Below are 288,358 nucleotides of genomic sequence, written 5' to 3' on the forward strand. Positions count from 1 at the left end.
CAGCTGATGTAGCCGAAGAACTAAATCATTATTTTGTTGACTCGGTAGTCACAATTGCGCAATGTATTTCACCTAAGTATATAGACACTTTAACAGTAAATACAGATGAACAAGCCCTTATCTTAAGGGCAGTTTCTGAAGTAGACATCGTCATGAGAACAATTACATCTCTTAAATCATCCAGAGCTAAGGACACATTTGGCATGGATGTGGTAATGCTTAAAGAGCTTAGTGAGTCGCTAGTTAGTCCGATCACTAAAATTATTAATCTATCAATTTCTCAGGGGATGTTTCTAAGTGTTTGGAAGTCATCTGTTATTGTGCCTATATTCAAAAGCGGTGATCCTCATTCAGCTAGTAATTACAGACCTATTGGTATTTTGCCTATAGTCTCAAAAATTGCAGAAAAATTAATGGCTGCACAAATTACTAATTATTTGAATAATAATTCCGTTGCTTTACATCCAATGCAATTTGGCTTCAGAGCAAATTATTCAACAGAGATGGCAAACTGCTATTTCACTGAAAAAGTTAAGTCCCTGTTAGATAAAGGAGGGGTTGTCGGGGCTGTGTTTCTTGATCTCAGGAAGGCCTTTGACACCGTAAATCACAGAATTCTGCTGTCAAAATTATTACGTTTTAATTTCTCGCCACATACGTTGAAATTGATTGAATCATACTTGTCAGGTCGCACACAGTATGTAAGTATACAGAATTATAAATTAGCTCCTCTAAGTATTTCTACTGGTGTTCCACAAGGATCTATTCTGGGCCCTTTACTTTTTACTTTATACATCAACGATCTTCCTTCAGTCTGTCTTAATACTAATATTCAAATGTATGCAGATGACACTGTTATTTATATACACAGACGTAGTGTGTCACAAGTTCATGTTGCAGCTTGGCTAGAACATTGCTGCTTACAGTTAAACATCTCTAAAACAGTGTGCATGTTTTTCACCAAAACTAAGAATTTAAGTATCGTGCCAGATGTATCTGTATCAGGTGAAAAATTGCAAATTGTATCTGAATATCTTGGTATTCTGATTGATTCTAAATTGTCATTTAAGGCGCAGGTTAAAAAGGTCTGTAACCGGGTCAGATTTAGTTTATCAAATTTTAGATTTATTCGTGATTTCATGTCGTCTAACGCCGCTTTAATGTAAATGCACTCAATGGTTGTTTCTAATATTACCTACTGTTTAACTACTTGGTCACACGCTAATATCACTACTCTGAAACCACTAGAGTCTTTGTATAAACAATCACTAAAAACTCTTGATAAGAAATCAGTTAGGTTTCATCATTGTTCCATATTTAAAAAATACAACTTACTAAACTGGGATAACTTGATCAAATATGTACATATTTGTTTGATGTTTAAGACTATACATAGCCTGTCTTCACCACTAAAACAGTTTGTGAATGTTAGAACAACTACTCAACGATTTACAAGGGGTGGGGAAAGAGAGGATTGTATTATCCCTTTCAAAAAATGTAAATTTAGCCAGGCTGTATTCTCGGTAAAAGCTGCAATGGAATGGAACTGCGTCCCACTAAACATTAGACGATTAGATGCGTTTGGTTCGTTCCAGTTTCAGCTTAAAAAATGGTTACTGACTACTCAACACTGTCAACATTAGTATTGTATCTTTGACAATGGACTTTGTTGTGTTGTTTTTTCTGCTTTTATCTTTCTCTTTATTTTTATTACTATTTTTTAAATTCTATGCGTTTTGTGTATTTATGTATGTGTATGTATATATATATATATATATATATATGTATATATGTGTCTATGCGGATATATGTATATGTGTGTGTATTTATATGTATATATGGTCATATGATGTGTATATGTGTGATGTTTTGTCTCTGTTTTTAGGGTGACTTTTTCTTAACATTCTGTCAAGGGTCTACAGATGTAAAATAGCCTTTTAGGCTAATTCTGGCACATTTACATTTATGTTTATTAATGTGCATTGCCCCTGTAAAACACAATAAAACAAACAAACAAACAATGTATTTTTACATATGAATGTCTTCTGTAAAACTGCTGTTGTGTTTCCTTTCATAAAATGTTTGTTACATATAAAACAACAACTTTCAAATATCATTTGAGGTTCAGTAAAATTATGTTTTCACTTTAAAAAACAAAACAAGAACAATGTACCTATATATTTCTGAGACAAAATGTCTGATAAAATATGTAAAGGTTATGGAAATAACTCCATCCTAACATCTCTAAGCATGAATAAACCCTTTATGTGAAGTTTAAGTTAAAAAATTAAGTGTTTTGTTGCTTAAAAAAAGGCAACATTATCTACTAATGTTTTAAGCAAAAACTCACTTCACTTTGATATATATCCCCATAAAACAAGACATAATATCTTATGGCATTTTACTGGTACATTTTCTTGATTTAAGAATTTTTAGATATTTGGACTGGAAACAAGACACAAATACTAAGTAAGAAAAGCTTTTTTTTGCAGTGTAGAAGTAAAAGATGATTATGTAATTTGGGGAAATGACTGATGGCAGAATTACAGGTTTCTCACTGCAGGATGATGAAGAACAGAGATCAGGAAGTTCAGGCACTTTATGTGGATTTGCTGAATCCAACACGACAATACTTGAAGAACGACACAATCACTGATCAGACTTTACACACACATCCAGAGGAAAAGATGGACTGATGGAGACACAAAGATCTGTGATATTGAGGTTTAATGCTGATAATGCAGCTTGTTAGACATTTTGTTAATGACAATTATATAAATATTAAGTAAAAATTGACCCACTTAAAAAGGTATAGAAACAAAAATATAATACAAATATAATCAAATAAAAACAAAGCAGAAATAATCTTTCCAAACCCCTTCATAAACATAATCTGTACATTGGTTTAAGAAATTCTCATGACTCTTCCGTTAGATGAAGTTGACTCTGTTTATGGAAATATAAAAATTGTGTCTTTGTCCCAGGAGAGACTCCGGGTCCCATTAAAGCCGTCCTCTGGGGTCTTTGGTTTCATCTTGTGTCCTAAACCTCAGTGGACGAAACATTTGTCCTGCCGTCTCTGTTAAAACCATCAGAACTAAATAATCACTCAATCCATCATGTGTTAAATACTGCAACACACACTCAAAACACAAACAGTGCATTCAAATGTGGACCCAATACATTCATCCATTATTGAGTTGTTCAGGCATCATTATTAATCATAATCAGGACTAAAGATGCACAATCAAAAATGATTTACCAGACATAGCACTCAAAAATAATAATTTTTAACCAAGTAAACTAAAAACAAATCACTAAACAGATTAAATTAAATAATTTAAATAACTATTTTTCCAGGTTTTCCATGACTGTATGAACCTCATTATTGTCATGAACTGCTCCAAGACAGGAAGGTGGAGAATCCAAATGCAGTTTATTTAAGGGGTAATCCAAATAACAGGCAAGAGGTCAAACACAGGTAGGCAGTCCAAACAAAGAAAGAAACAAACAAACAAACAAAACAGGCAGGGGTCAGAGGCAATAGAGTAATCCACGGAACAGGCAAGAAATCCAAAAAACCAAGAGACATGAAAACCAGGAGAAACGCTCGGAAATGCAGTGTGACAACATACAAAACTTCGCAGTGAGTGATGGGGTGAACCAGGCTTATATGGTGTGAACTAAACAAGAAGATGAGATACAGGTGAATGTGATAATGAGTGCTGATGAGTCCAGGCAGAGAATGATGGGAGATGTAGTCTGTGAGTGAACATGAAAGTCTGGTGTGGAGTGCCCTCTGGTGGCTCTCAAGGGCACTCCAGCTGGTGACCGTTACAATTATAGTGTCTGTATTTTCTGATTTGAAACTATATAGCGCCACCTTTCCTCTTTCTCTTAGGACAAAGAACAATGTGAAAAGAACAGAATATGTGACTAGCTTTCTATAATTATTATTTATTTTTCATGATGACCTTATATTTTATCACTATCTACTGTAAAAAGCAGCTGTCCTCAATTTTCATATCAAAATACATTAAACAGCAATATCATAAATAAATCTCTACTTTATCCTGCAAATATATTTTTATATGGTTTAATTGTATACGGTACTCTTTTATAAGGTTTGTATCTCTAGTTCATATCAGCACCATCAGATATTTAACAGTCCTATATTTTATTTAAAGATGTATTCAACTGCATCAATACAAATTTAATTGAAATGAATCTGATGTGTGCTGAAATTTGTCTATTATTCTATTCTTATGGTTAAACATAATTTTACTATGGGGTAAACATTTGACTTGGTACCTACAATGCTTTCTTCTGCTTTATTTATTTTTGATCATAATACAGTGGTGTTTTTTTAGTATACTTTGAAGATCCATGGTGTTGTTAATATGGTAATAATACAGTTCTATGATATATTGAGGTATTACCATCTGATTTACCAGTAATATTACAGATAATTTTGTAATTGAAATAAACAGCTTTGATATCATGCATCATGTCATATTTTGGTTTATTTTGATGTAAAAAAACAAAACAAATTACAGGCACTTTCACTTTGTCAGGTTGAGAAGATGTGAGAAAACAATGGCATGAATAATTAAGAAAAGTTGAAAAAAAATAGTTAAACATTATATTTGAAACATTTTAATTATAATTTGAAATGATAGATTTTAACAAAAAAAAAAGATGAATATGAATGTTTTTAATTATATCAATAATTTTCATTGTGTATTTCATATCAAGGCTGTAAATTCATTGATTGTGTTTGACAGGTGTGATGATCAGTGGAGTTGAGTTTTTACCTCCATAGTTTAAGGATGGGCCAAACAATGGATAGAGTTTCCCAGTGAAAGACTGACCAGTGAAAGAGTAAATATGAGAGCTGGACTCCACATCATAAAAGGAGACCAGACCCTCGTCATAATCCACAAACACACCGACCCGCTGCGGCTTCACTCTCACACACAGAGAGACAGAGGGACCAGCAAGGGCTTCATATTCATTCCCATTCCTCAGCCACACAGTCCAGTATCCATCACTGGGACTCAGTGTGATCTCTCCCTTCCTGTTAATGGATTCTCTGGCCACTCCTAAATCCCATTCAGTCTTTCCCTTCACCTGCACCTCAAAATAAAATCTCCCTGAGGAGAATCCCTCCTTTCCCAGGACATCTGGACATGTATCAAATCTCTCTGGTTTGTCTGGGAGTGTCTGTCTAATGTCTCCACATCTCACTTGTTTTCCATCATCAGACAGGATGAGATTAGGATGAGCTGTATCAGGATCCAGAGTCACATCCACTGAGAAAACAGAGAATATGAATCACAACACAGATATTTAGTGATGATGTTTGTAATATTTAATCAGTTGTTGATCATACTGTAGGTCAGTGATGAAGCTGTGAGTGTCTGAGTGTAATGTAGTGTAGTGCCGACAGCAACTGTACCTGCATACTGCTGTATCCTCTTCACATCTGTAGAGACTAATGACAATAAAACATCAGCAGATCTTTGACATGTTTATGTGTGATTATAGACAAGATTTACGGTTATATTTAAAGTATTGTGAACAACATCATGTTTTATCTGATCAATGTTTCTCTGCTGATATTTAGACAATCATAAACTCATATTGTGTTTGAGCTCTAAATATTCCTCCTTTTTAGAAGATCTTTTAGAAGATCAGAAACATTTTATGAAACTTTTATGTGAGATATTTTATAAAAAAGAATAATATGTATGAATAAATAATATGATATATATAATGATATAAATAAATTATATTTAGAGAATCCCTGAACTCCTATTGTGTTTGAGCTATATAATCTTAATTGTTTTTTAAATTAAAGCACTGCAAAGCTGTTTGAACTACAGGTCAGAAATTCACAAAATGTAGCAGACACATAAATAATGAATGTTTCTTTCTGTAGTTTCTCATCTAAAAGTGTTCACAGATCCACTAAAGCCTCAAGGTTCTGGTTACAATGATGAAGCTTCTAGTACAAGATGAATTTACTGCATGTTTTCTGAGATTAGAGATGAATATGACCTGCTCTCTTCAAGAAGAACTGATGATAATGAGACAAACACATGATCACACACTTCTCTTACTTCAGCGTTAACAGACTCATCCTTCATTACTGATATTAAAAGATGATGATATATATGTATATGTACGGTGTGTTTGATATTGTTGTACCAGTTTGCGTGAGTTTCTCCTGTAGAGAGTCCTGCAGTTTAGTCAGAGCTCTCCTCAGAGTCTCCAGACTCTCCTCAGTCTTCACACTGATCTCAGACCAGTTCCTGGTGTCTCTAGAGCTGCACAGGGATGAGTAAATCTACAGCAGGAGAGAGGAGAAATGCTTCAGCATGGGGAGTGTTCTGGTGTCATATACTGCATTATCATTGATCAGAGAGATGTTGACTGACCTGTAGGAGCTGGAGGTGATCTTCAGTGTGTGAGAGCTGCTCCAGCTCAGTGTTTCTCATCTTTAGCTCAGTGATCTCCTGCTCCAGCTCTTCAATGAGCTCTTCCTCCTGTTCCTCTGCTGCTTTCTGCTGCTCCTCCATCATCTCCAGCAGTTCAGTCTGACATCTCTCAATGCAGCGGATGAGATCAGTGAAGAGCTCCACACGGGCCGCTTTCTCCTTCTCTGTGTTTCTCTGAACAACCAGATCAACACATTATTAGTGGAGTTTACTAAGAGAAGAATCAGTGTTATTATTTATCATACTTCAGTGTTTTTAGACGGTTTTCAAAATCCCTCATTCTGCACCGTTTGCACTGAATGATTCCTCAAATCATGTGTCTTGTTGAGGAGAGATGTGTTATTACTTTACTAAGTGATCAGCGAATCACAGACGTGTCGATATTCAGACCAGCAGAGCGACCGTGAGTGTGAAATTGCTTTTAACAATTCAATAAACTATAATAGATATTTCAATAAATGTAATTATTTTAAACTCACTTTTCTGACTTCTGCTGAGTGTTTGACGTCTTGAATCTTCTTGATTCTGTCCTGGATCTTCTGCTGTGTGTCTTTCTGTGTCTTCATCAGTTGAGTCTATAGACAGAGAACACACAATATGTTTTCATAATTGATTCATTTATATCAAAGAACATGTGATTCCTCATAATAAGAGCCATTTAAAGTCAGTTTGTCAGTAACTTTTACCTTCTTCTCTTCACTCTCCTCTTCTAAAGAAACAGTGTTGTGGTTCTGGTGGTCTTTCAAAGCACACATCAGACACACACATATCTGATCATCTCTACAGAACAGCTCCAGAGGTCTCTCATGTTTCTGACATATATAGTCCTCCAGATTACTCACAGGATTGATCAGTTTGTGTTTCTTTAAACCTGCCACTCTCAGATGAGGCTCCAGGTGAGTTTCACAGTAAGAGCTCTGACACACCAGACACGACTTCAGGGCGTTCAGCTTTCTTTCCTCACAGACGTCACACAGAACTGCAGCTTTTTTCAGAACTTCATGTTTTTTCTCAGGACTTTTCTTTTTATAGTGATCTACGAGCTCTCGGAGTGTGGTGTTAATCTTGAGATCAGGTCTGTGCTTGAATGTTTCTTTACAATATGGACAGTTGCAGGTCTGGCTGTTGTCCCAGCACTTATTCAGACAGGTCTTGCAGAAGTTGTGTCCACATGGAGTGCTGACTGGATCAGTGAACACGTCCAGACATATAGAGCACTGAAGCTCCTCAGTCAGTGGACCGCTGGAGGAAGACATCACTGGAGAGAGAAATGATGAAGATAAATCACCTACTAGTCTAAAGTTTGGACACACACTCAATTTAAGTTTCTTACAATCTTAAAATATATTTGAATCTAATGGCTTCTGCCTATATGATTAAGATTATTTAGGATTAGTGTGCATGTGAAGTCTGTTTATAAAGAAGCCCATGATTGAATGTAAAGAATATCTAGAGCAGGGGTTCTCAAAGTTTTGATAGGTGAGGGCCAATTTAGGAACCCAACATTGAACTGAGGGCCGCCAAAGGGGCGGGGGAGAAAAAGAAAAAAAAAACTGAAGAGAAAATCCCATTTGAAATAATTTTAATGACCAGGTTGCATCTCTACAGTTTAAATTTACTGCAATAAACACATTTTAATTTATAACTGAGGCTAAACCTGGCAAAACTTGTGAAAATCTTAAGAAAAATTGCAATTGAAACAAAATCCCTAGGGTTCTCTACCCTCAACAGACAAATTTTGGATTTAACAGTCCTGTGTGCAGTCCATTCAAGTACGAGAGAGAGAGAGAGAGAGAGAGAGAGAGAGAGAGAGAGAGAGAGAGAGAGAGAGAGAGAGAGAGAGAGAGAGAGAGAGAGAGAGAGAGAGAGAGAGAGAGAGAGAGAGAGAGAGCGCAGAGAGAGAACAGAGAGACAGACAGAGAGAGAGAGAGAGACAGAGAGAGAGAGAGAGAGAGAGAGAGAGAGAGAGAACAGAGAGAGAGAGAGAGAGAGAGAGGGAGAGAGATAAACTTTTAAAATAGAAGCTTACCAAACAAGTCATCATCATCATGCATATCATCATATCATTGCCTGTCAGTCGCGTTTCCATTATTACAGATTTGCGCAAATGTTTTGCCCTATTATTAGCCTATCTATCTATTTTAATCCGTAATTGAAAAATGAACGGTTGTTGTCTTTTTGAAACGAAACACTTCTCAAAACGTCTTTTTGAACACCAAAATTTTAATTTGAAACACCAACTGCTGCGCAAAAAAAGTAAATATCGACGAATTTTCAGATTTTTGTTTATGACTTTTTGACACTTTTTTAAACATTGTTGTATTTTATTTGACAAAAGCACAACGTTTTATTGTTATTATGAGTTCACATAAATAAAAGTAGTTGCAAATAATGTATTATTATTTTCTGTATGACCAGAAATTAGATAAAAAATTTAAGGTAATGGAAACGAGGCTATTAATAAGCTTGTCATTAAATCACACTGAATATTGATTACTTGGTCAACATTCCCTTTTAAATTGCAATGGGATTTGAATTGCAATGGGATTTGTGGTGCTGTTTTCGGTTGGCCACGATTCCTCTGATGTTCCTCTGTTGCAATTACCTTCTTGCAGATCAGGCAAACGACTTTATCCGACCCGTGAGGTTCGACCTATTTTTTTACAGTCTATGGGTTCGACAAAGTAATCGTTTGTCCATTTATCTTGAAACTGCCTTTTCTCCTCGCTAACATGACGTTTTTTTTCTCGAAGGGCCAGGCTCCCGCCCTGGCTCTCGCTCCATCATCTCCATCGAACGTAGACAACCGTTCCGTTGATGCCTTCTGGGAGTGAGGTGCGATCGGTCGTAATTACCGCTTATGCCTATAGATGCCGCTAAACACCACTAAACGAAAAAATATTTTTTCAAAGCAATGTACAGTTTTAACAGTTTTACAAATGTTATCAGATGTTATCGCGGGCCGCCAGAAATGTTTGGGGGCCCGCGGGCCGCACTTTTGAGAACCAATGATCTAGAGACAAAGAGTGACGACTTTGAAGAAACTCAAATATATGAGAGATCATGTACAGTCAGCTGGTCATTACTGCAAACCCAGAGAGAAAGTGATCAGTAGGCTAATGTGAAGCTCATTACACAAACACTTACCTGATAAATAAATACATTGTAATGACTTTTCATTAAACCCAAAGATGACTTAGAGAAGGAGTGAGAGCTAGTAATGAACTTTAATAAGCATGTTTTTTAACATTGTCTTTTTTTTTTTCTCCAATAAGAAAATTTAAGAATTTGCATCACTTGACTAATCTTCTTATAACTTTATTATCTTAAGAATAGTTAATTACATCACAACAACATTATTACCATTTTAATTCATACATTATTTCCTTAATATGGACTAGTTCCTTTTTTAAGTTTATAGACTTAATTAGCAAACACATTTAGCTAAAATGTACCAATAGGAATGAGGTGGAGTGTTAAACATTTTACTATAATACTGTACATTCATGAACTGTATATTAAACATTACAACATAATAATGAAATTCATTCATGTAATAATTTTCTTAATTTTATAATAACAAGTTTTTTTTCTTATTGACTTACATGGAGGCAAATTTCCTCTGGTCCTTCTCCACATGACTTTAATTCAAATTATTTAATTATATATATATTTTACACACACAAATCAAGATGAAAATTCAATTTAAAAGTAAATATATAAAGCTCTCATATGGCCAAGAGTAATTTTCATCTCAATGTTTAATGTAAACGTGATTTTCATCTGCAGTTTAGCAGGTTTATGTTCAGTCGGTCTGCAGCTCCTTTACTTTGTTACTTTAGTCTTTATGTTTTGTGACAAAATGACAGAAACGCCAAACTTTGCATCACATGTACCAATCAGACATATTTAAATACAATTCTGATACCATTTCAGTGCATTAAACAACTAAAGTAGTTGAGTATTTGACATGCTTAAACCTGGTTCTGTTCAACTTATTCCAGTTCGACATAAACCTACTAAACCAGATCACTTCCATTATAAACCTGTTCAGCACAATCTCTCTTATATTGCTCTCTCTTACCTGTGAGGATCAGATGTGTCCACAAGACTCTTTGAACGGATCAATATTCTGTTGTTTAAAGAGGTTGATCGTTCAGGCGTCCATATTGTTGTTGATCAAGTAAGTTTCCCTTTCTCTGAATCTCTCTGAACTACAGTGATGTCAGAGCTCCTCCTGTATTCACACATTTAAGAAGCAGTATTTTTCTGAAGTCTCCAGTAGATGCCGTCATTCTCTCACAATATCATCAGACACTAGGCTCGTTTGAGATGCGCCTTGCCTCGCCTGAAATGTATGCGAGAGTAGGCGGCTGCAGTGAGGGGAGGAGTGAAAAAAGCGCAGGCAAGCCAGACTGCATTCCAAACCGCATACTTCCCTACTATTTAGTATGGGAAAAAGAGTAGGCGAGCGAAAAAGTATGTATGAATCCAAAAGAGTAGGCGAGAATTACCTGGGTGACGTACTAATTATCGCGAGATTCGGACTTAAGTGCGTTCCAATATGCCTACTTTCCTACTATATAGTAGGCGAAAACAGTACGTGAAGGAAGCAGTACGTTCGAAACATCAGTATTCATAAAAGAGTAGGCGAGAAGTTCCCGGATGGCTTACTGCTTCCAGACAGATTTTTGAGTGCTCAACCGGTGGATACTCTTCTATCCCAGGAGGCCACGCGAGGGGATACGTCATTATCAAACATCACGGAGATCAGCGACGCGCGGGGTTTCAAATGTGAGTAAACACGGTTCCTTGTGTTAAAATTGCATGTGTTAAACTACTATAGAGTAAACGTTTTAACTGTTGACGGTGTAAAGGAGTTAGACAGTATAGTATGATTGTGATTTGGCTGTAAAAACACGTTTTATTATGTATAACTTTAGCTCTAGCTGACGGGAGCTGCAGTAAGGACACGTAAGTTACGTCTCTAACGTGGATTTACATAACCATAAACATCTTAAAGACGCTTATTTTAAACGTCTATTTACATCTGACAGGAACATCTTTTATAAGTATTGCAGAAGAGCACATCACAACATGAAATATCCATCTGAGTGATATGTGTGCTATTATGTAGCCTAGAACATATCTATAAAGTAACTAAACATAAGTTATCTATTTTATTTGTCCATTACTGTTGATAAATTGAGGAACATGTATGTTGGATAAAAAGTTAAAACAACCTCAACATGTAAATGTAGTGTTGAGCTCATAAATCACAGAGGTTATGGGAGTCTTGTCTGGATGTTACAGGGACAGATGAACAGATGTGGGTTTATCCGGTGGAGAGAGGCTCATGAAGCTGATGCTGTCATCAAAGGCTTTGAGTGAGTATACTACAGAAATTAATAATAATTTAAATATTAAGTTGTAGTTTATTTTACTTATTGTAATTTCAAACAGAGTTATTACAGCACCTTTCTGATTCTTGATTTCTGTGCATTTGCTGCTCAGCTGTTGTGGTGGAGCAGGACCTGCAAGGAAAGATGATGGTGGCATTTGTGGAAAAAAAGTGTTCTTGTCTGCTAAATAATACTGAAATCAAATGACATTGTGCTGTTAAAACTACTGCTTTTGTGTTATGTTTGTGCATTTTTGTAGGATCTGAAATGTCAGCAGACTGGTGTGAGCACTGAGGATGAGGAGCACAGAGCTGAATCCTGGAGATCGTGCCATGGACGAGACCCTCCATCACTCCACCGGCCCTTATTGCCTCAGATTGTGAAGCACAACACATCACGCAACAAACTCCGGCACTCCGGCACGGCTCACCTCTGGCGGTCCGCTGGTTCATCAGAATAAAGCCGCAGAATGGGAACCGCTGTGTTGAGATGGCAGTAGATGTGGTTCAGTGCCTGTAGCCTATATACATGATTGTAGTTTGAATAAAGCTTTGTTTCATGTGTTGACTTGCATTTGTTTATTATGTGATGGTGACTTTCATTCATTAATTTACTCCTTTATTAATATTTATCATTGTTGTCAGTAAATCAAATATCATTATTTAATTAATTGTTTGAATGAAAATGTAGATATGTTCACAATATACACATCTATAGTGTATTCATGCATAGCTATGTCATATGACATACATTACATTTTGTTTGTTTTATTGATTTTTTTCAGTAAAAAGTAATATAATTAAGTATCGGTCAGTATTTGTCACGGTAAGCCACTTTTGCTTGTGGATGAAAATGTTTGGATATAAAATAGGCTAAAGAAATTAACAACATATTCAAGAGATGACAATTTTGGGATTTCGTAATAAAAATAAATAATATCGTTAAGGATAAAACGGTGGGTCACATGAGTAGGGTTAAATATAAGAACTTAAATCAACCCTAAATGTATTCTCAAAATAAATGGGCAGCAGTTTCTTCAAAAAGACCATAAAATGAGCAAGTTTAATCAATATCAAGATATTTACAGATAGATGAATTAAACGTGTCGTTCAAATCTTTTAAGTTGTTGCACTTGTGATAACGCGTCGTAGGTCACATGATAACGTCAACATGGCAGATGTCCGGTTCGCATTCATACTTAACGAGATTTGGCTATAAAGTACCTACTCTTTTAGCGCTCGTTAAGTAAGTACTTATTGAAATTAAGTACCTACTCATTGAGTATGCGGTTTGGAACGCAGCCAGACAGTTATTACTCTTCTCGCAGTGGATCTGACACCTGTGAGATCAAAGATGGATATCGCGGGATTCACGCTTGTGCACAAGTGTTGCTAATAAACTGGATGTAATTTAAGTTCTGTTGCTTTTATATAAAAAAAATATAATGAACAAGACACTCAACGTTATTGTTATTTAATTACATACCAAAGACGTGTTTATCAATAATTTTTACTTTAATTAGCTACATAGGCCTATGTTTTATAAAAAAATTTTAATAAATATGACAACACTCATATAGAGATCACTATCTGGTCAGAGAGTTTGGGAATACTCACACATAATTTATACATAAAAACACGAAATCAGAGTTTTAAATTCAAACATTTTAAAAGAGAACAATACATCACGGTTGTTTAAACCAATGAGCATTAAGCTGTGTCGTCAGCAAGTCGTTTCCCATGATCCTTTTGATCCGCGCAGTCGGTGGAGAGCAACTGCGCTCGACTGCAGAATCCGACAGGTGCGCCTTGCGCTCGCGAGAGATTTTTGACATACGTCAGCATGACATCAGAGCCAGGCGGAACCAAGCGGCAACCTCCCTGTCTCTCTCTTGAAACCAACACGGAAGTGAATTAAACGGCAATTCATCGACTGGCCGCTTGAGGCTGGCTGCAGAAGGGAGTCAAATCTGTATCTCCCCCATGTTAAAATGCCCAACTTTACAGCAGAACAAAACATGTTTACAGCCTGGTTCTCTCTGTGGCTTTGGTCTATAAAGCTAACTTTGCCCTTCATAACAACTGTGAGGGGGGTGCATTTTTTTATAACTCGCCCGTGTAGTTGATTAATATTTAAAGTTCTGCAAAATTAAGGGTGTGTCCACTTTTGAGTGACAGGTGGATTCCCGCTGATGTAAATGCTAGCCGGTTAGCAGTCACTTCACTTCAGCAAATTCCAGCTGCTGAATTTGCCATCTCTGCCGTGTTTGTGCTTTTATTCGGGATTATTTCATATAATTTAATACACACATTACTTCGCCCACGGCTTTAGATTCCGCCGTTTTTCGTCGAGTATCGTTCGAGAGAACAACCAGCGCTGTATTCCAGTCGTTCTCCTCTGTGAACATGCACTAATGGATGATGTCTGACAATTTCGTTGCTTTTTGGAGTTTTCAGATTTAAAAACGTCTATAGATATAAAGGCTACACTCGTTCTGCGGTGCCGTTGCTCTGGAACAGATTATAACATGCGTATGTACCGTCAGATGAAATGGAATCTTATTTCTGTGTTTCTCCGTTCATGCAATAAATGCACATCCTTGAATGAGCGCGTATTTCTAGCGCATTTACTTGAACTTCATAGGTAATATATATCTATGTTTTGACCCATTTGAGAATTGAGATGCGGCCAAAATCAGAATTTAAAATGGACTGAATAATAAAGCTCTACGAACTTGACGAGCGATGCCGCGCTGACGGACCATAGACTGTAATAAAGAGTGACTGACATGTATGCACATAATCACGGTCACACACACTCTCAGAGTAGCCTAATATTGTAAAGTTACTGCATAATACATTTTCAACAAGCAGAATAACTTAGCTGCACAGAATCGCGATACACAGTCTCACTTGTAGCTATGTCTTTTAACTATTACAATATTTCGAAGGGCAAAAACAGGACCTTTTAATTGCCATTCAGATTTTAATCATCAACTGTCAGTGTCACTTTAGCGCGAGCCCGTGTGCAGTCACAGACTTGGTACTGTGAGTAGCATATAGCATTAGCTCCCAAGCCTGCTAACTCCATAACGTCGCGCTAGGTGGGCGTGGTTTCAGATAGCCAGGCTCCTCAGCTCCGCCTCTTTGCCCATATTCTGTTATCCGGGAGTGACGAGCGGTGACGCGAGGCCAAGATGGCGACGGCCGGCTCCGCCCACTTTAGGCTTCAAAAATGCTCTTCAGAAACCTACGGGTGACGTCACGGACACTACGTCCATATTTTTTTACAGTCTATGGGCGGAACGCAGTCGGACACATTTCTAACCGGCATGCATCTCGCGGTGATCACCGGTGATCGGTTCTGCGCAGATTTTGCTCATCTCAAACAAGCCTAGTTATCCACCTTTTTCCAGGGGGGCAGTGTTCCGAAAGACATTGAAGCCGACCTGGGCGCCGCCATTGGCTAGCGGACCCCCACCTGCTGTTAGCATTCCATTGACTCCCATTCATTTTGGCGTCACTTTGACAGCGAATAACTTTACATCTGAGGCGTTTAAAGACACCGTTTGTCCATTGTTTATTTCTAAAGAAACACGAAAATGTATAAAAGGCTCCATTACCTTGTATCTTACGTTATGGCCCCGTAGAAGCAGTTTTTGTAAAAATAGGCTAACGATTGCGTCATACCCGCGCGACTCTGTCGCACAAGTCGAAAAATTACCGTATGGACAGGCAGAGAAGCTCGCAAGCAATCGGGGGGACGTGGAGGCATAAAGTCAAGGGAGAAGCCCACAGAGAGTGATGAAGTTGCTCCCGCTGCTGCTCATGGACAGCTAATACCCACGGTCTCCGTCTCTGCGAGATTCGGAAGGGAATGATTCAGATTTCTCTCGGCACAGCTACTAGAAGACCTACAGGTTGCTCACGTCACATCTACGTCGTCAAGCTCAGTTTGAGCCTGCGCAGTTCGCCTTGCGATCAGGAAGTGAGTGCTTCTAATTGACTTCATTTCTCTCCGTTGAAACCTATGGGGTCGCTGTGTCCAGTTTATATACTGTCTATGCCTTTTTCCTACAGGCGCCATGACGCTTTGCACAGCAGTAACTTCCGGTAAACTGTTAACAACATCAGTGAAAGGCTCGCTCTGTGAACGGAATCATGTATTTTTTAAACTGGCTACAAATAATTATTCTACTCACCTTTCAACAATCGAACAACAAAAACGAAACATAAAAATGTAAAAGCATTATAAATTACTAATAGTAATTTAATGTAAAAATAATGACAGCCTCAAAGCTGAACAGAACAACCTACTAAACGCAACGATGACAGACGGATCAGTCTGAAACACAGGGCTTAAATACACAGAGAACAGATCCACTAGACGTCGGATAGATGTCCAGATCATGTCTATATTGGGTCCGTCGGTCCATCCATGACCAATTCTGAACATCTATTCGACGTCCAAACTAGGTCCACTATTTGGACGTCCAACCATGACCCAACTTGGACATCATACGTTCAACATTTGACCTTTGAACTGTGTCATTTTTTTGGACGTCCATGACAGGTGCAAGAAATTTACATGATTAATATGTAATATTTTTATTTTATTTACAAATATCTACATTGTTGTTATCAACATGATTAAAACATATGAATACAGATTATTTATTATTATTTAAGAAAATGTTCCACTCCATTTGATTGTCTCAGCAGCGGGTGATAACTGGAGACGCAGTTGCTCAACCAGTAGAGCGTTGGTGCTTGCAGCCACAATATTTATATGGGTTTGATTCCCAGGGAAAGCAAGAACTGATAGAAATGTTAATGTGTAATGCAATATAGCCTAAGTCATTTTGGATAAAAGCGTCTGCTGAATGCATAAATGTAAATACATACAGAAAACATGTCCTCCACCCTTTTGAAACATATGGGACTACAAGTTATAGAAGTTGTATAAAATCGACGTCTAAAATTAGTCTAAATTTGATGTTGAAAAGACGTCCACAACCGACCACAATTGGATCATAAATAACCCTTACACGGAGGTCCCACGGACGTCACCATTAGACGTGCGGTAGACGTAGAAAAAAAAAAACCTTCAGTGGACCGAAATTGGACGTCCAAAAATGACATAGACGTCACTCCAACGTCACATTGCACAGTGAGGAAACGAGACACAGCTGATGAGAGTAATTAACAAGACAACAGGTGAAAGAGATCATATTGACAACTTAGAAACACAGACAATCACAGAACAGAAAAAACAGATCAGAAGCAAACTCAAAACATAGCAAACAAACTCAAATCGTGACACATGATGAATGGCTTTATGGTTTTTAGTCTATTAAAACATTTAGTAAAATAGGCTACAAATGCAAAAAAAAATCTGCTAGCTTATAACAAAAATGTCTGTAATTTGCCGCCTGTATTTCATTACTCATTTAATACATTTGAAAGACCTACATGTCTCCATAATATAATTCAATTGTAGACAAATAGTTTTATTTTAAACTTATTTTCCAATAAAAATGTTTCCCAAATTTAATTAAGAAGTACTATTTTTAAATTGGTTTTAACTTGGTTTGTCTTGCTCATCTTGTTTTTTCACAACAATTTTTCGATATTCAAAAAAACACAAAAAAAAAACAGTTAAAATACATGTTAAAAATATGATTTGAGAGGAGAGGAGAGGAGAGGAAGGAAGGTAGGAAGGAAGGAAGGAAGGAAGGAAGGAAGGAAGGAAGGAAGGAAGGAAGGAAGGAAGGAAGGAAGGAAGGAAGGAAGGAAGGAAGGAAGGAAGGAAGGGGGGGGGGGGGGGTGGTCAGCTCTGCTTGTCCCAAGGCTTCCTACACCGTAAACTAAACACAGTAACGAACAATGATGTCGATTTTACCATATCAATCCGAGCGCGAGTCCGATGATGAAACATTGAAAGAACTTATTCAACCCGAACCTCCATCGCAAGGACGACTCGAGCAGGACGCTTCTCAGTGATGCGCTACTCAGTTTGAGGTACATTATGAGATGTTGCAACTGTAATTCCTCACATCAGCATTAACAAGTGCATGTCCATCAACAACCCGATTATTTTACTTGTACTTACTTATTTACCGAGTATTTTTCTAATTTATTGCGGTGAACATGTGGAAACTGTATCAATAACAGTGCATACATTAGCGAGGTCTATAGCGTGAATGACTGATGTTACATAATCTTAACTCAAAGTAGTGAGAACGACAGACTGCATTAATAGACACAGTTTTATGTAATAGTGGCCCACGACTGATTAGCAGAAGTATTTCAGTAAGACAGTAATAATGTGAGTTAGCAGGAGACCTACACAATATAAAACTCAAAACTAAGTTTTTTAAACACCATCTTTCAAGAGCAAGCGGTTTGCGAATCCTGCATTGAACTCCGAGATTTGAGATGCAGTCGTCAGTAAAATGGAAACCCAGCAAAAGTTTAGGATTATACTGCTGTGATATCTTGGATGATTTTTAACCACTGATTCTTCACATGCTCGTCCTTGGACAGTGGAAATAACTGTCTTTACCTTCACATTGTAGAGCACAGCGTCTCCTCGACATGATGCTGTCCAGTATCCACAGGGATCAGCTGCAGTGTTTGAGGTTCAGGTTTTCCTGATGTCTGCGCGCGCAATAAATGGGCGGGAAATATGCTAATGTTTCATCTTGACGTCACAACGAAACGGCTTATGACTCGTTTGAAAAACGATTAAACGAGAGACATTAGCAGAGAAGGTAGAGAAGAGGGATTTATCCAAACCAAGGTCAGCGGGATCTTTCGATTTGCGCCACTTCCTCTCCCAGTCAACAATGTGATCTCACCATCCCAGGATACTTACTATGGTCATGTGAGGTCACAGTGAGCTAAAAGTGTAACCTCACCGCTCACTCACTGTGTGCTCAACATGAGACCTAAAATCTCTCTAATATTGGTCAGTTTTATCACAAACATCATGTAAAAGTTCATATTTTATTTCCATTAACAAAGTATTTCAAAAATTCAGTTTCCTTGTTTATTTTGTATTCTTTTCAGGTGTTGGAATTTGACACAAATATTTCTATTTGACGGATGCATTCAGATTCTGGTGTTGTTTTAGTGACTCCTTTTCACTTCTTAATCTCAATTTCTTTTTCCCCTTGAAAAGACTGGACATCCTGAAACACAGAGAGCAATATGTAAATACAATCAGTTTGATTTCTGAAGCCAGCTGACTCTACACCTGAGATGGCTGGTTCTCTTTCATAGGTTCACTCAACGCTGCGGATAGCGCAGTGGGATATTCTCTGAATGTGCCGATTGTCTGAAGCCTTATGGAATCACGCCAATTCATTGGCTGATGGCGTCCGCGCGACATGGCTCCGCCCCGACGCACTCACGTCGCGTCATCACATTCGCGCGCGCGCCATCTGCTCCTCAGATTTCTCTACCTTCAGAACGAAGCGGTCACGTTTGCCCTTCGCTCGTGGTTTTTCTGAAAGCTAACAACTATTATTAGGATTATTCTCGGCGCTTCTGCGACTGTTTAAGCGGAACTCTGTTTCTCCTTACGGTGAAGCTGCCATGGATTACAGACGCTGTACTCCGCCATGTGCTCGTTACATCGCTAACGACGACCCACACAGTAAGTGCGTTAAATGTTTGGGTTTTTCACATGCGCGTGAGGCTATTATAGGATCTTCTAAATGCAAATTCTGTGAAAATTTGTTGCTCAAAACCCTCAAATCGCGGCTCGCGGTCTTTGAGAGAGAATCATTCGTCTCCCCCTGCCGCGCTCCCGAGGCCTCTCGAGGATCCGCGGCTTGGGGTTCGGATGTAGAGCTTGAGGACGTGGAGTTCGAGCAGACGAGCCCCGCTCTTTCTCTCCCTCCCTCCCCTCGGCACGCACGTGGCATGCCAGTCGAATTTTCACATGATTATTTGCGCCCCAGCCCGGGAGCACGCGACGCGGTTTCTTTTGGGCTGGAGGATATACTTTTTACCGAGGCATCCGACTCAGAGGATTTCGGGCCTACTCTCGCCGACGAGGTTATCCCGCCGAGCGGCCAGGAAGCGCGGCCTACTGCGGCCTACGCGGAGCTCGTGGACGTGCTTTCGCGCGCTACGGAGAAGCTCACTATTGATTGGCCCGACGAGCCACGTGAGTCTCAATCTTCTAAACTCGACGAGAGGCTTCTCAGCGGCCCTAATTCTAGGCCGCAACGGAGGAAGCTACCATTTTTCAGTGATCTGCATCATGAGATCTCCAGATCCTGGAAGCAGCCTTTCTCTTCGCGCCTCACTAATGCGGCAGCTGCTGATTTCACCAACCTAGTCGGTTCTGTGGAACAGGGCTATTCCGCCATTCCGGCGATTGAGGAGACTCTAGCCGACCATCTTGCTCCGTCGTCTGCGCCGTCCTGGAAGTCGCGCCCCCTCCTCCCCTCTAAAGCATGTAGGACTACTTCCTCTCTTATTGGAAAATCCTATATGGCGGCTGGGCAGGCAGGCATGACTCTGCACACTATGGCCATTCTCCAGGCCTACCAGGCGGACATCCTGAAAGAAATGGACGAGGGTGACGGCGTGACCCCTGAAGCGGTCAAGGAGCTTCGTAAGGCTACTGATCTAGCCTTAAGGGCCACCAAGCATACCGCACGAGCTTTAGGTCGCTCTATGGCCGGCTCCGTGGCGGTGGAGCGCCACTTGTGGCTTAATCTTACGGAAATACGGGACAAAGAGAAGGTTTTCCTCTTGGACGCCCCCATCTCCCAGACGGGGTTGTTTGGTGAGGCGGTCAACACAGTGGTTGAGAAATTCCGCTCCTCCAAATCCCAGTCGGCCGCGTTCAGGCAGTTCATGCCCAGGAGGGCTAGGGAACCTTCTGCTCCACCCCCGGTGCGACCCAGAGAACGTCCCTCTCCTAGACCGGAGTTCTCTTCCAGGAGGAGCGAACAGGGACATCCCCCACCTACCATGGTTTGGGGAGCCCGCGGTCGCCCATTTCCCCGTCAACGGCCTCACAAACGCCTCCAATTAAAGCGGTCCGACAAACCGACCGCTTCGGCGGCCCAGAGCCGTTCCTGACCTTCCGGTCGGAAAAAGGAGAGCTCCGCTGCCTTCTCAGGGTTGGGTCAGACCGCACAAGCGTTTCTGCCCACCCCCCAGCTCTCCTTTCCTTGCCCTGTCACCTTCGCCACTCAGAGTGTCTCGAAGTGCAGGCCATATTTCACCATATCGACTCAGTCCAGTGCGGGAGGAAGGAGACGTTTTCTGCTTTCTCCCCTCACCCCGCACACTCTCTATAACTGCCAGCCGCACCCTCGGAGGCACTTTCCTTTTTCCTCCGGAGCAGGCGGACCGGGTCACCATGACCCCAGCATCGATGCCTCCCGTCACGTGCCAGGACGCCAACGGCCTTCCTGCACAGTCAACCTCTTCACCCCAGGAACGTCAACACGGCACCCTCACTCAGGTATGTCGTCTGCACTACAACATTCCTCTTCCTCTATCTCATTTCCTTCCAGAATGGGAGCGCTTACCAGGGGTATCGTCTTGGGTTCTTCGCACAATTCGGTTCGGCTACACTCTTCAGTTTTGCCGCAATCCCCCCTGTTTCAACGGGGTCTTTCCGACTGTAGTAGACAGCGCCACTCAGGCTTCTGTACTGCAACAGGAAATCTCTTCCCTCCTTCTCAAAGGGGCAATAGAGGAGATCCCTCCAGGGGAATCCGAGAGGGGCTTCTACAGCCGTTATTTCCTGGTCCCGAAGAAGGGCGGCGGGTTGCGTCCCATACTGGACCTCCGCCGACTGAACTTCGCCCTTTACAAAGGGAAATTCAAGATGTTGACGCTGAAAGCTATCATATCTCAGATTCGGCCAGGGGATTGGTTCGTGACGATAGACCTAAAGGATGCCTATTTTCACATCCAGGTTGTTCGGCGACACAGGCAGTTCCTCAGGTTCGCCGTTGGAGAAAGGGCGTTCCAGTACAGGGTCCTTCCCTTCGGCCTCTCTTTGGCCCCGAGGACGTTCACAAAGTGCATAGATGCAGCTCTGGCCCCATTGCGGCTCCAGGGCATCCGTGTTCTAAATTACCTGGACGATTGGCTTATTTTAGCCCAGTCCAGGGAGCTAGTGGCCCACCACAGAGACATTGTTCTGAGTCACATCCAGTCTCTCGGTTTGAGGTTGAACTCGGAGAAGAGTGTTCTTGCTCCGGCTCAAAGCACCGTTTTCTTGGGGGTGAACATGGATTCCGTTCTCATGCAGGCCCGCTTGGCCCCTGCACGGATTTCCAGCCTGACGACATGCTTGGCTCGTTTTTCACTAGGCCATCATGTGTCTGTGGGCACCTGCCGCAGGATGCTGGGTCTTATGGCTGCGGCCTCCTCTGTACTACCGCTGGGCCTACTCCACATGAGACCCTTCATGTGGTGGGTGAAGCTCTCAGGGGTTCGACCCTCCGGGTCAACCCTTCGCCTACTGAAGGTATCGCACAGTTGCTTTCGAGCCCTGTCAGTATGGCGGGACCCTCTTTTTCTTCGGAAAGGGGTCAGCATGGGTGCGGTATTTCGTCGCCAGATGGTTACGACGGATGCCTCTCTCACCGGCTGGGGAGCAGTTTTCGAGGGCAGACCAGCGTGTGGGGTCTGGACTGGAGAGGCTCTCTCTTGGCACATAAACTGCCTGGAGTTAAGAGCCGTTTTTCTGGCTCTGCAGCAATTCCTCCCTCTCCTGGAGGGGCACCATGTCATTGTCAGAACAGACAACATGGCAGTGGTGTCACATGTGAACCGGCAGGGAGGGTCTCGGTCGCGCACCCTAGACCGGCATGCGCGTCACCTTCTCCTGTGGTCTCAGAGCAAGTTCCTTTCTCTAAGAGCGGTTCATGTCCCAGGGGTTCTGAACCTCGCAGCAGATTTTCTGTCGAGACAGAAACTCAGATCGGGGGAATGGATGTTGAACCGCCAGACGGTGGCCCTGATCTGGGAGGTTTTCGGGGAGGCGGAGGTGGACCTCTTTGCATCTCAAGAGTCGTCCCAATGCCCGCTTTGGTTCTCCCTGAGTCCCCCGGCCCCATTGGGGATAGATGCGTTCGCTCACCCTTGGCCAACGCAGAAACTCTATGCCTTCCCGCCCATCAAACTGATCCAGGCGGTCTTGGCCAGAGTGAGAGAGAGCGGAGTCCGCCTCCTCTTAGTGGCTCCGTTCTGGCCATCTCAGCCATGGTTTTCGGAGCTAATTCCTCTACTGGAATCTTCCCCCTGGAGGATCCCAGTCAGGGAAGATCTGCTGTCACAGCTGCAGGGCAAGATATGGCATCCTCGCCCAGACATATGGAAGCTATATGTTTGGCCGATCAAAGGCCGTTAACATTAAGCTCTGGTCTCCCAACTGACGTTCAGGAGACCATTGCGAGTGCCAGAGCCCCTTCTACAAGGCGACTGTATTCTTCCAAATGGAAGGTTTTTAAGAATTGGTGCTTAGCGCATGATAGGAACCCAGTTAACTGCCCTGTTGGTTCAGTACTGGAATTCCTGCAGGAGAAGTTTGCTGCCGGGGCGGCTGCTACCACTCTCAGAGTTTATGTCGCAGCTATTGCAGCACATAGGGAATCAGATGGGATTCCCCTGGGTAAATTAAGATTAGTTTCTGCTTTTATGCGTGGGGTGAAGCGCCTGAAACCGGCTCGCTCCCCTAGAGTTCCCTCATGGGACCTTTCTGTTGTCCTAGAGGGTTTGACGATGGCCCCCTTTGAGCCCTTAGAGTCAGCTCCGGAAAGGATCCTGACTCTCAAGGTTTCTCTTTTGCTAGCGTTGTCCTTATTAAAGCGGATGGGAGACTTGCAAGCCCTGTCTGTTAGCGAGTCTTGCCTGGACTTTGCCCCTGGCCTGGTCAAAGTTTCCTTGAGGCCGAGACCAGGGTATGTCCCCAAGGTTCTCTCCTCAACTTTTCGCTCGCAGGTAGTTAACCTTAACGCTTTCCACCCTCCTCCATTTTCTTCTGAGGAAGATAGGAAGCTTAACTTGCTCTGCCCAGTTCGTTCTCTTAAGATTTATGTAGACCGCTCAGGCGGTTGGAGGAAATCTAACCAGCTTTTGGTTTGCTTTGGTGCTAGCCGCCGTGGGCTTGCTGCATCGAAGCAGAGGATTTCCCACTGGGTTACAGAGGCTATCTCGTTGGCTTACGGGGTGCGTGGCTTACCTTCACCCCTCAGCATTAGAGCTCATTCCACCAGAAGTGTGGCATCTTCTCAAGCGCTTTTTAGAGGAGCACTTTTGGAGGACATTTGTGTTGCGGCAGGTTGGTCCTCTCCGCACACTTTTGTACGATTCTATAGTTTGGATCTTGACATGACCCCGGGTTCCCAGGTTCTTTCTGTTTGAACTCTTCTTGGTCGTTGTCTCTTGTTTACCAGTCATAAAGCGTTCTAGCTTGGCGAGTTTGGTAGTCCGTTCCCACTGCGCTATCCGCAGCGTTGAGTGAACCTATGAAAGAGAACGTCTCTGGTTACTTGCGTAACCTATGTTCTCTGAATAGGGAACGAGACGCTGCGTTAGCGGCCAAGCTCCTCACGCTGCTGACAGTTTTCTTTTCGGCAGAGAAATCTGAGGAGCAGATGGCGCGCGCGCGAATGTGATGACGCGACGTGAGTGCGTCGGGGCGGAGCCATGTCGCGCGGACGCCATCAGCCAATGAATTGGCGTGATTCCATAAGGCTTCAGACAATCGGCACATTCAGAGAATATCCCACTGCGCTATCCGCAGCGTCTCGTTCCCTATTCAGAGAACATAGGTTACGCAAGTAACCAGAGACGTTCACATGTACCTGGTCATCTGACAGGACTCTGCTAACACAGGGCCAGGACACAGTGCATATTAGCATTATAATATCATATAAGCGTATGTGAATAACAATTAAAGAGACGACTCACCATTTCTCCAGTGTAACAATTCCATGAGTCCAGAGCACAACTGTACGGCACAAACGGTTTGCTAACAAATCCTGCAGTGTCCACGTTTGTCCAGAGTTGAGAAACAGGAAGAATAATGTCCCTCGGTGACCAACATTTGAACTTCCTCCTCTCAACATGCTCAACATTTTGAATTCACAATGAGCTCATATAATATTCACACTGTGAGTGTCACTGTATGAGAGCGATGTGATGTCACTGTGATCATCGCATGATCTCGCGTGTTGACCGGGATCTGCAGGCCTGAGTTAGAACGATGCTCGCGGAGAACATCACATAACCAGCGGCAGAGGAGGTGGCGCGCGCTGGCCTGGATGAAAGGCGGCAGAAGTTGTCTAAGATGTTAGAGTGGAGAACGAGTATCAGTTGCACTGTTAGTATCTGATGATGATGATGAGATGATTAGAGGGAGGAAGTGTGTGTGAGACCAGAGAGGACAGACGGAGGGTGAGAGTGAGCTTACAGTGTGTTCTTCATCCTGTGATGATACTTCTCTCCTGTGTCAGGATCTTTATAGATATGGAAAAAGACTATTCAAATATTATTTACACTGAGAAAAAAAGTGTTCTTTTAAAGCAAGACACTACAGGCAAAAAAAGTGTTTTCTCGTGCACTGGTCAATTTTCAATAGACTGGCTTTTCATATCATGTTGTTTCAGACTAGTGGAAACAAAACATCCAAAATACACTTTTAAGTGTTTACTTTATGGCACTATATCTATTTGCATCTCTAGATTTCAATTACAATTCATATATTTCATATAGGTTGCTTTCTTAAAATGAGTTTTTTACTCCAGTTCAGTAACATTTACACATACCAAACATTACAGTTTTATTCATATCTATATTCTGAAGGTTTTTACAGAGAGGTTTGTTTATATATCACTTGCCTGATATTATACAATGTATTCCTAAAAACATGGTGAAAATGTATTTATTGACATAATTTGCTTTATGATAAAAATATAAATTAAATCTAAAATCCTTTGCTTCTAATATGTCAACAAAATGAAACAAGAATGCTGAACCTGACTTCATCCAATATGCAGAGTTTTGTTTTGGAGTTTATGCAAATGAGTGCATAGTTAATAAAAAAATGCCTCAATTGCATATTTAAACAACATTTTCAAAAACTTACAAAAATGTTTGGAATTCTTAATGTATTTAATCAACACATGAAGTATGGTGATATTTATTATTGTTAAAATGTTACCCTATTTATGTGTCTTGCTTTCAAAATTGTTCACTGAAAGGTTCTTTGGCAAAGTTTATTTTTTCTCTGTGAAAACCCCCTTTGGAAACGTTATTTTGTAATACACATATCTGAAGATTAATCTGAATTCTGAGTATTTTTCGCTTTTAATTCATTGCTAACCTCTTTGAGTTGTATGCAGTGAATGACAGTGTGTTTGCTGGTCTCGTCTCTCACAGATCTTGGTTCAGGGTGGCGTTACGTACAGAGACGAGCCCTGGCATAAAGAATGTTTCTTGTGTTCGGGTTGTAAAGTCCAGCTGGCTGGACAGCCTTTCACAACGCAGGGTGAAGATGCGTTCTGTGTGAAGTGCTTCAGTAACCTGTACGCCCAAAAATGTGCCGCCTGTGACAAACCCATCACAGGTCAGTGTGTGTTAATGTGTCCTGATAACAAGAGCGCTCTACATTAGCAGTTCCTTCAGCTGAGAACAGAAACACTGTCAGAAACAAGAGACAGTCGTCACAGAAACATGTCATGTGTGTTTGAGTGTGTTTGAATATAGTTCTGCTTGAGCATCGGGCACTCAAGAGTCTCTCATCCACCGGGTCATGCACTATTAGATTAATATCTAACTCAAATATCAATTTCAAATATCTAACTGTTTATATGTTTAACCCTAAAGTGTATCATATTTGATACACACATTTCTAAAACATTATCAAAACTTTTCTGAACACAATCTTCTACATGCCATCCATTGTATAAGTGATAGTTTATACATTTTTAGTAAATAAAAGGCCTTTTAGTGTTATTCCATACATCTTTTTTTATATATATTTTTAAGAAAAAAATCATGTTAAAATGTGAGTGTTTAATATGATACATTTATGTGTTAACAATAAAAACAACAGAGATTTGATCATAAAACTAAGCATTATATCTAATTAAGACATTATTGGGAAATATACTGTAGAGTTACAACTGATTTTTACATGCATTTTATGAAGTTTGCTAATACTGTCATAAAGATCTCAATGATTTGCATTACAAGCAATCATGGGGCACTTTATGGGGCATATAAATATCAGGAACAATAAATTGCATGTTTTTGGTCAGTTTGGACCTTTAAATAAAATGTAGGTGTTTTTATTTTCTCCAATTGTGAGCTTCATATTCTCAGTATATCATACTATTAGCCATAATATCCTGATATCATAAAATGCTAAGCAAAAATGTAAAAAAAAAAAAAAAAAAAAAACTTTGCAGTGTAAAAGTGAAACTAACCTCAAAAGTTCAGGAAAGGCTCTGGTTGTCTTAAACATAGACATGTATAAAGGCTAGATGGCTCAAGGCGGAGTCAGCTGTGTCGTCACTTGGCGGCCATCTTAGGTCAGGAGACTGCGCTGCTGCTCCCTGCTGCTGTGGACGGAAGGTGAGTGACAAATGCTCGTAACTTGCTGAATTCTTGACGGATTTACAAACGGTTTGGTTTATGACAAACCTTATTAACGTGGCTATGATTTGTGCTGATGCCGATGTTTGGCTATAATTTTTCACAAGTATGCAGTTAAATAGCCGCATCCCTGACGTTTATGACACACCAAGCCGTTTGAAAATCGGTTGAAAATTGAGCAAAATATAGTTATTTCAGCACTACATGCACAATAGACTTTAATGTTATAACTGGACGAGCGGGCCTGTCTTAAGATGGCCGCCGTGTGACGTCGTCGGGTCCCATTGGCTCTCAGCGCCGGTAAGCCATCTAGCCTTTATACATGTCTATGGTCTTAAAGGCTTAAATCAGAGAAGCTAACCAGCATAATCAAAAACAGGTGAAAGACATAAAGCATAATCAGTCCAAGTAAAACCATAAGAAGGAATGAAAAATAGAGAAGGAGTGCCCCCCAGTGGCTCACGCGGGCACTCCAGCCGCTGATTGTCACAGAATGCTTATAAACTATTTAAATGATGTTCACTTGAAATGAAAGTCCTCTCAATGTCTCTGTCAGGTTTTGGAGAAGGGAAGTACGTGTCGTTTGAGGATCGGCAGTGGCATCAGTCGTGTTTTAAGTGTTCTGAGTGTTCGGTGTCTCTGGTCGGCGCTGGATTCTTCCCCGACGGGACAAAGACTCTCTGCAAAAACTGCAATGCCAAATAATTCAAAACTGCTTCTGTAGATGTGCTGAAGAACAGACCGTTGTGATAGAAACACATTTATGAAACATCATGTATACATGTAAGATGTGTTGGTGTTATTCTCCCAAGTCTCTAAACTAGAATGACACATTTGATTGGGTAAATGCATTCTATGGTTTAACTGATAAACTCAAATAATTTGAACATGTGTTTCATGCCAAAGTCCTGAGATTTTATTGTTCTCATCATTGCAGTTCTTAGTTTTGATTTTACGTGTGAGTAATTTTCCATGTGTCTGCATTAACATCAGGCCTTTAAATTCCCTCCAGCATCAACATTCCTCAATGAAATTTACATCTGAAGAAAACACACACTGAGTGTTAATATGTGAGGTGTGTGTTCAGCGAGAATCATGTAATGATGATGTAGAATCTGGACAGAAAATGTTGTTTGTATGAAACAGTGAATTTTACTCTATTTTAAAGCACATGCATTGATGTTTTTATCCATTCATTTTTAATAATTCTCACATTAAATATTTTCATATTAATAATGATTTAACAGGTGGCTTGCTATTTGTGTTGCTTTCAAAATAATACTTGTAACTTTGTTTTTAAATGTTTGATGTATTTTTACATATGAATGTCTTCTGTAAAACTGCTGTTGTGTTTCCTTTCATAAAATGTTTGTTACATATAAAACAACAACTTTCAAATATCATTTGAGGTTCAGTAAAATTATGTTTTCACTTTAAAAAACAAAACAAGAACAATGTACCTATATATTTCTGAGACAAAATATGGAAAGGTTATGGAAATAACTCCATCCTAACATTTCTAATCATGAATAAACCCTTTATAATAAGTTCAGTCTACTGATATAAGATTGATACAATATTATTTCTTGTTTTCTGGGGATATAAATCAAAATTAAGTGTTTTGTTGCTTAAAAAAAGGCAACATTATCTACTAATGTTTTAAGCAAAAACTCACTTCACTTTGATATATATCCCCATAAAACAAGACATAATATCTTATGGCATTTTACTGGTAAATTTTCTTGATTTAAGAATATTTAGATATTTGGACTGGAAACAAGACACAAATACTAAGTAAGAAAAGCTTTTTTTGCAGTGTAGAACTAAAATATGATTATGTAATTTGGGGAAATGACTGATGGCAGAATTACAGGTTTCTCACTGCAGGATGATGAAGAACAGAGATCAGGAAGTTCAGGCACTTTATGTGGATTTGCTGAATCCAACACGACAATACTTGAAGAACGACACAATCACTGATCAGACTTTACACACACATCCAGAGGAAAAGATGGACTGATGGAGACACTGAGTTCTTTAAAAGGAAAGATCTGTGATATTGAGGTTTAATGCTGAAAATGCAGCTTGGTTTGACATTTTGTTAATGACAATTATATGAATTTTAAGTACAAATAGAAGTACACACAAAAAAGTACAGAAACAGAAATATTAAAAACACCACAAAGCAGAAATAATCTTTCCAAACCCCTTCATAAACATAATCTGCAGCCATTGGTTTAAGAAATTCTCATGACTCTTCCGTTAGATGAAGTTGACTCTGTTTATGGAAATATCCCCTTCAGACCTGAATTATGTTTAAAGTTTCTGAAAAATATAAAAGTACATTTTCACAGCTCATGAGGCTTCTATAAATGAGACCAAATAAAAAAAATTAAAAAAATGTTTGGCTTTAATTGTAATTTTTTTTGTCCATTTCAATGGACGTCAGGTCAAAACAGGTGTACCTCACAAAAATGTACCAACATAAAATTAAATAATAAACTTAAAAATTGTTGGTATATACTTAAAGCTTTTTCTCAAGGTCAAAAACATTTCAACAGTATACCATTTCAACTTTAATTTTGAGGTTTTTGTTTTACAGATTGCACATTGTTTGTAACAAACTAAATGTCTTAGAATCAATCAATATGGTCATGTTAGAGTCATTTTATTTGTGCATCTTTCTTTTTTTTAGATCAAAAACTTGAACATTACAACATTTCAACTTTAATTGTAAGGTTTTTGCTTTATTGATCGCACATTTGTTTATTCATAACAAAATAAACCTAGGAATCAATCAATGCATTCACATAAGAATAATTTCCTGTGTGCATCTTTGAAACAATTTCTCTGTTAATGATTTTCTTGTATTTTTACAGAACATTACTGGCAGCATGGTTGCCAGCAAGTTAATGTATTTCGATTTCCAGTAACTGTACTGTAATTCACTTTACAGTACACAAGATCAGTACTGTAAACTACCAAATAGTACATTACTGTATTTTTACTGTATTTCATAATTTGGTCTGCTGTAATTAATTATACGGTATTGTACTGTAATATCTATATTGATACATTACTGCTAAATATTATTATAATTTTCTAAATAATTACTAATAATGATAATATTATATTATATATAAATAATATAATATGTAGTTATTAGGAAAATATAGGCTATAGTAGGAAAAAATACTATGGAAGTCAATGGCTACTGTCAACTGTCTTACCGACAATCTTTAAAATATCATATTTTGTGTTCAGCAGAATAAAGAACCTCATACAGGTTTGGAACAACAAGAGGGTGAGTAAGTGATGAAACATATAATTTTTGGATGTACTATACCTATAAAGAGATTGTTCACCCAAAAATGAAAATTAGCTCATGATTTACTCACCCTCAAGCCATTCTAGGTGTATATGACATTCTTCTTTCAGACGAATACAATCTGAGTTATATTACAAAATGTCCTGGCTTCCAAGCTTTATAATGGCGATAAATGGTTGTTTCTGTTTTGAAAGTCCATAAAAGTGCATCCATCCATCATAAAAGTGCATCAATCCATCATAAAAGTGCTCCACGCGGCTCTGGGGGGGTGGGGTGGGGGTGGGGGTGGGTAATAAAGGCCTTCTGAATCGAAGCGATGCGTTTGTGTAAGAAAAATGTTAATATTCAAGTTACGCTTTAGATTTAAGTCAAATCCGTATGTTTTGATCCGTACCATTTGGCCGGAAGCTAGTCATTTTACTTTATAAAGTTTTAAATACGGATTTTTATTATATCTTCATCTTCCTCATCACTCCACATAAAGTCAACATCTGACATATTTCCATCAGCTATATGTTCAAGCACTTCATAACTGTATATTCTGCATATGAAAAAGTTTCAAAAATGTATCAGTACTGCGATATAGATTTTTTTATATAAGAAATTTCAATCAGCATTACTGGACTTCAGTTACTGGAATGTGATTTCGGTGACAGGCTTTTGAACCCACTGTACATTCTAATGGACAGACACATTTGAAAAAATCCTGATTTAAAACATGCAATTCTACAATCGATTTTTAACTTTAATTAATAAGTTCAATCTTTCTATTTTACATACAAACTATGAAATACTGGCAAACATATATACAAATTTAAATAAACCATAGAAAATGTTGCTTGCTTCTGGTGTTTGGAGTGGAGTGCTGCCATGCGTCTCTTCAATGTAGTGTTTTTTTTTTATAATTACTACATGCAGAGCTTTACTGCCATTTGATTGGATGACAAACGTCCAATCTCATGGACTGCAGGCTTTAAACTAGGGGAAATGCTCCAGAAGTAAAAAAAAGAGGGGGTTGACATGTGATGTCCATTGTAATGGACGCAGGGTCTGAATGGGATATGAAAATTGTGTCTTTGTCCCAGGAGAGACTCCGGGTCCCATTAAAGCCGTCCTCTGGGGTCTTTGGTTTCATCTTGTGTCCTAAACCTCAGTGGACGAAACATTTGTCCTGCCGTCTCTGTTAAAACCATCAGAACTAAATAATCACTCAATCCATCGTGTGTTAAATACTGCAACACACACTCAAAACACAGACAGTGAATTCAAATGTGGACCCAATACATTCATCCATTAATGAGTTGTTCAGGCATCATTATTAATCATAATCAGGACTAAAGATGCACAATCAAAAATGATTTACCAGACATAGCACTCAAAAATAATAATTAATAAAGTAATAATAAAAGTAAACTAAAAACAAATCACTAAACAGATTAAATTAAATAATTTAAATAACTATTTTTCCAGGTTTTCCATGACTGTATGAACCTCATTATAGTGTCTGTATTTTCTGATTTTAAACTATATAGCGCCACCTAGTGAACATTATCTACAGTAATGCTGTAGCACAGAGACCTCAGAGAATCTTAAAGGGATAGTTCACGCGAAAATAATAATTATGTCATCATTTACAGAATAATGTTTCTGTAAACATCAACACACACTCAAATTTGAATGCACTCTTTGTGTTTTGAGTGTGTGTTGCAGTATTTAACACATGATGGATTGAGTGATTGCAGTGTTTATTTCTGATTCCCAAACCTGTATGAGTTTCTTTACTGTGACTGGTTTACTTTAAAGAGATAAAGTTTCCTCTTTCTCTCAGGACAAAGAACAATGTGAAAAGAACAGAATATGTGACTAGCTTTCTATAATTATTATTTATTTTTCATAATGATGACCTTATATTTTATCACTATCTACTGTAAAAAGCAGCTGTCCTCAATTTTCATATCAAAATACATTAAACAGCAATATCAATAGGCATCTTTAATAAATAAATCTCTACTTTATCCTGCAAATATATTTTTATATGGTTTAATTGTATACGGTACTCTTTTATAAGGTTTGTATCTCTAGTTCATATCAGCACCATCAGATATTTAACAGTCCTATATTTTATTTAAAGATGTATTCAACTGCATCAATACAAATTTAATTTAAATGAATCTGATGTGTGCTGAAATTTGTCTATTATTCTATTCTTATGGTTAAACATAATTTTACTATGGGGTAAACATTTGACTTGGTACCTACAATGCTTTCTTCTGCTTTATTTATTTTTGATCATAATACAGTGGTGTTTTTTTTAGGTATACTTTGAAGATCCATGGTGTTGTTAATATGATAATAATACAGTTCTATGATATATTGAGGTATTACCATCTGATTTACCAGTAATATTACAGATAATTTTGTAATTGAAAAACAGTTTTGATATCATGTATCATGTCATATTTTGGTTTATTTTGATGTAAAAAAAAACAAAACAAATTACAGGCACTTTCACTTTGTCAGGTTGAGAAGATGTGAGAAAACAATGGCATGAATAATTAAGAAAAGTTGAAAAAAAATAGTTAAACATTATATTTGAAACATTTTAATTATAATTTGAAATGATAGATTTTAACAAAAAAAAGATGAATATGAATGTTTTTAATTATATCAATAATTTTCATTTCATATCAAGGCTGTAAATTCATTGATTGTGTTTGACAGGTGTGATGATCAGTGGAGTTGAGTTTTTACCTCCATCATTAAGGCTCGGGCTAAAAAATGGATAGAGTTTCCCAGTGAAAGACTGACCAGTGAAAGAGTAAATATGAGAGCTGGACTCCACATCATAAAAGGAGACCAGACCCTCCTCATAATCCACAAACACACCGACCCGCTGCGGCTTCACTCTCACACACAGAGAGACAGGAGGAGCAGCACCGGCTTTATATTCATTCCCATTCCTCAGCCGCACAGTCCAGTATCCATTACTGGGACTCAGTGTGATCTCTCCCTTCCTGTTAATGGATTCTCTGGCCACTCCTAAATCCCATTCAGTCTTTCCCTTCACCTGCACCTCAAAATAAAATCTCCCTGAGGAGAATCCCTCCTTTCCCAGGACACTTACACATCTATCAAATCTCTCTGGTTTGTCTGGGAGTTTCTGTCTAATGTCTCCACATCTCACTTGTTTTCCATCATCAGACAGGATTAGATTAGGATGAGCTGTATCAGGATCCAGAGTCACATCCACTGAGAAAACACAGAATATAAATCTTAACACAGATATTTAGTGATGATGTTTGTAATATTTAATCAGTTGTTGATCATACTGTAGGTCAGTGATGAAGCTGTGAGTATCTGAATGTAATGTAGTGTAGTGCAGACAGCAACTGTACCTGCATACTGCTGTATCCTCTTCACATCTGTAGAGACTAATGACAATAAAACATCAGCAGATCTTTGACATGTTTATGTGTGGAGTTATAGACAAGATTTAAGGTTATATTTAAAAGTATTGTGTACAACATGTTTTATCTGATCAATGTTTCTCTGCTGATATTTAGAGAATCATAAACTCATATTGTGTTCGAGCTCTAAATATTCCTCCTTTTTAGAAGATCTTTTAGAAGATAAGAAACATTTTATGAAACTTTTATGTGAGATATTTTATAAAAAAGAATAATATGTATGAATAAATGATATAATGATATATATAATGATATAAATAAATTATATTTAGAGAATCCCTGAACTCCTATTGTGTTTGAGCTATATAATCTTAATTGTTTTTTAAATGAAAGCACTGCAAAGCTGTTTGAACTACAGGTCAGAAATTCACAAAATGTAGTAGACACATAAATAATGAATGTTTCTTTCTGTAGTTTCTCATCTAAAAGTGTTCACAGATCTACTAAAGCCTCAAGGTTCTGGTTACAGTGATGAAGCTTCTAGTACAAGATGAATTTACTGCATGTTTTCTGAGATTAGAGATGAATATGACCTGCTCTCTTCAAGAAGAACTGATGATAATAATGAGACACAAACACATGATCACACACTTCTCTTACTTCAGCTTTAACAGACTCATCCATTACTGATATTAAAAGATGATAAATATGTCTATCTGTACGGTGTGTTTGATATTGTCGTACCAGTTAGCGTGAGTTTCTCCTGTACAGAGTCCTGCAGTTTAGTCAGAGCTCTCCTCAGAGTCTCCAGACTCTCATCAGTCTTCACACTGATCTCAGACCAGTTCCTGGTGTCTCTAGAGCTGCACAGGGATGAGTAAATCTACAGCAGGAGAGAGGAGAAATGCTTCAGCATGGGGAGTGTTCTGGTGTCATATACTGCATTATCATTGATCAGAGAGATGTTGACTGACCTGTAGGAGCTGGAGGTGATCTTCAGTGTGTGAGAGCTGCTCCAGCTCAGTGTTTCTCATCTTTAGCTCAGTGATCTCCTGCTCCAGCTCTTCAATGAGCTCTTCCTCCTGTTCCTCTGCTGCTTTCTGCTGCTCCTCCATCATCTCCAGCAGTTCAGTCTGACATCTCTCAATGCAGCGGATGAGATCAGTGAAGAGCTCCACACGGGCTGCTTTCTCCTTCTCTGTGTTTCTCTGAACAACCAGGACCATCAACACATTATTAGTGGTGTTTACTAAGAGAAGAATCAGTGTTATTATTTATCATACTTCAGTGTTTTAGACGGTTTTCAAAATCCCTCTGAAGGGTTAGTCAAAATCCCTTGTCTCTTCAGTCATTTATATATATATATATATATATATTTAATTCTATATCCTTTTGAATGCTTACATTACTTTTATACAAATCAATAATCAAATATATGCATTATCACATAATCATTTCTATATTCTTTTGTGCTTGTGAAATTATATATTTTCTCTAGAGAGCAATGCCATTTCTCTGCCTTTCTTCCTGATGAGCTATGTTTTGGCTAACTGATAATACGAAGCTCAAGCACTCTTCGGCCTTGGCGATGTTATTTGGTGGTGTTATGTGTGTGTGTGTTTGACTTTCTACGTAGGCATTTGGGACCCAACGCTCAGCCTCATCGACGCTCTCCTCTAACCTGCGAGGTTAACGCTGACCTAAATCTAAGGATTGGCGACAGCTATCCTAACTAATGGCGATAGGCACCTTTTATCTGCTCACATGTGTGAAATTGTTTATGGTTCTATATTCTCTTAGCCAATCAGATGTATGATGATGCGATGCTTGCCCTTGCAAAATGGTATAATTGGTGTATGATTTTGTGTAAGGTAGAGTTGGCTTGCGACCTCCTCGTGAGACTTTGACGCTCGCTCTACCGATGAAACTGCAAACTATTCTTCAGTAAATTTTTATCTTTTTGATTGAACCTCACGACTCCTGGTCTTCTTTCATCATATCTGGTCTCGGGTCTTATAACTGTTACCCCCCTAACAGTTTGGTGGAGGATGCGGGCAACCATTCTGTGGTGACATCTCTGGCAAATCAGCAAACAAGGTAGAAAGAGATTTTATTAATTATTAGGGCTGTCTGATTGGAAGAGATTTTGAAGGGGAACGGGAGAGCTTCACTCCGACGAAGCGAGTGAAGATTATTTATACTACGAGAGTATAAAGGGTTGCTGTTTTGTTTAAAACAGCAAAAGTGAAACGCACTCTGTGGGGGCCCAGTGGGGCAATACTGGTGTGGTACACCACCCCAGCAGAGGGCGTCCCTGGATTAGGTCCAGTGGCACCGCAAAACCTGATCAATCTCTTCCATCTCAGATAGGGGATCCCCGAAGTTAGAGATTCAGGCAGATAGGGAACAAGATGTTAGTTAAATCAATAAAATAAAATAAGTAAAATATAGGGTTGTTTGCCAGGGATGCATCAGGAACGGTCCCAAACAAATAAATATATATATAGTGTGACCCAAATTGGCATAGACCAGTTTTATGTGACTTGGGAAGCGAAACATAATTTGCAGTTTCATTGTGTAGAAGTCTCACTATTGTTGCTAAACGTATTTTTCCACCAAATTTATTGTTGTGGCTGCTAAATCTTTTTCTGTGGTGGTTTTTCCTCTGTGACCAATAAGAATGACTGATAAAGAAAAAAGTCCTGACCAAATGGAAGAGAGCGAACGCTGTAAACAGCTCTGCTCTGACGAGCTCAAATCAAAGAAATACGCACAGCTCATTAAGAAAATGGTCAGTCAGGGGTTTGATTCTGATTGGAAAAATCACACAGCAGTTAGACTGGCTGCAAACAAAAAAAAGAAGCTGATAAAGTCAAATTTTTATCCGTGTTTGCCCTATTCATGGATTTGTAAGATGGGTGGTATACCAATAACTCCTGAAAAAGCAATCCCTAACATGATTAATGGGTGGTCAAGCTTGATTGCTCAACGTGATAGGATGACAAAAATTATCGGACAAGAGATAGGATCTGATTTGTGTAGTTTGTCAAAAGGGTTAGAGGCTGTGTGTGATAAGGCTGAGAAGGCTGCAAAATGTGAGACGGTCTCTCGTGCTCCCTCCGCCCCCACCATCTTTTCTCAGACTGTTCAGGCGGCAGCTTTAGCCGGTCAGACTGAGAACCAGTATGATGGACCCTATACTGAGGTGCGCGGACTGTTGAATGTGGCTGTTGTAACCAATCGATCTTGAAATCACTTCTGAAACTTTGTATATAGAAGGTCTAAATGGCAAACAGGTGTATCACAAATCTGTTTCTGTCCCTCTAACCATTTCTAACTCTGAAAATGTATATTAGACTGAATTTTGGGTAGGAGAAAACACTGTAGGGACAATTATTGGTGTTTACATTTTGAAAAACCTTGAAGCTGATGTTTTGCTTTCTAAAAATAAGCTAGTGCTTGGCTGCAATGAAACAATTCGCTTATCTCAGACTGGCCCCCACCATGAGGAGAGATGTGCAGTGGCTGATTCTGTGAGTATCGCTGAAGTTTATAATTTCTAAATTCCCAAATGTATGGGCAAAAGACAAATATGATTGTGGTCTGGCACAGATTCAGCCTCTGAGCATTCCAGGTCCCTTGCATGAAGCCAAAAGACAATACCCTTTGAGAAATGAAGCACGAGAGGGAGCTGAAACTATTCAGACTGTTTTGAAGGCCCTCCAAAACGGGGGATTCAAAGTGAACTTGAAGAAAGCACAGCTAGCATTACCTGAAGTGACTTATCTGGGACAGATTATGGGGGTGCGTGGCCGACGCATCCCCCCCGAACGAGTTAAAGCTATTATTGAACTTCCAAAGCCAAACACTGTCACTGGTTTAAGGCAAGTGATGGGTTTTTTGAATTACTGCCGCCAGTATGTTTCTGAATACACTGAACTCTCTAAACCACTCACAGAGGCACTGAAAGGAGGAAGACCTGGATCGGATTTGATCGACTGGACTGAGGAGATGGAGGAGGCTTTCGTGAGTATCAAAGAAACTCTTGCTTCCTCCCCAGCATTACGACATGCCGATGCCAGCAGGCCTTTCCACCTATGGACATGGGTGGGGACCCGGTCTTACTCCGCTGCTCTGGGTCAAAAGGTTCTGGGCCGGAACTCGTATGGGATGGTAGGATATTATTCTGCTCCTATTTCTGTTTCAATGGCAGGGCAACATCCGTGCCTGTTGATATGTGACTGTGCAGAGTGGGCAGTGACATTGTGACACATCAAAAGGTGATACTGCACACCAGACACCAGATTTTGAAACTGTTAACAAATACCCGTTTAGGCTCCATCTCTAATCAACGACGAGCCAAATGGGAGACCACTCTCTTGAGTAAAAATGTGGACATACAAATTGACATTGAAACTGCTATCAATCCTGCCTCCTTGCTTCCAGAAGAAGGAACTGCACACAACTGTGCCCGACTGATCGAGACGGACAGCCAAAGCCCTCTTCAATCTGAACCCCTGTCTAATGCTATGAACTTGTTCGTGGACGGCTCCAGCTTTCATGAGCAGGGAACACGCTTCGGCCCCGTATGGAGGCGCAGGGGATTTCTGACTACTGCAGGACTTCCTATCTCACATCAACAGCAGGTACAAGAACTTATGAATGCCTGTGATCTTCCCGCAGAAGGAGCAGTCATCAAAGTCACCGGGCACGCTACTGACAGCTCCCCGGAAGCCAAAGGGAACCACGCTGCAGACGCTGCTGCCAGAGAGGCTGCAAAACTGACTGAATCATGTGTGAGTGTGATGACTCTTTCCCTTCAGGAGAATGAAACTCCCAGAGACATTTTTGAACTTTATGCAGAGGATGACCCTGAAGAGATAGAACAGTGGACAAAGTTAGGAGCACAGAAAAATTCTGAAGGACTTTGGAAATTTAATGGACGCTTTGTTTGCCCTGTTTCTGCTCGAACGGAACTTATGTCCTTGTATCATGGGTTGGCACATGCAGGGCCTGAGAAATTACATGCAATGATTTCAAAAACCTGGTGGTGGCCAAGGCTGAGGGCTTCTTGCAATGATTTCTGTAAGAGATGTTTAGTATGCCTTAAGGTTAATTCTTCCTCAAAGCTGAAAATTCCCTTAGGACATGCCCCTCGACCTCAGGGTCCGTGGACACACCTCCAAATTGAGTTCATAGGTCCATTGCCCCCTAGTGGAGGGTTCACATACATTCTAATGATTGTTGATCTTTTCTCCAGATGGGTGGAGGCATTTCCACTGAGAAACTGCACCGCAGACGCAACCGCAAAAGTAATGTTGAATGAAATTTTCCCAAGATGGGGCTTACCCTTACAAATTGATTCAGATCAGGGTACACATTTCACAGGAAAGGTAATGAAAAATGTCATGAAACTGATGGGAGTGAAGCAACACTTCCACATCCCGTTTAGGCCTCAGTCTAGCGGCTCCATTGAACGTACAAACAGAACACTCAAAACGTCATTGAGAAAGAGATTGTTGGAGTGGGGGAAGGGGTGGCACGCAGCTGTTCCAATGATTCTTTTAAGTATGAGAGCCAGCCCTAACAAAACTACTCAGATCAGTCCTTTTGAAATAATGACAGGTCGTTACATGCGACTGCCTTGGGATGCTCCCCTGCAACATGAGGGACCGTCCGGGCCATTGAAAGATGTTTTACAAAATTATCTGAAGGCTTTGGATAACTGTTTACGCGATACACGAGTTAGTGTCAGTGTCCGACAAGCAGAGAGAGATAATGTTGAGCAAAAAGACATGCCTGCCTTGCCTGAAATAGGTGACAATATAATGTTGCAAAGAGAGATTTCTCCTCTAGGTCCAAAATTCGATGGACCTTACCAGGTGCTCTTGACAACTAATACATCTGTTTTACTTGACAGAGGGGTTCTAGGTACTGTCTGGAGACATTGGTCACAGGTGAAACCACTCGATAAAGGTTCCAACCAAATCACCGCATCATAATAACGAACTATCTCTAAAAGGTAATTTATATGTGTGATAGTAAAAATTCTGTAACTATGTTTTATCATTACAGATGGCGGAATCCAACGATATATTGAAGCTGTTAATTCTTTAGGAAGAAGTGCGAAATACCAAACGACTGAAAGTGAGGTGGGCCATCATTCGATTGGCACTCCCTCTCTCGTTTGTGGCTCTGATTATAATCGCCTTATCATTCCTGATGTGGATTCAGATTTCAATTTGAACCGGTAGACTTCATGCGTTCTCCACTCACTGGGATTGTGAGGAGATTTATAACCGTCCATCATGGGTTCAATACCCATGTCTAAATTCAACTGAGGGTCTAAATTTAATTCCAACCATGTATCAGAACGTTAATGATCGCTGCTATCGCTTGGACGGAAATGAGACGGTGACCTTTTGGCTTGGTCACTCCCCAAATTATCCCGGTAATACCCTCATTATGCAAAAAGGTCGGTGGGATAGAAGTGGAGGCGTGGGTTGGCTCTTCTTTGTTTTTGTTGTGTGTATGTGTGTTCGTTTCTTCTTCTCATATATTTGCAGGTCTTCTTGCAGTAAGTTGAATCCTGTCGAGGAGGAAAGCAGACTGATCAAGCTGACAAACCGCCTGATCGATAAACTGAGGAAGAACAACATTGATGCCCTGTTGTGAGTGGAAGGTGGGAGAGCCTTGGAATGGGGACTGGAATTTTTAGTTTCCAGCATGTCCGTAAAGAGGCGAAGAGACTTTTGTGACCCGCCAGGGAAACATTTGTCACCACTCCACCTTCCGTAGTGACCTCACTTGTTAGACCAGACGTGGCGGTATTGGACCCCACATAGGTCTAAAACGGGGGACTGAAGGGTTGGTCAAAATCCCTTGTCTCTTCAGTCATTTATATATATATATATATATATATATATATATATTTAATTCTATATCCTTTTGAATGCTTACATTACTTTTATACAAATCAATAATCAAATATATGCATTATCACATAATCATTTCTATATTCTTTTGTGCTTGTGAAATTATATATTTTCTCTAGAGAGCAATGCCATTTCTCTGCCTTTCTTCCTGAGGAGCTATGTTTTGGCTAACTGATAATACGAAGCTCAAGCACTCTTCGGCCTTGGCGATGTTATTTGGTGGTGTTATGTGTGTGTGTGTGTTTGACTTTCTACGTAGGCATTTGGGACCCAACGCTCAGCCTCATCGACGCTCTCCTCTAACCTGCGAGGTTAACGCTGACCTAAATCTAAGGATTGGCGACAGCTATCCTAACTAATGGCGATAGGCACCTTTTATCTGCTCACATGTGTGAAATTGTTTATGGTTCTATATTCTCTTAGCCAATCAGATGTATGATGATGCGATGCTTGCCCTTGCAAAATGGTATAATTGGTGTATGATTTTGTGTAAGGTAGAGTTGGCTTGCGACCTCCTCGTGAGACTTTGACGCTCGCTCTACCGATTAAACTGCAAACTATTCTTCAGTAAATTTTTATCTTTTTGATTGAACCTCACGACTCCTGGTCTTCTTTCATCATATCTGGTCTCGGGTCTTATAACTGTTACCCCCCTAACACCTCATTCTGCACCGTTTGCACTGAATAATTCCTCAAATCATGTGTCTTGTTGAGGAGAGATGTGTTATTACTTTACTAAGTGATCAGCGAATCACAGACGTGTCGATATTCTGCAGCAGAGCGATCGGGAGTGTGAAATTGCTTTTATACAACAATTCAATAAAACAATTCAAACCACAATAATAGGTAATAATTATTAATTAAATTGATGAAATGTAATCATTTAAAACTCACTTTTCTGACTTCTGCGGAGTGTTTGACATCTTGAATCTTCTTGATTCTGTCCTGGATCTTCTGCTGTGTGTCTTTCTGTGTCTTCATCAGTTGAGTCTATAGACAGAGAACACACAATATGTTTTCATAATTGATTCATTTATATCAAAGAACATGCGATTCCTCATGATAAGAGTCATTTAAAGTCAGTTTGTCAGTAACTTTTACCTTCTTCTCTTCACTCTCCTCTTCTAAAGAAACAGTGTTGTGGTTCTGGTGGTCTTTCAAAGCACACATCAGACACACACATGTCTGATCATCTCTACAGAACAGCTCCAGAGGTCTCTCATGTTTCTGACATATATAGTCCTCCAGATTACTCACAGGATTGATCAGTTTGTGTTTCTTTAAACCTGCCACTCTCAGATGAGGCTCCAGGTGAGTTTCACAGTAAGAGCTCTGACACACCAGACACGACTTCAGGGCGTTCAGCTTTCTTTCCTCACAGACGTCACACAGAACTTCAGCTTTTTTTAGAACTTCAGCTTTTTTCTCAGGACTTTTCTTTTTATAGTGATCTACAATCTCTCGGAGTGTGGTGTTAATCTTGAGATCAGGTCTGTGCTTGAATGTTTCTTTACAATATGGACAGTTGCAGGTCTGGCTGTTGTCCCAGCACTTATTCAGACAGGTCTTGCAGAAGTTGTGTCCACATGGAGTGCTGACTGGATCAGTGAACACGTCCAGACATATACAGCACAGAAGCTCCTCAGTCAGTGGACCGCTGGAGGAAGACATCACTGGAGAGAGAAATGATGAAGATAAATCACCTACTAGTCTAAAGTTTGGACACACTTTATACACGCACTCAATTTAAGTTTCTTACAATCTTAAAATATATTTGAATCTAATGACTTCTGCCTATTTGATTAAGATTATTTAGGATTAGTGTGCATGTGAAGCCGGTTTAAAAGAAGCCCATGATTGAATGTAAAGAATATCTTGACAAAGAGTGACGACTTTGAAGGAACTGAAATATATGAGAGATCATGTACAGTCAGCTGGTCATTACTGCAAACCCAGAGAAGGTGATCAGTAGCTTAATGTGAAGCTCAAACACTTACCTAATGAAGAAATACATTTTAATTACTTTTCATTAAAGCCAGAGATGACTTAGAGAAGGAGTGAGGGCTAATAATGAACTTTTATACGCATGTTTTTTAACATTGTCTTTCTTTTTTTCTCTAATAAGAAAACGTGAGAATTTGCATCACTTGACTAATCTTCTTATACATTATTATCTTAAGAATAGTTAATTACATCACAACAACATCATTACAATTTTAATTCATACATTATTTCCTTAATATGGACTAGTTCCTTTTTTAAGTTTATGGACTTAATTAGCAAACACATTTAGCTAAAATGTACCAATAGGAATGAGGTGGAGTGTTAAACATTTTACTAATACTGTACATTCCTGAACTGTATATTAAACATTACTAATTTACACACACAAATCAAGATGAAAATTCAATTTAAAAGTAAATATATAAATCTCTCATATGGCCAAGAGTAATTTTAATCTCAATGTTTAATGTAAACGTGATTTTCATCTGCAGTTTAGCAGGTTTATGTTCAGTCGGTCTGCAGCTCCTTTACTTTGTTACTTTAGTCTTTATGTTTTGTGACAAAATGACAGAAACGCCAAACTTTGCATCACATGTACCAATCAGACATATTTAAATACAATTCTGATACCATTTCAGTGCATTAAACAACTAAAGTAGTTGAGTATTTGACATGCTTAAACCTGGTTCTGTTCAACTTATTCCAGTTCGACATAAACCTACTAAACCAGATCACTTCCATTAGAAATCTGTTCAGCACAATCTCTTATTTCTCTCTCTTACCTGTGAGGATCAGATGTGTCCACAACACTTTGAACGGATCAATAAATATTCTGTTGTTTAAAGAGGTTGATCGTTCAGGCGTCCATATTGTTGTAGATCAAGTTAGTTTCACTTTCTCTGAATCTCTCTGAACTACAGTGATGTCAGAGCTCCTCCTGTATTCACACATTTAAGAAGCGGTATTTCTCTGAAGTCTCCAGTAGATGCCGTCATTCTCTCACAATGACTGTTAATATCATCAGTTATCCACCTTTTTCCTACAGGCGCCATGACGCTTTGCACAGCAGTAACTTCCGTTAAACTGTTAACAACATCAGTGAAAGGCTCGCTCTGTGAACGCAATCATATATTTTTTAAACTGGCTATAAATAATTATTCTACTCACCTTTCAACAATCGAACAACAAAAACGAAACATAAAAATGTAAAAGCATTAGCTATAAATTACTTTAAACAAATAATGACAGCCTCAAAGCTGACAAGAACAACCTACCAAACGCAACGACGACAGACAAGGATCAGTCTGAAACACAGAGAACAGATCAGGGAAACGAGACACAACTGATGAGAGTAATTAACAAGACAACAGGTGAAAGATATCATATTAACAACCTAGAAACAGAGGGCCTTTCTCAATCTGTGTTCTTGTCTGTACTTGTGTTCTTGTGAAACGTCATCTTTTGTGTCCCAATACACAAGTTTGCATTATGGCAAGAACGTTAAAAATCCCGGAAGTGTTCTTGACACGTCCATTTTACCGAGGATGCATCGGTTGGTAACTTGACGGCTGAAATATCCCAGCATTCATTTCGGTCAGCTCTGCTTGTCCCAAGGCTTCCACCGTAAACTAAACACAGTAACGAACAATGATGTCGATTTTACCATATCAATCCGAGCGCGAGTCCGATGATGAAACATTGAAAGAACTAGTTATTCAACCCGAACCTCCATCGCAAGGACGACTCAAGCAGGACGCTTCTCAGTGATGCGCTACTCAGTTTGAGGTACATTATGAGATGTTGCAACTGTAATTCCTCACATCAGCATTAACAAGTGCATGTCCATCAACAACCCGATTATTTTACTTGTAGGGGAGAGCCGGGACGATTGAAACGCGGGACGGATGAAACATTGCGATTTTCTTGAAAACCACTCACGTCATGTACGTCATATTTCTTCAGCACGTATAACACGCAATGCCTACCAGACCCGCGAAAACATTTCCTCTTTACGTCATGCCGTTTTGGATTTAAAGCCGGAAAGCTGTTTTTGAGTGCAGTAAGTGAATTCTTTCGTGCGGTACTTTTTTTTGACTGACAAGTTGTATTTATTGTTTCATGTGCCATTGTAATGATAACACGGCAGGTGTATTAGTACTGTAACACACCCTTAAGTGTGCAATATCAAAGTTTTTTAGTTTAAGGGAAAAACAGGTTTAACTGTCGGGATGCGCTGTCGGGACGGATGAAACAGCGCCTCCTGCCAGTTAAACCTGGTCATAGGAAAACCGCTGTGAAGGCTATTCAACTAGTAAACACTCGATATGACTCAAGGAAGAAGTATAAGATAATTAATTGTAAACGGATTTGTCTGTCTTCGTCAAAATAGCCTATTAGACAGATTACACAAAATGCGCATAGGCTTATCGCCTATGTTTAATGGGTGATAGAACAAAATGGTTAAAATGAGCCTTTAAATTAAAATAAATGACAAAATATGTTTGTAACAATAGTACACAAGTTACTTGTCAGGTGTTGTTCATAAAAACAAGCATTAGATGAATAGTTGCCGTTTAAACTGTTATGTTTCATCCGTCCCACCCCTGTGTTGCAACCGTCCCGCTCAGGCGGGACGATTGAAACAAAGCACAACTACCGATCAAAGTCAATTTTTACTTAAATCATTCTATATTTGTACCGAATAACACATGATACTAAGAGAACACATATGTGAGTTGTTGATCACACACACACAAAAAATCTATCTGTAACCTTATCGTAGAAAATGACGTTTATCTGAAAAGTGTTTCAACTGTCCCGCCTCTCCCCTACTTATTTATTTACCGAGTATTTTTCTAATTTATTGCGGTGAACATGTGGAAACTGTATCAATAACAGTGCATACATTAGCTGAGGTCTATAGCGTGAATGACTGATGTAACATAATCTTAACTCAAAGTAGTGAGAACGACAGACTGCATTAATAGACACAGTTTTATGTAATAGTGGCCCACGACTGATTAGCAGAAGTATTTCAGTAAGACAGTAATAATGTGAGTTAGCAGGAGACTGGAGACCTCTGACCTACACAATATAAAACTCAAAACTAAGTTTTTTGAACACCATCTTTCAAGAGCAAGCGGTTTGCGAATCCTGCATTGAACTCCGTGATTTGAGATGCAGTCGTCAGTAAAATGGAAACCCAGCAAAAGTTTAGGATTATACTGCTGTGATATCTTGGATGATTTTTAACCACTGATTCTTCACATGCTCGTCCTTGGGCAGTGGAAAAAACTGTCTTTACCTTCACATTGTAGAGCACAGCGTCTCCTCGACATGATGCTGTCCAGTATCCACAGGGATCAGCTGCAGTGTTTGAGGTTCAGGTTTTCCTGGTGTCTGCGCGCGCAATAAATGGGCGGGAAATATGCTAATGTTTCATCTTGACGTCACAACGAAACGGCTTATGACTCGTTTGAAAAACGATTAAATGAGAGACATTAGCAGAGAAGGTAGAGAAGAGGGATTTATACAAACCAAGGTCATGAGCTAAAAGTGTAACCTCACCGCTCACTCACTGTGTGCTCAACATGAGACCATGTGATGATTGTGTTAAACTCTCATTCTGCCAGTTTAGTGAGTTTACTGTGATCTAAAATATCTCTAATATTGGTCAGTTTTATCACAAACATCATGTAAAAGTTCAAATTTTATTTCCATTAACAAAGTATTTAAACAATTCAGTTTCCTTGTTTATTTTTTATTCTTTTCAGGTGTTGGAATTTGACACAAATATTTCTATTTGACGGATGCATTCAGATTCTGGTGTTGTTTTAGTGACTCCTTTTTGTTGTGTAATCACATGAAAATAAAATGAGAGCACACCGAGTAGCGAACAGATCTCTTTACTTTTTATTCTTCCATCCTTTTCTACAACACACTCTTCTTCTCCACCTTCCTACTTTCGTATCTAGAACAATATCTCCATCTAGTGGACATTTATCAATTAGCAACGTGATAAGAGAACACAACATCTTCCCCTGACTTAATTTGTTTCTATCTGCAGTTACAATGAACATTGCTAAACAATATATTCAGTCGTTTTGTTTTCTTACCGAATTTCTTTACTTATATTAGAAAACACAGAACAATGTCTCTTGACAACATATATAGTCACATGAACATCCTTTTCAGGTCAAACCACAACTTTCCTGAACTAAACTTCTGGGTTTTTTATTTTCTTCTTTTTCCCATTACTTTCTTCTTTGCCTACTATGACAGTTTAAGTTACATAGTCTTTCAACCATACTGGCTTCCTTCTACAACGTCCCTCCAACTGGTTGTTACCACTTCCAGGTGACGCAGTAGGAGTTGACTGTTCAGAGTGTTCAGGAACCTGAGTAAATTCTGTGTGCAATGGTGCCAAATGAGATACGTCCCAAGTTCGTCCATCACTCAGTTCAAAACTATGTGTCCCCTTCCGTCTAACAATCTGCATAGGGTTGCTGAATTTTGACTTCCCTTTTCTCACATGCACAGGTTTTCTCACCCGTACAAAGTCGCCTTCCTTGAGCCCCGGAATCTTTGCTTTGCGCTTTGTATCCAGGTATGCTTTCATTTTCCTCTGGTTTCGCATCACTTTTGTTTTCAGCTTTTTTATAGCAGGATTCACATTGCACTTTGGAAGAATTGTCAATTTTGTTCTCATTTTTCTTCCGAACATCAGCTCAAAAGGAGAAATGCCAGTCGTGGCGTGAGGTGTGGCTCGGTAAGTTTGCAGAAAATCCGCAATGAACGATGTCCAAGGGGCTCTCTCCCTTTCTGCAGTCAGAATAGCCTCCTTCAGTACCTTATTCCAACGCTCCACAGCTCCATTTCCTTCCGGGTGATATATAGAAGTACGAATGTGCTTTACATCTCTTTCTTGTAGAAATAGTTTGAACTCCGTTGACAGGAACTGAGGCCCATTGTCAGAAACAATCTCCAGAGGATTCCCTTTTTGGCTGAACACTGACCTCAGAAAACAGCTAATGGTAGATGCAGTCACATGAGGTGCAAAAGCTACCTCTGGCCATTTTGAATGGTAGTCAATCAATGTGATAGCGTATCTACAACTAACAGGGCCAATGTCAAAAGGACCCACCACGTCGATGCCCAGTTTCTGCCACGGACCTACTGGATAGTCAACTGGGGTAAGTGGTGCATGTGTGGTTCTAGCAGTTTTATCATTGAGTTGGCAGGTGATGCAGGTTTCAATTGTGGACTGTACCTGCGAATCCATTTTAGGCCACCAGTATAGCTCCCTAAGCCGTTGCTTGGTTCTCACAATGCCTTGATGGCCATCATGAGCGAGGGTGACTAAACGTGAACGTAAACTAAGCGGCACAATCAGTCTGTGTGGTCCTCTTAGCACATACGAGTCCACAATAGACAATTCGTCTCGTATTGGAAAGTACCTGGACATGTCAGGATGCAGGGCTTTGGATGTAGCAGGCCAGCCATACTCGATGTATTGACGAAGTTTGGCAAGCTCAGGACATGAGGAGCTTTCAGCAGCAAACTCGGCCACAGGAACAGCAGACAGGAGTGTAGTGATAGCAGCAACAGTTTCAGGTTCAGAATCAAAGTCAGAATTAATTTCATTTGACAATGGAAGACGAGAAAGGCAATCCGCTACCTGGTTGTCAACACCCCGTCTGTACTGCATAGTATAATTAAAGCAGAGCAGTCTGGCAGACCATCGTGCTACTCTCAGTCCAGCTCGTCCCATACCTTTAGTAGTCAAAAGTGTAGTTAGGGCTTGGTGATCTGATCTTAATTCGAAGTGTTTGCCCCACAGGTATGTTCTCCAACGCTCAATGACCCAGACACAAGCAAGGGCTTCTTTTTCAACAACAGAATATTTCCTTTCTGTCGATGTCAAGGTTCTGGATGCAAAAGCCACGGTCCTTTCTGACTTATCTGGATGAAGCTGAGTCAGGATACCACCTATGCCGTAGTCTGAGGCATCTGTTGTAACCATTGTGGGCAAAGCAGGATCAAATAAAGCCAATGCAGAGCTTTGTGTAATCAGTTCTTTTACTTCCTGGAAACTTTCATGTGCTTTCTTAGTCCATGCAAAATTTGAATTTCCTCTAAGGGCATCTCTCATATGCTCAACAACAGCTGCATAGTTAGGAATGAATTTAGCATACCAAGCGGTGAGGCCTAGAAATGATCTTAGTGTGGGCGCATCCGAAGGTGGTGGAGCATTGCGTATTGCTTCCAAGTGGCTGAGATCTGGCAGCAGTCCCTCTTTAGAGATGGTATGTCCCAGAAATGTGAGCTTCTCCTGGCGAAATGTGCATTTCTTCTCATTCAGATGCAGACCTGCTTCTTGTAGTTTGTGCAGCACTATTTTTAGGTGAGCATCATGGCTAGTAACAGAGTCACCAAACACAATTATGTCATCCAGATAACACTGGACGCCTGTAACACCCTTGAGAATAGTAGACATCAGTTTTTGAAATGCCGCTGGGGCTGATGCTAATCCGTAGCAAACTCGCTTGAAACGAAACAAACCCTCATGTGTTATAAAAGCAGTGAGGTCCCTACTGTCCTCATGTAGTGGTACCTGATGGTAAGCATTTGCTAGGTCGATTGTAGAAAACATCACAGCACCTCTCAACTGTGAAAAAAGTTCATCAATGTGTGGAATGGGGTAGCTGTCCACAACGATTGCTTTGTTGGGTTCCCTCAGATCCACACACATTCTGATGTCTCCAGATTTCTTTTGAGTAACTACGATGGGCGAAACCCACGGCGAAGCATCCACTCTTTCAATAATATCTGCTGCTAGTAGGCGGTTCAGCTCTGCAGAAACAGCATCCCTTACAGAAAAAGGTAATCTGCGTAGCTTCTGTTGCACAGGAATGAAGTTTTCATGCATTTTCACTTTGTGTACGTAGTTCTTTGCACAGCCAAAGGATGGCGTATCAGTATGGAACACTTGTTGCACCGACTGTTTGGGGGTGAGTACTTTATTTCCTGTTATGCACAAGTTCAAGGAATATATCAAGTCCATGCCCATAAGTGCGTTTCCACTTTTCACAATATAGAATGTGGCAGGCACTGAATGTTCACCATGTCGCGCAGACGTCTTAATACATCCCAGCACTGGAAGGTCATCTTTTGAATATGTGACAAGACGCACATCTGACTGTTCCAAGGGTAGTTCAGAGAAGTATTGCTTATATATATGCTCTGGAAGCAAAGATACGGATGATCCAGTATCAACAATTAGTTCTTGCATTGTAGTACCAGAAAATGTGTCCATTTCAATGTCACACACAATTTTGTTTGCAGCAGCAAATGTGTTAGTCATGTACAAAACAGTCAATTCAGGGACTTCGATTTCTCTGATGTCCTGTCTTCGTCCAGAGCGGCAGACTTTTGCAAAATGTCCCATTTTACCACATAATTTACATGTCTTATTTACAGCAGGGCACTGTTTGGAATTTGCCAAATGACCGCTGGAATCACAGCGATAACATTTGCGTGCAGAATCGCTCTGGGTTTTACCTTGTGTGGTTCTACGCATGGTCGTTTCTTTTTTTCTGACGTATAGCCGTTGAACTGGTAAGTCGGCAGGTTTTGCAAATTCACTCGCATTAGCCATGGCATTTTCAACTTGAACGGCCACTTGTACTGCTCTGTCTAACGTTAAATCCGCTTCAAGTAGTAAGCGTTCACGAATTCGGCTGCTGTGCACTTTCTCCACAATTTGATCTCTTAGCATTTCATCTTCTTTGTCACCAAATGCACATAATGACACCATATCACGGAGCGCGGCCACATACTGAAGTATATTTTCGTCATGCCTTTGCTCCCTTTGACGAAATTTATGTCGTTCAGCAATGACATTAACTTTCGGTACAAAATGCGTTCTGAGAGCCGTAAGAGCAGATGCATAGGTCGTACCGGTATTGGGAAGAGTGTAGAAAATTCTCTGTGCTTCTGTGCCCAGGCAGTGAAGAAGTGTAGCACGCTTACGAGTATCAGGCCAGTCATCTCCCTCAGCATGAATCGCCAACAAGTAGTTCTCAAACATTTGCGTCCATACCCCAAACGAAATTGCAGGCTCACCAGGACATTGTAAGTATGTAGAAGGAAGATGAACTGCCATCCTCGTCGCCAATTGTTGTGTAATCACATGAAAATAAAATGAGAGCACACCGAGTAGCGAACAGATCTCTTTACTTTTTATTCTTCCATCCTTTTCTACAACACACTCTTCTTCTCCACCTTCCTACTTTCGTATCTAGAACAATATCTCCATCTAGTGGACATTTATCAATTAGCAACGTGATAAGAGAACACAACACTTTTCACTTCTTAATCTCTAGTTCTTTTTCCCCTTGAAAAGACTGGACATCCTGAAACACAGAGAGCAATATGTCAATACAATCAGTTTGATTTCTGAAGCCAGCTGACTCTACACCTGAGATGGCTGGTTCACATGTACCTGGTCATGTGACAGGACTCTGCTAACACAGGGCCAGGACACAGTGCATATTAGCATTATAATATCATATAAGCGTATGTGAATAACAATTAAAGAGACGACTCACCATTTCTCCAGTGTAACAATTCTCTGTTCTTCAGCACATCTACAGAAGCAATTTTGAATTATTTGGCATTGCAGTCCAGAGCACAACTGTACGGCACAAACGGTTTGCTAACAAATCCTGCAGTATCCACGTTTGTCCAGAGTTGAGAAACAGGAAGAATAATGTCCCTCGGTGACCAACATTTGAACTTCCTCCTCTCAACATGCTCAACATTTTGAATTCACAACGAGCTCATATAATATGCACACTGTGAGTGTCACTGTGTGAGAGCGCTGTGATGTCACTGTGATCATCGCATGATCTCGCGTGTTGACCGGGATCTGCAGGTCTGAGTTAGAACGATGCTCGCGGAGAACATCACATAACCAGCGGCAGAGGAGGTGGCGCGCGCTGGCCTGGATGAAAGGCGGCAGAAGTTGTCTAAGATGTTAGAGTGGAGAACGAGTATCAGTTGCACTGTTAGTATCTGATGATGATGATGAGATGATTAGAGGGAGGAAGTGTGTGTGAGACCAGAGAGGACAGACGGAGGGTGAGAGTGAGCGAAGCTTACAGTGTGTTCTTCATCCTGTTGATGATACTTCTCTCTGGTGTCAGGTTCTTTATAGATATGGAAAAAGACTATTCAAATATTATTTACACTGAGAAAAAAAAGTGTTCTTGTAAAGCAAGACACTACAGGAAAAAAGTGTTTTCTCATGCACTGGTCAATTTTCAATAGACTGGCTTTTCATATCATGTTGTTTCAGACTAGTGAAAAAAAACATCCAAAATACACTTTTAAGTGTTTACTTTATGGCACTATATCTATTTGCATCTCTATATTTCAATTAAAATTAATATCTTTAAAGGATGCTTTTTTTTTTTTTATGATTTTTTCTCCAGTTCAGTAACACTTACATATACCAAACATTACAGTTTGCATATTGCATATTTAAACATAACATTTTCAAAAACTTACAAAAATGTTTGGAATTCTTTATGTTTTCAATCAACACAAGAAGATATGGTGATATTTATTATTGTTAAAATGTTACCCTATTTATGTGCCTTGCCTTAAAAAATGTTCACTGAAAGGTTATGCTATTTGGCAAAGGTTATTTTTTCACTGTGAAAATCCCCTTTGGAACCTTTATTTTAAAAAGTGTAAACTACACATATCTGAAGATTAATCTAAATTCTGAGTATTTTTTGCTTATACTTCATTGCTAACCTCTTTAAGTTGTATGCAGTGAATGCCAGTGTTTTTGTATGTCAAAATGCATCTTGATTTAAGAATTTTCAGATATTTGGACTGGAAACAAGACAAAAATACTAAGTAAGAAAAGCCTTTTTTTTGCAGTGTAGAACTAAAAGATGATTATGTAATTTGGTGAAATGACTGATGGCAGAATTACAGGTTTCTCACTGCAGGATGATGAAGAACAGAGATCAGGAAGTTCAGGCACTTTATGTGGATTTGCTGAATCCAACAGGACAATACTTGAAGAACGACACAATCACTGATCAGACTTTACACACACATCCAGAGGAAAAGATGGACTGATGGAGACACTGAGTTCTTTAAAAGGTAAAGTCTGTGATATTGAGTTTTAATGCTGATAATGCAGCTTGGTTTGACATTTTGTTAATGACAATTATATGAATTTTAAGTACAAATAGAACTACTTTACACAAAAAGGTACAGAAACAAAAATATTAAAAACATCACAAACCAGAAATAATCTTTCCAAACCCCTTAATAATGTTGTGTATTGTTAGATGTATCGAGTGGAAGTTGTGTATTGTTAATTGTTTTTGTGATTGTATGGCGAGACCCAAGACCAATTTCCAGCTGAGGCTGAACAATAAAGTACTACTAACTAAGTTTTCTACTCTTTCTCTCAGGACACAGAACAATGTGAAAAGACTGAATGTGTGACTAGATTTCTATAAAAATAAATTCTAAATGATGACATTACATTATTACCATCTACTGTAAAAAAGCAGCTGTGCTCAATTTTCATACAGATTAAAATACATTAAATGTAAACAGCAATATAAATCATCTACAAATAAAGGCATCTTAAGAGTGATCTCTACTATGTTTTGAAAGAATGAAGGTACCACTTTATAAAGTTTCATATTTGTTGATCTGCTTCATATCATCACTAGATATTTACACAGATATTTATTGTATTTGAAGTTGTACTCAACTGTATCAATGACAAAAGAGCATTTAAATGAATCTGATGTGTGTTGAAATTTGTCTATTATTCTATTCTTATTGTTAAACATAGTTTTATCACAGGGTAAACATTTGACATGGTGCCTTGATAATGTTTTTTTTTTCTTCTTCTTCTTTTTTTATTGTCTATTGAACTTAACCAATTTCAAATTTGTTCTGTATTCTCATGGTAAAACATACTTTGGTATTACCACTCTCATAAAAACAGCCTTGATATAATTTATCAATCTTATCATAGTTTGGATTATTTTAGTGTAAAACACTTTTTCCCCCATTTCTTTCTTTTTTTTTATTTTTTTTTATTTAACTATGAAAAGTTGAAATAAAAGATTTGTTAAACAAGCTTATATTTTACATTACAATTCGCAGAAGTGATCGATTTTAACAATAAAAAAATGGCAAAACATGTTTTTAGATTTTTAATTATATAAACCATAATTTTCATGGAGTATTTCAAATTAGGTGTGTAAACTCATTTATTGTAAGCTACTTGACAGGTGTGATGATCAGAGGGTTTGAGTTTTTACCTCCATTATTAGGTTCCGGGCTAAAAAATGGATAGAGTTTCTCAGTGAAAGACTGATCAGTGAAAGAGTAGATATAAGAGCTGGACTCCACATCATAAAAGGAGACCAGACCCTCCTCATAATCCACAAACACACCGACCCGCTGCGGCTTCACTCTCACACACAGAGAGACACGAGGATCATCACCGGCCCAATATTCATTCCCATTCCTCAGAATCACAGTCCAGCATCCATTACTGGGACTCAGTGTGATCTCTCCCTTCCTGTCAATGGATTCTCTGGCCACTCCTAAAGTCCAGTCAGTCTTTCCCTTCACCTGCACCTCAAAATAAAATCTCCCTGAGGAAAATCCCTTCTTTCCCAGGACAATTAAATAACTATCAAATCTCTCTGGTTTGTCTGGGAGTTTCTGACTAATGTCTCCACATCTCACTTGTTTTCCATCATCAGACAGGATTAGATATGGATGAGCTGTATCAGGATCCAGAGTCACATCCACTGAGAAAACAGAGAATATAAATCACAACACAGATATTTAGTGATGATGTTTGTAATATTTAATCAGTCGTTGATCATACTGTAGGTCAGTGATGAAGCTGTGAGTATCTGAATGTAATGTAGTGTAGTGCCGACAGCAACTGTACCTGCATACTGCTGTATCCTCTTCACATCTGTAGAGACTAATGACAATAAAACATCAGCAGATCTTTGACATGTTTATGTGTGGAGTTATAGACAAGATTTAAGGTTATATTTAAAGTATTGTGAACAACGTCATGTTTTAGCTGATCAATGTTTCTCTGCTGATATTTAGAGAATCCCTGAAATCCTATTGTGTTTGAGCTCTAAATATTCCTCCTTTTTAGAAGATCTTTGGGAAGGTTTTGTGAAACATTTTATGAAATTGTCATGCCTAATGTTATTCATCTCAGTTTTGGAGTGGATTAGTGTTGTGGTTATTCAGCAAAGACAACACTATAAAAAATAATCTTTAAGAAAATTAAAATGAAATTTCAGCACTGTGAAGCTGTTTGAACTACAGGTCAGAAATTTTCCTCTAAAAAAAGGAACAAATTTGCATCTTAAATTCATGATGTCTATCGATTACATTTTCTTCTGATAAACTTCTGCTAATCTGACACATAATCACAACATTTAGATGAAACCGCTGAAAAGACCAACAGAAAATGGCAGAAAATTAATGTTTCTTTCTGTAGTTTCTCATCTAAAAGTGTTCACAGATCTACTAAAGCCTCAAGGTTCTGGTTACAGTGATGAAGCTTCTAGTACAAGATGAATTTACTGCATGTTTTCTGAAATTAGAGATGAATATGATCTGCTCTCTTCAAGAATAACTGTGATGATAATGAGACACAAACACATGATCACACACTTCTCTTATTCCAGCTTTAACAGACTCATTCTTCATTACTGATATTAAAAGATGTTACGTCCCTTCACTGATTTTAAAAGTCTAGGGAGTTTTGAGAAGGGAAACATTAGGCCACCCCTCGACAACCATTACCATTAACACACTGGGAAAGCAATGGAGACCATCAGGAAACAGCAGAGCAGATGAACACATTTATTGTGTGCAATAATCGGCCATAAACATGTATATAGATATCTCTATACATATAGATATATATATATAAAAAGAGAACAAAGGAAACAAATAATTATGGTTGATAAATGTGTCTATCTGTACGGTGTGTTTGATATTGTCGTACCAGTTTGCGTGAGTTTCTCCTGTAGAGAGTCCTGCAGTTTAGTCAGAGCTCTCCTCAGAGTCTCCACACTCTCCTCAGTCTTCACACTGATCTCAGACCAGTTCCTGGTGTCTCTAGAGCTGCACAGGGATGAGTAAATCTACAGCAGGAGAGAGGAGAAATGCTTCAGCATGGGGAGTGTTCTGGTGTCATATACTGCATTATCATTGATCAGAGAGATGTTGACTGACCTGTAGGAGCTGGAGGTGATCTTCAGTGTGTGAGAGCTGCTCCAGCTCAGTGTTTCTCATCTTTAGCTCAGTGATCTCCTGCTCCAGCTCTTCAATGAGCTCTTCCTCCTGTTCCTCTGCTGCTTTCTGCTGCTCCTCCATCATCTCCAGCAGTTCAGTCTGACATCTCTCAATGCAGCGGATGAGATCAGTGAAGAGCTCCACACGGGCCGCTTTCTCCTTCTCTGTGTTTCTCTATAAACCAGGACCATCAACACATTATTAGTGGTGTTTGCTAAGAGAAGAATCAGTGTTATTATTTATCATACTTCAGTATTTTAGGCGGTTTTCAAAATCCCTCATTCTGCACCGTTTGCACTGAATGATTCCTCAAATCATGTGTCTTGTTGAGGAGAGATGTGTTATTACTTTACTAAGTGATCAGCGAATCACAGACGTGTCGATATTCAGACCAGCAGAGCGACCGTGAGTGTGAAATTGCTTTTATACAACAATTCAATAAACTATAATAGATATTTCAATTAATTTAATTATTTTTAACTAACTTTTCTGACTTCTGCTGAGTGTTTGACGTCTTGAATCTTCTTGATTCTGTCCTGGATCTTCTGCTGTGTGTCTTTCTGTGTCTTTATCAGATGAGTCTATAGACAGAGAACACACAATATGTTTTCATAATTGATTCATTTATATCAAAGAACATGTGATTCCTCATGATAAGAGCCATTTAAAGTCAGTTTGTCAGTAACTTTTACCTTCTTCTCTTCACTCTCCTCTTCTAAAGAAACAGTGTTGTGGTTCTGGTGGTCTTTTACACAACACATCGGACACACACATGTCTGATCATCTCTGCAGAACAGCTCCAGAGGTCTCTCATGTTTCTGACATATATAGTCCTCCAGATTACTCACAGGATTGATCAGTTTGTGTTTCTTTAAACCTGCCACTCTCAGATGAGTCTCCAGGTGAGTTTCACAGTAAGAGCTCTGACACACCAGACACGACTTCAGGGCGTTCAGCTTTCTTTCCTCACAGACGTCACACAGAACTTCAGCTTTTTTCAGAACTTCAGCTTTTTTCTCAGGACTTTTCTTTTTATAGTGATCTACGATCTCTCGGAGTGTGGTGTTAATCTTGAGATCAGGTCTGTGCTTGAATGTTTGTTTACAATATGGACAGTTGCAGGTCCGGCTGTTGTCCCAGCACTTATTCAGACAGGTCTTGCAGAAGTTGTGTCCACATGGAGTGGTGACTGGATCAGTGAACACGTCCAGACATATAGAGCACTGAAGCTCCTCAGTCAGTGGACCGCTGGAGGAGGACATCACTGGAGAGAGAAATGATGAAGATAAATCACCTACTAGTCTAGAGTTTGGAAACACATTTGAGTTTCTGATCTAATGTCTTTTGCTTGAAGGACTGAAATATTAATAATTTGTATTATTATTATTAGCCTATTATTATAAATGGTTGAGTGAAGGAAAATACTCAACAACCCTCCTGTGAATTAATTTAATACTGTTTATAAAGAATCTCATGATGCACTTCATGACGCTGGTTGAATGTAAAGAATATAGAGACAAAGAGTCTTTGAAGAAACTCAAATATATGAGAGATCATGTACAGTCAGCTGGTCATTACTGCAAACCCAGAGAAAGTGATCAGAACCCTAATGTGAAGCTCATTACACGAACACTTATACTGTACCAAATTTATAAATACACGAAGGAGCAATATTGATTTTAAATATTGATTTTAAATGATTTTATCTGTTACTGTTCACTCCTGAACTGAACATATTAAATATTATATGAGAATACTGTAAGTCATTCATACACTAATCCATTCTTCATCTGTTTTTTTATTATTATTATTTGTATTTACTTACATGGAGGTGTATCATCAATACTCTGTCTCCTGTTTTTTCTTGCTTTTGTTGATGTTGGTGAAGATTCTGCCATTGTTCTTCCCTCTTCGTTTTCAAGAATAGAAATGTTATTGAACGATCAAAGAACTGATAAGAAACATCTAAGCCTATTTGGTCCTAATGTGTATTTAGTCACTGAGGTTTAAATGAAATCTTACCTCGAGTCCGATTTAGTTTTACTTTTACTTATTCATCATAATATTATTTCAAGTCAAATTTGTATCAAATTAATGTAAGAATTTATAGTGAGGGAAACACAATCATTCATTTGAAATTCAGTAAGAAACTCATAAACTTACAGAACAATCTGAACTTTGACCTGCTGTTTAGATTAACCAAAGTACAAAGTACAAGTGGTATATTTTCCAACAAAACTATATATATATATTTAAATAAAAATAGATACATCTCTCCACAAAATACATTAGTCAAGTGTAGTTTTAATCTTGTTAAATGTAAATGTGATTTTCATCTGCAGTTTAGCAGGTTTGTGTTCAGTGAATCTGCAGGTCATTTACTTCCTGTTTCTTTAGTCTTTATGTCGTGTGACTAAATGACAGAAACCCCAAACTTTGCTTTACAACACATCAAAAGACACTTTTAAAATACTTCTGATACAATTTCAGTGCAGTTAACAACTAAAATAGCTTAAACCTGGTTCTGTTCAACTTATTCCAGTTCGACACAAACCTACTAAACCAGATCACTTCCATTATAAACCTGTTCAGCACAATCTCTCTTATATTTCTCTCTCTTACCTGTGAGGATCAGATGTGTCCGCAACACTCTTTGAACGGATCAATAAATATTCTGTTGTTTAAAGAGGTTGATCGTTCAGGCGTCCATATTGTTGTAGATCAAGTTAGTTTCACTTTCTCTGAATCTCTCTCTGAACTACAGTGATGTCAGAGCTCCTCCTGTATTCACACATTTACATTTGTCCCTGTATTCTGTGTGTGTGTCTGTTTGTATTGGGAATGATGTTTCTATCAGGTCATAAAGAGGAAAAATAGCAGACTTACAAAAGCTTGATTGTTTGGTGATAGTGAAGAGTTTCCAGGACGCTGCTCAACTTATAGGTGAATCATAAAGTCATAAGGGTCGTTCATTAGTCAATCTGCTGCTCATATATCTGATATTTTATGGGACGTTTATGGGTTCAGTCGATTTGTGGGAACCTGCTCTGAGAAACACTGCCATGATTTTACAAAATCCAAGTCAAAAGGTTTATAATGTCTCAAAAGAAAGCAGCAGTAAAACGAGTTTCTCGACATAAAGTTTAATCTCAATGTTTGAACAACTAGTATTAATGGTTTTAATAACATTCATCAAGATGCTTATTGTCCAGTTTTTAATTCAAGAATTGGTCACCAAACACCTCCTTGTCTTATTTCAGTTTTATTCAAAATAAGATGGTAAAAAACAAAAAATAATGACATAACCAACTTTTTACATTAGCTACACAAGTATAACAAAAAAGTGACGGATATCCAAAAGCAGGAGGCAAAGGTTTGGATTCACTGATGCATCATCTATGTAACGTCATAAATAAAAAGATTCCAGCATTATGAGCCGTTCTGGAACCTCATGTTTGCAATACATATCATGCAATAACAGGATCTGAATCCAATAGAGACTATAAATCACATGAGAGCTTCACTACGGTCAGGGAAAAAGCAAAAACAAGTGAAGAAATGCCGGAGAAGATCCAGACGCTCTGGACCGGAGAGAATCAGGACTGACTGAAGAGGTTTGGTTTGTGTGAATGTCTGAGAGAGAGACTGAGGGGATCCGTTAGGCCGAGTAATCCTGCAGAATCACACAAATCACAATATTACTCTGGATAAAGAGTGAAAATGAGTGAAAGCTTCTACAATTCAAATGTACATTACTTTATTAACAAAAGATTTCTCAATATATTAAGCAACATGATAACATCAGGATATGCAAATACTGTAATTACAAGTGACATCATCTGGCACATTCAAACTTTAGTTTATATAACATTATATTTTACAGCAAATATTTAAGTTATTTACGTGTACGAGAGGAGTATATCTGAACTTACCGCTCTGGGTTTCTTGTTCATCTTCATGTCAAATCTGTGAGGAGAAAACAAATGAACTCCATCATGGTCAGATAAACTAATGAACCCGTTTAAAACCCTGCATGCAACTAACTAAAAAACCCAACGTGTCTATGAACTCCACAAGCATGCAGCTGAAAAATAAATGCAAAACCAAAACAAAACTGCAGCAACATCTGCGAATGATGAGGCAGAAGCAAGCAGCACAGCATTCATCCACGCGACGTGGACGGCCCTACGCAGCTAACGGACAGAAGACACGGGACTGAGAAACAGGAAGTAGAATTCAGACTTACTCAAAGTCATAATCAAACATGCCAGAGGGGCTGAAGGGGGCAGCGTTAGGAAGGAAGAGAGCATCAGAGGTTAGTGCACTACACCGACCAGCACATCAATCCCACAGTGGACTAGATAGGGTGTCAACACTTATATGTAGACACTAAAGTATCCTCTATAGGGCATCAGTGAATATCAGACCCAAACTAGTGCTCATCTTATTTAATGGGAAACGATCCTGGATGCAAACTTCATCTGCTCCAGAGCAAACCACACATGACAAAATCAAGATTCGCCATCATTTTAGTGGCTTAATGACAGGATTACATCAGCAAATGGAGATTATTTTGTACAAAAATGAAGAAAAACTTGAAAGTGTCTGAAAATAATTTATATCATATTGTGCATTTCCTAAAAAAATTTGAATTAAAAAAAAAATCTACAGGTCAAATAACAAGATTTACTCATGAAAAATCACATTTGAGGTTCATTTTAATATCATACCTTCCAATCAATTTTCCATAAATCATCTATAAATACAGTATGGAAATGGGTTGCATATCCTGCACTCAGTGAGACGTTGAAAACTAGCTTCTCAAAATCTTCCTTCTGTCCATCTAATACAACATAAACTTACAACTATTTAATTTGAGTGTTTTATTCTCTAATCACAGCGGCCTCTTATAGGTCACTCTGAACTGGACCAAAACAGCATTAGATAAACATTAGGACCAAGTAAGAGACTTTAGGCCAAATCCATGAGAGATGAAAGGACAAAAAGAAAGAACAAAGGAAAGAACAAAAATGAAACTGAAGTAACCCCGCCCGTTTGGGACAAGAGGCGTGGCTATCATAATCATCTATGAATATGTCAATTTATAACTGCTCCCACAACAAATCAGAGGAGTCCACAGGACATTACATCAAATATTTCACAGTCTGATCTGAATTAGCACTGGATCAGCCAGATTGAGGTCATAAATAAACAACCATCTTATATCCTGGACCCCAAGGGCATGCTGGAGATCAGGTACCTGTGTCTGTTCTTGTTCTTGCGTTTCTTGTGGCTGTTGTGGTGGCTTCCAGACGAAGACGAAGCGGCTTTCTGGGGTTTCAGGTCCTGTAGTAGGGCTCCGTCTGCCTCCTCCGTGTCTTCCTGGCTGGGTTCGTTTTCCTGGTTCTGGAGGTCCGGGGACGTGTCGCTCTCTGTTCCGCTGCCTGGCTCGCCTAGAGGAGCAGAGGACAAGCAAAGTTTACAGACAAAGTGATTAACATATACGGCCACTAAATACACTGAATCAAAGTGACTTACAAATCTTGCAAAACAATCATCAAATTGGCTGTTTCTCTTAAAGACACACTATGTAACATTTTTCTCAATACATCGTCCTTCCTCATTATCAATCCTTCTTCCAAAAAGAGTTAATAAGCATATTGTAAGAATAACCTAATAAGCATATTGTAAGTGTTTATATTTTAGACCTGAAGGGATGGTTTTCATGGGAAATTGAGTACATGCGTCATTCTCGTGCGTGTCTCGTCATATCCGTAAATAGAAAAAGTTGCTCCGGCTACTTTGACGTGTGTCTGGTGTGGGAGTGGCAGAGGTTAGATTTTCGCAACAAGCAGGAAAGGTTGACATGGAGCAGCTAAACCTCAAACCTCAGAGAATCTGCAGTTTTATTTAACCCCTAGAGGCCCAAAAGTTTCATAGTGTACCGTTAGGTGGCTGGAGGTCAGAGTAATGGGAGAGCGAAAGGGGAATTGCTACAACAGAAACAAACCCCGAACCCACACCTTGACAGACAGCTTTCGTGACCAATGATAAAGATTTATCTTCACACCCTAGTAACTTTCATCACGGCCATTACTCAAAACTGCCGTGCAGATTCCCCACAATTGCTTGAAGCAGCGCTGTGCAGACGGATCGGTGTATGACATCAAAGTACTGCGAGAGCGATCCGAAAGCAAGTTGAACTTTTTGGACTTCACATGGACATACTGAATGTTCATTTGACAATACCCATGATCACTGCTAATTCCCAAAAATGCTGCCTAGGTAGACGATGAGCCTATGAGGGAGGGAAATCCCTACACAGGCAGCTCACTAGGTTTGAAAACAAACAATTTAACAACAAATGAAGATACATGATTGATTGAAATTTCTTGCAGACACAAGAAGCCCGAGATTCTACTCACGTTTTTCATTCATATGATCAGGAATCCCACCAAGAGCACAAACAGCCTGTGTAAGACAATCCACAAAAAAATTATGAATTTCGATAATTTTCTTAATTATTGTTGGATTTATTTGTTAATATTTCTTAATGCATATTTCTAAAATACTGACCGCCACTGATGTGACAGAGGACTTGCTGAAAAGACGTTCTGCTTCCTTGAACTTCCTGTTCCTCCGATCAGTCTTGCTGTTGGAATTCCTAAAGCAGAAGAAAGCTGATGCTGACCTGTATGACTTTAAGATTTATACATCATTAAACCTCATGCATTCACACCACACTCACTTTTGATTGGTCAGATATCGGTCCCATCCTCGAATGATGTTGCCGTACATCTGAGTGTCCTCCAGGTAACTGCCTTCAAATGCATAAATCTGTCTTTCCAGATTCACCAGAGTCTCCTGAGAAAAATACATGCAACATCTGTAAAGTATATCTATCTATCTATATATATATATATATTCTGTGCATACTGTTCACTTAAACATAAAGCTAAAAACAAAGTCATGCAAAATTGCCCTTAAAAATCACTTTAGCTGCAGCTGTCAATCATACATGACCTACATATGATCACATCGCAATAATATTAATTTCTCTGTGCAGTTCTACGTTCTTCACTCATTTTTGAAACTGTACAAAGTAGACCTCAAGCTATGCACAAGTTGCATGTCTTTAATGTTGTATATCTGCTGTATGTTGTGCATCAGGAGGCGCCATAACAAAAGCGGCTAATACAGTTAGCATGTTCACAAATATAGATATACAACAATTACGTAATTACAAAATGGAAGAGTCGTTTTGATATATGAATAACAAATAGGTTAATCTAAGACTGTCTGATTATTAAATACAAACACACAAGCATTCATTTTAAATAGTGTATCTGTACAAGTCTATTGCAGTCTCGCGTTAGCATCCTTATCACAGATACGGGTATTCCAGTCAATATACGCATTATTTGGAGCCGAATCGAGATGGATTTTGGCCTTTTGGATGTTTAGAAACGTGTATAATTACTGCAAGCTCTTGTTTTCTCTTGACCAGCTCGGAAAGCTCGCGGCGGGTATCGGGGATCTGCGGTGGAGTCGCTTTGGCGTGCATCGCCATGATGGAACTGAACTTCTCAATGACCGAGAAGAGCTGATGCGGATCCAACGACTGCAGTACTTCACATGTCCTCCAGTCCGACAGGGGACGCTCGCTCCCATCCAGAGAATTCCTCCAAACCTGTAGCAAAGCAAAGCCTGTAACGTTAGTAGTTCCTCCTGGATTTTTTTATTGATTTTTTAAAAATAGCAGTTTTCGATTAATATCATAAGGTATGTGATTAAGGTTAACTGGAGAGGTTTGTTTACCGTTGTCATCCCTCTAAATCTAAGTTCTTTTATAGGCCTTTCGGGTTGGGTAAGATCAGTTTTATACTAGGGAAATATAATAATAATATTCTGACAGTGGGTCTATACAATTGAATCGCTAATAATAATGTTAATTCATAATATCTAAGAGATATAACATTTATCAGATGTCATACTCATTTAGAATACATACGTAGGCGTTTCCATTTGACGGGTCCTCTTTGACCAATGAAACACGGATACTAACGGGTAAGCCACGCCTTCGTAATATTTTTCTTTTGCGTTCTTTTTCCTTCTAGCCAATATGAAATTTCTATGCCTTTAAGCTAAATAACATTGAGCGCGCGTGCTCGCCCCGCACAACAAGATCTCGCGCTTTCTCCCGCTTTTTTTTTTTTTACTTTCCCTTCATTTTACACACAAATATATCCAGTAGCCACGAAGCGGCGACAGAGTGTTTGTTATAAAAGCAACTAGCCTTGCATTTAGTAATGTAAAAGCTTGACTTTGGAATAAGATTTAGGCAGGACAATGGAACGAAAGGAAGAAAAACTAGCAGATTAATAAAATATTTAATTAATTTCAACATTCTTTTGAACCTATATAAGGTCGTAAAATTGTTGAATTTTATATATAATTTAAAATAGTTTATTTTTCATTTTTAGATAACTTAGTTTTGTGTATTTGTTTAGTTTGTAATGCGTTTGCCAAACTATTTTTCTAAACCCGCAGCGTGACGTTTACATGTTGCCATGGCAACAAAGAGTAAATCCGATCCAAACTCTTGAGCGAGTTCAACTTCACCTACAACAGCAGGAAAACACGGGCACAGACTTTCCTCTCGATGTTTAACTGGTGATTATTAAATACATACTTTTTTCTGTTTATCTTTTTTCTTCTTCTTCCTCTACACTGCATGATCAGGGAAAGGAAGGCATGGGTAATCTACACAAAGGACTGAACGAATGTGAGTGATTAGTTCCTACGTTAGTGTCCTTAAATCTGCTAAAGTTTTAAAAAATAAAGTTTTTTACTTTATTTATTCTAATTCAGAGTAATGTATCTGTTTCTATAGTAGGTCAGGGATGTGTTTCATCCATTCCTACCAAGTACCAGACAGTCATCATCAGTAATGAAGAGAAGAAAGGCTTTTCCTCACAGACAAAGAGGTTTCAGGATCACCTGGTGAGTTTCATAAATAATCCAACTCTCTATCTATCTATCTATCTATCTATCTATCTATCTATCTATCTATCTATCTATCTATCTATCTATCTATCTATCTATCTATCTATCTATCTATCTATCTATCTATCTATCTGTCTGTCTGTCTGTCTGTCTGTCTGTCTGTCTGTCATTTCAGAATGAGAATCCAGGTCCGGGTTCATATGTCTCACACGCAGCTGCTGAGGAATGCAGTCCTTCATTCTCTAAGAGAGGAACAGGCAGCTTTGCGTCAAAAGTGAGAGACCCTGATCATCAGACACTTTAATTACTGACTTATCCTACATTAATCAATGCATGTGGAGTCTGTTTTATCATTATGTAAGGTCCTAAGTCTTAAACATTCGAAATATACTTTTATTTTGTAGATATTAGACATTTTATATTGTTTAATAGGTTAACTCTTTGAAATAAGATGTAATGAATTTAATGAATAATATCACTGGCTGTTTTTGCATCTCAAGGCTGGTCGTGTGCCCCGTAGCTTCCCGAGTTTACGCCCAGGACCTGATGCTTATAACCTCCAGACGTCTCTACTTTACAAGCACGATTTTAACAGAGGAGAATCCAGAACGTTCCGTCTGCCTCTTGCAGTAAAGAGGGAAACGCAAAAAAGTGAAAACCCTGCACCAAATCAATATGATGTATGTATGTATCATAGATTACAGTAAATATGACTTTAGCAAGTACTCCAGTCTTCAGTGTCACATGATCCTTCAGAAATCATCCTAATAAGCTGATTTACTGCTCAAGAAACATTTAGTATTATTATCAATGTTAAAAACAGTTCAAATATTTTTGTGGAAACCATGATGCATTTTTTTCAGGATTCTTTAATGAATAGAAAGTTCAAAAGAACTGCATTTATTTGGAATATAATCTTTTGTTACTTTGCATTTTGTTGCAGTGACTTTTGATCAATTTAATGCATCCTTGCTATATAAAAATTTGAAATTATTTAAAATATCTGACTGTCTCTAATCTTTTGAATAGAAATGTATGATTTTTTCTTTTTTTTTCTTTTTTTTGCTGTCAGGTGTCTTATGATGTCATGAACAGAAATTCAACCGTTTCGGCTCAATGTGCGTTTCGCTCCAAAACCAGACGTAGTGTTACTTTAATGGACAACTTTAAAGGACCTTCTCCCTGTGAGTAACTCACATTTTTGACCAGTTTTAGATGAGAATAATTAAGTTAGAGGTGCAATCCAAACTGCTAAAATTGTCAACACTTCTTCAATTAACAGTAATTAAAAACATCATTATATTTGAAAGCATATGAATATTGATGAGTTTTGTCGGCTTTTCAAGGGTGTGAATGTTCCTTTGCATGTGCATGTAATTACAGCCACTGTACAGTTGGAATTATGGGTTGTATTTTAAATTCAGTTGTGAAATGAGGTATATTCATTGGAAAAGAAGAGATATGCCCTGCTGTAATCACAATTAAATATTGTCATATGTTCATGTTTAAACAAACGAAAGATATTACAGATTATGAATCTTTCTATCTCTATCCTTGTTCTGAAGGCCACTATAAAGTGAGTGATGTTTTGGTCCAGAGGACTCCTCTAGTTCCTATCTCCTGTTTTAAATCCACCACTGCCCGGATCCAGCCGCCAGTGAGAAACAACGTCCCTGGTCCCGGGACGTACAACCCCTATCAACCACCAGAACCCGTGAAGAGAACCGTTCTGCCGTAATTGTTCAGACACAACTGGACTGCATTAAACTTAAACCAATCAAATACATTTTATTTTATGCTCTTAAAGGGATAGTTCACCCAAAAATTTAAATTCTGTCATTTACTCACCCTCGTTTTGTTCCCAACCTGTATGAATTTCTTTCTTCTACTGAACAGAGAAGAAGATATTTGCTAAGACTTAAGTGTGGGGAACATATTCACCATTAACTATGACTTTTGCCTCCATAAACCCATAATTTACTGTTTATTAATAGTTAGTAAGGTAGTTTTTGTAGAGTTTAGGTATTGGGTAGGATTGAGGGATTTAGAATAAGGCCATGCAGAATAAGGCATTAATATGTGCTTTATAGGTACTAATAACAGTCAATATCCTAGTAATATGCATGCTAATAAGCAACTAGTTAATGGTGATAATTGAACCCTAAAATAAAGTGTTACCAGATATTTTGAAGAATGTCGGTAACCCCATTGACTTCCATATTATTTTTCCCCCCAAACTATGATCTATGAAAGTCAATGGGGTCCATCAACTGTTTAGTTACTGACATTCTTCGAAATATCTTCTTTTGTGTTCAACAGAAGAAAGAAATTCATACAGGTTTGGAACAACTTGAGTATGAGTAAATGATGACAGAATTTTTGGGTGAACTGTCCCTTTAAGAGCAATAATGCACTTGGTGGAACGTCTACTATTATAGAATGACTTTTTGTCCATTTAAATATTGCTTGCAAAGAATTTCATCAGAATACACAGCTACTGTTGAATATATTTGACGTAAAACAGCTGCTTTTATCATTAACTCGTTTTCAAAAGCCGTATAAAGATAATCATGATATCTCAGATGTCTCATTCTTCACACTGGATTAAGCTGTTTTATGTTTGTCACATGAAATGATCAAACTTGTATCGCTGTGCAGAAGGAGACACTACTTGGGATTATCAGCGCCACCTCTGATACCCGCCAAAGACCCACCCTTCCCCGGCCCGGGACACTATGACATAGTGAACAACAATCCCCCAGCCAAACAGCTCGTGTCCAGCGCCGCCTTCCTGTCTGGAACATGCAGGTGGATACAGGAGGACAAAGGACAGGACATACCTGGTCCAGGTAACACTTACATCATCTCTGCTTCATTGAAAAATCAGGCTTTTACTTATTTTAGCTGGAGTTGGCTAAAGAGTTTAAACTTTTGATCACGTAATGATGTACTGAATATCCTAAATTTCCTCCTCCCAGGTTTCTATGAAGCCACAGTCCTTTCAAAGGCATCGTTCTTGTATAATCCTGCAAAAATATGGATTCCTGCTTAAACAGCCTTAGTAAAAAAAATACTTATGGATTTGAAGTATTTGTGTGCTGTTATTTCATAAAATATCACCCCCGTAAGATAATTTTTTCTTTTTTCTTCTATGAATTATTATATCAAATTCTTGCTGTGAAGAGTATCAGGTTAAGGACTTTCTAAATGTGTGTCTGAAGAAAAGCATGTCTAGTTGCTTTTGAACTTCTAGCAGACATGTCTGCAGTGATCTGAACAAATCAAAGCCTTCTCAGAGACGTAGATCTGCTCTCTCGCTCTGACTCACGTCTGAACAGCTGAGAGTCAAACCCTTGATCCCTCAGCAGCTGATCCTGGACCTGCTGGACGGTGAACATGATGCTGTGAGGGATGTGCTTCAGCTGATCCTGGGTCAGTGGTGTAATGAGCAGCTGTTGTGGGACTAGAGGAGGGTGTGGAGGTCTGTGCTCATCTGAACAATGCCAAAACCTATGAGGGGATTTCAGACGCTCATGACTTGAACATGTCCTCTGTAGCTTCAGGGAATGACCTTTGCACAAGGTCAACATATGATGCATAAAATGATTCATCAGGGCTGTTTGTTTTCAGTTTGATACCTTTTTTAGATTATCATGTCACAATTTATAAGATTTTTCGATTATGATTTTGCTATGTATTATTTGCAACATGCTATACACTAAGACTTTCAATGTTTTTTGAAACGGTAAAAACAGTAATATTGAAATATAATATTACAATTTTAAGTAAGTGTTTTTTAAGTTAATAAATTGAAAAATGTAATTTATTCCTGTGATCAAAGCTGAATTTTCAGCATCATTACTTCAGTCTTCAGTGTCACATGATCCTTCCGAAATTATTCTAAGCTGCTTAATATTTTTGCGAAAACCGAGATAATTTAAAAAATAATAGCATTTATTTGAAACATATATTTTTTGTTACATTATAAATGCATTTACTGTAACTTTGATCAATTTTAATGTGTCCTTGCTGAATAAAAGCATTCATTTCTTTAAAAAAAAATCTTTAGGCTACGTTCACACTTAGCGTCTTTTTTGACAAAAAAAAGTTAACAACGGCGTTTATTTAGCAAAAAAAAAAAAACCGCTGCGCGTTCGGTTACAAATAGCAGCCGAGCGCGTCTTTTGTTGCTATAACAACAGCTGCAACAGTAGTGTGCCCACACAGCCTCTTTGTGATGCATGTTATGATAGAGTTGTGTACTCATATCAAACAGCTCCTTGTGCTCCGAAACAAGGACGATTAGTTTTTCTACCGGCACCGTGTCCATTTTTCTTGTTGTTATGGAAACGACAGGTCTCGCTACTCGCTTGTCATTGGTCAGCTGTCAAAAAGGCGCTTGACGTAGGGCGTTCTTTTCAGAAAAGTTAAACTTTTTTCAACTTTAAAAGACGCTCTGAGCTGCAGAAAAAGACGCCGGCGGTGGCGTTTAAAAAAGCGCTCAGAAGCGCAAAAACGGTTTACTCCATAGGGTTCTAATGTAGAACAGACGCTGGCAGTTTGAAAAAAGACGCTAAGTGTGAACATAGCCTTACTGACCTCAAACTTATGGTAGTCGATATGCTAATGATTTTTTTAATGATAATTATGAATACATATACTATAAATCTTTCATTTTGGAAGCTTTAAAATAAGATGTACAGTATTGAGGTCTTTTTAACTGTGTTGAATTTGCATTATTTATTTAGTTACATTTAGGACTATATATAGATTTGAAATTGTGTGTTTTTTCCATGTACATATTTGTTCTGAGTGATGTTGAGTGTGATGCTCTTCAGTTGGTGGTAATGCGCCTCAAATCTGACTCCAGTCCCTCCCTTAATGTAAGATGCAGAAGAAGTTTCTCACTGAATTTTAAGTCTTAGGGTTACTGGTTACTGGTTTTTCATGCTTTCAGTTTTTAACAATACCATATAAGCACAGGGGCCAGTTGCATTAAAAATAGCTATTATGTTAAGACTATGACCAACTAGTGGTAAGTCAAGGGGCAATCAGTCTTATGTTTTAGTATCAAATTAGACCCATCTACGTTTTTATGTAAATGACTTGAAACGGTTATGAGCAGTCTTAGAAAAAATGTGATGACTAACTTTTGAGACTAGTCTTAGTTTTTTATGCAACGGGCCCCAGATATTATCCCATTTGAAAGCTTTAAATACGAATTTGCTTTTATAGAACTTCGCTTCATTCATACTAGATCTAGCTGTTGAAATATTTGGAGTAATAAGAGTGCAGAAATGCAGAATGTTGTCCACCCATCCCGTATGTCGCCTGTTGGTGATATCTCAAACCCCGCAGCTGTTTCGGACCACCCCCGTCAGCAGCTGTGAATATGTTCAGATGCTGACCTCACCATTGTCCGATACAGCTTCTCTTTATCTGCATATCATACAGATTTCATAAACTGATCTTAGCTGATAACGTGATGAGATGTTTTTAAGATGAACAATCTATTGACCAACATATTCTAAAAGGTCATTGTACATCACTTGTGAGGAGGGATCGGCTGTAATGAGGTTTCATTAATACAATAGTTCACCTTTAAATTAAAAACATCTGCTCTGCTACTTCCAATCTGCTCAACCTTATGATGAACTATAGGTTTTTAGAATTTGAACCTATAGGAAAGTGGAATTTAGTTTTCCAAAAAAGCTAAAAAGTACCATTAAAGTAGTCCATCTAACTTTGTATGAACAATACACCATTTACTGACCCTCATGTTGTCCCAAACCTGTATTCATTTATTTCTTCTATTGAACACAAAAGAAGATATTTTGAAGAATGATGGTAGCCAGACAGTTGCAATAGCCATTAACTTTCATAAGTCAACTGTCTGTTTACCAACATTCTTCAAAATGTTGAAGAATCTATAAATCCCTGAGCCTTGGGTCCTGTGTAGTCCGCCCGTGTAGATGACAGACGGCCACTTCTGAGAACAATGCGAAATGCATTTGATTGAAGTGCTGTGAAGGTGTTTTGAAGGAGACGTTGACAGCTTCTTTAAATTGGGCTTCTTCAAAAGCACATCCAAAATATCTAGATTATTCTCTCTAAATTAGATGCATCCCAGTTCACATACACTATGCCATTTTGTAGACAAAAATAGTGTAAGGAGTGTGTTCACAATGAAAATTCAAACAATTAAAGTGTACTTCAAATACTTCATGCACTGGATGATGCATTTATTTAACCAACCAGAAAAACGAAGTGAGGAATGTTGGACCCTTCGTGCACTTAATTTGCACCATTTTAATTATGTAGCGAAGAAGGGGGAGGCGCTATCAAACTAGCTGTATAAGAGTCGAGTATAGTGCATAGTAGTGTATGTCATTTGGGAGACAACATCAGATTTGCCCTTCTTATCAGTGACGATGGTGCAGTTGTTGAGTAATACCTCAGATTTTGTCAAACCTCTTTTATCTGTATAGTTCTGCCTCTCTTTTAGATTTATCAGCTGACCACATTAGAAGAAATTTTGATGTGAAATCTTTACAAAGCACTGCACATATGATCAGTATCTACTCATAAATAAACCCTGATTTATGTATTTAAGATGAATCACATTTGTAAGTTGCTTATAGTGTCAGCTAAATGAATCTGTTTTCTGGTTTGGAGGTGTCCAGTAAAGACTAACCTGACCGCATTCTCACCTATGACTCAACAAAGCCTCTTTTATCACATATGTGCTGTTCTCCATGGCAGCGAGACATAACAGATGATTTTAGGAAGGGTACGCAATGAGTGCGCGATGACGCCGGATACACACCCCCAGGGTTCTGCGCTCTACAGATCTCAATTGTTTAACTCATGACTGATTGGATCTACATTTATCTCTAAATACCCGCAAGCATGAACTGAAAGCAGTCTGAGAAAACTCTCCTCATGACTGCGTTGCATGCAGTTTTTGACCTCTGTGTTATTTGCTTAATGTCTGCTTTAACTGCTTTCTGATGTCTGCGTGTCTTTTTTATCCATTTGACTGTTTTTGTTTTGGAAATGTTGCTGACTCACACAAATGTAAGTGGTTTCATGCAGGTCTGCTCCACTAGTTTAGTGCTGGTATTGTTGGCTGGGTTATATCAGTTTTACCAGATGGCTGATTTACTCCGTGCTGCTATAATGGCCTGATTTCAACTCTTAAATGCTCCAGTTAAAGTATTAAATAAGACCAGCCTCACATTTGCTTACACATGACCCAATCCAGTGGGAACCGTAATGACATTTCCAGCAGTCTCAGATTGTTGTGGTCTCAGTTAGAAGGGTCTGAGGGTCTTTGATTGTGCTGTATTCATTATTATAATGTGTGTCTTGGACATGGTTCACTTTAGTGCATCTTTAGTTCTAGTAGCAACATTGTTTTGAATGAAATCTAATTTAATGTGATGTTTAATGTTTTTTTTTTAAAGTGAAATAATAATTTTATCAGTTTGCTATGACTATAGTTTCAAGGCAAACCTGGTACATAATTAAATAAATGCAATATGAATGTATTAGTTAGTTTGAGATATAAGGCAACCTGTTTTTAATTTAAGAGCAATCTTTGTTGTTGTTTTTGTTCAGCTAAAATGTTACATTTTATTATAGTTTATTTATTTATTTGTATCACTCTTGTAATCAAATATGTTGCGTTTGCAGGCCCACCAGGTCATATTGTATGTTGGATGACTTCTAAAATATGGGATCCACCTCAGTTTTCCAGTGGCACGCGTTAAAGGACGTGTGTGCCTCCATCCTTCTGCCGCAGATCCAGCTTTTAGAAAGCAGGGGGAGCCATGCTAAAAAAACTTAAAACTTACCTTTTCTTTACAGCACCCGAGAAGACTCCAGTATTTTCCTTCGCTTATTAAAGCAAATTAGACATATAAAACCAGAAATTGTTTATATAAACATGAGAAGCATTTTTAAACGTGTTAACTGTGTGTGAGTGTCCCCCATGCAGGTCAATGGTGCGGTCCAGTGGACAGGCAGAGACCGTCCCGCATAGAGCGGCTGTATTCGGCGAGCGGCTGCTTTGTGGTGGGCAGGGCCCCAGACCTGGGCCCCCCTCTTCTTCTGTCTTTAGTTTTCACAGCTGAGATCACACAAATCAGTGGGAATAGCGAATTTAATCAATCATCGATCGTTCTTCTCTTTTAATAGAGCGCAACTGTTTGTTACTGATCAGATTTAAAGGGCTACTGCATTCGGGTGTGTTCAAAACTGGGAGTTCCTCTTTTTACGCGTCTCTTTTGGACCCTGTTATGGAATGACTGACTACAAACCATGAACAAAATGGAGAACAAGGCTCTGGAGAGCAGCTTTGAAGAAAAACTGACGCTGTCAGACAAAGGTATGTAGTAGCCTACAACTAGAAGTAAGAAATACATACAAAATGTCCATGAAGCCCTGGATAAACGCATGGGTTGTCAAAGGACGCTGAATATTTCAGGGGAGTCTTCATATGTACGCATAATTTCTGTCATTTTATAGTTTATTTACTGTATGACCCTATTAATATGTTAAAGGTAGATGTTTCTGTGCCGCCTGTCATTAAGAAAACGATAAAAGTGTAGCGGCTCAGTTGCGCGTGACCTGGATAGCGGTTATTCGCATTTCTGTGAGGAAAATGTGTCGTGTATTGTCAACCCTGTAATTTGTTTTACCTAACATGATTCGGACAATATATACGTCGTTTTTGATCATTACTATATTTCCAGGAGAAAAACATCAGTGCGTTTATATAGCCTATGAAGAGGTTTCATAGCCTATGTCTAAGCGCAGTACCGGTGTGCGCAAAAACAACCGCGCGCACGACTGTTTACCCGCTACCTGTCTATTACCGTAATTATCCAGCACCAAATGAAAGCTCACATGTTTTTCTTTGTTGCCATCATCATTAACTCTCCTGCTCATCATGATACAGCACTCAATGTGATCCTGCAATTAACAAGTCAAATACCAGTTCTTAATCAGTATTTTTATATTGTTTACCAGTAAAAATATCTAAACATCCTTAAAACAAGATTAAGGTATGTGGTAAGAAACATATTTTATTATATGTAACGTTTTGCTTCTCAAATAAATTGAGAATTATATATATATATTTAAAGGACCATATATATATATATATATATATATACTATTTATATGATATTAATTAGGCTTAATATATTTTAATAAGAAGACAAAGATACTGATTGAGAAAATGATGATGTTTATTAATAGAGTCTGTGTCAAATAACATCCCCAACTTGCATTTCATGCAGATAAATTTGGACTTATTTTCTTTATGTGAAATAGAGACAACAGTTAGTATAATGGTGCATTGGATCGTATATTTAAAATGGATTCTCTATAATTGTTATAGATCTGTGGTTTAAACTCATTAGGTGTGATTCGTGAACTACAGTTATTGTGTCCTTCAGCAAATCATTTAACCTCAGGTTCTTGTCATAATGCACAGTAAGCTGCTTTGAATGAAAGTGTCTTCTGAAATAGGATGCAATCCCTTAGGTTGGTTTTCTAGAGTCCTCCCATAAATCACCTTTAACAGCAAGGTCAGAGCTTCCAGATGTGTGCTTGCAGGTAGACTAATGCCAGTAGATCAGTGTGTGTTATGCTAAGAAAACATCCTAGTCACTATCTCACAAGATCTTAGTTTGAGCAGCACATTCCTGTCTTTTTTGTTTGAAATTGAAAATCCAAAAAGGCTGTTTTAGGCTAGCATACCACATGTACACTTGTGCGGCCCTACATTATAATAATGCGCAAAAGAGGAGGAATCTCAGTAGTGTAAATGCATTCCTATGGGATGACGGTGTTAAAAACAGATCTCATTCTCTTAATTTTTGTCCTAGGCCAATAAGCTTCAGCCTAGCAACTATGATAATGAATTTTGTATTGTAAAGCTCCTCTGCTGTAATATGCCATTCTTGTTGCTCTTTAATAACCTCATTCCTCCTTTTTAAAGGACCATTCAGTTCTGATCTGGTTCCTCCCACATGTTGTTCTGGTATCCGTTATTCACATCCTGTGAATGTACTGTAAAGCTGATTCTAGATCAGTGGCAGCTGTATGTCTCACACCTTGGGCTATGTGAGTCACGGACAGCAGTGTGGCGTTGTTATTATCAGCTCTGATGGAGGCCTGGTCCTGCAGTCAGAGAGAGAGAGAGAGAGAATCCAGAAACATTGATTGCTTTGTAGTGAGTGTTTTGGGCACTGGACTAAGACTCTTCAAGACTGAACTTGTTCAAAGGGACACTGTTTCCCCATCACAGATGAGACGGTTCAGCTCTCTCTACAAAGACTGTCAGGTTTTCTCTCTCATTGGAAGACATTTTCTGTAACTGCACATAGATTCTACTTGATGAGACAACTTTTCTACTGTTATATATCTTTTATCTTTGCTGTCTTGCAATGAAAACCAAAAAGATTTTAGAGCCTTGTGCCATACGAGAACCTTTAGGTTATAAAACTTTTTATAGTTCACTATATAAAATTGTATTTATAATTAAATGCAATTTCAACAAAATAGCTATGTTTGTAAGCTAATGTTATTTTGGTGGCGTATTTCAATCAGCAAATTTTGCAATAAAAATGTTCACATATTTAATTTTGAGAGGAAATTTGCACAAAACCTCCAAAGAACTCAAGTACACTGTACAGCCAAAAGGTATTTTGAGAAAGTGCAGAAACACTTAAGAATCTTTATTTTTAAGAGTTGAGAACATTTGTGAGGTTTATTTCCTGTGGGATGGAGTTGCTGCTCGAGCTGAAGGCTTTTGTCTGTGTTTGTAATGTATGACGTGGATATTCTCATTCTCAGACACTCAGAGCCAATGACGATATATTTCCTGCTTTTTTTCCCCCCAAGAGGTCTTTGAGGGTTGGAAATTTCAATATCTGGCCAAAGTGGCCAGCTCAGCAGACTGCACAGGGTTCTTGCGACAGGATTCATAGAATTTCATAATAATATTACCCAACATACTGCTATAACAAATAAAGGCATGCTTTAAAATAACAGCAAAAGCACATTTTAAATAACCTGAAAAGCTTACATTAATTTTAATAATCCAAATTCCCAAATCATAACCAATTGATGTCATAACCAACATTTGCCATGATAAATATAGATCCTAGAAACCCAACTTTTTACTTCTGCTTTCAGTGGAAAATATGAGTTTGAGTTTGTGGCATATCACCGTATTTTGTACAATTTGATGTTAGATATGGCAGTCAGTGTCGTATCGTGACTGTTTTCCAACATAATGTTGTTATATACAAGACCAAGTAATGAGGGGATGACTTCTATTTCTGGAGGGATCTTTGGCAAGAGCTGCTTGTCATAACCGTGTGGGAAGACGGAAAAGAAAAGGCAGGAGGAAGGAATAGAGAGAGGAGGGAAGCAGCAGCATGGAAGGATTTCATTTGAATGCGAGATGTTTGTTTCCAGAAGCCTGAATCTGAAGTTTTATGTGGGCGGAAGAGCAACAAGATGAGACAAAAAAAGACGAGAACTAGAGAGAGTTATAAAATCTGCCCGGAAACAGCTTGGATTGTAGTGCTATATAGGACAGTGTATGTTTTCTAATATTATTTATTTGCTGAATTAATATCAGAGATTGAATTTGCAAGACTTTTGTGAGATAGCAACCATTCAGACCATCTTACCAAACAGAAAGGCAATGTTATTATCCTCAGTCTTTTAAAAAAAATACTCTTTATATAAGATTTTCTGACTGTATAGTCTTGTGCTGCCAAATTGTTCAAATATTGTTTTGCATTATACATTCTAAAGATCCGTATTTTGGTTTCTGGGTTCTTCAATGCACTAGTAGATCAATAAATGTTCAGTGTTTTGTACAATATTTCATGGTTAAAAAGTTAGTTCACCCAAAAACTAAACTAAAATTATATTAATCACAAGGGGCAACTTGCGTACTTGCATAACTTGCATACTTTGCGTTCATTTGTGGACCTTCATTTGTGTTCCGAAAATGAAAAAGTCTTTTTTCATTTTTGGGTGAACTATCCCTTTAATTAGAAGTTATCCATATAGTTAACCTCAGAGATCCACAAAGATTTGAGTTGCCAAACAAGAGAGATGTTTCTCGAGTCCAATTTTTGCTTTCTGCTTTAGTTTTACACAACCGTAGGAAGTTTAGGAAATGCACATCCGCCTCTACTTGGACACTAGATATCTGGATGACCGGGATGTCCTTCTTTCCTCTTAGAACATCAATAACAGACTTTGCAATGACCTCTTAATAACCTTAAGCAGCAATAGGCAGACAATGAAGTCATTTTAACATGGAGAGACACCATCATTTGGCAGTTCTTTCCACTGTTTACTCTAAAGCTCATAATGATGGTGTGCACGGATGTTTTAGATCAGAACCATTCCTTTTTAAAAAACTGACAGTGTGCACTATGAAATCAGAGATGAATCGTCTTAATAATGTGCAGTTCTGCTTCAATGATGAGGTGTGGCGTCTGCAGAGCCGTGGAAGTCAGGATCGTGTTTTTGTTGGCAAAACTGTTTTGTCGCAGCAGCTGAAATGTAAACAAAGTGAGAATTTGTGTGATTAGATCAAGTCTTCACTGTTGCACAATGACTTCTCTTGGCGGCAGGAAAACAGTGGAAATCTGTCTCCGTCTTACGTAAGCGGGGCGTGTGAATTCCTTTTGAGTCAGAACATGAGAAAACAGGATCTCCTCAAGGACAGAAGATTTTAAATGAACCGGAATGAATATGTGTTTACCAACACAGAGATCTGAAAAAGATCTGAAATAATTTCTGAATAATGCATTTCATTGTTGGTGTGCTGAGAGAATGTTTGTAAACGGTGGTTATATATGCTAATTTATGCAGAAATGCAGTTAATTTTTCTGTAATTAGAAACAACATTACATGCCCAGAGTCTAGTTTCCATTATATTCAAGCTTGTGGCATTCTTGCAAACTTTACTCAGCACTTTCAGTTTATAGTACATTGCTTTGATTTCTTTCATCCTTTCAGACCAAAAGGGATTTTCAGACTTCTGTAAGCACATTACGCGATCTCCTAAACTTCTACTGAATAGTGGAGAATTTAAAAGTCTGTAAATCCTTTTGCTCTGTAAATCCTCTGACATAGTGTTTTCTTTGTTGAAGTGAACTTTTAGAGTTTACTCCACTGGTCCGTGGGCTCTGTTTATTTTTTGACGCCTTGTCTACAGGGTTGGTGGTCTCTATGTAGAATCAACAACGTGTGGTTGTTGAGACTCTGGTGTGTGTCCTGGACTATAAAACAAGTGGTCGCACTTTTAAGATATTTATTTTGTTTTCTGATTATAGTGTCCAACATTATTTTACTGTAATAAAACAATAAGCCATTACAGGTTGTGCTTAAAAGGTGAGTTTACCAAAAGCACAATGCCTAAAACCACCTTAACTGTGGGAATATTGAATGTGTTTAATATTGCAATATTGGTTTCATTTTATATACATGATCTATTTCACACCCTTTAATGGCTTATTGCTTTTATCAAACATTTGTTTCAATTTTAGAGGTGAAAATAATTTTTTGACTTAGAAATTGACATTGCAGATATTTAAAATGGGCCTGTAGTAAATTTTCTTTTGTGATACTTAACATTTAATAATAGAATATTTTGTTTTAGGCTTTATTCAAAGCCTACTGTTTATTATTTACAGATGCTATTCCATTGTGATGTTTATTTTATTAATTTGAAGTAACCGCATAATTGTTCAGATTGACAATTAATTTTCATTATTTAAATATAAAGTATTTGCTGTACATGAAGCGACATTCAGTGTGTTCTACAATAAAAGCCTCTGCTTTTTCTGGCCCTGCTTGTATATGTTGAACACAGTGTGTGTTAGTGTCAGATGCTGTTGTTTAGTGTATGTTAAGGCTGTTGGCATGAACTTTGTGTGGTGCACATATGAAGTCTCAATTGGTTCACCAGCAGCTGTAGCCATCAACGTGGCTTTGACAAGAGACATGAGTGTTTAAGAAAGAGAAAACAGTCGTTAGCATGTGCTTGTGTGTGTGTTCACACACCCCGTCCGTCGCCTGTCCCGCTCCAGTGTGGTCACAGAACTGGCCTACTAATATTAGCGCTGCAGCTGCACAAGTGGCCCTTTGCTCATCATTATTGCCACATAACACTGATCTAGAAACAGCGTTGCCACACCTTAAAGCGTTTCAGCAGTCGTAATATAATCTAAAACAGATGCTCTGTGCAATTGCTAAGAGAAACATCTATTATGATGTGGCGGGAGAGAGTCTGCAGCGTGAGTCGTGATCTCAGAAGGCGTTTCCTGCTGGGAATGAGTCACATGACTCAGAATTTCTTGGGTTCTTTCCCTGATGTTCTCACATCTGCTTCTGGTGACCTTCAAAACGATTCTTGTGTCGCCACAGCATGTGCAGCAGGACGGCTGATTAACACTTTCCCACAAGTGTGTCTGGATCGACACGTGGGTATTTATAGACACGGTCATATGATGAATGTAATATTAGCTGCTATTCACAGAACGATCTTCTGTTTGTATGTTTTAAATATCGAGTCATGGTGGCATGGACAGCCGCCGGTGTCACTTCCGCTTTCATCTTGGCTTGGAAGAGACAGGTTGTCCGCAGGGCCGGATTAACCATTAGGGCAACTGGGCAATTGCCCAGGGGCCCAGGACATCTAAGGGGCCCTGGACACCGTCAAATATTATGTCAAATATTATGATTAAAATGTCTCCACGATCTGCTTTTGAAGAAATATCGTAGGATCGTGCATTCTATCAGTTTGCAGTTCTGGCGCCTCCGTCTCAACATACTGTACAGCGCGACGTATATTCACATGAAATGCAGAGGAACGGGACACTGTAGTTTATAAAAATTAATTATTTGCATGTGCTTTAAAGCCTTGCCGGTTAAACAAGTCATTCGCTGCTGATGCGCTGTTCTAACGGGCGCTTTTCTGAGCGCAATAACGTTACACCCGACGCGCACATGCACTAAAGCCTGTCTAACAGCGTCTGTACTGGAGTCTTATTGGAGTCTTATTGCTCTAATACTGTCAAATACACACAAGGTTTACATAAACAAAGTTGGTTATGTCTAAAGTGAAAGAACAGTAGAAAAAAATAAGAAACAAATCTGCTTGTCAAATGCGTGTATATTAGACTCGTCGCGCGCAGATCTTAAAGAGACAGTAGCCCTAATAGTAAACATGCTGCTGCTTGTCCTTAAAGGGATAGTTACCCTAAAATAAAAATGATGTCATTATTTACTCACTCTCTAATGTTGTTCCAAATCTGTATTAATTTCTTTCTTGTGCTGAACACAAAAGAAGATATTTTGAGGAGTGTGGCTAACCGGGCGGTTGCTGGTCCCCATTGACCATATAAGGCCTACAAGTCATTGTGCCCAGGGGCCTCTGAACTCTTAATCCGGCCCTGGTTGTCCGTCCTCAGCATCAAGCAGTGGCGGCTGCTGGTCTACATCATAAAAATTGTCCATTTATTTATATGTAAATTCTGCACTAAATTCCAAGAAATTTCGCCAAGCAAATACCAAGAAATAGGTTGCAGCAGTTTGTCTTTCGACTACACTTGCAAAATCCACTATGGAACTGAGCTCGAATAGCTTCAGCGACTTTTTATAGCACAAATTTGCTGTCAATCAAAAGGAGATGCAGTCTTTCGACAGACCCTCCAATCATCACGCAGAAGCCCGGAGTCCAGGCCAGCGCACTCCTCCATTCACCCCCAGAGACGCTGAGCGTCCGTGGGCGCGACACAATCGCAACATTTATCCAATGACCGTCTAGTTTCGAAGCACTGAAAAAAACTGTTCAAAGCTGCCCCACTAAAGTCAATGGACGCTCGGCTTCAACAGGGAAATGCACTGTGACGCTATACGGGAATGTATGAGAAGGAGATCGAGTCAGCCGACCTGCTATATGTAGCTGATTCTGAACGAACTCGTCTTCGAAATGAACGTGTTTTAACGCATTTTTAGTCAATAAAATGTTAACACAATAGTACATATTTGACCATTAATTTTTTGACATTATAGGGGAAGCCAAGCCAAGAAATCCCCACTGGCATCAAGTGGCTCCTAATGGAAGGAGCGTGAAGGGAATTACAGGGGCATTTCCTCCTAAACACGTCGCTTTTTGCTCTGTTTGGCTGCATTTAGACAATTGCTTTTTATTTAGCAGGTACTTTACTCTAAAGCAGATTACAGTGGTGCACCTGGAGTAATTTGACCTTTCTGAAGCGGTTTGCTCAAGGTGATAAGGTGTATTGTACGTTTTATTCATTATCTTGCTTGCAGAAGCAAAACACCTGACGTCCAGAGATCTTACCGTCTGATTCACAGTCCTTTTCACTGGTTTTCATAATTATGACTTTCAAAAGCCATGTTATACTGATATGTCCGAGAGCATTTACCCCTGACACTTTTGCCAGGATCAGCTGACGGGCAGCATCAGTTTGCTCTGTTTTACATATTTATATCTGTCCTCTTCTGCTTCAGTGCACAGAGACAGACACGGACAATCCAAGATAAACCCTTATACACCCCTGTTGTACGGTTTCACTTTTTTTCTGCATGAATTTAAACACGCACAGTGTATGATTTGGGGCATGATTTTGCTCTCTGGGATTAATTTCGGATAACATTAATTTTGTCGTTGGGCAAATTCTGCTGTAAAAAAATTATAATAGCTTGTATAAAGCTAGTATCGCATAATATTTTGTCTATATACTTTAATTATTATTACCTTAATTTTTTTATTATCATTAAAATGTAAAGGACAGTTTTTTAATTATCTTTTTGAATACAAAGTTTGATTTGTTTTAGAGACCAAATTTATTATTTTATTCAGCAAGGATGCATTAAATTGATCAAAAGTGACAGTAAAGACATTTAGTGTTACTTAAAATTTTTTTTTCAATAAATGCTGTTCTTTTGAATTTTCTATTGATCAGAATCATCACGGTTTCCACAAAAATATGAAACAGCACGACTGGTTTCAACATTGAAAATATTAATAAATGTTTCTTGAGCAGCAAATCAGCATATTAGATTGATTTCTAAAGGATCATGTGACACTGAAGACTGGAGTAATGATGCTGAAAATTTATTTTAAACTCTAATGCTATTTCACAATATAACTGTTTTCACTGTATTGGTGAGCTTTTGTCAATTTTTACTCCCCAGTGGATTGTGAACGGATTGTTTTCAATTAATTTACGTTCGGCCATGACATGGGTTGGCCAGAGCTGAGAATACTGCACTCTTATTGTTAGCAGAAAACATTGAATTAGCCAAAATATTCTGAGGAAATGTGTTGAGCTGTTGGTGGAATTGGTTGTGTGTGGGCCTGGACATAAATGCAGTTTTGTGCACAGCTCTTTCAAATTATTCTGAACCCTTGCGCATGGGATTTTTAAGAGGTCATTCAAGTCCACTTGTAATTTTAGTGAAGGGTTACTTAATATTGTATATATATATATATTGTGTTGCTTTAACAAGATTACAAAGACAGGTCAGACTTATGTGTGATGATAAATGATGCATGTAGCCTTCCTGCAGCTCAAACAGTAGAGCATGGCAATGCCAAGGTTATGGGTTTGATTCCCAATGTATTTCTTAAATGCAATGTAAGTTACTTTGGATAAAAGCGTCTGCCAAATGCATATATTTAAATAAGCAGTGAGTTCAGAAACATATATTAAGAAAGTAAACCCGTTAACATTTCATGGCTATGCTGTTGAAGGCAGCTGCCAAAACATGTGGACGGATAGATGTGGGTCACTGCACATATAAACAAAGCCACTGTGCCGACATCCTTCACCTCCACACACATAAATGCACAGTTTAAGCATGCATACATCTGGATGCTCTTTCCATTAAACCACTCAATCGCAGCTTTAATATAGAAGGATAAAAATCACTTAAAGTGGCTTATCTTATTTTTACTGATCTGAGGTCAAAGGCTTTTGGACGTTTGCTGGAAAGAAAGGAAAACGGTATAAAAAAAACACAAACAACTATTGAAAAGTGGCATATTCTGACATATAAAATACAATGTCTTTGGAGTATCATTGTGCCGTGAATGAGTTTAAGTGTTTATTGATGCTGATTATTTCTAGATGATTGATCTTGGTAATCACACACCAAACAAGCACGAAGCGTCTCAGTTGGAGACCAATTAGCAAATGATGCAATACTATAAAGCTTACGGGTGTCGTGGTTTAGAACGCTTGCCGTTGTTCGGTTTGTTGTGTCTGTAATCGGGGCAGCCGTTCAGGCCATGCGGTTCTTGTTGTTGTTGGATTGAGAATAATTTTGTTTTGTGCCATGAGCTGTCTAGTTTGAAGAACACCTTTTAGCCGTGAAGTCAGTCTTGCCCTGCAATCTCATATATCAAGATATAGACAGTTTCTGAGTTTCCATTTGTGCAAGTGTCTGACTTCACTGAGGGGGAGAGATGCAGAGGGTTGTTCAAATATTAATAGTGTTTGGATGATTCCAGCACTCCTCTGGCTTACTGTGTGTGTGTGTGTGTGTGTGTGTGTGTGTGTGTGTGTGTGTGTGTGTGTGTGTGTGTGTGTGTGTGTGTGTGAATGCAGATGTGGGTAACCCAGTTTATCTGGCATGTTGATCTGCGAGACAGATTGTTGCCACTCCACTGGACGCTTCAGAAGAACCCCAAGAGAAACATGTATTTATGTTGCTGTTCATTGGATTGTTTTGTATTTCTAGTGCTGTGAATGTTTTTACTTGCATTGCTTTTGAAGTTAGCTTCAATTTTGGGCTTAGCCACATGTCACTTCACAAAGACCGTAACAATACAGATGTTCAGTATTAGACATGTAGAAACAGGTGTTATGGTTTAGCAGTGATTTGCTGCTGAGTTTCTTCTTTATTTCAAAGTAGACGGTCTGTGTTTGTATCAGGGCTCCTGTAACGCTGAGGTCTTTCTCATGTCATATTCCAGCTCGCTGTGTTTGGAACATCAAATATACACATTTTCTGTTGTTTATTATTACTGTAGTAGGAATAAAGTATTCAGAAGTATAACTGGGTCGTTCTCAGGAAATGGTGCTATTTGTTCCTAAAATTGTCAGGAAGACAACTGTTCTTAAACATTTAAACAGTTCTTTGTAAATTCGTTTAGTATCACTTTGTGTGCCTGGTTGTAATTGATATTTATAACACTACCCTACACTACTAAAAGTAAAGTAAAAGTAAAGTAAAATAGTAATATTGTGAAATGTTTATTGCAATTTAAAATAACTGTTTTCTATTTGAATATATGTAATTTATTCCTGTGATCAGAGCTGAATTTTCAGAGCTGAGTCTTCAGTGTCACATGATCTTTCAGAAATCATAATAATTGTTGTAATATTTCTGATTATTCATGTTGAAAACAGTTATGGTGCTTCATATATTTTGTGGAAACGGTGATACAAATGTTTTTTCAGGATTCTTTGATGAATAGAAAGTTCAAATGAACAGCATTTATTTGAAATAGCAATATTTTGTAGCATTTAATGTCTTTACTGTCACTTTTAATAAAATGCATTTATTCAGAGAAAAAGTATTAATTTCTTTTAAAAAATCTTCTCGACCCCAAACTTCCAAAACTAGTCTCATGCTACAGTCATGCTTACATGCATGTCTGAAGGTCATGCTAAATAGTGAATAATAACCTAGCAAATATTATCACATCTTTCACAGTCAATATTTGTGTTCTTAGTCCCCTAAAAAAGATTTAAAAAACAAAAAAACTGAGTCTAACTTTTGAGTCTTGCAGGGCAGAAGTGTGTAAGCTTTTATTTATTTTATTTATTTGGCATTATTTTCTAATCAGTACTAAATTTGTCAAATATTGTGACTTCGTTCTGCATCTTATTAATTAGATCAGCATTGAGTCACTGTGACACAAATGACAAAGGCAAAAATGACAGCGTTTCCTGAGAATGATCCATGTGGAAAGACTGAGATGAAGTTTATCAGCGGCAGGACACTTACAATTAAATTATTAGCAACAAGTCTTTCTGGCATTTTTAAGTGTAAACAGTAGAAGAAATATCCTCTGTGTGTCTCTGTCCTTGTTTAGCTCCGCCGCTGCTCTCTGACGGTCGTGTGCCATGTTGTTCTCTGTTGCCATCCACACAGACAGTAGAGACGCATGCCACACATGCCTGAGGTCCGGCTGACCCAGATCCACTGAGCCTTGCGCTCTTCCCTCTGCCCTGGACCACACGCTGACCCACTTCACACCATTGTGTCTGCAAAGCCCTTCACACCAGTGCAGAAAACACAGAACTGTGTGCTTTTACAGCTGTGTATTTAAAGCATCAGGGTTTTCAGAGATAACCACGTGTAGGAAAGGAAAAAACACGAATAGGATCTTGTTAATGTGTCAGTTCTTTCCTCAAGACAGGAGTGAGATTAAAGCAGGGCTATGCAGTTTCGGGAATTTCTTCGCTGTGTTCTCGCTTTTTGCTCGCAGGTTTCTCTATAGTGCGCCCCCTACAGCTTCGAATAGATATTTGACAACACTGTCAAAAAACTCGTTGGTGACTCTCAGATACCAGAGGCTAGTAGATCAACGACATCAAAGCAGACGGGACATTCTTTACAGCGTCTTCTTCATTCGGGTTCGAACAGCGTGAGGGAGCGCAATAATGACAGAATTTTAGCAGATTTTTTTGCCGTAAAGAAATTCGTTGCATCGCGAGACCTGATATCACGCGATACCTCCTGACGCGGCGGCCCGCCGGCCCAAAGTTGCAAGGGTGGTTTTTCCGCTCACAGGCGATAGGGGGGTGCGAGACGACCATCATTCAACCCGAAAAAAGTAATATAACCATTCCAATGACTCCGAAGCTGTTCAGTTAAGGTAAAAAACTTGCATAGTTCACCTTTAAATGGAGAGCAAATGGATGTGTCTTCACTAGAGTTTCTGAAGAGATCTCTCAAATTGTGCCCAGTTTTGCTTGATTTTATGAACGTAATTAGTCCTGCATGTAATTAGTCTCATTCCGATGTATATTATCCTATGAAATTTTAGGAGAAACGTTGACAGAACCAAAAATACCTAAAAGTTTGCTAAGATTTTGTGGTGCCTGTTTAGAAAATGTCTGCTTTTAGTTTTCAGACTTGTGCTTTTTGCCTGGTGGATGAATACTGACAATGAAGGAGGGACCTGAGCCATATATTATAGCTTTTATTAATATTTTCCATTAGCTTTTTTTTTTTTTTTGTAGTAGTAATTTTGTTATGTGCTTTTGTCATTATTATTAGTTTTTTTTTTTATGGTTTAATAATTGTTTTAAATATATATATTATTTTTTTTTTTTTAAATTTTAGTTCTTATTTTGATTTCAGTTCTATTTTTTCTAATAATTTGATTTGTAATTTTAGTGCTGCAACTTAATTTTGTTCAATTTAACTTTTTCCATTATAATTTATTTTTATTTCAGGTTTATTTAAACTAACAAAAATGTTTTCAATAGTTTTATAGTTAACAATAATAACCTTGCCACCTACTTATAGCAACACACAACCAATCAAATTTAGCAACAACTTAGCAACTGCATAGCAACACCCTGGCAACCACCCACAACACCCTATCATGGTGGTGAGTTTTGCATGAAAAGTATAGTTTTCTCTCATTGCATTTACTTGTCTACTACATATATTTGTATATACTTTTTAAAGCGTCTTAGCTCCTTTTATGGCTGATGAGGGATTGTGGGGTCTATTTTTACTGTGAGCTAGAGGTGAAACCCGATCGGGCTGCAGTGGACCTGACATATTAGTGTCTGCCCGTCATGTGAACTTTTATACTCATACGCAGGTGTGTGTGTGTGTGTGTTTAGCTCACTGCGGTCAGGTCTGCTGAGACAGTGATGCCCTCTGCTGTGACTATAGGACTGCTTGTATGAATCACGTTATCAGGAGGAAGATTCCTCCTCGTGGCCTTTTCTCTGAAACACCAAATGTATTGCAACACAAAGCTTGTTAGGTCAGGGAGATCTTTCTCTTTTTTGCCACAAAGGCCAGACCTCTCGTCACTGCAGTGAGGTTTTCCTTTGCTGCGTCTCAGATAATCTGCCCAGACACGTCCTAAACCCTTTGTGTGCTTCAATCTCGGGTTTTACTGCTGTCTTTATCTCTTTGTCCCTCTGCCCAAACATTGTCTCATCCCTGGATCACATGCAATGTTTCTCTTTCTCTTCAAGCTCACAAAACTTAAACCTCTTACCTGCATTTTCCCCCAGTGCATCTTGTGAAGTTTCGTATGTGTTACTGTTGCCATGCAGGTGACAAGATGAACCATTATAATTAGCACATTATAATCATAGTCATAATCATAGAATCATATACCACAGTGCTGTTGAACTGGCCACCTCAGGTTGTGCATTAATTCATTCATCTTTCATTGTTTTTTTATACATAATATCATACCCCAACTTTTACTATACAATCAAATTCCAGTTAAAATTATTTCACAATGTATATTATGATTCTTATAACCTTTTTTTTTTAAGTTTACTGAGCCACCAAGACAAATCAAAGGGGAAAATGAAACTTAGAATAATCTTCTCCCTTATTTTCCCTAACAGTAAAATCAAAAATTATTTTAATAATTTTTTCAGATAAAGTTTTATAAAAAAGTTGTATTATTTATTCAAATTGTATTATTATTATTACTAAATATTTTGTAAATATTTTTTTATTTTACAGTAAAACTACTAAATTACAGTACTAATATTTATTGCTAATATTTTTTAATGTCTTGATTTTCAAACATAAAACCATTGAGCTTTTATGTTTTCGGCAAACCACGGGGAGCACTAAAGCTTCTCTTTTGTTTCAGTTTTTTTAATTTATTAATAATGTATTTCAATTAATCATGCAGCCCCAACTAACAGTATAAAGAAGACCGTTCTGCCCCCCAAAATGATGTCAAGTCCCCATGTTACCCACGTGTTGTGTACTTTAATAGATGGTAGGTATTTGTGCTCATTCTCTGGAAGTCTAACGCGTCATTGGAAATCATAACTAAAGAGACCGCACTTGTTTTCACGAGGACGATTTGAACTTTTGACGATCAGTAGGCGTCCTGAAAGATTTCCCGAAACATTAAATCTCCGTTCTAAATTTGCCGTATTTTTCTGATAACAAATCAGTGTCTGCTTATGGTATCTCACATCTAACATGCTTTATGTACCAGCCTAATTGCTTCTGTGAAGTACTAATTAATTCCATCTCCAAATTAGAGTAATTTAGCATCTGATTAGTGTGAGCGTATCTCGCAGAAGAAAAATGGCACACTTTCTGTGTCTCTCCCGGGACAGATGGCGTTTCTTTGTTAACGCAGACGGTTTGTCCCCCTGGTCTCGATGGTGAGACATTGCCCCGCTGCTAACCTTTACAGACTGAACATGGGAACTTGACTCCTCTAAAAAGAGCACGGAGGGGAAGCTGGCACTTATCATTGGACTTTGATGTGTGGCTAAATGTTTGTAAAGGGTCGAATTGCTAACAGCGCACTTTATTTCATGGCATATGTTTTACTCTGAGTTATTTACAGTAGCAAAGCTCAGCGATTGTCTCTGTCCACTTCTAAACAGCAGTTGCTTCTTTAGGCACTCGAGCTTTTTGTCTTCCTGTCATGAGGTCTGCCCTAAGAAGACGACAGCTGATCAACAACTCATCGACCTCAGAAACAACTGGAGAAACACAGACGTGCCCTCTAATCGAAACAGGATGTTTAGGTCCTCGCTGACCTCATGTTTACCCTGTGAGGTCAGAGGTCAAGATGCTAGTCAAATGTTTAACATTTAAAAAATGATTTTGGACTTGGTGTGACACAATAGATATGATTGACACAAGGTCAGCGGTCAATTTTTAAGTAGTTATTTATTTATTTTTTTGGTGTTTTTGGGATAGGACAATATAGAGTAGACAGGAAGTAGGAGAGAGAAGGGGATGGGATCAGGAAATGCCCACAAGCCAGTTCTCGAACTTGGGACGCCTGAAGTGTTGCCCACATATCGGCTTTGACTATAAATTTTTCCATGTAGTACATTTTCGTTTGCATATCTAAATCTTTAATTTAATTTGCAGAATTAATCTTGCATATCTTTCAAGTTATTTTATTAATAATTTTTCTGTGAACGATTCCTGATCAGTTCTGGTATTCAATGTTTACTTTTTATGATCCAATATTTTTTCTTGTTGAATATCCATTTTCACTTGGAAATATGTCACAAAAATGGTTCTACTTGCTACTTGCAGTTCTTCCTCATGGGAAATCTTGATATAAGCTATCATTTTCGCAAAAATTAGACATTGAACATGATTAGTATTGGGGCAAGCTACTTAATGCATTACAATATTCCATTACTACCTAAAAAAGTTACTGTGTTACTTAGTTGCTTTTATGGATGCGTTACGTAACTTTTGTGTTACTTTCCTCCCCTGGGCTTGTGCAAATTCACGCCTGTATAGTAGAGGACGCAGCCTGGACAAAACATTCATCTGTGCTATTGCTGCCATTCTGGATGGCAGAAGAATAGGACACAGGAGTTGTTTTTGTGCGAGTGAGATGAGTAAATGCATGCACAGTTAGTCTAGATCCTGTATGTGCACACAACGCCTCAGCATTTACTCCCGATTTCTCTCAACACGGGGACAGGAGAGGTGTCAGTCAATAAATGGGAAAACAAAGTAATTTTTGTTACTTATTTGAAAAAGTAACTGATATTTCGTTGTAAATTTAAAAGTAATGTTACTTGAAAAAAGTAATCTGATTATGTAACTCACATTACTTATAATGCTCTACACCCAATACTGATCATGATAAAGAAGCGTTTGATGCTTTTTAAAATGGTTTCTTCATGTACCCATCATTCAGCCGTGTTACAAATGAAAATGGCTTTTTAGCAATGACTTTTTTGCTACATATATACTGTCTGTTTGAAACCGAGATGAAGCTGTTGACTCGAGACCACCAGCCCTTCAAATATTGCGTCAGCGGACCTTCAACGTGTCTGAAGCTCTTTTCTGCATCTGATATGAAGACAATAAACATATTTAGTCAGCTGTTAAATGAGCAGTCACTACTGATCCTGTTATTTAATTACATCCATGCCACGATTATCCAAACTCATCTGAGGGGCTGCAGTCGTGGATTTCTACAGTATAGCATTCGGTTAATCCTTCAGAAGCCACTAAATCCATTATGGAGCGGATGGGGGAGGGTTCAAGACTTGCATTTAACTAATGAAAGCACTATGTTGAAAGGTGTAGCCTTGTGGTTAAAGACCCTGCTTGGCTAGTGCATGTTGATAATGCTGATATTGACATTAGTGTAGCGAGTGATTCCTCCAGGCCTCATACACACCTTTATATTCAGAGAAAAGAGATACACAAGAGGCTAATGATTCTCTGTGGTGTTTCTCCTGTGAAAATCCTGCGGGAGGGAGATCACAGCATATTTTACGTATGAGTAAAGTGTGAACAGGATGCTAATGCCCTATTAATGGGGTTGAAGTGTTTTGTTAGTGAGAAAGCATAATTTCTGCACGGTGAATCTAGGTGAAAATCTGACACTGTCTGCATGCTGGACACGTACAAAATGCTGTATCAACATACTTGCAGATTCTTTGTTGAAGCACACAAGTCCTTAAAATTGTTTTGTAGTCGTCAGGGAATTATGCTCAAAATCATGATGTTGTTTAATATATATCCTGAGGATGGTAACCATAGTTTCAGTATCTGCATATGATTACTGCTTTGCACAGTTTGCAGATGATGTAACACGTAACAACGTCCCATAGAGATTTAAGGAGGGACACATGAGACCAAAATATCAGGGAGGGCTTTTTGACTTGGCTAGTAAGAAACCACCTAGCATACCGTCCGTTAACTCTATCAAACACCCAGAACCCTAGCAACACACAAAAACAATAACTCATTTGTTTGTTTCTTTATTCTAAAGCATTAACAAAAAGCTTAGTAAATTAGCAAAAATATTTTTTCTCACCACAATAACCCTTTCTGTCATAAAGAAATTGAAAAAAGAACGGAAATATACGCTACATAAAAATGTTAATAACAATAATAAAATAATCTAATAATAATTATACATAAATAAATATTCATATTCATATTTTTATGATAATAATGATAGTCAAGTCACATTTATATAGCTCTTTATGCAATACTGATTGTTTCAAAGCAGCTTCACTGTAATAAACAGGGAAATAACTGTTAATATTGCAAAATGTGATTATAAAAACGACTTTAGATTCAGCTGTAATGCAACAGAAGACAATAGCCGGTTACATTTACATTTACATTTAGTCATTTAGCAGACGCTTTTATCCAAAGCGACTTACAACTGAGGACTACAGCCAAAGGTTAGCCAAAGTCAAGCCATTTTTAAACCGGGATAGCTTTGAAACAATTATTCACGCTTTTATTTCAACACGACTCGACTACTGCTACTCATTATATGTCGGGTTACCTCTCTCTTCCATCTCTCGTCTCCAGATGGTCCGAAACGCGGCTGCCCGTCTGCTCACTGGCAGACGAAAACGAGATCACATCACCCCAATCCTACGTTCTCTGCATTGGTTACCAGTCCGATAAAGAATTGATTTTAAAATGTTAATTTTTGTTTATAAATCTCTCAGCAACCAAGCCCCCAAATACCTTTCTGACTTAATTGTCACTCACAATCTATCCAGGTAACTTAGATCAAGAGATTAACATCTCTTGTCTGTCCCACGATCTCGCTTAAAATGCAGAGGTGGTCGAGCGTTCACAGTGGTCGGCCCGAAGTTGGGGAACAACCTACAACTACATCAGCTTCCACATTAGCTGAATTCAAATCCTTGCTAAAAACAATTTTTTCTCTCTTGTGCGTTTAATGTACCATAATTTTTATGTTACTTGCCCGGTTTTGTTTTATTTTTTTGTTTTTTATTTTACTGTACAGCACTTTGGCCAACCAAGGATGATTTTAAATGTGCTTTATAAATTAAACTGATTTGATTTGATTTGAATAGTGTCATCATTCAGCTCAATTTAGTTCAATGTTGGTTTAGTTCAGTTCATTAACAGTGTCAATGTTTCAAAGTTCATCAATTATTAAACAAATTCAGTTCAGTTATAAAGCAGCTAGAAGACAACAGTGATATTTTTTCAATTAAATTAAATTCAATAACAGTGTCAATGTTGAAAAGTGCATCAATAATGATAGTGATGGCTAGTCAAATGACGAGAATAGTATTTTGCTGGAAACTATTGTTACCCTGGTAAATCTTTAGTTCATTTTTAAAGCATGATTGTAGTTTTAATTCCTTTCAGAATTAATTCCTTCAAGTTCTTGCTAAAGTTCTTGTTCTCAGACTGTATGATATCAGGCTAAGATTAGCTGAAAGTGCATTGTTTCCAGTTTCTTTTCATCCGCTATAGAGCTAATTCTGTTTTATCTCTTCATTGTAAATAACTTTCTTCTTTTCTCTTTCTCTCAGTTCTCACATCTCCTCCAGAGACGAGTGGCACTCTTCAGAATGAGAACGAGCTGGACAGTGAGATCCTGAAAGCTGACGACACAACGGTCACAGACTCATCCTTCATAACAGACCCTCCCTCAAAAACAGAACCAATCAGATCTGACGCGAGAGTCAGCACACCCGGATCCAGTCCCAACCCACCGGCTAAAAAAGGTACTGAGAAGCTGTCTCAAATACATTAGCTTTCTGGTATTGGTTTATTGGATATGTCCATACATATCCGATTCATATGCATTACGGTCTTGTGGACTTACAATGGCCGCCACGTGCGCGTGATTGTGAAAGGGACAGTTCACCCAAAAATGAAAACTCTGTCATTAATTACCCTCATGTCGTTCCAAACCCATAAGACTTTCCTTCATATTCGAAACACAAATTAAGTTATTTTTGATGAAATCTGAGAGCTTTCTGTCCCTCCATTGACAGGCTACGCAACTACTTTGACTCGTTTAGTAACAAAATTCATATAGTATGGTCAGAAGAATAAAAGAGAAAACGTATTCGAGGAATCCATACACTCTCGGCATTGTAGACCTCATGCATGTGAACATCCATCAGACTGACTTTAAAAAGACCCTTCTAAATTCGTCCTAATCAGACGGTCGTGGCATCAAGCCAAGTCATTGTTTGTGAAGAGGGCGAGACGTGGAAACCCGGCATGGCCGTGCATCAAAGCAAGGAGCGAACCTTGGGGTGTGTGTGTGTGTGTGTTTGGGGAAGGTTCGCTGAGTGTTCTCGAACAGTCTCGAGTGTATAAGGCTTAGTCAAGTCCTTTTGATGGTGGGCGCGGGGCAGGCCGGTTGCCATAGCAACAGTTCCATTCACTGGGAAAGAGTTGCATATATATTTCATTACGAGGAGGACGTGCTTCACAAGAAGAATGCATAGATGGAAACACTGTTGTATGCGTCTTAATTGAGTTGACCATCCTTTACCTGTGACTGTGTACTCGCCACATTTCTCTTCAATGCCGTGGGTTAAACCATCTCTGCAGTTGAAGAGCCGGAGTCACTCTTATCCTGATTGAATCAGCTCACTCCTGAGGCCAGGAAGAAAATGGAAAATGTCAGTTACAAGCCTCTAATTTACCAGGAAAGAGAAATGAAGAAGAGGGAGAGCTTGAGAGACAAATTACTCAGCATATGTCTTACGTATCATGTCGACCAACTCTCATCAGATTAAAAGCGCCATATTTTACACTTTTTTAAAAATTTTACTCAAAAAAGTTGACTTGTTGTGACATACTGTTGCTTTTGTTTTTGTTACTGTATACGTTTATACAGTATAAATGATAGCGATTGACTGCCAAAATGGGGACATTTATCAATAAAATAAAATAAAATAAAATTCAGCTAATTAAAATGACAGGCCTGCTTTTCTGTCAAAATGTGACAGCACTGTGTCAGCATTAATATATTATATCTAACAATCAAGCAAAGATTAAAGATATTTCACATATTATATATGAATGTTTACCTGAATAATTGATGCACTATTTACCTAAATTGTACTTGTTCTATAGTTTTTTTTTATATATATATTTTTATGTTATTACTTTTTGATATGTATAATAATATTGTATGTTTAAAATATTATATTTATAATATACATTTATAATACAATATTTCACATTTTAAACAAAGAGTTTTTTTTACCCCAAACTTCATGGGTATTGACACTTGAAAACTTGGTATCTCTACAACTATTTGCAAACGACTTTCTTATGTCATTGTCAACTTTAATGTAATTTGAAAGATATGAAAAGTACATTTTAAAGCTTAATCTGCTTTTTTTCTCAACAGATGGGGTGAGTTCGGAGCAACGACAGAAACAGGCCAAAAAGCGGCGAGAGGAACGGGCCAAATATCTGGGTGAGGCTTTATAAACACAACTTCTGTCCTGTCCTGTAGATCTAATGATGTGGTTACACCACACAAAACATCTATCTAGTAGCGATTGAAGTACATCAAAATATATATAATTAGGGACTACCGAGACTACAGAGTGAAGCCAAATAATAGTTAACTCAATTATACACTATTCCCATGTGAAACAGTAATTAATACAACTTTAACTGCCAATACGGTGCTCGGTGAAGTCAGCAGCATCATGTAAAGTTCAACCTGATGTGACTGACAGATGTGCTTGTGATTTGTGTTTACTGCTGCAGACCAGCGAACCCAGGAGCAAGGTAAGATACGTCACAGGTCAATCATTTGATTAAGTGGATCGTTTCCATTTATTTCATGTCCTGTGCTCTTTGTTTTCCTCATTTGGTTGTGTCCAATTTTCTTTGTCCACAATTTCATAAATCATTATGGTTAAGGAATAGTATATTAAATATACCTCATATGCACAATAATACTTTGCATATCTTTTTGTTATGTGTTTCCTATTGTTGTGTTTCCCCTGTTTATGCATTTTAACAGAGTTTATGCTCAGCTACAATAAACTACCCATTATTTTTAACATATCTATAGCAGTACCTCAAGAACATAATGCATCCCATGCTACAAATGATTATGAACACATGCATATTTCATCATTCCCATGTGCAGTAGCTTTCATAAATCAATGCATGTGTCTCGTATTCTCCACTTTTAACTATCTGATAGATCCCTGCAGGCACAGGGTGAAAAATGTGCCATCATTACAGTTCATTTAGCCATGCCCCTCTCTCTCTCAGATTAGCTGTAATTACTTTTGCCATTAGCATGATTAGCCTGCTTGGCTATCAGCTCACTTTCAGCTGGAGAAACGCAGATAAACCTCAATCTCTAGCCAGCTGTTTATCAGGTCGACAAGTCCAGTCATGCACCACAGCTGTAGGCTTTACATAAAGGGTTTATTGTAGTTTGGGACGAAACATCTTAGCTTGACATATGCTGTGTATACAAAGATATAAACCTAGCTTAGCTGTTAGAACGAAGCAAGCGTTGTAATGCCGGATTGCTGCTACATTGAATTGCACTGAGAAGAAAAACTATTTTTCAGTGCAGTCGCACTGTCATATTGCATATTGTATGAAACTAATAGGATTAGTGAGTGTGTTTAGCTCGCTAGCGGTTCACTGCAGCTGAGACCAGTGGTTTAACGTGAAGGCTGAGATCATCTTATTTTGAAGGATATAAAACAGAATTGTTATATCATTTATAAAGGACTAAAGGCTTTTATGTAATTGGATTTGGAGTAAGTCTACTTATTCGGAGCACAAACCACATCTCTGCCACACAGTTTTAAATAGTCTGCGTAAGAGACTATTTAAGTTAATGTTAAAATAAATTTGTGAATCTGAAATCTATCTATCTATCTATCTATCTATCTATCTATCTATCTATCTATCTATCTATCTATCTATCTATCTATCTATCTATCTATCTATCTATCTGTCTGTCTGTCTGTCTGTCTGTCTGTCTGTCTGTCTGTCTGTAAAAAATGGCATTACCAAAGTACCCTGTCCAAACAGCTTACTGACACATTACCATGGTACTTCTCCTTTCACTTTACTTGTCTAAAAAGATGTTAATGAACAAAGTACAGGCACATTTTCTCTGTGTTCAGATTTTTGTCATGTTTGTGTTCAATCAAATTGTGCTTCTCATTCACGTATAGCTTTTGTGTGAATCACAGCTCATCTCATTACTGAGTCACTGCATTTCCTGTGGTATAAAGCGGATGTGCTTTTGAAATGAAACAGGGTAAAGTAAATACATCGGGTCGCCCCGCATGGATCTAAAGCAATGTTGTGAATAGAAGCAGTTCCCCTGTGTTTGTATTCCTCAACTCAAATCCCATCTGGACGTCTGTGTGTGTGTGTGTGTGTGTGTGTGTGTGTGTGTGTGTGTGTGTGTGTGTGTGTGTGTGTGTGTGTGTGTGTGTGTGTGTGTGTGTGTGTGTGTGTGTGTGTGTGTGTGTGTGTGTGTGTGTGTGTGTGTGTGTGTGTGTGTGTGGACTTAGTTATGGTTGAGGGACTGAAAAACAGGAAATTCCACATTGTGATGTCTCGTGTGTTCCTTAAATCGGGCCTGTGAGCAGAATGCATCCAGCTGCCGCTCAGCGTGCTTGGGGTTTTAAATAAAGAGCTTTGATTGGTTTTTAATTGTTTTTGAAGTCAAACTGCTGAACACACAGAGAAAAAGGCTGTTTTATTAGCAGTTTAGTTTTTCCTCAAGCACTGATGTATAAATATAAAAAGTATTCAGTGTTGATTAAATTAACAGCTATGGGTGAGATTGCACAATTGTGAATGATTATTAATGTTAAATGAACGTAAAACAATCAGTTCTGATTTCCAAACAACCATAGATAAGATATTCACATTTATAATATCTAATTAATTTCTGCTAGACACTAATGAGATTTTTATGGAAGTCAATGGGACCAGTTAACTGTTTGGTTACCGAAATTCTTCAAAATATCTTCCTTTGTGTTCAGCAGAAGAAATAAATTAATACAGGTTTGAAACAACTTGAGGGTGAGTAAATGATGAAAGAATTTTCATTTTAAAGTGAACTATCCCTTTAACATAAAACACTAAAAGTGTTGGAAATTTTCAGTGTGTGTGTGTGTGTGTGTGTGTGTGTGTGTGTGTGTGTGTGTGTGTGTGTGTGTGTGTGTGTGTGTGAGGTAAAAGGAAACGAGCTCTTGTAGCTCCGCCCCCTGTGCCGGGAGCAGCCGCTCATTTGCATTTAAAGGGACAGACACAAAACGGTGCTCACCCTCAAAAAGTGACAATTTTAACATGCTATATAAAATATCTGTGGGGTATTTTGAGCTAAAACTTTACACACACACTCTGGGGACATCAGAGACTTATTTTACATCTTGTGAAATGGGCATTATACCACCCCTTTAACTCTGACAGAAACTGACATAAGAAGCAGCATCACCCAAAAACTCTCTCTCTTGTCCTTCTCAGCGGCGAAGAAAGCTCAGTGGCTGGAGAAGGAGGAGAAGGCACGGCGTTTGCGCGAGAGCCAGTTGGAAGAGCGGAGGAGGAAGCTGGAGGAACAACGACTGAAGACGGAGAAACGAAGAGCTCTGCTTGAGGAGAAACAGAGGCAGAAACTGGAGAAGAATAAGGTGTGGAGACGCCATGTGCTCAGGAAGGGAGGGCTGTGGGAGGACAAACCAGCTGCAAACATTATGTTCACTGAGCAAGTGACATACAGTTTTGCAATGCAAAGCTTGTTAGGTCTCAGATTCAAAAGTCGATAGTTCAAATTTGATGAACTACCAAATTAATTTCTGTACCAGGTACATAAGTGATTCAGATTCGTATTAGGTGACAAAAGTAACCAGAATAGGGTTCATCCTTGTGATTGTCTTTGTCTCCGCAGGAAAGGTATGAATCCGCCATAAAGAGGTCAACCAAAAAAACGTGGGCTGAGATCCGTCAGCAGAGATGGTCATGGGCCGGCGGCTTGAACCAGACCTCCCGCAGAGAGAGTAAGTGTTGTTAGTCAAACTTCACAGTCTCATACAATGTTAGCAGACAAACTAGACTCATTATGTCCACCTAAAACAATACTCAGGAAGGAGAGGAGAACCTGATATGAACTTGGAAACTTCTTATGTTGACACAATATTGCTTCTGACTTCAGCAGTGTTTGTTCTGTGTCAGTCAGTTTGAGTGCTGAGATTTTACTGCGGTGGATGGTTCATAGGCGTCACCATCTGGTTATGATTTTGTTGATCCATTTTAAGTTCAAATAGACATCAAAAAGTGAGGGAGGAAAATCATCGTATGAGTGTTTCACCGACAAAAAACTTGCTAATCATTGGCATCAACATCATTTCTATGGCTTATTTTTATGTTTTACTATGGTTTTTGTATGGTTTATATTCTTTGAAACCATTTTTTTTTGGTGTTGTAGTATTGATGGATGTATGACTGTGATATCATCTCTTTCTCTTGCTAAGATGTGATTTTCTCCATATTATTAGACCAAAGAGGTTAAAAGAGATGTTACTGTGGGATTTTAACATCACATTGATGGGTGTTGATGTGTCTACTCTATGTATGACATTGTGTGATTATAACACAAATGATAAGAAGTCTTTTTCTTTTTCCTCTAATTAAATGTTGATGTGTCGTCAGTGACAGGAAGTGATGTCATGTTGGATCACTTTGTACAGTTCTACCCTGTTGAAAAGACCAGATCAGACTTATAAATTTCAAGTATGCTGGTTGGAGTTGGTAATGATGGATGACCAACATGTTTTTTATGGTTAAGCTGGTTGTGGACACCAGGATGCCATGCTAGAAAACATGCTGGTGATAATGCTGGTCTTATCAGTAGGATAGTGCTGATTTACCTGGATAGTCTAGTTTACACTACTGTTAAAGAGTTTGGGGTCAGTAAGAATAATAATGTTAATGTTACAAAATATTATATTTCAAATAATGCTGTTTAATGAACTTTCTATTCAACACAAAATTCTGAAAAGAAACGTATCAAGGTTTTCACAAAAATATTAACTGTTTTCAAGATTGATAATAATAAGAAATGTTTCTTGAGCAGCAAATCATGATTTCTGGATCATGTGACACTGAAGACTGGAGTAATGGAGTAATTGCATCACAGGAATAAATTACATTTTAAAATTGATATAATATTTATAAAATTAAACATATTCAGTTATTTTAAATTGTAATCACTTTTTTCAAAATGACTCTTTTAACTGCATTTACTATCAAATAGATGCAGCCTTGGTGAGCATGACAGACTTCTTACAAAAACAATTAAAAAATCTTACCGACCCAAACTTTTGATCAGTAGGTTATCTAAATATGTATCTACTTTGGTCAGCATTCATATGCCTAAAACTTAGTCATCCTATAAAAATGGTTGTTAGCATTATATGGGATTGAATGTACATCTTAAATGTACGATCATCTGACATGATCACAAGTTGATGCAAGAGTGCCCCGGCTCCTCCAGTCTGCATGTCCCTCCGAGAGCTCCAGCTGTGCGCCCCGTCCCGCCGTCACTCACGGGTCAGTATGAACGCTCTGCTCTCTGTGTTGCGTTCTGCAGGCAGATGCTCGGCCTCCACGGTCAACCTGCCGCGGCAGACGGAGCCTGTGATTAACAACAGGCTGTCCAAGTCCTCGGCCACGCTCTGGAACTCGCCCTGCAGAAGTAAGAACGGAGCGGCTCCCGCGTTTCACCTCCAAACCCTCCGTCTGGTTGTTTTTTTTTTTTTTGGTTCGTCAGTTGTGTTTTCTCATGAACTACTTTTGATTTGCTCATTTCTGGTGGCCTGCTTGCCTGTGCTTGTGCCTGGTGATCGATGGTCATTCTCACACCTTTCTTATTCACTTCCCCACCCCACAACCCCTCGTTCTTGTGTTGCATCGTGGGTAATCTCTACTTCCGTGCACTTTTTGATCAGCGCTCACATTGTTGCATCATAGTCTGTGATGGTTATTTATCTGTGGTCCAGTTAATGGTGGAAATATCTATTTTTATTTCATTTCTTTATTATTGTTGTGTCATCATTTTCAGTCTGTGGTGTGGGTCGTGGTGCTGGTGGAGGGTTTTTTAACCTGAGTGTGTGATTTGAAAGGCTGATTATTTATCAGTGTTCATAAAACAGTGGTCTGGTAACTAAGTTAGGATACATAATATAGTATGTGCCACTTTAATTGACTAATCTGATCTTAATCAGTTCAATGGATTGATCGATTGATAAAGTGATGCTGTGCAATAGTTAAGTATTTGTAAAATAATTAAGTAAGATTGTTTAAAATTTTTGAAAAAAGTCTCTTATGTATGGAGCCACACATGACATGCGGTGGAAAAAAATGATATTGTGGCCTCAAATTAACAATTTGTTTCCACAACTCACTAATACGTAAGAACGTTTTACTAATTAATTCCCTCGTTTTGCTAAATCATGTCCACGCTGTAATATTTCCTTCCCTTGTTATAGTTGAATCAAAGCGAGGAAAGGAATTAATTCAACATGGCCACGATTTACTAAGAAGAGGGAGCAAATTAACAAGTTGTGGGAATGAATACTTAATTCGTGGTATATATATATATATATATATATATATATATATATATATATATATATATATGTCCATATGTAATAGGCTTTCCAAGGCTGTATTTATTTGATCAAAAATACAGTAAAAACAATGTAAAATATTGCTACCATTTAAAATGTGTTTTCTATTTGAATATATTTTTAAATAATTAAATCCTGTGATTGCAAAGCTGAATTTGAGCAGCCATTAACACTGTGCTGCTTAATATTTTTGTGGAAACTGTGATACACATTTTTCAGGATACTTTGGTGAATAGAAAGTTAAAAAGAACAGCATTTATTTTAAAACATTTGTTTTTGTAACATTATAAATGTTTTTACTGATACTTTTGATCAATTGAATGCATCCTTGCTGAATATAACTATACTTTATTATTATTATTTAAGTCGCAAACTTTTGAATATGCTAAAGAAATTAGTATAGTGTTTAGTATTAAGAAGAAGCACTAATCAAGTTAGTGAAATCATTTAGGTCTAATATTCTAGTATATATATATATATATATATATATATATATATATATATATATATATATATATATATATATATATATATATATATATATATAATAAAAAATTTATGATTCTGGTTAAGAACTGTTTCTCATTTCCCATCCCTAATGTATACTGCACGCTATTTTTTTTAAAAAATATTATGTGAAACAGTATAGCATTATGCAATGCTAAATCCTCACAAACAGTAGTGTGCTACATTTTATCAGAATGTGTATTTAACAGTCATAACACTCATCATTCTGCAAATGGAAGGTCAGTTTAAGCGCATTGCATTATATACACAGCAAAAGTAGTAGGCTATGCCATCTTGATATTTTATGCAAATGGATAATAGCATACTATGCACAGTATAAATGCTAGACCCTGCAGAGACAGTACTAGTATGGTAGTTATTCTGAACATACCCTTATTTTAAGTTTCTCTCCAAGGAAATAATGGGTTTTCTAGAATGCTGACATCCACATGCAGCAGAAAGTACCAGTGATAAGTCAGCAAAACTGTAGCTATGCAGATGTGTATAAATCAACATAATAACAGCATTGTGCACCGCATGGCAACTGTGTAGCTCATGGTCTGCTCTTATTTCCCTGTCATTAGAGATGACCACTCAAAGTGCACTTTTTGCTGAGATATATAATATTTAGGTTGTTATATTTAGCTGCAGTCTTGTGAGACTTTCTGACCATTGAGGTTTATTTATTTTTTTGCAATAAGCTTCCTGGAAATACGGCTAAATATTGTTTATAACAATAACATATAGAATGAGTATTGTTTAGAAGCAGGAGTTTATGTCCTAGATCGTGATCAAACCTTCTGTTACAGTAGTTCAGGCAACAGCACGGTTTGCCGCAGTGGGGGAGAAAAAAAGGCAGCTGTTGCCTAGCAACGGCCAGTGACCAGCCGCCACGAAGTGTTGTAAATTTTCTTGTGTTGCTAAAGTGTCGGATCAGGACACCACCATGTCGCTACATTGAGAACGAGAGTCTATTTTGACACACAGTATTGTTTTAATGCTACGTGTTTGCTACATTAGGAGTGTGTTTCTGCCTGTTCGTGTCCAAGTGTGTGTGTTTGTGGCAAAGGAGCATGGGAGAAAACGAGTGTTATCGAGACCACAGATTAATTTCTTCGTCACTTCACTTGTTTTTCTCATGTCTGTAGGGAACTGTCATTCAGTCATCTCTGTGACAGCCCAAACCTCATTTTAATGTGCTCTCAGAACATTAACACTGCAGCATCCCATAATTCCCAGAATAAAACCAGTTTTAACCCGACTTTGAACATATGCATACTCTAATTATTCTGCTTTTAGAGTGCTGTTCGTCTAGACATGCAGTTAAACCATGCCGAAAATTCACGAATGAAACCTCTTAAATATTGCAAATGTTTCTCCTAGCTAGAGAATAATGAGATCGAATGGAGAGCAAAATATGACTCCTGAGAAAAAGACTCATATTTGTCTCTTCTAGAGGTTGAGAAAAGATCTCACTGATGTGACTTGCAGACAATACTAAAGTTTGCGATCAAAAGATCTCAATATGAACTCAAACTTGTCTCATATTTTTGTAAGACTAAACAATCTTGGCGATTTACACAACCGTTCAAAGGTTCAAAGTCGGTAAGATTTTTCAATGTTTTTTAAAGTAGTCTCTTATACACATCAAGGCTGCATTTATTCTATCAAAATTACAGTAACATTATGAAATTCAATTGCAATGCATTGTAATATGTAATTTATTCCTGTGATCATAAATCAAAGCTGAATTTTCAGCATCATTGCTTCAATCTTCAGTCGTCAGTGTCACATGATCCTTCAGAAATCATTCTAATATGATGATTTGCTGCTCAAGAAACATTTCTTGTAATTATCAATTAATTTAAAATATATATTTTTACATTATACATTTACAAGGATTCTTTGAAGAATAGAAAGTATTTTAATTTATTTGAAATTGAAATCTTTAACTTTATAAATGCTTTTTAATGTCTATTTTGATCAAATGTATGCATCCTTGCTGAATAAAATTAATTTCTTAAGAAAAAAATCTTGCTGAACATTAACTTTTCAATGGTAATATATATAAATTATCGCTCTTTACTTTTAATGTCTCATTTGTGTCTATTTTTAGTTCTTACTAGACATTTTAAGAGAAAAATCTCAAATGAAACATGTATTAGAGCTCCATTTTGTCTCCTGATTTATGAAAGAGAAAACTTTGAGCAATAAAGCAGCAAAGTCTAACATACATAAACTTTAGTTACTGTATTGTTGATTTAACCAGCATGAGTAAGATTGCTGGATAAATTCACTAATTAAGTTGAAACTTCAAGTCCTTTGAAGTTACAATGAGCCGATAAGCAAATAAAGTGTGTGAATGTGTGTGTAAAGAAGTACAGCAATCACATTCGCAGTAGATTGTGTGTCTTGCAGGAGTCCAGATCAGGACTTCACTGTCAGTGTTCACTCAACGAAGGGCTTGAGAATTCCACTTCCAGCAACAGCCTCTCTGATTGGTCAGGCTCCTCGTTACTCCAGCCGATTGGCTGAACGCTTGCTTCGGCCCTTTGTGGAGTGACCTGCGGTATGTTGTCCACATGTGCCGGTGCTGACAGCTCCCTCTTGTGTCAGCCCGCAGCTTGCGTCTGAGCCCGTGGGAGAGCCGTATCGTGGAGCGCTTGATGACCCCCACTCTTTCCTTTCTGGCTCGCAGCCGGAGCGTCGCCACCCTCCCGAACAGCAGCGACCCCCGTGAGTTACACAACACACTTAACACATCAGGAGCTTAAGGTAATGGTTATACTCACCACATACTGCAGGCACACACCCATGTAAAGAGTTAAACACACATCATAAACAGGCCTCATTGAGTGCAAACAAGCAATTGCTCTTATTTGCTGAAACCAAACATAAGAAAAAAACTTCTTGCTTCCATTGTAAATATATTATTAACCTTAGTTCAATGTAAAGCAGGTTTCGTTTCTAAATGGTACCTATTTTCTTGTGTTTGAGCTTAGTATGTGTTTGTCTAATGCATTCATGGAAATTTTAATGTTTGCATCTGATGGAATTGCATTTAAGATTTCAAATGAAAGTACATACATTTCAGACCATATCAGCCAATTTCTATTTCATCTGCTGATTTTCTCTTTGATGTTTGGAATTTAAATTCTGGCTTAGTGCACAGTTTATCCAATTGTTGTTGAATTTACATAAAACAATACGCACATTTATGTTGAGTATACATTTTGCACAGAAGTTCCTTATTACCTGCGTGTTTAATTCCAGTGATGACCAGTTGTCACTGCAGTAATAAATATGATTATTTTTCTCTTTTTTATTATCCAGTTGTGTCATCACAGCTTGTTTTTCAGATTGGAATGCAAAGTCAAGTTGTGTGCATTGCATTGTGGGATATAATACCCTGTGATTTGTTTATATACTGCATATTTAGGAATCTCACCAACCCTAAACGTTTCAACAGTAGTGTATTATCTTAATTAAGTATGTCATGTTTTGAGCATGATTAAGTGACTGTCTGTAAGCATCTCTGTGTCTGATCTCAGATCAGTGTTCCCGCTCTGCGTCCGTGTCTCCTCTGACGCCCTGCTCCCACCATCATCCTCACCAGCACAGCGCTGAACGCTGGAGGGTCTCGGCCAGCACTCCCGACATCACACAGCGCGCGCACAGACGCAACTCCACTCCGGTAAACAATGCAGAAATATTTATATAATATACACTACCGTTCAAAAGTTTGGAGTCTGTATCTGTGCAAGATTTTTTTTTATTTTTGAAAGAAGTCTCTAATACTCACCAAAGCTGCATTTATTTGATTCAAAATACAGCAAAAACAGTAATATTGTGAAATGTTATTACAATTTAAAATAACTACTTTTATTTTAATATATTAAACTGATATATTTTAAAATGTAATGTATTCCTGTGTCCAAAGCTGAATTTTCAACATCATTACTCCTAGAAATCATTCTGATTGCTGTTACAAATACATTTCTTATTATTATCAATGTTGAAAACATTTCTGCTTAATATTTTCATGGAAAATATTTGGTTTCCTTTCATGATTATTTGACTTATTTTAATATGTCATTATTTCTCAAGAAAAAAATCCTGTTTGTCATGATTTGACTCTAGTTTGAGAAGAAGAAGAAAGAAAAGAAAGACAAGGAACGAGAGAACGAAAAGGAGAAGAGCGCTCTGTCTAAAGAAAAAGTGGAGAAGAAGAGAAAATCCCAATCCATAACCAGAACAAAAACAGAAGCCAGGTGATTCTCTCTCTCTCTCTCTCTCTCTCTCACACACATACACACACACACACACACACGCTCTCTGAGCTCTGAGCTGCTGCAGGTTAAATACAGTGCGCTCGAGAGCCGAAGAGAGGCTCTGTGATGCAGTCCAGCGGGGCGTCTGGCAGGCTGTTGGTTTTTATACAGGCCTTTGTGTTCAGTTGCTTTGTGGAAAAGTGATAAATTAGCCATTAAAGGATTAAAGTTGTACTCTTATTATGGCTGTCCATATCCTGCCAAAGTCCAAACCAGGCGCCAAGGTCTCAGCGTAATTTGTTCCCTCACTGAAAGTGACAAAATCCACATTATTAGTGATACTTGCTAAGGCAGGCATCACTATTGTGTGTGTGTGTGTGTGTGTGTGTGTGTGTGTGTGTGTGTGTGTGTGTGTGTGTGTGTGTGTGTGTGTGTGTGTGTGTGTGTGTGTGTGTGTGTGTGTGTGTGTGTGTGTGTGTGTGTGTGTGTGTGTGTGTGTGTGTGTGTATTATATATATATATATGTATTATAATTGTTGAAGCACTTACATTACTAACTGGAAATAATATGTTTTTGGTCTATATTGGAAGGTTCTTCATTCTATTCTTATTTAGGTTATGAAGCTAAAAACAGAGCTTCATTACCTAAATAAACTATGAGAGTAAACTAAATGAGTTAATTCGCTAAAATTAATAACTGGAAATAAATAAAAACGAAATCTAAAACTTAAAAACTAAACCTAAATACAAATATCAAAAACTAACTAAAATGACAAAAGCACGTACCGTAACAAAATTACAACAAAAAAATGAATGAAATGAAAATGTAAAGTATCAAAATAATGTAATTGAAATCAGAATCAAAATACAAAGTAAGATTTTTTTTTTATTGTGGTTGTTTTGATGTATGTTGGGATGTGTTCTTAATTCTCTTCTTTTTTTTAGCCCAAATATCAAAGCTAAAAACAGAGCTTCATCACCTGCGACGCCCAGGAGTCGCCCCCTCTCCCCCAATCCAGCGGCGTCCCCCAAACCACCCTCATCTTCAGGCCGGACTCCTCCCGGCACCAAGACCCGGCCTAAGCGGGCTCAGACTCCCGCCCGCATACAGGCCCCCGCCGTCGCCGCCGTCGCCGTGGAAACCAAGGAGCCCCGTCAGGCTGACCCTCCCAAGGACACAAAGAGTGAGTGTGATCATCATGACGACCGAAGCTCGCAGATAAATCTGCATGACGGCTCAATGCTTTTCAAGGAGCCCAGGGCGGCTTTAATGTACGAACGAAACGCAAGTGCTTTTAAGGATTTTACTCTTCTTGATGGATTGGTTTTTTTTCTGTTTAGCTGCTCCTAGTGTTCCTGACATCACTGTCTCGTCTGCTCCGGCCACGCCCATCACTACCTCTGCACCAATCACAATCGCTCCTCAGACACCAGAGGTGGCCCATGTGGCCGCCACTCCTTCTCGATCGCTCTCTCCTGAGCCCGGCCCTCCGGCCGCCAAGCCCACAGCTGGGACCAATGATCCAGAGGAGGCGGCCAGGGTTTTGGCGGAAAAGAGACGTCAGGCACGTGAGCAGAGAGAGAAGGAGGAGCAGGAGAGACGAGAACAGGAGCAGAAGAGCAGGTTAGTTGATTGGAGAGTCTTGCATATCAAACATAAAGTCCGGCCCTCTTTTCAAAGAACCGCTCATTTAGATTGACTGACATTTACAGTGATCACAGCAGAATTATTTTATGCTTTATATTTATACTAAAATAACCCTGGTTGACAAAGTTTCTGTTGCTTTTAATGGTGAATTTCCAGGACTTTTCCAGTTGTTTGTGATTATTGGATATGTGTTGTTGTTTTTTTAAGTACAACTTCAGCAAATTCTGAAATATTTTAGAGCTGATCATAACCGAATAAATTGTGTATTAAATATAAATTTAAATTTAAATTTAATAATTTATCAGACTGTGATTTTACATGATTTTGTAAAAGATTGTATTAATTTCAGTTGCTTACACATTTTATTTATTTATAAATAATCAGACGGCCCATAAACAATCCATAGGTGTTCCTATGGTCTAAGGTCTTCTTAACACTGTTATTTTAGTATTATTGAGACACTGTTCATATTTAGTCTATTCATATTTTGCATTTTTATTTTCCATTTCATGCTTTAGTCATTTTGATGTTTTCTTATTTGTATTAGTTTTTTTTATTATGTCTATATATATATATATATATATATATATTATTTTTTTTTTGTTTTTTTTTTGTTGTTGTTATTTTAGTACATTATGTTAAAATGAAAAAGAGAACAGAAGTGATTGCAGTGTTTTTTTTTTTTTACATTTTATATCATTTTCAATTAATGATTATTTTAATGATTCATTATTTTATTTCAAGTAATCACAAAAAAAAAATTGTGTTCAGTTTTAGTTAACTATTATGACCCTGCATCTGAGGTGTTGACTAAGAGTATCAAGTCTCTAGACGCTAACCCTGCTCATCTTCATTCAGAGCGCTGCGCGAGGAGCACGCCAGACGTGAGGAGGAGGAGAGGAGGCGCAGGGAAGAGGAGGCGCGCTTCATGGGAGAGCAACAGCGTCTGCAGGAGGAGAAGGAGGAGCAGGAGAGAGCAAGAGCCGAGCACGAGGAAAACCTGCGTCTGCAGAGACAGGTGAGCAGTGCATCGTGGGTAAAATTGGCTTTTATATGGCCAACGACAATGATGAAATTTAGAAAGCAGATGGACAAAGTGTTGCTGAATCAGAATCAACAAATTTGCTCAAATGTGACCCTGGATCACAAAACCAGTCACGAGTCGCACAGGTATATTTGTGGCAATAGCCAACAATACATTGTATGGCTCAAAATTATCTAATTTTTTTTTATGCCAAAAACCATTAGGATATTAAGTAAAGATCATGTTCCATGAAGATATTTTTTAAATTCCCTACCGTAAATACATAAAACATGTATTTTTGTGAGTGAATGCAGCACAATCGTGAACATAAATGGAAAATTTTGAAGGCGATTTTCTCAATCTGGAATCCTCAGATTCCAGATTTTCAATAGTTGTATCTCGGACAAATATTGTCCTATCCTAACAAACCACACATCAATGGGAAGCTTACTTATTCAGCTTTCATATGATGCATAATCTCAATTTCTAAAAATTGACCCATGTGTCTGGTTTGTGGTCCAGGGTCACAAATCAGCTTTGTTTGTTTTTTTCATACTCATTCCTAAATCTTTTCAAATCCATCTGCTGTCTTCTGTAAAATAATTTGAATGCAAAAGACCTTGAAGGCATCAAGGTGACCGAGGCACAGGCAGACAGAAGGGCATTAACGTGAGTGCTTTCATACGACGGCCTCAGCTTGAGTCTCCATTAGCAGCCGTTCAGACCCGTACACACACGAGAAGCCTCCGGGCGACTCTCATCTGCTGCCCTTCACACTCGCATCAGGTCGCGCAGAGCCCCTCTGACATGAAGCCTGCGTGTGTTCTGGTTTGATCTGATCATGCAGGACAGGCCTAATGGCTCTGTTTGTGGCTCTCTGGACGTACAAAGGACAGCTGTGGTGTCTGAGCAGCATCAATAAGGATCCTTTCAAGATCTAAACTGTGACAAGGGTGCAGATATGCATAAGCAGATTAAACTTGATGCCACATCTGGATTTATTGGCAATAAGATTAAGCTAAATAATTCTTTGCAGTGTACTTTAATGCATTTATGTCTTTAAATTGTATCTAATCCATTTTCTTAAATGCAATTGTAAGATTCTGTGTTATTGTAGTAGTATTGTTATACTATTACAGTTTTTGTTAAATTGTTATATATATAATTTATTTTATTTTAGTTATTTTAGTTTGTCGCTATGTGTTTTTAAAATAATTTTATAGAGATTGCATACACAAATAGCAAATTCAGAAACATTTTAGAGCAGATCATAACCGCATATATTGTGTATTAATATAAATTTACATTTAGATTGAATAATTTATCAGACTGTGATTTACATGATTTTGCAAAAGATTTTATCACTTTCAGCCAAGTAAAATATTTTATTACTTTCTTAACACTGTTATTTTAGTATTATTGAGATACTATAGTTTTTATTCATATTTTCAATTTCATTTTGAAACTGAACTACACAAACCAGCCAAACCTTGAGTCATGTCATAGGGCTTATGGGAAATTTAGAGATGTGTAATGGATTTATGGGTAATGAGGTTTTATTTGTGTCTTTGCCAGCGAGAGGAAGCCGAATCCAAAGCCCGAGAGGAAGCGGAGAAACAGAGGATAGAAAGAGAGAAACACTTCCAGAAGGAGGAACAGGAGCGCCTGGAGAGAAAGAAGGTGAAATGAGAGACTCAAATGTTTTTATTGGAAGATAATTAGTATCATTGCTCTCTAAGAGAAACAATTGAGTGGTTTCCCTTTTCTGTGGATTCGACTAACATCCATGTTCCCCTTTCTAGCGTCTGGAAGAAATCATGAAAAGGACTCGTAAGAGTGACGCAGGGGTACAGGTGGGACACGTCTGTTTCATGAAGTCTGAATTAATCTCACACACAGAGTAAAAGGAGGATGAACTTGCTTTACTTGTTTCTTTGCAGAAAGACGTTAAGACTCCAGCTCAAGTGAATGGCAGAGTCTCTGACAACGGTAAAAATCAATTTGTCGCATTGTGCATGTGAGGTAACCCTTGAAAAAATAACTCTTAAAAAAATATTTTAAATGAGTTTATAGGAAAAATATAAAGCTGTTAATTCTCTTGTCTTGCAGTAATCCAGAAAAATCCTTCAGAAACTCTCCATAGTGGTGCGACAAATTTCAACCAATCACAAGGAGACGTGAAAATGAGGTACACAAGTTGCACGCTTAATTGCATAATTTGAAATGTACTAAATACATTACATTGAGATCATATCTAATAGAAATACGAGAATTACACCCATGTTTCTTTCTCAGCTCAGTGTCCTGGGACGCGGCACCCGTCATTAATGGTGTCCAGCCCACCAAACATCAGAATGGACTGTCCTCCAATGGAGAGGCAGCAGACTTTGAGGAGATCATCAAGCTGTCCAATCACAGTGGCAGTGGAAACAGTGGGCAGGGTCAACCTGCTGACCCAATCATGGCCTTTGAGGGAGGGGAACCGTTCATGATGAAGGCGGGGCCTATGAAACCTCAACATGTGGCAGGTAAGATTGGATATTTATAGACTAGATAAGACATTTTATTTAATTAATGTCATGACTAATTACCGTATTACTGTAAAAAAAAAAAAAAAGCTGTTGTATTCTTGTAACGAATGCAACAGAGATTTACACAAAATACTCTGGATGTACACTGATGTATTAAATATTATACACAGCCCGGACAAAAAAAAGTCACTGTTTGGATTTAAATAGGCAAATGCTTAAGGTTCTATGATTGTATCATTATTGCAGTGGTTATTATGTTTCTAGCATGTTATATGTTTGGCAACAGTTCTTCTAACCCTAATTGACGGAGTGTGTAGCTTTTCATTTCTTAAACAACCGTGTAGGAAGACACATCATGACCATATTCCAGGATGACAATGTCAAGATTCATCAGCCTCAACTGTGAAAGAATGGTTAAATTCATTGGAAGTCTTCATGTGCTGGAGGAGACTTTACAGAGTGCTGGACTCTTGCATTATCAATACAAGATCTTGGCCAAAAATATATGCACCTCTTGGAGGAAATAACATTACAACGTTTATTTTTCATGCTCCCTCCCAACCATTCTTTCGCAATTTGAGCCTAATAAATCTTGACATTGTCATCCTGGAATATATCCTGATACTGGTATTATGAAAAAATATGCTTGTTAATACCATATAAATCATGCCTGTCACAAGCATTTCAAAGCATGTTTATGAAAGTGTGAAATTGAAATTTACTGCTGTTACAGTTTCACCTATAATATATTATTAAATTATTATTTATGTGAATGGGATAGTTCACCTAAAAACAATTCTGTCATTATTGAACTCCTGTTGATACAAACCAATTTGACTTTCTTCCACTGAAAAAGTTTCTGGAGCTTGCTTGACAATGTGAATAACTTTTTCTTTTTCATTAAATTGGAAGAAAAACAAACAGCCTGGACATTTTGCAAAACATCTCTATTTCAGTTGCATGGTATGACATGAGGATTCTGGGTGAACAAACCTTTATATTAGACGTAATTAAACTTTAGTGTGTCTTTTCTCTCTCTCTGCAGAGGTCCTGTGAGAGAGCAGAGCCTTCGGTGAGAGAAGAGAAGCCTTACGCTACCACTGCTTCCACCCCTGACGTGTGCCAAACCAACAAAAAGACTGCTTTAACTTTAGAAACACAGCCAGACAGAAACCGCGCGATTTCTGTGGAAGCACTTTGAGGAAGTGAATGAAGTGGAGGAGAACCTTAAAAAGACACTTATATACTTATACAACGTTTGCAAAAAGTCTCTGTCTATTTCACTGTGTGTCATGGTGCAAAGTTTCTTTAAAAAGTCACCTGCCGATTGTGTGGTGCACCTTAAAAGAGTCACTATATAATGAGTTTTAGAAAATACACGATGTTTGGCTATCATTATGATATTAATTGTTGTTGTTGTTGTTGTTATGATGTATTGTTATTGTTCTTTTAAGTAGAAAACCGTGTGTGTCTTGAATTATTGCGTTATTTAACGTGTGGAGCATCAGAAGAGGGTGATATTCTGTATGTTAATGTATATTTGCCTGATTATGACAGACCTGTGGAATAAATCTTTATGAAAGGGACTGTGTGTTAAGTCAGTGCTTAAGGTGTTATAGTATTCCCACAGTTTGTGTTGTGGCATGACATCTGTTTATGCAGCGACTCCACACGAGTGTAACAGAGAGTCAGAGAGATCCAGACAGTGACAGACACTCATGCTCAATTTAAGGTAATAAGAAATATTGTAAACTACATCAGTATACTATGTTATCTTACGGAAGCGTGTTTTCTGTTGGCTCGGAGCAGACGGGATAGCCTTCATTGCCCTCGTGCATCAAGCTTTGGGCGTCCAACACCCGGTTTGTGGTTTGTTCCTCCTCAGATCACTGTTGGTATCTTCTCATCACTGCTGACCGGGAGAGACACACAAGCCTTGTCGTTTCAGAGATACTTTGATCCAGTCGCCTTGTCACAACAATCTGGCCCTTGTCAAAGTCACTCAGATGTTTATTCCTGCCCATTTCTCCTGCATCCAACACACTGATAATGAGAACTGAGGGTTTGCTTACCATCTAATCTACCCAGACCTTAATATATGGCCCTGTTAGGAGATATGTGGCCTTAATATATTATATTATAATATATATTATACCTTAATATATGGCCTTGTCTCCTAACAAGGCCATATAGGCTACTGGTCATAATGATTTGGGTAACTTGCACTTTTTACATTATAGGCTATAGGCTACTACATTAACTTGGAGCGTTTTCATACATTTGCTTTGTTTTCGAAAGAGGACAAAATGTTACAGTTTTTTCAAGTAGGCTACAATTAAATGTGGGAACCTTTTTACTTTCAATCAAGCATGTTTTGTTGCTAAACACGTCAATTTTAAATTGAATAATTTTTTGACCGTGTAGACATAGCCTACTTATAATTCCTTGTGCAGTGAATAATTTCAGCCAGTGGAGGGCAACACAATCCTGCAGCTCCGAATCTAAACGCCAGCCAAGTCACTTATGCTGAACAATATCCAGTTTATAATGTGCACTTACTAGTGTACAGTACACTTGCATTCATCTTGCCCCTACCTATGCATGTTTTGGGCTGTTTACAAATTAGGCTGTATCTTCTCATTCTCCAGTGAGAGTCTGTGCATGTGTTGACACCCAGTTCTGTACTTTAGAGTGATATTAATGCATATACGAAGAAAACACAATGGCAGAAAGATTATATTACATAGTGAATGATTTACATGGGGGGAAAAACATTGTGGTTATCCTTAAATCACATTTTTTCAACTCAGGTTGGCAGCAACCACCCGAAGTTTCACCACCACACACCAACTGTCATGGTGTTGGCCCTGATAGTCCGATGGTCATCTCAAGCACTGTATTTTTAGATGGATGATAACAGATACAAAGTGAGTTATGACTAAGGTGGGCACTGCCAGCTGGGTTTTAATTCATTTGGCATGACAGGAATGAACAGGATCTTAATGAGTGACAGAACACACGCCGAGAGTCCACAAAAACTCTCAGGTTTGCATTTGATTTGAATAACCCTTTGGAAAATGATGTTGCTCTTTTAGAGTTTGGGAGACTTTTCAATTCATGCATTAACTTTGTCTCAGATGTTTCTCCAAAACTGTTGCATGGGGGAAGTAAAAATAGACACAAATGCAGCTTTAAAATCAGATAATTTTCTCTTGGAAAATGAGAAATGTTTGAGTTCATGCTGAAATCTATGACTTTTAAAGCAGATTTTGGTATGTTGGAGTATCAGAGCAAAGTTTGAGACTTTTTTTAGATCACTTTTGAATATCTAGATGAGACACTTGAGAACATGGGTTGAGTACATTCTTTCTTATTTTCCTATATGTTTCCCATACACTTTAATTTTAAGAGGGTTAAACTCCAAAGTTGTAAAGCACAAAATTCTGATGCCATTTATTTTATCAATGTTGTTATTGTTATCTAAATTCCAAACTGTTACTATTAAAAATAGTTTTCGTTCCTTGAAATAAGTATTAGATGAAAAACTTGAAATGCTGCCTTGGCAAGTACAGTAACTGAAATTTATACTAAATACTAAAATATTAATAAATAAAAAAATTAAACCTGAAAATATAAAAATAAAAGCTAAATCAAAATACTAAAATAGTATCTAAATTAATAATCTTACAACAGAATTTTGCATTGCAAATTGACCGAGATGGCTGACAGAGCTCTGAATCCAAAGTTCATATTTGTCTCTAACCTTTGACCTTTAAAGGCCTGTTAAACAGTATGTTGTGCCACAAAACCTTGGCGCACAAGATGGGCAATAAAGCCTCACTGGAGTCACTCCAAGGTGTGCAGACAACTGAGAATTCACTGTCTGTTTGTTGTGCGGCTGTTTTGGTTGCTGTTGACAAGTGTGTGTGAATGAGTGTGTAAATGTGGGTACATCTGTGTGCGCTGCATGTATTTGCATCTAAACTCACTCTACGTGTTATAGTTTCAACCTCTCTATTTAAATGTGGTCTTGCAGCATGTTTCCGTCAACCACACATTTGCTTCACACATTCGAAGTTGCTTTGTTTTATGTCTATACCAGCTGCTCAGCTGCACTGTGAAATACTCTTTCCAGCAGGAGCGGTAAAGTGTCCAGTGTATCTCTCCCTTTGGGTTTTAGAATAGAGGTTCCTAAATACACAGAGATCTGTGTCCACGTTCTATTGGCCAGTTATTGTGGATTGCATTTTGATTATTGGGCTGATGTCATATAGCAGTAATGTGAGCCAAGCTTGAGAAAACTTTGTGCAGAGCAAAACCAATGTATCGAACAAACTGTATGAAACAGAATATGGAACAGTTAAATATTATTGAAAACTTCACTAAGAAAAACAGCAAACTCCACAATTTGTTATTCATAAAAAAATAGGTTGAAATAATATGTTATATGATTGTATTTGATTTACCAACATGAATCAAATCCAGTTCACTGAGTCATTAGCCTAAAGGAATTCACATTTTCCCACACATTTTTTTCCCACCTTGCACTGTAAATGTTTCCACAGTGTTCAATCAAGACAATATATTTAAAAAAAATGTAAATAAGTTTGTTGACTGTTTGATGATATTTGATGAATTACCTGTTTTTGCCGGCAGCTGAATTGTTTACATATGTGTTATTTGATTATTGTTTTATGTACTAGTATTTATTAATATTTTGAAGTAGCTTTTTTATATGTTTTCTTTTTCATTGTAATTTTATTTGATGTTTCAGTAATTTTGTTCTTTGCATTTGTCATTTTTATTAGTTTTTGAAATATTTCTATTTAGCTTTCTTTTTTTTCTTTTTTTTCGTCATTTTAGTACATCAACTAAGCAATTTTAAGTTTTTCATCTAATATTTACTTTTTATTCAAATTCATCTTTTATTCAAATACTTTTGTTGTTGTTTTAAGTTAATAGTGACAACACTGTTCTAAATATACAACATATTTCTGCTTATCCCTCACGAGCTTGGTGACGGTCAGAAGCTCTAATAATAATGTTCTACTCATGGAAGGACCAATAATAAACACTTTGTGTTGTTGTTTCTTTTAACTTCGCATAATGCAATCTGTCATACAAGAAATGACTTAGCGTGTAGCTTCGTCCATCAAATACAGGAAGTTATTTGTTCACTGCATGCATACGCTGCATTTACTTTTGCTGTCTTTTATATTCCTTCCACTCCTGAACACTAGAGGTGAGGCTGCTCTCTTTGTTCATATTTCTCTTGTGCATGTTTGAACATGTTTTTAAGAATAATTGAATGTGATAATTGTTGAGATGAAAATGTATGCACTCATGCAGCTTCACTAAAATTGTAAAGGCCTGGAAATGGACAAACTAAACACCCTGCAAGTTAAGCAGAACATTGAGAAAATGTCTCAAAAGTTGTATTTTTTGCTAGCTTGTCCTAAATCATTTTCAGTGGATGCGGCGTGGTTTGTGTAATCCGTCTTCTCTTTCGAATGGTGGCATATAACATGGTTTTAGTGCTCTAGTACTTAAACTCTCAATGCCAAACATGCCACTTACATTTATATAGAGAACAAATGCATTCGAAGTAGAAACCTGAAAGAGAAATATGGCTTTAAAAGACATTGCTTCTGTGCAGAGTGTGGAGAGGCACAGCACACCCTGGGTTTTAGAATGGAAAAAGTTCTTAACTGAACACAAAACCACAAGATGAAGTTTCCACTGAAAGTGTGCTATACTCTTTTGAAATAAATAACTCATAGCATGAAAACAGGAACTCACTCTAAATTTGGTTGTGGTGCACATATAGATATTTAATTGTGGGTTTTCACATCGAAATGCATTCGCTTATGCTTTCATGCTTCATCACACACTTTCTGCTTTGCGTGTGTTCAGGTTCAGGTTTGAGCATCCAGGCACATTCAGTTTTTATTTTGAGTTCATCTACATCACAAATAAAGACTTTATTGGAGATGAATTAAGCTAACATCAAACTGTCTGGATGTAGTTACCCCCCTAGATCAGTTTGGGAATGTAAACAGTTTGCCAAAATGACAGGCAGGATTGCAGTCGTGCTGTGCAGCGATCTTTCATTTATTTATAACATGACACTCACTGATAACATTACCAGACTCCAGTGTTCAGGCCATTTGAATGATAGAATAGAGTTCAAATTGGTACATTTTTATTTATTTAGACTTTTTTTGACAATTGATATCATACACCCCTTGGGTAAGACCTCTGGTGATTTAAATACAGAGCTGAAATTGGTTTCAAGTATATACAGTATATGGCTCTCAACTTTATGATCCCAAAATTACAATTAATATATAGTAATTATCAACCTGAATCCCCTTAGCAGATTCAGCCAGTCATCAAGTCATTTTTTGAGATATAAAAACCTGAATGCAAAAGCTTTTAATTAAATAATTTGTCTAAAGGTATTGTTTATATATTATAAACAATATTTATATATATCTGGCCCTGTTGCGGATTGCTATTTTTGTGATAGCAGCTGCCAGCAGTCTTAGAGAAGAATGTTTATCTATCTCTGTTTTTTTTTTTTTATATGATAATTGGAAGCCATTGTCAATGGCACAATGTAGCACCATGCATAGTGTAGCCTACTGTATAAGATATGCTAAGATGAATACAATTTAGTTGTGTTTCTCAACCTAGTACCGGTAATTTAAAATGGGTGTAGCTCCAGTGTAACAAATATAAGGGGAAAAAAAGAAGAAAATAAAAATTAACCATCTAAAAAAGGAAAGTGAGATTAGCAGCAGCTAACAAAACTGTATCCAACTTCCTGAAACAGATTCAGGAAACACATGCAGTGCGCACGTTGGAGAGCGAGACCTATACAATAGCCTACATTCATTCATTCATATAGGCTATATTCAATATATATATATATAGCCAATATATATATTCAAGGAACCCTTAGAAAAGGCCAGTATCTTGCCTTACAGAAACATTTGCAACAATATTTTTGCAGACATGTGTTATAGATTGGCTCATGTAGGCTGACTCTCCGTTGTGTTTCCTCTCTCTGTGAAATACTGCCTGGTGCTGGACAGATTTCTCTGAACTGGCTCAGCGGCCTGTGCTTTCAGCTGTCAGTATATGAGAAGCTTTCAACAGGTGTCGAAATAGAGGCGCTGTGTCTGTGTTACCATGTGTAGATGCTGCAGTGGTGCAAAGAAATACAAATGGAAAGAAAATAGCCATACATTATATTCACATGCAGGTCTTGTTTCAAAATTAAACAAAGAGAGAGAAAAGTATTTGTGTTAAAATGTAAGGCATTTTGTGTAATTCGAAAGAGACTGAAGAATGTTTAAAAGTAGACTATCTCTATCAGGGCCATAAAAACCCTCATACTTAATTTTATTTCAATTCAACATCCATAAGAAAAGGAGAACATATTTATTAAATAAAATAAGAAGAATACCAAAAAGGGGCGTGTATAATCGTCTGCGTGCGCGCGAGTGCGCGTTCACTGCGTTGATCAGGAAGCTGAAGAACTGCCTCGGAACGAAGCCTTTTGCGTTTCCTGAGGCGAACAAATGGACACTTCTCATTTTGATTACTCCGAAACATTTTACAACTGAACCCTTTTAATGTTAGAAGGGCGAAATAGAGCAGAATAAAATAAAATCATACGTACATTGATCCGCATACGACGCATAAAACACGTTATTCCTTCGTCGCGTGCTCGCAGCGCCTCTGCTCGTGAGCTCGCGCTAATCACATCTGACTAGCCTCTCAGGTGAGTCTATTTATACATATTTTAACACTATATCGCTATTTCCTCAATATTCTCTGCTAATGTTTGTCCTTAAAATGTTGTTTCATGTTATTTTGTTGATATTGTGTCTGGTTTTGCGCGATTTTTGCTGTTTCAGATTAGCAAAGGGGCTAATGTTAGCATAGCGGCTAACAGGGGAAACGTAATGTGACTTGTAAAATAATCTGTATTTTGGTAGCATGAAAGGGCGACATAATGTGATTGAGTTATTTAACTTGTAAAAACCAATACAATGCCCTTTATTGTTCATCCAGATTATGTTCTTGTAATTGTGAGGTTGATGCATTTTATTTCTGTAAATATCCTTTTTGTTATTAAAACACACCTGAACGAGAATGGCTGCAGATGATCGTGTCAAATCGGAGTTGCAGTTGTAATGTGATTGTATTATCCTAATCTCATTCCTTTTCACCCCTACCCTGAAAGAAGTGAAAACGAAAGTGTTTTGAAATACGTCTTATAAAATGGCCCTTTTTTCGCGGTTGCATTGAGATTTTACCATATAAACGGATCTAAAGAATAATGGTGTTATCCACAATTTCTGTTTTTAGTGAGCTGTCTATCTCGACAGCAAACCAATACACAATATTCAGTAATCACAGAGGTTTTTAAGCATCTAGGGACCTAGATATAATTTTGGGATCTCAAAATGTCTCAAAACCTAGTAAAATGTCTATTGAACTTCCCATATGGTGCTTATGGAGTGAGTCTAAAGTGACTAGGTAGACAGCTCTATGTTTTGAGACTCAGCCAGTGAATGTGCTCTGTACTGATGATTGCATCAATGCAAATTTTCCCCCCAAGTATTTCCTGACTAGATTAGTATCTAGCTCCACTGGTTGAGCTGGGCTGTCTCTTACACTAAAGGACTGGGTGATAATTGTTTGGCAGCAGCAGCTTTTCCTGTTCTGCTTTGACTGCCGATGCAAATACATAGACATATGCACACAAGTCTTTCATACTAGAGGACACACCTCGTGTATCCCGCACTAAAGAATGTTGCGTATCAATTAGCGTAGGCTACTCATGTTACAAGATAAATGCAACACACCGGAAAACCAGGCTTTGTGTTAACCACTCATAGAGTAATTGTTTGACCAGCTTATGCAAGCAATTTTTGCTATACTTTTTCTGAAACTGTTCAGTCCATTGTATGTTTTGCAAATGTACTGGCTGTATATATTCACTCTTTTATTGCAAATGACTTCTGCATAATATTAAAAGGAAGTGAGATTGTTTTGAATGTTTAAGGATCTAAAACTACTTCCTCCAATACTTTCCAGCTCGTTGAATCTGTTTGGCTCACATCTTTGTCCTTATCTGCTGCATTTTTTTTTTTGTTAATATTTGATCTATCTGGTCAACACAAACAGAATAAATTCGTAGTGGGTCAAGGTAAAAGAAACACTGATCGTAAATGTTGATCAGTTAGGAAATCAGGTGCAGATGTTTGAGGACAAATAGTGTGTTTTAGTTGCATCAGTTACCGTAAACAGGAATTCGTTTGGTCAGGTGACCGTGTTCAATGCTACTGTAGTAAACTGGAGAGATAACAGTAATCATTGTCAGCAAGGCCTATAAATATTGCTATGTTGAAAAAAAAAAAAAAATTAGACAATGCCCAAAACAAAGATGTAAATAAATTTACAAAAATGTAGATCTCAGAACAGCTTAGGCCTATATAAAGCTACTAATTATGTTGATAAGAATCCGCTGTCATTACTTTCCTTGTTTTTATAAAGGATAAAGGATAGTCACCTTTCTTAAAAAAGTTATATAAATGCATGACCTGAAGGATTTAATTATGGTAAATTTTACACACAAAAAAAAATTGCTACTGCAAAGTCACTCATCAATAATAAAAAAAGATTGTAATTTATTATGTCATTGTTGTTGAAGTGTAATGATTTAGTTTGTCAAAAAAATTAGAAAAAAATTTAAGCATAAACACTGTATCTGTAAAATAGTCTGTATTGGTCAGTCTCTTGTTTTGCACAACAAAAAGATGTAATGCCTCTGTTCAACAATTTTTTTTTTTTTGAAAGTCCTTTTGGTGGGCATTTAATTGTTGTTTTATTTTAGGGGACTTTTCTCCATAGTCCTACATTTGTTTTATGGTGGTATTCTGTGCAAGTGTGATAGCCATGTGTTCATGTGATGTAATTCCCTTTTCAGGCCTAAAGATACTGTGAGCACAAAGATGTCCAAGCCCCCGAATTCTGCTTCTCGGTCCCGTTCTAGGTCTAGGACTAGATCACGGTCCTACTCACGATCTCACTCGAGGACTCGCTCCCGCTCAAGATCTAGAAAGCGTCGCTACAGGTAGGCAAATTTAATAGATTTCAGCCACTCCCTTTGCAACAAATTGATGATTGAATGGTATTTTAAATGTGAAGTCTTTTAAGCTGCCATAACGTCACAACTCAGTTTTAAAACGGCTGCATTAGAGTGCTTTATCCTGCTCTTGAAGTAGTCATTTAATATTAAAACAGCACTGAGATTAGAGACCATATTTTTCCTGAAGATTGCCTCTCCTTTTCTAAGTGTTTCTCCTCTAACAGCCCACCCTTTTTTTTTTTTTTTTTACGTGTCCAGTTAGTTAGTTTAAAAAATGGTTTCCTTTTGTCTGGCGTGTCTACCACTGCATGTGGATTAGCATGTCTCTTCCACAATCGGGGGCTTGCTATGCTGGTCGATACATTTTATTCTTAATATTAAAAACAAAAGCGCAAGTGGTAAGGCATTTTCCTGTTAGTGAATGTTTAGTTTAGTCAGTGGTAAATTTGGACCCCATTGCCTATAGTAAAGCTTGAAAAATGTCTCAACTTAATGTATTGGCAGGTTTAGGTAATGAATTCAAGTTGCAGTTCCATTTATAGGACATTTCCATATGCAACTTTAGAAGATGTGATGAAGGCATACATTTAGGCAGCGTTATCTTTTTTTCAGTGCTAAAAGGTGTTAGAATTGCATCAGTTTTGAAATTCAACAGGAAGTGATTTAACACTTTTAAAACATTTTGCTCATTGCAGAAACTCAAAAAGTAAATTGTTCCATTTGTGTGAATGTTGATTCTGTGGCGCCATCAAGTGGTCATGAATCATAACTGCATCTTTCTCTTTTTTTTCCCCGAATTTAGCTCTAATCCTCTTTCTGTGCTTTGCATTTTCCTCTTTCCTTTTAGTTCTAGATCAAGGTCCCGTTCGCATAGCAGGGAGAGGAACTATCCTTCTAGAGATTTCCAGGGCAATCGTGGTTATAACCGTGGTTATAACCGTGGCTACCGGAGGCCCTTTCAGTACAACCGGGGCAGAGGGCGTGGCTACTTCCCACGAGGGAACTATTATCGAGGTGGGAGCAACTATGGTTACCGTTCCAACCATAATTCCAACTGGCACGGTCATAGAGATCAGCAACAGCCATACGACCACTCGTACAGCCCTAGGAGGGGGCGCTCGCGTTCCCACACACCACGGAAAAGATCACCAAGCCGAAGCCATTCACGTCATTCCGGAAAATCTTCCTCGGGGCGTTCCAGACGTTCCAGCTCCTCCTCCCGCTCCTCCTCCCCACGACGACGCAACTCAAGTGCGGGACGACCTCATGCCAAAGAAGCCAAAGGAAGGGCTTCACCGGGTGAGAACAAGGGAGCCAGCAAGGAAGCATCCAAGCCTACAGGAAGCAGCCCAGATGAGCCCAGTAGTAAGTGGGAAGGCCTATCTGACTACGAAGGCAGTCCCAAACGCAATGCTGCATCTGCTGGGAGTCAGTCAGAGGTTAAAGTGTCCCTTTCTGGCGGTTCCGGCAATGGTGGTCCACTGTGGCGAAGCATTGGCCCTGCCAGTAAAAGTCCACCTGCAAAGACGTCAAGTTCGTCAACACCAACTGGCTTTGGGTTCTTCACAAAGGAAGACATAAAGACAGAAGACAAATCGGCCTCCATCTCAACTGCTTTCAAAAAGTATGTTTTTTTTATTTTGGCTTTTGGATGTTTTCCCTCTCTCTCTTTTGTCCTTCAGGCAGTTTTTAATCAATCATCATTCTCTCAAATGTGTTTAGTCCTTGTACAGCAACAAAGATCCTTGGAAGAATAGAGCTTATAATGGAAACCAGCTAATTTCAAAGTCAAATGTCACAAATGGGCCTTTACCTGTGCTATGAGGTTGTTTGCAATCTCATAATTTAGGAGATAAAGTTTATTGATGTAAGTATGGGAAAAAAACCTCCATCTTGGTTAGTCGTGTCTGCATTGCTGAAAAGTTGAACCATAAGTGTGCGCATGTCTTAATTGTTGTTGTTGTAAGTAGGCTTTCTTGTTTTGCTGTTAAAGGTTAGTGCCAACTGGTGTGAAAATTTAAATGTTTTCTAATACAGTCGGCTCCTTAATAATAATTAACACGTGATCGTCCACCTCAGGTTTTTGGCAGAAAAGAAAAAGCCCTTATCAGACAGGGATAACGGAAGGGGTGAGGCTTTAAGCTTGGGCGACGCTGACAGCGAAAAGAGTGGCAGTAAGTCGAGGAGCATGTTCGAAGCGTCCGAGTCTGGCTACGACGGCTCAAAGACTGACAAAGGACTTCCTTTTCTGGATGCTGAGGAAGAGGAGTATCGCCAGGAAATGAAAGACAGGAAGACTGAGGAAGAATCCAAGTATAAAGAAAAAACCATTGTCACGATGCGGGGGTTAACCGAAGAGCGCTTCGGGAAATGGGACGACTCCATCTATATGTCCAACAAAGATGTTGAAGAGGATCTGGATGAGGAACTTTATCGCAGTCGTAAGCATCCTTCTAGAAAAGAAGAGAAGGCCTCCAAGAAGAAAGAAAAGAAAAAAAGCAGGATCAGTCCATCCGCTCCCGCTCCGTCTACCGTGTCTGAGAATAGAGGCAGGCCACTGTTTCCAGCTGGAAGAGAGACCTCGCCCCCGGCTAAATCATCAGTGAAGAAAGACCCACACTTTAATTTCAGTATAAAGGCATTCACTGATGGTGGAGAAAGGTATACATTTTAAAATCATGATTTATAATAATTTTTTAAATGTATGACAACTGGATACATGTGTATGACTCCACTGCTTTCCTTCAGCTCATCAGGTCCATTAGCTAAAGAAAGACATTTGTCACGGGATCTTGTGCACCCTGGTAAAAAAGATCATGATGAGTTTCGCTCGATCTTCCAGCATATTCAGTCTGCTCAGCTTCGCAGGAGTCCTTCAGAGCTATTTGCTCAACACATAGTCACCATAGTACATCATATTAAAGGTAATATCAGTCCAATCTACTGGTTATGTGCAATTTTACACTTTAATTCTGCACTTTGAGGTGCCTCAAGGTGTCAGTTTTCTTTGTGAAATATAGAGGATTTGTCTTATTGTTTGAATTTTTTTAAATGGTGGCATGAAAGAAATTGTTTTTTCTACTCTCTTGTAGCTCAACATTTCAAGTCATCCGGGATGACTCTGAATGAGCGATTTGGAATATACCAAAGAAAATCTGCAGAGATGGAAATGATGAAGCCGAGAAAGAGTCCTGAGATCCACAGGTAGGTGTATTTGCACTCATTCATGTATCTTATGGTTTAGATGCCTTGTTCCTCTCGTCCTTTCCTAATAATTTTTTTTTTTTGCATGCTCTTTTACAGGCGAATCGATGTGTCTCCCAGTGCTTTTAAGAAGCACTCTCACCTGTTTGAGGAATTCGAAGAGAGCAGCTACAAGGTGACACAGCGTTTTCAAATCTGAAATTCCTGCCCAAATGTGTACCAACTGAAACAGCAGAAATGTGCTATGAGGTGTAAAATGCTAATGCACAAGAGCCCCAATCTCAATCTTGTATTACTGAGCGTTACGCTCTCACCCTCCAGAGTTTGTCGTATGATTAATCGTGGGTACATACTTGCCCAAACAAAATGGCTAAACAAAAGGAAGTGAAAATTGATCCTGTGTCCAAGCCTTTCACTGGACCGCTAACCAATGCAATAGTAAGTATATCTCCTCAAAAATGTGTTTATGAAAAAAAGTGAGGCTCAGTACTAATCAGTATTGGGAAAGCATGGAGCATGCTGCTTTCCCATGAGATCTGTGCGTTTTTGTTTTGGTTCGTTTTTTTTTGTCATGTCTTGATAGACGTCTGTCACATTTTTTTCAGTGGGTGTCGAATATATTATGTTCACATTGTTTATTAAAATTGCACATATTTCATTGGTTTCATCACAACTTGGCCAAAATCAGCCAACACAGTAAAGTCATAGAGGGTGACTAAAAATGAGGATTGAATTTGAGGTTATTCCTAAATCTGACCAATAGATGGAGCTTTTCAGCTGGGTTTTGACTGTCATTGTCATAAGCATCTGCCATTTCAGTGTGAGACAAATGTTCTCAATCTGTTCTTCTTGTGTTTAGGTTTATCCAAAAGTAATAATATATTACTGTAGTTAAAATAATGTTAAAGGGTTAGTTCACACAAAAATGATTATCTTCCAAATCTGTATCAGATTCTCCCACATGCTCTCTTTGCAATGAAAGTGAATGAGGATAAATGCTGTGTCAAGTTGCAACCTTCAAAGTAGTCAACCTTCAGTTTCATTGTTTGGAATAGAGCATGCATGAGATTCTGCTAAACATCATCTGTGAAAAAGAAAGTTATGGGTTTGTCATGACTTAAATCAATTTATAAAATGTTATTTTTGGACTGAACTATCCTTTTAAACTTGAAATCATATAGTTCAACACAAAATAAAGAAACTTGCACATTTAGTTGTTTACACTGTATTAATTCAGAAATCACATGTGTTAATTATTATGGACATTATTGTGTCTCCACAGGATCATGGTAAAAAACATGAGGGCGAATCTTTGGACCTTCGTTTGGCTATTGAGCGCCGTAAAAAGGATCCTAAACGAGAGGGGGGAAAGAGTTCAGCTGGCTCACGCACGCCCAGTCATGAACTCTCCCCTGACAGATCCTCCAAACACAAGAAAACAAAGTATGTTAAAGATGTCCTATTCTTTCTGATGAATAATATTTTAATAGTACTTTATTTCTGAGCCTGGGTCATATTGTCTTGTGCACGTTTACTGGTCTGTGACTGAATGTTGATTTAACTTGTCAGTTTTATTTACAGTGGAACACTTTATTCATATCTAAAACCATGTTTGGAAGGCAGCACTGTATTCTTCAAACATTCTATTTTTAATGTTCTATATTGTAATTCTCTAGTTCTAATGTTCTAATTCAGCTAAATGTACAAACTCACTTTACATTTTGTAGATAGTTTCAGGCTTACATGCGTGTGTGTGTGTGTATATATAATGGGCTACTTTACATTTTGTAGATAGTTTCAGTGTGTGTGTGTATGTATATATATATATAGCAAAGTTACAACGCTCAAAGTTCAAAGCAAAGGGAGATATTTTCTTTTAAGGATTACAACAAACAGCTGGTAGGGACTACATGAGCTTCCTCCAGAGTTTATGTTGACAAAGAAAAGTGCATTGATGCATCATAATCTAGCAGTGTTATTTTTTTCTAATCATATGTTCATGTCTATGAAAACATGCACAAATGACAAGAAAAAAATAACACTGCTAGATTATGATGCATCAATGTTTTTGAAAAGAAACTGACCGTCTCTGCATTTGAGCTGAAACTTTGAATAAACACCACCCTGCAGCGATTTGCTAGAGAGTTAATAAACTTAACCAAACGCATCCTATTAGATTAATCAGATATATAGCCTATTACAACTTACATCTGCACAAAAGGACACGAATGCACTTGAACTTGACCATGCTAGTTGGAAAGGGAAACTCGATCCCGTTGTGGATTCGCTCTTCCCTTAAAGGAACACTCCGACTTTTTGGGAATTTAGCCTATTCAACTTATCCCCCAGAGTTAGATAATTCCATACATACCTTTTTCATCTCCGTGCGTGCTATAAGTCTGTTTGACGCACCCACCGCTAGCCTAGCTTAGCACAAAGACTGGATGTAAATGGTTGCAGCTAGCATACTAATTTAAATAAGTGACAAAATAACGCAAACATTTTCCTATTTACATGTTGTGAATGTGATTTGTTTAGTCACAGAGTGTACAAAAAACAGTCACATGAGACACAGACATATTTTAACCATATATGGCACTGCTACTTGGGCGGAGTGATAACCGCAGCACCTGAGACGCGCCGTGGTGAGGAGCAGAGAGTTCGTTCAGAGCGCGTCTCAGGTGCTGCGGTTATCACTCCGCCCAAGTAGCAGTGCTTCGCCTTCAGAGAATATAGTTCCCAGTATTTATATGGTTAAAATATGTCTGTCTCATGTGACTTTGTTTTTTGTACACTCTGTGACTATACAAATCACAACATGTAAATAGGAAAATGTTTGCGTTATTTTGTCACTTTTTTGGATTAGTATGCTAGCTGCAACCATTTACATCCAGTCTTTGTGCTAAGCTAGGCTAGCGGTGGGTGCGTCAAACAGACTTATAGCACGCACGGAGATGAAAAAGGTATGTATGGACTTATCTAACTCTGGGGGATAAGTTGAATAGGCTAAAGTCCCAAAAAGTCGGAGTGTTCCTTTAACAACAACGCTGATACACGGGCAACTAATGGCGCTTATCCACTACACAGTACCTGTGCGCACCTGGGTCCACTTGACAGCGTTCACATTAGCGTTTTTTCATGCGAACCGTGCCCCGTTACCCCCAATTTCCACCAGATGCGGAACGGCTGCAGAAAGGCTCAGCTGCGTGACAGCTCCGTGTTCCGTCGTCCGTCAATACCCACCAGGTCCGGATCTGTTGCAGAACGGCTGCGGCCGAGGACCAGCGAGATCTCGCTAATTCACGTGTGATCGCGCGATATGTAGTTTCGATAAACAGAACCACCCAAACCAGGAACAGTTTTCCGCAATGATCATCAAATTTTCCGCCAAATATGATCCGCCATGATCACGGTGTATTTTATTTTGAAAATTAAACGGATATTTTATTTTGTTTTGGTTTGTTCTGTTTTTTGCTCGACTTCCTGTCCTGCGCACTCTGCCCTGTAGTGCTGCGGAGCTCTCCGGCATCCGGCAAAAATAGAAGCTCTGCGTATCAGCTCTGGAGGGCTGCGGATCGCCGGAGTCGGAACGCAGCTTTTCTGCATTCAGTGGAAACACACACATTGACTTTAATGGAAACCGATTGACTCCGCCACCGTGCCGGAGCGGTAACGCAACCGTAACGCATCTGGTGGAAATTGGGGGTTACAAACTAAACTGCCAGTGTGAAAGCCCCCTAAAGCACAAATTATTTACAACGTTCTATTACAATCTTGTTCTCTTTATAATGCAATGTATATGGGAGATTGCACGTCTTGCACTTAATACAGGAAGTATTTGAATACAGGAAGTATCGGGCATTGCATTTGAGCTGAAACTGAAGAGTGAATGAACTCCGGTCGGTACTGCAGCTTTTTGCTAGCTGGTTAATATACTCAACCAAACAGGTCCTATATGAGATTAATCAGGTAGACTAAATAAAAGTAAATCTTACAACTTACATTTGCACAAAAGGGCACGAATGCGCACGTGAACTTGCTAGTGTGATGTATAACTGTTGTTGTGGATTCCCTTTACAGATTCCGCGCTGATACGGGCAATTAAAGCACAAAGAATTAACAACATTCTAATCTATTACAATCGTGTTCTCATTATAATGTTACGTATATGATAGATTGGCATCTAGGTATCTATGATAGATAGGCATCACTGCTTTTTATATCCAGTTTCACTTTATTTCGCTGGTCTGGAAGGCGTGCTGTCTAACGCTAACCAATCAGACCTCAGGTACCGCCAAAATGCTGCGATAACAATCAGAAAAAAAGACTACCGGTAATATATTCTTTTAGTCAGGGCAATCGTCGTTTTCATGATCGATCGTCGCTGTCACGTTCGAGTGCGTGTATGTGTGTGTAATTATGCAGCTCCCATGACAATGTTTTGGCAAACTGAATTGGGATGTCATTTTATTGCATTTACTTGCATACTTAATTGCAATTATTTTTAATAAAAATAAAAATTCTTTTTTCTATTTTTTTCTATTTAACTTTATAGTGCAAAGATGGCGTCATGTTGTTTTTATTCTCATACTCGTCCAACAGATGGCAGAGCAGCTCTGATGTGGCTTTTAATTTACATCGAATCATAGGCTAAAACCTTAGTCTAAGTTTAAAACTCGTTCTTTTGATCTCGAAAAATCAAAACTCGTATCTGATTTTTTTGAAGCATTTTGGGAAATGCAAATATATCTTTGCATCTATCTATATCATGTCATCTTTATCCTCATTCACTTCAGTGAACCTACTGATCATCATTGTTGTAGAATCGCTTCTATTACAGCGTTTGCTTAGGCTGTCACCACGGTCTGGACTTTTAACAGTAAAAGACGTTAAATTACAGCTCTTCGCTATTCTATCATTTTCAAAACCTGCATTAATCACACAATCATTTCGCAGTCACTCAATAGACTGTTTTTAACTCTGTTCTCCCTCATTCTAAAGGAAAAGCAAGAAGAAGCGTGAGCGCTCACCCTCCTCGTCATCATCTTCCTCCTCCTCTCACTCTCCTCATCCATACAGAGGAAAAGAGTACCATCCGGAGGAGCACATGGAAGGAGGAGGGGGTTTTAACAAGGCCCGCCTGGGGTCAAGGGAGTTTCCTGGGCCCATGGAGCGCGGCCCTCGGGACTATGAGGGCCACATGGACAGGGGTTATGAGAGGGGAAGAGGAGGATACGACCGAGGAGGATATGACAGGGGTCGCGGGGGTTACGATCGGGGATTTGTAAGTATTCTACAGTTCTCGTGACATTGATGTGACTTATTGATCATTGAGTTACAGAAGGAATTTATGCATTTATCACTACTTAATGTCGGGCTTTGTTCCTCGCTAGCTTCATTCCCAATCCTGAGTGTTGTAATTTTCAGAGAGAGATTCTGATGCTAACATTGCTAAACTATCATTAATAAGCCTAATCTGAAAAGTTGTCTTCGCAGGCAGCTCACTATAGTTTAGGATGAAATCAATTACATTTTTCCCAAATTCTCTTTTGATAATTTGGTTTTAATGGTATATGTTTTAATAAAGTTTTTAATAAAAAGCATGTATAAAACTAACAATAATAGTGACCAAAGAAATGTATTTACTTTTTTTTTTTTTTTTTTTTACTTTTTTGGGTTCTGTGTTTCATGATTTAATACAAATATATTATAAAAAATGCTGTTAATCAAATGAATGCATAACTCTAATCTTTCAAAGTGTAATACATTTTTTTTTTTGACAAACCAAGTTCTGCACTACAGAAGTTAACTGTTTAAATTAAATCATGGATGAAAAATTTATATAAAAAAAAAATAGTTTTAATACATTTTATCATTACTTCGAGAAGTATGATCTATTGTACAATAATAATATTTTGAGTGAAACTGCTATAGAAAAATTAAGTCTGCATTCCACGACAGTCTTTTTGCTTTAAATCAGACTTAATATTTATTATTACACGGCTCTGTGGAATACTTGATTCTGGTTGGTCAATCCTGCCATCCATGTTATTCCCTGACAACAACCGCTGAAAACATAAAACGGCTCATCCGGGTTACTGAAGTCAGCTGCACTATACGCTTGCTAGGAACTTTTTTTTCTTTTTGCGACTATTGTTTTGTACACTGTTGGATTATAAAATAACAAACAGGTATGATTTTATAACAGTTTAATCTGAAACCAACATCTTTTTTCCCCATAATTATTTATGTAGCAAAATCTGTGTAATAAGTGATATGACTGTCTAGTTTGAACTTGGCGCGCTAACAACTTCTCTCCGTGGAAGCAAGACGTCCTGATCACCCTGTCAGGGTTTATTCTGAGATAACAACCGGCTGGATGTACATTATCCCTTACTTATTCCTTAGCACAATTTGAATAATTATATGCAGAACTACTTTTGGTTTATTAATCCAAAATGTGGCAAATTCCGTGACTTTCCGCGCTATACAGTAAATTCAATTTGTACAACTGGATTCTGTAAATCCTCCTGCTTTTGTATTTGTGGCACAATGATCCTGAAGTTGTTTTCTCATATATCTTAGACTGATCTGTGCTTCTCTTGTATTAGCAGCCCAGAATGAGAGGAAGAGGATGGAACCGAGGAAATTACCCTGGCAACAACACCAATAACAACCCTCCAATTATGGGCGGCCCTTCACGCCCCCCGGAGGAAGAGTGGGACCCCGAATACACCCCCAAGAGTCGGAAGTACTTCCAGGTGTGATTACTAGCTTTGATCTCAGATACACGCGCCCCCCCCCCTCTAAACTTTACGCTAAAAACAAAAACTGGTGGTTGGTTGCTTCGCATGTCACTCAGACAGTCTCTTCCTGTATAAGTGCGCAATTTTGGGACAGAATAAGCTGCATGGTGGCCAATAGGAGAGTTTCAATTTACTTCTCTCTCGTCTAACTGCAGCATGACGACCGGGACAAGGAAGGGGAGATGAAGTGGGTGGACACTCGGGGGCGCGGCAGAGGCAATTTCCCTCGCAGCAGGGGCACCTTCATTATTCGCAAAAGCGGCGGCAGCCCCAAGTGGACCCACGACATGTTCCAGGGCAACGCTGAAGAGGGAGAATTGGGAGATGGCAGCGCAGAGAATAAAGATGACGAAAAGTCTGGGGAAAGCACTGCTTCCAAGCCATAGACGGATCAGCAACCATTTGTGTCTGTTCTCCTCTACCGTCTCTAACTCGACGAGAGCCCTCGTGAGAAATGCATCCTCGTGTGTTCAGGTGTTGGACTGTGAAGCCCCGTACGGTAGAGCCATGTCGTTTATAGCATCACACAATCTGCTACTTTTTTTCAGTTTTTGACGCTATTTTTGCTTGTTTTCGAGGTTGTGGGGGGGTGGTGATTTGAAGGAAAAAAATTCAGTCATTCATAATTGATTTTCATTTAAAAAGTGCAATAAAAAATCTGTGCACTTGTGCCTTAGATTTAACTCTAGTTTTATGATTCCTTTTTTTTTTTTTTTTTTTTACTTTTAATTTTGATAATTTCTGCCAGTAGATTTTCCCCTTTATATGTTTGGAATTGCATGTAAACTCATTCATTTATATATCTTCCCATTTTTATTTTATAATGTCATTGGTGTACGGTTCAGTCTTATTGGAGCATATCCCTTGCGGACCAACACACTGTGTACTGGGCCGATTTTCTCCAGAAAAGTGTGTTAAAAATTTACAGATTAAGATTGTCCTTGTCCTAACAAATTGGTTCTCAACTATATTTAACGTCCAACTTAGTTCTTTTCCCTCCCTTAAATGATGCCACTAATGACTTTAAAAAAAAAAAAGTCCAATTACTTTGTGAAGTTTTTTTTCTATTTTGAGCAAAAAAATCTTGTCAGTTTTAGATCATTCATCTGATTTTAAAGTGTAGATAATAATAGAACATGCAAGATGCATTTATTGCATTGTGTTTAAACTATCAACCAAAATGTAAAATAGTTGATGCTGCATGTTTAGATCATGTGGTTTTTCTTCCATTGATCTCTGTATGCTGCACTGTTCAGTTGTGTTGTAAGGATACTCTGGGGGACTCGACTGCTTTCTCTAATCCTGCTTTGTGATGACATTATACTGTAACGCTGTGACGTTCTGTTAACATTTACAAACTGCTAATTCAGTGCTTTCAGTCTCCATGGTGAATTTGAAATAAAGCCCGTCCTCTGTTTTACACGTAATCTTTTCTTTCGAGTCGCTTTGGTCTTGTAAGACACATGGGTTATAACAGCTGCTCTCGACAGCTGGAGCCTTTAGTGAAGAGCCTTTATGATGAGGTTCAGCTGTAGCACTAGTTATACAATGTCATGTGAGCGTTTGGTGATTAAAATCTCATGTTGCAGTGCAATACAGTTACTGTGTTTTTTTTTTAACTTAAGTGTCAGGGTGTCCATTCATGCTCCTGCAGAGATTCACTCTAACCTGTTCGAACACATCTGCCTGGAAGTTAATTCGCTGGTTGAGGTGTGTGTGATTAGGATTGGAGCTAACCTCTGGAAGAAGGTCGCCCTCCAGAAGCAGGATTGGACACCGCTGATTTACAGAAAGTATATTGCATTTAAAGGAATTGTTCACCCAAAAATGAAAAGCCTGTCATCATTTACTCACCCTCAAGTCGTTCCAAAGCGGCAAGACTTGCGTTCATCTTCGGGACACAAATGATCTTTTTGATGAAATCAGAGATTTCTGTCCCTCCATTGACCGCTACGCAACTGACACTTTGACGCTTCAAAAAGTTTGTGCGAGAACAAACCTCATTGGTTCTTGCTGAAGCTTAATCGTGCTGCACAACACGAGAATGAACCTCGAGTCTTACCGGTTTGGAACGACATGAGTAATTAATGACAGAATTTATCCCTTTAAGATTTTGTTTATTTTTGTTTTTCTGTACATATTCACTTTTGCAAAGAACATTAATTTTATTATGGTGCTAAATAACTTACTGCAAGTGAATGAATGGAACTGTTCAATGCTCAATTTCTAAAAAACCTCCAGGTGATTTAAAAGCATAAATATTTTTTGTTAAAGTGCTTCCTTTTATATCTTCCACACATTTAATTGTATTTAAGCTTTTAAATTTGTATTTAGTCGTGGGACTACTGTTCTAGCTGTATTACCTTCTGATTATTTATTGTATCCATTAAGATGGTAGAGTAGGGATATGGAAAAATGAAACGAAACAAATTTTTCCATAAATTTAGCGTTGTGAAGGTGCATCTTCCACCATGTGAAGATTTGGTGAAACTATTTGTTTTTGTTTTTATTTAAAAAATACAAAGTATATATACACAGACATTTAAGTTTTAATATGTATTTATAGATATATATAAAAAAAATGCATAAGAAAATTGATCTCAACTTCCAAATGATAATTCAGAAGACAAAGGCTTGGTGAACCTCAAACAAACATATGCAAATCAAATTCCCAATCCTTCACTTTTTAAGGGTATATTACACCTAAATCTGTTGCACAGATAAATGTCATGTGGCATTCAATATTTGCATGTGGTGATGGAAATGAAAAAAAATGAGATGAGAGGAAAAATTATATTTCAAATTCAATGCGTTCTCTAGCAAAAGTATGGTGTTCCCCTGAGAAACTTTAGGTTTGCTTACAAAACCACTGAAAAAGTTTTTCTTCTCAACTCATTTTATTTCCATCACAAGTTTTGCAACAAAACTCAAAGTTTCTCAAGGGAATAGAAGCGTTTTGTCAGAGAAAAAGCATTGAAATATAATTTTTCCTCCCATCTACTTTTCTGTAACATCACCACTAGTGTTCTCTGTATGCATGAAACTGCGTCGCTGCTACTGATAGTGAACCCGACCCAGTGTGCCAGTTCCGGTGACGAGTATATCCGGCTGCCCGTTCCTCCAGATCTCCCTGACGATTCGTTCTCTTTCCTCCAGTCTTCTGGCTCTCTCCAGCTCTTCTGCCGAGGCGAACACATTCACGCTCTTAATGGTCCCGTTCAGCTGCGTCTGATCGCTCAAGGGACTCACGGTGAGCACTGGCACTTCTAGGTCCTCGTCGTCTCCTGCCTCACTTTCCTCCTCTTCCTCATCCTCGCTGGACTCTTTTAGTCGTCTCTTGTCCGGTGTGGAGGGCGTCTTTGTCTTTGAGTGCGATCGGCAAGTGATGCCCAGCATGAGGAGGACCAGAGCAAGCAGAAGACCTGAACACACACCCAACATGAAGTACAGCGCGAAGCTCTCCATGTTCACTGTATTAAACACGGGAGGGAAATTGTCAAGAACATGCTTGAGTCATAAGTGTTTATATTAAACATGACATTCAAATAAAAATATGAATGTATTAATTAACATACACCACTGTTCAGAAGTTTGGGGTTGGTACGTTTATGAAAGAAGTCTCTTATGCTTATGGCTGCATTTATTTGATCAAACACAGTAACAACAGTATAACACATTATTTGTTTAAAATGTATTCTCTTTGAATATATCCTTCAGAAATCATGTTAACATGCATATGATTAAGAGTAAAGTTCTTGTAATGTGGTTTGGACATTTACTAGACTGACTTGTCACTGAAGAAAAATCATAAACCTCTGAGAAAAAGAGAAAGAAGTCTTTATAAACATTTAAGCGTCTCTCATGAAGTCAAGAGGTGTGAAGCCAAATCAAACAGAACACTAAAGTCCGTGGAATGGCTTGTTATTGTTCTTGAGGTCAGAAGTGCGATGGGGCATAAAGTTCAGTAAAACCGACCCAAATCTTTGTGTGTTTAGCCAGGTGCCTTTCAGCATTGGGCATTAATGAACCCTTTGTGTTGCTCTTTTACCTTTTATATGTGCGTAAGTGGCCATGCTGTTACTCAGCAGCTCCATGTCTTTCCTTATGGGGTTCATGATGGCTTCTTTTTCTTTTCTTTTGTGCTTTCTTCTCTACTTTATCGCACCTCAACCTTCAGCCACTGTGGTGGGGGGAAAAATAGATATGTTTAGAGATAGCAGACATACGTTTAATTGTTGGGTACTCAATTTTTATTTATAAACACTATTTGTTATACTGGTTAAAACTCTTCACATCCTGATAATAATCAATAATAGAAGTGGTCTAAATATTAAAGCATATATACATTTATCTTCTGTGGAAGTCTCAGGACCAAAAAATGTTCATCCAATCATTGCATGCAGTTCAAATGCAATGATACGACGTCCTACCTGCCTGTCAACATATGTCTTTCCATACCTCCATGCTCTCAGGATATGAAGAGTTATAGACAGTGAGTCACTGTGTGTCACAAACACAACAGCCACCTTTTACAGTCTCCTGAACCAAAACAACAAGCTTATGCTGTTCACGCCATGTCATAACAGTAATTACGAGATGGCAACCTGTGACGTTCGGATTTATGTGTTTCAATGTCAGCACTATCAACGGCGAAATGAATCTGCAGCAGTCAGGTGATACAGGTCAGTGCTCTTTAAAGCTACACTGTAATTTTTACAGTGCAAAAAACACTTTGTTCTTTCCAAATTATATGTGCTCATTCATGTGTAATTACTTCCACCAACGAATCATGTATTCTCGTAAGCGTAGAATCTGCCATTTATAAACACATACGGGTGAGCTGCTCGAATGGCGGCAGCCATGTTGCGCCTCCATCTTGAAAATACATTAGCCAAAGAGGGACTTGAATTGTAAATTCAAGCATTTCGCGCTTTTACACTCAGTGGCACCGTGACGAACGCGAGGGGGAGATTACTCGCGACTGCCGGCAGAATTGAAAGTCAGTTGAAGATTGAGGATAACGCCTATTCTCAAGGACATGTAACAGAGTCGCCAAGGAAGTGAAAGAGAGAATTAAAATGACAACGCGACAGGCAAATCAACAAGACCAAAGTCAATATTGGAGTGGCTTTTCCAAGATGGAAAGAGCTCATGAGGAGCAAGGATTTTAAAAGGGACGCTGAAGTTTCCTGCTTTCTTCTCGACGGGTAATTCAGCCTATATGTGTAAATTCGAAGTATTATAGTTGCTTGGCTAACTATAGCATGGTTGTGCATAACGCTAATACAACGTCTAGGAATAATATGTCCACCGGCCCTCGAAATGGGAGGGGCTAGAAAGTAATAGTCAGTTGGTTGTCATATACAATGTCACCGCTAGATGGGAGAAAATCTTACACAGTGTAGCTTTAAGTTGTTTACGTTTCATTATTATCGTAATGGTATGTGCTTTGAAACATGAGGTAATATAACACCATCTCTCATGAGTCATGCCTCGTTGCAGACTCTACTGTACGCGTTCATGTGTTTTGAAGGAGGCATGGCTGCTCTGAAGGGAGGGAGGGATCTCATGCTTTTAAAACTAGCTCGCTATTACTAGCCTCTACGAAATTGCCAACCAATTGAAGAAAGAACCCTATTAAAAAGTATGGGTGTTGTGGCTGGTTTGTCTACATGTTGCTTTTCTGTTTCTAGGATTTTCAGGGTTGTTCCTGTGACATTCTGAGTCGCTTCCAGCGTGTTTTGTGTGGTTTCTACACTCTCAGAAAAAAAGGTACAAAATCTGTCACTGGGGCGCCTTTCAAAAGGTACATATTTGTACCTGAGTGCACATTAGTACCTCAAAATTACATATTGGTACCAAAATGGCACATATTATAACCTTTTGAAAGGGTACCATCCCAGTGACAGCTTTTGTACCTTTTTTTCGAAGAGTGTATTGCCTATCATTCGGGTTAGTTGCCCAAACAGTGTTGAGTTGCGTGCAAAAGTTTACTTTTGGCTATGGCTGTTGAAAAAAATCAATTGTAATACTTATACACGCATGCTTTAGTATCACAAGGACAACTGAAACAACATGGCCCGCCATACTTAATTAGAAAAATACTCCCTAACTTGTTTATTTTGGCCCCTGAGGCTGAAATTGCACATTAAGGAGTGCTATTAAGGATCGTTATATCATCTCTTTCCACACTGGCCATTTGTTACTGCTGTTGTTCTTGCATTGACCCAGGACTCACTATTTGCTCCCAGACAGGCTTTCCAATTTTTCCCACAGGAAAGGAGATTTTATGAAGACGTTCACATGCTGCTCGGGGTCTGCGTGGGACTCTTCCCTGGGAAACTGGGATGGATCCAGCTAGTGTCACTCTCTCCAAGAAGGAGAAGAGGAGGAGGGGGAGTCTTAAAGCTGAACATCTGGATTTCCCAAGCCGTCATGTGTCGGAGCCACACGAGTCCTGGATGTGTGCTTGGCAAGAAACTCCTCCGGCCCAAGCGAGGAAGCGATAAAAGGCATCAGACTATAAATGCGACGACTCCCTGTGTGCGTCCACACCATAAAGCCCGCAGTCGCTGAGACCATGCCGAGATCACGGAAGAGGTGCCATGTTATTGTCTTCCTGTTTGTTTACTCTTGGGGCCTGTAATTACAGCAAACTTTAATCTACGCCATCAAGGCCCAAAGTCTCAGCCGCCCCGATGCCTATCTGCCACGCTCTTGGCAGAACAAGGGCACAAAGTGCACTAGAGCCAAGCACATTATGTTGACTGAGATTGTTTGTCTTTTTGTGGCTTTCTGTGAGTCAAAATGCTCTACTTTTCTCCTCACACATGCCTAAAGCATTTCATAGCTCATGAGATTTAATGAAGATCTAATTTTTGTGTAATAAATCATTATCTCAGATGTTAATAATAATAAACAGACACAAATAAAAACATATTTGTGCTTAAGAACTCACAACATGAACTCACTTTTCTCATTTTATTTTTCCAAGACCAAATTATAATAGTTATCAAATTATCATGATAATTGTTTTCAAAATTATTATTTTTATTAAATATATGATTATATAAATATTATTTAATATAATAATAATTATTGTTGTTGTTATACAATATTATACAATATAATAATGATAATTATATTTATAATTATAATTAATGTTTATTATGATACAATATTGTTGAATATAATAGTAATAATAATAATTAGTAGTATATTGCATATTACATTGTATTAAATTAATAAAACATAAGAATAACAACAATATTGTCATTATTATTATTAATACATTTCATATAATTGTACTATATTATAATATATATATAAAAATTTGTATACTGTTAATTATATAATATTATATATATATTTATTTTTGTTTATTATAATTCTACAATAATAATAATAATGCTAAGGCTGTTAATGATTCTATTTATTATTAATACAATAATATTTATATGATATATTGTATACATTATAATACTAATGATCATACCTTTTTTAATAATATTTATATAATAGTAATAATAATAAATAGTGGTGGTAGTATATTGAATATTAACATAATTATATTAAATAAATAAAACATAATAAGGATAAATATAACAACACTATTATTATAAATAATACATTTAATATAATTATAACAGTGAATATACTATAATATTTATAATAATGTTTATGATTGTTATAATCATTTTATATATATATATATATATATATATATATATATATATATATGTATATATTTAATATTAATTGTATCATAATTATACAATCATGTTAATGCTTCTTGTAATTATATAATATAATATTATTAATCATAGTAGTATTATATTGAATATTACATAATTTTTAATCATAATAATACAAGAAAAACAATAACAATCATATATATATATATATATTTTAAGCATTATTGTTATAATAATGGTAATAATTCGTTCTAACACTTTATATAAACATTATGGAACCAAAATTCTATTGAGCACTGAAAGAGCAAATTTTGAACAATAAATCGTTCACCTCGGGTTTGAGAGACAAAACTTGCAGTTGTGAAATATTTATTTACAGGGATTCTTGTCTTTGTGTCGCTCTGCAGTCCTCCAGTGGGTTCAGAAACACAAACCACATCCCCACACATAAACAAATGACAAACAGGAACTAGGATACCAGAAATATAAGATTACACTAAAAGCTTGTAAACATTGTCAAGTTCTGCTCCAAGTGCCAATTAGCGTGGGACGTATGCCACAAGCTCCAAAAATACTCCCGTCAGCGACACAGCATACCAGACAGAGGCTCGCTGGCCTGAGTGAATCATCAGCACAGGACGAAACACACTCAAACACACATACCATCTCACACCTGTCAGATCTTTCCCAGAAGAGCAGACCTGCAGAAGGGCATGTAGCAGCAGATGTCTGAGAAGCGGCCGAGCTCATGCTGCACTCCATTCTCCAAGCATCTTTTGTTTTTGTTTTTTAAATGTCACAAGAAATATGTGTTTCATAGTCACATTATTAAAAACATTAGCAATCAGACAAAAACTAGTTTGTTCAAAAAGTTTATTTATAATTTAAAGTTGAAAAACTTTAGACTTTTTTTCTTGCAATTCTGACCTTTTTTTTAGGAATTGCGTGATATAAAGTCCCAATTGCGAATCATAATCTCAGAATTCTGAGAAATAAACTCCCTAACTTTATATCACGCAATTCCAAAAGTACGAATTCAGAGAGGAAAAAAAGTCGCAATTACCTTTTTATTTAATTTAATTAATGGTGTAAACAAGCTTCCATACGCCTCACATGATTTATATGTAATCAAAACAAAGCAAACAAATAAACTAGATTTTTATATTTTCTGAACAAAATGTGAGTGGTACTTTCTCACAGCCACGGTGCTAGGATGTTGTGGGTGGTTGCTAGGGTGTTGTTATGCAGTTGCTAGTGTGTTGTGGATGGTTGCTATGTTTTTTGCAATGCAGTTGCTAGGGCATTGCTATAGACTTTGTTGTATACAAGGTGTTGTGGGTGGTTGCTAGGGCGTTGCTATGCAGTTGCTAATGTGTTACTATGCGATTTCTAGGGTGTTGTGGATGGTTGCTTGGGCATTGCTATGCAGTTGCTAAGGTGTTTCTAGGATGTTGTGCCTAGTACCTATTGTTTTTCAATGCAAAGTGTTAGTTTCTAGGGCATTGCTATGCAATTGCTAGGTTGTTGTCCTTCTATGACTGTTGATCCAAGTCAGAAGAGTCAGCCCTTACTTCCCTGTGATACTCTGGTCTTTAGACTCAAGACTCTCCTTCAGGCTGTGGGTTATATTTTTCAGCTGACAAGAAATAGTTTAAAAGTAATAGCAAGCACTTTTAAAGTATACTAATCCTCCCACCATGGCACATTTTATCTTAATTTAAAGTCAACTAGTTTTGATGTGTAATCCCTTTAACAAAAATGAAGTATTTAATTTCTTACCTTTTCTAACGAACCATCATTTCAATCCAGAATGTCCCGGAGGAGGAAAGATGAGTCCCGTATCCAGAGGCGCTGTGACCTCAGCACGCTGGAAGATAAAGCAGGAACACGAAACACTGAGAGGTGCTTGAGATCCCGTCTACACACACATGTCTGTGCCTGACATCAGCAGAAGCAGCCCTCTGTGGTCACCCACACACACACACACACACAGCGTCTCTCTCACTGGGACCAGACCATAGAAAAGCAGTTTGGGTGAAGGGAGGTGTTTCCTGTCAGAGGGGAAAATAGAGTCAGGGAGGGGCGCGCGACAGGAGAGTTTACACCCTCAGGATGGCAGTGAGATCCAGGCCACATTTCACACCCGCTGGTCCACACATCACTGTAAACCTCTTCTTCACGTCCACACATGTGTGTGTGTGTGTGTGTGTGTGTGTGTGTGGGGGGGGGGGGGGGGGGGGGTAAACCACAGTTGTGTGTTTGACTGTAAACCACAGTCAAACACACAACTTGTTTTCTTTAATCTAGGACAGACTATCTATGCTTTGCGGAATGAAGTGAGTATAGTTTAAATGAATGGTCTATATTGTCGTTTATACACTAAACAGTGGCTTTAAATAAGAAACGTTTTGATGCCAAAGACATAAAATATGACAATCCCCTCATGAAAGAGAGTTATATAATTTAAGCCCCTAATAGAAAATAGTTAGTATAAAATTATAAAGACAAAAAAAACTAAAAAATTTTTGTTTGTTTGTGTTGTACTAAAGTCACAATTTATTTAAATATTTAGATGTTTTTCACAATAAAATCATGCATACCATTTACTATATATATATATGGTATGCAAGATTTCATACTTATATACTGTATGTATGTATGTATATATATATATATATATATATATATATACACACACACACACACAGTAAAAACAGTAACAGTGAAACATTATTACATTTTAAAATAGCTGTTTTCTATTTGAATATTGTAAAAATGTGATTTATTCCTGTGATCAAAGCTGAATTTTCAGCATCATTACCTTCCGAAATCATTCTATATGATGATTTGAAGAAACATTTCTGATGATTATTATTATTATCAATGTTGAAAATAGTTGTGCTTGTTAATTTTTTTGAGTGGAAATGGTTACTTTATTTGAAAAGAAAATTCAAAAACATAATTTATTTGAAATAGAAATCTATTGTAACATTATAAACTTTTCAAAAAATGACCTCGAACTTTTAAAAGGTAGTAGTGAATATAATATTTTGATTTATAAAATTAAGACAAGTATTGTCTCTTTGTCTGAGTCATTAGTATAACATTAAAATCACCAAAACTCCAGCTGATTAAAAGACGTGTATAGGACGAAGTCCTGCTCAATTCTCTTCAGAAAAAGTTATTCCAGTGTTAACATTTACAATGGCAGCCAACATAAATGTCCTACATATGCAACATGCAGAGCTCAAAAGTAATGATAAATAGCAAATGTAAAATTCAAACCAGCCTCTTTCTGCTTCTGTTTGTCTTTCAACACTCAAACACCCGGGCTCGGGCACCTATGATGTCTTTCAGCCAGCGTGTGCAGGCTTGAGTAAGGCCGACCGCCCAGCCTCTGGGACGGGACACGTCTAACATGCGTGAGACTGAGAGAGAGACAGATCTGTCTGTCAAGGGTTAACCCTGTGGGGTGGAACAGAACAGGACATATAGTGAAATGCAGTGGGCACAGAGCCTCGGCTTCAGACTAATGCTGGATAAAAAGAGCTCGTTGTGTTCCCTCCCGTCCAACGAGAGTCACGCACCCGAAGCCACTCTCAAACCGTGCGTCGTCCCAAGCCTAGCAACAACTAATGAAAACCTTCGATCTTTGACGGTACAATGAGCCATGCTCTTCAGATAAGTGTTTGTTGAATCTGATAGATATGATATAACCTTTCTGCCCCTCTTTTCACAACTACCACTTTGATGCTTCAAAAAGTTCATAAAGAGATCGTAAAATTAATCCATATAAATTCAGTGGTATATAGTCCAAATTTTCCGAAGAGACATGATCACTTTATGATGAACAGATCAAATTTCGGCTTTTATTCCTATAAACCATATAAACAGAATCTTCTGTAAGAACCAATGAGGTTCATTCTCGTGTTACGCAGCACGTTTGAGCCACTTTTCCCATCATAAAGGTCAAAGAGTAACTTTTTCCTGTTTAAAATACGGCAAACAAGCTTTATTTGATAGTCAAACAACACATGTAGTAAAAATTAACACCTTAAAAATAATATTTCCCTAATTGGATTCAAATTTCATAATGGGCAACATGTTATTTTTTATATTGTGTAATGTTTTTGTTTACCAGAATACTCCTGTTTTCCTGTGACTGTGGCTTGTGTCCGAACAGGTACGAGGTTTATGAGTAATTTCAAAGATGATGATTATGTGGTCACCGAAAAATTCCTCATAAGCAATGGCAAAATGTATGTAGTATGCAAAATAATACTGTTCCAAAATAAGATTTAAAACCTCTTGCCACATTGACCACAAGCTGAGACAAAAATAGAAGAATGAGAAAAGCATTCCTTCTGTTTTAGTCTGATCTAAAGGCTCAAATTGATTTGATTGCTCATTTTACACAACTTTATGCAAAAGTACATTTACTTTTACTTCCCAAGTTAGATGATTCCTTGTAAGTCCAATCAATGACTATGTTTTATTAGTTATACTTTTGATCTTATTAAAATCCTATTTACCGCAAATTTTAAAAAAAGTTCACAGAAACATTCATTGCACTGCAAACAGTGTGTTGAATTGGGCTTTAAAGTACCAATATTTGCATACGTAAACTCTATAAATATATATATTTTTAATTATAAGTGTACTTGTAGTAAAGATATTGACATCAGCATTAAGAAAAAGAACACAGTAATCAGAGGCGTTGTCTAATCAAACACAACGTCAAGTTAAAGAACTCATCAATCAATGGTTATTTCATCACATTCATCCGTTTATTGAATTTCCAAACCACCAGAGCAGTACTAAGTAAACAGAAATCACTTTTCCCACACTGTTCCTTGAGAACACATTCTGAACTTTTTCAGTTACTTACTAGCAACAATCAATGCATTACTTTTTGCTCCATGACAGCAATACTTAAAAATAATAGTGTGCATTCCAAAAACCATACATTTGCAAGACAAACATTAATCTCACACATAAACTATTTTTTCTTCGAGTATTCTTTCCGTCCACCACCTGCTCCAAAGTTTCGCACGCGGTGTATTTTGGCGAGCTGGGACTCTATTGTCTCTCTAATGTTCATGTGGTCTGGGATGTGGACATAGCGCACGTTTCGGCCAGTGACAAACAGGTCGTCCATGCTGGACATACGTCCACGTCTGTCCCTGTACAGAACCTTCTCCAGCCGGATGTTCATGAAAGCGTCCACATTAATAACGCGTCCCCTGGCCGTGCTCTCGTCTCGCAGGTCAACGGTGGTCACCTGACCATGCAGACCCTGCAGGAGAATCACCAGGCTGTTCTCGGCGATGGTGCGTTCACGAATCGAATGGCTCACTTCCATGTTCACCTCTGCACAGACAAATCATTAACAGTGTGAGCAATTTAAAAACTTTCTTTGAATTTTATTTCAAAGGTCATGACACCAAAGAAAACCAAAAACAAGTATAAGCAGATAAATACTGGTGATTCTCTGCCAATTAACTGTAAAACGGCAGCCTCAAATAAATGTATGATTTGTTTTATTACACCTCCAGCCACACACTCAACATTTCTATTTTAATGTTTTCAAGCATGTGCACACCTGCACATAATTAATGTTAACTACAGGCTTCTGGCTGCGATGCTCTGCGGATAGACAACCCACCTTATTAAATGTTTGATGGCAAATATGCAAATTAGCTATGTTGTCAAGCAAGGTGAAATGCAGAATGAAAAAGTAAAAGTATCGTTTAATTCTGTAAACATTTAAATTTTCTCTAAATGTTTTAGCCACACAAAATGAATGTATTTGCATTGCATAAATAAAATCAAACAAAGTGTTGTTGTTTGTATACACAAAATCTTGTTGAATTTTCATTTTGAGGTTACACATTTCCAATAGGGGTCTCACTTCTTCCAGATATACCACCCTGCAATATATCACTAGCCTATATTTTTACCACCAGTTATAACATTTATTACTTTAACTAGTATGTATTTGTAATATGCTACAAATGTTGATATTTATATATATATATATATATTACTATTAAGTATCTCAGAAGTGATTAGTATATTTTTAATTTCACTAGCAACTATAAGATCCCCATGTGCCAATGGCAATTGCGGTCTGATTCTAGTTACAATGCAATAGTTTGGAAGTAGGCTAAGTTAGTATTGGAACAGTGACCAGTTGCAAAGACAAAGTACTAATGACTAACTGAATACACTAGTCACTTATTCATTAAATACGATTAATATAAGTATCTAATAAAGTACCATTTAACGAATAGGTAGTAGTGAAATTGAAAACGATACTAGTCGCGAATCATGAAAAGACGTCAACAAATATTAAACTGCAACTGTATTTAACTAAAGATATAGCATAACGTTACGATCAGACAGGAAATATTTACGATATTTAACTCTCACATAATCCAAGGTCACTCATAAATGTACCCTGAAGTAAACATATTCGTTTTATTACCTTACTTTATGTTGTCTAACATGCTCTAAAGTCTAAAACATCATGTTTACATCCTAAAAGGTTTCGAGCTCCGTCGCAGAGGAGAGTGACGTCATCAAGACGTACCGGTTGAATTCGCTCGCGCGCGCTCCCTCTAGCGAGTTGCTCGGATAAACATCATAGTATGGTACAGTTATACTTTTTTTCAGTGAATATTTATCTCGGTTTATTTTTAAGGTTAAATCGGTTGTTTTCTCCGTTGTTGTGCAAGAAATAATAATAATAATTTAACACATTGACTACTGTGGCGGGGCATGTTGTCACAATGGACATCTGCTGAGCATTTTAAAATACTGTCTAAAGTATAAAAAACACACAACATACTTGTATTTAACATGTATTAATTGCTGTGTAAGCTACATTTGACTACAGCAATTAAAGCTAATTACTTAAAACACAACATTTAAAACTGAGACAAATTGCCCCGAACTAAAATCTAATCAAATTGAATACGTCCTTGACAGTTGTCTAAATGTTTGCATGTGTGGTTTTATTGTGTTCTTTTGTTTACCCAAAAGCTATGTGGTTTTTCTGTTTTTTTAATCATGTATTTATATATTTTGTGATGCACATAACCACCAATGAAACAGCAACGAAATGCCAGAAAAACAGGTTACAATGAGATTTGAATGAATAACAGCAGGAATTCATAGTTTTCCTGTCAGCAGAATGAAACATGTTTTTTTCCAGTGAACTTAAAAATTCTTGACTTTTATTTTGCTGTAAAAAACGAGTTGACAGATGTATCAGTTATCCTGGGCGTGCGTAAATTACAAGTCCAAACGTCAGAAAGTGAACATCAATCAATTGAACTGACATTTTAGACATGTTTTTTAAAAGAAAGATTAATATCCCTGTTGAAGACGTCCCCAGAAGAGAATTTGTCAGGTCTGACAGTTTCAGGAGACATTTTTCAACAAATTTGTCCTTAATGTAGCCTATAGTTAAAAAGATGTTTTAAAAGTTAAAACACATTGCATTATGTATTTTATTTTATTTAAGCTTAGATAAAATCATAAACAGTACAATTTTGCTTCCAGATTGTTCTTAATTATGTTTCTGAATGTATGTATTCCAGGCATTTTCAACCGTCCCATCAGACCTACCACATGCATCCTGACTCACAGTCTTCGGCGACTGCCCTTCAGAGCTCATCCATCATGGCCAGCAAGTCGTCTCCCTTGTTCCCGGGTCCCTCTGTCTGGCTTTCCTCTTCATCAAATTCTCCTGCTATGCGTGCCAGCTCAGTACTGGCCAGCCGATCCTGGAGTACAAAGGTAAACACTCAGGAATGAGTAAGAACTGACATTTTTTAAAAGGTGATTTCTATTGTGCCATTTACTAAAGTTCAATAATAATCAATTATCTTGTTGTGTCACTAATGTAAAACAAAAAACAAAAAAAACATTTGGTCTCTTTACAGCAGTATTGATGTGGTTCAAGATTACAACAAACCCAGTGTGGAATTTGAATGAGATGAATATAAAATGTTGGCATGTACTTAAAAAGATATTGTCTACTAAAACATTATTGCAAACTCATAAAACATTCCTGAATTAACAGGAACAAATGTGTGGTTTCTTTTTTCTTTTCTTTTTTTGGTGTTAACTTCCTTGTAACTTCCATTAAAGTGTGTATGTCAGGTTAAATTTTTAATTATGATTAACACAAAATAGTTAGGGGAAATAAACGTTTGACAAGTTGATGTATTGTTTTGTATGTTTTTCGATACCTAAAGGCAGAATATAAGATGAAAAAGTTCGTTATTTTCAGTCCTCACTTAAAACTGCCCCTCCCCCCAAACGAATCGTTTGACGTCATAACAGGGAGACGTCTCCCCCGCTCGCTGAGTTGTGTTGATAATTGTACGAGTGATAGAGCGAGAGAATTAGTTATTAGGACATTTATTTAGTTATTTAAGTTAGGTAGTTAGTATACGCAGGCGTATTTTCACGATGGTGAATTACTGCGTTTGTGCTGTGTGCAAAAACACCGTTAAAACCGGTCACAGAGTCCACTGTGTTCCGTGCCTGGGTCAACTTTGTTCGGATCAAACGCGCTGACTTCAGTGCTGCTTCGGTCATTTGCAGCGCCCATTTCACTGAGAAGGACTACGCGGTTGGAGATCTCATGAGTTATAAAATGGGATTTAAAACCCGAGTGAGACTGGCAGCTGATGCGGTGCCTACGGTGCTACTGAAGCAGTCGATCGCGCCCGCGCCTCTCTCTCTCTCTCTCTCTCTCTCTCTCTCTCTCTCTCTCTCTCTCTCTCTCTCTCTCTCTCTCTCTCTCTCTCTCTCTCTCTCTCTCTCTCACACACACACACACCAACATATTCCAGCATTGCAATCTTGACACCGCAGGCTGTTCATTATAGCCACGGAGCTTCAGAGCTAAGGCGGAGCTACAGATTAGGTGTCCCTAAATAACCCGCGTATAACAGTAAGCCAACGTTAGTTCGGCATGAATTAATTTGCACGCGAGTTTTATTTATTTTTATACCGTGTATATTCAACCGTGACGCCCGTACCGTTTCGGTTCAATACGAATACATGTACCGTTCCACCGCTAAGTTATGCCTATACTACCAGACACCTGACCAACTCTCCACTGCTTCTCTTCACACCAGATATTTATGTTTCTTCGATAGGAATTATTTACATTTCTGTTTGGCTCCTCATCTGTCTCCCGCCTGGGAGGCTCAAAATTGTATGGCTGTGGGCCATCGTATAGGTTTGAGGGGGATTTTGGATCTCCTCAGACTCAAAACTCTCCATACTTCAATAGAACTTTGTTGGCGCGACTCCCTTGTATGACGTCACAACTCAGCCCTTGTTTTAAAAATATGATCTTGACAGAAATGGCTATAAATCTTATTGCAGGGCAGTTACAGTAATAATTTTAATGCTAATTACATTTTCACTCAGACATCTAACCCTTATTTAATATATCTAAAAAAAAAAAATTAACCTGACATACACACTAAGCTCTCTAATGTAAGGTTGCCCTGGAGCAACACTGGTGTTTATTAGTATACGATAACAGATTTTACCAGAAGCAAAGGACATGGCCAGCCCAGGGCAACAAAATAAAGCAAAACGAGGGCATGTGCAGTTTTGTGAAATGCATGACACATCACCTGTGTGACTTGTATGTTAATGACTCTAGATGACTGATGCTCTGTTCCTTCAGAAATTCCACTGAAAAAGTTTGAAAAAAGGTTAGAGTAACAAACACACACACACACACACACACACACACACACACACACACACACACACACACACACACACACACACACACACACACACACACACACACACACACGCCTCTGAGGCTGTGTGTGGACGTGGCAGGATTATGCCTGGATTAGTAATGCTTACATGTCCTCCTCCTGATCTAAGGTCCACAGGTTGACTCTGAAACCAGCGTCCACATTCAAGAGTTTCCGCACCTCCATTCCACCTATCAGTTTAGCGAGCAGATTGAGTTCCTCTGTGGCCAGAGGATTGGGGGTTGTGTCTGCCTGTCCAGATATTCACACAAAAACACAATGATATCCAGAGAGCGCCTTGTGTTGCAAAGATAACACTTCATAAGACTAATATAACTTTAGTATGATGAAACATAAGCCTAATTTAGTGTTGTGCTTTCCCCCCTCAGCATGAGCTGTGCTGTTGGAATGTCCCATGATGCCTGCAGTGAGGGTGTACCTGCTTCAGTTTCCCTCTGCTGTTAGAGGAGCTTGATGGATCCGTGTCTCCAGGTGAGGGTGTGCTGTACCTGTGCAGGTGACATCAGAGATTCACATGTGCGTGAATTAAGAAATATGTTTTAGGATGATAAAACCACAAATATAAGAGGTGTCACACACTTAAAATAACGTGTATTGGTCAAAAATACAGTAAACCCGTAATATTGTGAAATATTATTACATTTTAAAATAGCTGTTTTCTATTTGAATACATTTTAAAGTGCTATTTATTCCAGTGATGCAAAGCTCAGTATCATTACATGATCCTTCAGAAATAATTTAATATGATTTGATTTCCTGCTTAAGAAAAAATATTATATTAGTATTATTAATTATTATATTAGCTTTATTAATATCAATGTTGAAAACAGTTCTGCTGCTTAATTTTTTTCCTAGGGTTCTTTGATGAATAGAAAGATCAAAAGAACAGCATTAATTTGAAATATATATTTTTTGTGACAATGTAAAAGTCTTCATGGACACTTTTTGATTAATTTAATGCATCCTTGCTGAATAAAAGTATTAATTTCTTAAAAAAAAAAAAAAACTTACCCAAAACCTTTGAACAGTAGTGTATATATATTTATTATTTTTTAGTGTATATTACTTTATATTATTTGTAAATAAGTACAATTTTTTTAATTTATTTTAATGTCTATAATATATAGCCCAGTAAAATATATTTTTTATATTTTATTTTAATTACATTTATTATATTATTATTTACATTTTATTATTTACATATTTTTACAAATAATAATATTTAATATTGAATTTTAAATATTTTAGAATTTTTAAAAAGCATTTATAATTCCTAATTATTAATTTTCATATGTACATGTTGGTGCCCAGAAGTGTGACCCTGTCTCCAGAGAGGTCAAACGAGCCCTGGCGTCCAGCACTTGTGTAGCTTCCTCCACTGGGGAACCTGGTTCTCCTCGCCTCGCGCCCTTTAGCATTAAACCACCTGCATGACAAGAATGCTTACTGGAAGTCTGAAGGAACAAAATGAGTGTGTGACTGTAAGAATGTGATCATATTCCTACGAAACCACTGTGTTTTCCAGTCCAAAGCTACTGATGAAGAACTCAGTAAAGAATATAAGGAGCCTGCCTGTGACCTCTGACCTCCACCTGCCTTACCTGATTAAACCGGGAACCTCAAATCCGTGCGGCACCGGCCCTGCGGTCTGCAGCACAAAATGCCCGTTTGGGTTCTGGATTTTTTCTTTCAAGAAAATTGAGATCTGTGTATGAAAAATGTCTCAAATCTCATTAAATCAGTATGTGTGACTACAACTACATGACAAAAAAACTACACTTGAATGCTCTTGCAAAAAATACCATGACTTATTAATGATTTGCATACAGCTGTATGATCTGGCAGCAATCCATTTCACACACTTATAACAATTAGCTTTCACACAAGTAAATAGCTCACCCTGATTTGCATATCTTGAAAGAGAACCAGCAGCGTGTGTCGGATGAGTTGAAACTCACCATCGGATAAGGGTGTGTATACCTTAGAAAGAGGTGCTTTAGAAATAGCATGCACTCGAAATAATAATAATCTTGGCACAGAAAAGCAACTTGATGTGCGATAGATTATGGATAGAATTACTTCACCAGAACAACCGATTGTAAAGAGATCCATAAATATAGTTTTACACATAATAAAACAAGATGTTTACACTGGAAGCTGGTTTCCAACACAGAATAAAAAAAAAGTAATTGCGACTTTATATCTTGCAATTATGACTTTTTTCTCTCAGAATTGTGAGATGTAATCTTAAATTGCAAGAAAAAAAGGTAGAATTGTCAGATAAAAAGTCGCCTTTTTTATTTTATTTTATTTTATTTCATGGCAGAGAAACAAGCGTCCATAGTTTCCACCACATTTAGAAACTAAGTTGTTGGTGGACACCAGTGCACATTTACTTCAATAAGCTGCCGCTGGGCTTCGTTGATCTGGTTAACAAGGCTGGGATTATCCTTAACCAGTTCCTTGATGGTGTCCGTGTGGTTGAAGGTGACGAGCAGTAAATCTTGTGGACGTGGACACAGAACGATCTGATACTTAAAGGCCATAGTCATCAAATCATACAGCTACAATAAAGACAACAACACACATTAAACAGGTAATCAGTGTTCAATATAAACTATGCTATAAAATGTGCTTCAAATTATTTGGTTTTATTCAAGTTAGAAATATTATTGAATGTGCCTGACTACATTTAAGTCATTTTTATGGGTTGGAACAAGAAGAAATAACACCACAGTTACATAACAGTGTAAACTGTTAATGCTTCATAGATGATTGAAATAATGCTAAAAAATTGGTTTACTTAATATTCAGAAGTACAGTGTTCAGGAACATAAGTAAAGCCAACATAATGCATTTTGTCTACTTTTTTAAAGTTAAGCAGCGAAGTCGGACTCTGCATGTTTTTTTGTTGTTTTTTTAAATCAAAATGGACAGTTCTTATTTTTAATGGAATGTTGCAGTTTTTATCATGAATAATTTATCCGTGCACCATTATTTATTTAAAATTCATATGCTCTTGTAATCTTTAATCAAAGTTGCTTCCCCTCCCTCTTGCAGTGACATCTCTTCTCTTCTGGAGAAGGCAACCTGTCACTCAAACGAGATCGACCAATAGCAAACCAACTTCCAATCAATTCCCCATGGACAACATTAAGTCCCACCCTACATTTTTTCTTGTTCGAGAAGCCGTTTCACACGTATACACACTCACTGGCCACTTTATTAGGTACACCTTGTTAGTGCCGAGTTGGACCCCCTTTTTCTGGTGAGTGATCTTCACAATAAAGAAGAAAAGACTATCGCTGGACTTTAATTTAGTTGCTTTTTTTACTCTGGCTTTTTTGGTCACATTTAGTAACCTGTTGATGATGGCATGTTTTTAAGTCATGGCAAATTGACATTTCAAGTTCAGTCAAGACATTTATTTGTTTTTGCCTGGGGAGAGGGTGAGTTCATACCTTGTCCATGCTGGCCGGCTTAAGACGCATAATGGAGGTGTGTGCTATCCGTGTCAAAACTGTCCGCAGAGCTCGGTGGGTATACAGATCCTGCGGCCGCAAGAGCTCCTCTAGAAAAGCCTTATTGAACATAGTGCCCACTATATCATTCATAACTACAGAAACAGAATGATGACAGTTGAGAAAAAGAGAAAGACTGAGGCAAGAGTGAAATCTTGGTGCGCTCAATGTGGCTTTTTTCCCACAACAGATTCTTTCCCACATGATTACGCTGCATGGCACATGTACGATATATCAAATATTTGGAACAAACTTCAAAACTTGTTGTACCTCTTTTCCTGTCATCTTCTGTCCAACCACCTGCAAAAAAAGAAATGAACCTGCGTCAGTGAGTTCAGACCAGAATCCTGTTACATTTGAGCGAGTTCATGCAATTCTCCATGACTGCGTTTCGACCGGATGTGTCTACAGGCCTAATTGAAGATTAGTAGACATGGTTCATTAATCTGTGTCTGTTACACAAATTACCCTCTGACAACAGCTGAGATTGCATGATCATGCATGTAAACATAGGCCTACAGTGCTTATTCCTGATATATTTCTATGAAATCTTTTATTATATTTACTAGTAAGAATAAAAATATTTCTCAACTTATGGTTCTTAACTGGTTTTGCTTCAGGGCACAGGTTTATTGTGAAAGGTACAAACATGTCTTTAAAAACAAACTGATATTTAGGCCTATTATCTATTGCATTGGTCCAATAATGTGCACAATGACTGACATGATCTGAATAGGAAGATTAGCGGTCAGTGGGACACTTGTGGATGTGGCTTCAATGGTCAAAGGTTTAACTTATATATATATATATATATATATATATAAAGTATTATTATTTGCATTTAACGATTTCTCCCGTTTTCCACCACGAATCACACATCTTTATTGTCTGTACTTTTGTTTTTGTTCTCATAATACATTAATAAAAAACAAACACACGTGAGATGTGCATGGCAGATAAAGGTCATTTTGATGCACTAGTTTACTAAAGCAGAATTCGTTAGTAAGCAGCTATCATGGGCTATGGGGTTGGTTGGTTGGTTGGTTACCTCTCTGAGCTTTATCATCGTTTTCATCCTGCGCTCGGAGGCGCTGATCCAGAATGTAGATCATTTCTCCACCGAGGTTTATGATGAGCAAAGGAAGAGTTCTTTGAGACATGCTGAAAAAAGTTATTATATTAGCTGCTCACTTTCACGAACTTGTTACTGCAGTTTGTCAAGTTAATTTTCTTCTGGTATAGAGTACACGCCGCAGAGACGGTCACATCAAAGACGAGAGCTTTTAGTGGGGCATTATGACGTCACGTAATGCCACGCTTACCCGCTGCTCTTGCGCGCGCGCTCACACACACCTCCCAGACGCGCGCGGTGGATGGATTATAAGTATTTATTTGCATATTCCACTGTAGGCTATTGTTTATTCGTTATTTTAACGAATCATTAGTTGATTCAGTAAATAATCTGTTAAATAATTTTAGAGACAGCTATTTTTTCCATTTTTTTTATCTTTGATCTAACTGTTTAACCAACCCAAATATTGTATTTTAGCCTATATATATATAAATGTATAAGATTTAAAATATGTGACAACTTGCCCTAACTGTAAAAGTTTAACCTTTAAGTTAAGATCTACTTTCCTCATAGAACAATTCTGTGCCCTTATTTTAAAGATATCATAAATGCAAGGAAGTGAGCTGTTTGTCAAACACTTCAAGCCCTGACGAAAGCCTCGTTGGCTGAAACGCGTAGGCATGTTTTTATTTTATTAGACTAGCCATCAGGCTTTTTAATCTTCATCCTCCTGAGTGCCTCAGACCCTTATCTTTAGATATATGTCACTGAAGAGCACCGGAGGTATTTACACACCTTTACACCCAAGAAGCACTCCCAGCATTTTTCTGCCTTTTGTATCATAAACGCTGTTCATGGAAAATGATCATCTGCTGTCAGTTATAAAGTTTTTGATGATTTTCATACGCCGTCTGTGTATGGAGAATGAATGCAAACTATTTCAGGGCTCATTTTAAAATTGACTGTTTAGGCAAATGTAGTCAAATGCTGTAAAACTGCATCAGTTAAAGATGTAAAGTACATGGGAAAAGGAAAGACGGCAAACATCACCGTTTACTTCGGTTTCTTGAACTGTCTGATGCCAGGGTTCGAATTCAATGTAAACCTATTCTAAAAACATTCTTTATTTCTACACATTACTTTGTAAGTATACATATTTGTTGTTGTTTGAAAATCATTATGTAACACATTCCTAAATATGAATTCCATGTGGTTAGAAGGTATGATGGCTATCCAAATGACTTTTAACAGGGAATCTCTTGCACTTTTAACATGTGGAACTGTGGGTTGTATGTGTGATCTTTGCTTTCAAAAGGGTGAAACTAGCTTTTTATGATTGCACTTGTTTTACAATAGCAATGTTCAATAATGTGACGAGTGATTTTAGCTCTCATGAAATATTCAGAGACTAATGTTCAAGCCATCTTTATATAACTATATACATTTTTTTATCTTTATACATTTTTTTGCAGACATTCCTGCAGAAGGAAGCTAAGAGTAATGGGACATTTTCAGTACCTCTCTGTGTTTATAGTGTAAGTTCCATTGTGGTGAGTAATATATGACAAATATGAAAACATTTAGACTGTTTGAATCTAACGTGAGTAAAATACATAAGTGACACATTGTGCGTATTACAATTGATATTTTTTACCTGCAGGGTGGCTATCTGTACGTGTGAGGGTATGAAACATGCCAGCATCTCTGAAACCCTCAGTTACAAGTATGTCAATCACAAGTGGATGAAGAAAATAGAAGATAACAAGCTTCTATCAGCTATATCAATCCCTGGAACACACCAAAGCAACAAAGGCTTGAAAACATCCCCACCAATGTATCAAGCATGGGGACTGCACAACCAACTGGATGCTGGCATACGCTTTTTTGAATTGCACGTGTCTTCCGACAGCATCAAGTATGATAAGACTGGAAGTGTCCAGGAATCAGAGACCCTTTCTTATGTTCTGAAAACTCTGCTGACGTTTCTTGCGAAACAGAAGAAAGAGACACTGTTGCTTAGAGTGACTCCAGATGAGGGTGCTGTTGCTCAAGTCACAACATATTTAAGTCGTGATAAATTTCCTGTGTGGAGAGACAAAGAGATTCCAACAATGGGACAGGTGAGAGGGAAGATAGTCTTGATTCAGAGTTCAACATTACAATTAGGACTTCCTGTTCATATAACAGAATTGGATGCAGACATGGATACAAAAGAAAAACAAATGAGGCAAAATATCAAGTTAGCTTCAGAAAAGTGTGATCATGAGATGATGCTCACATACACCGGGGCCAAAGGAGAAACAGAGGAGCCGCTAGAAATTGCAAAAACACTGAATAAACAAGTTGATGATTATCTCCTTGATCTTAAAGGGGACAACAGTAGACCACACTGTGTAGGTATAATTGCTATGGATTTCCCTGGTCCAAAAGTCATCCAAACAATCATCAATTTTAATAGCAAATTAGGCAAGGGGTCAGAGATAGTAGGTGACAGTGGCAATGAAGATGTTGCTGTACCTGATTCTGTTGATGGCATTTTTGAGAATGATGGGAAAGAAAAAGAAAAAACAGAAGTATCCTCTTCAGACGAGAAACATCCTTCTCAACAAGAAGAAACTCAGTCTACAGGCGAGGATCATCCAGCAGAAGAAACTCAGTCTACAGGCGAGGATCATCCAGCAGAAGAAACTCAGTCTACAGGAGAGGATCATCCAGCAGAAGAAACTCAGTCTACGGGAGAGGATCATCAAGCAGAAGAAACTCAGTCTACAGGCGAGGATCATCCAGCAGAAGAAACTCAGTCTACAGGAGAGGATCATCCAGCAGAAGAAACTCAGTCTACAGGAGAGGATCATCAAGCAGAAGAAACTCAGTCTACAGGCGAGGATCATCCAGCAGAAGAAACTCAGTCTACAGGAGAGGATCATCCAGCAGAAGAAACTCAGTCTACAGGAGAGGATCATCCAGCAGAAGAAACTCAGTCTACAGGAGAGGATCATCAAGCAGAAGAAACTCAGTCTACAGGAGAGGATCATCCAGCAGAAGAAACTCAGTCTACAGGCGAGGATCATCCAGCAGAAGAAACTCAGTCTACAGGAGAGGATCATCAAGCAGAAGAAACTCAGTCTACAGGAGAGGATCATCAAGCAGAAGAAGCTCAGTCTACAGGCGAGGATCATCCAGCAGAAGAAACTCAGTCTACAGGAGAGGATCATCCAGCAGAAGAAACTCAGTCTACAGGCGAGGATCATCCAGCAGAAGAAACTCAGTCTACAGGAGAGGATCATCCAGCAGAAGAAACTCAGTCTACAGGCGAGGATCATCCAGCAGAAGAAACTCAGTCTACGGGAGAGGATCATCCAGCAGAAGAAGCTCAGTCTACAGGAGAGGATCATCAAGCAGAAGAAACTCAGTCTACAGGAGAGGATCATCCAGCAGAAGAAACTCAGTCTACAGGCGAGGATCATCCAGCAGAAGAAACTCAGTCTACGGGAGAGGATCATCCAGCAGAAGAAACTCAGTCTACGGGAGAGGATCATCCAGCAGAAGAAACTCAGTCTACAGGAGAGGATCATCCAGCAGAAGAAACTCAGTCTACGGGAGAGGATCATCCAGCAGAAGAAACTCAGTCTACGGGAGAGGATCATCCAGCAGAAGAAACTCAGTCTACAGGAGAGGATCATCCAGCAGAAGAAACTCAGTCTACAGGCGAGGATCATCCAGCAGAAGAAACTCAGTCTACAGGCGAGGATCATCCAGCAGAAGAAACTCAGTCTACGGGCGAGGATCATCCAGCAGAAGAAACTCAGTCTACAGGAGAGGATCATCCAGCAGAAGAAACTCAGTCTACAGGAGAGGATCATCCAGCAGAAGAAACTCAGTCTACAGGCGAGGATCATCCAGCAGAAGAAACTCAGTCTACAGGAGAGGATCATCCAGCAGAAGAAACTCAGTCTACAGGAGAGGATCATCCAGCAGAAGAAACTCAGTCTACGGGAGAGGATCATCCAGCAGAAGAAACTCAGTCTACAGGCGAGGATCATCCAGCAGAAGAAACTCAGTCTACAGGAGAGGATCATCCAGCAGAAGAAACTCAGTCTACGGGCGAGGATCATCCAGCAGAAGAAGCTCAGTCTACAGGAGAGGATCATCCAGCAGAAGAAACTCAGTCTACAGGAGAGGATCATCCAGCAGAAGAAACTCAGTCTACAGGCGAGGATCATCCAGCAGAAGAAACTCAGTCTACAGGAGAGGATCATCCAGCAGAAGAAACTCAGTCTACAGGCGAGGATCATCCAGCAGAAGAAACTCAGTCTACAGGCGAGGATCATCCAGCAGAAGAAACTCAGTCTACGGGAGAGGATCATCCAGCAGAAGAAACTCAGTCTACAGGAGAGGATCATCCAGCAGAAGAAACTCAGTCTACGGGAGAGGATCATCCAGCAGAAGAAACTCAGTCTACAGGCGAGGATCATCCAGCAGAAGAAACTCAGTCTACAGGAGAGGATCATCCAGCAGAAGAAACTCAGTCTACAGGAGAGGATCATCCAGCAGAAGATGCCAAACATTCTCCATCAGAGGATGAATCTCATTCACTACATGATGAACATCTTGTGACAACTATCATATCCAGAAAGAAAATTATTAAAAAGGTAAAATGCCACAAAGTTCATGCAAGACCCCAACCATCTCCTTTACTCTAAACATTATAAGGGGAATCTTAGTCTTAATAAAATAAACATAATCACCACTTAAATCTTGAACACTTCCACAATTTGATCTCTATAAACTACAGCATATATTTATCATAAGCAGCAACACATCCTGTCAGTCAAATAAAATACACAAATAAACAGTATTTTGTCATTCGTTGTTTTGTTTGCCAAGAAAAGATTCTTGCTCTGCGGTGAAGGTGAGGAGCCTCTGCAATCTATGCAACTGTGTTCACTTAGGGGCTTCCCTTTTTACAAACCACAAAGGAAATTACTTTTAACACATACCAAAATGTTCATGATTCTGTAACAGTTATTCTCTTGACATTTGTATTTCTTGACCTGAAGATAACATCAGCCAGATGTGATGTGTAGTATTTGCCTGGTTTTGAGGAAATAATCACCTAAAGAGTAATAATGAGAATTTACAAAAGCACCAGGAATTACACACTCACTTCTCACTGTCATATTGTGTGTGTGTGTGTGTGTGTGTGGTAGTAGGCCTATATATATATATATATATATATATATATATATATATATATATATATATATATTTTTTTTTTTTTAATTCCTGGGGAAATTCACTAATGTAGACCATTTGCTTAAAAGGTTAATTTAAAGAATCATACACCAAAAAAATACATTAATAACATTACAGACTATACATCATATACTGTTATCTTCTTAATTATTATTAAGACTATTGAGTTTGAATTAAAATAGTTATTGATGTTTTAAGACTATAGCTTTCGGGAAATAAAAAGTGGAACGTAAAGTTCTCATATGACATCAGTTGTCATGTGACACGTGAAACTTGATTTTAATGGGACGTTTTTACAATTGACATAACGTGTAAAACATCAATACATGGTTTAGATTTGTCATATATAACTTTAAGCAAGGATAACTTCTCCTTTTTTCTTTTTTTCTTTCTTTTTACAAATATTAACACATTTTACAGCTTCTTATTTTTCAAAGTTAATATTGTGTTTTAAATAACTTCTGCCTTTAAAAACAAAGGCTTATTTGACCATTATTTATATACACAACATTCAGCTAATAGAAGTAACATGTTAATTAAAATGTATTCCTTATGATAAGATCTGTCATGAGTGGAAAAAAAAAATATGAATAAAACTTTCCCAAAACACAGTTGACATCTGGGCATGATCGGGTCATTAATAAATAAACAGAAATCTAACCAAAAACTCTAAAATAAATCATACAATGTACAAAATATATCAATATCACAATTAAATCTGTTTATAAGATATCATTTCAAGGGTAATATTTATAAGTTTAATTTGGACTGACAAAAATATACCAGTAAACTTATGGAGGAAAAAGAGAACTGTCTGGTAAAATCCAAAGGCCTCCGCTCCGTGACGTCAACAAGTGCGTCTTTGCTTAGCCTACTTCCTGGTTTTGCGACATAAAGGTGTGTCGAAACCATATACTGTCTATGGTCGAATCTCTCTCCAGCATTTTGCTGCTTTGGGTTCATCAGGAGTGAAACTTATGAACGTATTAACTTAATTACCACAAGACAGCACCTCAAAACACAGAGAACAGATAACGTAAAGGTTCGTATGACTTTTGGTTTGCTTGTAACTGTTTTAACTTATTTATCTGTACATTTAAGTACACTAAACGATAGATTCGGTAAATTGACTTTCCTAGTAGTTGTCATTGACATTTCTGATAGCGAACTGTTTAATGGCTACTTATTTTGTCAAGTAGTATGTAGAAATAAACTTTAAAACTTTTGTAAACAAAGTGATGAAGTTAAAAAGGGGTATAGAGCGCGTCCATGTGTTGGAATGCGGGAACGCCCCGCAAATAAAGATAATTAAAACTGAAATCATTTGATGTCGGTGTTGTAGTGAAAATATATAAGACTAGATGAGTTTAGTAACCTACTATTTTTTTTTAATGGCTGTGAAACCTAAAGTTTCACGTCTGAAGATGACATTTCCTGTTCAAAAGGTACATTAACAGTTTAGATGCATTGCTTTTTACAGCTTGTTTGCTTCTAGATGTCATTGAGTTAATAAATATGAATTATTAGTTATAAATATTCATACATTTTATAAGTTTTAATATAAATATACACTAATAATTTATAGAACTAACTAATTTTAATAAAATATTGTTTATTTAAAAAAAGATGTAGCCTATTTTTGGGAATAAAATGTTTGTCTTTATTTTAACCATATCAGAATTGTAGCTATTATTGTAATTTTTAATTGGTTTAAGATTTCTAATTAGATTCATACATTTATAAATGTTTGAAATATCAGTCTGATTGTCACATAGTATTGCCATGTGATCTGTAGATGATATCTTAGTTTCATCTGTTCAAACGTTGTCATCTGAGGTTATAAATGCTTAATTTATCTTATCTCTAACATTACGCTTTCTGCAAACAGACGTGACTGACGAGGACGTTTTTCCAGATGAAGAGATGAGTGCTGAAATCGGCACCATCCCCACGTTACAATTGTATTTGGATTCCCTTTGGTCATCCAGCGTAGGATCACACAAATCTGACGCAAACCCCACCAACGCATGGGTAACAGCACCTACGTCTCTGTACAACCCTCCCGTTTTCTGTGACGTCAGAATGGACCCGGCTCAGCCCAGCCTGACTCCAGATGAATCCTCAGAACCGGGGTCTGACTTTCAGACCCAGCTCGACCTGTTCCTCAAGCTGGGGTTTTCCCAAACGCAGGTCCGCGCCGCTTTCCTGAAACTCGGCCTCAGCGCAGACACCAACAGGGTTCTGGGGGAGCTGATACAGGCTGCTGGGGAATCTGAAGAGAGAGAGGAACCTACAGCGTCCCCGGTGCTGGTTCCACGTGGGGATGGTTCCAGTAAAACCCAAAGTCAAAGTGCTCTGGCAGTGTCAAGTGCTCCGGAAGAGCTGGTAGAGGACGAGGACGCACTCAGACCGATAGTCATTGATGGGTCTAATGTAGCCATGAGGTGAGTTACTGTACACGTGACATGCTTTAAATGACACTACTTCTCCCATCCCTTTGCTATTCCTATTTACAATAAATTTAAAGGCAATATTAATTTTGATGACCCTTTCCTTTGTATCAAATGTTTAACAGGACATTTTAAATGTTAAAAATCACTAGATAACAGTTTTTATAGAACTAGTACATGTTGTTCTATTTAAGGCTGCTTTCCCTTTACATTTTTTGAAATATTTTAAAGTGCAATTTTTTTGCCATTTAAACGGAATATCAAAAATGGTTTAGCAAAAAGTTGCCCTGTTGGGCTAATGTTTTAATAGTGCCACACTTTTTTGTCTTAATTATAGTTGGCTTTGCAAATAATTATTCTGATTATAATGAATCGAGGAATGTTCATTACTACATGGCCAAGTCTGTTTGTTTACTGTAAAATTGATGAATAGTGTTTACAAATTAAGGGAACGGTTGAGAATTGTTTATCCTTTGTACTGTGTATTTTTACAAGCATTCAGTAATTGTCACCGTTTAATAAAACCCAGTGTTTCCTCACACACATTCCTAAAAATGTGCAAATCATGTCCATTTCCTTCTGTTTTTGTGAATACGTTCACATGTATTTGGGCTCATGTGAAGGGCAACTTTATGAGTCATGACTGACCGCTTATTTGAGCATGTATATGTATTTGGCAATCATGTACCGGTAATAGAAAACAGATAAACGTTATTGGACAGACTGAATGGTATTTGGACACTCCACATCATAGTATTTTTCTCAACAAATTCTTTGCGTGGGATTTGTCGTAATGAGTGATTAATTCCAAATGTCAGACCAGAAAATTAGGAAGTTATTTGGAGAAGTTAGATCATATGTTTCCAAAGTGAATTTGCAGTTTTCTTGTGATCCTTTGAAGCATTGTATGCCGTCTGCGTCTTTTAAAACCCTCCCTTCCCTTTGTATTTCACCCGCATTTGCAAGTAGAGTCCAGATTTGCCCCTCCAGGCTCCTGTAGCTGTCATTACTCCAGTATGCAAATAATCTTATATGCAAATCAGTGCCGTTTCCAGTCCCCTCCCTTCCTTCTTTCTATCTTGAAGGAGAATGTCTGTGAAAAGTACACTGTGAAACTGAACAGGCCCAACAGCATTGCAACATGTCGTCTGATTGGATAGCTCTGCCCACCTTTGTGCTATTTTTATTCCTATAAATCAGACACTTTTAAGTACCTTATTAAAACAGACTTTTCACACACCCACTTCTGGTGATTTACAGCTTGGATTTAAACTAAAATGTACTTGTTCATCTAATTGTATCTGTTTTGAAAAAAATAACACTTGCACCACTTTTGTGATTTATCTGAATTGTACATCACCCTATGTTGCCTATTGACAAGTCTGCTACTGTCTAGAAGGAAGTATAACAACATTTATTTTAAACTGATAATGAAAGAAAATTAACTGATATCATCTTACTGCTTTCATCAGCAGATCTCATTATGTCTGTTGGTTATGTAGTTGATTTGCTCTAAAATAACTTTCAATTTAAAAAGTTACAAATTTGATATTCCTTGCTTGTAAGTAGCTTTGGCTAAAAGTGCCTGCCAAATGAATTAATGTCTGTACAACATGCAATATGAATTTATTATGCAAATTCAAACCTAATTTCTAAAACCTTTTTCTTAGCCACGGGAACAAGGAAGTTTTTTCCTGTCTGGGAATCCAGCTGGCAGTGAACTTTTTCCTGGAGCGGGGTCACGTTGATATCACCGTGTTTGTGCCTTCCTGGAGAAAAGAACAGCCGCGACCTGATGTGCCCATTACAGGTGAGGAAAAGGGAATGCACCTGGTGTCGGGAACGATTCCTGCTGTCCGAAAGAACATTCCCATAAGCAGTGTCTGTTTCCTCATAGCAACCAAATGGCCAAACAAAGAGGCAACAGATGATGACAGGAGATTGCAAATAATGCATGATTGATTTTTCAACTAAAGTTTACATGGATCACTAGAAATGCAGTTCTGTTTTTTTATGTCTGGTTTTAAACCCAATCAAACGCATGTGTAAAATAATAGAACTGGAAGTATGGGAAAACCCTAAATGATTTAATTTTTGTAGCTGACTGAATGAAGTATGTAATCGGATATATTGGCAAGTACCTTGGGTTTTTAAAACTTTCGTTACTTCCTCGTAAAACAAAGAAGGCCGCAGTGTAATAACGCGACTGCTGCTTTTGTACCAATGTACCAGCCTGTTTGATTTGCTTGTTTGCCAATCTCTCAAGAAGTTTGACCTAGCTAGAGGGAAATAATGCAACTTTGTGGTTGTAGTAATAATACCGTGAAACCAACGGTTAGTTGTGATGTTGATTTGTCTCAACTGTTGCCATTTCACTATGCAAACATTGCATAAATATGTTTGAATTCCTGCTTCCTTTTAATTAAACTGTCGATGTGTAAATGGGCACGTGCCCAATGGAAATCACAAGCAAATTAAGATGCCAACAATCTTTCTCCCTTGGGGTGTTTGTTCCAGCTGGTCCAAAAGTATACTTGAAAACCAACAAGACTTCTTTAGTTTTAACAGAGTAGACAGTGTGTTCCAACATTGGCTGTAAATCAATAACATTATGTCAAACCAATTAAATGATATGGTGTTAATCTCATATGTCAATAACAATGTCAAACTAATAACATGAAATGCTGTTAACTTCATGTCAATCAAATATTGATATTTGCTGAGGACATTTTTTTGACAGACAAAAAACATTAAATTTATATTTCAAAAAGTAATTTTAGAAGTCAGTATATTGTTTGTTTTTTTCCATATCACGCACATACTGTAAACCTATCACTGGCTTACATTTCACAGAAATTCATTTTACAATCAAGTTTTTTAATGTGTCCGAGGTTCATATATATGCATGAGACATATGCATCTAGCCAATGCATATATGTCTTACTCGTATAGATTTAATTTTAGAAAGTGCAAAACACATTTCAAGTTTAAAATACTCCAATTTCTTATTACAAATGTTACACACTGTCAGGCTGCATGACTAAATATGTTAATTGTATGGTCATTTTTTAAAATAAGTATACTAAGTTATAGCATCAAAATGACTGCCCTAATTTTAACAATTGCATAATGCGTCAACACTTATTTCATGAATATTTTTCTTCAGATCAGCACATTCTGCGGGAATTAGAACGGAGGAAGCTCTTGGTGTTCACACCATCCAGAAGGGTGGCCGGAAAACGAGTGGTTTGCTATGATGACCGTTTTATCGTGAAGCTGGCCTATGATTCCGACGGCATCATTGTATCCAATGACACTTACCGAGATCTGCAAGGAGAACGTCCTGAGTGGAAGCGTTTTATAGAGGAGAGGCTTCTGATGTACTCGTTCGTCAATGACAAGTAAGTGCTGTTGCATTTTGGTCATTTGCAGCATACGTCACGCTGTTTGATAATAGCCCTGCTGCTAATTCTTTCCAATTTGATTAAATTCACATTGCTTTTTTCTAGGTTTATGCCTCCAGATGACCCTTTGGGAAGACATGGACCCACCCTCGACAACTTTCTCAGGAAGACTCCACGTATACCTAAGAAACAGCCCTGTCCTTATGGTGAGTTTGTTTTTTCTGACTTTAATGAATGAGTGACACTGTTCAAGTGTGTTCACATGGCATGTCAGTAAGATGTATTAAGCCGGGTGCACACTGCGATTTTATTATAGTCCTTTACGATTGTTGCTTGTCAGACTGTACGAACATGATCTTCGCTGTAAGCCGTGTCATGCTGTAAGATCTCAGTTGTCATCATCATTAATGTCAAACTGTACGACAGTCAAGACACGTTAAAAACGGACACACGCAAGAAAACTTGTCCAGAGTTTTACATCATCAATCAATGACACATACGTTCCCAGTGCATTACAAGCGGTATTGAAATGGTGGCTACAAAGAAATCTCTACCGTTCATTTTGGTCATGGCTTTTCTTAAAAAAAGACAATTTGACGGTAGTCGTAGGAGAAGTCACACTGCAGGACTGAGAGTCAAATCTTCTGACACTTCCAGAATTTCGTCTGAGGTAAAATCGCAACGGTCATTAATCGGCTGTTGGTGAACATGTCAAACTAACGATCAAAGACTTCAGATTTTAAACTAGGATCAGAGGAATCTTTTAGGATTTGCAAAATTTGTCTCAGACGGCCAAATCGTGGCCAAAATCGCACGATGCTCACCACCCATTTGATTTGGTTATTTGTGAACAAAAAAATAAACTCTTCCATTATCAATGCAGGAAAGAAGTGCACTTACGGAATCAAGTGCAAGTTCCATCATCCGGAGCGAACCAAGCAATCCCAGCGTGCCCTGGCCGATGAGCTCCGGGAGAAAGCCAAAATTTCATCCACAACGCACAAACCTCAGCCGCTTTCCAGTCAGACTCCATCTCTGGATGAAGTTTTGGAACAGAAACTGTCCCTCGACGTGTGCGGATCTCTCAAGAAGAGTTATGCCAGTGAAAATGTCCTTGTCATTAAAGGAGCCCCCCCGCTAACGCAAAGGAAGTTTCCTTCGAAAAAAGAACGTCGGCATTCGTCAACAAGCCTGGATTCTTTCCACAACGGATCTCAAGAGGGTATGGATTCTGGCTTGGGCTCTTACGACTGTCATTCTCATGAAGCTCCCCATTGTGATCACTACTGCGACCAAAGGAAGTCCAAACCATCCAGCAGTGGGCGGCATCACTACGTTCCGGCCAATACCCAACCCTGCAGTTGCTGTTCCTACCAATCCCTGAGTGCTGGTGGAGCCGGTCAGCACCACAGCAGCTCACCAAACCCGGGTTACGGTCAACCCCGCTATCACTCCTACAGCGGAGGTCCAATTTACCCTCCCGTCAACATGTCCCAGTATTCATTTCCACACAGCAGAGGGCCTCCTCCCCACCAGGGCTACTGGTCCGACCATTATAGTGGCTATCCTCCGGCATCCCACAATGCGATGCCAGAGAGAGGACATGGACACTGGTCCCCTTCCAATCACAGTCCTCAATGGTCCGAACGGGAGCAGGTGCGGAAGAAATTACTTGCTATTTTCAATGCACGTTTGGTGGACCGGGCCATGGACAGGTTCCCATTTCTCCTGGACCCACAAAGACTGGCAGCAGAGATTTTGACCCTTCAGTCTCAGGATGGGGCTCTATGATTCTTGTTGAAAGACTAGATAACAAGACAAAGATTCAGGCACCGAGTGTGCTACACCAAGATCTCAACCTCAACCACAACAAGTGATTTTGTCCCAGTCTGTCATGTAATGCAGTGTAGCTCCGCCCACAGTGAAATCTCATTGGTCCAAAATCCCGGAATTTACTGTCAAACAAATTGTCATGCCGTTCCCGGTCAGGACATGTTTTGAAATAATAAAATAATTATTTTAATGTCTGCACAGCTTAAAAGTACAATTATACTTTAATATATGTTTAATCTTTGTCATGAAATGGACTCAATTCAAGCCAAGATTTATTTCGGTTGCATTTTTAATATTGTTATTTGACGTATAACTATGGCGAATTCACTACTAGTCGTATTAAAAGGGTTTTTACCCTTTTGCTGTGGTTCTCAGTATCAGCCTTGTCATTATTTTTTATAAAAGATTAGATCTTATTTAATGATGGCATGATTATTATTATTTTTTTTGTGGAAAAAAATTGTGTTTGAAGTGTTATTATTTGTGGTTCTGCATGGACTGCAGTACCGTGTAGGTTGAACGTGTTGGCACCATGTGCCGTAACTGACGCTTGTTAAGCAGAACTACCAGAAAGGTAGAAGAGTACGCACCCTTTGGTGTATTTTCCCATTTTAATAAGTGCTAACTTATAAAATGTCCTAAAGCATGCAATCATCAGCAGTGAAAGTTCTCAAAGGTAAATGCCAAAATCATGAAACATGCACAAATAACACTGTTATGGAACTTTTGGTGCCTCTGTTAGTTTGTATTGAAGCTGTTAAGACTTTAAAAGGGAAGTCTGCAATATTGAGTAGGCAATTTTTTTGCCATCGTTTCATTTAGTGGCATATCAGATCTTAATGCGCTCTTAGCTCATTTAAGCGTGTCTTTGCTTTTTATGCTGTATCTTATATTATGATGATAAATGCCTTATTTATGTACACATCAGTCTTTGAATTTTATTAAAATTCTGTTCAAGTGAATGTCTTGTGTGTTGTTCCTCTGCGTGATTGTGTGAACGAACATACTTTATCACAAGCTCGAGGAGACCTGACCTTTAGAAGCGTTCACGCTGCAAGTGACGGCTTCATCTGTGAAGGATGCATTCACTTAAATCACTGTTCCCTTCTAAGAAACCACCTAATGTAAATGCTATATATACACCACAGATAGTTTCACACCACCTAAGCAAATAACCCACTTGCTAACCATTTTGCCTCAATGATATTTAGCCTTGGAGAGAATAACGTTGTTTGTCATGACGACTAACGGAGTGTTTGGCATGGTAATGGATATTATAATTTTAATATGTTTGGTCTTGGTGGAATAGATCTGCTACACTGCTGCTGCTGTTATTTCTGTTGCTGCAGAGCAAGTATAGGACTTAATACGCGAGTAAGACATGCTGCTGCTGTACATAGCGTACATGAATTACCAATAGCAGATCTATACAGGTGGAGCTGGGGAAGGTAGAGGGTTTCTGGAAGCTTGCTGCAAATGCTAACCAAGTATTTGAAGGTTGAGCAGTGAGCTCATTGGCTACTGATACAGCAAGAACCAATCAGCTGTGCCTTACAGAGAATGATGTGATTGCAAGCAGATTGAGTTAAAGACATATTAGCCTGCACCATCTAGAGTTTCATGACAGACCTTTGTATTTGACAACATCTAATGTTTTCTAAAACTTTTCACTTACATGCATGAGAGTTTATATTTAAAAAGCAAATGTTTCTTTTCCCAGAAAATCTGATGGAACTGATTAACAACATTATATTAAGTAATATTATTGACATTATTCCCAATCATAAAGGACATCTTGACTTTTTTTCACCTGACTACATTCCACGAATCAAGAGATGGTTGTAATCCAGAAACATTCTCACGAAAGAGTAAAACAAATATTATTCTATTTAAAAAAATTACCGGTATGCAAAATTCAAAGATTAAATATTGTAACATTAAATGAGTGAAACATATTTAATGATAAATTAAGAACTATCTTCAATATGAGAAAATCACCTTCATGCAAATTGAAAAGCTTCTTATTCCTCTGAACTTTGATTTCTGAAAGCTGAAATCCTGATAAAACTTGAGACACGAAATAAAGAGACAAATATAAGACAAAATAATATTTTTAAATAGCTATGTTATGACTTTTTTACATTTGTTAGACCTTGCACTAATATAAAAAATACAAAGTAAAATATATAAGTAAAATAACACTTTAAAGGTCTTAAATAAGTGGTATAACATGAAGGGGAAAACTGCCAAGAAAGGCTACAGAATGATGTATTTTGTATGGGGTTTATTGAATAATCATTTGTAATTTCAATTGGAAAAATACAAACCACACACACAGCAGCAAAGACGTCAGAAAAGAACGCATACATGAAGAGCTGTAGATGTCCTTAATAGATACATTTTATCAGAGGAAGTGGCCTTTTGGGGGAGGTGAAAGGATTTCAGAGGAACTAAAGCTTTTATGAGAGGGACAACAGCATACGTATGTCATTTTCCAGACTTAATTTAGTATACTTTATTATGATTATCATATGATGTGCTTATTTCAGGGGTGACAGTCGTCATACACTGACTGGAGTAATGATACATCATTTTTCTAGAGTTTCAGTGGTTCAGACAGAGGCGTCACGAGGGAGATCATGTCTCTAGTGCACATGGTCATTGGACTTCCCCAAAACTATGAAATTCATCTTCAATTTTTTTTGGTTTGCTCATACGCTGACAGACAGAACTCTCAAATATGATTTAAAATAAAATACCACAGTGGTATTGAACTGAACTGTCTGCTACCTTACAAAATGCCCCACACTTTAGCTAGTCTAAACTATTGTTTAGCGAATTAAGTGTTAGTGTTGTATGTAAATGCATATTAATTGCTTTCATTTACTCAGTTTTTGTGACTCTATCCTGCAAGTGGAAACTCATGTAAAATGATCAAATATCAAACACATATCAGTCTTTTGGTCTAAGAGCCAGTAACAACACCTACATTTACAGTCTTAGACATTTTTGTTTCTAACAGCGTTCTTATCTTCCTGAGCTCACTATGAAGGGGATGTACTGAAGTTTCCCCTGCAGGTAATATTGACCCTAATCACAGTAATTGTCAGTAATCAGAAATTCTGTGGTGGAGAGAATTTTTGCATGGTTTCTCATCTCTTATCTCGGTCTTTGGAATTTTGCAATTGTAAAAAAAAAAAGAAAAAAAAAAAAGAAAGACAATCAAGCATCACTATTAGTATTACTCATGCTTGTAACTCAAATGTTTTTTTCTTCTTTTATTTAAAATCTCCATTAAGCACTCATGCACAGTACATTGTCACTGTCACACAGCTGGAAAGACTATGTGACATATTTACTATCTGCACGTCATCACAATCATTAGATGTGTATCGGTATCCTGCTCTCACTGGCCTTCAGGATTGTCTGATGTGACTCAAATATCGACTCATGAGTCAAGAGTTTATTTTCCGCACATGGATGCAAGTAAGATCACCAAACAAACTGATGACTGAGTCACATCTCTTCTGAAAACAATGCTGCCATTTTTTTCTGGCATCTATAACACTATCTTGAACATGACTGTCATTTAACTTTGCTGTCAAACAGAGCAAATAAACTAGTAGATAGGCTACTGTCACAGATAATAAAAAGTCATTCAGGCATTCTCAGGCACAGAGATGTGAAAGATTATGTCAGAAGCTCAGATTTGTGATTCATTAGTTAAACATCAGCGGCTATGAAGGATTGACCTGTATTAACAAATCCTATAGTGTACACAACTTTACAGGATAAAACATTAAAAATGTGAAAATATAAGAATAATCAACTGCCTAGGAGTGACAAATATTACCTATTAAAGTGAAATCTTACAGGGACCAAAAAAGTAGGCCTATATATATTATTGACAAATCTATCATTCAGAATGTTTCAAGCCACAAGATGATGCAGAAAATCTATAGGTGGACATGCAAATGTTTTTTTTATATTCTATTATCAAGACTATTTTTAAGGGGAGAAGTTGACTAACCATTTGCCAATTTAAAAACTTACTGGATATTCATAAAGCAAATTAGATTAAATTTGCCCAACTCCGTGTGTACTAGACTACAAATAACTACTTGTTATTCAAAAGAAAAAATCCAGTCCAGGTGTGATCACAGCACATCTGACATAACTCTCAATATCAACATGTAAAAAACACTTGGGTGTATACCATGTTAAAATAACACAGCCAACATTCTCTATTTACTCAACAACTAATTACAAGTGGCAGTGCCGCCTGCAGGCACAATGGCGAATAACAGTATTAATACATACATAACAAAACACTGATAACAGCAGTCATTGTGAGAGAATGGCGGCCTCTACTGGAGACTTTTGGAAATGAAGTTCAAATAAAGCAAAAACAGTTCTTTCAAAAGGAAAGGACCACTGTCTTAAACTTTGAACAGTCCTGTTCCTAGAAGTTTCACGATCCACATATCTGTTTTATATAGATCTATAAGCCAGTGTATGTCAGTCTATTTCCCTACAAGCATGATTTTATGTGCAGCCTTTGTTCTGGAAACTATATTGGACTATGACCTTACTGTAGTTCCCGCGCCCCGGGCACACATAGTATAATCACCAGAAAAAACTCACACAGAGTTATAGGAAAGAGGGGCTAGAATAGCATCATTCCTTTACAAGTAGTGCCCCGAGGGGCATTTTCAGCATATATATGTATATAAATATATATGTTGGGTCAATACATTGTTTATAAGACATAACTGTCAGTGAGTGATGCTTAAAACAGTTTGGCAATCTGGGCCGGAACAAAACGGGGCAGAAACACCATATATGTCTGTTTAGACTGAGAGAAGCCTGGCCTGCAAGGCGAGAACCTCTAGGTTATAAAACCTTATAAATGTAGACAGGGAGGCCCAGCCTGCCGCCATACAGATATCTTGCAACGAGATTCCACTAGACCAAGCCCACGAGGAGGCCATGCCCCTCTTAAAATGTGCTCTAATGCCCAACGGGCACGGCAGTCGTTTTGATGCGTAGGCTAGCGCTATGGCATCCACTACCCATCTGGACAGGCTCTGTTTTGACGCAGCTAGTCCCTTGGGACGTCCGCTGAACGAAACAAAGAGCTGCTCCGTCTGTCTAAAAGCAGCGGAGCGGGACACGTAAGCTCTTAACGCACTAACCGGGCAAAGGAAGCTAGCGTCGTCTTTTTCCTCGGAGGCCGGCAGAGCCGACAGGGAGATAACCTGAGCCCTGAACGGTGTGTTGAGGGACATACCTGTGTTTCGGCTTTAGTACGACTTTAGAGTCATTAGGCCCGAACTCCATACACGACGCTCTCACCGAGAGCGCTTGTAAATCCCCCACACGCTTCACTGAAGCGAGAGCCAGAAGAAACACTGTCTTGAAAGACAAGTGCTTCATGTCAACTGAGTGCACAGGCTCAAACGGGGCACCCTTCATGGCATCCAATACCGTAGAAAGGTCCCAGACGGGGACTGAAGGAGGTCTGGGAGGATTCAATCTCCTAGCTCCTTTAAGGAAACAAACAACCAGGTTGTTCCTACCAAGTGACCGGCCAAGCGTTGGATTGACTAACGCTGCTATAGCCGCCACGTAAACTTTGAGTGTGGATGGGGTCCTACCCTTATCCAGCAGCTCCTGTAGGAAGGAGAGAACCTCCGTTTCCCCGCACTGCAGGGGTGATACGCCCTGGACTGAGCACCAGCTAGAGAACACAGACCATTTAGAGGAATAGAGCCGTCTAGTAGACGGGGCTCTAGCCTGCTCGATCGTGTCTAATACTCCCTTTGGGAGGTTAGCGGGTACCCGTTGATGGCTCCGGGCGAGGATGCAAAATCGAGCCCCTGGCCTGAGAGAGGAGGTCCCTCCTCACTGGTATCGGCCATGGAGCAGTGCCTGTCAGCCGCATCAGTACTGGAAACCAAGCTTGGTTTTTCCAGAACGGAGCCACAAGTAGCACGGAGCATCCGCTTTCCCTGATTCGCTCTAATACCTGAGGTAGAAGCGAGACGGGGGGAAAAGCATAGAGCGGGCAGCGGGGCCAGACGTGGGCCAGCGCGTCCTTGCTCTTGGAGAAAATTTTTCGGACAGTGAGTGTTTTTCTGAGATGCAAACAGGTCTATTTTCGCTCTGCCGAATGTCTTCCAGAGCAGTTGTACTGTCTGTGGGTGTAGAGACCACTCTCCTGTAGGAACATTGTTCCGTGAGAGTCTGTCTGGGCCGACATTTAGGCAAATGTGTGCAGCTCTCAGCGAGCGCAGATTGTGCTGGGCCCAAACCAGGAGGCGTTCCGTTAACCTGTAAAGGTTTCGGGATCTGACACCGCCCTGGCGATTTATGTAGGCCACCACTGACATGTTGTCCGAACGGGCCAGGACGTGATGTCCTTTTATCCGGGGACAAAAGCGTCTCAACGAGCAGCGCTCCTCAGCCTGAGGTGGATGCGTCCGTAGACACCACCTTCACGCTCGAGGAAGTCCCCAGGCTTACACCTGACTGGTACAAGCATTCCTGATCGACCTTGAGGCGACAAAGACCGGAAACCCATGCTCGGCGCGGCACTCGCGCTTTTAGCCAGAACTGCAGCGGGCGCATGCAAAGCAGGCCCAGCTGTAGTACTGATGATGCTGAGGCCATGAGACCCATCATCCTCTGAAACTTCCTGAGCGGAACTATGGAGCCGCCACGGAAAGTTTTTATCATGTGCAGAATACTCAGTCTGCGCTGTGGTGACAGCTGTGCTGTCATAGACAGCGAGTCCAGTTCTGTGCCTAGAAAATATATTTTCTGACTGGGAGACAGTGAACTTTTTGCCCAGTTGACTGAGACCTAAAACCTCGAGGTGTTCGAGTAATATCATCCTGTGCTGTACAAGCTCTGATCGCGATTGGGCTAGAATCAGCCAATCCTCCAAGTAATTCAGAATTCGTACGCCTTGGAGTCTCAGGGGTGCCAGCGCCGCGTCCATGCACACTGTAAATGTACGAGGTGCTAGAGACAGGCTGAACGGGAGGACTGTATACTGATAAGCCTGGCCCTCGAAGGCGAATCCCAAGTATCGCCTGTGACGTGACGCAATTTGTATTTGGAAATACCCGTCTTTCAGATCTATTGACATAAACCAGTCCCCTCTGCGAATCTGCACGAGGATATTTCTGGTCGTGAGCATTCTGAACTTGCGCTTCACAAGCACTTTGTTCAGCTGCCTCAGATCTAAAATGGGTCTGAGACCCCTGTCTTTCTTTGGCACCAGGAAATATCTGCTGTACAAACCCCCTTCGCTCTGAGCCTGAGATAAAGGCTCTATGGCCCCTTTGCTCAATAGTTTCGCTATTTCGGCTCAAAGTAGATGTGCTACTTCTGTTTTCACCGTAGTTTCGACCCGCGCCGTGTAACGGTGGGGGCGTCGCGAGAACTGTAGCAAATAGCCTCTTTTTATAATGTTCAGCACCCACTCTGAAACCCCGGGAAGTTTTTCCCATGCATTCGCACGAGTAATTAGGGGTAGAATGAAATCTGGGCCCTGGTCGCGAAATGGCGGCGACGCGAGAGCAACCGTGTGCTGTAACATGGACGCTGTGTTTGCAGCTTAATCGAGCAGGGGTGCGCTTAATCGAGAGAGAGCGCGGGGCGAGCCCAGTAGGGCTCGGCATGTCTGGGAATAAATGTGGGTGCGTGACAGCGGGCCACATTTATAGCACTGGGAGTACTGTCTATTAGAACTGACTGGCCGTGCATTGGTTTTGTTTTTATAGAAAAACACGTGTAGTGTTTGTGGGCACTGAATAGCGGGCACATTCACTACATGTGATGCACAATCGACATGAGTCGATTTTATGTGTGCAAGCCCTATATTGTGTAGGGCTGTGATTGTGTGTACGAATGGGCACTGGATTGTGGGCATTACAGTTACACACATTACACCATCGGCCGTAGCCGGGACACCAGAAATTACACTCTTTTTCAGATTTATCTGGGTCGCCGTAAAAACGGCGTTTGTGTGCAGGCAAACGGGCTAGTAAGGCTTGGAGGCCTCGGACTTGATCACGATCTTTGGCCGAGGCCCACGCGGCGGGGGGCGGCGTCCAGCCGAGCGAGAGCGCGGTCTCAGGTCTCGGGCCTGTTGAGGCCTGGAAGATCTGTAACACCGCCATCGTGTACAATGCCGACGCAGCTTGTCCAGCGGCGGCGTAAGCGCGACTGTTCAGAGCTGAAGACATGCAGCAAGCTTTGGATGGTAACGCTACCTTGGCCCGCCATCCAGTAGAGGCTGGGCAAAGGTGAGGTGCTACAGCTTCCTCCACCGGAGGGAGGGACTGGTATCCTCTGTCTCTAGCACCGTCCAACGGAGAATGCTGCTGAGGCAGAAGTACGCACCCTGGCTGAAAAAGGGGCTTTCCAGGACTTCGCGACTTCTTCGTGAAGCTCAGGAAGAAAAGGCGCGAGTCGTGAGTACGGCGAAGCACGGTCCCCCGCCAGAAAGCAGCCATCCAGCGGGTTAAGCGCAGGCTCCTTGGGCGCCGACCACTCGAGGCCGAGGCTCGCGACGGCCTGCGTGAGCAGACGCATCAGCTCTGCTTCAATGCCTTTCCTCCTCGACGTTCACAGAGATCCACAGAGCTCGCCCATCCCTCGCTACCCGAAGCGAGGAGAGAACAGCAGTCGTCCTCCACAGACGCTTCCATCTCATCGTCCATATTATGTCCGTCGGTCAGAGAGTCCAGCGAAGCCGGCGAGCTCCTCGTGGTGGAGGGAAGTTCCGGGTTCCGCTGAGCACGGTGCTTTTTACGACGCGGCGCTACAGCGGGCGGAAGTGCAGCTTCAGCGAACAAAGCCAGGCGAGTCCTCAGAGTCACCGTAGGCATCATTTCACAGTGATGGCAGCCGCCATCAGCGATAGCTAGAGCTGCGTGGTCCTCACCCAGGCAGGAAACACAACTCACATGGTGGTCCCCGTCGCCGAGTGGTGCTCTACACGAGCCACAGGAGTTGCGAGGCATCTTGAAAAAGACGCTCGGCTCTTTTAGTGCGGGAAAAAATGTGTGACGCAGCGGCGAACATTGGGTCAAGCGTCATGAGAGGCCTCGCATAGGCTGCTGCTTTTGCTGCAGAGCAGCCAATAGGCCCGCAAGCTGTTCCGCCCTAAGGCTGTATGCTGTTGCAAAGCGTTTTACATTATTACAAAATTAAGGATAAATTTTTGGCTTCAATATCTCGAGAAAGAATCTTTCCCGTATCGTCTTCGACGCAGTACAAGAGAACTCTCGTAAGAGAACCTGCAGGTATGAATAAAATGATGCGCAATACCTGCAATCCCGCGCTGAGGGGAGGGTGTCAAACTCGCTGTCGGAGAGATGAGAGAATGAGAACGCGCAGCTGGTAGGGCTGTAGGCTATAGACGGTTTCATCGAACGCACACGCGTTGCCACGGTTACGCGCCTGGCCCGAAGTTAACTTCCGGTCTGTGTTTGTTTATTGTGTTATCTGGCTAGTGGTGGCGAAATTTTTGTGTAACAAGGCTTTTTGTATTTTATTTAGCTTGTTATTGTAATGATGTACTCTAGAGGGATCAGGCAGATCAGGAGGGATCGTCAGTTAATCAGTGTCGCTGTCGGCGTTTACATTTGTTCATCAAGTGCTCTCTGTATCTGGATAACTGATCGGATTTCAGTTTCCCGCAAAATATTGAAATTAGGTCTGTAATAGGCCTTTATCACGGAGTGTAAAACCACTCTTGGTTCATCTTATATCAATGCCCATATAGCACGGGATTGTGATTTATTAATTAGCCCAAATTAATTATAAAATTATAAAATATAATGAATTCATTATTTTTATGATTTGTTGTTGCATAATAAAAACTGCGTGTGCCACATTTATTGTCAGATTAATGTGCTAAAAACCCTGACTCTGCATAGCCTATCACAAATTTTACAGAATAGACTGGGCTGATGTATAAAACTATACTCAGGCTCGACACATAACCATAATACTATATCAAATATATAACTCGGGGCTATTAAGCCTTTTCATGTGCTTGTCCTGCGAATAAGTGAATCGGTCATTCACTTTTTCAAATTCAAATTTGCTTGTTCAGAAAAATATAGCCTATATATTATTTTTTTGTGTGTTGTAAATATAATTTATTCTGAAGCAACATTCTCATCAGTGTTCAGTAAGCTTTTGACATAGGCTATTTAAATCTCCATATTTAGGATATTTTAGGCATTATTCCCTAGTCATTTTAAATATATGCTTCATCTTTCATTTAAATGTTTTACAATTTGATCATTAAATTAGAATAAGACGACACTGTCAAATTAAATAATTTACACTGAAAAAAATACAACTGCATTAAATAATGTTATGAGATTGTTTTAAATATTTTTTTTGAACAAATAACAAATGTTAGAAAGTTACTTTTTAACACGAAACTAAACCACCAGTAGGAATCAGTAATGAAAACACGGTTACGTGTTCCTGTGAGATGCGTTACTGCACCCACACACCGGACGCGAATAGCGCGTCAGGCGCGAGTGATTTCAATGTTAAGTCAATGCAAAGACGCGTTACTTTTTAATATAAAAACTCAGGATAATTTTTTTACCGCAGTATTTTAAATGAGTTTCTGTGTGTGTGCTTCGCTCATTTGCTTCACTTTCTCATGAGGCAATGCGAGTCCGTCCGTCAGTACATTATTTAAATCATTCGACACTTACACTAAATGAATGCTGAATCATTCTCACGTTTTTGGTGATTCCCTATATAGTTATTTTGTTGTTATTGACGTTTTAATTAGGCTAATTGTCCTGTCGGGCAAGTAAAATTCACTCTCACTTGTTCAGGACAAGCGTTAATGTCGAGCCCTGCTTACGCCTACGCTTCCCCCCACTTCTACGCTATTGTGACAGGAGATTATAATAAACATTCTGAAACAAAAACATAGAACATTAAAAATAAAAATCATAGTGTATTTCAATTATTCCTCTGGCAGTATAACTTTAAGTCATTTTAGCGTCAGCGCGCAGCTCTTCATTGAAATCTCACTACTAATTTACACCGGCATTGCTGTCAATGACCTCATTCTGATAATGTTGCACAATTAAAATGAAAGATGACGCATAAGAAAGATAACGCAGCCTCTATTGTTAATGATTCTTTGCAGAAGTCTACCGGAAGTTAAGTTTGGGCCACAAAGGCGCGCATGCGCAGTAACGGCTGTTTATGTTGTTGCCGTTGAAACCGTCTATATACTTCAGAAAAATGAGTATTAGAGTATTGTCAGATATTTCACTATCGAAATGTATCTATGTCGTTTGTTGTGTCTCCAAACTTTCAGTCCAGCTATTAATCACTCTGAGCTACTTGCCTCCTTCACTTATGATCAGCTCTTAAAAACCTCAGACTGCGGCGGCTTTTTTCAGTCCAAATATCAGGGTTTTTATTGGTCCGTTTACGATCAGATATTTTTATTGGCTACCGAAATGCCGGTCAAAGGTTTGATTATCAATTCAAATTGTACTCAGTAATGAAATATGATTTTACAAGTAGCGAAGTAGATTACTTAGATTAATTTCTACTTGAGTACAAGTAAAATTACAGATTTAAAAAATATACTCAAAAAAGTACAAGTACAATATATATATATATATATATATATATATATATATATATATATATATATATACATATATATAAATATATATATATATATATATATATATATATATATATATATATATATATATATATATATATATATATATATATATAGTTTTGTTGGAAAATAAATCACTTGAACTTTGTACTTTGGTTAATCTAAACAGCAGGTCAAAATTCAGATTATTCTGTAAATTTAGTTTCTTACTGAATTTCAAATGAATGGTTGTGTTTCCCTCACTATAAATTCTTAACCAATTTGCTATAAATTTGACTTGAAATAATATTATGATGAATGATTAAAACTAAATCGGACTCGAGGTAAGATTTCATTTAAACCTCAGTGACTAAATACACATTAGATATTTCTTATCAGTTCTTTGATCGTTCAATAACATTTCTATTCTTGAAAACGAAGAGGGAAGAACAACGGCAGAATCTTCACCAACATCAACAAAAGCAAGAAAAAACAGGAGACAGAGTATTGAGGAAGCACCTCCATGTAAGTAAATACAAGTAATAATAAATAAATAAAAAACAGAAGAAGAATTAATTAGTGCATGAATAACTTACAGTCTTCTCATATAATATTTAATATACAGTTCAGGAGTGAACAGTAACAGATAAAAACATTTAAAATCAATATTGCTCCTTCATGTATTTATTTATTTGCTACAGTAAGTGTTTGTGTAATGAGCTTCACATTAGGGTTCTGATCACTTTCTCTGGGTTTGCAGTAATGACCAGCTGACTGTACATGATCTCTCATATATTTGAGTTTCTTCAAAGACTCTTTGTCTCTAGATATTCTTTACATTCAACCAGCGTCATGAAGTGCATCGTGAGATTTTTTATAAACAGTATTAAATGAGTTCACGGGAGGCTTGTTCAGTCTTTTCCTTCACTCGTCCATTTATAATAATAGGCTAATAATAATACTAATTGTTATTTCAGTCCTTCAAGCAAAAGTCATTAGATCAGAAAGTAAAATGTGTTTCCAAACTTTAGACTAGTAGGTGATTTATCTTCTTCATTTCTCTCTCCAGCGATGTCTTCCTCCTCCGGTCCACTGACTGAGGAGCTTCAGTGCTCTATATGTCTGGACGTGTTCACTGATCCAGTCAGCACTCCATGTGGACACAACTTCTGCAAGACCTGTCTGAATAAGTGCTGGGACAACAGCCGGACCTGCAACTGTCCATATTGTAAAGAAACATTCAAGCACAGACCTGATCTCAAGATTAACACCACACTCCGGGAGCTCGTAGATCACTATAAAAAGAAAAGTCCTGAGAAAAAAGCTGAAGTTCTGAAAAAAGCTGCAGTTCTGTGTGACGTCTGTGAGGAAAGAAAGCTGAACGCCCTGAAGTCGTGTCTGGTGTGTCAGAGCTCTTACTGTGAAACTCACCTGGAGCGTCATCTGAGAGTGGCAGGTTTAAAGAAACACAAACTGATCAATCCTGTGAGTAATCTGGAGGACTATATATGTCAGAAACATGAGAGACCTCTGGAGCTGTTCTGTAGAGATGATCAGACTATCGTGTGCCTGATGTGTGCTTTGAAAGACCACCAGAACCACAACACTGTTTCTTTAGAAGAGGAGAGTGAAGAGAAGAAGGTAAAAGTTACTGACAAACTGACTTTAAATGGCTCTTATCATGAGGAATCATATGTTCTATGATATGAATCAATTATGAAACCATATTGTGCGTTCTCTGTCTATAGACTCAACTGATGAAGACACAGAAAGACACACAGCAGAAGATCCAGGACAGAATCAAGAAGATTCAAGACGTCAAACACTCAGCAGAAGTCAGAAAAGTGAGTTTTAAATGATTAAATTTAATTAATTGAATTACCTATTATTGTGGTTTGAATTGTTTATTGAATTGTTGTATAAAATAAATTTCACACTCACGGTCGCTCTGCTGGTCTGAACATCGACACGTCTGTGATTCGCTGATCACTTAGTAAAGTAATAACACATCTCTCCTCAACAAGACACATGATTTGAGGAATCATTCAGTGCAAATGGTGCAGAATGAGGGATTTTGAAAACCGTCTAAAACACTGAAGTATGATAAATAATAACACTGATTCTTCTCTTAGTAAACACCACTAATAATGTGTTGATGGTCCTGGTTGTTCAGAGAAACACAGAGAAGGAGAAAGCAGCCCGTGTGGAGCTCTTCACTGATCTCATCCGCTGCATTGAGAGATGTCAGACTGAACTGCTGGAGATGATGGAGGAGCAGCAGAAAGCAGCAGAGGAACAGGAGGAAGAGCTCATTGAAGAGCTGGAGCAGGAGATCACTGAGCTAAAGATGAGAAACACTGAGCTGGAGCGGCTCTCACACACTGAAGATCACCTCCAGCTCCTACAGGTCAGTCAACATCTCTCTGATCAATGATAATGCAGTATATGACACCAGAACACTCCCCATGCTGAAGCATTTCTCCTCTCTCCTGCTGTAGATTTACTCATCCCTGTGCAGCTCTAGAGACACCAGGAACTGGTCTGAGATCAGTGTGAAGACTGATGAGAGTCTGGAGACTCTGAGGAGAGCTCTGACTAAACTGCAGGACTCTCTACAGGAGAAACTCACGCAAACTGGTACGACAATATCAAATACACCACAGTGAAATACAAATTCACTATACATGTAAAACTGTATAGAGGGGAAACTGTAAAGATGAACATTAATATTTAGTTAACTCTGTGATTGTTTGTCCTTTCAGTTTTTCCATCAATATATTCGGTGAATACATTTCCTAAGGGTTTCCATAAACAGTTGCAAATCAATTTAGCGGATAATAATTTTACATGTTTCACCAAAACTACAAAAGCAGAAAATCAAATGAATAGACATCATGTGTTTAAGAGGCAGGTTTGATCTTCATGAGAAGAGGGATGTGTGTGAAATATCAGGCCTGAATCTCCAACAGCTTAGCAGTGCTAAAACACACACAAACACACGTTGATCAGATAAAACATGTTGTTCACAATTCTTTAAATATAACCTTAAATCTTGTCTATAACTCCACACATAAACATGTCAAAGATCTGCTGATGTTTTATTGTCATTAGTCTCTACAGATGTGAAGAGGATGCAGCAGTATGCAGGTACAGTTGCTGTCTGCACTACATTACATTCAGATACTCACAGCTTCACTGACCTACAGTATGATCAACAACTGATTAAATATTACAAACATCATCACTAAATATCTGACAAACATCATCACTAAATATCTGGATTGTTATTTATATTCTCTGTTTTCTCAGTGGATGTGACTCTGGATCCTGATACAGCTCATCCTAATCTCATCCTGTCTGATGATGAAAAACAAGTGAGATGTGGAGACATTAGACAGAAACTCCCAGACAAACCAGAGAGATTTGATACATGTTCCTGTGTCCTGGGAAAGGAGGGATTCTCCTCAGGGAGATTTTATTTTGAGGTGCAGGTGAAGGGAAAGACTGACTGGACTTTAGGATTGGCCAGAGAATCCATTGACAGGAAGGGATCGATCACAGCGAGTCCCAGTGATGGATACTGGACTGTGCGGCTGAAGAATGGGAATGAATATTGGGCCGGTGATGATCCTCCTGTCTCTCTGTGTGTGAGAGTGAAGCCGCAGCGGGTCGGTGTGTTTGTGGATTATGAGGAGGGTCTGGTCTCCTTTTATGATGTGGAGTCCAGCTCTCATATTTACTCTTTCACTGATCAGTCTTTCACTGGGAAACTCTATCCATTTTTTAGCCCGAGCCTTAATGGAGGTAAAAACTCAACTCCACTGATCATCACATCTGTCAAACACAATACATGAATTTACAGCCTTAATATTAAATACTTGATGAAAATAATGCTTCATGTAATTAATGTGTCACAGGTTGAGGTAGGGTTGAAGTGAGGACTCAAGGATGCAGAGGAATATGAGCTTTATTAAAGTAAAACAAAACAGAAACTACCACGTGGGGGAAAACACTATACACTAGACATGGTAGGACACACATACGACAGGACTCATCAGACAGGCAGGGTAACAACAGCATGCGACGATGTGCGATAACGATCTGGCAAAGGACAGCAAACACAAGGGGAATAAATGGGACAGCAAACAAGGCAGGTAACGAGGGAGGACAGGTGGGGAAACTGAACCAATAATAAGATAACAAGATGGGCAGGGTCAGACATTAGATAATAGAGCACATGGCAGCATAACGAGACAAGCCATGTGCTCACATCAAACATGAAAATCACACACAAGCACATGACCAACAATAACCAATTGCTAGCCACGAGCTTACACAGAACAAGTAATGAACATGCAACTAAATAGACACTAGCTGAGTAAGTTGCAGCACAAGACAGTAAACACAAGACACATAAAGGGAGCAGAGAACAAGAGGAACAGGAGAGCACACTCAGACAAGGGACAGGAGAGCACACTCAGGTAAACGAGAATCCAAACAAGGGAGCAGAGAACATGAACAGGTGACAATACTCAGACAAACGAGGACACAACTAGACAAGGGGGTGTGGTACAGGGAAACAAGGAGGCAGGGACAGAGGAGCACATGGCCAACACAAACAAAGACAAAACCACATGTTTAAGCACAACACAAACATAGATGCATGAAACAAAGACAAAGCTGCCAGGGCAGAACCCTGACATAATGTTTAAAAACATAAAAAATACATATCTTCTTACTCAAAGGAAGAAAATCATTTGTTGTTGCTGCTTTTCATCAAAGTGATTCAGCATCTGAATAAAGACATTCATTTATTTTTGTCTGTTTTATTGTCCAATATTATGATTATTTCGCCTGTAACAGAGATTTTTGAGTGTGATTCTTACATTTCAGGTTCACAACCATAAACCAGGGTCATCAGTTTGATTTGTACATAACATTCACACACTTTAGGTGACTTTATAAACATGTTAAGATTAAATTTAAAACAGATATTTGATATATAAAATTCAGTAGATATTCATATTTTTCTCTTAGCTTGAGATAAGAGATTTTTTCACCTGAAAAAAATTCACCTGTGCATATTTATAAATATTAATGGGCCTAATTTACATATTTGTGAATTGTTAGTGGAATTAATACAAAAACAAAGATAGAAAGAAAGGTAATAAAGACTAAAGATAAGAGAAAAATCAAGTCCAAACACCATATTGTTGGAGCTCGCCATAAAAATTATCTCGCATACTTATTATTCTTCTGTAAAAGCTTTGGCGTGTAACTCGTCCCGCACCGTTTGTCAGAGACCCATGAATGAGGTGGACATCAAATCGTGTGGATTATTGAGGAGAGTTGAGTTTTGACTTTTATAAGCGATTGAGTGAACGATGTTCGTCCGGCAGGCGAAAAAAATCCCATAGACTTTACATTGTGACACATTTTGACGGGTCATTTATCTGAGGGAGGATTTTGTAGAAATGTGTGGGTTACCACATTTGAACATACTTCGCAATGGGGTGTAAGTTGAACCCCTGGGGTGTAAGAGGAGCCCAAAATTGCCCCATAGACATACTATGGTGAAGCACGGCCCATGAAACAGGGATTGCGCACACGTGTTTATCCTATAAGTTCAAGTTCAAAAGTTTATTGCCATTTGCACAGGTACGTTTCAGTACAGGTACATTGGAATGCTTATGCGTTTCTCAAAGTCAAGTTCTAAATTAAAAATAATGTATAAAAGATAACACATTCATACACATATACACATGCACATCATGAGGTAGAGCAGAGAGCGACTAGACATTTTAAAAGGAATGCAAAAGACATACAGAACCGGTGTATACATAACCTACCTAGTATAGATAAATACACATTAGAATAAATAATAGTAATATTGTGCATTCAAGATTAAAACTCTAAATAGAATAAATTACTATTGCACTTGATCATTACGATAATTAAAAACATGGAGTAGGATACGGTTTTCCCTCCTTAATGTCCTGTGCCACTAGCCTGACAGTGGCTGGGAAAACACTTTTAAACAAACGGGCCTTGTGGGTGCTAATGCTCACAGGCCTACGATGTCTCAAATTATAGCCTGTGTCCACCCATTTAAACAAGGCATAAGCTGGGTGGTGTTTGTCTTTAAGGATGCTCTGTGCTTTTCTTTTGCAAAGCTGGATGTATATAGTGCCCATGGAGGGAAGGTTTGAGCCGGTTACCCTCTCAGCAGTCTTAATGACCCGTTGCAGTGATTTCCTCTCAGCCAGGGTGGTGTTGCCATACCACACTGTGATACCACTGGTGAGGATGCTTTCAACAAGGCCTTTATAAACATGGGTTAGAGGTTGACTTTTAAGTCCGGCCTTCTTCAGTACCCTAACGAAATGCAGCCTCTGCTAAGCTCTTTTCACTGTTGCAACAGTGTTTTTAGCCCAGCTGAGATTCTCGGAGATATGAAGTCCCAAGAACTTATAGCTGTCAGTTCGTTCCACCTCAATCCCCTTGATGGTTAGAGGCTGTAGCGGGGAAGCTCTCTTCCTAAAGTCCAGAAAGAGTTCCTTTGTTTTGTCTATGTTGAGAACAAGATCATTGTCCTCCCCATAGACAGTGACCCTGTGAAACATGTCCCTATATGATGATTCATTGCCACCTTTGATGAGGCCAAGGATAGTGGTGTCATCTGCATATTTAATGACAATATTGTTATTGTCCGAGTTGGTGGCACAGTCATGTGTATATAGTGAAAAAAGTATAGGGCACAAACAGCATCCTTGTGGGGCACCTGTACTCACTGTGAGCTCAGCTGAGACCGTCTTTCACGTCCTCACACCTGTGGCCTGTCTGTGAGGAAGTCTGTTATCCAATTACAAGTGGTAATTGGTACTCCCAGTTCTATCAGCTTACTGGTCAGCTTCGTCGGCCGGATCGTATTAAGAGCGGAGCTGTAGTCCAGAAACAATACTCGTACATATGTATTGGGAGTGTCTAGGTGCTGCAAACAGTGTTGGGGTAGTTACTCAAAAAAAGTAACTAGTTACTAGTTACTAGTTACTTCTGTAAATTGTAATGAGATTACTTTACTAGTTACTGCATTTGAAAAGTAACTTCACTACTTATTACTTTACTTTCCCGTTTCTTAATTTACCGTGTAGATACATGGACAAACATCATAGCCCTATCATCATTTAGCCTGCATGTCCGCATAGTGTTTATAAATGTAGCCGATAAAAATGGCATGTAAAACCATATAAAATAACTATCCCTGTCTGCACAAAGAAATATGCCTCACTGTAAAATCTACAAACAACAGGATTATGTCCGTGGTGGTAGACACATGATCAGGGCTGGACAGAGATAAACATTGTATTTTATTTTGACGGAAACTGCAAAACTGAAACTTTCTTCTCCATCTGTATTTTGACCATAGACCGTATATAAGAGATTTTGACAGATACACTGACACTGCACGCTCGCTCAAAGCCCAAGGGGGGAGGCGTTTAAAGATGTGATTGGGCCAGTCCAGTGTCAATCAAGAAAATAACCAATGGGCCAATCTACGTGTTTCATGGGCCGGTCTGTCAGAAAAAAAACTAATGCTGACTTTTTTTAACCAATGCATTACACCAGCACTTACCCAGCGCCGCCAATTAAGCAAAACAAAACGAATGGGCCGCCGATGTACGAGTTTTATGAGCCGTTAAGACAAACGAACAAAAAAGTTTTAGATGCATCGGATCGGCCCAAAAAGCCGTGAATCTCCCGGTAGTCCCGATGTCCAGTACTTGCCTGCCAGGGCATAGAGTGAATTTCTGGCAAATATTTTTGTCCTTTCGAGCAATAAACTGAAAGTAATGTGAATATCGCCACTAGCCGAAACTCGCGTCTCCGTCTCCATCTCCATTCCTCTCTGTCCTTTGCACCAGCAGCTACGTCACTCAAATCGATCTCTATGGCAACGGTGCCCAGGCAAGCACACACACACAGGCATGCACGCACCACTTCGACAGATCAGAGCTTTACACACATGAAAACACGGCTTGGGTAACGCAGGAAAGCGCGTTCCTATAGTCTAGTAAAGTAGTATAGTTACTGATATTTTTAGTGTAATGCGTTACTTTACTTCGTTACCCAAAAAAGTAATATCGTTACTGTAATCCGTTATTTTGTAACTCGTTACCCCCAACACTGGCTGCAAAATATGATGAAGTGCCAGTGCCCCCGCGTCATCCACTGACCTGTTCGAGCGGTAGGCAAACCGGTAACTTGCATAGGAATTTTGTATTGAACATGACTTTGCATCACAGCGTCATAGAGACAAGGGGGCAGGCTCATTTTACTCAGGCAACCAATCAGTCTCTCAGGATCATCATGAAGCTTTCAAGCCACGCCCTAGCAACCATTTAGAGCACCCTAGCAACAAGTCCATAGACTTCCATTGAAAGAAATATCTTCGGATAGAAGCGTCATAGAAACATGAGGGTGGGCTTGTTTGACTCGGGGCAGCAAACAGCCATTCGCCAATTCCTTCACCACTTCCTAGCTATGCCCTAGCAACCATTGTTGAGTACCCTAACAACCCAAACCCAAAGAGTTATATCTTCAAATCTGAATTTCATAGAGGGATTGTGGTTGATTTATATTATTCATATACTGTCAAGCAGCCTTTGGAGTATCATCATTGGCAGATGCCAAGCCACTCCCTAACAACCATACAGAGTATCCTAGCAACCGTTTAACAAGATCTATATATTTGCATCAGAACATCATAGAGACATGTGGTTTGGCTCTTTTGACTCATGCTAGCAAACAGGACTTCCAACATGCTACACATGCTAGCAGTGAATAGCTACATGCTCATGTTAAAAATGTCAACCATTTTTTATTTTATTTTATAAAAACAAGTCACAATGTGTTAGCATCATGCTGACAACATGTTAATAGAGTTAGCATCTTGTTAAAAGCATGCTGATTGTTTTCGAATCTTGTTAAAAACATGTTAATCGTGTTAGCATCTTGTTAAAAACATGCTAATCATGTTAGCATCTTGTTAAATCCACACCCATATCCCGGACCCTCTCAGAATATCGTACAGACATGGGGTTGAGCTTTTTTGACTCGATGCAGTGTAGTTGCACATGGTAAGCACCACTCACATTTTCTTCAGAAAATGTACATATCTAGTTGTAGCTACTATTACCAAAACGTCACAACATTGCAGGGTACCATAGATTACATATAGATTACTGTGGCGAGCAGGACGAGGTCGAGGGACGTGAGAGAACGGCGCGAGACCGGTGGCGTTATTAATGAAGAGCGACACCTGTGAGACGCACCGGTCTCGTATCTCTCACGAAGGAGCGGAAGGATAAAGGAGGAGCGACGACTGTGAAGATCGAGAGAGGCCAGGCCTGGATTTTATTTGATGTGTTGTTTCTGTTTTGTGTGGCCAGCAGTCGTCCGCGAGGAGCTGCTGGCTTATACCAGAGAATGTCTAATATGGGGAGAACTGCCACTCTCAGTAAACTTCCGGCTTCTGAACTGGTTGCAGTTCCACTCTGGTTCCACATGAGGGCGCTCACAGGACGAGTGCAGAATGAATGGAGGTCTTTGGAGCTATACCCCTCAAAATCCACTTTTCTCTGGATATAATTTTTTGTCTAGTAATTTGAATGTTGTATTCGAAAGGAGATGCAAAGAAATTACACATTGCTGGGTGTTAGATTTTTTAGATTTTCTTTAAAAAGTATTTTAAAATGCCAATGACGTCATACACATCGTATGACCAGAGATACTGCTTTACGGCAATCCTTCAGTCACTTTGGTGCTTTCGTGCTCTGCACTTTCTTTTCTCTCGAGGCATCGACAACACAGCGGACACAGGTAAACACACAACACAGCGGACACAGGTAAACACACAACACAGCGGACACAGGTAAACACACAACACAGCGGACACAGGTAAACACACAACACAGTGGACACAGGTAAACACACAACAAAGCGGACACAGGTAAACACACAACACAGCTGGCACAAGTAAACACACAACACAGCTGACACAGGTAAACACACAACATAGCGGACACAGGTAAACACAGCTTACACAGGTAAACACACAACACAGCGGACACAGGTAAACACACAACACAGCTGACAGAGGTAAACACACAACACAGCGGACACAGGTAAACACACAACACAGCTGACACAGGTAAACACACAACACAGCGGATACAGGTAAACACACAACACAGCGGACACAGGTAAACACAGCTTACACAGGTAAACACACAACACAGCTGACACAGGTAAACACACACCACAGCGGACACAGGTAAACACACAACACAGCGGACACAGGTAAACACACAACACAGCGGACACAGGTAAACACACAACACAACTGACGCAGGTAAACACACAACACAGCTGACACAGGTAAACACAACACAGCGGACACAGGTAAACACACAACACAGCGGACACAGGTAAACACACAACACAGCGGACACAGGTAAACACAGCTTACACAGGTAAACACACAACACAGCTGACACAGGTAAACACACACCACAGCGGACACAGGTAAACACACAACACAGTGGACACAGGTAAACACACAACACAGCGGACACAGGTAAACACACAACACAGCTGACGCAGGTAAACACACAACACAGCTGACACAGGTAAACACAACACAGCGGACACAGGTAAACACACAACACAGTGGACACAGGTAAACACAACACAGCGGACACAGGTAAACACACAACACAGTGGACACAGGTAAACACACAACACAGCGGACACAGGTAAACACACAACACAGCGGACACAGGTAAACACACAATACAGCTGACACAGGTAAACACACAACACAGCGGACACAGGTAAACACAGCTTACACAGGTAAACACACAACACAACTGACACAGGTAAACACACACCACAGCGGACACAGGTAAACACACAACACAGCGGACACAGGTAAACACACAACACAGCGGACACAGGTAAACACACAACACAGCTGATGCAGGTAAACACACAACACAGCTGACACAGGTAAACAGACAACACAGCGGACACAGGTAAACACAACACAGCGGACACAGGTAAACACACAACACAGCGGACACAGGTAAACACACAACACAGCTGACACAGGTAATCACACAACACAGCTGACACAGGTAAACACAACACAGCGGACACAGGTAAACACACAACACAGCGGACACAGGTAAACACAACACAGCGGACACAGGTAAACACACAACACAGCGGACACAGGTAAACACACAACACAGCGGACACAGGTAAACACACACCACAGCGGACACAGGTAAACACACAACACAGCGGACACAGGTAAACACACAACACAACTGACGCAGGTAAACACACAACACAGCGGACACAGGTAAACACAACACAGCGGACACAGGTAAACACACAACACAGCTGAGACAGGTAATCACACAACACAGCTGACACAGGTAAACACAACACAGCGGACACAGGTAAACACACAACACAGCGGACACAGGTAAACACAACACAGCGGACACAGGTAAACACACAACACAGCGGACACAGGTAAACACACAACACAGCTGACGCAGGTAAACACACAACACAGCTGACACAGGTAAACACAACACAGCGGACACAGGTAAACACAACACAGCGGACACAGGTAAACACACAACACAGCGGACACAGGTAAACACACAACACAGCGGACACAGGTAAACACACACCACAGCGGACACAGGTAAACACACAACACAGCTGACACAGGTAAACACACAACACAGCGGACACAGGTAAACATAACACAGCGGACACAGGTAAACACACAACACAGCTGACACAGGTAAACACAACACAACAGACACAGGTAAACACAACACAGCGGACACAGGTAAACACACAACACAGCGGACACAGGTAAACACAACACAGCGGACACAGGTAAACATAACACAGCGGACACAGGTAAACACACAACACAGCGGACACAGGTAAACACACAACACAGCAGACACAGGTAAACACACAACACAGCGGACACAGGTAAACACACAACACAGCGGGCACAGGTAAACACACAACACAGCTGACACAGGTAAATACACAACACAGCGGACACAGGTAAACACAGCTGACACAGGTAAACACACAACACAGCTGACACAGGTAAACACAACACAACAGACACAGGTAAACACAACACAGCGGACACAGGTAAACACACAACACAGCGGACACAGGTAAACACAACACAGCGGACACAGGTAAACACATAACACAGCGGACACAGGTAAACACACAACACAGCGGACACAGGTAAACACACAACACAGCGGACACAGGTAAACACACAACACAGCGGACACAGGTAAACACACAACACAGCGGACACAGGTAAACACACAACACAGCGGACACAGGTAAACACACAACACAGCTGACACAGGTAAATACACAACACAGCGGACACAGGTAAACACACAACACAGCTGACACAGGTAAACACACGTGCTAGAAGAGTTTTTGCTAGAAGACATTCTGGTCCCGCTTCGGATGCCACGATGCCATCAAGCGGTATCTCTGGTCATAATCAGTCCTTCACTGACCAATCAGCGTTCATTAGCAGAATGCTAGCGTGTTATGGGCAACAACAACTCAACCTGTAAGAAATCGAAAGGACATAAGTACTCGTTCATTCAACTTTCGACCTATAACCCATGTTGAACTTGCAAAACCTACAATCACATCTGAGATTTCTCAACGGCAATCGGTGAAAGAGACAAATTTAGCCGTCTAGCTCCATAGACTCCCATTCATTTTGCACTCGGGCGATCATCCCCAGTGGAACTCTGGTGGAACTATAACCAAAATTCGGTACAATCAGACTTAATAGGGAGTGGCCAGGCTCTCCGGCTCTGCATGCTGTCATATGGGCATGTTACAATGTACCACACCTATGGAGCATGTTGTCACATTTCACTTCCATTCTTTCGGGGTAAATCAAGAAAACAAATTTACACTGTATTAATGAAACAAAAACACATAATTGTACTAGACGTGTGACATGAAAGTGGGAAAACATTTATTCTCTGAACTCTCCCCTAATCACATATAAAATATTGCTACTTGTTTGACTTTTTTTTTTAAATGACATCATCTGAATAAAGACTAATAAGTTTTATGATCCAGAATTCGTCAAGGAAACTCTTAAAAATATCACCAAACAATCAAGCTTTTGTAAGTCTGCTGAAATCTCTTCTTCACACCGAATACAGGGACAAATATAAATGTGTGAATACAGGAGGAGCTCTGACATCACTGTAGTTCAGAGACAGAGAAAGTGAAACTAACTTGATCTACAACAATATGGACGCCTGAACGATCAACCTCTTTAAACAACAGAATATTTATTGATCCGTTCAAAGAGTGTTGTGGACACATCTGATCCTCACAGGTAAGAGAAAGAGATAAATATTAGAGAGATTGTGCTGAACAGGTTTATAATGGAAGTGGTCTGGTTTAGGTTTATGTCGAACTGGAATAAGTTGAACAGAACCAGGTTTAAACATGTCAAATACTCAACCACTTTAGTTGTTTGCTGCACTGAACTGGTATCAGAAGTGTATTAAAAGTGTGTCATTTGATAGGTTGTAAAGCAAAGTTTGGGGTTTCTGTCATTTTGTCACACGACAGAAAGACTAAAGAAACAGGAAGTAAATGACCTGCAGATTCACTGAACACAAACCTGCTAAACTGCAGATGAAAATCACATTTACATTAAACAAGATTAAAACTACACTTGACTATATAATGTATTTTGGAGAGATGTATCTATTTTTTTATTTAAAGATATATATATATATATATATATATATATATATATATATATATATATATATATATATATATATATATATATATATATATATATACAGTGCTATGCATAAGTTTAGACACCCATGCTAAAGTTGCCTAAAAAGAGGAATAAAAAATCATCTTTTGGAAATTTATCTTAATGCCTTAATTTAAAAAATGAGGAAAACTCCAACCTTTAAGGACACCAATTTTCTTTGTGAATGAATAATGTATCTTAAAAAAATAAATGTTCTTCCTTAAAATACAGGGTGCATAAGTTTGGACACCCCTATGTTAAATTCCCATAGAGGCAGGCAGATTTTTATTTTTAGAGGCCAGTTATTTCATGGATCCAGGATACTCTGCATCCTGATAAAGTTCCCTTGGCCTCTGGGATTAAAATATCCCCACATCATCACATAACCTTCACCACACCTAGAGATTGGCATGGTTTTATTTCAGTTAGCTTAAAAGCTGGTTTAATTTGCATTGAGATATGATCTTATGGAAAGTACCCCATGCCAATCTCTAGGCAGGGCCGGATTAAGAGTTCAGAGGCCCCTGGGCACAATGACTTGTAGGACCCCCCCCCCCCCCCCCCCCCCCCCTTAACTTAATATACAAATGAAATAAACAGTGATTTATTTTTTCAGCTACAGTATGTGTATTTAACAGCATGGAAGAAAGTCATTAAATTATATGAAATATGAAAATAAAACACAACATAGACTTCACTGTATAAATTGTACATTGATTCTTATTAAAGCTACTATTAAAGTTCTCAGTCAAGAGTGAGGGATTTGCTCTTTGTATTTTGTTGTTTTATTAACAGGGACATTTTTAATTGTCATCATTTAGCCTACTCTCTCAAGCCGTTTCAAACCCAAATAAGTCTCCCTCTTCTGTTGAAAATAAAAGTTATTTGGAGGAATGTGGGTAACCAAACAGTTGATGTACCCCAGTGACTTCCATAATAGTTTTTTCCTACTATGGTATAGTCAATGGGGACCAGCAACCGCCCGGTTAGCCACACTCCTCAAAATATCTTCTTTTGTGTTCAGCACAAGAAAGAAATTAATACAGGTATGGAACAACATTAGAGTGAGTGAGTAAATAATGACATCATTTTTATTTTTGGGTAACTATCCCTTTAAGGACAAGCGGCAGCATGTTTACTATTAGGGCTACTGTCTCTTTAAGATCTGCTTGCGACGAGTCTAATATACACGCATTTGACAAGCAGATTTGTTTCTTATTTTTTTCTACTGTTCTTTCACTTTAGACATAACCAACTTTGTTTATGTAAACCTTGTGTGTATTTGACAGTATTAGAGCAACAAGACTCGAAAGATAACTTAGTCCAGTAACAGGCGCTGTTATACAGGCTTTTAGTGCATGTGCGCGTCGGGGTGTAACGTTATTGCGCTCAGAAAAGCGCCCGTTAGAACAGCGCATCAGCAGCGAATGACATGTTTAACCGGCAAGGCTTTAAAGCACATGCAAATAATTCATTTTTATGAACTACAGTGTCCCGTTCCTCTGCATTTCATATGGATATACGTCGCGCTGTACATCATGTTGAGACCGAGGCGCCAGAACTGCAAACTGATAGAATGCACGATCCTACGATATTTCTTCAAAAGCAGATCGTGGAGACATTTTAATCATAATATTTGACATAATATTTGACGGTGCCCAGGGCCCCTTAGATGTCCTGGGCCCCTGGGCAATTGCCCAATTGCCCTAATGGTTAATCCGGCCCTGTCTCTAGGTGTGGTGAAGGTTATGTGATGATGTGGGGCTATTTTAATTCCAAAGGCCAAGGGAACTTTATCAGGATGCATAGTATCCTGGATCCATGAAATAACTGGCCTTTAAAAATAAAAATCTGTCGGCCTCTATGGGAATTTAACATAGGGGTGTCCAAACTTATGCACCCTGTATTTTAAGGAAGAACATTTATTTTTTTACGATACATTATTCATTCACAAAGAAAATTGGTGTCCTTAAAGGTTGGAGTTTTCCTCATTTTTTAAATTAAGGCATTAAGATAAATTTCCAAAAGATGATTTTTTATTCCTCTTTTTAGGCAACTTTAGCATGGGTGTCTAAACTTATGCATAGCACTGTATATATATATATATATAGTTTTGTTGGAAAATATATCACTTTTACTTTGTACTTTGGGTAATCTTAAACAGCAGGTCAAAGTTCAGATTGTTCTGTAAGTTTATGAGTTTCTTACTGAATTTCAAATGAATGATTGATTGTGTTTCCCTCACTATAAATTCTTACATTCATTTTAACTAATTTGATATAAATTTGACTTGAAATAATATTATGATGAATGATTAAAACTAAATCGGACTCGAGGTAAGATTTCATTTAAACCTCAGTGACTAAATACACATTAGGACCAAATAGGCTTAGATGTTTCTTATCAGTTCTTTGATCGTTAAATAACTTTTCTATTCTTGAAAACGAAGAGGGAAGAACAATGGCAGAATCTTCACCAACATCAATAAAAGCAAGAAAAAACAGGAGACAGAGTATTGAGGATACACCTCCATGTAAGTAAATACAAATAATAAATAATAAAAACTGAAGAAGAATGAATTAGTGCATGAATAACTTACAGTCTTCTCATATAATATTTAATATAGGCTACAGTTCAGGAGTGAACAGTAACAGATAAAAACATTTAAAATCAATATTGCTCCTTCATGTATTTATTTATTTGGTACAGTAAGTGTTTGTGTAATGAGCTTCACATTAGGGTTCTGATCACTTTCTCTGGGTTTGCAGTAATAACCAGCTGACTGTACATGATCTCTCATATATTTGAGTTTCTTCAAAGAATCTTTGTCTCTAGATATTCTTTACATTCAACCAGCTTCAGCATCATGAGATTCTTTATAAACCGTATTAAATGAGTTCACGGGAGGCTTGTTGAGTCTTTTCCTTCACTGTCCACTCATCCATTTATAATAATAGGCTAATAATAATAATAATAATTGTTATTTCAGTCCTTCAAGCAAAAGCCATTAGATCAGAAAGTCAAATGTGTTTCCAAACTTTAGACTAGTAGGTGATTTATCTTCATCATTTCTCTCTCCAGCGATGTCTTCCTCCAGCGGTCCACTGACTGAGGAGCTTCAGTGCTCTATATGTCTGGACGTGTTCACTGATCCAGTCACCACTCCATGTGGACACAACTTCTGCAAGACCTGTCTGAATAAGTGCTGGGACAACAGCCAGACCTGCAACTGTCCATATTGTAAAGAAACATTCAAGCACAGACCTGATCTCAAGATTAACACCACACTCAGAGAGCTCGTAGATCACTATAAAAAGAAAAGTCCTGAGAAAAAAGCTGCAGTTCTGTGTGACGTCTGTGAGGAAAGAAAGCTGAACGCCCTGAAGTCGTGTCTGGTGTGTCAGAGCTCTTACTGTGAAACTCACCTGGAGACTCATCTGAGAGTGGCAGGTTTAAAGAAACACAAACTGATCAATCCTGTGAGTAATCTGGAGGACTATATATGTCAGAAACATGAGAGACCTCTGGAGCTGTTCTGTAGAGATGATCAGACATGTGTGTGTCCGATGTGTGCTTTGAAAGACCACCAGAACCACAACACTGTTTCTTTAGAAGAGGAGAGTGAAGAGAAGAAGGTAAAAGTTACTGACAAACTGACTTTAAATGGCTCTTATCATGAGGAATCACATGTTCTATGATATGAATCAATTATGAAAACATATTGTGTGTTCTCTGTCTATAGACTCAACTGATGAAGACACAGAAAGACACACAGCAGAAGATCCAGGACAGAATCAAGAAGATTCAAGACATCAAACACTCAGCAGAAGTCAGAAAAGTGAGTTAAAAATGATTACATTTAATTAATTTAATTACCTATTATTGTGGTTTAAACTGTTTATTGAATTGTTGTATAAAAGCAAATTCACACTCAGTCACACTGTTGGTCTGAATATCGACACGTCTGTGATTCGCTGATCACTTAGTAAAGTAATAACACATCTCTCCTCAACAAGACACATGATTTGAGGAATTATTCAGTGCAAACGGTGCAGAATGAGGGATTTTGAAAACCGTCTAAAAACACTGAAGTATGATAAATAATAACACTGATTCTTCTCTTAGCAAACTCCACTAATAATGTGTTGATGGTCCTGGTTGTTCAGAGAAACACAGAGAAGGAGAAAGCGGCCCGTGTGGAGCTCTTCACTGATCTCATCCGCTGCATTGAGAGATGTCAGACTGAACTGCTGGAGATGATGGAGGAGCAGCAGAAAGCAGCAGAGGAACAGGAGGAAGAGCTCATTGAAGAGCTGGAGCAGGAGATCACTGAGCTAAAGATGAGAAACACTGAGCTGGAGCAGCTCTCACACACTGAAGATCACCTCCAGCTCCTACAGGTCAGTCAACATCTCTCTGATCAATGATAATGCAGTATATGACACCAGAACACTCCCCATGCTGAAGCATTTCTCCTCTCTCCTGCTGTAGATTTACTCATCGCTGTGCAGCTCTAGAGACACCAGGAACTGGCCTGAGATCAGTGTGAAGACTGATGAGAGTCTGGAGACTCTGAGGAGAGCTCTGTCTAAACTGCAGGACTCTCTACAGGAGAAACTCACGCTAACTGGTAAGACAATATCAAACACACCGTACAGATACACATATTTATCATCTTTTTATCAGGGCTGACAACTCAGGCATTCAGAGTGAGACTCACACAATTGACACGGTTCTCAAGCATTCACTCGTACGTCCATATTCTCACACAGTGAAAAAACATTGCGGAGCAAAGAGGACACACACACAAGACAGACAGATAAGACAGAGAAGGTTACTTTTTTATATGAAACAAAGTCTTAGCTTTCAAATATTGTACGTTTTATTAAAAAATTCAAACAATAAATACCGTTTTGGCGTCAAAAGTTGCTGCCATGTTTTTATATAGTAAAAAGCATCAGTAATGAAGAATGAGTCTGATTCAAACTGAAACAAGAGAAGTGTGTGATCATGTGTGTTACAGGGACTGTGAGCAGTGAAAAACTCAATAAATGAGAGAGACGAGAGTTAGTAGTTACTCAAGCGCTCCTCTGTGTTTTCTGAGGATATATATTGTATTTCAGAGTCATTAAGACTTTAAATCACATTATTGATAAATGCATTGAAATAAATACTAATACATGTAAATAATACATATAAATACTTAAAACAAATCACAATTAATAAGTAAATAAATAGAGAAAGAAAAACAATATGTGCACAAATGCTCTAATTCTTTCACACAACTGGCTGAACTCGGGTATCTCCGGTAAATGACTCCGGTAAGTGATACTTCTTTATGACATAAACAAACAATTATTAATAAAATAGATAATCAACTGAAACAAATTAATTGGAGATTAAAGCATATAAATTACAGCGTGACGTGAAATGTTATGAATTTAACTAACTTTATCAATAAACGAGAGAGAGACAGTGATAGTGTTAAGATGCTGCAGTTGTCATGGTAACTCTTCTCTCTCAACTGCCACCCAGAATTTAGATAACGCAGCTCAACTGTTCAATGCAAACTCATTATAACATATTTAAGTAATTAAAACACTTATGTACATGCATAAATAGAAATAGACATACTTAGATCAAAAATAAAATAAATACAAATAATTCAATATCTTTGTGTCGCAAACTCGATGTTCACATTATTATCATCAGCTCACAGTTCCTCAGGTCATTTTCAGAAAACATGTAAAACTGTATAGAGGGGAAACTGTAAAGATGAACATTAATATTTTTATTTGTTTGTCCTTTCAGTTTTTCCATCAATATATTCGGTGAATACATTTCCTAAGGGTTTCCATAAACAGTTGCAAATCAATTTAGCAGAGAATACTTTTACATGTTTCACCAAAACTACAAAAGCAGAAAACCGGATGAACCGGATGAATAGACATCATGTGTTTAAGAGGCAGATTTGATCTTCACAAGAAGAGGGATGTGTGTGAAATATCAGGCCTGAATCTCCAACAGCTTAGCAGTGCTAAAACACACACACGTTGATCAGATAAAATATGATGTTTTTCACAATACTTTAAATATAACCTTAAATCTTGTCTATAACTCCACACATAATCATGTCAAAGATCTGCTGATGTTTTATTGTCATTAGTCTCTACAGATGTGAAGAGGATGCAGCAGTATGCAGGTACAGTTGCTGTCTGCACTACACTACATTACATTCAGATACTCACAGCTTCATCACTGACCTACAGTATGATCAACAACTGATTAAATATTACAAACATCATCACTAAATATCTGGATTGTGATTTATATTCTCTGTTTTCTCAGTGGATGTGACTCTGGATCCTGATACAGCTCATCCTAATCTCATCCTGTCTGATGATGGAAAACAAGTGAGATTCGGAGACATTAGACAGAAACTCCCAGACAAACCAGAGAGATTTGATAGATATATATATGTCCTGGGAAAGGAGGGATTCTCCTCAGGGAGATTTTATTTTGAGGTGCAGGTGAAGGGAAAGACTGAATGGACTTTAGGAGTGGCCAGAGAATCCATTGACAGGAAGGGAGAGATCACACTGAGTCCCAGTGATGGATGCTGGACTGTGCGGCTGAGGAATGGGAATGAATATAAAGCCTGTGATGATCCTCCTGTCTCTCTGTGTGTGAGAGTGAAGCCGCAGCGGGTCGGTGTGTTTGTGGATTATGAGGAGGGTCTGGTCTCCTTTTATGATGTGGAGTCCAGCTCTCATATTTACTCTTTCACTGGTCAGTCTTTCACTGAGAAACTCTATCCATATTTTAGCCCGTGCAATAATGATGGAGGTAAAAACTCAACTCCACTGATCATCACACCTGTCAAACACAATAAATGAATTTACAGCCTGAATATGAAATACTTGATGAAAATAATGCTTCATGTAATTAATGTTTAAAAACATAAAAAATACATATGTTCTTACTCAAAGGATGAGAATAATTTATTGTTGCTGCTTTTCATCAAAGTGATTCAGCATCTGAATAAAGACAATAATTTATTTTTGTCTCTGTTTTATTGTGTCCATTATTATGATTATTTCACCTGTAACAGAGATTTTTGAGTGTGATTATTACATTTCAGGTTCACAACCATAAACCGGGGTCATCAGTTTGATTTGTACATAAAATTCACACACTTTAGGTGGCTTTATAAACATGTTAAGAAGAAATTTAAAACATATATTTTATATATAAAATTCAGTAGATATTCATAGATTTTTCATTTTTACAGTATATTTAATCACAGTTTACAGTAAAAGTAAAGAAAGCTGCGTTAGCTTGAGATACAAGACAATTGTTTTGTGAGAAGTTCACCTGTACATATTTATAAATATGAATGGGCCTAATTTATGTTTTTGTGAATTGCTAGTGGAATTAATAAAAAAACAAAGATAGAAAGATAGGTAATAAATAATAAAGATAAGAGAAAAATCAAGTCCAAACACCATATTGTTGGAGCTCGCCATAAAAATTATCTCACATACTTATTATTCTTCTGTAAAAGCTTTGGCGTGTAACTCGTCCCGCACCGTTTGTCAGAGACCCATGAATGAGGTGGACATCAAATCGTGTGGATTATTGAGGAGAGTTGAGTTTTGACTTTTATAAGCGATTGAGTGAACGATGTTCGTCCGGCAGGCGAAAAAAAATCCCATAGACTTTACATTGTGACACATTTTGACTTTACATTGTGACAAATTTTGACGGGTCATTTATCTGAGCGAGGATTTCGTATAAATGTGTGGGTTACCACATTTGAAGAGGCTGACAGGCTCTGTAAGAACATACTTCGCAATGGGGTGTAAGTTGAACCCCTGGGGTGTAAGAGGAGCCCAAAATTGCCACATAGACATACTATGGAGAAGGACGGCCCATGAAACGGGGATTGCGCACACGTGTTTATCCTACTCTGGTAACTTGCATAGGAATTTTGTATTGAACATGACATTGCATCACAGAGTCATAGAGACAAGGGGGTGGGCTCATTTTACTCAGGCAACCAATCAGTCTCTCAAGATCATCATGAAGCTATCAAGCCACGCCCTAGCAACCATTTAGAGCACCCTAGCAACAAGTCCATAGACATCCATTGAAAGAAATATCTTCGGATAGAAGCATCATAGAAACATGAGGGTGGGCTTGTTTGACTTAGGGCAGCAAACAGCCATTCACCAATCACCTTCACCACTTCCTAGCTATGCTCTAGCAACCATTGTGTAGCACCCTAACAACCCAAACCCAAAGAGTTATATCTTCAAATCTGAATGTCATATAGGGGTTGTGGTTGATTTATATTATTCATACTGACAAGCAGCCTGTGTATCATCATTGGCAGATGCCAAGCCACTCCCTAACAACCATATAGAGTACCCTAGCAACCGTTTAACAAGATCTATATCTCTGCATCAGAACATCATAGAGACACGTGGTTTGGCTCTTTTGACTCATGCTAGCAAACAGGACTTCCAACATGCTACACATGCTAGCAGTGAATAGTTACATGCTCATGTTAAAAATGTTAATAGAGTTAGCATCTTGTTAAAAGCATGCTAATTGTGTCCTAATCTTGTTAAAAACATGTTAATCGTGTTAGCATCTTGTTAAAAACATGCTAATAATGTTAGCATCTTGTTAAATCCACACCCATATCCCGGACCCTCTCAGAATATCGTACAGACATGGGGTTAAGCTTTTTTTGACTCGATGCGGTGTAGTTGCACATGGTAAGCACCACTCACATTTTCTTCAGAAAATGTACATATCTAGTTGTAGCTACTATTACCAAAACGTCACAACATTGCAGGGTACCATAGATTACATATAGATTACTGTGGCGAGCAGGACGAGGTCGAGGGACGTGAGAGAACGGCGCGTTATTAATGAAGAGCGACACCTGTGAGGCACACCGGTCTCGTATCTCTCACGGAGGAGCGGAAGCATAAAGGAGGAGCGACGACTGTGAAGATCGAGAGAGGCCAGGCCTGGATTTTATTTGATGTGTTGTTTCTGTTTTGTGTGGCCAGCAGTCGTCCATGAGGAGCTGCTGGCTTATACCAGAGAATGTCTAATATGGGGAGAACTGCCACTCTCAGTAAACTTCCGGCTTCTGAACTGGTTGCAGTTCCACTCTGGTTCCACATGAGGGCGCTCACAGGACGAGTGCAGAATGAATGGAGGTCTATGGAGCTATATACCCTCAAAATCCACTTTTCTCAGGATATAATTTTTTGTCTAGTAATTTGAATGTTTTATTCGAAAGGAGATGCAAAGAAATTACACAGTGCTGGGTGTTCGAATTTTTTGAGTCAGTTATTTGCTTTAAAACGTCTTTTAAAATGTAAATGACGTCATACACATCGTACGACCAGAGAAACTGCTTTACGGCAATCCTTCAGTCACTTTGGTGCTTTCGCGCTCTGCACTTTCTTTTTTTTCTCGAGGGATCGACAACACAGCTGACACAGGTGCTAGAAGAGTTTTTGCTAGAAGACATTATGGTCCCGCTTCGGATGCCACGCACGATGCCATCAAGCGGTATCTCTGGTCGTAATCAGTCCTTCACTGACCAATCAGCGTTCATTAGCAGAATGCTAGCGTGTAATGGGCAACAACAACTCAACCTGTAAGAAATCGAAAGGACATAAGTACTTGTTCATTCAACTTTCGACCTATAACCCATGTTGAACTTGCAAAGCCTACAATCACATCTGAGATTTCTCAACGGCAATCGGCTGAAAGAGACAAATTTAGCCGTCTAGCTCCATAGACTCCCATTCATTTTGCACACGGGCGATCGTCCCCAGTGGAACTCTGGTGGAACTACAACCAAAATTCGGTACAATAGGACTTAATAGGGAGTGGCCAGGCTCTCTGTAGACGGGCTCTGGTGATACGTCACCCCGTGTATTGTTGTTATTGGTCGTAGTGTTATCCAATTGCGTGCAGTGAGATTTTCAAATGCATGCTTGGTGCGACCGAGCTGGCCGATTTTCATTAATCGACACCAGACCATAAATCTTTCAGATTTAGGTCTGGATGTCCAGGCTAGTGTAGTTGCACATGGTATAAGCACCACTTACATTTTCCTCAGAAAATTTACATATCTAGTTGTAGCTACTATTACCAAAACGTCACAACATTGCATGGTGCCATAGATTACTGTGGTGAGCAGGACGAGGTCGAGGGACGTGAGAGAACAGCGCTAGACCGGTGGCGTGCCGCGTGATTAATGATAAGCGACACCTGTGAGGCGCACCGGTCTCATATCTCTCACGGAGGAGCGGAAGCATAAAGGTGGAGCGACGACTGTGAAGATCGAGAGAGGCCAGGCCTGGATTTTATTTGATGTGTTGTTTCTGTTTTGTGTGGCCAGCAGTCGTCCGCGAGGAGCTGCTGGCTTATACTTTTGTTTTTGTATTTGTTTATTTATTTAAATATTTGAATGTTCACCGGTTCCCGCCGCCTCCTTCTTCCCATAACATCTGAACTGCGTTACAATTACATTCAGATACTCACAGCTTCATTACTGACCAGCAGTATCATTAAAAACTGATGAAATATTACAAACATCATCACTAAATGTGAGTATTAAGTTGTGATTTATATTCTATGTTTTCTCAGTGGATGTGACTCTGGATCCTACGGTGACGCATTGCTGCCACATACATATTATTTTTCCACTCAATTATATCGTAAAAACGAGATCTTATTTAAGATTTTCTTGGCATTATAAGGACATGTGTAGTCATGTACAAATATGCCTCCACATAACATTTAGGCTATATAACCTATCATGCCTTTATCAAAATTTTGAACGTCCCTATACATTCAAAAAGCTGAAGCATTAGCAGCCCCCAATGGACATTCATGTTAAAGGGACAATAAGTAGGAATTACTCCCATCTAGTGGTGAATTTGTATTTTGCATTCAAACTAATTTTGCTCTCCAGCGCCTCGCTTTTTCAAATGCGCATTGCATCTACGGTAGGCGATATGTACCAAAAAGCTTTGACAGGATGTCTTCTAATAGCACTTTCGTCGAGTTTTCCTTCAGGTGAACAGGTGTGTTATTTCAAACAAACTGCAACATGACAACAAACAAACGAATGTTACAGTATGAATTACTGACTGTGAAAAACATGTTTTGAAACATTGTTATTCATAAAAATAAATCATGAGAACATGAACTTCATCACTGCATTTGCAGGAATTGTAAAATCTTTTTTCTTATTAACTGAAGTAGCCTAACGCAATATTTTTACTCTAATAGCTTATCTTTCCCCACACATATGAACTGTGATCATGCAATAACGTTAACTTTACACAAACTGGAGTAGAATGAGGCTCGCGTCTACCGCGCCGCGCTAAACACCGCGCCGCAGGACCTCTAGACGCACGCGTCTTTACATTGAAATCACTCGCGCCAGACGCTCAAGAGTGAGTGAGTAATCATTTTAAAATAAAATTGACTTTAATCAAACCACGGATCCGTGATAAGTTTTGTGATCCGTCTCGCCACTATGTAGTAGCACTATGATCACTTTGAGGGGAGGATAAATTTATCCCCACCGGGGATAAAAATAATTAAGCAGAGGCAGATACATTGACCAGAAAGGGGGAAATCCCACGCATTTTACGTTCTATTTTTGACTTTTTTGGCGACGATGTTTTCTTCTCCTGTGGCTTGGCATATGTATGGTCCATAATAACAATGCAATCCAGACTTTTAAACTTGCCGGTGCAGTTTCAAGCGCCTCTCACTGCTCTGCACCTGCGTTTCTGCTGGTTTCGGCTGGCTCTCAACGAAAACGCATTGTGGAAACGCGTTGGCCTAGTACTTTTTGTCCCTCTCTGCTATTATAGTTTTGCAAGATGGCGGAACTACATGAAAGCCTCCGTGGACCTACCCGTCCCATGTATATAAAGATAATAAATTCTTCATTTATAAGGATAAGTCAGGTAATTGGCCGAGGTATTTGTACACCATTGAGGACATATTTATGAATACAAATATTGATTTTATAATAAAATACCTAAAAAGATACTTATTGTCCCTTTAAAAGATACAATTCTGTACCTTATTAATAAAGCATGTAGCCTACAGAATAGCAGATGAGCCCAGAATACGAACGTTGTTGTAATTAAAGCGTTTTCCTCCCATAGAAAACCCTTATAATAAAGGCTTAAGGCTGATTTATACTTCTGCGTCGGGTGTACGCCGTAGTGTACGTCGTAGGCTACGCACGTAGGCGACGCCGTCGTGAGCATTTATACTTCTGCGTTCATGTCTGCGTTGCTCTGCAGTTACACCGCCGAAACGCTAGCAGGCGGGGGCAGGTTTTAAAGTTCCACTGTGTATAGATTCCTCGTGGCTGTTTTGATTTGGCTACTACAAGGAACTTTCCGCACCTCTTCAATCAATCGCTAGGTCACTTGGTCCATGTCCATGTTCATGTTCTTCACTTAACTTTCACTGAACTTTCACTGAACTTTCACTGAACTTTCACTGAACTTTCACTGAACTTTCACTGAACTTTCACTGAACTTTCACTGAACTTTCACTGAACTTCTGAATTTAAAAATGGCGGGCGGTGCAGAAGAACACGCCGGAAATGCGTAGGAGGAAACGCAATGCTACCAAGCCGACCAATCACAGATCTTGCGGTCCGCGTCGTCGCGACGTGTAGTTACATTTTTGAGGAGGTGCGCGTCAGGGTACGGCGAAGGGTACAGCGTATGGTACACGTCTATGCGTATGCTACGCCATACCTACTGCGCGCACCCGACGCAGAAGTATAAATTGGCCTTTAATGTGGCATAATCCTAAGACAGTGATAAAGATCAAATTATGTAGGCTACACACCTTATGAATAAACCTTAGTCTAGGCCTACTATCCTACAGAAAAGCAGATGAGCCCAGAATATGAACGCAACCCATTTAATTACACGTTAAGCGTTCTCCTCCAAACCCGTTATTATAAAGAAAAATCCACCGTGGCTTTCTATGGGAAGCGGTGCGGAGCATTGCGGTGCACAACAAATACTTTAAATAGTAGGCTAGCTATTCAATGCAAAACAAAAATGAAAAATATAAGTAGCCTATAAAATAAACAAATTATTGTGCCATTAATTAGCCCACAAACAATATTTACTTTAAAGCCTAAACAAATTAATTTAAAGCAAAACACTAGCGTTGGGTGTTTATCTGTGTTGTTTCAGCTGCCCTTTTCAAATTGGCTATTACTTGCATTTTCCTATCAACAGTGGAAATAACTTAAAATACTCCATCATTTCAGGTCAAACAGAAAATAATAATACATCCTTCGACAATTTTTATTTGTGTAAACTCACAATAACAAGAAAACGTTGTGCTTTTGGAAAAGAAAAGAAAACGAACAGGACGCGCTTTCATGGTCTCCGTGAATTGGAGCGCATCTCAAAAATTTACTGAAAAACAGCATAAAGACTATAGCTTCACAGACATGATAAATATATCTACTATAAAGCTTGAAATGTCCACCAACGAAAAAAATCGAATTGAAAGTAAATACGGTAGCCTACCATCTGATTATGTAATCCTGTCCAACAACTTCTCTCGCATCTACAGCGGAGATGTGGAGATGTCATGATTCTGCCTTCTTGTCCTTGATTTTCTCTAGTCTTGAGACAGGATCATGACAGACCCATGTTTTGAGTGCAAGCACATGGCATTTTGTTTGGGTCATGTGCTTCCGTTGTCTCGTTACTCTACCCCGCCCCCTTGTTCTCTTCGTTAGTCTTTGTTTCATCTGTGTCATCTGCTGATTATATAGTTTGTATCACCTGTTCCCCTCATTAGTTTCTCCCAATTTTATCCCCTTGTATCTGCTGTCCTGTGTCGGTTCATTGTGATTCATCCTCCACACCCTCATAACTGAATGAACTGAATGACCAAGAAGGAACCTAGCAGACAGTATGCCTTCCCTTATCAAACAACAATCAATGCTCCGGGAACAATGGTGGTCGCCATCTGTCTCCTACACGAGGAGTAGCGGGATTTCGTTTCCCCCTCCTCTGTCTGAACAGGAGGAGCTGTTTCTTCGCCCATACTGGGAGTTGGTAGAGCATCACTATCGGGAGGAGCTGCAGGCTTCTTCCACGGGTTCTCCTCCTGCCACTCTGCCTGTGATCCCGGAGGGTCGTGTCATAGCCGTTGTTTCACAGGGGTACCAGGCTCGCTCCACTTCGACTTCAGAGGCATCATCCGCTGCTACAGGTCTTTGTGGGAAATGAGGAAGACGGTTGTCATTGGAGTCGGCGTCAGAGTCGTCCTCCACAGAATCCTCCTTGCCTGTGGTGGGCTCCCCAGTTCCTGCAACGGTCCCCGCTGTGCCTCCCTTACCGGTCACAAATCCAGCTACGGTCTCTGCTCCGCGACCCAGGAAGAAGAAGAGGAGAAAGGGAGCCTCTTGTCCTCCGTCGCTGTCTTCCCCTGGCTCCGTGTTGACTTTCCAACCCGCCGCAGCTGCAGAGAGCGCTGATCCCAAGCCAGCTGCAGAGAGCGCTGATCCCAAGCCAGCTGCAGAGAGCGCTGATCCCAAGCCAGCTGCAGAGAGCGCTGATCCCAAGCCAGCTGCAAAGAGCGCTGATCCCAAGCCAGCTGCAGAGAGTGCTGATCCCAAGCCAGCTGCAGAGAGCGCTGATCCCAAGCCAGCTGCAGAGAGCGCTGATCCCAAGCCCGCTGCTGGTAGCCCGGTTCCTGAGTCAGCTTCAGTTTTCACTACCTCTGATTCGGAGCGTGGATTCCGGTTCCGTTTCTGTGAGTCCAGCGCCTTTTCCAGCTCCACAACCGTCAGTAACGCACCCCATCATGCATCCTGTTTTGCTGCCCTTTGCTTCCCCTGTCAAGTTACCTGTTCCGCCACCCGCTGTTCCCCCTGTGTTGGTTTCTGTTGCCACTCCCTCCTCTGTTAAACCTCAGTGTTTTTCCCCGGTCACTCCTGTCAGAGTTAAAATAATTTTATTTTATTGACAACATATTTTAGTTGGTCTTGTATATATACCGGTATATTTGATTACATCAGATAACATTTTAAGCTGCCATATGGTCATGTTACAATGTACCATGTCACAGTGTCTGGTTTGTGTATTCCTGGTGTCCACTAGAGGTCCTCTTCCCCATGGTGTCACCCACATCATGAACTGCATTCCCCACAATCCTTGTCTGTACCAATCACTGTTCATTGCACTCAGCTGTTCCCCGTCATCATTGTTCCCAGCTGTTCCCTGTTTCATTGTTAGTTCTGTGTGAATCTATACCCTGTCTGTTTTAGTGTCTGTCAAGGAGTCCTTGTATATTATCACACCACTTCCGAGTTCTGCTTTGTTGGCTGTTTTGTATTGTTTTATGTTTTTGGATTGCTTCTCTGATTTTGACCCCTGCCTGGACTGTTTACGAGTACGGATAACCCTATTAAACTGCGAATGGATCTAACCCCTGTTTCCCGTGTGTGGTGCGTGACAGTACCATACCTATGGGGCATGTTGTCACATTTCACTTCCATTCTTTTGGGGTAAATCAAGAAAACAAATATGTATTAATGAAACAAAAACACACAATTGTACTAGACGTGTGAAATGAATGTGGGAAAAAATAAATTCTCTGAACTCTCATTACATATAAAATGTTGCTGCTTGTCTTACTTTTTAAAAAAATGACAACATCTGAATAAAGACTAAGTTTTATGAATTAATTGTTGACATTTCTGTGCTCTTATTGTCAATCTGTAAGTTGAGCAGCATTCGTCAAGGAAACTTTTAAAAATATCACCAAACAATCAAGCTTTTGTAAGTCTGCTGAAATCTCTTCTTCATGACCTGATAGAAACATCAGTCCCAATACAAACAGACACATATGAACCAAACACTGAATACAGGGACAAATATAAATGTGTGAATACAGGAGGAGCTCTGACATCACTGTAGTTCAGAGAGATTCAGAAAAAGTGAAACTAACTTGATCAACAACAATATGGACGCCTGAACGATCGACCTCTTTAAACAACAGAATATTTATTGATCCGTTCAAAGAGTGTTGTGGACACATCTGATCCTCACAGGTAAGAGAGAGAAATATAAGAGAGATTGTGCTGAACAGGTTTCTAATGGAAGTGATCTGGTTTAGCAGGTTTAATTCGAACTGGAATAAGTTGAACAGAACCAGGTTTAAGCATGTCAAATACTCAACTACTTTAGTTGTTCACTGCACTGAAATGGTATCACAGTTGTATTGTAAATCATTTGACTGACATTTGGTGACAGTTTGGTGTTTTTCACACAACATATAAAAGCCAGAGAGAATCAGGAAGTAATTACCTGCAGACAGACAGACCTGCTAGGTGAGAGTCACTTTACATAAAACAGGGCTGCCAACTTTTGAGTTTAGCTTGGGGGGGTGGGGGTGTTATGGGGTATGTGGAAAAAAAAAACTTGCATCACAATAAGTTGTGATTGTCAAAACATTTGGTAACTTATTTTTATTAAGTTTACTGACATGTTACAATGTTTAGCTGCATGGTTACAATTACTGGCAGGTTACTGTATTTATTATTGCTTGACATATTGATTCAATATCGATTCATTTTGATAATTATTAGTTACAGTAGATACATGTTAAAAAATAAAAATTGATTTGACCCTTCGCTAAGCCACGGCCGAAAAGCACCACTGGCCAATCGTGGCTTAGCAACCGTAACTAGGCGCGGGAGGTCTGGCAAGCTTTCGAGCGAGGGAAACATGCCAAAGCGCTGTGCGTATAAATTCGCCTTTGGCTAAGCCACGCCCTAGAATGTAGATTGACCAATCACAGCGCAGCCAAGAACGAGCTCCCACAGAGGTCCGACACTTTTTCACAGCGCTCCATTGACTTTAACACAGGCGTCTCATATTTTTGGTCTCGGCAGGCTATTACCGTCGTAATTTTATTAAAAATATGGTTAAACGTTGTGCCTGGGGCATTTGTAACACAGATACGCGTTTCCCAGAGAGGTTGGAGGGGGGTGTCCGTTTTTTTTCAATACTGACAAGTGTCGTCTTTGGATTAAACTGTGTGGACGTCCTCACGATCAGCGAAACCCCTCAAGGATCAACAAGCTCACTTTTGTGCTCTAAGATACATTTAGCTTTTAACCTTACTGTGAAGTTATACTAGTTAGACAGTTTTATGCTGGTTTAGGTTATGATTTCGGTTCTCTACCCTAATTGTTGATACGCTAGCACACGCTGCTAATAAATACAACTTTATACTCGCGTAGTCCGTTTGCTTTGTAAATAATAACGATTATAGAAGTGAATAGAGACCTACCCAGCTTTGCATGAACAGTGTTTCTCTCCTGATATTGTTAGTCCCAGCCTCGGTCTCGATTAGGATATGCGGTGGTTCATTTTTTAACTCTGACCGTTATGCTTTTGTCTCTATTTGGATGCCTTGTTGTTGCTTGCGTTTCACCGGTATGTCTTGAATATAGCCTTCGAACGCATACTGTAGCCCCTTTTGCCTACTTTTATCGGACACTTTATTTGCTGCTTTATAAAAGTTTGATAAAATTTCAGCAGGAAGAGCTGTCACAGCATAAGCCATGTTGATACCAAACCAGAGCCCAGATGAAGTTGTCGGAGGTAGCAACAGTAACTAAGGGAGGCAGGGCTTAGCCAAAGGTGAATTGTGGAAATCTGATACCCAGTATCCTAAAAGTTTGGACGGTGGGGTGGAGTTTTTTTCCTTCCCGAAACCTAAAAGCCGAGGGGAGAAATGCCGGGCGTGGATCAAGCAGTGTGGGACGCGCATTCACAACTAATGTCCACAGGATTAACAAACACACCTAACCTTATATTGCTTGGAAATAATGATGGTTCTTTGCTCATAATGCACATATTTGAACGTAAAATAAGACGATTAAAGGCAAGATGGAGGCTCACTGACATACTTTAAAATATATTTCAGCATTTTGTTAATCGACGGTTTTGTTAATCGATCGCGGCTCTTCCGGTGTTAGTGTTATTCCACAAGATGGATAAGCTGTTTGATTTATAATTATTAGATTATAATTTATTTTCACATTTCACTTACCCTGCTGTGCATGAACATAGCTGTTCCTCAATTTGTGTGTTTTCCATTTGAATGGTCGGCGAATGAGGCGGCTGCTGCTTATGCTGGCACTAAGCCTATAGGCTTTAGCTTCAATTTTGATTAAATTATTCTCTAATCGGTTGCATATTATGTCGTGAATATATCCCTCGAATGCATACTGCAGTCCCTTTTGTCTCGCTCTCTCAGATATTTCACTGTTCGCCAAAAAGGGTTGCATTATCTCCTTGGGAATGTTTGACACCGGTCCATACACACTATAATAGACATGCCAGGCGCGAATGCTTGCCAGGCGTAGCAACAGTAACTAAGGAGGGCGGGGCTTAGCGAAGGGTCAAATTGAGTGTAATGCGTGAGAGTTGGCAGCCCTGCATAAAACAAGAAATCATAAAACACATTTGTTTATTTTGAGAAGATAATTGATCATTTGGTATTTTCTAATCAGCAGTCCATATTTAGTTTGTTGTGATTTGTCTTGAAAAGGCTTAAATAATGGCAGAATCGCTATCATTATTATCAAAAGGAAGAGAGACCAGGAGACGGAGTATAAATACACCTCCAGGTAAATTAATTACAGAAAAAAGAATTACTGCATTTTCCTCTTATGTAAAACGGCTCAGGTTACGACTGTAACCTATGTTCCCTGAGAACAAGGGAACGAGACACTGCGTGAATGACGCTTTGGGGAACGCCTCAGGCGTGACAGGTGTCTGAAATCCAGTGTTGGACAAGCTACTAAGCTAGCAGTTACTCTAAATTCAGCTTCACTACACTGAAGCTACCTCCCTGAGAAATGTAGCAAGCTAAGCTACAGCAATATGGCAAAAGTAGCTTACTACATCTAAGCTTATTTTTTTATTGTTAGCCTATTCATTTTTATCATTTTTAAACATCATGTCAGTCAAACAGATAGGCAGGCATAATTTATCAGTTCAATTGTTAATTCACAAACTGTTCCAAACCAATTTGAAAAAAAAAAAAAAAACTATATACAACCATATAACTATTTAAAACTATAACAAAACCAGGTGTCGAGAGTGTGTGCATCTTTCCATTAAGCAAATTTCTCACGTGTCAACCCAAAGATTGAGATTGGTACGTGATGTCCATGTCCAGAGCAGAATGTGGTGGTAATGCACAGAAAAGCTGGTTGTAGGGCCCTATGAACTTTTTTTTTTTTTTTCACACATTCCAAAAAAAAAAAAAAATGTATTAAAATTTTTCTCTATTCTGTTTTTTCCCGTTGTAATACTTTTGGACTCCCATTTTAATGGTTAAATTAAATTTTAGTAGGCTATTCAAAAAGCATGTCTAAGTAATTGAAACCATGAAACTTTAACAATTTAACAATCATCTATTAAAATATTAAAATTAATTAAATGTGGGGCACTATGACTTTAAAAAAAAATTGTTTACCAAATTTTGTTTTCTTTTTGTTTTGTTTTCTTGATTCAATTTTAATGGTTTAATTACATTATAATAACCAATTATTTAAAATGTAATGATTTAAGCAAAACTTTCTTCAAAGGTTAAACCAACCTTTTATTTTGACGGGTTGCCGTGTAAACATACAGAGTGTGTGTTTTTATTATGTGACGATAGTTTTTCTCAAATCAAGCTAAAATTCTGCTGAAGTGACTCTCAGAGAGCGGCTGTGTAGTTCATGCAGTAATGTCCTCATATAGGCTGAAAACATTGCGAGCGTCATGCATGCCTCAGTGTGTGTTTGAGTGTGTGGTAAATGAAACCGCGTGTTCATTCAGAGACACGCAGAACATTCATGATTCCTATTTAAATACTCTTTATGTGAATATTCACATACACTAGTCTATATCGCGATTTTATTTAAATTTACTGACCTACTTTTAATCCAAGATATGACAATTCCGTGAATTTCCGCGTTATACAGTAAATTCCGTTTTTATGCCTGGATTTCGCAATTCTGTCCGTGTTTTCTGCATCGCGGGAATAAAATATGTTCCTATGGTTGCCAACCGCCGTAAAAAACATGAAGAAGTCATCGTCCCTTACTGATTCAGGATCAGTGATACTTAGTAGTTGTATTTCCGATTTGAGCTTGAACTTTATAAATGCTTGGGAAAATGTAGCTTGTGTGTAGTGTGGACGCTACCGCACTACTTGATCAAAAAAAGTGCTTCGCTACTGAAAAGCTATTTGATTTAGAAAACAGCGTTGCTACCACCACGCTACTGAGAAATGTAGTTAAACTAGTTGCGTCACTACTTGTAGCGACGCTACTGCCCAACACTGCTGAAATCACAATCAAATCACGGCAACCACATTGACCGGCGACAGCCCGTGAATCATTAACGTGAATGATTAACGTGCGACCTGGAAGTATAAAAGGGCGCCTTGTAAACATGACAAATCATCCTTCGTCTAAAGGGACTGTTTGGTAGGCAGGCCCCGAGGCATGGCAAGGAGACGGAGTGTCTCGTTCCCTGTTCTCAGGGAAAATAGGTTACAGTCGTAACCTGAGACGTTCCCTTTCGAAAGGGTACTCGCACTGCGTCGAATGACGCTTTGGGGAACGATATACCCACGCCACCATGCTAAGGGGAGTGCATGCCAGGAGGCAGTGACAACTGTCAGAACCAGAAATCAAATGAAACGCTATAACCACTCACCCTCAGGTCACACTGGGCTGTCAGTGATAGCATTCCCTACGGTCATAGCCCAAGCTATAAGCTTAACAGGAAGACCTCCATAAACAATGTTTACCGAAGGCCTACCTGGGCCTGCTCAAAGGCCTAGGACCACAACTTAAATTTAGAAGGGGTCCCTTCTAGGGAATGTGGCTAGGGAACCCGAGGGATCCCCAGCCAGTCACTATTCGGGGGAACGTACCACCCGAAATGCCACCAGGAAGGCCTGACCTGGTGTCACTTACGTCGGACACTTCAGTCTGGCCAACGTCCTGTCTGTCCGGAGACAGAGCCTCTGGATATTTGTTTTAAGGCATCCAACCCAAGGGACTACGAAGCTGGCAGTGAACCACTCGGCCCGGATCTGAGAGACGGGATATCCCGTAGAGTATGACTCAGCATAGTGCTTTACAACCCTTGTCAGCAAGGGGAGTTTCTCTACTCAATCCACGGATCTACCCAGTGTTTGTGTTTCAAAACACTGAGGAGGCCTGTGAAGGCCTAGGGGCTGATCTAACTGGGAGGCCTCATGAGAGGCCTACGACCATCTGACCAGACTCAGGAGTCCAAACACTCATAGTGACCCTCAGTGAGGGGAGCAATGGACTGTCTGATAGGCAAACCAGGCTGTAGGCAGAATAAGAAGTTCCGGGAGGGAACCAGTAGCAGAGAACGAATACTTTAGTTGAGCCAGGGCACGAGCTCACTTTCAGCAGCTGCCTAATATGGCCAGCTGAACTGATAGCAAGCGGCCACTAGCTTCTAGAACCCAGGATCGTTGGGAAACCACTCACAGGGAGGCCTGGTGAGGCCTACTACCTGATAACCACAGTATGTGGGAGCTCACCTTCAGGGAGGCCTGGTGGGGCCTACTACCTAATAACCACAGTATGTGGGAGCTCACCTTCAGGGAGGCCTGGTGGGGCCTACTACCTAATAACCACAGTATGTGGGAGCTCACCTTCAGGGAGGCCTGGTGGGGCCTACTACCTAATAACCATAGTATGTGGGAACTCACCTTCAGGGAGGCCTGGTGGGGCCTACTACCTAATAACCATAGTATGTGGGAACTCACCTTCAGGGAGGCCTGGTGGGGCCTACTACCTAATAACCACAGTATGTGGGAACTCACCTTCAGGGAGGCCTGGTGGGGCCTACTACCTAATAACCACAGTATGTGGGAACTCGCCTTCAGGGAGGCCTGGTGAGGCCTACCACCTGACAGCCACGATATTTGGGAGCTCACATTCAGGGATGCCTGGTGAGGCCTACCACCTGATAATCACATCATGTGGAAACTAACCTCCAGGGAGGCCCGGTGAGGCCTACTACCTGATAGTAAGTCAGGCTAGCTGTCCAGTTGCCTGTCCTTTGGGCTTGCCTACAGGGAGGCCTGGAAAGGCCTACTACCTGATAGCCACCGTATGTGGGAATTCACCTTCAGGGAGGCCTGAGGAGGCCTACTACCTGGTAACCATCTTAAATGGGAATTCAAAAGACGGCCTAACCCTGCTCAATAAAGACACATTGTACCGGGGAGGCCTATTTGAGGCCTAACCCTGGATCTTTATAAACCATGCCTCTGCACCACGCTGCATTACTCTTGTCGGCCCAGAAATCAGAGAAGGGTGTGGGCCTTGGCCTAACGACTCCCATGGGAGAAGGCTGTCATACAGGGATACTAGAAACCTACATTCACAAAGTGAAGGGTCAGAGGAAGAAATGCTTCAGCAGAGCGCCTCCACTGGCACAGCCTAGGCCAGCTACAGAGGCGGCCCTGGTGAGGGCCAGCCTGCAAGCATAGATCTACCTGAGGGCTCGGAGGAGCCACAGCCTTACTAGAAAAATAGTTATTATTATTTCATACAAGGGGCTGCAGAATCGCTCAGCCCACTGAAAACCCAAACAGAGCTCAAGGGGGCGATGTACTCAGGAAAGAAGTCAGACGGTCCCGTGGGCCGGACATAAGATCTATCTGAAGCTCTTGCGTCAGTCAAATCTCCAAGTAAAAAATCCTATGAGAGAGAGACCAACTACTCTACCCTGAGGTGGCTAACAGCCCGAGGGCTAACATAGTCATTCTAGCCACCTAAAGGGGAACTTCAGGGCCCTAATAATCCACAAATGTACCTTACCTTACATGACCCCGTAGCTCTATACAGGGAACGAGGTATTTTAGTGTTATTTTTTTACATTTTAGATACATTTTAGTGTTAGCCTACACCCCAGCAGAATCGGAGCGGCTATCCTGTCAGACAACATCTCCAAGACGATACACACCATATGACTAGTAAGTCACAGTCCAAATCACATTCCTTGCTGTCCCAAATTAATTGATATAAGTACCAGTGTAGAACACTATATAGAAACTGTGTCTATTCCTCGTTTAGTGAGGCCAAACAATACATCTACTGTAGGATCTAGGAAAAATCTAATTGTGATTAAACCAGAAAATATCAATATTAGTGAACAAAAACAATTTCTAAAGCTAGGTCTTCTAAACACTAGATCGCTCACACCTAAGGCGGTTATTGTAAATGAAATGGTCCCAGATAATAACTTTGATGTACTTTGCCTGGCTTAAATCGAATGACTATTTCGATCTTAATGAGTACACTATTATTACTAATTAATCCCTATTATCTCTAGCCCTGGCTACCGTATATAGACCTCCAGGGCCCTATGCGGATTTCCTAAAAGAGTTTGCAGATTTTCTCTCAGATCTATTGGTCAATGTTGATAAAGCAATAATTGTTGGAGATTTTAACATACACGTAGATAACACAAATGATGCATTAGGGGCTGCGTTTACAGATCTACTAAACTCCTTTGGGGTCAAGCAAAACGTCAGTGGTCCCACTCATCGTCTTAATCATACTCTAGATTTAATTATATCATATGGAACCAATCCAACCGATATAAATATTATACCGCAAAATGACGATGTCAATGGAAGCGTCAGCGTAAGTTCTACCAGAAAGACTCTATTGCCACGTCACTAATTGGTAATTTCGTGTCACCAATCACAGTTCAACATCAAATATAAAAGATTGACCTTACTTTCCCCTTTCGTTGCTGTAGGTGTCGTAGAAAAGTTTTCCCCCATCCTCCCCACCACCACCAGGTAGGCTCCTGTCCAACCGTCAGGGGGTATAGGCTCCGCCCAGCCCAGACCATCATGCAGGACCTACCGGTTCACTCGCAGACCCAGACGGAGGACGGAGCCCACGCCAATGAACTGAGACGGAGCTTGTCGACCGTCTACTTTATTCCGTCTGTAATCTTTCTCAAAATAAATCTATCTCATTCGATAATTCTCCTGAGTCTCTTTGGTAGAACTAATCATTACATGGTAACTTGCATACTATGTACTGCTGAAATGTGCCATGTTGCGCCGCGCTATCGACCAGGCAAAACAATCCTTCCAACCACTATAGATAGATTCTTGAATAGCTTACCTGATCTATCTCAGCTCTTCAGTGAACCCAAACAAACAGATGAACTAGAGGAAATGACTAGCAGTATGAGCACCATTTTCTCTAGTACTTTAGAAATTGTTGCACCAATTAGATTAAAAAAGGTTAGAGAGAAAAATAAAGCACCAAGGTACAACAGTGCTACGCATGTTATCAAGAGAGAAACTCTTAACTTAGAGCGTAAATGGAAACAAACTAATTTAGAGGTCTTTAGAATCGCGTGAAAAGACTATATGTCACATTGTAAAAAGGCTCTAAAAGCAGCCAGGGCTGAGCATCTCCGCAAACTAATGGAAAATAACCAAAATAATCCAAGTTTTTTATTTAACACCGTGGCTAGACTAACAAATAAACAGGCATCGCCTGAGCAAAATATTCCGTTACAGTGTAGTAGTAATGATTTTATGAATTTCTTCACTGAGAAAATAGAAAGAATCAGAAACAATTGTAAATCCACAATCATTGATGGTGTCTTATGATTCAGCCTGAGAATTATCGTCCCTCAAGAACAACTACAGCGCTTTACAACTATAGGACAAGAAGAGCTAAATAAACGTATCATTGCATCTAAACCAACAACATGTTTATTAGATCCAATACCCACTAAACTACTGAAAGAAGTGTTACCTGTAGTGGAAGAGCCTCTTCTCAATAGTATTAACTCGTCTCTATCTTTAGGTCATGTTCCAAAAACGTTCAAGCTGTTATAAAACCTCTCATTAGGAAACCACAATTAGATCCAAATAACCTAACAAATTACAGACCCATTTCAAATCTTCCATTTATGTCTAAAATACTAGAAAAAGTTGTGTCCGCTCAATTGTGCTCTTTCTTGCAAGAAAACGACATCTATGAAAAATTTCAGTCAGGATTCAGGCCACATCATAGCACAGAAACTGCGCTCGTTAAAATTACAAATGATTTACTTTTAGCTTCTGACCAAGGCTGTATCTCAATACTAGTTTTACTCGATCTTAGTGCTGCGTTCGACACTATAGATCATAAAATACTCTTAGATTGACTTCAAAACTACACTGGTGTTCAGGGCATTAAGCTGGTTTAGATCGTAACTATCAGACCGTTACCATTTTGTCTATTTAAATGGGGAAAAATCGAAGATAACGTCAGTAAATTATAGAGTGCCGCAAGGATCTGTGTTAGGCCCTCTGCTATTCTCAATTTATATGCTACCACTTGGTAATATTATAAGAAAACATGGAATTAGTTTCCACTGTTATGCTGATGACACTCAACTCTATATTTCATCACGACCAGATGAAAACACTAAATTATCTAAATTGACAGAGTGTTTTAAAGATATAAAATATTGGATGACGTGTAATTATCTTCTATTAAATTCAGATAAAACGGAGGTATTACTGATTGGTCCAAAAAACTGCCCACAAAACCTCTTACAATACAGCCTCAATTTAGAAGGATGTCCTGTTACTTTATCCTCTACAGTAAAAGACCTGGGTGTTATACTAGACCGCAACTTGTCTTTTGAAAACCATATTTCAAATGTTACAAGAACAGCCTTTTCCCACCTTAGAAACATTGCTAAGCTATCTAACATGCTATCTGTTTCTGATGCAGAAAAGTTAGTTCATGCATTCATGACCTCGAGACTAGATTACTGTAATGCTTTATTAGCTGGTTGTCCTGGATCCTCAGTAAACAAGCTACAGTTAGTCCAAAATGCAGCTGCTAGAGTTCTTACTAGGTCAAGAAAATATGATCATATAACACCAATTTTATAATCTCTACACTGGTTACCTATTAAGTTCCGTATCAATTACAAAGTATTGCTACTGACATATAAAGCCCTAAATGGTTTAGCTCCTGTGTATTTAAGGGATCTTCTATCGCCCTACAATCCATCGCGCTCTTTAAGATCGCTAAATTCGAGGCTTCTGGTCGTACCTAGGATATCTAAGTCCACTAAAGGAGGGAGGGCTTTTTCACATTTAAACTCCTGATATTGTTCGAGGCTCAGTCTCGCTCTCCCAGTTTAAAACTAGATTAAAGGCGCATCTCTTTAGCCAAGCATTCACATAATGCATCTCATACCTTTTATACTACAGTTAAATCAGATCAAATGCATTCATATTATGAACAGCAGCTACAGTATGCTAATTATTTCCCATCTGCTAAATAGACTTTGCCAGCTCCAGTTATGTATCCAGCCTCTCATGGAGACTTCTGATGCCCCAACGCCTGTGAAGAGACGACTCAACGCCGGCGATATGTTATGCCCTTAATTATTACATGATTAACTAACTTTTATGTACATTTCTGAAATGCATTTTCTGTAAAGCTGCTTTGAAACAATATGTATTGTGTAAAGCGCTATACAAATAAATTTTAATTGAATTGAATTGAATTGTTAGTTGCACACAAAATTACTCTTAAAGAAGACCACTCATGGCGTGCGAAGTGAAGACACCAGACAGTTCTTTATGAACTACCACCTTTACATGCCTGAAAGAGGCACTCTCACTAACCAAGCCGAGGCGGGCCATCAGAACATTGTTCTAACCATGAGACCAGCCTCAGGCCTGATGTAAGAAGCGCCTGGGGAGTCGGGGAAGAGAGGAGTGGGCTAAGATATAATCACGTCCTCAGGGGAGGTGATCCATGACCGACGCTGTGTGCGTTTGTGCTGGATCACCTCCCTCAGATCCCTCTACTTGCGGGAGTTGCGCCTCTTCTGCGATCTACTCCTCCACGGAGGAGGCGCACGAGAGGCGACACTGGCTCTCTGGCCCTGTCTAAGGTCCTCGGACCATGATTGCCAGGCCCTCCCGTCTGTCTGGGTGTGGATACGTATCTCAGCGAAAAGCTCAGAGGACTCAGATTGGCCTGGTGTTCCCGCAACACCGCCATGATGTGCAGAGCTGGCGTGTATGCTCTGCCATTCAACTGGCAGGGTTGGAGCTCTCACGTCCAGACACGAGATAGTTGCAAACGTCTCGTCACATACCCATGCTCTCCTATCCACTCAACATCAGCGAGACTAGCCCGCTGATGTCGGTGGACACGGGAAGAGTATGGGTTCTTCCATGTCCTCTCGATCTCAGTATGACCGGGGAAAAAACGCTCTCACAGCGAGCGATTTATCCCCCAACATGCAGTCACGGCAGCTGAGCCTGCCTGCGGCCCGTTCCATAACACCAACCCGGGGCAGGGTGGCTGAGAAGATTCAGGATCTATCCGATTATCACCACCCTCATCAGCCATCTCCAGTTTGTCCGGAAGAGCACTCGCTGCCGCTTACCCTCGTCAGCTGCCGCATCGTCTGAGAGGATTACACCCCTCTTAAGGCGATAGGCGGGCTTCATCTGGTAACTCACATCCAGACGCTGAGCCCTCTTCTCTCAAGGAGAGGGCCAGACGAGATCGGAGCATTCTCAAAGAAAAGCGCTCGCAATTGTACAGGCAGTTCCCTCGAGACCTGCCAGTGCACGCTCTTCCTTCCTAGACAGAAAACGCACTCAGCCTTCTCAGTGCATTTCATAATTAGCTGATCTTCAAAAGCGGTTACAGACAGAACAGTCCATGAAGACGAAAAGATGATTTGTCATGTTTGCAAGGTGCCCTTTTATACTTCCATGTCGCACGTTAATCATTCACGTTAATGATTCACGGACTGTCGCCGGTCAATGTGATTGCCGTGATTTGATTGTGATTTCAGACACCTGAGGCGTTCCCCGAAGCGTCATTCGACGCAGTGTGAGTTCCCTTTTGAAAGGGAACATTATTTAATACGTGAATATTGAGTATTTCTCTTTCCAGTGATGTCATCCTCCAGCGGTCCACTGACTGAGGAGCTTCAGTGCTCTATATGTCTGGACGTGTTCACTGATCCAGTCACCACTCCATGTGGACACAACTTCTGCAAGACCTGTCTGAATAAGTGCTGGGACAACAGCCGAACCTGCAACTGTCCATATTGTAAAGAAACATTCAAGCACAGACCTGATCTCAAGATTAACACCACACTCCGAGAGCTCGTAGATCACTATAAAAAGAAAAGTCCTGAGAAAAAACATGAAGTTCTGAAAAAAGCTGAAGTTCTGTGTGACGTCTGTGAGGAAAGAAAGCTGAACGCCCTGAAGTCGTGTCTGGTGTGTCAGAGCTCTTACTGTGAAACTCACCTGGAGCCTCATCTGAGAGTGGCAGGTTTAAAGAAACACAAACTGATCAATCCTGTGAGTAATCTGGAGGACTATATATGTCAGAAACATGAGAGACCTCTGGAGCTGTTCTGTAGAGATGATCAGACTATCGTGTGTCCGATGTGTGCTTTGAAAGACCACCAGAACCACAACACCGTTCCTTTAGAAGAGGAGAGTGAAGAGAAGAAGGTAGAAGTTTCTCACAAAAACTGACTTTAAATGGCTCTTATCATGAGGAATCACATGTTCTTTGATATAAATTAATCAATTATGAAAACATATTGTGTGTTCTCTGTCTATAGACTCAACTGATGAAGACACAGAAAGACACACAGCAGATGATCCAGGACAGAATCAAGAAGATTCAAGACGTCAAACACTCAGCAGAAGTCAGAAAAGTGAGTTAAATTATGTAATTCAGTTTTCTTAAATATTATCAGTTAGTTCAGGGGACTTTTAACAGTTTACGTCACTCTTCTTGTCTGTGTTTGTTCAAGTTTGTCAGTCTGTGTATTAGTGCTGTCACTGATGTGGACTGTACAGTGACTCTTTCTGCAGGTTACATCGATACACCATTATGGCAAAGAGTGACTGTCTTTATGAGAGAGACATTTCGATTTTAATTAATTTGGTCAACCGACTTGGTTAAACTAAAGAAAGAACCACAGAATCACCTGTACAGTATGTGCTGCTCAGACATGTTCAAAAAATGTTTCTGCTGTGGTTTTGTTGGGAAATGTTTTCGTAGGCAAAGCAAAAATATATGAAACTGTCAATATTGTGTCTAAAACATAAGTTAATGAATATTAAATTTGTGTTTAGTGAATTGCTGTATAAAAGCGCTAATTTTGATTACCTGCTGCCATTTCATTAGTTGTTATTCTGATCACAGGACATCTCTCCTCTACAAGGCAAGAATCATTCAGTCCAAACAGTGCAGATGAAACTGGAAAAAAACTCCCTAAAACACTGAAATATGATCAATAGTAATACTGACTCTTGCTTTAGATAGCATATACTAAACTGTTGGAGATGATGGAGGAGCCGCAGAAAGCAGCAGAGAAACAGGAGGAAGAGCTCATTGAAGAGCTGGAGCAGGAGATCACTGAGCTAAAGATGAGAAACACTGAGCTGGAGCAGCTCTCACACACTGAAGATCACCTCCAGCTCCTACAGGTCAGTCAACATCTCTCTGATCAATGATAATGCAGTATATGACACCAGAACACTCCCCATGCTGAAGCATTTCTCCTCTCTCCTGCTGTAGATTTACTCATCCCTGTGCAGCTCTAGAAACACCAGGAACTGGCCTGAGATCAGTGTGAAGACTGATGAGAGTCTGGAGACTCTGAGGAGAGCTCTGACTAAACTGCAGGACTCTCTACAGGAGAAACTCACGCAATCTGGTACGACAATCATATTAGATACTACACCATATGATACAGATACATTTTTATTATCTTTATATCAGGGCTGACAACTCTCAGACATTCAGAGTAAGTCTCACACAATTGACACTGTTCTCACACACACATCCATATTCTCACACAGTGAAAAAACCTGGGTTAGGGGCGGGCCGAACTCTGAGCTCGGACCCTCCCCCCGGACAGCACGCCAAAAACGCTTTAAACCTTACCCACTCTAATTGTATGTAAGTGTGAACTCGTTAAATAGTAAACAGCATCAGTAATGAAGAATCAGTAATGAAAAATTAGTCTGATCAAGCTGAAATAAGAGAAGTATGTGATCATGTGTGTTACAGGGTGTGTTACTTAACAATAAATGAGAGAGAGAGAGAGAGAGAGAGAGAGAGAGAGAGAGAGAGAGAGAGAGAGAGAGAGACGAGAGACGAGAGTTAGGGGTTACTCAAGCGCTCCTCTAAGCAGAAAATCAAATGAATAGACATCATGGGCCCTATTTTAACGATCTGAAACGCAAGTATCAAACGCGAAACGCAAGTAACTTTGTGGGCGGATCTTGCAAATCTAAAATGGGTTGGTCTGAAGTAGCCATATTACTCATAGGTGTGGTTTGGGCGTAACGTGCAATAAACCAATCAGGCTCATCTCCCATTCCCTTTAAATGTCAGTTTCTCCAGTAGTATGTTCCTGCACAACTGGCTGCAGTTTCAGGACCCTAGTTCTAGGACCGCAGTTTCAGGACCCTAGTTTTTTTTGTGACAGCACCACCTACCGAACTGGATGATATAGCGGCGGCTGCAGTTTCAGGACCCAGGTGTTTAATTTGTAAGTCTTGATAGAAAAAAAAAAGAAAAAAAAGAAAAAAAATTGGGACCTTGAGTTAATTCTTTTAGCAAATAAGATTATGGAATAGTTCACTCCTGCAACGATTAGAGCAACAATTAGCATCAAGTTACATGACACAATTTAAAATATTAATATTACACTTTTACTTAATGCTCACTTTAAACCACCAGCGAGTATTTATATCATATTCCGGTTGCGGTTTAAAATGGTTTTAAGTAAAAATTATGAAATATGAAAATTCCCCAAATCACACGAAAATCACACACAAAACACATATACACGAAATTGTGCTTTTATTAGCTTCAGATGAAGCGATGTGTCTTTAGCTTTATCACGGAGGTCAGAATGAGGAAGTGTACACAGGACCGCGTCATGCAGAAGGGCAGGAGTATGGTCACGTTGAATCACGTGAGATGAGCTTAACTGGCGGCAGTGGCTCAGTGGTTCATGTAGGTTGTCTACAAACCAGAAGGTTGCTAATTCTATCCCCGGTTCCACCTGACCAAGTGTCGAGGTGTCCATGAGCATGACCTAACCCCAGCTGCTCCCGACGAGCTGAATGGTGCCTTGCATGGCTGCGACTGCTGTCAGTGTGTGAATGAATGGTTGAATGTGAGGCAATATGTAAAGCCACGGTGGCCATGGGTCTGTTAAAGCGCTATATAAATGCAGTTAATTTACCATTATTTCTCCAAATATTCGCACCATTGGACTAAGATCCCTAGCTGTATATTGCATGTGAAATAAACCGGAGAAGTTGTGCTTTAAGTGATGATTTCTATTCAAAATAACGACGGTAAAGATTAATAATTTTGCACTCCTGGCATAAATTAAGAAATTAATGTCACTGCAAACCAATTTTATCATAAACAGTGGTCAAATATCGAAGCTGGAGTCTAAATTAGACTGTCACAAACAACTATGGGTCCTGGAACTGTAGTCCTAGAACTGGGGCCCTGAAACTGCAGCCTCCGGTTGTGCAGGAATACACTTGCGCTCGCGCCATGGTGGATTCACTATTTACATGGCATAATTTGATAGTGGAAAGGCAGAACGTCTCCAGATAGCAAACGGAAACCATCTACGGGACAAGCCGGATTCCACCATATATCTTTATGTACACAATAATAATCTATTACATTGTAATCCTTTCATTTTAATATTTTGCTAGTTTGTGTGCTGCTGTGCGTCCCTGTGTGTTTAATAAGCAGAGTGTACGTGCAGACCCTATATTAATGTAATAAGCAGACCCTCCTATAGGCGCACGTTACTAACGCGCTCTTTGTGCCATTGACTTTAGACCAGGTTTCAGTTGGTCAATGGTCAGTTGGTCAGTTGGTCAGTTGGTCTATTTCACTTGCCTCAAAATAGCAACGCCCCAACAATGCGCCTGAACACACCTCGTTTTCAGACCAGCACGGCCATGGGCGCACAAATGGGCGCAAATGCATTTGCTTTTTAAACTACGTGGTGCAAGACGTGAAAATGATAACTGCGCCGAGCTGAAACTAGCAAAAAAACTTGCGTTGCGCTTGGCGCTGCATTGCGCCGGGTGTAAGATAGGGTCCCATGTGTTTAAGAGGCAGATTTGATCTTCATGAGGAGAGGGATGTGTGTGAAATATCAGGCCTGAAGCTCAAACAGCTTAGCAGTGCTAAAAAACACACACGTTGATCAGATAAAACATGATGTTGTACACAATTCTTTAAATATAACCTTAAATCTTGTCTATAATTCCACACATAAACATGTCAAAGATCGTTCCGGGTTACTGTAACCCTATTCCCTGAAAAAGCGTAACGAGATGCTGCGCTGCTTAGCGCATTGGAAACGACTTTAATCGTGACCCGCTGTGAATATAGTGTGTAGACACATAGATGGAATCAACCGGAAGTAATATAGCCTCGGTCGGTGACGTCATCGGCACGCACCCGCGACGCGAGGCTATAAATAGATGAAGCGCAGGTGCATCATCAGGATATTTTGTCTGAAGAGCAGTCCTGGGACATCATCAGCACGGCAATACAGCGTAGCATCTCGTTCCGCTTTTTCAGGGAACAGGGTTACAGTCAAGTAACCCAGAACGTTCCCTTTCAAATGCTACAATCGATGCTGCGCTGCTTAGCGCATTGGGAACGAGAATGCCCACGCCGCCGTGCTTGAAGGTGTCTGGACTCCTTACGGTTGTGTAGGTGTGCTCACAAAAACGCAAGAAAGCACTAGACATTAGCTTGTGATGTCGACTCAAGGACGTGAGAGCTCGGAGTGGCATGAACATCCAAGCTATAAAATCTCATCAATTTGTGCAGAGAGGACCAGCCTGCCGCATCACAAACAAATTGCAAGGGGGCACCCCTTGCCAAGGCAGCAGATGAGGCAAGTGCGGTGGACGTAGGTCTGAAGAGCACGGACTGGACACAGTCTGTGAGATCTCTCCTGCTCTGGTGGATGGCATAAGGCCTCAAAAGTGACTGGATGTACAGCTGAGAAAAGTACCTTAGGCAGGTAGCCTAATCAGGATGAGGATGCAAAATCACTTTCACCATTCCTGGGGCAAAGTCTAAGCAGGATGGCGATATTGACAGAGGTTATAACCATAAGAAAAAACATCTTTAGGGTCAGAAGTTTGTCAGACGCTGACTCTAGAGGTTCAAAGGGGGTCTCAACCAGACCCTCGAGGACTATACCTAAGTCCCACGATAGGATCTTGGTTCTTACGGGAGGCCTTAGTCATCTGGCCCCACGAATGAAGCGAGCGAGCTGAGGATGTCTCCCGAATGGCACCCTGTCAACCAAGGCGTGGCAAGCCGTAAGAGTGGCCACATAAACCTTGAGAGTGGCGGGGCATGTGCCTGTTGATAATTTTTCCTGCAGGAAGTCCAGAACTGAAGCAATCTGGCAGTTGATCGGATCTGCATTTTGTACGACACACCACCTTTGAAAAACACCCCATTTGTTGGCATAACTCTTTCTAGTGGAGGAGGCCCTAGCACTTAGAATGGTCTCAATAACGGCAGGCGAAAGCCCAGTTCCCCTCAGTTAGTACCCATCAGGGGCCAAACATGAAGGTTCCACAGGTCGGGCCTGGGATAGAATATGGTGCCCTCCACCTGGGACAGAAGTTCCCTCCTCTTCGGAATCGGCCATGGCGAGCCGTCGAGGAGAGATATTATCTTCGAGAACCATACTCATACCATACCAATGCGGCGCTATCAGTAAGAGTCAAGACCCTTGCTGGCGAACTCTGGCTAGAACTCCCGGGAGCAGAGCCACTGGAGGAAATGCATATAGGTGCATTTTGGGCCATGTGTGCGCCATTACATCTATACCCAGGGGGGCTGACTCAGAGAGAAGTAGAGGGGACATTGAGCTGTCTGCTGGGAGGTGAAGAGGTCCACCTCTGCTTCGTAAAATCTGGTCCAGATCTGTTTTACTACACCTGGGTGGAGTTTCCATTCCCCCGTGTTTAATTTTTTGTCTGGACAGTAAATCTGCTCCCCCAGATTTACAGCACGAAGGTTCAGCCCCTAGAGTGGGACCCAAGGCGAGGAACCGGGGTCTCAGCCACAGAGATAGTGTACGAAGCCCTCGGCGCGTCACTTTTATTTGCCTTTGAGGATTGGCCCTGGGATGAAATCCCCTGGCTTTTTAGCCACAACTGAAACGGTCTCATGTGCAACAGCCCCAAAGGAATTACCGTGGAGGATGAGGCCATGAAACCTAACATTTTTAAGCCTCGAAGATCTATGATTGGACGCAACCCCCCATCCTTCTTGGGAACCAGGAAGTATCAGCTGTAATAGCCCGACTCCCTCTCTGGAAGAGGAACATGTTCTATGGCCTCTTTTCTCAGAAGAGTTTGTAGCTCTTGTACATGCAGTACATGCATCAGCTCCGGTCTCACGGAAGTGGAGACCATGCCGTTGAAACGCGGAGGACAATTAATAAATTGGATTCTGTATCCTATTTGTAGGCTACTGTGCCTAATACCCAAGCAGAAATGCCTGGCAGAAGTTTCCATGCTGCCAGACTTTCTGATAGTGGTATCAACTTTAATACTTCCTTTTGAGGGGATGTTAGATGTTCCGTGTCCTGGATGAAAGCAGGAAGCAACGGAACATCTAACATTTCGCTGGAAACCGCTGCCCCCCGAAGCAGGGATGGAGAGGTTTTGTGGGGGAAACGAGGAGGGGCGGTCAGATATAATACGCGCTAGGGGTTTTTGATCGTGGACGATTAAAATGTCTCCAAGATCTGCTTTTGAAGAAATATCGTAGGATCGTGCATTCTATCAGTTTGCAGTTCTGGCGCCTCCGTCTCAACATACTGTACAGCGCGACGTATATTCACATGAAATTTAGAGGAATGAGACACTGTAGTTAATAAAAATGAATTATTTGCATGTGCTTTAAAGCCTTGCCGGTTAAACATGTAATTCGCTGCTGATGCGCTGTTCTAACGAGCGCTTTTTTGAGCGCAATACGCCCGAAGCGCACATGCACTAAAAGCCTGTCTAACAGCGCCTGATTACTGGACTAAGTTATCTTTCGAGTATTATTGCGCTAATACTGTCAAATACACACAAGGTTTACATAAACAAAGTTGGTTATGTCTAAAGTGAAAATACGAAAAAAATCTGCTTGTCAAATGCGTGTAGGCCTATATTAGACTCTTCGGGTGCAGTGCAGATCTTAAAGTGATGAACACATCTTTCTTGTGCTGAACACAAAAGAAGATATTTTGAGGAGTGTGGCTAACCGGGCGGTTACTGGTCCCCATTGACTAGTAGGAAAAAACTATTATGGATGTCTCTGGGGTACATCAACTAAATTTTTGGGAGAACTATCCCTGTTAATAAAACAACAAAATACAAAGAGCAAATCACTCACTCTTGACTGAGAACTTTTATAGTAGCTTTAAAGACGTCCTCAATGCGCTAAGCAGCGCAGCATCGATTGTAGCTTTTGAAAGGGAACTGCTGATGTTTTATTGTCATTAGTCTCTACAGATGTGAAGAGGATACAGCAGTATGCAGGTACAGTTGTTGTCGGCACTACACTACATTACATTCAGATACTCACAGCTTCATCACTGACCAACAGTATGATTATCAACTGATTAAACATTTCAAACATCATCACGAAATATATTGTAAAATTGTAGTTGTTATTTACATTCTCTGTTTTCTCAGTGGATGTGACTCTGGATCCTGATACAGCTCATCCTGATCTCATCCTGTCTGATGATGGAAAACAAGTGAGATGTGGAGACATTAGACAGAAACTCCCAGACAAACCAGAGAGATTTGATAGATGTGTAATTGTCCTGGGAAAGGAGGGGTTCTCCTCAGGGAGATTTTATTTTGAGGTGCAGGTGAAGGGAAAGACTGACTGGGATTTAGGAGTGGCCAGAGAATCCATTAACAGGAAGGGAGTGATCACAGCGAGTCCCAGTAATGGATACTGGACTGTGTGGCTGAGGAATGAGAATGAATATAAAGCCTGTGATGATCCTCGTGTCTCTCTGTGTGTGAGAGTGAAGCCGCAGCGGGTCGGTGTGTTTGTGGATTATGAGGAGGGTCTGGTCTCCTTTTATGATGTGGAGTCCAGCTCTCATATTTACTCTTTCACTGATCAGTCTTTTACTGGGAAACTCTATCCATTGTTTGGCCCATCCTTATATGGAGGTAAAAACTCAACTCCACTGATCATCACACCTGTCAAACACAATTAATGAATTTACAGCCCTAATATGAAATACTTGATGGAAATAATGCTTCATGTAATTAATGTTTAAAAACATCATAAATGTATGCATTCTTACTCAAAGGATGATAATCATTTGCTGCTGCTGCTACATCAAAGTAATTCAACAACTGAATAAAGGCATTCTTTTTTTGTACTTTTAATTAATTGTTGTTTCTGTTTTATTGTGTCTAATATTAACCCTACATGATTAACTTGTAACAGATTTTTTTGAGTCTTACATTTCAGGTTCACAACCATAAATCAGTCATCTGTTTGATTTGTACATTCAATTCACAGTAGCCTCATAAATATGTTAAAATGAAATAATAAAAAAACAGTTATGTACATAAAATTTAGTATTCATAGATATTTCGTAATTACAGCATATTTTAATAGTAAACAGTAAAAGAATAAGCAGAGCTGCGTTAACTTGAGATGAGAGACAGAACTTTTTTTTTTGTGAGAAATTGTTAGTGACTCATTAGTGGACCCATTGTAGGAATGAATGAAAAACAAATATAGAAGAAAAAAAAAGTTGAAAAAATGAAAAAGGTACTTAAGTGAAGAGAATAATTAAATGTCCAATGTAGCTTTTTATTTCGAAAAAAGTATCAACATTGCATGTTACCATATTTAAAAATGATAAATATGAACAGAACAGAACATAATCTTTTTTGATAAAGAAAAGAACAGAATAGCTTAATGAAGTGAGATAAGTTTACAGACAAATGCAGTTTATTTAATTATTCTTGGTCGGTGAAAACGACGATTCCCACAATACCGCGCGGTGGAATGGCTGGTGTAAGCACTTCCGGGTCATCTCAGATTGAGTGTGTTGTTGACTCGAGCTCGGTGTTTTCTCGTTATTCTATTTTCTCTGTAAATGTCGTAATGATGTAGATAAGAGGAATATTTGAGACCCTCCATGACATGCGCTACCGGCCTCCGTCCCCGCGGGATTCTGCGTGAAGACTGTGAGGAGTGAACGACTGTAAGTGTGATCATAAATCTGATCATCATAAACATAAACACTTTCATCTGCATGACTCATATCAGCATCGGACCTGTGCGTGTGTTAGTGCGTGTAGGCTACTTTATACTGATATCACACATGCAAAATGAGGTTTATCATATGATATATTATATGAAATAATATGGCTACATTTTTCATGATCAGTGTCAGTAACTTACAATAGTATACTTTCAAAGTACAATCGCTGTACTATTGCCATAGTGTTACTGTCTGAAACATAACGTTAGCATGTTGTTTTGTGTAATATGACTTATGATTAAGTGGCATTTTTATAATTTAACTGGTTTGTTTTATTGCTATGTTGTTATCCAGACAGGGTGGGTCGATCTCGATATTAAACATTTAACATAAAATGTTTAATATAATCTGATATGTGTGCCTAAAAAGTACTGTATTATGGCACAGCGATGTGGTATTGTTTGATAATAACATAATGTTGCTCTATTATAAAACACACACATTTTTACACATGTATATTTTGTGCCAAATAGCTTGACCCCATTATTTAATTTTTAAACTCTATAGTCATTAATAAATTGCAGCTTTGGCAAGTAAACTGAGCAGAACTGTATGATCCTATATGATTATGCAAATCACATATGCTATTTGAAAAAGTATTTATCAGAAGTATAATATCAGGCATGCAAATCATGAGTGATGCTATCAGACACAGTTAATGTGTTTCAACAGGGCAGGGCGTCACAGCTGTAGTGTTGAGTTGAGATCGTGGCGATCTTCTAGACAGAGCACATCCAGATGTGAAGGAGTTTTTCTGTGTGTTTCTTCTACAGGAGGAGAGGATGTGGCAGAGTGTTGGTTTGACGGTGTTGGTGATCGTGGCCACGCTGATATGTGTCCTCCTCTTCATGCTCTTCGGTAAGTGCAGCCAACAAACCCCTGAGAAAAGATCCTACAGCACACACACACTTGCTGTGGTATTTATTATTTGATGCAGTGACATTCAGACATTTTTAAGTGTCACTTGATTGTCCAAATACTTTCAGGGTCAGTGTAGGTTATCATAAACTGGAGATTTGAGGAACTGCATGATTTTGTGAAGTCTAATGCAGTGACTGCTTGATTCTTGAGATGGCATCTAATGGTCATGAACCTTTCAAAACCCAAAAAGACACACCTTCAGTTGCAGGATTTTCTCTACAGTGACTTCACAGTCCTGATTTATGACCCATGAGTGAGAATGTGGTCTGTACAGTCAAGCATGGCAAAAATAGAGCAGGTTTGCTGAGTGTCAGCAGGTTTGATTACGACACGGACGTCTCATTTCTACAGCTCGCTGTGAGTCGAGTGTTGACTTTAGTCAAGGTCTCTCTGACTGACCCACATGTGTTAAGATCACAGTAGCTGGAAGAAAGGTTTTCTGTACTGTAGGATCCTGTCTGCTCTTACATAAGTGTGTGTGTGTGTCCAGTGTGTGATTTGAGTCTTCATGTCAAAGGCCTCAGATCTATGTTGGTCACTGAACTGAACCTGCTGCTCCTTCTGTGTTACTATTAATGAGGAAGACCATTATCTGTGTTAACTGAAGTGTCTGAATCTGTTTTGATTATGCATTATGCATAATTTGCATTATGACATTTTCCCCACTGAATTCTCATTTAAGACTTTATAATGAGGTCTCATTAGTTAACACTAGTTAATGCATTAGCTAACATGAACTAACAATCAGCAATATAGAGATGTGCAAAAAAAAAAAAAAACTTGCATCACAATAAGTGTAGGCTATTGTGATTGTCAAAACATTTGGTAGCCTAACTACACAAGTTTAGTGACAGCATGGTGCAATAACCGGTAGGCTACTGCTTTTATTATGGCTTGATACACAATTTACAATTTCAATTTAATTCTTGTGGTTTTATTCCTATCTTGATTAAATTTGGATACATAGCCTATTAGGTAGACTAAAGTAGATGTACATTTTTCTCAAGAAATATAATCTCACGTAACGTTATGTGACTGTAGTCTACTCCAGCTATTTTATTGACCTCTTTCCGCGGTTGAAAAACACTGATTGGTCGATATTATGTATGCATTTCGGTAAGTTGTAGGCTAATGTATCTTTCAACACACGTTACACACCCATGGCCGTAGCCAGCTATGAGGTCACCGAGGTCCGGACCTTTTTATTCAAAAATAAAATTTCAAGCTCTCTGAATGATTAATTAGCCATTTAAACCACCTCATATGAGAAGCTAGCGCAGTGAACAGGGCTTGAGAGCGCGTTGTGAGTGAGGGCGCGGGTGCAGCCTCCGTGTTGCCAGATCCACCTATTATACGTCCTCTGGGCTCGTGATATATTAATTTTATTTCTAAAACATAAGCTTTGAACTTATTTCAGATTAGTATTATTATGTTTTGTTATTGTTTGTTTTTGCTTGTTTTTTGTAGCAATATCTGGCAACAGTGTATTGCCGGTGTTCTGACAAAAAAAAAGCTTATAGAGTAAACCTGACATCCAAACGTGCTGCTACTGTATCACATTTCCAGTGTGTTTGTCTTGTTTGCAGGGTGGTATGTGGTGTGGCAGCTCTTCTTGTCCAAGTTTAAGTTCTTGCGGGAGTTGGTGGGTGACACCGGTTCCCCGCAGGCAGAAACCGAGCCCTCCGAGCCCGAGAGTGAACGCAGCTCGCCCTCGACACCCCGCCACCGTCCCAAGACCGCCCGCCAACGGGTCGTCCCTCCTGACAGCACTACATAGAGCCTGACCCAAGATCTCCTCCACATCTGTAACGGACCTGCATCATCAGACACATCTCCTCCACATCTGTAACGGACCTGCATCATCAGACACACCTCCTCCACATCTGTAACGGACCTGCATCATCAGACACATCTCCTCGACATCTGTAACGGACCTGCATCATCAGACACACCTCCTCCACATCTGTAACGGACCTGCATCATCAGACACATCTCCTCGACATCTGTAACGGACCTGCATCATCAGACACATCTCCTCCACATCTGTAACGGACCTGCATCATCAGACACATCTCCTCCACATCTGTAACGGACCTGCATCATCAGACACATCTCCTCCACATCTGTAACGGACCTGCATCATCAGACACATCTCCTCCACATCTGTAACGGACCTGCATCATCAGACACATCTCCTCCACATCTGTAACGGACCTGCATCATCAGACGCATCTCCTCCACATCTGTAACTGACCTGCATCATCAGACACATCTCCTCCACATCTGTAACTGACCTGCATCATCAGACGCATCTCCTCCACATCTGTAACGGACCTGCATCATCAGACGCATCTCCTCCACATCTGTAACGGACCTGCATCATCAGACACATCTCCTCCACATCTGTAACGGACCTGCATCATCAGACACATCTCCTCCACATCTGTAACGGACCTGCATCATCAGACACATCTCCTCCACATCTGTAACGGACCTGCATCATCAGACACATCTCCTCCACATCTGTAACGGACCTGCATCATCAGACACATCTCCTCCACATCTGTAACGGACCTGCATCATCAGACACATCTCCTCCACATCTGTAACGGACCTGCATCATCAGACACATCTCCTCCACATCTGTAACGGACCTGCATCATCAGACGCATCTCCTCCACATCTGTAACGGACCTGCATCATCAGACACATCTCCTCCACATCTGTAACGGACCTGCATCATCAGACACATCTCCTCCACATCTGTAACGGACCTGCATCATCAGACACATCTCCTCCACATCTGTAACGGACCTGCATCATCAGACACATCTCCTCCACATCTGTAACGGACCTGCATCATCAGACACATCTCCTCCACATCTGTAACGGACCTGCATCATCAGACACATCTCCTCCACATCTGTAACTGACCTGCATCATCAGACACACCTCCTCCACATCTGTAACGGACCTGCATCATCAGACGCATCTCCTCCACATCTGTAACGGACCTGCATCATCAGACGCATCTCCTCCACATCTGTAACGGACCTGCATCATCAGACGCATCTCCTCCACATCTGTAACGGACCTGCATCATCAGACACATCTGCTCAGCCATCATGTTACACTCGGCCTGTCTGAAGTCATGTTTTTAGTATGAACCCGCTCAGCCACACGTTCATGTCTCAACTAACACGCTGCTACCCTCGGCTCCGGCTGCATGGATGTGTAAATAAATGTGTGTGAGAGCGTATTTGTTACCGTTTACCTTTTCTGTTATTACTCACGCTCACAGAAAACATGCTGACGAACGATCAAACATCCGTCAGCGTACAGCACTACTATACACACTGACACCGACCGGCTCTGACATTTGTCCCACACGTGCAATGAAATCTTCTTTATAATTCTTTGGGGTTGAAATGTTAGGAAGGAAACAAACATTTGGACTGCACTGCACACCCAAACGATGTTAAGAATCGCCCCGTTAGAATGTTGTAAAATGTCCGTTGCTCCCAGCGTTAGTGCTTTAGGCCGGCCGCCACCGGTCGCTCCGCCCCGCTCTTGTGCCTCTGGCTCCGGTTGAAGTCGTCCTGTTTGAGTGGATGGATCTCAATATGCCTGCAATTCCCAGCTTTATAAAAGCATTAGAGCTAAAAATGCCACACTGACCCCAGGTCAGCCCAACCCTGCCTGTGTGTGAAACTGTGTGCAGGTCAACTTCTAATAAAATGCTGTTTTCACCAATGTAGATGCTCACATGTTTTGTTACATGTTTTTTTTTTTTTTTTAATGACAGTAGATTTCTTTCCCCTTCATAATAAATATATTAAATAAAAGTTGTTTGTGAATTTTTTTTTTTTTTAATGCATATTTTAATTATTCTTTTAAAACAAATAATTTGGACACTCGTGTGTTGTTTTGTTCTGACTCCTAAAACACCTGATTTTGATTTGCAATCTTTTTGGTTGCCAAATTAATTTGATGGAACAATTTTGCTGCATTACTGAAGATGTACACAAGAGGGCAGTAAAATCTGAATAAAATAACACAGCGGATTTAGGTCACTCAAACCATAGAAACATCTACTAATTAGGAATATATTTATATATCTGACTATATCTAAGCGACATTTAAATTGGTCTTTAGTCAGTCGTTTACAGAGGAAAAACAGAATGACCCTATTTGAACTTGTATTTATTTATATAAAAATAGTTTTGGTGTATTAAACAATTAATTATAGTATTATTAGGGCCTACTTTTGATTGTCAATGAATAGTTGTAATTTTACGTATCAGATGGACTTTAATCAGTAAGTAACCATGAAAAGTTACGCTGAAGTGATTCGGCTGCACTACACAAGAATGTCCACAGGGTGGCAGTAAAATGTGAATAAAATTCATAGACTGGATTTTTTTAAATAAAATCATATAGCGATGCCGGAAGGTGTGAAGATTGCTTTCAACCACTCGACAAATTAGTAGAATTGCAGTATTAAACCTTCTTAATTATCCTATTAATTAGGTATACTTTTAATAATGTCAATGAATTACGATATCACTAATTAAAGCACTCTAATCGCCCTTTGTGGACTTGAATCAGTAAATGTAAACGTAAACTTCCGCTAAAGTGATTTAGCTGCACATTTAAAAATGTCCACAAGGTGGCAGTAAAATACAAATAAAATAATACAGCAAGTGTTGGAAGTTTCTTTTCAAAAAAAGGGGAAAAAAATGCAATTCGCTTCTAGATTATAACTTTAAACTGATTTGCTTTAATAATACTTTTAGAGAACAAATGAAATAACTGTATATTAATTACTGCATATATTAACTCAATATTACAGGTTTTTATTCAAAGATTTTGCAGCACTACTAAACATGTCCACAAGGCGGCAGTATATACTAATACAATGATACAGCAAGTGCTGGAAGTCGTTTTTTCAAACGAGTTTAACTTTAAACTGATTTGCTTGAATAATATTTTTAGAGAAAAATAAATAAAAACACGTTATATTAATTAACTACAGCACTGTAATCGCCCATTGTGGACTTGAATCGTGAATGTAAACGTGTAAACTTCCGCTAAAGTGATGTTGCAGCACTACTAAAAATGTCCACAAGGTGGCAGAAAAATGCGAATAAAATAATACAGCAAGTCTTGACGTTTCTTTTCAAACATGTTTTTTTCTTAAAAAAATCGAACTATTTGCTTCTATATTATAACTTTAAATTGATTTGCTTAAATAATACTTTTATAAAAAGAAATAAAATTACTGTATATTAATTCATTTGTAGTATAAAACCCTATTAATTATAGTAGGACCTACATCTGAATGTCATTTCATAACCGTAAAGATTTTACAAAATAATCATTGGCAAATGCAAATCACTTCGGTCACCTTTTGTGCACTTGCATAATTAAATGCAAACGTGTATAAAGCAGTCCATGGTATAAAGTGATTTATCTGCATTACTGAAAATGTCCACAAGATGGCAGTATTGCAAACAAACAAAAAAATACAACAGCAGGGCCTGAAAATGCCATACTCTCTATGGAAAATGCATGCTTTCTTTCTAGATTTGACATTTACCTTTTAGAAAATAAAACATAAAGAAATGCCATATATTAACTGGCTGCTGCATATATTAATCTGTAAATGTAAACGTGAAGAAATTAAACATGAACTACTTGATGACGATTGGTCAGGTACATTGAATCGAAATAATATTTTCCCTATTGTTTACATTGAACACTATATAAGACCAAAATTATATATTAATATTAAAGATTCTTAATTAAATTATGGGGTATAAAATAGTATCCACATAATCGGCGGGGTCACGTTACTTTATTTAAGTTAGCGCTGATCAGGGTGGACCGATTAGAGGTATTTGTGATTACTGTATAAGGCTAAGGTATATTATTTAAACACTTTACATATATCGTTTGGGCAGATAATATTGTATGTCAGTGCCAATTCTTTGAATGAATACGTTTAAATATTGTTTTGTGCCAAAATATCCTCGCCCTGATCCCACGAGCGCCCCCTGGTGTAAGACACATGCAGTGCACGGCCATCATAAGTGCGTGCAGCTGCTTTAATCAGCAGCGGACAATTCATTATCTTTACCGAGTGTTCCTGGCCTTCTCTATATCCATATCATTTTAAAACATGGTAAAATATACGCTGGTTAAATCAAATGAAAGAGCCCAGAAGATCTTGGCCATCAATTTTTGACCAGACACGCAAGATTTAACGCACCTATGCAGAAACTGTCAGTATTTATTTTTAAAGAGAGGTGCATATCCCTCTTTTGGTCCACATTTCAAAACCTATTGAAATATATGCAGCTTTTACGAAATGAAAGAGTTAACATGCTTTGCCATGCACAGAAGCTGTAATTTTGAGGCCTTAGAATACTTAACAGGAAATGGTTGTGGTAAGCCACGGAAATGACATCGCCAGCGCTGCTCTGGTCGCCACTGTATTCACAGGTCAGACCTTCCACTTCTCTTTTTTTTGTCCTCCACCGTACTCTTGCTTTTGTTGCAATGACAGGGCCGCAAATCTCTGTTGTCAATGTTTGTAACACAGCAAAGACCGATCACCGCACAACAACATGCTTGCCAACAGAGCACCTTTTTGCTGTTGCATGTCAAAATCAGGGGTCAGTACAGGTTTTTAGAAGTGTTTGGAAATGTTTTATTGCATATTCACATACTTCCTCGTGGAAAAGTACATACTTGCATAATTGCATCTTGATAGACTACTGCAGTGCAGACCTATGTCATATAATTTTTGGGTTTGCATGTAATCATTAACACAGGTATAGCTAAATTCAGTATTAGGCTACTTCAAATTTTACTTTATATTTTAGATAGATATGGTACTTGGTGCAAGTTTGTCCTTGTGAGTTTCCTCACTAACTAACATGAGCTGGAGTATCTGTTGTGGTGACTCTGATTGGTTGACTTGTTTAGTGTGAGCAGTGAAGTGAAGCATTGATTGGATAACTCATCCCTCCCTCCTCAGGCTCTTTAATTCAGTTCAGATCCACCTCGAGACATCCAAGACCGCAGAACTCCCACTGATGCCATTATAAGAGCCAGATAAATCACCAGGAAAGGGTTTGGAGAGAGTGATGGGAAGAATTTACCGCTCTCTCGCCATGTTTAATGAAAGTTTTTCTCAAAAGGCTTTCTTTTCTTTGTTTCCCAGAGGAGAACTTAGTCCTGAATGTGGCAAATGTTTAAATCGTTAATGACGTGTAAGTGCCAGTCAGTGGACACCGATGCTTTTACAGAGATTTGCGAGTTGGCATTCCTTCATTCCTAGCGAGATTTTTAGCATTCATTACCGTGCCCAAAAGAGCAGTTTATTTGGAGGGAGAATGTTCTAGAAGCACAAAAGAATGTGAAGTTTCGTTTCAACATAATTTACGTGTTGTTTGAAGATGTTTTTCCATTCATCCGAGTTTCTTTTCTGTTCTGAATGAACTCAAGTTCCATCAACGTCTTGCATGGACATTTTAGCAGATGTTCCTGACGGTTTGAATGGAAAAATATTAAACTTGAACATGAATTCAATACATATGTGTAAAGTTGTATTACATGTCTCTTATGGCTGGGACTAGTTTTGTAGGCGGATGCACTTCTGTTCATGCAAAATGCAAGCCGTTTTAGCTCAAAGGGGTCATCAGATGACCATTTTCCACAAATTGGTATGATTTTTTTGGGTCTTCAAGTAAAGTTTGTAACTTTCACACAACCATTGAGGAATTTTAACCAGCCTTTTTTAGCTCTGTTCACAGCGACCTGTTTCGGTGCATGTCTCTTTAAATGATAATGAGCAATTGCTCACCCCACCCCTCTCTTCCATGGGCGTATACAAATGGCTGAGGACGGAAATATGCTAATACGGGACAGTCCGTCAGCGGTCGTGGGCGGAGCATGAGCAATATGACATCATACTGCTCAGAAAATCCAAACGGCTTAATTATTGAGTGACTTTCTTGAGGAGTGAATGGATTTTTTTTTTCATTGTATGGTGGTTGTGTCCACACACTACAAAGACACATTTATGCAAACACCATATAAAAGTGAATTTAGCATCTAATGACCCCTTTAAAATGTTCCCAGCGTTAGCTACTCGTCGTGATTGCATTTGTACTATTCATAATTAAATAATCAATTCTTATACTAGTAAGAATGCAATTGCAAAGCTTCCTAATTTAATAAGTCCCCTGCAATTATACATATCTTTAATATGCTTTTTACTAGTAAAAATTCAATTCGAAAGCTCTACTAGTAATTTTTATTAGTAATAATTAAATTGTAGACCTCTAATTGTAATGGTTACTGTAAGAATTCAAATGTAGAGCTCTGTAATTAAAAATGAATGTAAGTCAATGAAAACATATGACTGTGTTAAAAATTAATTTGTAGAGCTCTCTAGTAAGAATTTAATATAGAGCTCTCTAATTTAATTGTTACTAGTAAAAATGCAATTACAACGAGTAAGCTGGGAACATTTTAGGCTAAAACGACTTGCCATATACCGGTAATGCTGCCTTCACGTGTTATCTGAATTATCATAAATACGAGTTTCCTAGTTAAAAATTGGACATGAACACCTCTCAAGTTATATACGCTTCAAATGACTACGGGTCCAAACACACTGGTCTCCGCTTGTTGGTAACAGACAATTAATTGTTACCAACAACCGAGACCAGTATTATGTTTTGACCCATATACTGTATGAATAATCATTTGAAGCTTGTTGTATGATTTCCATACAGTAAAAATGCCTGTATTTGACTAAAATTCCCGAATCGTCAGCAAGCTATCTAGATGTATGCTGAATGCGATGAATGTTTAGGGTGTCAATGCATCAGATTCCCGTTTGTTTTTACATGCAAACAATTTGAGCAATTTGTTCATTTATAAAAGCATTTCGATAACTTTATAATAAGGGTTTATTTGTTAAACAAATTTGTTAACTAGTTAACATGAACATGAAGGTTAATCTCAACATTTACTAACACTTTAAGATCAAAAGTGTATCAGTTAATATTAGGGCAATGTGAACATGATCATTTGTACTGTCTATCTTGCATTAACAAAGGTTAATAAATGCTGTAAAAATAAATGGTTCATTGTTAGTTCATGTTCGTTCGTCAATTAATTTACTAATACTAATATAATAATAATTTACAATTAAGAAATTTGTTAATTTGCAAAAGTATTCAATTGATGAAAACCTGCTACAAGTGAGTGAATTGTGGGTTAAATTGAGCTCACATTTTGTAAATCATGTAAAAACAATATAATACGGCAGTACATAACAAATGTCTTAATCATCTGACCGCAGGGATCATGGATCCATCAGAAACCTGCCCATTATCCACTGGTTTGCAGCTGCCGAGAGCCGCAGAGCACCTGCTACATGAGCTAATGTCCTTCATCTCACCACAGGCCACAAGCTAAATCATCACGAGCATCTGTACAAAACATTGTTAGATGAGAATAAAAGGCCCGTTTTAAGGCCTTTCAGATGAGATGGCATAATAAAAATCCCTGTAAATTGGATTGGGCAGACATGTGATGTTCCCACTGCAGGTCTCAGATGATCCAGCAGGGTAATGTTAATGATGATATGGTGTGGCAGTGTGTTCAGGCCATGCTCGACTTACTCTGCAATCCCCTCGGCATGGCCTCTCATCACCGCCGCTAACCCACATGAGCAATGATACATGCTCATTTCATCACCGCGTGGAATGGAAAGCATTAGTCACCAAGGTCCACAGAGATGGTTTGGGAGGCTCACATCCATCTAAGGTCTTTTTTTATCAGATTATATCTGTCCAATTGGATCATCTGATAATACTTTGGGAATTATGGATCGGTGGGACGTTTAGTTATGGCGGGGTGAAAACTCTTGGGAAAATGTCTTCCTCGCTGCTGCCAGATTTCACGTTCGTTTAACACGGTTTGGCTACTTTGTTAGCAATGCTGTGATAAATGAATGAATGTCTGGGTCACATTTCGCCACAAAATCAAAAGGAAGAAAAAGTATATTTTGCGTGAGAATTTTTTTCTGTATTTACATTTTTGTGTGTAATAAAACAAACAAGAAATACTGTATTTTTTTTACTCTAATAAAATATATATTTTTATTTAAATAAGCATAAATTAAAAGTAATAAAATACTGCCATGATGTAATAACATTTTACAATGTGTTTTTCCCATAGTACAGTAATGAAAATGAGTTTTTCTGGCACATTATAGTAATAAAAAGACAGGGGAGGAAAAGTTAAATTCTCATTAAAAACTTGCAAATCTTAACGGTTCTAAAGCAGGCTTCAACTAAATATCATTTCTTTTTGATTTTATAGTGAAATATGACCTGATTCCTGACAGGTTTTGTGGGATTCACCTGACCAAAATGTCCAAACAAAAAACAAGTGAAACCATTTCTATAGCAAAGACGGAGAAACATTTTTACTTTGTTCATACTCTCAGCAGAGTGTGTGTCACACAATACAGCACATGTGCAAAACAAACTATTTTTGTTTTGTAGGTTCTGGCATTCAGCAATACACAATAATTAGCAGTTGAGGACAATTTGTAAGGTGCCTAATACACAAAACGATCAGGAATGTTAATGGTCACTCTACAAATGCAAATCTCAATCATTTCTATTCATACAATTATTATTATTATTATTATTAGCATCATCATTATATAAAAACAAGTCTACACAAAATAAAGAGCCAAATATTTACACAGAGGAAGAGAGCAGGACTATTTACAAAAGACAACCTTCAGTGATGCATCTACATAAGAACGAGTATAAATATATATGCATGTTAAAATGAGTCTTTGTTCCGATGTTGAGGACATCACAATCCCGCCATCTGTGAGAGCTGCACTTTAAATTGTTGTGCCAAGTGTGAGAGGTCCGTCACGCGGTCCACCATTTCCTGTACGGCAGCTGTGTTGGGATAGTGGAGGGCCGCTATTTTTGTGGCACTCACGACCGTCTTTAGCATCTCACATAGGACGTTGCTTAAGTTCATGACACGGTTTGCCACTTCTGCTGCCGAGGCCTGTCTCGACAGAGTGTCCCCGATAAACACCAGCTTGTGGGCGCAGAGAATGACAAACTTGCCATGTGCAACGAAGATCCGCGGAGGTTGCCCGGCCTTCACGCAACCGAAAAAAGCATCCACCGCGTTCAGCAGAGTCACAAAGTGCTGCTCGCATTGGTCCGCGTAGAAGCCCAACAGCTGGCGGTCACGCGGGCACACCGGAGCTCCGCCTCCATTGGAGACATTAGAGGAGGAGTCTGATGAATGTTGGTGGGACATCCACTTGGTGATGTCATTCTCTACAGGTCTGATCACTTCCTGTTCGAGCTGTTTAAACTGTTTCAGCTGTTAAGTGAGACAAAGAAATTCAAAGTTAGAAATATTGAAATCATAAAAAGATATTAAGAAAAATAATAATGTTATTTCGGGTGCACCCCTTTTTCTCTCTAAAACAAAAATGAAATTTAAAATGAACAATAGTATAGTTGTATAATATAGTAGTTGTAGTTAATTTAGTTTTTTTAAAGAACGATAAGAGATCAAATGCACTAGTTTATAAATATTTAAATGAAATAGTACCGACATGCAAAATTTATATGATATATATATATATATATATATATATATTTGGGCTTTCAAAAAATTAATCGTGATTAATCGCTTCTAAAATAAAAGTTTGTCTTTACATAATATATGTGTGTGTACTGTGTATAATTATTTATATATATATAAAAACACACACAATCATGTATATATTTAAGAAAAAATGGTTATTTATATATAAAATATTTATATATAATATAAATTATATAAATGTATATACAGTATATAAATGAAAATATTTCTTAAATATATACATGAATGTGTGTGTATTTATACATAATAATTATACACAGTACACACACATATATTATGCAAAAGCTTTTATTTTGGAAGCGATTAATCATGATTAATCTTTTGACAGCCCTAATAAATATATATATATATACAAACAAACACGCACATCTCATGTAGGTTGTTCATTTCAAAATCAAAAAAGGCAAACAAATCTTTCTTCTTTTTTTTTGCCTATATTTTGAGATGGACACTAACAACATGAGAGACTGTTTTAAAACGACCAAAGAATGCATAAACATCTCAAACAAAGTTTATACGGGCTCAAGTTTACATGGAACAGGAACCATCTGTCCTAGAAGAGAGTTGAGATCTGCACCTGTGAGGTTGTTATAGCCAAACTATGATATATGGTGAACATATGGACACCTAAGATCTTACATGATGCAACTGTTAACTGACTTGGCCAACAAAAACCCTTTTTCTTGTAATGTATTTATTTTGACCTAATTTGTCCACAGCTTAATTCAAGTGCTTCTGGCGTTTCTATTCTTATCCATTCTAAAGCTGATTCTAGGTTTTCCATCATAAGCTACTTCCTTGTTCATTGATGACTGACACACAAGCTGATGACGTTTATGTGCACGCGCCGTGTACCTGTTCTTGGCCGAGTTGGACTTTGCTCTGTTTGGTGATGTTTTCCTTCTCTAAGAGTTCCTTCTGTTGTCGTTCGAATTCATCTTTTCCCTGCAAAAATAACAAAAGGTCAGTCAGCAAGTCACAACAAATTGTTTCAAGGCAGCTCAACAGAAACTTGTGTCTTAAAGCACCAATGAGCAGACAAAGGCCACTGTGGTATTAAACTAATCCTCTTTTAATAAAAATAATTTTTTTGTCTCATGAATTGAATTTGAAAAAGCAACCAGCTCTTTTTATTATCTTTAAAACACCCTTCTGGCGGCATCTAAACTCTTGCATAGGATGAATATCCGCTCTTAGTCTTTTGCTTGAGTTTAAAGTACATGCTAATATTTTAATCTCACTTCGATGTGCTCAAATGTGAAGATCTCATTTCTAATCTCTGCATCCAGGATTAACAGATGGACAGAGGATAGATGGAAGCGAATGGACGCTGCATGCAAATCTATCAATTTGTACATTTTCTTGTTTTTGTATTCATTTTATTCGCTGATTTTGAAGAATGTCAGTAACCAGACAGTTAACGGACCCCATTGACTTCTATAGTACGGAAAAGAAAATACTATGGAAGTCAATGGGGTCCATCAACTGTATGGTTACTGACATTCTTCAAAATATCTTCTTTTGTGTTCAGCAGAGGAAATAAATTCATACAGGTTTGGAACAACTTGAGGGTGTGTAAATGATGACAATTTTTATTTTTGTGCATAACCCTACAATATAGTTTTTTCTCGTTGCATTGCCTGTTATATGAAAATCGCAAATAGAAACACATGAACATTAGTAACGGTGATTATTGACTTAGTAAACATTACTAATGTCACATCAAAAATCTGTGCTATGCAATAGTTTTGCTTGCACTTGCTTTTTACAAATATTAAATAGAAAAATAAAATTGAATCAATCGCATGTAAGAAAGTTTCATGCTAGTACTGAAAATGTGAAATTAGTACTGAAAAACTGATAATTTTTTGATAAATTTTGACAATTTTACTATACATTTAAGCTTTTAAAGTTTTTTTCTCCAAATAATAAAGAGCTAACACCCAGAAAATAAGCACACAGCCCTGTTAATTTCCCCCCAAAAAGCTAATAAATAAGATAATTTCATAAAATTGTATATAAATATATATATATATATATATATATATATATATATATATATATATATATATATATATATATATATATATATATATATATATATATATATATCTGCATTTCAAGTATTGTGTTGTAGTGTGATTCCCACCTGCAGATGGACATAGTCGTAATCTTCCATCCAGCTTTTAACGCACTTCTCGCTGTTCATGTTTGCTTTGTCGTGTGATACAGGGAAAGGTTTGGTCTGGTCCTCGGTCGGGGTGCAGGTAAAGGGGTGAACGATGCCCTCTACTGGTGCTCTTCGGAAGAGCAGCTCAGCGCTGCCCCCTATTGTTGAAGCCAGCTGCTTGGCATCATCCGGCACAGTCCGTGACACCATTACAAAACGTTCCAGTTCGTCGCTCTTGCTCTGATGTTTATTGCCAATTGCCAGGATATTAATCGGCCAGTTATGGTTTTCTAAAGTCTGGTGTGTTTGTTGAAGAATCTGATGGGAGTCTTCCAGACGCTGCAACTGGCGTCGTAACTTGGAGTGCAGTCCTTGATCGGACAGGGCGGTGGCGTTTGCTGCCGCTCCGCGACCAAATATGAGAAATTCTGTGAGCGAACCCTTGACGCGCTCCAATAAAACACGGACCTCGTTGGTGTGCCGCTCCATGAAGCCGTATGTCCTCCAGTGAGGCGATGCCGCAAGAGTTTGCAGCGCACAAACAGAAGACTCCAGGCATTGCTGGAGGTGACCCAACCTCTGAAACGCAGAGTCTAGATCCAGCGCCAGACGACTCTCTGCGGGCGACCCGGCGGAAGAAGAGGAAGTCGACATGCTGCTGCGAGTGCTTCCCGTGCTGGAAAACGACAAGCGGTTTACTCCATCGGTCACCTCACCAAGCAACCGAGTGTCTGTCGGTAGGATATCGTAAACGGATTTATTCCTTTCCTTCTCAGACGAAGCGTGTCGGTTCTGAGGCATTCCACGTGGAATATCGTACAAGTCCCGAGATCCACTTGCGGCGTGTTGGCTGGCGGGAACGTCGTAGATGCCGGCGCTGTCGTTCATGACCTTGCGGGACACCGGCTCAGAGCTGGGCGGGAAGTCGTAGTTGGAGCATGAGGAAGCTTTAGAGATGGACGCTGGGGGAACGTCGTATACTCCTTCTTGCTTGTGCTTTGAAGGCTGTGGAAAGTCGTAATTCCCTTCATCTTGTGCAATGTTGTTCCGACAAGGTGGTGTGGAGTAAATCTGTGGGAGTGAGAATTTGGTTAAACATGGAGTTTATATGCTTATAAGAATTAGTGTTGCCAAATATATAAAATTTTCTGATACATATCGATTCAGAATATTTGAAATGGTTTCAATAATCATTTTCTACTATCGATACACCATCACTACTGTCAGCTGAAGAAGTTTTGGTTTCTTGCCATTGTCACCTTTGGCTTGCTCAGTTCGGGGTTTAAAAGACAATTGAAATTTAGAAAATGAGATTATCAGATGGGAACCAAAACCTGAACTGAATTGAGCTGGACTTTCTGTAGAGATGTCTTTAAAGTAGTTTCATGATAGAATTTTTTTTCATTTAGATTTTTCTTACATTTATTATTTAAAAGGGGACTGTATACATTAATCAACATTCAGACCAAAGCCCAATAGCCCAATACCAATAGCCCAAAGGCTATTTTTCATTGGAAGTCCATTTGCCTGATGTTTTTAGACAGAAACTTGAGAAACTTAATGAACTTTGCAAAATTGCCACTGTTATTTACCTGAACTGAATCAACACTGAACTAAACTGAGCTGAATAATGACACTATTTTCTCCTGTAGAGCCGCTTTACAACTGAAAGTTGTTTAATAATTGATGAACTGTGACACATTAACACAGTTCTTTTCCTCCTGCTTGAGGATTTAACTCTTGCAAGTGAAGAAATTCTCTAAAGTAAAATAATGAATTTACTTAATTATAATAAAATACATTTTATTTTACAGGTCAGTTGTATTACAATTGTAAAAAAGAAAAAGAGTCTTAGAAATATTATTATTATGATCATCATTTCTTCTGGTCAATAGTAAATTAACTTAGATACTGTTCAAAATGTTATGCTCCAAACGTGTACTTTTTCACTGTGGTATCAAATACTGTTATCTCATTTCAATATTTTTCAATTTATTGTATTGAAATTCCAACACTATGGTGCCAAAACTAATAATAACTGTTTGATTTCTGCCAGTCTAATAAGTCCAGTTCTGCATTTCCATCATCTCACTCTGAAAACTTGAATAGGACATGGAAAATCCTGCCATCCAGCTAAGGGATAAAACCCGGCATTGACCTGACAGCGTAATGGGAGTACATGGGCCGTGCCAACAGCATATTGGTCAATAAATAAACACAGTGGCCTGTAAGTGATTTCTGTCAAGCGTAGAATCTATCTTTCAGAGTGAGCCCGGGTTTCCGCAAACCCTAATTAAATACGACTCTAATAACAGGTTTCCATGCACATCCAGTTTATTTCAAACAAACTCGAGGCGCTACGCTGCATTTCGCCAGGAGCAGCGGTGAAACATAAGAGGGGCTTCAGCACAATTATTTCTGTTCTGACCTCCTTGCAAAGTTAAGAGCACTACTCCGAGTTTGACTCCAACATCGCTGGCAACCTAGGCTTTAATTTGCTAACCAGGGGAAAGTAATAAAAATCAGAGTATTTATTTCTTTGTAAAAATTTCTGGGAAATAATATCATTCGGTTACAAGACAAAGAACAAGGGCTGCATCAGAGTGATTATAGTTGACTAAAACCATAAAACATTTTCATACTTGAGATCAAATAAACGTTAACTAAAATAAAATGTAATTTAAAAAAAAAACGTATTTTATTTAAAACGGTTAACAACTAGTTAACTGGTTTCATTTAATAACACGATGTGCTAAAATAAATATATATAACTAATACAAAAACATACAAAAAAACAATTACAGATATTTGAACTAAAATTTTAATAACACGGTGTGCTAAAATAATTCAAATTAGTCAATTAAAAAATGTATAATTAATACGAAATAAAATAACACAATTACAGATATTTGAACTAAAATTTAAATGTTAAGTATAAAGATAAAAGCTCATTCAAAATATTAATAAAAACTATAATAGTATTTCAGTGATACTAAAGTAATACTGGGCAGCATTTAAGAGAGTACCGTATTTAAATATTCTTGTATCGTTTTGAAACTTTTATTTTGAAGCAAAGACTGTGAAAATTGTAAGTCTAATTCTGTACAAGATGCATGAAGTGAGAAATTATTTATAGCACAAACAATGTGGGATAAGTTATACGCTAAAGTTTCGAAGAACCCCTAATTTGCATTTGCTAATTATCAAGTCATCATAATGAATATTAAGAGCTGAAGATCGGCATACCCCTTGCGATGATGGAGGTATGTCATACAGTCCTTTGGATCGCAGGTCATGTGACGGAGGTGTGTCGTAGACGCCCTGGGCTCTGGGAGTGCTGTGCTGTCCGGTTTGCTTGCTCGCAGGGATATCGTACACCTGTGCGGGTGTTTAAAATGTAAATACACATATGCAGACTATATCTATATATGGGTGCGTGTGTTATTGAAAGTAACACTCACCCCCTGGGGACGGATTGGTGGAACATCGTAGAGGTCATGAGATGAATCTGAAGCAGGACTATAGGCGTATGTTTGTCCGACTCGTACTGGGGTCACCACCTGAAACAACAATACCACCATTAGGGGACGTTAAAGTCGGAGCTAAAATGTTTTATTCCTAGGTGAAATGTCATATAAAGTTAGCGGAGGGTCTCTTGACATGACATATTGAGGCTGAAAATACCAACAATTACACAGACACAAACTCAAACCCTAAAAAAAAAAACGTTTTCACAACCATTTTTTTTCTTCAAATGCTTAACTCTAAATATGAAAAGTAGTAGTAGTAATACAAACTATTAATCAAACATTTACTACTAAAAATTAACAAAAAAAAAACATACACACACACACACACACACACACACTACTAATCTCACCAATCATTTGATAATTATAATAATCAATCATTTTTAATACTGAATAAAATAATTGTATATATTTTTAGCAGTAATTTTGTACGTTTATTTTTTATTATAGTGAATAATTAAACCTCATTTAAGCTCTTTGTTTTTCAGCCACAACATATAACGCATCTGTGGTGAAACTGGTGCATTGTGTACGTGACTAGATTAATGCAACTGCAAAACATAGTAATGGAGTAATCTGTCTTATACAACTTCCCCTCCTCGGCTCCAAACATTAATATTTGTCATATCGTACGTTTCTAATCAATCTTTTCTCTCTGTATTCCTGCAGTTTACTCTCCATCCCTTATGCTCTACATCTGTCTTCTGCGTCAGACAGGCAGAAGCATCCTTGGAATGTACTTGGTCTCCATTCGCCGTTCTCCAAAATCAGCCCCCCTCCCCGTCCCAAACGCTCCGCTAATGCACCGCACACCGCTGTCACCACACGAGAACACTCACGGGTCACTGACAGCTCTCAAAAATGGGAACCATACGCACTGCATCCTGTCTGAGAGACTCCAGATCTGATCCAAAACCCAGTACCACCTACATAGACCTTCTATCCGAACTGAAACCTCATATAAGTGACTGATTTTGAACAAGCAAATTTAAATAAGCAAATGCTTAACACACTATGTTTCAAGATCTTTACAAGGTCTTGACCAAAAATCGATGCACCTCTTAATGGATGATAAATAACATGAAAACATTTATTTCCATCAAGAGGTGCATTAATAAGATCTTGTATTGACAATGCAAGAGTCCAGCACTCTGTAAAGTCTCCTCCAGCACGTCCCAAAGACTTTCAATGAATTTAAGGTTGTTTAAGAAATGAAAAGCTACACACTTTTTTTTTTTTTTTTTGGCCGGGTAGTGTTTGTACACCCTCTCGTGACACACAGAGTTCCAGAGATGTGAATGTCAATATGGTTTTCATAAGCGAGGCCGTCACACTCTTATTTTTACTCTGTGAGTTTAGGTGCACATCAATGACATTCCTATCCATAAATCAGCACAGGAATTCCAGGTTCAGCATAGTTCACCAATTACCCAGATCTCCCGGGTTGTTCCCATCAGTCTTAAATCACCTCTGCTTCCCAGAAATCCTGGGAAAATGAACTGGGAATAAATGGGGAACGGGACACATCAGTGGTCAGATCAATCTATCTATACTCAATATATGCATATAATAAACTATATTTATATTTTATATTCACAATACTATTTACAAAACCGTTATTAAATATTTAATAAAATGTTCATACTATATATTTTTTGTAAAATCAAGAATCTTGATTTTACAAAAAATATAGTATAATATTTAATAAATTTTAGTGTTAATTTAACATTTTAAAATATACAATTTTCATATAATTTATCATTTATTATATTAGCCTATGTATTATTATGTTTTATTAATTTTGAGTAAATATGATACAATAATACAGAAATTAGAGCTGTTAAACAATTAATCGCGATTAATCGCATCCAAAATAAAAGTTTGTGTTAACATAATGAATGTGTGTGTACTGTGTATCATTATTTTGTATATTTAAATACACACACATGCTTGTATATATTTAAGAAATATTTGCATGTATATACTGTATATAGATTTATATATAATTTATATTATAAATATTTTATATATAAATAACAAATTTTGTTATTTCTTGATTTTTGTTATTGTAATTTCTTGAATATATACATGAACGTGTGTGTATTTATATATACAAAATAATTATACACAGTACACACACATTTATTATGTAAACTTATGTTACACAAACTTTTATTTTGGATGCGATTAATCGCGATTAATCGTTTAACAGCCCTAACAGAAACCCATCCAATATTACCTAAATCACTTCTCCGCCACCTGGAGTGGCTTATCGGAAATGAGTAAATGTGCCATAGTGTGAGGTGCGAACTGTGACCTCTAGGCAAACATTCTCACCCTGGGTTCTGTTACACCCCGGCTGGGTGTGCGTGACTAAGACCGGATCAGTTTTGAACCTGAGACCGACCTAATTACTGCGGGAGCCTCTTTTTTTGTCCTTGGAGAATAACAGCGCTGAAAAAGCAGCATGACGTAAGAGTGTTTTCTCACCCGCCTCACTTATCGTTATGCGGCATTTAAACTGAAGCTGTTTGAGTAAACAATGACTTCACAGATTAGCTCTGAGGCACGTTTGACAAGTAAACAGAGCTGGAAAAATCAGTTGGAAGAAAAGAAAAGCAATTCTCTAGAATCATCTCGAATGATCTGCTGTCTCTCTCTTTAAATCGGTCCTGTTCCAGTGACAGAAAAAGATCCGTCCTATTAATAAGTCATCAACTCATCAACGAAGGCAATTAAATGTCAAACCCTCAGGGATCTCCTACATGACGACCAGAAAACTGAAATGCACAAAGTCTTCCTGCTAATTTAGGAGCATTAACCTAACGCAAGAAGCCATAATTAATTTTACATCACATGGAAGCATTCGAACACACCCCGTGATTTATAGATGCGCATTGAGACGACACGGTTGGGGGTGATTATTTAAATGAGAAGCATCAATTATGCAGTGACCCTGATTTTAACGGTTTGTCTTTGATTAATAATAAGTAGGCGGCAAAAAAAGGGAGATTTTAGCCTTGAAATGAAGACGAGGCGGTACACGGGAATGAGTTCTGATGAAAGAGTCTTGTGGGCATGAGGAAATAAGCTCTCCACTGAGCATTTCCTGCTATCTCTGCAGGAGGGAAAAACAGCCGTGTGTCCAACACTAAACGAGTCAAGACGTCTTTTCTGGGTCAGATCACATCACATCCATACTAAGAACAGGCTAAACAACTTCACACTTAAGGCCCGCTCACATAATGGACAATAACTATAATGATAACGATAATTCTAAAATTCGTTCCAAATATAAAAGAGTAGCGGAGTCCACACTACAACTATAATAATAATAATGGCACAGATAAACAATATCATTGCAATCACTTTCAGAATGACTCTTTCCTGCTGATTATGAATAATCAAAACATTGCCAGCCAATCAGAGTCAGTCCTGCTTAAAAAAGTTGGAGCATATTTTTCAACAGTTTTTTCAAACTATTAATTCATATTAGAGAAAAATAAAGACAATCAAGATATATAATGTATAGTAGAAATGAGGAAGAAAAATCTAGCTGCTAATAAACTATCAAGCGTTGAGTCACAAAACTCATGCTCAACTACACTGCAAACTCTTCCACGCATTTCCACAGAAGGGTGCGGTGGCTTGTGACCGACAAATCTTTACGATATCTCCTGGAGACTGAGGTGTGCAAACAGAAAAACGCCTGGCTTAGCTCAGACAAGTAGGAAGAATGAGAACAAAACCTGGTTAGTGGCGATAACAGACAGCCTCGGCCCATAGAGTGGGCAGAAAATTATGATTTATGATGTGACTCATGAAGAAAGGTTAATCCTAAAAAGTCTGTCTACGCTGGAAGCATCGAAGCTGCACGTCATCCTCAGTATTTTCACTCATACGGATCTGGAACGGCCTGCATAAAGTCACAAAAACTGCTTTACCTCAGAAACAGCCACAATTTGTTGTGTCGTCAACCCGACTTGGGTACCAATGGGACGAGAGATCTCATCTCTACCCATAAGGCTCGGCTCTGTGAAGGACGTTGTGTAAATGTTGGAGACGGCTCTGGCTGGCATGAATAGTGCAGCTGTGAGCGGCCTTAGATCACTGTACCCTTCAGGTCAGGCGGGGACAGAGCCAGACTTCAGCAACCAAACCTTACAGTGTGTCATTATCCTGCCCCGCGCCAGCAACAAACACATCATCCACAAGCGTAACTGCACTACAGCACAAATAGACACTTTCTGCGTTCAGATGAAACATTCCAGTACTTTATGATTAAGAATTAGAAACACTGTGTTCATGTTGTTTCAGAACGGCCATAATTACAAGATGACAATCCTAAACTGTTTTTAGATATTATGTGTTTGGCGAGCCACAATGGATTCACGCACAACTTTTTTGTCACTGACTAGCTTTATTAATTTGCCGGTAAAATTTTACAATAAGGTTCTACATTGGTTTATTAATCTTAGTTAAATGTTGGGATGCATCGATATAATACAATTTTGGCCGATACTGATCACCGATAATTCTTTATGTTTGAAAACCGATTAAACCGATATATTGGCCGATAAATCTAAATCCAAATTTTTATATACATTTTGAGAGCCTGATTACAAAAACAAAAGTCTCACCATTAAAAGCCATGTCCCAAGCACACAATTATAATATTCTCATTATAATTTCATGTAGCCGATTTGACAGACTTGTGCTGCACATGTTGCACTTACCGAATTTTCCTTTTTTTGAAGTGATTTCAATCATATTTCAAGCAATTATAAAACATCATGGCGAACAGTGCGCATCTGAAGTGTCTCAGCGAAATAAATCTTTTTTTTTTATATCGGCTTTAATATATCGGGCCACATTTTCTTATCAGGCCAATTGCGATAACACAAAATGCACATATATCGGCTGATGCTGATATGGTGGCCGATATATATCGTGCATCCCTAGTTAATTCCAAAATTTACTAAAACATTATTCAATTCAAAAGTATGTTCATTTTATTTAATGGACCTCAGCTAACATGATAACAATTGAACTAACGGTTTAATTTTTATTAACTAGCATAAACAGATATTAATAAATACAGATGTATTGCTCATTGTTAGTTAATATTAGTTAATGTACTAACTAATGGGACCTTATTGTAAAGTGTTACATATAGCTGTACATGTGCTCGCTAAAAATTAACTGACATTAATAAAAAGGCATTTTTAACAGAAATATGAGTTGACCTAACTATATTTAACTAGACAAACCAATTCTTTAAACATAGTCAATCACAATAGTAAGTTCGAGTTCAACAAATATGAAGTGTTTTTAATCAGAAACTTGTAATTATGGACATAATGTGAATGAAGCATAAATGGTTGGTGAATATGAACTGTTTTTTTTTTTTCTTAAACTTTCTATTCGGTTAAACTGTGCCTTGCCACACTGTAATTGGGCACACAGATGCACAATAATCAAGATCAAAGTCTAAACTGTACTTTAATCTGATTCAAAACCACATCGCCATTTACAGTGATAGAGCTAAAAGGGGATCATTTTTATTATTCAGCACAGGAAGTGAGATCAGGAAGGAAACGGTTGTTATTTTTGTCGCACTTTCCGCTGTGCCACACCTTTGTAATGCACTTTATGTCAGAGGAACGTCTACTAAACATTGTGTTTACAGATGTGAGCACACCCTCTTACCTCACTCTTACAAGAGTGGCCAACTGTTATGCCAACCTCAGGAAAACAACACACGTTGAGAATGATGGCACACCTTCCATCATTCTCAACGCCAGCAAACAAAATCACCAGACGAACCTCTATCAAAGCAACCCTCTTTCCATAAAGCCATTCTGCATGTGTTGATCGTCCATCTCAAGATCATTTATGGTGGACAGACTGTAACCTTAACCTTCAACACTCCTGATATCTGAGACTAGTAGCTCTCTAAACTCTTAATGTCAAAAGCAGAAGAACCTCTACCTTTAAATGACGATCACAGACATGACCTCAGTGTTATGAGTTTGCCTGAGTGCTGTTTTCAGTTCTTTCTAGTGCTGGGGAACATAAGCTATGTCTACAGTGTCTGTATCTGAGTGGCAACATAAAGCTGAATCAGAATAATTATCAGGCAGGCAAAAATCAATGAAAATAAGCTGACAGTTTTTAATGACACAAAAATCCCTTTTCGCCCGCTGACGTACACTTTGTTTTGCTGCAGTGTATGCTTTCTCAGTGTGTTCAGTAGCCTGATCTCCTCTATTTATTTTTCCATCCCCGCTGTGGCTTTCCTATTCAGAGAGACCGGGTGCAGTGCAGTGCATCGACAGGACATTATAAAGCTGTTAAATATAAAGCCTGTAACGCTGCGGTGGAGGGCAGGGCAGGGTGTGCACACAACTCCTGTCCAGAACGGCTTTTGGCTGGACACCGAGACACTTTTAATCTTTAAAACAAAAAAAATGCCGCTGGGATAAATGAGTATATTGATTGGTTGTATTTCTTATATAAATGATCAAATGTTTATTATAATACATATTATAATTTTTTAGTGTTTATTTAACTTTTTTTTTCCATTATTTTAGAATTGTATTATTATTTTAGAATAAAATAAAAATAAAATAATAATAATAATAATAATAATAATAAAATATAATAAATGTATTTAAAATTATATATAAGAAAAGTAATATTGAATGTATTCATTTTAGTTTTAATTTATAATTTTTGTAAATTCAAAAATATCTATTTAAAAAAATATGTATATATATATTTGCTATTTATTGATTATTTATTTGGTATGTTATTTACAATTATTTTATATTATAATTGTATTTAAATGTTAAATAAATAATACATATGATACATATTTAATTCATATTGCAATTATTAATTAAGGATGGTATTTAAAAATATATATATATTCACACACACACACACACACACACACACACACACACACACACACACACACACACACACACACACACACACACACACACACACACACACACACACACACACACACACACACACACACACACACACACACACACACACACACACAGCATCTAAATTGTAAAAATATATAAATGCATCTAAATTGTAAAAATATATAAAATATTCCTGATCACCTGTTACCTGTCAAACATCACTTAAACCTAAGCAAATGGTATTTTCAAGTTTTTCCATAATAGTTTCATAATTTATTATCCTTTTGTAATCAGTTTAGTTGTCTCCTAATTTCATTTAAATATATTATGGTATATCCATTACTTTTACAAAGATGTACTGTGGTTTTACTATGGTAGAGTTAAAAAAATCCAAGAGCAAAAGCATGCAACACAATCAAACATACGCGCTGCTCAGCGGATGAAGGTTTGATCTTGTCAACATCTGCCGCACGTTCACCACAAGTGTTGTCTTAAAGCGAGACTAGTTGAGTTTACCTTGCAGGGAGTTCCATCCGCAGCCAGAGCGCTTCTCTGTGGAACCTGGTACACGTCTTTAGATGGAGGGATCTGGTAGATGCCCTGCCCCTGTGGGCTCTGGTGGGACGGCGGCACCTGGTACACACCCTGAGGTGTGAGTGGCCTCTGCTGGAGGGCATGACCCTGTGGTGGGGAGGGGGATGCAGACGTCTGGCCTTCGAACATCGGTCCGATAAGCAGCTTGAGGCGGTTGCCGGGGGCGATGCCCTGCCGGCCGTGGAGCGAACACAGCCACCATCCCTCCAGACCACCTGTGTTCTGCTCGATGATGGTCAGGATATCTCCCTTCCGGAATGCCAGCTCTTCCGGGGATTCGGGAACGTTGTCATAAAGCGCTTTAGCCATCAGGTTCTGAAAAGAAAGAAGGCACAATAATTCATTATACTGTTTGAACTCAATGAGACACTTGCATTCCAGAAAAAAGCTCGCCCTAACCACACTCAGCTCCGACTGAGTATCATATGATTTGTTCAGTATTATCACAAGCATTGAGGCATGACCTATGTATATTATATGATTACATACAGTGATTTTTGGACTTATCTAGCGGGTTCTTGTGGCTGCAATACAAAGTGGTTCCCTGTAATATTACAATTAGATGTTTAAAAAACATCCGTGTAATACTATCCGTGTAGTTCGGCGGCCTGCTGGTAGTTCCCTTTAAAAGAAGCCGTTTCATCCACAGCGCCTCAATAATAACTCAAACTCAATCTGAACGTCTGGCCGAGTCGACCCACATCGGACTAGGAAAATAATCATAAAATCCGCTCAACGACTCCTTAGCCAAAACATATTTCTCTGAGGGGCCATGCTGGAAAACCATTTTTCTGTCAATCATTTCCAAACCACAGGGAGATAAAAAAAAAAAAAAAAAAAAACCTTGAGCAGCACTAGCATAATTCAGTTCAAACTGCCAGTCCACAGGATATGTCATATCATTTCATATCACATTCATTCATGTAAGAATAGAGCGCTAGTGTGTTTGAAATATATATTTTACCTACCGGTAATTGCTAACTGCAAATTTGGAAAGACTGTTTAAAATTAGAAAAATTATATTAATTTTATTAGTTTCAATATTACACTTCAATAAAAAAATTATAATAAATAAAACCCCTGATTACCTAAGCAAAACTAAAACCTGCAAGTGAAGAGCTAAGGCTCATTTCAGATTACAAAAAATAACCATGACATTTGCATGGTTTTGCATTATAGTAATATCTTAATATCCTTTTGAAGTACAATATATGAATATGGAAATCTTACAGTACCATGGGAAATTCAGGAGAGAGATTCTTAAGCTTCGATTTCAGTTCATTCAAATTCAGTTCACAATTACATTCAAATCCACATTTAAATTTAATTAAAACCATGTGAAATGTGAAAGCACAGATCGTACAGCTGTTTTCCCATTTCTACGGTATTTGGGATGCAATTAAGTGGTTGACCGATAATGGCTTTATCTCTGCCAACATATCAGTCTATCACTATCGCTCCCATGGGCCAAACACAAACAGTCCTACACACAAGATCTTCACTTTGAACAGTGTGTCTATCAGCTTCTCCTTGGGTTCTGTCTTAAAAGACTTTGTGTGGCTTCATCTGCTTTCCCACAATGCTAAGTAAACGGGTTCCCACGTGAACTTTCCTGTTTGGGCAGCATCATTATCTGCGATTGGGCGTCTGGTCGCATGGCTATTGTCTCACATTCATGGCCTCGGTCACCCGCATTAGGGCATGACAACAACCCCCGCCGAGAGAACCACGTCGCGCTAATACAGTGAGCTCAAGAACATGACCTCTAGGGTCACCATTGTCTTATAGGAGCGTTTTGTGTCCAACTCTTAGCATTCAGCCTGTTTGGGGCTTATCTGCTAAAAGAACACAAAACTCATTGAATAGGAAACTAGGGAGTGGATCAAACAAAGCTTGAGAAAATCTGAAGTTGAATTGCTTAAAGTAATGGCATGTCTTCTCTACTAAAGAAGACTAGACACCGTAAATGACTAGAATTTCTTATTTTCTTATTTATATATATATATATATATATATGACATGTCTTTTCGAAAGAAGACACTTTGAAAAGCCTGATCACATGCTTATTGCATCTAAGGCAATAGCTTTAGCAAAACTCAGAAGCGTCGAAATATATGTGAAAGTGTGAAGATAAAGCTATTTAAATATTTAAGCCATTTTCGCTATTCTCACGTCCAAACACACACTGTGTGTCGTCTGCAGCAGAACTGACCTGGAAATCTTCCATTCAAAGCATTCGCTGATATGACTGCAACACATGCTTCCTCTTGTGCAAAGTTTCCGTGCAAAAAGAAGAAATTCACATATACTACAAGTACAGTGCAACACCTTTTTGAAGAAGTACATTTAACAAACAGTTGACGTGCATCTTACAACTTGGGTTTCTTGCACTTTAACAAACACTGATCTGTAAGAGCCCCCTGAACTGGCTGTCAGAAAGCTTCAACAGTTCAGACTTTAGAGATGACCGTGACTGAAAATATGCATTATCTCAGCAAAAATAAATTCCAATCATTTATGATCATGATAACTGTATCTGTAATCTCACTCCATGGCAACAGGCTTAAACAAACAGAGATAAATTGTTGCAGTACGTGTAGTCTTGACTATAAGCCCTTTGTGTTTTTCAGGCCACTTTGGATGCAAAGCATCATTACGCGTCGTGATGTAATCAGTGGTGTATTCCTGCCCTAGTAAACACAAGTGTGAGACATTGCCTGATGGTTTGGTTTGGGAACAGTTCTGAAGCGGTCAACGGGGAAACGATTTCCTAGTGATGTGAAATTGAGCTGTAAAGCTACACGATGTAGGGTATAAAACACTGGTATGTTTCGACTAGGAACACCAGCATCGCGCACACAGAAAGAAGCAGATGTGTCCAGGTTTGCCCAGCAAATGGTTCTCGCTGTAGTTGTCTAGACGGTGCCAAGTGGCTGAGGTGCAAAACTTCAAATTTACAATGTTGACTACTGTTCAGGAAAAGGTCAATGTAGTTAACTAAAACTAAAACCATGAAGCATTTCTGTTAAATGTTTACTAAATGTTAACTCAAATAAAATAACATGTTAATCGAAATAAAATACAATAATATATATTTTTTTTTAGCTATTTGCATTTAGGAAAGATTTCTTATTTTAATTTAGTTTTATTTGATGTATTAAAATAACTAAAAGTGTGTTTTTATGGATGTATGGATATGGATATAATATATATAATATTATAGTATCGTAAAATAACACTGATTCATTATAAAGAAATCTATAAATTCAGACTTGTGATTCAATTTAAATGATCAAACTGAAATTACCTTCAAATCTACCAATGATTAGCGGTGTAACAATATATCGTGTCACAATATATCGCAATACAATATGTATCGTGGATGGTTCAGCCAAAAAAAAAAGGTTTACAGAGTTTTGGTGTCAGTACTACATTAAACTACTATATTTAATATTTAATATAATGTATAATACTGCAATGGGGGAATGTTTGTGGGTCCTGGTAATGACAAATGTCTTATGTTACCAGTAAAAAGTGGCCTACATTATTTTTTATATATCTAGTCAGTGACAGTGCAAGCATATTTGTCTAAAATAATTCTGTATTTTCAGCTTCAAAATCATGAATGATACATTTTTTGTTAACCTTTTTGTTACTATATGTCTTGGAGTATCGCAATAATATCGTATCGTGATGTGTATCGAATCGTGATGTGAGGGTATCATTACACCCCTACCAATGATACATACCCAAAATGGCCAATATAATGCTGATAATAATATTTAATTTTATATAATGATGAGCAAATTGATACATCTTTGAGACAAATTTAAGAATATATATTTTACATTTACATCTCGAAAAACTGATGTGTTTGGTTTTAAATCGGATAGGGTTGCATGTTGAATTTCTTTAGACTTAATTCTAGTCGTCCTCTATGCTCACAGACTTTTGGGAAATTCATGACTCATTCAGTCCTAAATAAAGATGTTTTTTGTGGCGAGACAGTTTGTGCAACCCTATAGGTTGAGGGATACGTGCTAACCAACACAGAACTTGAAACTGTTATGCAACCAAAATTACTATCGTACGGGATACCCTCCTTTCTTCTTAAGTACACACTCATTGGGTGGTTTTTGGCTTTGCCTCAATAAAATCATCATGGCTGATTATGTCAGTAAATGAGCACTCCTAGACACACTAGTGAGAAATTCCCCAAACACCGCTGCCAAAGTCACCAAAACATTGCAGAAATCTTAACCCTCAGGGTGCAAGAAAAGCACTGTGCAAACAAAGTGCAAACTCTGCCCGTAAGCAAACCCCCTGCCTTGCAAAAAGTGGTGTGTTCCTCCAGTGAAATGGAGTGGTGTGAGAATTAAGGCCAGCTCACTTTAATGTTCCCCTGGAGGGAGGGCGGTGTGGGTAGGACTGGTGAACCAGCACCTTTTACCCTCATTTCACTCAGGTAAATATAGAAGATAATTACCATAATGACTCTAATACAGACCTGATGACTCAACTTGGCCGTTGTGCTGAGTGAAAGAGAGTTTGGCTCTGTCGAATGAACAGGACGTACAAGGGACTGTGTTTACTTTGAGTAATTCTTGAGCTAGTCCATCTGTCTTCACATCTTAATGTAATGCATTATGGTTTGGCGGAAGACAGTTGCGTGTGAGTTTACTTGCAATTAAACCGCCTTTAGCAAGCAGCCAACAACAATAATAGTAGCAAAACGTGATCAATAATTTCACGCCCCAAGCCAAACACAATAGAGTGCTCGATCAATCATCTCGGACATACTATATATATACTGTAAATTACACATGAAGATAGAGATTACCATGATTCAAAGAGATTGTGGATCTTTCCAGAAGAGTTTACGTGACACATTGTGAATTAAAAAGTCTCTAGAAATTTTAGACAAGTCTGAATTCATCCCAAAAAATAAAAATAAATATTATATTGTGCTTAATGAAAATGTAAGGTTACACTATTTGCAACTACATGTCCACTAACTCTCATTAGATTATAGTAGACTGTTATGTTATAGGGTTAAATCTGTTTTTAAATCTGGTGGTTTGTACACTAACATTCTGGAAACTCCCACCAGGGACGCTGATTTTATAGCATCTTTTGACTACGTTACAGTGGTCGTGCGATGTCTCACTTTGCATTTTGACCAATTGATAAAAGTCTGTACTCCTCTGAAAGGACACACAAGAGAAAGAGTTGTCTCATTTCAGTGATGGCGTGATGTCAGTATTAGCTATCCCTCCCGTTTCCTCAGCACTGTGAATCAGAAATCGCCCACACTAAAGTTGTCAACACGACTTAAGTCACCAGCAAAAAACCCCCCGCCCACCAACCACCTAACAAACACTCCAAACAGAGACCAACCAACACGGCAACCTCAAAGACTCGAATCATACAGGGCTGGCTTTTCTTTTAACACTATAAACCACACTAGTGTTTTTGAGCATTTGCAGAAAAATACGGTAAGTTTCAGTGCGCATGCGGTAGGTAAACAGTAAAAAAAAAAAAAACTGTAAACCTTTCAGCATTGTTACCGAAACCAAGGCCCAGATTGTTATAGGTGGGTCATAATGATCTTTGTGCATCTAATTAGTCCAATTAAAGGCACATTTTAAATCTCAACTGCTTGTTTTTTGACCGTCTTGTTTGACTTTTTTTAGTTCATGCCCTGTTATATCTAGAACGTTCTGTTACCACCTTCAGCCTGAAGCTTGTCTTCAGCTTGGCATCTCTACTGCTTGTTTCATAACTACACATCAAGCAGACGGAGAAATATAAGTTGACTTGTCATTGCCCTATCAAATGTCTTGTTGAAATCAGGGTTATTATAGTTAACTAAAACTAAAACCATAAAAAAACGGGTTTGAATACTTTAATTTAGTTTAACTTTATGTATTAAAATAAATACAGCTAAAACTAAAATAAAATTGAATAAAAACTATCTAGACATTAAAAATGTAACACAACAAAATTATTAAAACTAACTAAAATACGAATTAAAATTCAAATAACTAATTCAAACTGTTAATAAAACCTATAATTGTATCTCAATGTGACTAATAGTACACTGGTTGAAATGATAGCTGCTGGCACTAAAGATTGCATAATGCTGCATTTATAAACAGTGTTTGGTTAACGTTCAAAAACAGTGTGTATTTTACACCATCGGGCCTGCAAATACTGAAGGAGGCAGTGTAAATGGACAGAGAGGTAACCGGGTTCATACATCCTGGGAGATGTAAGACATAATCCCCCCTGAACCAGCAAGCGCTTGGATGTGTGATGGATTTATGATGTCACAGCAGGGGCGGCGCTTCAAGAGCGGGAAATACACCCCCGAATGTCATCTCAATTTCACACTTCTCGAGAAAGTCTGTAGTGGTCCAGCACAGATAAGCAGTTCATGAGCTTGCTGTAAATTACTTTCAAAGGATTTTGGGTCAATAGGGCAAGCGTGTTTCGCTCTGACATGTCTAAATGAAGGAGAAAAACATATGTCATCAGAAACCACTGTGTGCCACAAGACACAGACTAGAAAAACAACACCTGTTATTTATTCAGTGAGCCAGCATAGCAGAAAATTGTAAACATGTTTTAAAAGAAAAAAAGTATTTTTTAAGATGCATCAATATATAACAATATAGAAAACATAGAAAAATTGCTAAAAATACATTGCAAATAAACATATTACACGCAAGTATGCGTGCAAGCATGCATGTAAATACACGCAAAGTTTCTTACCAAAATATTTAAAATATAGCCTATACTTATCCCAGGAGTTTTTTTTAGATGCATCTTACATAGTTATTTAATATATTTTAGAAAAAAATATACTAATATATATTATTCATCAATTATTAGATTTATTTTTTAGCATTTTTTAAACATAATTTTTTTAAATGAAAATATTTCTAATATATGTCGGCCAGTAAACGACTATGACTAAATGAACTAAAAATGAAACCAAAATGATTAAATTAAACAAATGAACAAAATTAACAATGAATAATAATACACTCTAAAAAATGCTGGGTTGTTTTAACCCAATTTTGGGTCAAATATGGACAAACCCAAAAATGCAATTTAAAAATGTAACCCAATGGCTGGGTTTGTCCATATTTGACCCAAAATTGGGTTAAAACAACCCAGCATTTCTTAGAGTGTAATAATAATTTGTTACATTTATATAGCGCTTTTTCTGAGAATCTCCTCAACCACCACCAATGTAGTGCTGTGTTGAAAAAATCGATTCACCAATTCTGAATCGATTTTCATATTAATTTCTAAAGATCGATCCGTAACTCAGAGGATCGATTTAATAACAGGCCTATATTTTCCCCATAAACACACTGAGACGACCGGCAGCGCTGCTAATGCGGTCTCTCTGAATCCACCATAGACAGTATATAAGACTTGTTGACCAGAAATGAGGAAAGAGCCGTTCACATAGTGCGTTTTTTGCGCGTGCAAATTCGTTTTCCAGCCGCGCGGCCCGCGCCTCTGTTCATGGTTGCATAGCAACGACAGACGCAACGGGAAAGCACGCGCTTGTGGAAAGGAGAACGCGGTGCAAACTGCGCTCTCCATGATGACGAGGAAGTATCATCAAAAAATGTATTGATTTCTAGCCCTTGCATTAGCTTTAATACTAGATATATTCATTGAGATGAGAAATAAAAAGCCGCCCTGTACAGCTATGATCAGCTGTTCGGCCGAGCTTTCCATGTTGTTACGGAAAGGCCGCTGGTTTTTTTCACATGACCTGTTGAGATGCATTGAAGTGCTTCTCACTGAATTTGCACGCGTATAAAACGCGATATGTGAACGGCCCCTAAAGTGGTATCGTGTGCGGTTGTATCTAGTTTAAAAGGCCTTTTAAATATGAACGCAGTTTTGGATTAAATAAAAGGACAGTCAAGTCAAATAAAACACGTTGTATCTCCTGTTTAGTTGGTAACACTACACTAAGATACCATTCATTAACATTAATGCCTTATCTAACATCAATACATTGAGTGAACAATACATTTTTACAACATTAATGTATGTTTGTGAATGTTATTTAATACAAACACTTGATTGTTCATGAACAGTTAAAACTTTTGAAAATTTTATATTTTAAGAATATAAGATCGGATCGGATCGAATCGAATCGAATCGAATAATGATAATCGATTCAAGATCTTGAGAATCGGAATCGAATCGATTCTTGAAATTTGAATCGATACCCAGCACTACACCAATGTGCAGCATCCACTTGGATGCTGACCTTTCCAGGCAGCCATATTGCCCACCACACACCAGCTTACTGGTGGAGAAGAGATAGTGATGAAGCCAATCAGTATATGGGGATGATTAGGAGGCAATGATAGACAGAGGCTAAGGGGCAAATTTGGCCAGGATGCCGGGGTTACATCCCTACTCTTTTTCGAAGGACATTCTGGCAATGACAAATGCCTACAAATTTTTCCATTTATGTCAATAGCAGAAGTTGAGAATGAGGTCAATCTTCAAATAGAGATGAATACAAGTCATAAACAATTCAACACTATCACGCCGCCTTTATTTGCTTCACTCATTTCATTGAGTGAACAATGGACAGTTCGCCATCCCACCTTCGACTGTAGATAATCTCTCTAAATCGCCACAAACGGTAAACCATCCTCATAAACCATCCCATCATACTTCAAATGGATCGATCTAAAATGGTTTGGGGGCAAACAAACTCTATGCTTTCTTTTCGTTTTTCTCCTGGTGAGGGCAATGTACCGCAATGTGTAACCTTTCCTGGAAATCATGCATTGTGGGAATATTCAATATATTTATGACTTGAAAACAGTGGTGAAGCGGAGACAAAAAAAGACATGTTTTAGAGGTCAAACACAAATCCCTGTGCAATTTCAGAAGATATGAATGCATGAATATAAACACAAATCCAGGCTCGAAGGGGACCAGATGTAACACTTTAAAAATAAACTGAAACGCACATATCGGTCGACCTCTAATCTAAGTACGGAGGGGGATGTGTCCCCCGAAACATCTATAAAGGTTACGGCTCTGAAAGGTTCACAGTTCCTTATTTGATGCATCTTTGCAACCCCCCAATGTTGGTATATGCAGGAGGGCTCTCGGCGTCTTCAGAATCGTCTCTTTTCTTTGTCCGTGTCTTTCAAACAGGACAGAGCTGTGCTGTGGAGCGCTGGTTGAGACCTGCTCTCTGAATAGCCCTTGTTCTTACCCTGGGGAATGTGGAATGCCTGCTGGGAAGTGTTCTTTATGCACAATACCACCCCGATGTGGCCTACACACACACACACAAACCAAACACATGCATATATAGACACACACACACGTACACAGTCTTCATACTCCGACGTCCTCCAGTAGACGGAAACTCGGGAACGAGATTGATTTTAAATTGTAATGTTCTTTCAGTGAGTTTACATTTCATAACTTCCCACCCACCCATAGATACACTTTATTGCTCAGAAATGCTCTTAGTAATAGTGTTCTCAGCTGCAAAATCAATATTGTGTCTAAAGAAATAATAATACAAATGAGACTTTTGTTGATGGTACAGAGCTATAAAATGAACGTGGATAGCATAGCTTAGATCATTTGGTCAAATCTGATGAGAAATGTTTGAGTTCATATTGAGATCTCTCACTTTTGATTGACTTTCTTATTAGACAGCAACATAGTGTCGGCCCACATCTGGATTCCACACGTACCAGATGTGGGCCGGATCTGTGCCGACACTATGTTGCTGTCTGGGTTGGCAAACGTTTTCAGAAACACCAGATGTGATACATGAGACTGCTAGGGTCAATTTCATTAGAAAATGTTGAGCAAAATTTCCAGTTGGTCTTTAATATCATGAGATATTAAAGAGATCTCAGTGATTTTCCTTACATGAATCCTTGATGATAACTACAATTTAACACAAAACACACCACAAAATCACCCTGTTTACCTCTCTCTGCCTTGTATTTCAGTCGGGCAACCCCCTATTATTTCCCCTCAGACTGATTGAGAACAATGTAAATTTCCAAACAAAACCCTCGGCTTGGATTACAGCCTGGAGAGAGACGCAAAAAAAAAAAAAAAAAAAAAAAACCCCTGAACATTTACTTCACCTAATCAGTTCTTTGTGCCTGTCAGGCTATTTGTGCCACAGTTACATAAGAGTGAAAAGAAAGCAGGAAAGCAGGGTACAGACGTTTGAGTGTGTCTGGGTGTTGAGAAGGAGGGGTCGGCTCTCGTTTCGATGTGCTCCCGAAGGAAAATCTATGGCGTAACAGTCTCAAACTGCTCCCAGATCCCCATGTCTGTTATAAACAGGCTACAAGAGCTCTGACATCTAATACAGGTCTGCTTGTTTGGGGATTATTTACGCCTTGTGTATCTTTTCACCTGCGCACCTGTTGGAAAACGTAACTGACGTCAACAGGCCTGGGTACTGACTGACCTTTGTTATGCGTGACGTCAAGATGTGGACCATGTGACCCTTAAGACTGAAAGATGAAGTCTGTTTAGTGTCTTCGCTGCTCCAAAGGTGGAAAAACAGCTCTGGTGAAAACTTAATATTTAACTAAAAATGGTCCTCATGGCTGCGTGAGGGACTTTCTTGATACCCTAAGGAATCACTTGAGAGTGTTTGGTTAAAGTAATCTCTGAACTTCCGCTCTAAACTGAGGAAGTATTGTCCTTCTGTCAGCTGTCGGTCCACTCTGTTGGGTTTGACGATTAGTTATCAGACCGTGAGCTGAGAACAGCTTGTGTGTCACTCAGAGTGATGTACATCAGTTGTTCTGCGTCAGAAACAACAACAGCGTGACCAGTTCGCCCCTGTGGCCCTGACCCTCAAATACCCCCGGAGAATAACCCTGAGATAGTTCCTCTGCAAAGTAAACCAGTCTCGGAGGTAAAGATGCTTTAAAAGTTTCAGAAATGTCAGCCAAACAAAGGATCTCTCTGTGTCAACAGGGGATAAAAGGGAATCGGATCTGTTTTGATGTAACTTCCTCTGAAGTTACGCGATGAACCTCGCAAACGGAAGAATTCAGGTCATCTCAAAATCAAAAGGAATAAATGAATTAAGACTTTAAGACCATTAATGCTTTTCTATTATATTATGACAATATATTTGCATGCGGGGAAATATATATTAAAAATACAAATGTATTGTGAAAATAATTTTATGTTGTAAAAACATTGTAGAATATTAAAATTAATAATAATTATAATAAAACATAATAATATGTTACGTATGATTTTTTAATTAGGCTAATAGAAATGATTCAGACATTTGAATGTTAAAAGATTTCTACTTCAAATAAATGCTGTTCTTTTGAAACTTTAATACAAATATCTGTAAAATAATGTATCACAGTTTCAAAAAAAAGAAAAAATCAAAAAAATGCAACTAATCAACATTGATTAATAATAGTGAATGTTTATTGAGCATCAAATCATAATGTTAGAATGATTTCTGAAGGATCATGTGACACTGAAGACTGTAATTATGCTGAAAATTTTAAAAATAATTATCATCACATAGAAAACCGTTACTTTGAATTGTAATAAATAATATTTCTCAATATCACTGTTTTTGCTGTATTCTTTGATCAAATAAGTGCTGCCTTGGTGAGGATAAGAGACTTCTTCTAAAATAAGAGAAATCCAAACTATTACCGTCCATACAGTATATCTATGATAAATGAAATCTTTAGTAGATCTGATGCCTAATTGTGTCATTAAACAGATCTATGAGCTTAAAGTACATCTGAGAGAGACTGCAGAGATGCTCATTGTCGTACTGTAGAGGAATTCAAACCGTCTGATATGCGCTAACAGTCCGTGACTTGCCAAGTACTCCACATTCCCCAGATAGTGTGAAGCAGACAAAAGCATTCCATTCAGGAAGAGCTGCTCGATCCTCCTACCAAAGTAGGAAGCAAATCTTCCCAAAGGACCGAAAGCCTCAAAGACTATGCAAATGGAGAGGGAATTGCACACAAGAGCCAAGTTTCTCTTGAATGAAAAGCTGCCCCCACACTGTGTGCACTTGGATTGAAAGTACAGATTTGGCCAAAGTTTAGCCATATTTCTGAGTGCCCCAAAAATCAGCTGGGGAAACTTTTGAAAGGATGACAGATTTTACACAAAAGATTAATTTGTTTCAAAATCGTGTGAAAGTGAATGAGGTCTGGGGCTGTCGAGCTCTGAAATGATGAAATAAGCACCATAAAAGTATCATAAAAGTGGTCGATAAGAATCCTGCAATATATTCCAAGTGTTCTGAAGCCATACAATACGTGATCGTCACACAAAGCCATGTCGTTATTTACAAAAAATATATTGACATACACCCTATAGCACTCATGGCATGTTCATGAGCGAAGAGACTAGGCTATGTATGAATGAATAATTTTTTGGGAGTCAAATCTTTTTTTGATGATTTAGTTGATCCAATTCACAAAACAGTTCAGATCCAGTTCTTGAGTTCAACTCAACTCAACTCAAGAGGGAACAGGCTATATATATACTAATAAATACTAATATATATTTGTTAGTATATATATATATATATATATATATATATATATATATATATATATATATATATATATATATATATATGCTAACAAAAACTTAATTTCTAGATGAACGATTACTTTGCTAGATAATAATCAAAATACCATAAACTGTGAAAAAACCAAGAGAGTTCATTAGTGAGTCTATTCATCATTTTTAAACTATGTCTATAAAACAAGCCCTCAGAATAAACAATCCTGGCAGTGTAATGGGCAATCTAAGCACAAATCAAACATGGACATGCACATAAAATCCTGGAGTGGTTTTATTTTCGGTCTCCACCAGGAACACTTATAACAGCAACCCTGTTACTCTGGACAAAATGCATGCTGTTTGCTTTAAGACATCACATTACACAATCACAGTGAGGCTCAAATTGGAAAAGGGGCTGGAGACCAGGCTAATGAATGGCCCCATATATCCTCAAGTGGCTCCGAGTAACTTGAGTTGAAAATGCAGAGTGTAAATCACATCATTTACAAGCCTCGCTACAATAGAGCTCAAAGAGTCCTTTTGTGTCATGGCTGTAATAAATGATGTGATTTGCACTTTGCTTTTGGATCATACCAGCCATCCAATAAATGCATGGTTGGTTACACACACAAATTACTGCTGTTCAGCACTGGTGCCAGCCGGTTGTCAAGTTAAGGAGTATTTAACTAGTGAAATATCATTGGTTCTAAAAGGGAAGGATGCTTTAAGACCAACCTCCACTGAATTTACTTAGATTTCCCTCTGAATGATGAACATTCACATAGCCTAATAATAATAATACATGCCCAAAAAATTTACAATGTGCAATTTTTATTGTGTTATCTATCTATATATCTATCTATCTATCTATCTATCTATCTATCTATCTATCTATCTATCTATCTATCTATCTATCTATCTATCTATCTACAGTTCAAGAACAGTTGCTCTTTCGTTTTAAAAAGTCACAGGAATCCCTCTTCGTGCAATGTAGATAGGCTACATGTAAATTCTACATATTGTACCATAGTAAGCAGATGTTCTGATATAGTTTACGGAAATAGCGCGCATGAATGGAGAGTCACTTACTTTGTACTTCATCTTGCCCGTCCTCAGCTCTACAGTAACTCCAGTAAGAAACAAAATCCGAGTTCAGGTCAGAAGAAACTCTTCTTTTATCGTTTAAATGAGCCTAGAAGCGCATTTTGCCCGTTTTTACTGTGTATCTCAGTATTAGAGTGATAACGGTATGTGTGTTGTGGGCTCGAGGGTCTGTAGTTACTCTGAGCGCTAGCGGGAGGAGCGCGCGCACACTACTCAGGGAACCTGCGCGAGCTCATTTGCATAACACGCGCTCATTGGTCAGCGATTGAGGGGACGCTCCCACTCGTGAATCGTGATGTCACTGCAGTCAGCGGACTAGACTCTGCGGAGAGTGAAAACTTCTATACGCCATAAAGGGAGGAGACATTTCCTAGGAAACAACATAACGCACTTCCCTGATTATTAGTATGACTCACTGTTCTAGATATTAGGGGCAAAATAGATATATACTGAATGATGACAGGAAACTATGATCGACAACTTTTATAAACACTGTCTTCTTCTGCTGTTTATGACTAATTTTGAGCCACATGACATGACAAGTGATTTTCTGCAGATCCCTGCTGTCTTGAGGTTCACATTAGACCAATGAATTCCCATGCCTTATCAGGTCGTTTGTGAATGCTGGATTAGGATTGTTAAAAAGAGATTTCATTAAGAGCAATTTCTAGAGCATAAAAGGTTTTGGCAATTTATAATAGAAAATTATCAAGATTTTAGATGCTTTAAAAAAAAGATTTTACTAATTGTGTTTTTTCAGGCATGGAAATCTTATATAATTTAATTAGAACAAACTTTAATTTCCTGATATTTCCAGGTTTTCCGTAATACCCTGCTGCTGATTTTGATTTTGATTATATAGCCTACATGGCGGCAGTCATGAAAAATAGCTTGAACTGAAATATACAAGTTTGTAGCTTGAGTTTACCTTATTGTGGGATTTTGATCAAGATTTTTTTAGTCCTTGATGTCAAACAGCTTAAACTGGATTATTTGTCAAACTTTAAAGTGGTCGTTTTTTGGCTTTTAGTTTGAATATGTTAGCTTTACTGTTATCTATAGGCTAGTGTGCTCCAAAACAATGACAAAATGTACATTTAGAAGACATAAGCATTCAAAACTTACAGTCTCTCACTTCTGCCAATATGGATAAATGATTTTGGATCCAAAATCATCAGTTTTTCTGTCCAAACAAATGCTCTCTATCTGAGTCCTGCCCCTACATATAAATAGACGCTGAAGCTGCGGCTGAAATCGGTCATTTGTTCACACATTTACTATTTTCTACATGGTGAATGGCACATAGTGAATTAGGGGATACAGAATGATTCAAATATGCTTTCCATTGGGGTGAATGAAGTCTGGTTTCATGTTAGTGTCATGCGACCCACCGTATCTCTCCAGTCCAGAGACACGATACGCAGACCAGAAAACGTATCGGACCCATTTGAATTCTGCACAAAATGCAATTTTTTAAAGCGATAAGGAGGAGAAACGGTTGATTAGGAGGAAGCTGCAGCTTTACCGAGCTCAACGGCTCTGGCTGAGCTGTGACATAAACAAAACTATATTGGCTATTTAAAAAAGGGGAGCTGTTCGATATGTCCCGCCCTGTCTTCCTGTCTTCCTGTTTCAGTGGAAATTACGTCAACATTGAATAATGCTGCGCATGTGCCTTAAAGTCATCCTTTAAGTCAACGCATTACGAGAGCGGTGACTGTACCACCGTGACCACAGGCACTAGAATAATGAGACTAGTCTTACATAAGTTTCAAGGCGATGGTTAAAATGTGGTTGGGATTGATGCAAGAAGGGTTTATTTTTTCCCCAATCCTTCTTGAATTCTAAATACTAACATGGCAAGCTGTGTTCAAGATTACCTTTTTTTTTTACTGGATTTTCCAAATTCTCACAAAAGAACATTTTGTTATCTTGTTACTGCTTTTTATTTTGTCATGTCATCTGAATTAAGAGTTGAATACGAACTTGTTTATCATTCATTGTGGTTTCCTGTCGTGAAATGCGCATCGATGTTGGTCATGAATCAGGAACAGTTTCGCTTGTTTGCTTGCTCATAAGTCAGATGATGTCCCAAATATACATTATCAGATATAACTAAGATATACATATTTGTCTTTCATTAAAATCTTAAACTACAGAGAAAGATTGCCAAAATAGGCATAGAGTTAAAAAACGGCTTCATGTAGCACCATTTCTGATTTTTTTTATCTTTTCCCTTATGAAATACGCTGTTACAAGCTGTAAAGAAGATGCTCTGAAACTCAGTATATAAAATAATCCAAACTATATATAAAATAATCCAAAAATGAAAGGGGTAATGTTTAGAAATGCACTCACCAGTTGAGCATCAGTCAGTGTTTCAGAGAGCTGTCTTGACAGTGAAGTGAAGGATGATGGTTAAGAGGTGAGAGGAAACGCCCTGGATGGCCTGATCTAGCAGTGGGCCGGGGTGTGACTGCCTATTTGTGTCAGTTTAAGGCTTGCTGCATATGCATGAACATGCTTAAAAGCAACGTATGCAGTCATGATTACATGGCTTAAAAATCATGCAAAACATGAGACCGAACTTTACTGAAGCTTTACTACATGACCCAGTCTCACAGTGAAACAGACGTATTTAAGATGTAAGAAGATTTTGTTTCAATTTCAGTTTCAAAATTTATTTGGTGAAATGTTATGAAACAGAACCTATTTTGTGGAATGATATTTCAATTTGGATCTCCTGTTGCATGTTTCATTTGGTGAGTTGCGTTATAATATTGGAAAGAAAAAGTGATTTCCCAATTTAGTTTTAATAGTTAAATTTAACATTCAAGATTTTAAGCTAAATTTGCATGCAGATTATATTACTTATATTGCATTTTAAAATGCAGTACAGATATTTTGCAAATGTAGAAGATTATCCAGGTTTTCCCAAGATGTTTGGTTGGTTAGCATGCCCGCCCCTTCTAGTAGATGCTGTAACTATTGCATTGTTGAAATATATGTGATTGTTTATTGCACATTATGACAAATGTGATATTCTATGCATAGAGCATTTGCAAAGCCAACTGTGCACACTATATTCTGAATAATTAGCAAGAATAGTATAGTAGCCCTCATATTTGCCTGTCCGTCTCATTTCTACAGGTCTCATGAGTAGTTCCTGACTCAGAGCCCCGCTCTTTGTTCCAGGTCCACAATCATATCTACAATCATAGATCTCAAAACAAGTGTTTGTCATACATTAGTGGCAGCTGGGACTCAGTTAGAAGGAGCTCCCTGTGACACGCAGTGCGAGATTGTGTTTTTGTGCACCTGTTTCCTTTACAAACATCCTTTAAAATGACTTCCTCGTTTTTCTCACTACCAAGACTGCAGAACAACACGGAGAATTTCTTTAATTACTTCATGTTTTATTTGGTTAATTAGTGTTATGGAAGACAAGTCTCACTATAACTGTTGCTCGGTTAGTGATTTGAACAAACCACTTATTCAAAGAATTTAACAAATCAAATATCAGGTACTGTAAAAAGAAAACGGTTAAATTTTTGGTAAAAAAAAACAAAAAAAATTAGTTGCCAGATCTTTACCGTAAAATATACAGTAGCAACATTTTAAGCTAACCTTGAATTTACAGTTTTTATTTTATTTATTTCATTAACCAAAATAATTTGAATAATTACTAAAATCTTTGCCTTAAATCTGGTGGTAAAGAGAAAAAAACGTGAGCTTTTCCAGAAGCTGGCCACTCACATTTTTGTTAGAAAAGTAAAAAAAGTAGTTAATTGTTGCATGTTTCTTTGTATTGGTTTTGTCGAGAGCTTAGTTGTTTTAGGAACAGTCCCTTGGTTGTTGTCATAGAAATTTACATGACTAAATCAACAGTCTGCTCTCAGCCAGAAAGCTCTTCCAGTGGGATTGTATAACTAAAAGTCGTTAGTTTGCAGTTTTAGTGAGGACTGAAGTTATTAGCTTTAGCTAACTCTGAACTGTTGCCATAACGATGGCTTCCAAGGCCAAGAGATTTGTGGTTGTACTGAAGGCTCTCGTTGGTTGCGGGCCGTTGATGGTGGGCGATGCTCAAACTATTTTTGTGTTTAACAGCTGAGCTCCACAATAAAAACTCACAATATGGTTTAGCATAATGGGATCATTCTGTTTGACTCTTGAGGCACCACCAAGTGTGTAGCAAATTTCCTTTACCGTCTGGGAACTGGTGCACAGCAGCGTTGAAGCATGGCCCTCTTTGACATGTGTGTGTCTTTGTATTATATAGGCAGGACGTTTGGATGAAATGTAAAAGTATTTCATGCAATACCAAATAGTGCACCAAATAGACAACTTCCCCAAAGACAACTCTTGTCTAGGCAACAATGAGATAAAGTGAAAAATAAATGCAACCTTTTGCTTAAAGTGCACCTTATGCTATTTTAAAGGTTCCTAATTTTGTTTTGATGTCTAAGTTTACATGCATTAAAGGTAAAAAACAACTTAATTTTATCATAACATACATTGCAGCATCACCTCTTTTCTAATAATGTCCAAAGCGGTTCGATTAAAGGATTCGGTCTCTCTAAACCCCTCCTTTCCGAGAGCTATACTCTGCTCTGATTGGTCAGATGGAACAGTCTGGTCTGATTGGTTGACTGCTTACAGTGTGTCAGAGAGACAAAAGAACCATTACTATATTTGAATTTCAGCTCTGAATCTTCCTCAGCACTTGATATATACGAACAGAAACAATGGCGCCAGTTTTACCGTATAAATTCCCGCCGAGTCCTCATCCTTTGGATTTGCTTTCTAAGCAGTGAAAACAGCGTCTTCTCGGCATGCCGACAACACGAACCAAACTCTTCCAGACTCAGTTACAACTACAGTGTTTGAGAAGGGGCAAATTAGACGTTGTTCACAGGCAGCCAATGAAGACCATAGACTGGCATTATGCAAATGTATTACAAATCTAAGTTTGTGCAGAAAGCAAGACTGGAATAACTGACGACTCATTCTGGCAGTTCCGAATCGGTTCTTTCTTTTAAGAGACAAAAATTCCATTTATCTGCTCTTTGATCTTTGAAACTTTGCAGACCTTTTACATTCACAAACAGTTACACACTGCATGAAAGGCAATATCTAAAAAAGCATAATGGGGGCATTTTAAGTCTCTTACTTACTCAGAAAAAGATTCCCAGAAATATCACATGTGTTTCCTCTGGAGTTTCAGAAGAGATCTTAACAATGTCTTACATTTTTCATCAAATTCTTCCAAGGCCAAATTATCTGATCCATGCATTTTTATGTTATGTAGTGTTTTATGTAATGTTATGTTATTACGTCAACAATTGTCATTTATTCCTATTCACTGTAAAAAAAAAGTAGTTTTTTTTTAAGTTGTCAATAAAACAAACAATATTGTAATACGTTTAACAAGAAAATGCTATTTCTACTTCAAAATTTCCCAAGTAATTTGGTGTTATTCTTGCCTTTTCTTTTTAATTATTTGTGAAATGAGTGAAAATCACACCGATCTTCTTAAGGATTTTTAGGAGAAATATCTGAGACAGTTGATACTTCAATGACACATACTGTAACAGAAAACTCAATTATGTGTCCTGAGCAATAAAAGAGCAGCATCTGAACCCTAAATGTTTCTTTGGGGACGGTCTCTCGGGAGCAAATCTAGGCTAACTGCTGTGGTCAAGGGCACAATGATGATTTAACTTGGTTCTCAGTAACTTTCCTACTTGAGATTGAACCTGAAAGCATTGTGTTAGCAGCCCAGGTCCTTCAGGATACTGTGAAGGAGCCGCCCATCCAATCCATCAACACAAGTAATCAGTAGAGCTTCCTGTGGCATCAGCAAAGTCTTGACAACCCCTCTCATTCTCTCTCTGTGTGTCTCTCCAGGTCCTTTATAATCACGCTGACCTCTGCTGACCCTGTAGCTACGGAGCATTGTGTCGGAGTCCAGGGCATGTGAAGGCCAAGGGAAAGAAATAAAGACGAAACCTTTACTGTTTGAGGGTGGAGGGGCTTTTTTATAAGTTATCCCCTCAGCAAAAACACCAGGGTAAGACCCCCGCCAACAGATCAGTGTGTCGTCTTTGAAGATCGTACCTTTAGATTAGTCCCATGTGGACTTGTAGGACATCCTGCAGTGCTGCGAACATCCGTTGTTTTCTTGGATTTCACTGATGAATGGATCATTTGCTTCTCTCTTTTGAAAGAAAAGGCTGGGGTTGTTTTAATTGGATTGCTGATTAAGAAAATGCATTCCTTATATAGTATTTAATATACACAGCTCCATTTTCAGTTGTTTTTTACAAATTATTGTCATTTATATGCAGTTCCTTGAGTGTGATAAATGCATTATAAAGTACTACATGCTGCGGCCAATTAATTAAGTCATTTAAACGGCGTGTATCATTTTTATGAAAAATCAATTTAAAATAATTTGCATGTCACACTGCAGGACACTGTTTGACATGTCATGTCACCTACCCAAGCAGTAAATGTAATGTTTACATGTGTAACCTAGTAGAAAAGACTAGTTTAGACCAGTTCAGATCTTAGTCAAGATGGTGGACTGCCAAAGCCATGCTGTTCATCATCATAATTTACTGGTGGACAAACTTGGTCTTTCTGAATCTGGCTTTCAACGGAGGATCATGTTCTTCAAATCCTTAACATAAATCTCCTTGCTTTTTGTCATGTGAAAGGCTGAGTGGTGTTGAATAGATAGGGTGATAAAGTGTAATGCTGAAAGGATGAATATGGTCATTAATGGGGTTTGACCTCTTCCTCTGCGTATATCACCCACTTCCTGTGCATGTGTGTGTCAAGAGATCTCTGTTGTATCTCGCAGCATGTGAACGTCTGTTGTTGTTTGTTACTGCTGGTTTGATTTGACCCCAATTTCTAAACCTCTTCGCAATTAAAAATTGCTTGTTTCTCGCAGACCTACTGGATCAAATGCTGTACAATTCAAAAACCAGACACAAACTTTGAAGTTGACATGAAATCAAAGTTGATCCTGATTACTTTATTTGATCAACATTATAAACTTTTTAATTTTCAGCTAATGTCACCAATTCCTCTTATTTTCCAGCCCCTCCACTTCAACCACCTGCCCACTTTTCACAATCCAACCAATTCCCAATGGACAGAATCATGTCCCGCTCTATTTGTTCTTGTTGTATATCCTTTATTAAAATAAAACATCACATAATATAGGTACAATGAGTTGCAAATACTATTTCCGAGTAACCTTGAGATAACCTTCTGCATATTGATGAATAATCGTGACATAAGATCTTACAATTCTCAAACAATTCTTATAATAAATAATTTGAGAGGAGAATTAGATTAGTTTCGAAACAACACCACACATCCCCCTCTCTGTCCCAATTTTTTTTTCTGGAAGTTTAATGGCGTGGCAATGAGGACAGTAGAGTGTGTGTGTGTGTGTGTGTGTGTGTGTGTGTGATGTGAGTGATGATGCGTGGTGGGGTGTTGACAGTTCCATTTCCAGCGCGAGACACGCTACATGTCTGGAATACAGCACACACACGCCTTTTTTCGCTCTGCTCTTCATACTTTCTTTCATCACTAAACCTCTCTTCTACAATGAGCACTGAGCCGAATTCGATCTCTTTCTATTTCATTCGTGCTGGTACTTGTCACTTTGTTCCTCTGCCCCAAAGTGAAATCATTGCAAAAACACCACGTTTGTACAGCACCCTGAAAACTGTCAGACTAATGCATCGACAAGTCAGAAGAGTTTTGCAATAAGATACTGTAAAAAATATTTTTTTATGAGTATGTAAAATTTGTGCCCATACTCCATAGATTTCCATAGAATTGCAACGTATGTCATTCAAAATGTTCTATACATCCCTCCACCTTTTGCATTGTCACTTATTCAATCATTTCTGGATTATCCCTTTGAATTATGCAGATTCCACCTGGACTCAGATAGATGGCATTTTGGTATACACTTAAAATATTCCATCCATCCATCCATCCATCCATCCATCCATCCATCCATCCATCCATCCATCCATCCATCCATCCATCCATCCATCCATCCATCCACCCTTCCATCCATCCATCCATCCATCCATCCATTCATCCATCCATCCATCCATCCATCCATCCATCCATCCATCCATCCATCCATCCATCCACCCTTGTACAGGTTGACTTTCTAGAACAAATTGGTGCCATTGTAAATGTGTAAAATTTTGTTGCAAAGGTTAGAATGAGTCACTTTTGCAGTTTGTTTTAAATAGAGGATGTTTAAACCGGGGAGGAAGTTGTGAAAGAGTCTGTATGGTTTCAAAGTGCAGTTATTCCATCACAAAACATCAAGGAAAATGTGATATGTTGGATTGGACCCCTTTAATAGAAACCAAACGCATCGATTTCCAGTTCTGTTTGGTGTCTCTTCTGTTTTTCCCATTCGAATTGTCTGTGAGCAGAATGTCTGGACAGAGCTGAGGATTCCTGAGGGAGAAGTCTAGAACAGAGATGGCAGGCCTGGGATGGAGATGTGTGGTTTTGGCCTAGTTATTCATGGAGAGGATCCATTGAGCTTTTGTGCCATCTGGTTGTGGTGTACTTTGGGGGCATTTTGACGAAAGACAGCAATGCATTGTGGGTATTTCAGAGTGTGTGTTAGAATGAACAGCATGCACACTGTATAAAACAGGGAATTTACAACACACACACACACACACACACACACACACACACACACACACACACACACACACACACACACACACACACACACACACACACACACACACACACACACACACACACACACACACACACACACACACACACACACACACACACACACTGAATGTACTGAATCAAGCCCTCCATGTAATTAAATACTTACAGAATTTGTGCTATTTACACCATCACAAAACCGTTCCGTACCACTGAAAATACCTTTTCTCTCCTTAGTCCGCTATATTACCTGAAGACAAGCACACAATGCTGTGGCGGGTTGTGCTGTGGCTTGTTCACTGACCTACTTTTGGCTCTTTTGCACCAAAAGATCTACATGGTTGAAAATATGACCTCTTTTTTGGGGTACATGATGTTCAAAATGGCCTCAACACAAAGTCAAATCCCATCGAAAACAGCAACACAATGTCCTGTGAAATGCCCGAGAAGACATGCATAAAAGAAAAGAGGTGATGTTTAGAAATGAGCAAAAAGAGCCAGTGTGAGCTTTGAGAATCAGTTTTGAATGGAAAGTGTGTGTTTAAGTGATGTGTTGGCAAGCTGTTTCAAAGCTGCTTTACAGAAAATCATGATGTTATGGTTAATAATATCTTAATTTAGCAGATTATAGCTGAGTGATAATATAGCTTACAATTTATGATGATATAAACAATCAAGCAAGTGTATCAGGCATTCAGACAAAGCAAAAAAGAAATAACCGCATCACCTTGATTGGCTTTGATGTCATAAAATCAAGCCAACAGCATGATCAAATTTAGTATTTTTATTTTATATAAAAATGGTTGTAAATATGTTTATTTATATATATATATATATATATATATATATATATATATATATATATATATATATATATATATATATATAAAATAAATAATATTATAAATATGTATTAAAAATTTTTGGGATTTATTTAGAAAATTTTGTACTGGCCATTCAAAAGTGGTCCTCGCGATGGGGTGTTGTGAGTGGTTGTCAGGGTGTTGCTATGCAGTTGCCAAGTGGTTGCTAGGTGGTTGTTTAGTGGCATTGTTTTTATGATTTGGTGCCACATTTTAGTTGTGTATCAAAGAGGCTGAGCTGAGATAAACTAAAGACCTCTCGTACATGTCAGAGTTCAGAGTATTTTAGTCTTGGGTGGGACACACATTGGGTTTCCATGTTTTATGGGGACTTTCCATAGACATTATGATATTTATACAAACTGAAAATTCTATCCCCTAACCTAACCCATACCCATTACAGAAAACTTTCAGAATTTTTACATTTTCAAAAAATTTTTTATTTCGTATGACTTATAACTTAAGCGGTTTCCTCATGAGGACCAAAAAAAAGAAGAAGTCCTCACAAGGTCAAAAGTTACTGGTATTAATATCCTTGGGGACATTTCAGACACACACACACACACACACACACACACACACACACACACACACACACACACACACACACACACACACACACACACACACACACACACACACACACACACACACACACACACACACACACACACACACACACACACACTTTTGCTCTCAGTCTGAACTCTGGCCTGTTATCTGTCTTTGTTTTGTAAATCTGAAGGCCAGAAAACGATAACACTAAATCTATTTTGTCTCCTTTTAAAGCACGCCTCGTACGGAAAAACTATTTCCCAAAACAAAATCACGCAATACCCTTTTGTTAGATTAACTGCACTACAATTTTATGTGTTCTTGTGGAAATCTACACTACTGTTAAAAAAAAATTCAAAGAACTGAATACTTCTTTTCATCAAGGATGCATTAAGTTGATCAAAAGTGACAGTAAATACATTTATGATGTTACCAAAAAATTATATTTCAGGTAAATACTGTTCTTTTGAACTTTCTATTCATCAAAGAATAGAACCCTGAAATAAATACCACGATTTCCACACAAATATTAAGCAGCACAGCTGTTTTCAACATTGATAATAGTAAGAAAATTTATCAGCAAATCAGCATATTAGAATGATTTCTGAAGGATCATGTGACATGTTCCAGGCATTGCTTTTCCATAAAAACACAATAAAAGTGCTATTTTCCTTATAAAGCCTTGATATCTGCTCTTATCCAATGTTTCAACATATTCAAATTGAGATTTGAGAGCTATGCTGAGAACTAGCTTCTTTTATTTTTTACTTGCACTTGAAATTTTCATTTCGTTCTTTACAATTATGTGAATTCAGAAAACCCTTAATACAGCACTTGAGTCATATAGACTTGAATTATACTTTCATGGAACAACACAACGTTGAGCGAACTATTTGACTTTTTTGGATTTATGGGTGAACTAAAACCTTTAACAACATAAAATTCAAAAGTGCTGATGTTTTGAATTGAAGTAGGTATAGTTGTGACCTGTCACACCTGCTGATCAATTGTCTTGGACCATCTGAGCAAACAAATCAATCCTGACCTGCTCTCCAGACTTGTAAAAAACCCAACAAACCCTCTCCTTCCATCCCTCCATTCAACAGTGGAACAGTAAAATCATCCATTATGTCTCGCTCACGACAGTATGACGCTGTCCCAACAACCATTCATTCATTTCTAGAGATCCACATTTAAAAATAAGTACAAAAACAAATCCCCAGACAAGATTCGGTCTGAAACATAACTCAGCTGTCTTAGCGTTTCCAAAAGGAGAGCAGAACTATACGAAACCTTTCCGCAGATGAAAAAACCATCATCTCTGGAATTCAGATCTGCCTTTTTTCATCCAAATCCTGTTTTATTGAATGTATCTGGCCAGTAGGGAAACATATTCATAGTATGTGTGCATGACTTTGGTTTGGCAGTGGAATAATTCCCCATCTGTTCCTTTTTCATTAACACTTGTGCCATTATCACCACATTATACACTGTGCCAAAGCCAGATATTCTGATTTCCATGTCTGTTTTAACAATACGGCTGCAGCGACAATAGTACAGATAGTATGTACTGTGCTCGTACAGTACTATCTGGGTATGTACGTGTACAACGCATCCTATCTGTGATAATGTAACATTTTGCCAGATGTTTGGCTTCTATTTTTCAATGCACATAATCTCATTGTGTTGAATCCCACTCCAAATAAGTGTATAACAAACATCAATAATGTTCTGATTGGCCATCTGATTTGGTGTCTACGCTTGAGCAATTTTTGTAGATATGTTAGAATTTCAAACTTTGTATTTTTTTTTCAGAGTAGAACCTTAAAGGGTTCTGTCAGGCGCCGATAGTTTTATGAAATATTATATCTATATATAACCTTTTTTTGGCATAATGGTTCTTTAAAGGGGTCATCGGATGCCCATTTTCCACAAGTTGGTATGATTCTTTAGGGTATTCATGTAAAGTTTGTAACATACTTTGGTTAAAATCCTTCAATGGCTGTGTAAAACAACACCCTTCTTAACCTCCTCAAACACAGCTCTGTTCACAGCGACCCGTTTCGGTGCATGTCTCTTTAAATTATAATGAGCAACTGCTCACCCAAAGACACATTTAAATGCAAACACCATATAAAAGTGAATTTTGCATCCGATGATCCCTTTAAAATTGATTCAAGAACCCTATAGGTGTCAAGATCTCAGCCTGTTCCCGTCTTGTGTGAGGACTTTTGTGTTGTTTCTTGTGCCATGTTTTGTAGTTCTTTGTAGTTTTTCATGTTAATTAGCCTCTCCAGGTGTGTCTTGTTAGTTCCCTTGGTTACCCTTGTGTGTTCCCATGACAATCAACCACACCCCCTTGTTACCTTGTTTGCCTGTATGCCTCACCGTTACAATAGGGTTCAATATATAACTTTTTTTTTCTAAGAATGTGGGGTGTGATGCTGAGTTACTTGAAGACTATTTCCATCTCTCCAACCATCTTGTTAGTATGGTAACCTTCACACACACACAAAAAAAACCCACAAAAAAACCCACACACACTGTAAAAAATTACATGATCAATAAGTTATGATGACTTTAATCCATCAAAATAAGTTAAGCAATTTTAAACTTTTTTTATGTTATACACGATTCAGTCAGTTTAACGTAATTTAAATTGAAATCACTTAAACATCCAAGTTGATTGTACTTAAAAAATGTAAGGCAGCAACTTTCTTTTCTTATTTTTTTATTTTTATTTTATTTTTACAGTGATGTAATTTTTTTTTTTTTTTCAGAATTCAGTTTTACCTAAGTTTAGGGAATGTAAAAATACAATACAAAGTTTTTTGCAAGTGAATTAATTTGATTTGAGTTGACTGGGTTTATGCAATCTGGAAGTCTTGTTTACAAGGCCAGTTTTCCAGGTTTATGGGCAGCAAATCTTTGAAAGATAGTCATGAGTTTTGTTTAAGGCACTTAGTAGCAAGTATATATCATCTTGTAATAATGTCAGATAAATACGCCCTAAAAACATGCAAAAGCAACTGAATTCTGAATTCTTGTTTTTACATGTTGGTCAGACTCTTAACTTACGTACTTTTGGAAATTGACCTCAAGCTACACAAGTCAATAGACGTTGAGGACAGACATCGTAACTGACATGGGAAACTTGCTGCATTATGGTCAGGACGTGGTGCTGGTATTGAATTGATTTGTTGAAGTCATTGATAAAATCTAATTCATTTATGTTGTTTTCATTAGCTTTTATCACCAAATAAAATATACAGATGACATTGTTTTACTTAATTTACCTTTACAATTATTTAAATTAAGCTAAATGTCAAATTAAGGAAATGAAACACGTTTTTTTTTGCTTCTACAAAGTGACTTTGCAGTCATCATTTCTTGCTGAAGAGTTTTCCATCAGCACGGCTCAGACAAAAGCAGAACAGACGCTCGGAAATCTGCAGTGGGATCTGAGCCACATCTACTAGACACACATACAAACTCCCAGAATGCTCTCTGCTTGCGGCTTGTTTGAGCTTCTGTGCTCCAATGCCCTCTTCACCTGCCTGCCAGGACACCCAGTTTCCCAGTCAGTATGCAGATATACAAAGCCATTTGTGTATTCCACTATAACCCTCAGACCGAAATAGTAGCCTACATCTCACATCAAAAGAGGCTTGTCTGTATTTTGCTCGCCTGCAGCAGATGGAAACCCTCTGAGGAATGCTGTGGATTTATAAAACTGCATTTCATTGTTCATTCACGTCTGCCGAGGGGGAGATACAGACGCTCATCCATATTTGGTCTCGAGGGGAAGCTTCGATTGGATGTAATGTAGAGCTGCGCCTCGTCGTGAATTCCAGCCCTGTTTGTTTATAGTGTTTTCTGCTGTGTTGTCTGTTGTAGTCTGGACATCATTCGCAGGGAAGAACAGAACAATGGAGCTGTCTGGGAATTAAATATTCTCGTTATGTAACGCTGGAGAGAGTCCAGACAGACTGAGAGGTCATCTAAACAGGTTAGGGGTGTCAAATAAGTCTCGGCTGTCTTCAGTCTCACCTCAGCCTGGGAAACGGTATTTACAGTCTTGACACAATATTAAATATACATACATACAGTACATGCATACATACAGTCATATACATCTCTCTCTCTCTCTCTCTCTCTCTCTCTCTCTCTCTCTCTCTCTCTCTCTCTCTCTCTCTCTCTATTTAGCATTTTCACTGGCCACAATTTTGACATCGATACCATCGGAAAAACTGCTAATTATATTAACTATACTAACTGCTTTTAATATTATCTTTTACAACAATTTGGCAACAGGTTTGGCTGCTGTCACTTTAAGACCCGACGCACTAATCCATTATAGTGTTAAACATGCATTTTCTTTCTCAACTGAATACTCGTCATTTTGACATTATTTTGTGTGTAATTGACCGTTTAAGTGCAATAATCAGCGAAAAAGAACTTAATTTAGTACTGAGAGAATTCGAGCCAAAATTCAAGAAGTATGCATAACGATTAATCGCAATTAATCGTTTGCAGAATAAACGTTTTTGTTTACATCATATATGTGTGTGTACTGTGTATAATAATTATGTATTTATAAATACACACACATGCATGTATATATTTAAAAAATATTTACATGTTTATATACATTTTTATATTTAAATATAATTTATATTATATATAATTATAAATACTTAATATATAAATAGATTTTTTTCTTAAAATTATACATGCATGTTTGTATATTTATATATAATTATTATACACAGTACACACACATATATGATGTAAACAACAACTTTTATTCTGCAAACGATTAATTGCGATTAATCATTATGCATCCCTAATTGGAAGTGTTTCAGATATTTCAGTATCGATGTATCGAAAAATCTATATTTTTGACAACACCATTGCACTTTGTTTACTATTTCAGAATGATGCCTTTATTTTATATATAAAATTCAACAAATGGGTGTTAATGTCAAGCCCATAGATACACACACCTACACACAAGTTCAAATGATATATTGTATGTGCTTTTATGATTGCTGCCTCTTTTGAGGGCTCAGAATTAGGTCACTCATAGATGGATATATCAGCACCTGCAGTCTTCAAACAAAGCAAGTCTGCCTTTTGAAACTGTCGTGGGACAGATTGTCTGAATCGCAACAGTTTCATGTAACGCTCGCACAACCAAGATTTGGAAAGACAGAGCAGAACTAATTCCATTATATTGCCGATATGCTGATTATGAGATACACAAACCCAGCAATGCCTTTGTAAAAGCAGACAAGACCAGACTCTCACCGTCAATGATCACTGTTTTCACTACAAATCTGATAACTTGATTTACAACTCTGACATAGCAAACTAAACACTCATGATGGATCTTGTATTTTCTTCATGCGCCTTCACGCATCAATATCACATTCATGATCACTTTCAGAACTGATTCAGGGCCAGTGATGCAATCCAGCTATATTTATAACAGTGTGACACAACAGTGAATGTATATGTGTTTGTTGGAGTTACCTGTTTTTTTAGCCTGGCAATATTCTTGCCATATTAAAACTGTATATCTTGAACTAACTCATGAGTTACGTCTCCTGTGGCCTTCACACACAGACACATCCTATAGTTAGGGCACATCAGGAACAAAAGGAGTTATTTACATCCTGTATTACACAGGAAGAATGTTTCAAACTGTGAGTGTGTGTGTGCATGTGTGTGTTTATAACCCCATAGACTGCTTTCGAGATATTCCTCCAGGCCTGTAGAGGTTTAAACATAGACAAAACATATGTGTAAAGTTGCCTTTGGGTCTGGATCTGCTCCCCTCATCGAACAGATCATAAAAGCAACTGTCTGTAAGGAACGTGAAAACTGGGTCAGACTGCCCATGCTGGCTTCGCCCCTCACCGCGAGTTCGATGGGATCTGCGGATTCCCTGGTGACGGACACTCTCCGGTCTGTCTGCTTGTTCCGTTTGGCAGGGAGCGCTGCGGACAAACTCTCTTTGAATTGAATCCCCTTCCTCAAGAAAGCAGGCCAGATTTGCAAAAGATGTCACAAATGCTTTCCTATTTTATGAACGTTGTCTTTCCACTGTTTGGTGTCCCGCTTAGATCAGTTCAGATGGAAGCATCCCATGCCAAACCCCAGGACCTTGGGTTGGGAATATTTTACTCTCCCCAAACCATGTGGATAATCCATATATAGTTGATGGCTGTTCGTCAAACATATTTTGTTTTGTGGGGAAAATACAGAACTCCTCAGGAATTTCACGAGTTCTGTAACTTCCAGGCAAAAGTGAAAACGTGCGTTGCGTGCCTCGTATGAGGGCTGGACGACGGACAAGCTATCACAAGTTCTACAAACTGTAATCTGCTTTTATAAAAGCTAGACAGGTTTATTTCTAAGAAATAAAACAGTTGATTAGCCTACGAAGAAGACTTTTGATATTTGAGATTATAATGAAATATTGCAGTATTTATTGTAAATGATTTATCCATGCACATCATTATTTTTTTAAACGCATTACATCTCTTCTCTTCTCTGATGATGTGTTTACTGACGTGTGGGCTATCTAAATCCAAAGCAAATTATTTTAAGACATTTTAAGACGTGTATTTTATCAGTTTGCATGTTGTTTGGCAAACAAATCCATGACCTTGCTAGTGCTAGTGCTAGGCTACTGCATGTTCAACCAGTTAAGCTGCATGTTGGGCTAAATGTCTTTGTGAGATGTCCAACAACTCATATCCAGTGTTCTATCTGCCTTATCGTGAGGTATTTTGTCAACACTTTTAAGTTTCTTGGCATAAACATTTATATAATCATGTGCATGTCGTAGGTTATCAGTGGGATGATGCAATATTATAAGCAGGCCTCCAAAAAAACAGTTTGAACATTATATTCACCAAAGAATCCTGAAATAAAGCAGAATGGTTTCCACAGAAATATTAAGCAGCACAATATTTTTTAACATTGCTAATAATCAGAAATGTTTCTTCAACCTCATATCAGGACATTGCTTTCTGAAGGATCATGTGACACTGAAGACTGGAGTAATGATGCTGAAAATTCAGCTTTGTGAACAGGAATAAATTAGCCAACATTTTAAAATATATGACTATAGTTTACTGTATTTTTGGTCGTTTCTTGGGTGCTGTGAGAGGTTGCTACTAGGTGGAAACAACAACAACATGTAAACAGAGTAAACTGATCGTTCGGTTAAAGATTAATGGATAACTAAAAACCGCTGAATTTAATCTTAAAATCACTCAAATGCAACATGACACCACAGATATTTTCTCTATCTGAACTGAGATGTATTTCGTGACTCTCCTCTTTTGTTAATCATAAACACAGGAGAATAAAATGACTTTTCAGCTGAATAGCCTTACAGCATTTATTGCACAATATCTGAAAACAGATATTGTTCTAGCCTACTTGTTTTTGTTTCAGCATTGGATTTTTTTTTTTGAAAATGTGGTCAGATGTCAAGTAGTTTTTTTTTTTTTTTGCATTCAAGTGCCTGTAATATCATACAATGCACAATAGCTGAATCTGAATTGACTATTTACTCACTCTTTTCCCAGAAAAGTTTTTTTTAAAATGTTTTCTGAGCTTGTACAACATGCAGATGTGAAGTTACTTGCAAAAACAGCAGCCAGAGATTGACAGACAGCTGGAATTTCACATCCGTGTGGTAGAGTTACACTGTGCGCTCTGCTTTGTTTAACTCCAAACCAAAAATATGCCTCTCTTCTGGAAACTGACAGCCGCTGACGTCTCGCCAGCAAAAAGCACTCTTTTTGTTGTTTTTAAAGCCCTTTAAATATGTGACCTGTATCGACACACTCACAGGTGGGAGATCACTATATTCTCAACGGCCATGTTCAGCTTTGTCTGGATAGAAAAGAGGAGGAGGAAAAGGAGGGAGGAAAGTTAAAAGAGAAACAAAACACCCTATTGTGCTTTCCTACAAGACTTCCTGACGATAATCAAGCGTACAATGCGGCCCATGCCAGGTGCTGTTTGTCAGTCTTACATACGCCAGGAGAGCTCATGCCATCTGACACAATGAAGTTTTGTCTACAAAAACACTGATTACTTTAAGGAATCCTTACGGTTTGAGGTGGAAAAACAAATGGGTAATGAATAGAATTCAAAAGCCCTTATTATCAGTGACACCGGTGGCCGTTAAAGGAACTGCAGAAGCAACTTATTGCTCATTTTCCACTTGTGCACACAAACAAGACACTGAACATGATTCAATGCCTAATCATGTTAGGCCTAATATACTCACAGCCATAGACATGTATACATAGATTTCACATTCGACCGCTCCAGACACATTGGCGCGGCCGCCATTTTGTAATGGTCTGTGTGTCGTCACTCTCAGCAAGAATCAAGGCTATCGCTTATAAAAAAACAGCCGTTTGAGGTATCTATGTATATTTTTCTATGCTCATGGCAAATTTATTTTTAGTTCTTTGCTTAGAAGTAAAAATAAATACCTTTGCAGTGATATAGTGTTAAATAACATCCAGACGCCATCCATGTACTGAGAGTGTTGAGATGAAAAAATGTGCTTCGCGCTTTCCTCTCAATAACAAAATAAAGAAATTAAAAATGACTGTGAGGAAGCAGCAGTTAAGAAAGCATCTGATCGTCGAGATGTAGATATGTTTCCTCAAGCTCTGCAATCACCGGAATTCTATTACAAATAAATAAGTGTTAGTATTTGTGGCAGTGTCATGGTACTTTAATATTTACATATCATTTACATATAATTTACATGCCATGGTATTTATATGGTGATACTTTAAGGAATACCATGATTCTATTCTCAAGTAAATAGTAAATAATTCATGGTT

At 38.8% G+C, this 288,358-nt stretch overlaps 15 protein-coding genes and 1 long non-coding RNA gene across 47 annotated transcripts in view; 10 read left to right on the forward strand and 6 right to left on the reverse strand.

Moving 5' to 3' along the window:
* The window catches only part of LOC306986527 (uncharacterized protein), a gene marked incomplete at its 3' end in the record, with an annotated part of 18,779 nt that extends 7,487 nt beyond the window's left edge, over positions 1-11,292 (reverse strand). Inside the window, 7 exon segments of the mRNA XM_079589838.1 lie at positions 4,773-5,312; positions 5,459-5,494; positions 6,211-6,349; positions 6,441-6,674; positions 6,980-7,075; positions 7,187-7,758; positions 10,585-11,292. Coding sequence (XP_079445964.1) covers positions 4,773-5,312; positions 5,459-5,494; positions 6,211-6,349; positions 6,441-6,674; positions 6,980-7,075; positions 7,187-7,756 — 1,615 coding nt within the window. The 5' untranslated portion in view covers positions 7,757-7,758; positions 10,585-11,292.
* Positions 11,293-11,448: 156 nt separating this feature from the next.
* LOC306987460 lies at positions 11,449-12,473 on the forward strand. Of its 3 annotated transcripts, none has more exons than XR_013795162.1 (3): positions 11,449-11,474; positions 11,814-11,887; positions 12,015-12,473. It is a non-coding gene; the product is annotated as an uncharacterized lncRNA (long non-coding RNA). The 3 variants fall into 3 exon arrangements; XR_013795163.1 differs by having other exon boundaries at positions 11,450-11,474; positions 12,162-12,473; XR_013795164.1 differs by lacking the exon at positions 11,449-11,474 and having other exon boundaries at positions 11,709-11,887; positions 12,162-12,473.
* Positions 12,474-33,325: 20,852 nt separating this feature from the next.
* On the reverse strand, positions 33,326-59,523 carry LOC306986528 (uncharacterized protein). Its single transcript, XM_079589839.1, has 18 exons — positions 59,223-59,523; positions 58,426-58,509; positions 57,293-57,864; positions 57,086-57,181; positions 56,541-56,774; positions 56,311-56,449; positions 55,225-55,260; positions 54,544-55,078; positions 52,111-52,246; positions 47,767-50,217; positions 46,522-46,579; positions 42,315-42,886; positions 42,108-42,203; positions 40,737-41,027; positions 35,253-35,486; positions 35,023-35,161; positions 34,267-34,302; positions 33,326-34,120 (listed from the first exon to the last, which is right to left on the reverse strand). Exons 2-18 carry the CDS (start codon positions 58,496-58,498, stop codon positions 33,573-33,575), a joined length of 6,246 nt encoding a protein of 2,081 aa, XP_079445965.1. The 5' UTR covers positions 58,499-58,509; positions 59,223-59,523; the 3' UTR covers positions 33,326-33,572.
* A 113-nt stretch (positions 59,524-59,636) lies between these two features.
* On the reverse strand, positions 59,637-64,288 carry LOC306987493 (chromatin modification-related protein MEAF6). 2 transcript variants are annotated; one of them, XM_079591817.1, is made up of 8 exons: positions 64,081-64,288; positions 63,349-63,464; positions 63,177-63,264; positions 63,026-63,071; positions 61,861-62,053; positions 60,847-60,876; positions 60,533-60,566; positions 59,731-60,273 (listed from the first exon to the last, which is right to left on the reverse strand). In XM_079591817.1, exons 1-8 carry the CDS (start codon positions 64,168-64,170, stop codon positions 60,259-60,261), a joined length of 612 nt encoding a protein of 203 aa, XP_079447943.1. In that variant the 5' UTR covers positions 64,171-64,288; the 3' UTR covers positions 59,731-60,258. The 2 variants fall into 2 exon arrangements, with proteins under 2 accessions (XP_079447942.1, XP_079447943.1); XM_079591816.1 differs by lacking the exon at positions 60,847-60,876 and having other exon boundaries at positions 59,637-60,273; positions 64,081-64,285.
* On the forward strand, positions 64,264-69,430 carry stpg1 (sperm-tail PG-rich repeat containing 1). Of its 3 annotated transcripts, none has more exons than XM_079591813.1 (9): positions 64,264-64,667; positions 65,343-65,385; positions 65,494-65,603; positions 65,782-65,880; positions 66,107-66,286; positions 66,679-66,790; positions 67,172-67,340; positions 68,265-68,455; positions 68,585-69,430. In XM_079591813.1, exons 2-9 carry the CDS (start codon positions 65,355-65,357, stop codon positions 68,656-68,658), a joined length of 966 nt encoding a protein of 321 aa, XP_079447939.1. In that variant the 5' UTR covers positions 64,264-64,667; positions 65,343-65,354; the 3' UTR covers positions 68,659-69,430. The 3 variants fall into 3 exon arrangements, with proteins under 3 accessions (XP_079447939.1, XP_079447940.1, XP_079447941.1); XM_079591814.1 differs by having other exon boundaries at positions 64,298-64,314; XM_079591815.1 differs by lacking the exon at positions 64,264-64,667 and having other exon boundaries at positions 65,217-65,385; positions 65,497-65,603.
* A 4,031-nt stretch (positions 69,431-73,461) lies between these two features.
* Positions 73,462-112,908, forward strand: LOC306986497 (uncharacterized protein). 4 transcript variants are annotated; one of them, XM_079589793.1, is made up of 19 exons: positions 73,462-73,995; positions 93,221-93,415; positions 95,065-95,133; positions 95,433-95,453; positions 98,181-98,344; positions 98,602-98,710; positions 100,303-100,407; positions 104,465-104,584; positions 105,400-105,542; positions 105,989-106,119; positions 107,065-107,303; positions 107,461-107,743; positions 108,626-108,785; positions 110,367-110,471; positions 110,594-110,644; positions 110,732-110,780; positions 110,901-110,979; positions 111,087-111,319; positions 112,368-112,908. In XM_079589793.1, exons 1-19 carry the CDS (start codon positions 73,929-73,931, stop codon positions 112,376-112,378), a joined length of 2,334 nt encoding a protein of 777 aa, XP_079445919.1. In that variant the 5' UTR covers positions 73,462-73,928; the 3' UTR covers positions 112,379-112,908. The 4 variants fall into 4 exon arrangements, with proteins under 4 accessions (XP_079445919.1, XP_079445922.1, XP_079445921.1 ...); XM_079589795.1 differs by lacking the exon at positions 100,303-100,407 and having other exon boundaries at positions 73,658-73,995; XM_079589794.1 differs by lacking the exon at positions 95,433-95,453 and having other exon boundaries at positions 73,658-73,995.
* Positions 112,909-118,794: 5,886 nt separating this feature from the next.
* Positions 118,795-132,420, forward strand: thrap3b (thyroid hormone receptor associated protein 3b). Of its 2 annotated transcripts, none has more exons than XM_079590202.1 (11): positions 118,795-119,111; positions 121,326-121,472; positions 122,335-123,111; positions 123,567-124,148; positions 124,236-124,411; positions 124,580-124,691; positions 124,791-124,866; positions 125,974-126,134; positions 129,693-129,975; positions 131,306-131,452; positions 131,653-132,420. In XM_079590202.1, the coding sequence occupies exons 2-11, from the start codon at positions 121,351-121,353 to the stop codon at positions 131,881-131,883; spliced, it is 2,667 nt and encodes an 888-aa protein (XP_079446328.1). In that variant the 5' UTR covers positions 118,795-119,111; positions 121,326-121,350; the 3' UTR covers positions 131,884-132,420. The 2 variants fall into 2 exon arrangements, with proteins under 2 accessions (XP_079446328.1, XP_079446327.1); XM_079590201.1 differs by having other exon boundaries at positions 118,796-119,111; positions 131,303-131,452.
* Positions 132,421-133,861: 1,441 nt separating this feature from the next.
* eva1bb (eva-1 homolog Bb (C. elegans)) lies at positions 133,862-142,883 on the reverse strand. 2 transcript variants are annotated; one of them, XM_079590833.1, is made up of 5 exons: positions 142,779-142,883; positions 142,481-142,656; positions 140,971-141,242; positions 135,546-135,677; positions 133,862-134,967 (listed from the first exon to the last, which is right to left on the reverse strand). In XM_079590833.1, the coding sequence occupies exons 4-5, from the start codon at positions 135,610-135,612 to the stop codon at positions 134,552-134,554; spliced, it is 483 nt and encodes a 160-aa protein (XP_079446959.1). In that variant the 5' UTR covers positions 135,613-135,677; positions 140,971-141,242; positions 142,481-142,656; positions 142,779-142,883; the 3' UTR covers positions 133,862-134,551. The 2 variants fall into 2 exon arrangements, with proteins under 2 accessions (XP_079446959.1, XP_079446958.1); XM_079590832.1 differs by lacking the exon at positions 142,779-142,883 and having other exon boundaries at positions 142,481-142,762.
* On the forward strand, positions 142,730-158,460 carry LOC306986973 (uncharacterized protein). Of its 7 annotated transcripts, XR_013795066.1 has the most exons (6): positions 142,758-142,849; positions 143,333-143,374; positions 146,796-146,994; positions 149,381-149,483; positions 151,500-151,608; positions 152,073-152,480. XR_013795066.1 is itself a non-coding variant. In XM_079590813.1 (5 exons), exon 5 carries the CDS (start codon positions 156,105-156,107, stop codon positions 158,220-158,222), a length of 2,118 nt encoding a protein of 705 aa, XP_079446939.1. In that variant the 5' UTR covers positions 142,730-142,797; positions 146,796-146,994; positions 149,381-149,483; positions 155,078-155,140; positions 155,266-156,104; the 3' UTR covers positions 158,223-158,460. The 7 variants fall into 7 exon arrangements, 5 of the variants coding, with proteins under 5 accessions (XP_079446939.1, XP_079446940.1, XP_079446938.1 ...); XM_079590813.1 differs by lacking the exons at positions 143,333-143,374; positions 151,500-151,608; positions 152,073-152,480 and adding exons at positions 155,078-155,140; positions 155,266-158,460 and having other exon boundaries at positions 142,730-142,797; XR_013795067.1 differs by lacking the exons at positions 151,500-151,608; positions 152,073-152,480 and adding an exon at positions 150,538-150,765.
* Positions 143,963-153,885, reverse strand: lsm10 (LSM10, U7 small nuclear RNA associated). 7 transcript variants are annotated; one of them, XM_079590818.1, is made up of 13 exons: positions 153,856-153,885; positions 153,582-153,694; positions 152,804-152,833; positions 152,474-152,628; positions 151,409-151,576; positions 150,912-150,992; positions 150,614-150,717; positions 150,310-150,438; positions 149,431-149,500; positions 149,101-149,243; positions 148,857-148,917; positions 146,824-146,981; positions 143,963-144,561 (listed from the first exon to the last, which is right to left on the reverse strand). In XM_079590818.1, the coding sequence occupies exons 2-12, from the start codon at positions 153,691-153,693 to the stop codon at positions 146,862-146,864; spliced, it is 1,173 nt and encodes a 390-aa protein (XP_079446944.1). In that variant the 5' UTR covers position 153,694; positions 153,856-153,885; the 3' UTR covers positions 143,963-144,561; positions 146,824-146,861. The 7 variants fall into 7 exon arrangements, 6 of the variants coding, with proteins under 6 accessions (XP_079446944.1, XP_079446943.1, XP_079446946.1 ...); XM_079590817.1 differs by lacking the exon at positions 153,856-153,885 and having other exon boundaries at positions 153,582-153,847; XR_013795068.1 differs by lacking the exons at positions 143,963-144,561; positions 146,824-146,981; positions 153,856-153,885 and having other exon boundaries at positions 149,101-149,239; positions 153,582-153,844.
* Positions 158,461-159,738: 1,278 nt separating the features above from the next.
* Positions 159,739-167,508, forward strand: zc3h12ab (zinc finger CCCH-type containing 12Ab). Its single transcript, XM_079590911.1, has 6 exons — positions 159,739-159,903; positions 160,750-161,305; positions 162,982-163,121; positions 164,478-164,712; positions 164,821-164,921; positions 165,599-167,508. The coding sequence occupies exons 2-6, from the start codon at positions 160,785-160,787 to the stop codon at positions 166,504-166,506; spliced, it is 1,905 nt and encodes a 634-aa protein (XP_079447037.1). The 5' UTR covers positions 159,739-159,903; positions 160,750-160,784; the 3' UTR covers positions 166,507-167,508.
* An 11,104-nt stretch (positions 167,509-178,612) lies between these two features.
* Positions 178,613-182,879, forward strand: LOC306986500 (E3 ubiquitin-protein ligase TRIM39-like). Of its 2 annotated transcripts, none has more exons than XM_079589807.1 (7): positions 178,613-178,744; positions 179,289-179,860; positions 179,968-180,063; positions 180,393-180,626; positions 180,718-180,856; positions 181,331-181,366; positions 181,529-182,879. In XM_079589807.1, the coding sequence occupies exons 2-7, from the start codon at positions 179,291-179,293 to the stop codon at positions 182,071-182,073; spliced, it is 1,620 nt and encodes a 539-aa protein (XP_079445933.1). In that variant the 5' UTR covers positions 178,613-178,744; positions 179,289-179,290; the 3' UTR covers positions 182,074-182,879. The 2 variants fall into 2 exon arrangements, with proteins under 2 accessions (XP_079445933.1, XP_079445934.1); XM_079589808.1 differs by having other exon boundaries at positions 181,340-181,366; positions 181,529-182,878.
* Positions 182,880-191,584: 8,705 nt separating this feature from the next.
* On the forward strand, positions 191,585-199,213 carry LOC306986498 (E3 ubiquitin-protein ligase TRIM39-like). Of its 5 annotated transcripts, none has more exons than XM_079589797.1 (8): positions 191,585-191,711; positions 194,599-194,682; positions 195,231-195,784; positions 195,892-195,987; positions 196,316-196,549; positions 196,641-196,779; positions 198,316-198,351; positions 198,498-199,213. In XM_079589797.1, the coding sequence occupies exons 2-8, from the start codon at positions 194,610-194,612 to the stop codon at positions 199,043-199,045; spliced, it is 1,680 nt and encodes a 559-aa protein (XP_079445923.1). In that variant the 5' UTR covers positions 191,585-191,711; positions 194,599-194,609; the 3' UTR covers positions 199,046-199,213. The 5 variants fall into 5 exon arrangements, with proteins under 5 accessions (XP_079445923.1, XP_079445925.1, XP_079445926.1 ...); XM_079589799.1 differs by having other exon boundaries at positions 191,592-191,711; positions 198,325-198,351; positions 198,498-199,208; XM_079589798.1 differs by lacking the exon at positions 191,585-191,711 and adding an exon at positions 193,118-194,336.
* Positions 191,630-228,827, forward strand: LOC306986499 (E3 ubiquitin-protein ligase TRIM39-like). 5 transcript variants are annotated; one of them, XM_079589803.1, is made up of 8 exons: positions 191,630-191,711; positions 210,816-210,894; positions 220,270-220,841; positions 220,955-221,050; positions 221,661-221,828; positions 221,920-222,058; positions 227,919-227,954; positions 228,111-228,827. In XM_079589803.1, the coding sequence occupies exons 2-8, from the start codon at positions 210,825-210,827 to the stop codon at positions 228,650-228,652; spliced, it is 1,623 nt and encodes a 540-aa protein (XP_079445929.1). In that variant the 5' UTR covers positions 191,630-191,711; positions 210,816-210,824; the 3' UTR covers positions 228,653-228,827. The 5 variants fall into 5 exon arrangements, with proteins under 5 accessions (XP_079445929.1, XP_079445931.1, XP_079445932.1 ...); XM_079589802.1 differs by lacking the exon at positions 191,630-191,711 and adding an exon at positions 208,185-208,305; XM_079589804.1 differs by lacking the exon at positions 191,630-191,711 and adding an exon at positions 208,185-208,305 and having other exon boundaries at positions 227,928-227,954.
* Positions 228,828-229,450: 623 nt separating this feature from the next.
* Positions 229,451-232,916, forward strand: smim13 (small integral membrane protein 13). The gene is made up of 3 exons (XM_079589903.1): positions 229,451-229,657; positions 230,491-230,575; positions 232,225-232,916. Exons 2-3 carry the CDS (start codon positions 230,500-230,502, stop codon positions 232,413-232,415), a joined length of 267 nt encoding a protein of 88 aa, XP_079446029.1. The 5' UTR covers positions 229,451-229,657; positions 230,491-230,499; the 3' UTR covers positions 232,416-232,916.
* Positions 232,917-240,798: 7,882 nt separating this feature from the next.
* Positions 240,799-269,504, reverse strand: nedd9 (neural precursor cell expressed, developmentally down-regulated 9). The gene is made up of 7 exons (XM_079590834.1): positions 269,302-269,504; positions 255,532-255,924; positions 248,006-248,104; positions 247,791-247,922; positions 244,524-245,615; positions 243,230-243,319; positions 240,799-242,083 (listed from the first exon to the last, which is right to left on the reverse strand). Exons 1-7 carry the CDS (start codon positions 269,311-269,313, stop codon positions 241,550-241,552), a joined length of 2,352 nt encoding a protein of 783 aa, XP_079446960.1. The 5' UTR covers positions 269,314-269,504; the 3' UTR covers positions 240,799-241,549.
* Positions 269,505-288,358: the final 18,854 nt, after the last annotated feature.

The sequence above is a fragment of the Phoxinus phoxinus genome (assembly GCF_949152265.1).
Source record: "Phoxinus phoxinus genome assembly, chromosome: 19".
NCBI lineage: Eukaryota > Metazoa > Chordata > Actinopteri > Cypriniformes > Leuciscidae > Phoxinus > Phoxinus phoxinus.

Bases quoted from the DNA above. Each gene is read 5' to 3' on its own strand.
- thrap3b (XM_079590201.1), top strand. From the start codon at position 121,351: ATGTCCAAGCCCCCGAATTCTGCTTCTCGGTCCCGTTCTAGGTCTAGG. The intron at 124,867-125,973 runs GTGACACAGCGT...GTGTCTCCACAG, and splicing joins TCGAAGAGAGCAGCTACAAG to GATCATGGTAAAAAACATGA. The intron at 126,135-129,692 runs GTATGTTAAAGA...CTCATTCTAAAG, and splicing joins TCCAAACACAAGAAAACAAA to GAAAAGCAAGAAGAAGCGTG.
- LOC306986500 (XM_079589807.1), top strand. From the start codon at position 179,291: ATGTCTTCCTCCTCCGGTCCACTGACTGAGGAGCTTCAGTGCTCTATA. The intron at 180,064-180,392 runs GTGAGTTTTAAA...CTGGTTGTTCAG, and splicing joins ACTCAGCAGAAGTCAGAAAA to AGAAACACAGAGAAGGAGAA. The intron at 181,367-181,528 runs GTACAGTTGCTG...CTGTTTTCTCAG, and splicing joins GAGGATGCAGCAGTATGCAG to TGGATGTGACTCTGGATCCT.
- zc3h12ab (XM_079590911.1), top strand. From the start codon at position 160,785: ATGAGTGCTGAAATCGGCACCATCCCCACGTTACAATTGTATTTGGAT. The intron at 161,306-162,981 runs GTGAGTTACTGT...CCTTTTTCTTAG, and splicing joins GGGTCTAATGTAGCCATGAG to CCACGGGAACAAGGAAGTTT. The intron at 164,713-164,820 runs GTAAGTGCTGTT...GCTTTTTTCTAG, and splicing joins TACTCGTTCGTCAATGACAA to GTTTATGCCTCCAGATGACC.
- LOC306986973 (XM_079590813.1), top strand. From the start codon at position 156,105: ATGAAGATGTTGCTGTACCTGATTCTGTTGATGGCATTTTTGAGAATG.
- LOC306986528 (XM_079589839.1), bottom strand. From the start codon at position 58,498: ATGGCAGAATCTTCACCAACATCAACAAAAGCAAGAAAAAACAGGAGA. The intron at 55,261-56,310 runs GTACGACAATAT...TATTGTCATTAG, and splicing joins GGAGAAACTCACGCAAACTG to TCTCTACAGATGTGAAGAGG. The intron at 35,487-40,736 runs GTATTACCGGGA...CTGGTTGTTCAG, and splicing joins GACCTTTTTGCATAATGAGG to AGAAACACAGAGAAGGAGAA.
- LOC306986499 (XM_079589803.1), top strand. From the start codon at position 210,825: ATGGCAGAATCGCTATCATTATTATCAAAAGGAAGAGAGACCAGGAGA. The intron at 222,059-227,918 runs GTACGACAATCA...TATTGTCATTAG, and splicing joins GGAGAAACTCACGCAATCTG to TCTCTACAGATGTGAAGAGG. The intron at 227,955-228,110 runs GTACAGTTGTTG...CTGTTTTCTCAG, and splicing joins GAGGATACAGCAGTATGCAG to TGGATGTGACTCTGGATCCT.
- eva1bb (XM_079590833.1), bottom strand. From the start codon at position 135,612: ATGAACCCCATAAGGAAAGACATGGAGCTGCTGAGTAACAGCATGGCC. The intron at 134,968-135,545 runs GTAAAAGAGCAA...TGTTTAATACAG, and splicing joins CACTTACGCACATATAAAAG to TGAACATGGAGAGCTTCGCG.
- LOC306986498 (XM_079589797.1), top strand. From the start codon at position 194,610: ATGGCAGAATCTTCACCAACATCAATAAAAGCAAGAAAAAACAGGAGA. The intron at 196,550-196,640 runs GTCAGTCAACAT...CTCCTGCTGTAG, and splicing joins ATCACCTCCAGCTCCTACAG to ATTTACTCATCGCTGTGCAG. The intron at 196,780-198,315 runs GTAAGACAATAT...TATTGTCATTAG, and splicing joins GGAGAAACTCACGCTAACTG to TCTCTACAGATGTGAAGAGG.
- lsm10 (XM_079590818.1), bottom strand. From the start codon at position 153,693: ATGTCTCAAAGAACTCTTCCTTTGCTCATCATAAACCTCGGTGGAGAA. The intron at 152,629-152,803 runs GTACAACAAGTT...CTGTTTCTGTAG, and splicing joins AGAAGATGACAGGAAAAGAG to TTATGAATGATATAGTGGGC. The intron at 149,501-150,309 runs GTACATATGAAA...TCACCTGCACAG, and splicing joins ACACTTCTGGGCACCAACAT to GTACAGCACACCCTCACCTG.
- nedd9 (XM_079590834.1), bottom strand. The intron at 245,616-247,790 runs GTATGCCGATCT...TCACTCCCACAG, and splicing joins TACCTCCATCATCGCAAGGG to ATTTACTCCACACCACCTTG. The intron at 243,320-244,523 runs GTGGGAATCACA...TTATTTTTGCAG, and splicing joins ACGACTATGTCCATCTGCAG to GGAAAAGATGAATTCGAACG.
- LOC306987493 (XM_079591817.1), bottom strand. From the start codon at position 64,170: ATGGCGATGCACGCCAAAGCGACTCCACCGCAGATCCCCGATACCCGC. The intron at 62,054-63,025 runs GTGAGTAGAATC...CTGCTCCTCTAG, and splicing joins TGATCATATGAATGAAAAAC to GCGAGCCAGGCAGCGGAACA. The intron at 60,877-61,860 runs GTACCTGATCTC...TGCCCCCTTCAG, and splicing joins AAGAACAAGAACAGACACAG to CCCCTCTGGCATGTTTGATT.
- smim13 (XM_079589903.1), top strand. From the start codon at position 230,500: ATGTGGCAGAGTGTTGGTTTGACGGTGTTGGTGATCGTGGCCACGCTG. The intron at 230,576-232,224 runs GTAAGTGCAGCC...TCTTGTTTGCAG, and splicing joins CCTCCTCTTCATGCTCTTCG to GGTGGTATGTGGTGTGGCAG.
- stpg1 (XM_079591813.1), top strand. From the start codon at position 65,355: ATGGGTAATCTACACAAAGGACTGAACGAAT. The intron at 65,386-65,493 runs GTGAGTGATTAG...CTGTTTCTATAG, and splicing joins ACACAAAGGACTGAACGAAT to TAGGTCAGGGATGTGTTTCA. The intron at 68,456-68,584 runs GTAACACTTACA...TCCTCCTCCCAG, and splicing joins ACAGGACATACCTGGTCCAG to GTTTCTATGAAGCCACAGTC.
- LOC306986497 (XM_079589793.1), top strand. From the start codon at position 73,929: ATGAACAAAATGGAGAACAAGGCTCTGGAGAGCAGCTTTGAAGAAAAA. The intron at 93,416-95,064 runs GTACTGAGAAGC...TTTTCTCAACAG, and splicing joins CAACCCACCGGCTAAAAAAG to ATGGGGTGAGTTCGGAGCAA. The intron at 110,980-111,086 runs GTACACAAGTTG...TTTCTTTCTCAG, and splicing joins CAAGGAGACGTGAAAATGAG to CTCAGTGTCCTGGGACGCGG.